The sequence below is a fragment of the Sceloporus occidentalis genome, unplaced genomic scaffold, assembly GCF_023333645.1.
Source record: "Sceloporus occidentalis isolate IW3139 unplaced genomic scaffold, rSceOcc1.0.p SCAF_6, whole genome shotgun sequence".
NCBI classification, from domain to species: Eukaryota; Metazoa; Chordata; class Lepidosauria; order Squamata; family Phrynosomatidae; genus Sceloporus; species Sceloporus occidentalis.
Genome location: NW_028316986.1, coordinates 134,249,926 through 134,520,517, shown reverse-complemented (window position 1 = coordinate 134,520,517; position 270,592 = coordinate 134,249,926). Strand labels below are relative to the sequence as shown.

The following is a 270,592-nucleotide window of genomic DNA, read 5'->3' as shown; positions in this document are numbered from 1 at the left end:
TTCAGCCTCAAAGCTGCAATTTATGAGTGAGCTGGAGGAAAAGTGGCAGAAGGCTACCCTGTTGTTGTATTTATGGAAAATGTATTGTGGGATATCCTAAGCCTCCCAGAAGATTAGCAACTTGACATAGAAAATAGGTATTGGGTTCCAGTTTCAGGTAAACATATCCCTGCCCATTTATTGTCCAACTTTGGAAATCTCCAGTTAGGAGTGATGTCCAGGTTCCTGTTGGGTGGTTACAAACATGTAATTTAGTGTTATACACTCATGACAGTTTCATATTCATGATTCCTACAAGGCCTCTACTATAAGGAATACATAGGGACCATAAAAGCCCCTCAGGCCTTACTTACCAGGGAGCAGCCACTGAAATCAACAGAGATCTGTTTCCCTATTGACTGGGAAGCAGCTGACTGACGGTTACGTCACTCTCATGCAGAATCATGGAATCTTAGTGTTGGAAGGGACATCTACTCCAATCCCTTGCCATGCAGAAATGCACAGTTACAGGACTCCTAAAAGATGTCCATCCAGCCTCCAAAGATGGAGAGTCCAGTACCCTCTGACGCAGTCTTTTCCCCTGTTGAACAGCTATACAGAAAAAAGTTCTTTCTAATGTTTAGGTGGAATCTCTTGCTATTTGAATCCATTGGTTCATGTTCTAATTTATAAACTTTATTACTTGGGTGATTTCCCTCTAGTCCAAAGAAAGTGATTTCTTCTCAGCTCTCTTTTTTGGACTAGAGCACTCAAAATTCCTCAGTCATCACAGCTACTGGTTGTATTGGCTGGGCAGTTCTGGGAGCGATAGTCCAAGCTCTACCCAGGAAAGTCTAGTATCAACATTTGAGAAAGTGTCTTTGTGCTTCTCTCTGGAGTTTACCAGACAAGGGAAATTGGAAGTATAATCCAATTGCAATTTGAACGCAATCATGGAGTTTAACGTTATTGAGTGATAACCCACTACATGCAAATTCGGGCAATGGGAAGTCAGTTCGAGCGCAATCATGAGGTTTCACGTTATTGCGTGATAGACTGCCACACGCAAATTCGGGCAACAACATGCTATTTTTGGGCAATAGGGAGCCAGTTCAAAGGCAATGAGCATTCACGTAATTTTGCTAAACTAGCGACTTTACATGAATGTTTTCTGGCCCCACTTTCTTTTCATTCAAAATTAAGAGAAATTTCTCACGTGTGATAAACTCCTCTGTGTGTGAAAGAGAAAGACAGATAGAGATAATGCAGCACTTAGAGCTGTTTGGACTTGTTGCTTTGTTGTATGTGTTAATGCACATCCATAACTGGATTATCTGTGAATAAACAGCTTGTGAAAGGATGAATGGAAGGCAACCTGCAATGGATGTGCAAATGCCAGGGCAATCTTACAAAGGGACATCATGTATATCTGTAAAGTCTGTGGCCACAAGATTCACAGTTCATCTCCCACCTCCACCTGACCAGATCAAGAATCTAAAGAAATTTATTTCAAAGTGTGTGACAGGGTTCAGTTAATGCTTATGGGGAGAAAACCCTGAAGGAGAATCCTTTCAAGAAGACCCACATGCTGCTGTTCACTCCAGTTGCCATTAGCCATGGCCCAGTGGCATTTGCAGAAGAAGGAAGGACAAAAGTTCACAAAAAGCTAGTTGATTCAAAGTTAGCACATGGGTTTTTTAGACCAAGCACCAAAATAAACATATTTTTGTTTTCTCTACATTAAAAAAAGCCCTCGTACAGAGTTCAAGTTAAATTTGAAAGACTTTATTCACTGAGGCATAAACAGTAGAATGCTTTCCCCAAGGCCAGATAACCCTTTAGTTGCTCTCATTCAGACAGCAGGCACTAAATCTCGATTGATCCAATGATCACTACAAATTATTGGTAAGCTCTGCATTAAACCAGGCTGCTATAAATTGAAGCCGACAGTGTTTATAACTCAAAAGAATGAGCAGACAGTAAGTTTGTCAGTTCAGGTAAGTTCAGGTTGCACAGCAGCAGGTCCAGAAGACCACACTGCCTTCTGAAAGGCCAGGAGATTCCCAGAAAAATATCCTTAATGCCATTTTGTAAGGGGGTAAAGGGGCTTTGTGTATGTGAGAGAATATGTGAAGATGGGTAACTAGGTAAGTGGTAACAGAGTTGCCATAAGCAAACCAGTCCCTAGATTTCACAGCCAAAACCTTAGAACCGAATGTGGTATTGACCTTAAGCATCATCCATTAAGCATAAACCACAGTTGCTTATTCAGAAAGGAAAAAAATTGTCTAACAAATGAGAAATAATTTCTTGGCTGGAAATTAAGTTCTGCGTTGAACAAAAAAAAGAGCAAACTTTCCTCAGCTGTATTCTTAACACCTTTGCAAACTCTTAACAAAGTTTGGGATCTGTTGGACAGAAAATAAACTCTTCTAAGCAAAAGGAATATTTTTCAGGTTCTAATTTTAATGGGCTGCTTCCAATAACCAATGCCTCTCATTGGCCACATAGTCTTTTCTTTTCCCCCCCTACAGTCAAGTTGTAGAATCCTTCCTCATCAGCAAAATAATCATAATAATCATACTAATGCTATTAATACTTATTATATATATTTTAGGAAGGGGAGACGATAATCATGATGATGACCACCAAAAGGGCAATATACACCAGCAAGGCAATCCTATCTATGAATGCCTATTCAGAAGCAAACTGTATTGAGTTCAATGGGCCTTACAATATTACAAGGCTGAGAATATAACAATTCCACCATGGTTTAAAGGGGGCATTTTTTGCAGGGAGAGAAAAACATTTGGAGAGATAGAGAGAGAGGGAATGAGCAAGAAGATGATAAATACAGCTGTAACAAGATGGAAGGAGAGAAGAATGACAAAGAAAATAGGATGAGTGGGGATAAGACAAATTTAGCTAGAAAACTGGGAAGGGAAAAGGGGAAAAGAGGGTGAAGAGATTACATTCAACCTGGAATGGAAGAGTTATTGATTTTGCCATTTATTTTATATAAGGGCCATAATTTTACTGTGCCATTGTATTTTATAGGACTTAAGCATCCACTGATTTTGATACCCACAAGGGTCCCTGGTATCAAACCCTAGCAGACACCAAGGGTCCACTGTAAAATCTGAATGGCCAAGACTCTTCTTCAAGCTATCAGACTGATATTCAAAACAGGTAACTGGAAAACCACAAGAGTAATCTAAAGGGCACGAAAACATGGATACATCCTAAAATATTTCAAGGTACACACACACATGCGTGTATATGTGTATACACACACAGAAACACATACATTGTGTGTGCCTGTGTGTATCTTACATGTCAGCAGCAGATGGCACTGTTTATTTTTACTGAATATAATCTCTTGATGCACATACATTGAACAATTCAATTAGCCGGGGGGGGGGGATGCATTAATTGTCTCCCATGTTCACTCATGCTCCAAAATGTCAGGAAAGTGCAGCTGTTAAGAGCCACACTTTGAGAGTCACATTATTTCAACTCTGTAAAAAAATGTTAATTGGATTTTAAAAGTATGTTTACAAGGAAGAAACAGAAAGGAAGAGGAAATAAGAAAATAGTACCTAGGATGTTTGGTATAAGCTGACAATTGTTGTTGTTGCATGCCTGCAAGTAATTTCTGATTTATGGCGATCCTAAGGCGACTCTATCATGGGGTTTTCTTGGCAAGATTTGTTCAGAAGAAGTTTGCCATTGCCTTCCCCTGGGGCTGAGAGTGTGTGACTTGCCCAAGGTCACCCAGTGAGCTTCATGGCCAAGTGGGAAATTGAACTCTGGTCACCAGAGGTGTAGTCCAACACTCAAACCACTACACCACACTGGCTATGAAGCTGACCATACTTTCAGGAATATATTTTCTTGGAGATGGCATCGATAACATACACATTCATGCCCAGCTAAATCATCTGACCATTGAATGATAGATGGTTTATTAAATGTTTATCTTCCCAGACTTGGAGTGTAGGTCTTTTTGCAATTATAAAAGCATCATTTAAGTAATATGTGTATATTTTGGCAGGGGTGATGGGCATGTTGGACTTCAGCTCACATCAACACTAGCCAGCAAAAGCAATGATGAAGAATTAGTGGAGCTGGAGTGCTAAAACATCTGGAGAAACACATTTTCCTCAACTGAATGGCAAGGGAACTGCATCTGAATTACTCAGTTGCTATCAAAAGAAGAGTAGCTTGGAGGTATGCCCATTTTCCTGCACAGTTGAGAAGTCTCAGTAGTAATAAACAGACAACCTGAGTGCAGGGACATAGCTAGGATTTTAGAAAGGGGAGGGGTCCAGACTAAGTGCCACCATTATAATGGGGCTTGGGTGCGGCGGCGCAGCAGCACACACCATTCATTTTTCTAATGGAAGGGGGGGTCCAGACCCCAAGAACCCCCCTCCCCTTGGCTACGTCCCTGCTGAGTATGTTCTGATGACCTCTATGACCACCACCCCCGTTAACAGATCACTTGGCACATTCATCTAATAATAATATTTATTTATATTCCACTTAATCACTTGGAATCCAAGCAGATTACAACAATAAAAGAGGATACAGTTAAAATTCTAAAACCCCTATCCCTCCCCCCCACCCAGTATAAAAACATAGTAATACTAAAAAGAGATTAAACCAGTCCCTTCAGCCAAGTCATTGGAGGAGACTACTACTCCTCTAGGGAAAACGGGTTGGTGGAGACTGTAATCTGGAGGGATTATAATTGAGCAATGGAATAAGGAGCTTTCCTCCTCAATACACTTAGATTCCTAGTGCTCTTTAGTGCAGTATGTGCTGGCTGCTAGTGATTCTGCCATTGTTTTTAGGAAATTCCCTGTGGCAATACTGGAGCATTTCATTCCATTTCTTTGTGTGCCAGAGAAGGAGTGTGTGCCTCAGTAATACGGGAATAACAACAACACGGGGTGATTTACTGCTTTCAGCAGCCACTGTTTCAGAAGCAGGCATCTTGGTGTCTACTATGAGTTTTGGACCAGAATTACCATAAAATTAACCCCAATCAGCATAGCCAATAGTCAAGGTATTATGAGAACTAGAATCCAAAACATCTAGAGGGCACATGGCTGTCTGTCTCTGCTCTGTTTAAAGGATTTTTATACAAATATTGGATAGTCTGTTTTGTAAAGTAATATTCTAGGCTCTATTGAAAAAAACTTGAGCAGCTGCTCAGTTGGATTGATTACTATATATAATGTGTCTGTACATTTTGTAATTTGGAAAGGTTTTTTTAAAACAAAAAACACATGCTAGTTTGAACTGTATTTTTGCTAATTTGTTAGCTTCTGAGGATGCTTCCCATCAGTAAAATTGTTAGGTTTTATGCTGCTTGTTGAATCACAATGTCTCTTTTATTCTTCTTGTACTTTCTAAGAGTAACATGTCAACAATAAACTTGACACTGAAATGTAAACCAGTAATCGAGTCTGCAAGCAAAGCCTTGCCTAGCAGGCTCAAATCAATATGAATTTTCACAAGCTGCTGTCTTGTCTTCCGTAGAGCTCAGCCTGTCAGGACACCATCTTGTAAAAGATGCCTTTCCTATTTTAATTCCTTTGGGACAACAGTATTCATCTCTCAGTACCCTGCATGAGATTTTATTTTCCTCAGTAGTATTTTCTCCTGGTCCCACCATTCTTCCCTCCTCTCATAGTTCCTTCTTTTATTGGTGTATCTTCTTTGACAGGACAACTAATCCTTATTAGCTAATCCTTAGGAGCCCTGGTGGCACAGTGGTTAAAATGCCAATACTGCAGGCACACCATTGTGAGTTCGATCCCACAAGGCTCCAGGTTGACTCTGCCTTCCATCCCTTCGTAGGTTGATAAAATGAGTACCCAGCTTGTTGGGGGTAATTTGCTAATACACTGTAAACTGCTTACAGAGTGCTTGGCACTATATAGTGGTATAGAAATGTAAAGTGCTATTGATATTGCTATTATACCTGGTGTGTGTGTGCGTGTGTGTGCTTGTGTTCTATGACTTCAAGTCATTTCAGACTTATGGTGACCCTAAGGTGAATCTATCTCAAGGTTTTCTTGGCAAGATTTGTTCAAAGGAGGTTTTCCCTAAGGCTGAGATGTTGTGACTTGCCTGAGGTCACCCAATGGGTTTCATGATCAAACAGAATTCGAAACCTGGTCTCCAGAGTTGTAGTCCAACACTCAAACTAGTATGCCACATTGGCTGGATCAATTTTCACACTAGGCTAGGCAATATATGATCTTCCAAATGAGATCAGACTGCAGCTCCCATCAGCCCTAGTCACCATGGCCAATGGTGAAAGGTGATGGGAAGCACAGTCCAACAAATCTGGAGAGCTACATATCCCCCAACTCTGATCTAGGAAGTTATAGAAATGAGATTACACCTAACAATGCATTCTGGTTCAAAGGCGCAAAGACTGATCTTCATGTCTAAAAACAGAACTACCATCTGAAACTCAGACCTGTCTCCTGCCTTGAACAAAACAAACAGGCTGTTGAGTTGATAGCCGTTGTATTAGCAAAACTCTAGATTAATTTTAAGTGGCATACTAGTTTGTTTGTTTGTTTGTTTGTTTGTTTTAAAAAGTAATTTGAAGCCAAATTATGTGTATTGCTTTGTGGTTGCAGGAAAGGAACTGGTGGCGCAAATTTCTTCTTCAAGGCTAGAACATTTGCTTTCTGTGGTGAAAGATGTAGATTTTGAACCTTTGTCCCTATTATTTTAGATTTCACATACAGAAAAAAATGTAATAACCCATTCCCGAAACAAATAGCTCTGCTGATGTTTTTTTTTAAACCACCCTTCCATTCAAAGACCAACCATGCTATTTGTGAAAGAAATAGTGCTGGCAGACTTGAAAGATTCAGAGTGACTAGTATGGGTATGGGTCCTCTGTCCCATTTTTACCACAAACACACCAGTGGGGGAAAATTGCCACCAGTGGGACATGGGGGGGGGGGCTTAGGCTGCATAAATGGCCTCTGTGTCCTATGGGTTGCCCATGGGCTGTATTTTGTCTAATCCTAATCTAACCAAAGAGATGTGCTAGTACTGGCAACCTTTCTGGTGGAAGAATTTCATTTATCTTGTGCCAGCATGGTGTACTGGTTTGAGTGTGGGACTAGTATTCTGAAATCCCTGCTCAAGCCATGGATACCTCTGAGTGACCTTGAGCAAATCACATTCTCTCAACCTCAAAGGTTGGCAAAGGCAAACCCCCTCTGAACAACCCCCCTGATAGGATGACCTTAGGGTCACCATAAATAAAAAAATGGCCAGAAGGCACACAACATCACTAACTGGTTAGAGGAACTCTAATGCCCGCTCTGGGGTGGGAATCACGCAGTCCTCCAGATGTTGCTGTATTGCAACCTCTTCAACAATCCTAGATAAGCATAGCCAGTGGAGATGAATTGTGGGAACTGCGGTCCAACCACACTATAGGATTCCCACCAACAGCAGTAGCAAGTACATTTCTATACCGCTTATCAGTGCATTTAAGCACACCTTAAGCAGTTTACAACATGTAAGCTAACTGCCCCCAACAAGCTGGTTATCATTTTAGCAACCTCGGAAGGATGCCAGGCTAAGTCAACCCTCAAGCCCTTGGCTGGTATCGAACTCACAACCTTGTGACTGCGATTGAGTGGCTGCAGTACAGCCATTTAATCACTGTGACTTGTAGCCAGGCATATATAGCCAGTGTGAGGAATTGTGGGAATTGCAGTCCAAGCATACTTGGGATGGCTACAGGATTCCCACTCGTGACTTACAGGTAGGCATTTGAAGGTGTGCTGTTTCTGAGGCATGATGAGCTGGCCACCTGAGCCAGCATGACATCCTAGAACAGCTCTGGGGAAAGAGTGATATGCTTAATTCAGATGGTAGAGCACAAAGAGGAGCACCAATCTTTTTCTGCCAGGAGAACCCCTAGTGTTGTATTGCTAGCTGAAACGGATGGTGCAGTTGGCAATGCCCAGATCCAACCTCTGAATGGTTCTCAGAGCCAGGCATTGTGGTTCAGGAGCTCTGGCAGATTTATAGTTTTTTGTGGGTTTTTCGGGCTATGTGGCCATGTTCTAGCAGAGTTTCTTTCTGACGTTTCGCCAGCATCTGTGGCTGGCATCTTCATTCTCAGATGCTTCATTCTCTGAAGATGCCAGCCACAGATGCTGGCGAAACATCAGAAAGAAACTCTGCTAGAACATGGCCACATAGCCTGAAAAACCCACAAAAAACTATGGATGCCGGCCATGAAAGCCTTCAACTTTACATTGGAAATCTCTGGCAGATTGTCTTGTACAATGATGGCACAATTTTCTACCAGGATGCACAGTCCAGATTCTGATGAAAAACATGGCTTTTGGTGACAGGAGGGGGGGGGCGCACTGGGTCTGAGAGTGAAACAAAGGGGTTAGGGAAGACATGGACAACAGTAGCTGGTGATGCTTAGCCTCCCACCTTAAGGCAATGGGTGAGCTTATTTATGCAGCTGCCAAGGAGGTCAAACTAAAACATGATAACTTACCTAAAGCAAAGTATGACTGCAGTAATAGTGGAGATTACATTCTTGGTTGCTGTTCAGTAGCAGCCATGCAAGATAGTCAACATGATGTTGTGGTCTCAGTGCTGAACTAGGATTTTAGGAGACCAGGTTTTGAATCCCTTCTCAGCCATGGAAACCCACAGGGTGACCCTGGGCAAATCACACTTTCTCAGCCTTTGAGAAAAGCAATGGCAAAGAGTTGTTACCATTCCCTGCATACCCTGCATTGTTTTGGGGTACAAATCCTTTTTTATATTTTATTATAATAGCAGTTACAGAGAGGCCATAGGCATGGACCTGGAAAAGTCAAGTGACCTTTCAGTGAACTTCACACAGGTCACAGACCTGAGCTCATGTGGCAAGGACCCTGCCCTGTAACTTTATGGCTGTGAATATTGCTGCAACCAAACCCCTTGTGGGGTGCATTTTCTCTTAAAGGTCACAGACAAAGGTTTGTCAGCCTAAAGCTAATCTTTCTGCTGTACTTTCCCACACCCCATCCTATCCCAAACTCCCTGGGGTTGTCCTGATCTTATTACTGCTTGATTAAATTAATGTCACTGCCATCAACCAAAAATATTCCTTTTCTAGCTCTGAAGTTAAAACCATCAACTCAGTGGAAATCCCATTGGTTGGGAAATCCACCCAACCGCCTCAAGATTCTATAAAAAGCCTGCCTTGGCACTCATACATTGGCTCAGTCTGAAATCAGACAGCAATATTGCTGTATTTCATATTAACCCCTCAACACAGGCTGGCTGACCCCTTGTTGAGCCACTGTCACTTCAATCGTCTCCTGATCAGATCCCTGCTTTTGGACTGGTAAGATATTGCCTTCCCTCAACCTTGCTACATGCTACTACTACCTTTAATGTCAGTGTGTGTGTGTGTGTGTGTGTAAATGCTATTGCATAAATGATTTTTCCCTTTGCTGTTAATCAAAACAACTAAGTTGTACTTTGCACTCAGAGAGTTCTAGTTCTTGGACCTGTTAAACACAGGCAGCCATTCCAACTCTTTGAAGTAACCCAGAGTCCTCTCACTGCTATTAATTTGATCTATTAAAATTTCCCTATTGCTGCATATATGAATATGTGGGTGCCATCTTGGTAACCTATCAATTTCGGTAACAGAGTTCCTTTGAACAAATCTTGTCAAGAAAAGCCCATGATAGGGTTGCCATAAATCAGAACTGACTTGAAGGCATGTAACAGCAAACAACAAGCAGCCATGCAAATATAATCTTTTGAAGTTTTGGTGTTCAAGTGTGAAAAAAACCCTAAAACTGAACTTATTTGGACTCAAAGATTGACAAGGCTGTGAGAACAAATACACTGTGTCACTATTCTGTTTTGTTTCATGCCCTTTATGCCCTGGACTTTTTTTCAACTCTTCTAGAGATAAGCCGAGAGAGAACAAGTATTCCTTTGAGTTATTTGTCTCACCTTGATGAGGCAATATTCTTGTAAATGTGTTTCTGTGATCCTAAAATGTGCATCTGCCAACAGTTGTTGAATCTCTTTGCTTCAACAACTTCAGGGAGGGAAATATGCTAAAAAGTCCTATGGTAAAATGGACACTTCAGCCTCTGACATCTGCCATACTGCTATTAACTGCAACGCAAACAAAACCCCATTACAGGATTAATTAATTAGGGCAGGTGCACACAGCATACTTTCTACTCCACACATATTCAGACATCTGGGTTTTGGCCCCTGCCAGGGTTATCTTCCCTTTGAACATCCAGAGAGATTTTAAGACATCCATCTTTGAACAGGTTATACAGTGAGGTTTCCTAAAGGGTTTAGCATAAGCTTAATAAACAGGTTTTTTGAAGAGTGCATGGTGCAGGTCAGGATATGCTTAAACAGAAAAAAAGGAAAGGCCTGGCGATACCTCAGCTTGGCAAGGCTGCCCCACATGTGAGCCTGCAAGCCTATTTTTGCAGCTCCGGACAGCATTTTTCTGTCCCCTCAAATGGGGCTAGGGTTGCCATATTCCACATCTTAAAATCTGGGTACCTAACTTTCATATTATTAAAATATTCTAATTATGTAAACCACTTCAATTTACATTCTAATTAAGCAATTTCAGCACTTTAATGGTTGCATTTTTTCTTCCACTATGTTTAACCTTCATACCATTTTAAAAATTAGAACTGATCTGACAGAAACATTACAGACCGATGTTTAAAATGCTGGATTTGGAACAGAGAGATCCAAACCCTGAAGGCGAACCTATCATAGGGTTTTCTTGACAAGTTTCTTCAGAGGGGGGTTGCCATTTCCATCCTCTGAGGCTAGTCCTAGCAAACCCAATGAATTTTGCTTCTGAGTAGATCTATTTAGAATTGTGGTGTATTTGTTCATTTGCTCATTCTAGAGGAAGGGAGGCTGTTCATCTTTACAACTGGAGTAGGCTCAGCTCTCCCACTGCCTCATGGCTGCAGCATGTCCTGTCTACTGAATCATGGTAGGAGTGGTGACCACAGCTAATCTTTTCTCGGATACCACCGCATACCATTGATTTTTTGTTTTGTTTTGTTTTTCTGTGCCTTCAAACCTTTTCTGACTTATAGTGATCCTAAGGCAAACTTCATGTGGTTTTCCCGGCAAGAGGAGGTTTGCCACTGCCTTCCTCTGAGGCTGAGAGGATGTGACTTGTCCAGGATCACCCAGTGAGTTTTGTGATCGAGCAGCAAATCGAACCTTGCTCTCCAGAGTCATAGTCCAACACTCAAACCACTATGCCACACACGTCATGGGAGGAGTAGTGGCTATGGCTAATAGTCCCTTTGATACTATTGCATACCATTTATCATGTACAAAATGCTACCTGTTAACTTTTTGGTGCTTTCTAAATTTCATGCTGTTTCTTAATTCTCTGTAAGCTTATACGATGATAATACAAGGAATGCTAATAGCACCACCACTACCCACTTTGTTCTGTTTTTAAAGATAACCATTCTGGTCCAAGGGAATCTACAGTTGCAAAGAAGGTGCCACCCAATGGGAATGGCTACCATGACTTCAGAATTGGGTATCTCAGTTTATTGAACCTATTTACATCACAGTTCTTTAGAGTGAATTTATGAATGAATCTAACATTGTCTCTTATTTAAGGACTTTTTAAAAAAATAGACATCAAAATTACACTGAACAGTTTTATATATTCTTGCAGAACTCACCAAACTAGGCATTCTGCCTTTAAACCTGAATCCCTAAGTATTAAACAAAAAGAGAGAGAGAGTTTTATCACTCTAAATCTGATCATTTCAAACCTTCCCTATGATCAGCAGTTCTCTGACCCTTTCCTGACATATAGTTTTTGATACCACTATTCTTCTTCTTTAAAAAAAAACTTGCATTGCCAGAACATTCAGAATTTCTGCTGTCCTCATAAAGAAATCATTAATGGGGTAATTTTTTTTGCTCCCCAAGAAGTTTCCTGATGATGACATGTTGCTATGGAAGTCAACCACATATACCAAATCTCTAGGAAGCAGCCCTGTATTATTAATACAGCACTAATGAAAAGAAGTTCATAACCTCTTAGTGTTGATAAATTGGAGCTATAGAGGCACAGTGTTTTACAGTGGGTTTTTAATCAGCGGAAATGTTTCCTCAGAACCGTGGTAGCCAACCCTGTTAAAAAAAGCATGGTATCCAAATAGTCAAGTCAAAACTTGGAGGTATGAAGAATGAGTATAAAACCTCTGATCATATCTTAGAATTCATCAGTGACAAAGTACCTGCTGAAAACATTAAAAAGACAGACGCTGAAATACTGCTCCTGACACCATCATACCTTTACTCTCCCTTCTGACCCAAATATCTATAGCCAACCAACCAACTAGTTATGGATTTTTGTTTCTGTTTGCCCCTGGCTATGCTACAAATAATTCACTATTACTATAGCTCCTGCCAATTAAGCAGCACCTGAATAGGATCTTTCCCATTAACATATATATTTAAAATATAGGAGAAACAGGTGAGTGTTTCTTACATACAAGAACATCTAGTCCCTGTATGTCATTAAAACGATCATTCAGCTTAATTTAAGCTTGTTAAAATGGACCTTTTTGCCCCCTGCCATTCTTTCTTTCACAATTTCTGGCAGACATTAGATGCCTTGCAATTCAGGGGCTTTAAAACACAGGCTTGCTTCAAGATAGGACACGCTAAAATGCTATCAGAAGGTCTCTGATTTCATGTGTCTCATTGATTTGTCTCCAACATCCCTTACTAGTTCCTTGAAGATTCTTGAATAATTACTGAAACCAGGATTTGATTTATCCAGTATATATTGAAAGGTTTTTCCTTAGAGGAAACAAAACTTTGCCATGATCAAATCCCATGTTCTTAGTTTTCATAGTTTGTTTGTTTTTAAAGTGGCACATGGTGGTTTTCTTCATCATCAAGGTGACAAATCCATGTTTTAGGCTGCATCCACACTGCAGAATTAATGTAGTTTGACACTGCTTTAACTGCCATGGCTCAATGCTATGGAAGTCTGGGATTTGTAATTTTGTGAAATATTTAACCACCTCTGTCAAAAATCTCTGGTACCGCAACAAACTACAGATCCCAGGATTCCATAGGATGGAGCCAGGACAGTTAAAGGAGTGTCAAACTCATTAATTCTGCAGTGTGGCAGCAGCCTGAGTCTGAGCTTCAAGGACTTACCCCAGGTGCTGAACCTTATCCACCAAACAGGTTCAGCACTTTGAGAGCTCAATTAAATTCAGACAAAACCAAAGATCAGATTCACCACCCACTAATATGAGAGCTACTAGCCATCAGTGCATGCTTGATGCCAATAGTAACCAAAACAACCCCCTCCCTCAAAACAATTACAGACTGCTAAGGCAAAACACCATACAACAATATTGACTATCAAGAGTCTCTGAAAGAATATGAATGGTTTTTCTTTCCAGACTAGATTAACATGATCATGCTTTTCAAGAACAATTGCACATCGCTCCCTGGCCATCTCTACTAAGACAATCATTACAGCTGGAGCAAGAAACTTCTAGTGCAACTCCCATTAGCTAGGAAGACTGAGACTCATGGGAGCTGGAACAGCAGTAGCTTTCAGCACTGCCAACAACCCTGGTGAATAGGATTGGAGTCCTACAATATCTGGAGGGCCCCTGGTTTCCCAATTCTATGATACATGATCTGCTTTCTTAAGAGAACTCACTCCCAGGGATTTATATCATTTTGAGATGCTTGTTACCATTAACATTAACATTGTGGTGTAATGCAGGACACGGGTTGGGTAGCTGTGGAGACTCCAGGAGATGCGCTATTTACTCAGGTCCTGTTGTACCCACCCTCTTTTTCAAAAATGTCCACTTTTTGGGAGAGGGAGCCTATTTCAGGTCTACAAAATGTCTACTACCACCCAGAAATAGCGTTAAAATGGCAATTATTGCTGCCATGATTCTGCCCAATGAACCAGAGTTCTCTTCGTTAGAAGAGGAGAAGCAGCAACAACTCGTAGCCCTGCTAACAACTCTGATAAATCTGTTGATCTTGCAGAGAATGAGAGGGGGGTTATGAGGCCTTTAGGCCACAAGTAGCCTGACAAGGCTGTTCTTTTGGCCGAGAGATATCCCAAGTCCCCCAAGCTACCTATTTGCTAAATTTATTGATAAATATATATTATTAAAAAGCAAAGAAATACACTTGCATCGGTTTCCAGAGAGCACAATTTTCCTATAAAGGAAGGTGCGCACACACTCCTCTTTGTTTTTCCCCCTAATAACTTTTCCTGCAAATGGGAGTAGTCTTCTGGTTACCCTAAGCTTTACTGAAAACTCAGAGATAGATGATAACTGGTGCATGGATACCCCCCCCCCCCCCCACACACACACACACAAACACACACACACACTTTCTGTGGCTGCTATAGTGTAGAATATTTGAATCCCAATATTTCAGTTCTGGGATTGAAGAGCCAAGATCTAGTTACATTGCAGTTTTGGAGCATGAGGCTCCATTAGTGCAGTTTCACATCCCTACTTCCCAGATGGCAACTTCCAAGCTCTGAAGCAAGATGCTGCAGCCATTTCATAATAGGGGAACACATAAGGCAGCATCTGGCAGGAACTCTGCAGCTAGGAGGAAAGAGCAAATATCATCTTCCCAGATATCCAGTGAATACAGGAGTATTCACTGGCGATCTCTCTCCTGCAAATTTGCAGTTTGATGCTGCCTCTGCATCTTCTGCCCTCGTGGGCATGTCAGCATGCTCTGGAGTGTGGAGGAAGTTCCATGAGGAGGTGTTCAAGTTGTTCCTTCCTCAATGTCCAAAATGTCCAAAAATGTCCAAAAAACTGGCCTATGCTGGTTATGAGTGGACATGTCAACAGCATAGTTCTGCCCATAGTCTCCAAACCTGTTACATGAACTCTTGGTTGGTTTGTTGACAAGTAAGCCAGGCAAGAGCTTTGGGGAGTGGCAGTTTAGCCACATAAAGTTGCCCTTCAGGTCAGGACACTTGATAGGAGTGAGAAGCCCAAATAGGCCGCTGCCTGGATTAAGGCCCAAAGAACAGTCAGCAAGAGGCTGAACCTCCAGCTGTGACATCTGAGCCAGACCAATGTTGAAGCAAGAACTTTCTTCAGGTTCTCTGAACAAGTACCACACTCATTTCTGCCCAGCCATTTGTCAGGTTCAAAAACCTATCCAGAATCAGAGAAGTGGACACCTGCAAATGTATCACTTAAAAGAAAAGAAAAACACATGGCACTCATTGCAGTTAAAAACTCAATGTACAGTATCCTTCAGAGTATCTCTGTCTTTCAAAACAGCTTTGCTTGGAATGTTGACAGATCAGCTAATGAGAAAATGGTCATCCAAGAGATGGCCTTAGTTCATACTCTCTTTGCCCTCTCCCTGGTAACATAAGCACAAGGCATGACATGAGCACAATTGCACTGTGTTTTCCTGCCACAAACACCAACAACCAATCTTTCACTTATTTGGTTCTTGTTTAAACAAGGATGCTTTTCAGCAGAAATGTTCTCATGGTGGCTAACAAATCCAAAGGTTCTTCTTCACCCCTTTTATCATCATAACAGACCTGCGAGGTACTTCCTGAAGGAAAACAATGTCAGTATTTAGATAGATAGATAGATAGATAGAGAGAGAGAGAGAGAGAGAGAGAGAGAGAGAGAGAGAGAGAGAGATAATGAAATGGTGGCAGGGAGAGATGTACTTCATGCTCCAGTATAATTCTATTAGTGTGACTCAGACAGTTTTCATCAGGCAGTAACAATTCTCAAATATACTCAGCTCTGTTTTTGGTAATTCTGAGAAGATGGGAGTCATGAAATACTGGGCCAGCTATTTGAACAGGAATGGCACAATATTTGTAGTGATTTTGACTAGACACAAGTAAGACTCCATCTTCACACTTACTGTGGTGGAAACTGAAGCAAAGAAATCTTACTTCTCCACTACCATTACATTTGTATGAACTTACCTAGTAGAAATGTTCCAGGGGGTGAAAGATCTTCTTCATCAAGGCCAGAGTTCAGGATGTAGAATCCCTGAAATCTTGGTATAATTAATTCACTTTATATTTTGCAAACAAAACTGCTCATCCCCACACTGACTTAAAAGCCATAGGTTTGACAGAATTACACATGGCCAGGATACTTTCTGCTCATGATATTGTGGAAACTTTTCAGCTGCTGCAGCAAGAACACATAGTGAAGCTGCTGAGAGGACTGAGCACTGGCACACATGCCTGATCTCAGTTACTGAAATCTGCCTGGGATAAGTATGAAATTTGGTTTCACAAGTGATGAATTCCTCTTTAAGAGAAGACAATCCAGAGACAACACTGAGACCCTTATTTGGAAAAAAATATTTATATAGTGTCCTACCATTCTTAGGCAAAGTTCTGGAAGGTGTGATGGGCTCTCCAGGCCAATTGTGAGCCTGGGAAGAGAAGCAGCTTCAGTACTCCTACACAAGGGAATGGATGCCAGGGGCAGGGGAGTACAAGCCTGATGGTTCTGCTAGCTTTCATCACTGTCTATGTGGCATGCTTCTTGGCCATCTGGCTTGGTGCAGTTTATGAAACCAATATTTTACAGTGTGTCTAAATCCTTCCTGGAGGTTTGTAGAGCTGCTGCTGTGAACAATTTGGGGGTGAATGGGGGTAAATAAAATGATGTTTCATCCAGAGAAGCTGGAGCCTCCAGTGGTAAGGAAACCAGATGATATACATACAACAAAACAAACAGTTCTGATGCAGTTGTATCCTACCTGAGGGGTGAAATGAGACACAGGGGAGGTGAGGCTTAGGACTTTATTGCACCTCCTCTGGTGCCCAAATTACCTCTTCCATGTTTGAGCCAAATTCAGAAGTTAGGCTGATTTTATCTCATGGACATTTTCTACAAAACTGCTTCCCATTGCCTCCAGTGTTGAATTCGGGCCCCATAGGGCACTTCTGCGGCCATTTTTTCAAATTCAGAAGCTTCCGATTTGGAAAAAATGGCTGCTGAAGCAAGTTATGGGGCCCAAATTCAAAACTGGAGGCAATGGGAAGCAGTTTTGAGGGAAATGTCTGTGCAATAAAATCAGCCTAACTTCCGAATTTAGCTCAAATTCGGAAGAGGTAAGTCAGGCACCAGAGATGGTGCAATAAATTCCTTAATTACAGGCTTTCAAGTGTGTTTCAAGTTTTCATCACTCCTCAAGGATATTGCTGAGCTATTGGCTTGATGCTGATGGCTTTGAGTTTGTTTTTATGATCTTATGATTGATATTTCACTTGTTGTTGTTAACTGCTATCAAGTTGACTTCAATGTATGGCAACCCTATGATTGACAGACCTCAACCAGTGGCATACCCCAACTTAGTGTCACCCGGTTATGGAGGTGGGGCTTCTGCGGGCAGGACTTCCAGTGAATGCACTGCATGGGAGCATGCATGCAAGCACATACACCGTAAAAACACATGCACAGTCCAGAAAGCCCTGAGGTTGCCAGGAAAACAGGCTCCATGCTCCCCTGGTGACCCAGAAAGCCAGAAGAGTGGGCCCAAGGCCCCAGGAAGGCCCCACAGGGGATGGGAGACTGGCCAGATGTCACTCTCCTTCTGGGGTGTCACCTGGTGCAGTCCGCACCTCCCCAGTGATGCTACTGATCTCTACATCACCTTATCACCTTGCTCAGACCTTGCGGACTCCTTCCTTAATTGAATCTCTACATCTGGAATGCAGTCTTCTGCCTTCTACCATACCAAGCATTATTGACATGACTCTTCTCATGATATGTCCAAAGTACAACTGTTTCAGTTTAATCACCTTGGCTTCTAGGAACAGCTCAGGCCTGGTTTGCTCTAGGACCCATTTATCTGTTTTTTGGCAGTCCAGGTTGTCTGTAGAACTCTCCTCCAACACTACATTTCAGATGAGATTATTCTCTTGGCTCCTATCAGCTTGGATTCATCTTGGCTTCTAGAAGGAGTCAGACTTGGTTTGCTCTAGGACCCATTTATTTGTCTTTCACTACTAATTCTAATTTTATTACTATTTTGATGTTTGCATTTTGCTTATGAATTTGTGGAAGGTACTTTTGGCCAAAAAGGCAGCCTGAACAATCTGTTAATTAAATATATCTGTGACACTTAAATGCCCAGACTGAGACTACTGTGTACATGGCTAGCGGAAAATAATTTGTAAGAAAAATTGAACATGCATCCTAGGCAATGCAGCTTTTAGATTGACATTAAGAATGGGGTTAACACTAAGCAAATGGAAGCCCGAAAATGACAAAAGACTTGTTTACACAAAGAAGACACAAAATAATATTGGCATCTCCACAGGGAAAACTTGGGGTGGGGGAAACGTAGCTTTCAAATCCAAAAGCATTATGTTCATTGCAGGCCTTTCACAGTAAGATATTTCTCCACACCTGCTACAGTCACCCAAGCCTGGAGTCTTTCCCTTCCTAATCCATCAACTTCATTATTCAGTCACTTACATCAAAGTTTAATTGCACAGTTTCTTAATTAATTACACAGGATATATAACAGTTAATTTTGTCCATTCCTTCAAGAGTGTTTACTACTGCTCTACTCACTAGAATTATAAACATCTTCACAGCTTGTACTTGTTGATAAACTGCTAGGACTGCAACCTGACAGAGATAGGTGGATCTCTATCTGTCCAAGCCTGGGTAAATTATGAGCTTCTGTGAATTTACAAGGATTTCACACTAAGCCTTGGTACACATAGCCCTCCAAATGTTGTTGGGATTCTGTCAAAGCTGTTACTCCACCCTTTTACAGAGAGTGTGTTATGTGGGAGGTTGTCGACTCAATTCTGATCTCTTCCTGGGTTTCTGGGAGCTCTCTCCTTAGTTTTTAAAATGAAGCTAATAACACATTAAATAACAAACCATCTATGGCTCTTTTGTGACACCCAACATTTGCTGCTTGGAATGCCTGCTTCACTCTGCCTGATGTGATAGCTGCCCTTTAGCACCCAGCTTCTCTTCAAAAAATACATGAGCATAGTGTAACCCACTCAATGTTGGGGGGTTGCACTTCCCATTAGTCATAGTCAGCACAGCCAATAGTGAGGTATGCTGGGAGCTGCAGTCCAGTAGCACCTGAGGTCTAGCTGCACATTGTCAACCCCTATTTTAGCTGCTCCTATGTCATTCAGCAGTGTAGATTCAGAGCTGGACAAGATGGAAAATCTCAAATGAGAATTAGGATGAATGTCTCTTTCTCTCCCTCCAGCAATAGTCTGCTCTCTGAAGAGCCCCAGAACCCCTACTATTCCACAGAATTTGTAACTGACCTGTACTTTCCTGTTTCCAAATAATGCTCTTGAACAGATTAAGCTTGCCTGTGCCTGAAGACTATTAGTATCCCTCTGAGAGAAAAGATTGCAGAGACTTTCAGAGTATATTGGGTACACTCTCTTCTAACATCTTCTTGATAAAGCTGTGCCCCATTGATATTGACAGGGTTTCTGCCAGTGAGTCATATCTTTATCTTGATGTAGCTATGTCTCTAACATGATATGGGACCCTTCCAGTGAATTGTAACAGTGCGTATCAGGGCAACCTGCATGCTTTCCTGTTGCACAATGGGAAGCTTTTTTTTTTGCTAAGGGGGCACTGTACAAGATACCCCAATATGAATAAGAACTTTTGTTGCAGAGTGAGACCTATGGTGCAGTGATGGCCATTGCATAATAGTAACCATGGCACAATGGGACCTGTGGTGCTACAGTGGCTCCATTTGTGCAATGGTACATTTGAAGTAATGCATGTTGTTCCCAGAAAGCAAGAATTTTTAAAGAGCAGATACACTATAGAGGAACAAGATCAGCGACAACTAATATGAACATATGAAGCTGTTTTACTGTCTACTGAAATACACCGAGGAGATGCTACTCAGACAAGATTATGCTGGGCTAGGTAGACTAATAATCTCCTTTGTGGAGCAGCATCTCCCCAAGATTTCAACAGACTTGGAAGGGAGAAGGGAGTGTAACAACTCCCAGAACAGCATGGCTGGGAACTATAGTGTTCCTACACACACAAAAAAGCACCTTTCTCTAGGTTTCAGGCAGGAGTCCTCATCCCTGCTTGCTGAAGGTACTGAGGGATAATCCCACAAATGTTAGGCACCATGTTTTTCTGCCATACAAGGCCTTCTGTTGGAAGACCCTTGTCATTGCTGCATCCAGTTCACTTGACCCTGTTTCCACATTACTTGTGTGAATTGGCAAATTATAGTGAAAAGGAAGCAGGGCTATACCTTAAGCCCTGCTTCCTCAAGTTGCATCATTTCTCTCACCCACATTGTGGTTGTGTACATCTGAATCATTGGAGAAGGGTGGGGCACCTGTACATATGAAGGTTCCTGTCATAATTAGTAACCTTCATAATTAGGGTTCTAAACTGCAGGAAGAGATGCTCTGCTTCACATATTGTGTTATACCCAATGACAGTGAAGTCAAAAAGAGCAGTATGATTTGGGGAGGAGAGCGAAACATACAGTCCTGCTGCCTCTTTCATCCTCTGTCCCTGTTCACATGAATAATGTATTTAAATAAAGTGCTGCTTGGAATGAAGAATCTTTGGGCCAGGGATGTAGCCAGGATTTTGGGAAGGGGGGGCTTGGGCGTGGCAGTGCGGTGTGCGCACACTATAGGCACATACACCATTCATTATATTAACATAAATTAATGAAAGGGGGGGGTCAGGATCCCACACCCACACACTGTTTGGGCCTCTAGATATTTTGCCTAAATCTCCCATCGGTGCCACCCAACATGGTAAAGGATCATGGGAGCCACGGTCCAAAAAACCCAGAGACCCGAACATTCTGCACTCCTGGGCTAGGGAAAGGACCTGCCACAAGGCTACTGTATTTTTAAATGAACTCTGATGTATCATTCTTTCATTGAGATTTAAAAATTTTCACGTCTTTTCCTCCATGGAGGAAAAATAGCACATCAGCATTGACCCTCAGTTAGAGCTATTTTAAGCACCGGAACACTAGCTCCACAGGCTTCTGGAATGATGCCCAAGGGAAAGAGAGTACCTTCCATAAATCAATGCACATGGCATCACAGGGTGCCCAGAATCTACAAGGAACAGTTGTCTTTCTTCACTATTCCCTGCCCTACCAGTCTAATATGATGGGAAATAGAGGTTTAGCATAAGTGGGTGTAAACCAAGACCATAAAAACATGAAATAATGAGCCAGGCAAATAAGATGACTTCTTTTCTTTGATCAACTTTCAGCATATTTCTCTATTTTGAAATATATATATATATATATATATATAGAGAGAGAGAGAGAGAGAGAGAGAGAGAGAGAGATGTATTAGATTAACTTTGTAAAACCATGCTACATAATGACCTGCAAAATGGAAGCAAAAAAGAGAACCAGTGCTGTGGAGCTGGAGAAGGCGCCAAAATAGGGCAAACAAAAGTGACTCTCCCCTCAAAAGAAAGGGTGGAATTGGGGATTAGGCTGATTATAAAAGACAGGATGAGAAACTGGTCGTGCTATTGTCTGCTCACCAATATCACAATAATAAAAAGATAATAATATATTTAAGGTCAGGAACTGATAGATGCTCTAGAATGGCTTTTGGGGTAAGTCAGGTTGGAAGTTCAATTATTACAAAGATCTGGATACCACTAGCATACCAACAGAGCTAATAAAGTAAAGCCAGCAATTTTTAGTTGTTTTTCCTTATTTCTTGCCATGAGCAAGTACCCTTGAAGTCCTGTTGTTCTAGCAGACAGATGTTACTAGCTTTCATTACCTTGCTGGATATCCATGACCTCCAGGAGCATCACTGAGTTTAATGCTTAGATGTGCGCTGCTTGATAGAGCAGATTTGTTTACCCAGCTTAGATAACAGCCTGTACCATTTTATAGCTCAGAGAGAGTGAAATGTCCGTGGTGCTGATAACTCTCAACATGACTTTTTGTTAGGTTTTGTGTGGCTCTAAATGAAGGACAAAACAAGAATGATTGTACATCGCTTTCTTATTGCAAGCCATGTTATTTTACTTTCAATCTCATTTAATGCAATGACCATGTTAACCACAATTATTTCTAAATGTGGGCTCTCAACTAGTGCTGTCAGATTGAAAACTGGAGAAGGCTCCTCTCCCTTTAATAGGTGTGTAGAAAAAGGAATTTCAGCAGGTGTTGCTTGTTATGTGGTTGTGTGACAAACAACATCTGCTGAAATTCCCTTTTCTACACAACCATAAAAAGGACAGGCACCCTCTCTACTTTTCACTCTAGCAACCTTAGCTCTCATATAGCTTAACCATGGCTTCCATTTCAGCTGACCCACGCAAAATCTTTTTCTTCCAATGTAGAATTGTTTTCCCTCTGTGATGGTCTTTGGACAAATCCCAACATAACATATTGAAACATATGCATCACATCTCATAGAATCATAGAATCATAGAATCATAGAGTTGGAAGAGACCACTAGGGCCATCCAGTCCAACCCCCTGCCATGCAGGAAATCCAATTCAAAGCATCCCTGACAGATGGCCATCCAGCCTCTGTTTAAAGACCTCCAAGGAAGGAGACTCTATCACCTTCCGAGGAAGTGCATTCCACTGTCGAACAGCCCTTACTGTCAGGAAGTTCCTCCTAATGTTCAGGTGGAATCTCTTTTCCTGTAGCTTGCATCCATTGTTCCGGGTCCTGTTCTCTGGAGCAGCAGAAAACAAGCTTGCTCCCTCTTCAATATGACATCCTTTCAAATATTTAAACAGGGCTATCATATCACCTCTTAACCTTCTTTTCTCCAGGCTAAACATCCCCAGCTCCCTAAGTCGTTCCTCATAGGGCATGGTTTCCAGACCCTTCACCATTTTTGTCGCCCTCCTTTGGACACGCTCCAGTTTCTCAATGTCCTTTCTGAATTGTGGTGCCCAGAACTGGACACAATATTCTAGGTGGGGCCTGACCAGAGCAGAATACAGTGGCACTATTACTTCTCTTGATCTAGACACTATACTTCTATTGATGCAGCCTAAAATAGCATTGGCCTTTTTAGCTGCCGCATCACACTGTTCACTCATGTTCAACTTGTGGTCTACTTGGACTCCTAGATCCCTTTCACATGTAGTTTCATTCAGCCAGGTGTCACCCATCCTATATCTGTGCATTTTATTTTTCCGCCCTAAGTGCAATACCTTACATTTCTCTGTGTTGAATTTCATTTTGTTAGCTTTGGCCCAGCTTTCTAGTCTATTCAGGTCATTTTGAATCTTGATCCTGTCCTCTGGGGTATTAGCTATTCCTCCTAATTTGGTGTCATCTGCAAATTTGATAAGTATGCTCCCAATTCTGTCATCCAGGTCATTGATAAAGATGTTGAATAGCACTGGGCCCAGGACAGAGCCCTGTGGGACCCCACTGGTCACTTCTCTCCAGGATGAAAAGGAGCCATTGTTGAGCACCCTTTGGGTTCGGCCGGTCAACCAATTACAGATCCATTTAACAGTTCCTTTGTCTAGCCCACATTTTACAAGCTTGTTTGCAAGAATGTCATGGGAAACCTTGTCAAAGGCCTTACTGAAATCAAGATATACTATATCCACAGCATTCCCTTCATCTACCAAGCTGGTAATTTTATCTCATTCACTTTGTACCCAAAGCCATTATAAACATAGTACATCATTCTTGAAATATATTTCACCTATGAACTCTGAAAATATATGTGTATATATATATTGCTGCATACTTACCATTTTAAATCTAGATTTTGTACAAATAAAAATAATTCTGTGATTTATTAATGTATGATTGCATGACCCCCCCATAGAGGAATACCAGAAGGCTTATACAGTGCGCCCGCATCATACACGGGTGTGCTTTACGCGGCTTCCAGCATATGCTGAAAGCCGTATGGGGAGAAGGGGCTGGGCATCCCATAGGGACGAATGGGGTGCATGCCTCCACACCGCCATGTGCACGAGCCCCATTCATTTAAATGGGGCTCATGCATAGGCGGTATTTGCTTTACGTGGGGGAGTCCGGAACAGATCCCCTGCATAAAGTAAGGGCGCACTGTATAACTTGAGGAGCAAACATTCTACAGTCGGCCCTTCTTATACACAGATTTTTTATACACGGATTCAAGCATCCATGGTTTGAAAATGATCAAAGAAGTATAAATTTCAAATATCAAACCTTGATTTTCCATTTTTTATAAGGGACATCATTTTGCTATGTCATTATATTTAATGGGACTTGAGCATACACAGATTTTGTTATCCATAGGGAATCTTTGAACCAAACCCCAGCGTATAACAAAGGTCCACTGCACAACTGTGCACAACCAAATATACACAGGCACCCCACAGGAACCTAAACTGGGTATTGTCTTCTCCATGACACCCCAAACACACAACTAGCCAAACCTGGGCACCTTTTCATCTCAGACCTTGGTACTATCAAGCTGAGGTGTCTGGCTGTAAGAACTTAGTTTACACTTTGTAAACCGCTTAGTACAGTATAGAAATGTACTTGGTATTGCCATGTACTTGCTATTTAGAAAACCTCCATTCCCAGATCACATGCTACCAATACTCCAAGTTACTTATGGAATATCATTGGCTTTCTGAAGAAACTGTAAGTTATTAGGAATATGAATACCATCCTTGTTATGCTGGATATTGTGTCTCTTTGTATCAACATTCCTCATAAAGACTGCAAGCCATGAAGAATATTGTCCAAACTTTGCCATTCTGTTCATACTCATAATTTCTCGGCACTGGGGAGAACATCGTGCCATCTCATCAAAACACTACCATGGGCGCCTAAATGGTGACCTAGGAGTTTATCACACAGGGTTTATCCTGTGCACAAATGAGATTTAAAACAGGAGAATCCCACAAAAATAGGATTGTTTTCACACAGTGATGTGTATTAAGGCGCACAAAAAGTAGACATCTCACAAAAGCAGGATTGTTTTCCCACGATGTCAGGGGCATTGAGCATTAATCTGACATTAACATGCACAGAATGTGGACAAAATCATCTGCTTTTTACTTTTGGATTTCTCCTGAAAGCAAAAAGCAGTCCATTTTGTCCACTTTCTGTGCAGGTTATTTTCATGTTAATGCTCAGTGCCCCCAATGAGTCTGAAAATGATCCCGCTTTTGCAGGATTTTTCCGGGATTTAAATCCCATTTCTCCACGGGATTTAGACCTTTAGCCACCCGTATGATACACTCCATAGTAATGAAGCACTTGGACAAGTTGTCAGCTCCTGCTCCCCCAAAACCTTCAAGTTTTCAAAATCACCACCAGCTTGAGTCTAGACCAATTCACAATATCATCTTCTGGCAATAGGCAGGGCAAACAGGGCAGTCTCTTATGCAAAAATATAGACTGGCACAGATTGACTATCAGAAAAGGCAATATCAAAAAGTGTTGGAGAACCCTTCAGCCTCCCAAGTGACAGTGTCACTGAACTTAGTGTAGGCATTCTTGAGCAAAGGAACTTCAAAGGAAGATTAGAGCAAGACTGCATAGTTACAATTCACCAGGAGGTTCAAGTCTGTCCCCAGAGGCTTGATGTGGACAAAGGTTTTTTATCTCATTCTAACTGGCTTATGTAGTGCCAGGATGTTTTTGTTATCAGCTGCAATTTCATTTTGAATGGTCAGTGCTAATAATGTGAATGCCACCATCAGAACTTAGTGTATTTAACGTCCCTCTCACCTCATTGTCTACAATTGTGTTCCCCAACATGCTGAGTTCACATTGTCTTGGACCCGTCTTCTTTATATATAAGCAAAATTCTGGATATCATAATATGCATATGATGGAACAAACAACTACCATGGCTCCATCCTATGGAGTCCTTGGGTTTGTAGTTTATTGTAGCACTAGAGCTTTGGAGAAAACTAAATATCTCACTAAACTACAAATCCTAGAATTTCATGGAGTCATGACAGTTAAAGCAGGGTCAAATTGCATTATTTCTCCAGTTTAAATTAGACCTTAGTTGCATCTTAACAGGAGCTTTGCACTTACATCATTGCAGTCTTAGCCTGGAAGTCATCCATGAATTGAGATTTAAGCATACTATTCTAGAAAGCAACAGAGCCTATGTTAGCAGCTGCTGCCTAGCCAAGCAAATGAACACAACTAAGTGTGTCTAAGAAGATGTGAACTCAGCATGATCTTCTCCTCTTATTACCAAAAATTAATGTTTTGGGAAGCAAGGATGGGGTAGAAGGGGATGAGATAGGAAATATGCAGGGCAAGAGAGAGGGAACTGTGGAGAGCTTCATCGCTCATGGCCTTCTAAAAACTGCTCCCCTATTCATCACCAAATCGATTTGCTGGCCAAGGCCCCATGTTTTACTGAACCAGATTTATGCATGAGCTGGAAGATACCTTCTATTACACTACAGTGAAAGCCCTTCACCTTGGCAAGAGCATAATTATATCAATTCTGTTAGATAATGTGACATAAAAGAAGAACAATAAAATACCCACTTTACTGGGAAACCAGGATAGCACAGCAACTGTGGACGATTAGGATACCTAATTTATGTCTCAGAACTCATTTGAATTCCTTGGGCATTTCTGCTGCAGTTGTAACAGGCAGCTGCTTATAAATTGTTGTGAAATACATACATTTTTAGTCATTGGCAAGCAAGAACCTTGACTCATCACATCTATGTCTTACAAGAACAAGGCAGAACTATGCTACGGTTACTAGGAAGACAAACATCTGATTTACAAAAATACACTGGGTTCACGTACTTAGAGAAAATTAGCACTTGGCTCATATTAAAAATTACTAGGAAAGGAGCAGCAAATGGCATGCACAAAGACAGCGAGAATGAGAGATACACAAGTGTGCACACACATCTCTCAGTGTGAAAAAAGGGGGGGATTCAGAGAGATTTTAGGTCTTTTAAACAACAGAGTGGATGTGATAGTTCTCCCTATTCACACAGGTTCTTAAAGGAACCTTTTAGGTGGAAAGATTTTGTGCAGTTGAGACAAAGAGCTCAAGAAAAGAGGTGGAATAAACAGCCACACTTAAAATTAGGTTTGGGGGAGGTAAGTAATGCCTCTTTGTCTAGGATTCCTCCCCCCTCCAAAAAAAAAACACCAGGAGGACAGATTACAGTGAAACCTGAATGTAGTGAACAAGAGTCCACTCCTCTGGAGGAGCATTGTGTTCATTGCCCTTTCAAAGCCATCTCGGTATACCAGTCATTAGCATTCTGACTGTCAAGTGGCACTCAGTGATTGTCTTAGGCTCTCTGATTTAAAAAGTAAATGAAATTAATGTGTGTCCCTCTTTGGCAGGTGCAGGAGAATTGGAGGTGGAGGGCAGACACAACAGTTAGGGATGCGCCAGGCATGATGGAAGCACAGTGCAGAGGATATGTCAAAGACAAATTCACTTGTACAGAAATCCATGTGAGTAATCAAACTGGGCCAGTGGAGTGCATTTGGGTAAAAATAAATTGAGAAACAAAACCAACTATTTGGTAAGAGTTTACTACAGGCCACTAAACTGAAATGAGATGGTAGATTATGCTTTTCTGAAACAAATCTCAGAAATCTCCAAGAAGCAAAAATTGATAGTTATGGGGGACTTCAATTTTCCTGACATCTGCTGGGAGACTAGGGGGCCTCTACAAACTGCCCTAAGGAGCAACCTGCAGCTGCCCCATTTTGCGCCAGATTGAGGCCGCAGTAACCTCACGCTGTAGCCCCAATCTCCTTTTTGCACTCTCAAAAGGGTGCCATAGCCACTGCAGCATGGCTATATGCCATCCCTTTGGCACTGCATCATCTGGATGCAGTGCCAGAGGCGCACCATGATGCCATGCACCATCTGGGGTGGCATGTGGCATCAGGGTGTCCTGAGGGGTCAGAGTTGGGAGTACATCATCAGGATGCTGCATCCTGACTCTGTCCCCAGGCCAGCCTTTCAGGCCAGTCTGTAAAGGCCCTAGTTCTGCTAAACAGTATCTCCAACAAATTCCTGATTTGACTTGCAGATAAATTCCACCTGTGCTTCAAATTGGAAGGAGATGTAAAGTGAGATGCCATAGGTTTGTACCCTGGGGCCCATGCTCTTCAACATTTTTATCAATGATTCAGATAAAGGGGTGGAAGGAATTCTTATCAGATTTGTGGATGATACAGAACTGGGAAGGGCAACTAACACATTGGAAGACAGGAACAGAATTCAAAAGAATCTTGATAAACTTGAAAATTGGGCTGAATTTAATGAAATTCAACAGAGACACCTGGGGACCCTGCCAACGCCATGGTTCTGATTCTCTGGTAGATGCTGATCCAAAAGGATCAGGCTCTTGGCTTTTCTAGCCATGGAAAAACCTGAGAACAGAATGTCTGCTTTGGTGTAAACGGCAAGAGACAATTTTAGTTAGGGGCATTTGGAATTTTGTTGTATTGTCAGCTGCTGGTTGACACTTCCAAGGTGTTTATAAATGCAACATGTTCTATTAATCTCCTAAATTTCTTCCTGGAGAGAGATGCTCTACACTGCATGATATCTTGAAAATATGGTTCAGTCCTTTCTACTTCAGAATATAGCTTTCTTTTTCTTGGTTAAAACCTCACTGGTGCTTTTGGCTACTCAGCATACAGGTTGCATTCTCCCTAAGGAATGAGGAAGGAAAAGCTAATTTGCTTCATTTCACTTGTTCCTACAGGGAAAAGTAGGAAGAGGCCATGTGGTCCAGGCCTCGGAGGTGGAGAAGAACTGCTGGACCTGATCCCATTCCCCACCACCACTCCCTTTTCCTTTTGTGTCGTGTCTTCTTAGATTGTAAGCCTGAGGGCAGGGAACCGTCTAACTAAAAGATTGTATGTACAGCGCTGTGTAAATTTACAGCGCTTTATAAATAAAAGTTAATAATAATAATAATAATAATAATAATGTGGACAATGGGTAGTCACAATGGGTTCCTGATAGGCTAGCCATCTCTTCTTTGCTCAGTTGCTCAGGGTAGAGGAAAAAACTAAGACAAGGAGGGATCTAAATGCAACTAATATATGAAAAATCAATAAAAAGGGATAATGTACAAACACATTAACCAGTCTGTTCTATCCTTCTGTACAGGCTTATCGTCCTCTATAAAGTGACCCTAATTAACTTTTAAAGAAAATGAGACTGAGATATTATCCATATAACTACACCCAGAACTAGAAAAGTTCCTTTTTTGGACTGCATCTCCCAGAATCCCCCACTCAGCACAGTTCTTCTTTGCCCAATAGCATGAACATAGTACCATATACTACTGTGAGCCATCCCATGCATTCTGTTCAAGGATGCTGAGAGGCACACGATAGGGAGTAGGAGAAAGAGAGAGCAACTTCATAACAGTTCAACGCAGGGGGTAGCTTCTGAGCCTGGCTGCCTTAACAAGAGCTCTGAGAGTGTCAAAAATCTGCAATCTTTTACCTGCAGTGCTTAGTCCAATAAAATGCTATCATCTCTCCCATGCAATGGATGTTCTGGAGCTAAAAGCGTCACAGAGCCAGACCTCTTTGACAAATGAATTGCAGACGCTCTGAATTGTAGCAAAGGGCACCTCTCAGGCACTGCCATTCGTCACCAATTACACCGCCGCTTTCTCCATATTGCATTATAAAGGAAACTGCCGAGTCTATGTAGGAAGAACTAAGATATATTAGCCTGCCCTGATCTTAAATCATTAGAGCTGTGACAAGCATTCCTCCACATGAGGCATGAGTACCAGCAAATAAGGTCAAAGCATTGTTCTCTTTCCCTGTTAAACACTACTGCCAACCTAACTTGGGTGCCTTTAGCCCAGTGCAAAGTCTGTCCTCTAAAAAGCTTAAGTCATCACTGATTTTTCCATGAGAACCCTGGTCAGATAATTATACTTCAGATGGGGGCCATGCAGCCTGATCCTGTCCCTGTTGACCCAGAAGGTAAATCTGCCAAGAAGGTAACAGTGGTTGGCTATCTAAAATTTAGTCCATGTGCAACAGACTTGTGAGTAGCAATTGGATAACTTGCACATGAATAAAAAACTAGGAAGTGGCAGAGTCCAGTCCTCCAGTGATTCCCAGCATTCCTCACCATTGCCTGTGGTGGCTTAGGCCTCATGGGAGTTGCAGTGCAACATATTGAGGGCCATACTTTGCTCAAATGATATCAACCATAAATCTATTTCAAACATAGCACATGTAAGAAGTCTTTAATTTCTAATAAGATGGTATATTGACGTTTATCTGAGAAACGTTCAAGGCATGACACATGAAGAGGGCTTCTGATTGTGTCCCCACCTATTAAAATGCTCTCCCAAGCAAGGAGGACCTGCTTGGGACATTATCACCTTTTAGGTGACAGGCTAAGACAATGGTGGCGAACCTTTTAGAGACCACATATCCAAACTGACCCAATGTCAACTGTGCCAAGGGATAGGACTTTTGGGTGGCGGGACTTCTGGGGGGTGGGATTTCCCAGAGACAGTTAATTGCACGAAAGGGCAGGAAGAGGAGAAGCAGGCATGTGCCTGTTCCTTATCTTCCCTGCCCTCCCGTACCTTTAACTTATCTCTGGGGAAGAGCTAAAGGCATGGAAGGATGGAGGAAGAGGAGGAACAGGTGTGCACCTGTTCCTTCTCTTCCCCATGCCCTCCCATCTCTCTGCATGCCCTCAGAGATGGCTTTACGTGCCAGAGAGGGCACACATGCTATAGATTTGCCACCATGGGACTAAGAAATTAATGTGCCCCCCACACCATACATTCGATGGAATGAGATTAAGTAATTTTTAAATGTTGGCCTTCTGCCTATTGATTGTCCATATTATTGCTGGTAGGGGGCAGGAGAGGCATAATTATATATTAAAAATACATAGTTTTTGTTATTAATTTCTGCATTTCTGTAAGGTGTCATAAGCAACCAAAAAAAAATTAATAAACCCAAACATGTCAAAATATCCTGCTTTTTATTGCTTGTGTGTGCAATCAGTTTGCTATTGTTTAGCCCCAAGTGATTTACTAGTCATTTTAAAAAGATGAAATGTCAGGGAAAGGACCACAGCTCATCAGTAGTGGCCATGTTTTGTATTTTTTAATATGGTCTCACTTTGAAATTCCAGTTAGAGATGGAAAGCCTCATATCTGATACCATAAAGCTACTGCCAGTTCATGTAAACAATGCTGAAATAGACTAAGACCTGACTTGGTGAGAGTCACTTTCTCACCTTCCTGTGACCCTGACACCTTGATAAATATTGTAACAACAGATTAAATTGTTTTACATTGGTTAAGTTGGTTTTAGTGTCTTTGTATGCATACATTCAAGTTGCTTGTTGATTTATGGCAACTCCATGAGTTTCATAGGGTTTCTTTTTAGACAAGGAATACTCAACATCATCTCAAGATCTCATTATATATAAGGCAGGATATACATATTTTACTGTATTAAAAGAATAAACCTGTGGTGAATGGTGGCCGTCATATCAGTGCAGTGGTGAATCCATTCAATTTGAGTCTAAACTTTAAAGTGGCTATCCAAGGTGCTGAACTGTTTCGCCCAAATAGTTATAATCTTAGATAGCACCTTTAAATTCTGAACCAAAACCTGGAAAGAATTTACTGCTATTAACAACAAGTTTATATTAATAAAAGCAATATTGTTAAGAACGTTGAAAGCACTTCACATGTTATCATGCAGTAACCCTTACAGCAACTCTGCACAGCAGAATATTTTTTTCATTTCCATATTAGATATGGATTGGGGAGGGAGGGAATGAATTTGAGAGAAAAAGAAAGAGGCCTTCCTACAACCTCTTAATGAGTACATGGCAGATGCAAGATTTGTACTAGGGATTTTTTATTCATAGCCACATTTCTCCCCATGTAGTCTAAACAATACCTGGCTTTTCAGAATCATTATAAACCCAGCTGGGGACTCAGGGCTATATGAAATGAGATAGTGCCCCTCCATGGTGAAATTCTCATTACTCCAGCTTGATTATGTGCAGAAGCCATGGAGGTTGCATGTAGTCATACCAGGCTGTATGATCCAAAGCGCTCTTTGTGGCAGGTCTGTTCAAACGCACGTCTTTCTTCAGCCAGCCTGCATCTTAACACTGCAGCTACAAATGCCCTATTTATGAAAAGCACAGGGTCCAAAGACATCAAACCAAGATAAACACAGTATCTTGCGTGCATTGAAGTCAATGTTCAGCAGCAGCAACAAGACCTGACTCATGCATACACATGACTGCTAACATGAAAGGCAGTTTGCACCAAAGAAAAAGTCAAATTTGAGGCAGAGACGGCACACGCTTTGGTTCAGCTTTCCTATATTTTCTAAAGGGGCCCTTCATGAAAGCTATTTCCACTACATACTGTTCAGAAGCAGCGCTTGAAGAATTATCAGCAACAGCCAAGACCCTGTTTAAGATTAGTTGTGGAGAGAAGGCAATGCCGGCACATTTACAAAGGCAGGAGCAGTTCAGGGAGACTCAATTGCATCTAACAAGAATTCCAGAACTCTATGAGTGTTCAGCTCACCACCATATATATATATATATATATATATATATATATATATTTCCTTTGTTGCTACTCCACGCTGGGAAGACTTTGGACCACTCCTTTACACCTGATTATCACTAAGTAAATGTAGGTATATGTGATATATGTACTATTTGTTGGTGTGAGCCTTCAAGTCATTTCCAGTTTATGGCTTTTCTAAGGCAACCCTATCATGGGATTATCTTGGCTAGATTTGTTCAGAGAAGGCTTGCCTTTGTCTTCCTCTGAGGCTGAGAGTGTGTGACTTGCCCAAGGTCACCCAATGGTTACCATGACCAAGTGGAGATTTGAACCCTAGTTTCTAGAGCTGTATTCCAGCACTCAAATAACTACACCACACTGTTTTTATATACAGTGCGCCCACGTCATACGCGGACACACCATACCCGGCTTTCAGCATACACTGACAGCCGCTAGGGAAACCATGGGAGCCTGCGGGGCACAAGCGGTGGTGTGCCCCATTAAGAATAATGGGCCGCGCACCTCTGGTGTGCACATGCCACTGTGCCATGCACGAGCCCCATTATTTTCAATGGGGCTCGAGCATACACTTTTTTTACACGGGGGGGGGGGGGGGGTCTGGAACGGATCCCCTGCATAAAAAAAGGGTGCACTGTATATATTATGTATGCTTCCCCAAGCACTGAGGTCTGAGGGGCTCTACTCTGTGTCCCACCAGTGAGGACAATGCACTTTGGGAAGACATGGAAGAGCCACTATGTTGTGGCACTATGGAATAGCCTCTCCCTACAGGCTGGATTAGCACCAATGCTGGTGTCGTTCTGGTGTCAAGTCAAAACATGGTTTTTAAATAAAGTCTTCAGGGCCTATTTATTTTATCCCATTTGTACATGTGTTATGGCTTAAAAATATTTTAACTATTTAAATTGTCTTGGTTAAACTTTTATGCTTTTAGTCTTTGAAAATTATTCTTACTGTTTTAAACTATTCTAGATTGATTTTATTGTATGTCACCCTGACATGCTCAGATTTAGGAAGCAATCAATATACATCCACAAAAAGGGAGACTCAAAAGACTGCAGCAACTACAGGACCATAGCACTGATCCCCCATGCAAGGAAAATCATGCTCAAAATTCTGCAACATAGACTCCAACCATACATGGAGAGAGAAATCCCAGAGGTTCTAGTGGGATTCAGGACAGGAAGAGGCACTAGGGACCACAATGCAAACATAAGTTTGCTAATGGAGCACACCAGGGAATTAAAAAATCAGCATGTGCTTTATAGACTTTGACTGCGTAACACCCTTAAAGATATGGGAGTGCAAACACATCTGATAGTCTTGATGAGGAATCAGTACTCAGGACAAGAGGCTATTGTCAGAATATGGAGAAACAGAATGGTTCCCAATTGGCAAAGAAGTCAGACAAGGCTGCATCCTTTCACCTTATCTATTCAACTTGTATGCAGAATGTATTAAAAAACAAGCAGGATTGGACACAGAAGAAGGAGAAGTGAAAATAGGAGGAAAGAATATCAAGAATCTAAGACAGGGGTCGGCAACCTATGGTCCAAGGGCCGCATGCGGCCCACCGAGGCCTAGGGACCGGCCCCAGCCGAGTCCTGCTGCCGATTGCTGCCGGCGAAAGGCAGCCTCCCCCCTCCTTCCCAGCCTCTGTGAAGGCCCAAGCCTCCACAGAGGCCGGGAAAGGGTGCGGGGGCCTCCTGCGATCGCGGCGATCGCGGGCACTCTCCTCCCTCTTTCCCAGCCTCTCTGAAGGCCCAAGCCTCCACAGAGGCCGGGAAAGGGCGAGGGGGCTGCCCGCGACCGCGGCGATTGCGGGTGCTCTCCTCCCTCTTTCCCAGCCTCTCTGAAGGCCCAAACCTCCACAGAGGTCGGGAAAGGGCGCGGGGGCTGCCCATGACCGCGGCGATCGCGGTGATCACAGGCGCTCTCCTCCCTCCTTCCCGGCCTCTCTGAAAGTCCAAGCCTCCACAGAGGCCGAGAAAGGGCGTGGGGACCCCCGTGACCGCGGCGATCGCGGGTGCTCTCCTCCCTCTTTCCCAGCCTCTGTGAAGGCCCAAGCCTCCACAGAGGCTGGGAAAGGGCGCGGGGGACGCCCGTGACCGCGGTGATCGCGGGCGCTCTCCTCCCTCCTTCCCGGCCCCTCTGAAGGCCCAAGCTGCCGGCAGGGAAGGGAGGGAAGGCGGGGGTCGTCCTCCTCCTTCCCATGCTTCCCTACCCACGGCTGCCAGATAGCCGCAAGGAGGGAAGGACGGGGGCGGGGGAAGAGGAGGAGGAAGAGGAAGAAGGAAGGAAGGAAGGAGGAGGAAGAGGAAGGAAGGAAGGAAGGAAGGAGCAGGAGGAGGGGGAGGAAGGAAGGAGGTGGAAGGAGGAAGAGGAGGGGGGAGGAAGGAAGGAAGGAGGAAGGTGAGACAGTGTGACTTTCCAAAGTGCATTTCTGTGTATTTTCGGTGCTTTTCATGCTAAAAGATCTGCTTTAACTAATAGTGATGATGATGATGATGATGATGATGATGATGATGATGATGATGATGATGGTGATATTGATATCAGCCAGCTTCTGAGGCCCAAATGTCCTCCATTTTTATCATGGCTAAGAAACATGCATTTATATTAACATCTTTAAAAAATCATCAACTTTTTTCGCATGTCCTCCATTTTTAAAAATGTGTCCTACATTTGAAAATGTTGTCCTATATTATTTATTTATTGGCTTTGCCCCCCCCCCCCAAGTTGTCTGAGGGACAGCAACCCGGCCCCCCGGCTCAAAAAGGTTGCCTACCCCTGATCTAAGACATGCAGATGACACCTTAGTACTAGCAGAAAACCTCACAGACCTGAACACCTACTAAGGAAGATCAAAGAAGAAAGTGCAAAGGTAGGCTTAATGTTGAACATAAAGAAAACAAAAATAATGACCTCCAAGGACCTTCACAAGTTCAATCTAGACAATGAAGAAATAGAAATTGTAAAAAAATTCCCATACTTGGGATCAAACATTGATAGAAACGGGGACTGCAGTCAGAAAATCAGAAGAAGATTAAGAATGAGGAGGGTGGCTATGAAAGAACTAGAAAAAATTCTAAAATGCAAAAATATACACGTGAGCACAAAAGTTAGAATCATACAAGCCATCATGTTCCCTATTAACATGTATGGATGTGAGAGCTGGACAGTTAAGAAAGAAGATAGGAAGAAAACTGATTAATTTGAGATGTGGTGCTGGAGAAAATTGGTCCTAGAGCAGATCAAGCCGGAAACCTCCCCGGAAGCCAAGATGACCAAATTGAGGCTGTTGTACCTTGGACACATCATGAGAAGGAAGGACTCATTGGAAAAGACAATAATGCTGGGAAAGATGGAGGGAAGTAGGAAGAGAGGAAGACCACATGCTAGATGGATGGACTCTATGAAGGAGGTCATGGGTATGGGCTTGCAGGAACTAAGCAGAGCAGTGGAGGACAGAGGATCTTGGAGATGTCTCATCCACAGGGTTGCCATGAGCTGAGATTGACTCAAGGGCAGTTAACAACAACGACAACAAATATTTTAAGAAATAGATAAATGAATGCAAATGTAAAAAATGCAAAATGTAAGAAAAAATGCATTTTTTACTGCCATGGTTCATTTACCTTCCCCATTCCTACCCTGCTTCCTCTGCTGTTTCCAGAATCTATTTTAGACTGTAAACCCCCTGGAATAAGCATCAATCACATCTGTTTTGGGTGTGTATAAAGTTCCAGGTATCTTGGTACTGCTGTCACTATCACCATCACAGCCAGCCCTCTTTACTTCTATTCAACATTTATACAACCCCAGTACTATGTTCTATCTCAGGGAAGTAGATTGGCCTCTCTTCTGTCTCTCTGTGTGCGCCTTCAAGTTGCCTATACTTATCCCATGAAATTCATAGTTTCCTTAGGTAATGAGTACTCAAAGGTGGTTTGTGTTTGCTTTCCTCTGAAATATAGCCTAAAGCAATGGGTATTTCTTGGTGATCTCCCCAATGTAATAACCAGGGTTAATCCTGGTTAGCGTCTAGGTTCAAACAGGATCTGATGCCTTCAGGATATTTAGGCCTGGCCTCTATATTAGGTCTCCACATTTTTCCTCCTCCTTTTCTGCATGCTGATATTACTCATTACGCAATGTTTCCATTCAGAGGAAATTGCCTCTCCCCAAATGAATCAGTGACACTGGAGGGGAGCTGACAATTCCCGGACATTGAGAAAGCATGCCAGGCTTTCACACACATGCGCTTCCTCAATGTTTCAGCAATGATTTACCAACGCTTAAGCACTGGTATGAAAAACTTCTATGAAAGGCAGGCTCATGCAGATTGGCTTCTACACAATACACACTTTCAAAGGGGTCTCAATTTGCAGAGGAGAACTGCAAGGTTCAATTTTAAATTTCCTTACTTCCACATGCTGAGGTGGGGGAAAGAGGAAGAAGTCTTTGTAGTTATAGGTCTGTATAGGGAGAGTCTGTGTAGGTACAGGCATTTAAGATTCAAAGCTGTTAACAAGAGCCCCACAGTGATCTTTTGAGAAGCACAGAATGACCGTGTGGATTTTGTCCTCTAGTTGTCTGCTTGAGTCTGCTTGGTGGAAGCACAAACAGAAGCATGCTATGAATGACGATCCACACAACTCCTGCCACACTGCAGCACTCATTGTGCCTCTCTGGAAGTAGTAGTCTTTACTGAATCCCAAAACACTTTTTAAAAAGGGAGTATAGGAGAAATCTAGCATTGATCAAATCCTGTTTTACTAATGAAAACTGTTCAAGAAGTGAACACACCAACATGGCAATTCTAGATTCACTGGCCCTTTCAGTCTCCTTATGAATGAATCTCTCCTGGCAGTCCAAATTCATCCAACATGTCATTCTGCAGAGGAATCTATGATCCCAGTGTCTGGCCCTTTCACACTTCTCTTCTCACAGGGTTTCATTCATTGCTTGCATTCCCCCTTGCCTCTTAAAACTCCATTTTCTCTCTATTTCTCATGTTTCCTGTTCTCACTTTCTAAGCTGATCTTTCCCCGATCTTGTCATTTCCAATTCACTTCTCATTCTGTATTTGTCAGTCTCCTTTTTACCTTTGTCTTTTTCTCATTTTCCAGAACTCCTCTGTGTCATTTTCTTCTCACTTCAGTAGTTCTCTCCCTGACTAAGCCGGCAGGTGGAATGAGCAAGAGTGGTGTGCAAATTGATATGGAAAGTATCTGTGGCTTATTGTTCAGCAGCCCCCTCTGGTGAGGGACTGGGGCTTTTCTGGTAATCAATAAATCCCTTCAGGTCCACTTCTAAACAAATAAATAATCCAGGCTGCTCCACAGAAGAATCAGATCGAACATCACATCTCGGGAGTGTAAGAATATCCAGCAAAGCCTCTGTACTGGTTGATCCTTCTCTAGAACAGAAGCAGGAATACTGTGGCTCTTTAGAGTTTTGTGGCACTGCCACTCCCATCATCTCTAGGTACCACAGCCAATAACAAGGACTGCTGGGTGCTCCAGCTTAGCAACATCTGCAAGGCCACACAATTCTCAACCCTGATCTAGAGAAAGAAGTATATGACTGCAACCTCAAGAAATGTAAAGGGAGAGAAGTACATACATTTATTCAGTGCATATCCCATGGCATTCAAGGCAGCTAACATAAAAGCAAACAGAAACAAATATAATTAACACAGGGAGCAGGGCACAAAAACCAAAAAGGTCAACTTTTTAAAAAATCCCTTTGGCTCTTTCCTGCTTGTAGAATAACACAGGGAAGATCAGCCTAGCTTCCATATGCAGTGAGCTCCAGAATCTGGGCCTTAGCACTGCGGAGAATAATCGCCAAAATGGCAAAAAAATCACACAAAATGAAAAAATCTACTCAAAATGTCTCTAAAATACCCTTTGAAAGTAACTTCTAGGCCTAAAAGCTTTGCTCAGTATACCCACCCAAATAACCAAATACCTCTCATTATTTTAAAAATGTGAATTCAGATCCAGAACAATGCAGCCAAACTCTTGACCAGGGCCAGAAGCAGAGAACATGTGAATGCCTTGTTATAACAGTTTCACCAACTACAGATCTTTTTCTAGAGCAGAATACACTATACAGTGGACCTTATAAAACTTGGGGCCAGCCTCTTTGAAAGACTGTACATGGATTCCCACCCAAGTTGAGAGCTTTTAGGAGAAAGAGAGACTTCTCTTGCTCAAGAGTCAGTGTGGCCTAGTGGTTTAAGAGTTGGACTAGGACTCTGGAGACCAGGGTACAAATTTCTGCTCAGCCATTTCTGCTCAACCACAGGGTGGCCTTGGGAAAGTTGCACTCTCTCAGACTTGGAAGAAGCCAATGGCAGTCCTGTTGTGACCAAATCTTGCCAAGAAAGCCTCATGATCGGTTTGCTAGAGGTCTTTGTAAATCCGAAATGACTTGCTAAACAACAACATCACTCTTGCTTATATCATCCTTGGACATATGTCTGGAGTAGAGCACAAGAGAAGTATCTATCAGTGGCTGATTTAACGCCACATAGTGAAACAACTGGCTTGGACTGAGAAACTAGCTTGGATGGGAAGGTTTTTTAGCAAGGTTTGGCAACTTCTGAGGATACTAGGGGACATTTTTGCACTTCTATAGACTTTGGTGGGATACACCTCTCCATCTTTTTACATTTATTTTTATTTTTGCCCAATGTAGATTTGTCTGGGTCAGAGGTGGAATTTCAGTGAGAAGCCCCTATGGTCCATGGCTGCAGATTTTCTATTGCAATGTTAGCTTATCATGTAGGCTGCAGAGGCATCTACCACTAAGGTCACTACTATAGGCAAATGGCATCTTTGACTGCTTGTGTGTGTTAACTAAGGCAGCATGTGCACTGGAAAAATAATGCAGTTTGACACCACTTTAACTGTCATGGCTTCAATGCTATGGAGTTCTGGGATTTATAGTTTTGTGAGTTAGCCTTCTCTGTCAGAAAGCGCTGATGCCACAATAACCTACAAATCCCAGGATTCCATAGCACTGAACCATGGCAGTTAAAGCAGTTTAAACTGCATTATTTCTGCAGTGCACATGCTGCCTCAGATACCAGAACATTGGTGGAACATGAAGCAAAACACTGGAAGCTGATTTTTGCAAGACCTAGTTTGAAACCAAACTATCATAATCTCTAGGTCATTCTCTATCTCTCGGTTTCCATCATCCACCATCTAATCTCCAGTCTCCTCTTAACCATAACTCATATTTCAGTCTCCTTTGTTCTTCTCCTACATGTATTGGAACTGAATCCTAGCTGCAACTTTCAGCTTAGCACCCAGCCCTCCAGCATCTCACAAAGATGGTTATTTTTGGACTTGAATTCAATGGTAAAATCCATTGACAATGGCTGTTTTTGTGCATGCACACATTACGTGCAACAAATGGACATAAGGTGACAGCTATCTTCAGCATTCAAGCTTAACATTCATTTTAAGGACTACATTTACAAACTCTTTCTTTAAAAAAACACATTCCCATTGATTTAAGCAAGCTTTGTATCAAGTGTTAAACATGTATTTTAAAAAATTCATGGCTCCCTTCCTATTTTATTATATGTTAGTATGGAATGCAAACATCCCACTATGCTTTCAAACATTTTGTAATTATATGTAATAGGCTTGCTAATGGCATAGAGGTGGAAAAATCTATCTTGCCAATGCCACAGCTGAATTCTCCCAATGGTGCCAATCTAACGCTTTTCTTTTCTTTATTATATCACTAAAACATCTGAAAAAAACAAATGCAAATATTAGAAGTGCTTTATGTAGAAAAAGATAGAAAGTACAATGAGATTAGATTGTGTGTGTGTGTGTGTGTGTGTGTGTGTGTGTAAAAGAGGTTCCCAGTCTGATCTACAAGCCTCCTCTTCCCATGGAAAAAAATCCCCATTTAACACCACTTGCTTTTCTCCCCAATCCGATCTTGCAAGGCTTCTCTTCCCAGGGAAAAAACTCCCCGTTTAACACCACTTGCTTCCCTTCTCAATCCGATGTTAAAACCTCTCCTCCAGCCCCTGAAAATCAGTGTTAAGTGATCAGGAGAGGAGAAGGAGGGATTGAAGTGGCATTTCTCCCTTTTCATCCTTCCTTACAGCCCCCTAAATTTTACCCTCAATTTATCCATGGGTAATATCAAAACCCAGGATTTTGACCCTGAAACCTTCCCTTGACTTATACACAAGGTTGACTTGTACACAAATATATACGATACTCTAAATCCTGCTTAAGACTCCATGAAATTGTACAATCATAGAGAATTCTGAGGACCAGCTTAAAGAAAACTGCTACACACATTCTATGATTTTCTATAGCAAGCGTTGACAAACTGAATGCTGTAGGCCCCCAGACTCTCTGAACATCCTCCCCAAAAGGTTTGGGGGTGAAGTTTGCCCACTGAGGCCTCCAAGAACAGTTGACACAATCAGGTCCCTATCACACCCCCAAATTCCAGGGAAACACTTTTAGGGGGATAATGGCCTGCCACTGGCAAAATGAGCCCCTGCACTCTCTGCAGCTGCCTACTCCTGATCTATAGAATTGCCAAAATGTTGAGGATATGTCACTAGAGCGGGATAAAGTGCTACAGAGTCAATGAATGATAGACCATAGAACTTAAACTCAAAATAAAACTCACTGAAATAAAAACTTTTGGCTATTTCAAGAAGTATTTATTTCTTAGAGAAGCTTTACTGTCAAAGACAAGGAGAGACCCAGGAGTTAGTTCATGCAGAGCATCAATCTGACTTGGTCTGAAATGGATGAGATATTAGCCTCTGAGGAAAAGCCCTTAGAGTAAGACTAATTATTTGAAGAGACGTGGGAAACGTTGAAATACAGGCCAAAACCAGAATGCTGTATGTTTAGATCTGCAGTTCATCTTAGCTTAGACCTTTCCTTAATGGACTCCCACTACCCCCAAAAACTGTCACTTAATTACAATCTCATTCCATAGTGGCAGCAGAGTAAACACATGAGAAATCACGTTTGGATGTGTTTTGATCCAGCTGTTAGGTAAAAACAAGTAAAGGTTAGGCTCAGGGTGACCCTTTGAACAAGAACACAGTCACTATAACTGCAGGAATTATAGGAGTCCATATCAATCTCCCCTTCCCTAGATTATCAGTTTTTGATACACATATCCTGCCCTCTGCTTCCCAATTATTTGGACTCTGTGCTGCTGGTTCTACAATTGCTGACGTATGTTCTCTTAATCAAGAGTTATGTGAGCACCAATGGAAGAAAGAGAGCCAAAAAAGCCAAGTAGCCGCACAAAAACAACCTGACTGGGACAGCCAATATATAAGGATTGCCAACATGCACGCAGGGAAATGGAGCAAAATCCAGCTGCCTTGCAATGGATATTATGTCTCCAGAACACTATCTCTTCATATTGTATCCATGGGTAGTAATCCCTTTGTTTTACAATCTTGAGTATTCTGCAGGGATGGGAAAGGTTATGCTCCCTGCAACTTGAGCTCTTGCTTTTGTGAACAGTGATGGTAAACCCAGACCTTGGTAGGAGGAAGAATAAGATGTACCTGGCCTGCAGTCTGAGGGCCTTTTTTCACCACACAGTTATAGGGCTATGGTTCCACTTCAACTGCTATGACTGCATCTCTGAGGTTAGTAGTTAGGTAAGGCACCAGAGCTCTTTGGATGATAAATTTAAATTGTTTTTTGGATGCCTTCAAGTTGTCTCCAATATATGGTAACCCTAAAATGAACCTACCACAGTGTTTGTTGAGGGGAGTGGGGTGGCAAGATTTGTTCAGAGCGGTTTGCCATTGCTTTCCTCTAAAGCTGAGAGACTGTGACTTCCCCAATGGATTTTCACAGCCAAGTGGAGAACAAACCCTGGTCTCCAGGAGTCCCAAATCCAACACTCAAACCCTTACACCACACTGGCTCATGAATTCTAAAAACCTCTTCCTACAGTCTATGTTTCCACAGGATGTTGCCACAACAGTTTAAATACAATCACAGTGCAATAATTGTGTAGTGTGAAAGTATCCTGAGACTTATATGACCTGCAATTTTGGAATCTGCTTGGTGTTGCTGCAAAAACAGAAATGCTCCAGTGGGGATGGCGGATGCATTGTGGATTTGTATATAATTTATCAATCGGTCTCAGTGATCATTGGAAATCTTGAGGCACAGCAATCTTTATGAAGCCAAAGAGAGCTAAATCTTTCCAGCAGCTGATTGGCGGGAGAGCAAGGGGAGTAAAAGCAGCAGCATTCTTGTTGTTATGTTGTTGATGATGCCTGTGCCTATAAGATTTCTACTACCTCTATCCAAGGCAAGGGTGAAAATCATACAACCCTCTAGATGGAGTGGTTAAATGCCAGAAGGTTGTGCGTTTGTTCCCAGGCAAGGCTCCAGGGTCCACTCAGCCTTGTATTCTTCTGTAGGTCGCTAAAATGAGTACCTGGCTTGTTGGGGGCAGTTAGCTCACACCAGCAGTTCTCAACCTGTGGGTTGCGACCCCTTTTGGGGTCGAAATTTCACAGGGGTTGCCTAAGACTATTTGTTTCACCATAGAAACAGGACTTCTTTCCGTCTCCTTTTTCTTTTCCTGATGCTTCAGTGGCCCATGAGTGTTAAGGTTTTTGCTCCTTTAGAAGCTCCTTTAGAAGCCCTCTCCTTTCCTGAAGCATCCGATCTGGTGAAATCTCCCAGCTGCTGCCTGAACAGCTACTAAGAAATAGAGTCTCTCTCAGGAAAAGGGGGAAAGGAGCTCTGGTCATGTTTTTCAATGGAAAGAAACCCCTAATCTTGGCTCCTCATTCTACAAAGGAGGCTGTCTCTTTTTTGCTCTCATGAAGCAAGAGAGGGAAGGAGAGAAGCAGGGAAGCCTCCACAGTTGTAGCAACAACTCCTTCCCTGGCAAGGCAAGGGATGTGGGATGGGGGCAGGGAGGGAAGGCAGTGTTTCTTTTAAGGGCAGTTTCCCTGGACAAAAGGAAGAGAGGGCTGTTAATTTGCTCATTTTTTAAAGAAGGGAAAAACCTAACACTGGCTGCAGCTATGGCTGGGAGAAGCCAGCTTGCCTGATTTCACCACCATCAGGAAAAAGAAAGAGGGAGAACTCTCTTTAGCTGCTCTGTTCTTAAAGGGGCAGAAACCTAACACTCACTAGAGAGCCCAAAATGAAAGGGAGGGGCTCTCTTTAACTCTTTCCTTTCCAAAATAGACAAAGGAACAAACAAATAAATCTGAGTGACTCTTTGAGTTAGAGGACCCCAACAGAAAGGCACAGGAGAGGAGGAAGGGGAGGAGAGAGGGGGCAGTGGGGATGGCAGCAAAGATGGGTCTTTGGTGCTTGCCCTCACAGAGCACCAAAAGGCAAGCAGAGCAGCAGGGACGGCTCAGGGACAGCAGCCACTCAAAGAAACCCCAAGAGGCAAGTGGAGCAGAGAGACAGTGACTGCACTCTAGATTTATCCACAGGTTATATTAAAATCCATAATGTTGCCCCCCCAACCTCCCTTTGATTTGTACATAAGGTTGCATTGTACATGAGTATATATGGTATGCACCTATTAGATCCACCCGTTCTAGGAATATCTATCAATGCCACATTTCACTCCCAGGAGCTTGAAGACACCATACAAATGTTGAAAGGGCTTTCCCCTTTAATTTTAACCCAATTGACAAATGAAAGGATTAATTTAAATGTAGATTCTGCAAGGGTTTGTTGCTAATAAAGTACAATTTTAAGCATTTAGAGTGTCCTAGGAATATCTGTCAATGTAGAAAGATATAGCTATAATTCACCCCCAAGAGCTTGAGGACACCTTACAAACACTGAAGAGTTTTTTCCCACAATGGACAAATGAAAAGATTAATTTAAATGTAGATTCTCTCAAGGGTATATTGCTAAGATAAAATTTTAAGCCGTTGGCACGTCATAGCAATATCAATGCAAAAAAAAAAAATGCAACCATATTTGACTCCCAGGAGCATTTCAAGATGTTCATCCAACAGTGGCCTAAACAGAGCATGGTTGATGCTCCATGACTTCCATTGTGATGCGCTTATTGTTCTGTTGTAGTTAAGGCTGTTGCAAGGTACCCAGGATGAAGCAGTTAACTGCTGATACGTGCCAGGAAAAGGCAGCTAACGGCTGGTTATTTCAAGCCTTCTTTCCAGGAAGGGAAGCACGGTTTGTGGGATTTTGGGCCTCGGGTGCCAACTTGTCCTCAGTGGCAGGGTTATACTTGCTCAAGGGAATGGAAAAGGGCATTTGTTGTTCAGAAAATCTCTTTGGTCAGCCTTGGCGGGGGCAATGATATTTGTTCCATTCAAGAGAGTGGGCCAGTTGGTGGAAAGGAGGAGGAAAGGCTGGTGGGAGAGAATGGATTCATGTTGGAAGATGAGAAGATCCAAAGGGAACCATCCATTAAGAGTTTGACCCCCAAATGTCTCACTGCTTCCCAACTGCAGCTCTAGAAGGTTGAGCAGATTTGCCTGTAAAGAATGTATAGACAGATAGATAAAAACACATTTCCACATTTCTTCCAAATTCTCTTCCTTCTTACTTACTGCCACTGTGATCTATGACTCCTTTCTTTTGAACTCACTTTTTCCAAACCAGCTACCAAGTCTGGTTTGCTTGCTGCTCTGCATAACTTAAGGATGATTCCAGTCAAGTGAAGCTGCATGAAACTCTCCTTATGGTCAGAAGATACTAAAGGCTGATGTTGTGCACCTTCAGATTCTCCAGTTGGGTTGGCTTCATCCCCAGGGAAGGAACTTTGTTCCCAGAAATGTGAGTATTCCTTAATCCCAAAAGCGATGGCTGTCCAGGTTGGCTCAGTCCTCCGGGTGAGTTCTCCACTTCACTTCTGCTCCCAGACCTCGTCCTCTAATTTTTGTGCAAACTGACAGCTGGGCATTGATGCTTCTTTTCCCCCATCTTGCAGACTTGGGTAACAACAGAAGGACTGACTATACAAGAAGCATTTAGTATTCAATAAAGTTGGGAATATCTAAGCACAGCATCCCATCACTACAAGGTGAAGCAAAGGTTTTAGTTCTAAAATTTCTGGATGCCATTTGCAACATCACCTTTATCTTTTTGGGCACTATAAACATTGGATAATAAATTGTTTCCATTGCGGTATGTCAGGCTCCTGCAAGTGAATAAGAAGTCATAGAGAAAGCCCATGAAGATTGGGAGTTTATCACGTGAATATCCCCCCAAAATCACATAATTACATGTAACGATTTCACACGTCATCACACAAAACCCAGCATTAACATGAAGTTAATACTGATAAGAAAATGGCTGCCTCTTTTTTTTTTAATGTTGAGAAGGCCTTTGATAATGTTTCTTGGAAATGGTTATGTTGTGTTATGAAAAAATTGGAATTGGGTGAAAGACTTTTAAGTTGGGTGAAAACTATCTACCAAAAACAACAGGCCAGACTAAATGTGAATGGTGAGAGAACTGAGATGCTAAACATCTTCAAAGGCACAAGATAGGGTTGCCCTTTGTCACCATACTCTTTGTGTTAGTTATGGAGGTTCTACTGCAAAATATAAGAAACAATCCAAAGATTAAGGGAATTAACATTAAAGGAACAGACCACAAAATGAGGGCCTTTGCAGACGACCTATTGGTAACCATCAGTGACCCTATAAATGACTCCCAAGAGTTGAAGAAGGAATTTAAGAATTTTGAATTAATTTTGGGATTGAAGATAAATAAGGATAAAACAGCAATAACCACCAAAAACATGACACCATCAGAAATAAGAGAGCTAGAAACAATTACAGGATTTAACTCCTGTAAAAAAACTAAATATTTAGGAATTTGATTTTCAAATAAGAACTCTGATATATTTGGCAAAAGGGAATCTCGAAGTTTATTTGGAAGGGCAGAAAAGCAAGAGTAAAGATGAAATATCTTCAGGATACTAAAGAGAGGGGGGGACTTGCCATGCCAAACCTTAGATTATATTTTGAAGCAGCCTGCTTATCATGGTTAAAAGATTGGATTACTTTAAAAGATAAAGTCTGAAGAATTTGGAAAGTGTAAATTTAAGGTTTGGCTGGCACACCTATCTCCTATATGATAAGGACAAAGTAAATTGAGAATTGACAACCACTTTGTGAGACATTCTGGGTTTGGAAGAAGTATAAAAATCGAATATATACAAAAATTCCCCTTTGGGCTGCCACTCATGAAGCTTTTTTTAAAATATAACCCTAAGAAAGAAAAATGGATATTTTATGAAGATTTGATTTTGCTAAGCAATAATGGTTTTGAGTTAAAGACAAAAGAAAAACTTACTGAACAAGGGTATAAACTATCTTGGTTTTTTTATAGACAGCTAAGAAAATGTTTCGTGATGGATAAAAAGCATTATGGTATTGGTAAAATGGACTCTGAATTAGAAAGAGTACTAATGTCAAGCAAAGATGCTTTGTTAGCAAGAATGTACAAATGCATTCTTACATATTACATGGAAGAAGTTATTAAGAACAACGTGATCAAGTGGTCCTAAAATTTCAGTTTTTCTATTGATTTAGAGCAATGGGAATATACTTGGAAAAGAAGACTGAAGTATATGTGCAGTCAAAATGTTAAAGAAAGTTACTATAAGATTTATTTTCAGTGGTACTTAACCCCTTTAAAACTTAGTAAAATATATAATAATTGCAGTAATTTATGTTAGAAATGTGGGAAAGAACAAGGTTCAATTTTCCACATGTGGTGGACATGTGGGAAAGCTACACAATTTTGGAAACTGATTTACTTTGAAATTAAGAAAATAATAACCATAACACTTAAGTTCTCACCTGAAGTTTTTTTTACTAAATGTAATAGAATTCGATTTGGGGAAAAAGTATGGTAAAATATTATTTTATAGGTTGTCAGCAGCAAGAATAGTGTATGCTCAGAAATGAAAACTAAAGGAAACCCCCACAAAAAAAGACTGGTTGTTCAAACTATTAGACATGATGGAGGCATTAGAAACGCACCATCAAATGTATTTGAAGAAGACTGGAATAATATTATTTCTTTTCTTCAGAAAGAATGGGGAAAAAATGCAGTCCTGGGAATAGATTTAAGCTAAACTGTAGCTAATGGTTTGATTTTTTCAGTAATATAGCAGCTGAAAGACAAAAATGTTTTCGTTGGAATTCCAATGATACTTAATTTATGTTTAGCCAGAATGGGCTTGTTTTATATATTCCTTAAATGAAAACTGTAAGAGAAAATAAGAGTTTGTAAGATTAAGTATAATTAGAACAACAAATTTATTTTTAATGTGAAGTCGAAGGCTTTTGTGGCCGTTTTTTTTTTTTTTTTTTTTTTTTTGTGGGTTTTTCAGGCTATGTGGCTATATTCTAGAACATGGCCACATAGCCCGAAAAACCGACCAAAAAATATTTTTGTTATTATTATTTAACAGATAATCTAAAATCTAAAAACTTCAAATTAAAAAGATAGACTGGTAGAAAGGAAGGCATGTTATTCATGCATATGGTGCTACTTTTGTTTGTACTGAAAATACCAGTTGTAGTGTAGCAACTAACGTTAGTAAGCTACCATATGCTGTACGCTGTGAATGGATGACAATTGTTGATTTTTATATGTTTTTAAAAATTAATAAAAATTATTATTTAAAAAAACCCAGCATTAAAGTGGTCACAAAGAAGCATTAATGCACATCTTTTTACATTCGGGATTTCAGCGACAATGCATTTCCGATATCACTATATTTGTGCAATTGCGTATGATAATCATTCATGCAATTACTTGCCATTTCCGTTTCATTTGCAGGATGCTTTAAATGTGCTTTAATCTCTGTTTAATTTTGAAATCAGCCCCAGTGTGATAAACCTATAAGAGAGGACACCAATCAAGTGAAGCTTCATGAAACCCTCCTCATGGGTGATAGATATGAATGGCTGGAGATATGCACCTAGTAGAGCCACCACTTTGGTTGGCTTCATTACCAGAGGGAACCTTGCTTCCAGAAATGTGAGTATTCCTTAATCCCAAAGGCTGTACAGGTAGACTTAGTCCTCCAGGTGAGTGCCTTAATAGTGCCTCTGAAGAGGCTTGAAGAATAACAGTGCCTTTGAAGAGGAATTCTTACACATCTTCCTTCTTGACTGTTTTTCCATCCCTTTCCCTTGTAGTCACATTTGCTTGAAAAACAGAGGTGAACTCCACTGTCTATCCTTTCTTGGCTTTGCAGCATCCATTCAGATCTTCAGAAGAATGCACAGGATGAAGACATTCCTAAGCAAAGTTGTAGCTGAGAAAGGAAGACTCAGAGGAAATAGTCAGCTAGGAAAAGAAACCAAATCTTGCTTCTCAATGCTTCTGGAATGAGGACCACATCTGTAGCCCATTTTTTGTGCTGCTGGAGGAATGAAGGGAGGAGCTCTGGTCAGGTCTGAGCCATCTGTGAGCACCAGGGTCGGGAAACCTTGGCAGGATCTCTTCCTCTCAGCCCTTCTCCATGCAATCGCCTATAAACAGGTGAAGTTCGAGCTCTGCTCCATCAAATGAGCCAAAGTATCTGAAGGGAAAGTCCATTAAAACACAAGTAAGTATTCTTTCTCCTGACCTGAAGCCCCTTTGTTGGACTGATCTTTTGCAATAGTCATGCATGATCTGTCAGTATGCCACATCTAACAAACCGGGAAGATGGCAAGAAGATGGCAAGGTCAAGCAGACAACAACAATGCATTTTCCAAAATAATAATAATTATTATTATTATTATTATTATTATTATTCCGCCCTTCTGCGCAACGCAATCGGGGCAGCTTACAACATTAATATATACATTTCATAACATAACCCCCAAGCCCACCCCGCCTTAAAATACAATTAAACCATTTACAATTTAAAACATGCTTAACACTATAACAATAATAACAAATAAACAGTAGCTGTAGACAAATCACAGGTCAACAAGTTAAGTTTTCTTTTTAGTGGCCGAGTATCTATTCAGGAAAGGCCAGCCGGAAGAGATCCGTCTTAACAACCTTTTTAAAGCTGTTTAAGATGGTAATATGGTGGATCTCGTCCAGCAGGCCGTTTCTTAATCGGGGAGTGATAGCGGGAAAAGTCCTCTGGGCGGTTGCAGACAGCCTAGTTTTTAAAGGCTGCAGCAAATTCCTCCCAGAGGACCTAAGTGTGTGGGGTGGATTATACACTGCAAGATGTAACTTTGTATGAGCTCAAGCCATTTGGTGGTGTGATGGTTGTTCAGTTTTTAGGAGTTTGCTTCTTTCCTGTATTAACAGGACATGGAAAGATAGTCTAGGGCACAAAATGTTTCATAGTTGCTGATATGTTAAAGACAGAACTCCACAAACCTATGGGAGAATTACTGGGAAATTTTTGCTAGATTTATGAAAAGTGTGTAAGAGAAAATGCATCAGAATGACTTAAGAACAGAAACTATCAGCCTAGTCTTGACTGGTCTCCGTGCCAGTAAAAACACATTTCCAAGTTTCCTCCAAACTGTCTTCCTTCTTAATACCATTGTGACCTCCACACCACATCTCCTTTCCTTTGGACCTACTTCTTCCAAACTGTCTTCGAAGCCTAGTTTGCTTGCTGGTCTGCATAATTTAAGAGATGACTCTAATCAAGTGAAGCTACATAGACCCTTTCCCTCTTTATGGCTGTTCAATATGAATGGCTGAAGCTATGTTCCTTCAGATGCACCAGTTGGGTTGGCTTCATGACCAGGGAGGAAATTTAGCTCCCAGAAATGTGAGGTTTCCTTAATTTCAAAGATGATGGCTTTCCAGATGGACTCAGTCCTCCAAGTGAGTATTCTCCACTTTATGTCTGGTCCCACTCCCCCTTCCTCCATTTTTTTCTGCAAACCAACAGCTGTGCATTGATGCTTCTTCTCCTTCATCTTGCACATTTGAATACTCAGAAGGACTGAAGCTCCAGTATCCAAGAAAGCGGAGGATATGTGGGCACAGCATCCCATCATGCACAACAAGGTGAAGGAAAAGTTTTGATCCTAACATTTCTGGAAGCCATTTGCAATCTCACCCTTTTCTTTTCATACACTATAAACATTGTGTAATAAATTGTTTTCATTGCTGTATATCAGGTTCCTGCAGATAAATGAGGAGATGTCATCAAGAAAGCCCATTAATTCATACAAACATCTCAGCAGATGTTAATGTCAAAGAAACTATCAGAAGGTAAGTGATGTAGAAGGATGAAACCTGTGAATGCAGAGTGTTTAAGAATGATGGAGAACATCTCAACAGAATTTAACTTTAAGGAAACTGTCCCAAGGTAAGTGATGTCCAGAAATGAACCCTGTGGATGCAGAAAAAGGCTTATTCTGTGAGCCTTAAGGTAAGAAGGAATAAGTTTGGCCTGAGCAAGAGATGGCAGATTGGTGGTCTGTGGTCCTTGCTGACATGCCCAGGGTAGCACTGATCACCACTTTTGGGGTCTGGAAGGAATTTTCCTCCAGGGCAGATTGGCCTGAGATCCTGGAGATTTTTCGCCTTCCTCTGAGCATCCAGCAGCATCCACCTGTTAGGATGTTTGAAAAATTAATGTATTTTGTTACTGTGTTGTTAACTGCCTCCAAGTCAACATTGACTCAGGGTAACTCTGTAGATGAAACACTCTCCAAGCCCTTCCATCCACAACAGTTCTTTGAGGCTCTGAGCTGTAGCCTCCTTAACTGAGTCTGGTATCCATCTGGTATGTGGTCCACCTCTTTTATTCCTATCCTCTACCATTCCAAGCATTGTTGTCTTCTCTAGTGAGTCGTGCCTTTTCATAATGTAACCAAAATACAACAGCCTTAGTTTGCCCATCCTGGCTTCTAGGGAGGGTTCAGACTTCATGTTGTAAATAAGGAGACCTTGGTCTGGGGAATTTATCATTAGCTCAAACAGAGGAGCGGTCTCTATCCTATGTATACGAAGGTAGCCAAGGTAATAGGTCAACAGAGACAAGTTTTATGAAAACTGAATACTGTTTATTGTTCATTCACACATAAGACAATCATACACTCACACAATCATCCAAGAACTCAGGAATATAGTAAGTTAGTGTTGGATAGATAACATGAGGCTTTCTAATGGAATATTCACCTGTATTGGCGGTGCTCCAGGTCCAGATTGATGAAGACTCAGCAACACGGAGGGGAAGGAAGGAAGGGGGAGTGGATTGGAACTATATCAGAACTCAGACTGACATGAAGCCTGTCTGAATTCTAACATGGAACCTAGACAAAAGATTTGAGGGACCTTAAATAGACAAAATCTTGCCTCAGGCGAAGAGTTGTTTCCACATTTCAAAGCAAAGCCAAATCTACATATTAAAGATTGCTTGATCTATAGAAGTCTTCAAGGTGAGAATGGTTCTGGCCTGGCAAGGCATCCTGGCCATAAATCTGCCTCAAAGGTGTAAATGACTCTTTTCTGTTGGCAACTCCTATCCGGGCCTCTTTGATCTATGTTTCAATAGCCTACGTGACCTGTCCATCTTGCAGTGATGGAGAACTCTACGTCAGGTATCCCATCAGGCACTCTGCATAGGGTCATCAGAAGAAAAGTCATACACATTTAGGATTTTAAGGCACCAATGCTGGTAACAGTTCCCCTCTTTTGAAGACTTTCTACGTTCAAGCAAGGCTGGGACAGTAGGAGGTCTTCACATCCAATTATCTCCGCCAACATGTTTTAGGTGTGAGAATTTAGGGAGTCTAACCCAAAGCTCAGGTGGATATTTGTGGTCAGTAAAGCCTCTTGTAACTATCTTAGGGTAGGGACATTCAGCCGGAACCCATTTATCTACTTGCATGCATAACAAAACACAATACACAATTAGGACAATTGGCCAATGCAAAGCTAACAATGGCAATCTGTAAGCAATCTGGACACAGCATGTAATATGTGTCTGAGACAGGGCAAAACAAAACACTATACATTAGAGTAAAAATTAATCAAATATCAAAACAAACAAATGAAGCAACTATAACCATAGCTAAGATAGAGCAAATCTAAGCAATAATCAGTCAATAGCAGGCAATATGGACACAACACTCAATAGGTGTGTCTAAAGTAAGGCAGACAATATCAATTAAAAGAACCATAAGATGGTAGACAAAATAAGGCACCAACAAGAATTAAAAGCAAAAACAATTAGACTGGAAATGTACAACAATCAATAATCAAAGGCAATCACTATCTATAGATATCATGACTAAACTAAAAAGGCATCAAAACATAAACTTGCATGAACATATATTTCAACAGCAATCAGAACAACAACATTAAAACACAAACGGGTATGAGCTATAGAAGGTGAAAGGCACATCCAGGAGATTTTTGAGTCCATAGACCACTGTCCAAAAAGGGTTTGAGGTAGTTTATAGCAAAGTCTAATATCAAGATGGCATCAATAGCCAATGTCCAGGAATCTTGGTGTAGGTTGTGTAGTGGTGTAGAATGTGTATAGCAACATGTCCATCAAATTTGAACTGGATTACAGAAAATTTTAGAAAAGTTCGGACTCCCGTCTGGAGCGGACAAACAAAATGGTGGACTAGCACCTTGGTGTGCCGGTGGCTGACGTGAGGTACTGCAGTGAGGCCTCTGGAACATGGAGGAGGCCAATTGAATCAGTTTGTGTTTACACACCCAGGATGTGTGAGCAGTGTCCATGGAACTAAAGCAGCTTGGCCATAGCCTCTGAAAGTAGTCTGGGCTTTTAGGAACAAAAACATTGCTGCAGGAACAGGTGATTTGAACTGTGCTCATGCTTGTCTAGTAGCATAAGCAGTGTCCATGAGGTGGCAGCACTGAGCAAAATGATGCTGCTTCAGGGGGGTCCAGTGGCAGGTAGTTTTGTAGGAACATTGAGAATAACAGGAACAACATTTTTGGTGTACAGAATCAGACCTAGAGCATCACTGGAGCAAAGGACCTTGTTGGAAGACCCTAGCATGTCATCCCAAGTGTTCAATGTAGTATAGAAGGCCGGATCACTTGGGCATCTCAGCACGTTGGCTCACCCCTCTTTAGCGACTGGAAGCATCTTTGGGGGAATCACTGGCAGCTCAGGTCTGGAACAGTTGTGTAAGCAAAATATGGAGGACCTTCTTGAAGGACATCTATAAGGCAATTAACATTTTTGAAAGGAGGGGGGGGTGTCTCACCCCTCTTTTTGATAAAAATAAAAATCTTATCTTCACCATTTAAATTTGGAAAAAGGGGACAGTCAGACCATAATCTTATACTGACCAAAAAAACTTTATTTTGAAATGAGAACCAAAAGAAGAATAAAAAATGAAGCATAAAAATAAAATAAAATAAACTGGAGCAGCTCAAAGGAACAACACAAAAATTTCCTTTAAAACAAACAAACAAACAAACAAACAAACAAAACACCTCATTTAAAAATGTGGCTAGGTTGTCTCTCACCATTGAGTCAGCAAAACAACAACAACAACAAAATGACTTTCAAAATCTTTAAAAAAAACAAAAATAGTGTCACTTGAACATAAGATGAACAACAAAAACAAAAAGAAAGAAATCAAAATCAGATCACCTTAGGCAATTTTCAATTACCACTAGGCCTGCTGATCAAAAGACAAAACTTTACAACAACACTGCATCCTTTCTTCTCTTTTCCATTGAAACATGGATGCAGGAAACAATAACATTAAAATAGCTTCAAAAACAAAATACCAAAACTGGTGAACTGATGGTCAAATGTGTGAAATAACAACAAAAGAAAACAGACTGGAGCACTAAAATTAATTGTCCAATGAGAAATAACAACAACACAAATCAAGGATAATGGAAAATATCCAAATCATAAAAACCTGTTTAGTAAAAATAATCCAAAATAGCCAATTTTGTCAATTTAAGAGTGTGTTGCAGTGTCACACACACACAAACAGACCTTTTAAAACAGAAAGGGTCGCTGTGACTTCCTCCCCCAATTTGAGGGCTCTAGTTCAAAGGCTAATCCTTTGGACCCTGGCAGTGCAGGTGTATTTTGGATACAGGGCTGTGCAGAAAACACAACAACAATACCTTAAAAGAAAAACGTTCTATTGCATCTATCTATCTATCTATCTATCTATTGGCTACAATAACATGAATTTCCGCTATCATGTCTTTTCCTTTCCTTCTGACAAGGTTAAGACAGAAAGAACACATCATAACATGTCTTTTTCAACTAAAGGGAAGGATTGATGCCTTATGGGCTTTGGGAGATCTATAGTATATCTAAGGGCTTGTAGTTCTGTAATTTGTCTTTTAATCCAGCAAATCACTGCTATGGATCCTGCAATGGTGAGAATTTGGACTCCAAGGATTATTGCCAATGGATTGGTCAGCAAGTTCATTATTGCCTTTCCGGTCTCTGACCAATTCCAGTCTCCCAACCAAGTGTTTTTGGAAACTTCCTCAATTTGTTCTGTGATTTTTATTATTCTTTGCGCCTGTAGATTTACCTTCAACTTGATCTGCTCTTCTGTCCTTTCGATGCGCCTGGCAGTTTGACTTAAGTTATTGAGAAGGCGTAGCCATCTCGAGGTCTGTATTTCATCTTCCAGGTGAAAACCCTCTATTAACTTAGGATCTACAACATATGGGTCTTCACTAGTGTATTCTCTGACTGTCTCATGTAAATAGAATTCCATGCCGAAGCAATCTCGGATGTGTACTTGGCAAAAACAGGGGTTACCTAAGGATCTATCAATATCTAAAAGGCACTCGAACGGCAGTAAATATACATGATTACATGGTGTGCATAAACAAAAACAATCATGGTTCAACTGTATTAGACTTGTGGTACGAACTGGGATAATTACGTGGTCTTGTACCTCATCCATGGGAGTCCCAGACAGTCCACTGTAACAATGTGTCCAATGTTGGTTCCGCACGCAGCCAGACAAATCGTACAGGTGTGTGCCATTAGTCCAATGTAATAACCTTTCTGGGAGCACAGTGGCATTGCTTTCTGCTAAGGGCAGACCAATATGGGAGGCAGGATATATTAGTTGAGGATCCCATATCTTCTCATGATAAATGCCAATCTTAAGTATCATATCACTCCACTGTGCTCCAGTGATCTTGACCAACTCTGTAGGATGTTGAGTAGCATCTGGGTATCGTTTCTTAAACATACCCATAACTTCGGGATGAATGAGCTTCATGAGTGAGGCCTGTATCAACTGTGATGCAAATGCTATTAAGCTGCTTTGCACCTGAGTACATTGAATGGCTATAGACAGATTGTGAATGCTTGACTTCAGGGAATTACTGATGTCTATGATGATTTCTCTTTCTATGTCCACCCATTGGGGCAAGACGTGTCCTATAATGTCTATTCCTTGGGCAACATTTGTTAAACCTGAGGCTATGGAGATTCCTGCCTCCTTAGTGCGGGATCCGACTAGACCTAATTTTCCCGCTACAACCTCCGTATCGATGGCGTTCAAAATCCCTGATCCTAGTCCTATACCACTTAGGACCGTGTCCAGGGTGTCCCTTTTGCCTCTAAACAGTGGATGGGACAGAGGTTGCCACTTTTTCTCCAATTGCTCCCACTGTGCCCATGAAGCCTTCAAGTATGGGCGACAAGCAGGGAGTGTCCTGGCCAGATTTACAGCAGTCAAATTCAACATGAGGGTGGTGATTATGGGTTGCGCTTCTGAGTATACAAAGAGAGGTATGTCTCTCCGAACTGCTAGATTTCCAATGAACATGGATGGCTCCTGTATCATTGCTGGGGTGTTCTCCGGAATCTTAGGGCAAAACATTCTTTGGCAACTTATACTACAATTGGTGGTGGTCTGAATGAAATGCTGACAAGTAAAAAGTCTTGTTTTTCAAGCCCATGTAGGACGGCATTTGTAGTCTAAGGTGAGAGTTGTTTGGAAAGATGCTGGGGTTGATGAAAGGGGTGGATCAAAGCAGTGTCTTTCCCAGATCCCTGCCTGGAGAGGTAGACTGCCAGCATCAGCTTCCACCCAGGTGGATTCTCTGGGGCCAAACATGAAAACTCTGGAAGCTATGGTATATGCTTTTGTCACATAGACTCTGGTTTTGATCAGGACAGGCAATCCTTTATCGAACCAGCTTCGAGCGGGGCCCATGGCATCCAAAATTTCCATCATTTCAGGGTATGGAGCAGCCCAATGGCAAGTGGCTTCTATATTGTATTGCCAATTTGTGGTAAACTGGGCTTGGTATATGCTAGGGAGTGCCCCAGGTATTGCACAGGCTATCATCCACAAGATCCATTTGGTGTTTGGAGCCATCTCTCGTCCCTGTAGGGAAACAGAGAGAAAAGTGCCTTACTAGGGTTAGCATCCGAATGAGGTTTGGCAAAGCTGGGCAAACTTGTGTTTGCTCATTATTTGGTAGATTGTGAAGCCATGGAAAAGGAAAAGTACATTCAAGCCTATTTATTCATCTATATGAATTCTAATCTAGTGTATGTGTATATATATATACATCAGTACCATCAAGAACCTCTTCAAGAGGGAGGGAAACATAGTCACATATTCACAGCCTCAGAAGAACAAAGAATAAAGCAATTATGGAAGGCAATCAATTCAGATAGACTGTGCTTGATGAGGGAGGCTCTCTACAACTACTTGATATAGAACAAAAGTTCTGTGTCATGAATTCAAAGAAACAAAATTTTACACTGATGGAAGATGGATTTTAAAATGCATGGGGTTAGAACAAGAGAAAACATATTGTTGTTATTTTTATTTTCTTCCCCAACAACCTGAACTAGGAAAAGCTTAGAAGGGGAGAGAAAACCTTTTGAAACTGCCTGGAAGAGAGTGATTAGCATTTGAAAGGTGCTTTCATTCTAAAGCACAGCCATTTAGAAGGAGACATTGTCAGAGGCCAGAAGGAATGACTGGTTATATTCTCTGGGAGGCAAGAGACAAAACAAGGTCAAGAAGCCAGAAAGTGTAGCTGAGTCACATACATCCACACAAAACACAATACCTATGAGACATGAGGGTATTGACTATTTCCTTACATTTTACATCTAGGAAGGGAAAGCAAGAAAACTCTGGAGCATATGCAGAGCCCCAAAAACCAACTAGAACAGTAAGAGACAAAGAGATAGGAGATGGAATCTTCCCACTTCTCTTTTAAACAGAGCAATGGAACCTACTCAGCTAGAATGCACTTAGTCAGTAAGGCTCATCTAAAAGAACCATGAAAGTCAGAGTACAAAGGAGGGAGGATAGTCATCCTTCAAGGAATTCTTATCTCACCCAGAAACATGCAAAGAAAAACATGGTTACACTGTCATTTCCCAAGAAGATGGGCTATGCGATATAAGAGACCAAACATGAAACAAAGATGTACAGCTTGGCTGGTGAAAGCCTGCAGTCAGCAAACTATCACAAAGGGATAATGGGACCTGCAATCCCCTTACTATGTTGGCTCCACTCAGCTGGCATTCCAAGGGTTAAGATCTGCCTTGCCCAGCCTCAGGACTTGCTGTGCTATGCAAATTGAGCTTCTTGAGAGAGAGGGGGGAGCAAAGGAATTCAGGCACAAAGGAATTCAGGGGCTGACCAACCAGTGAAAGATAAACAAGACGTAGTTTCATTCTAAGTACCACTAAGTACAGGTGCTAACTTAAAGAAATGCTAAAGTTCCTTTGTCTACAGGGTTTGTGCGCCCTAAAGAAACCAAACTATGTGTCCTCCCTTCTAAAATAGCACTACTGTTCTCGGATTCAGGACAAAGGAAGAAAACTATAAAACCACAAGCAAAAACCAATCCTCAACTCTGTCTTTGGATACACTTCCACACACTTTTTCCAAAATTCACACACATGACACAGACAATCACCAACACTAACCCATCAACTGTTTAAGCTGTTATTGTCATTGGAAGGAACTCCAAAGCAAAGCTTTTCTCCTCTTCCTTGGTGACACAAAGAAACCCAGCTAAACAGGATCGTTTGCAAATTCAAGTCTATGGGAAAACTGAAACCTCTCAACTTCGAATTAAGTGGTGGTTCTCTTTACAGCTGACAGCAATTCCAGTTTTGCAGCATTTTCACACAAAAAGAAACATTCTGAAAGGGTCTCTACCATGGTTCAAGACTCACAAGGAAGAGGACCATTAAGGCTCTTCCCCCCCTTGTAGATCCTGACGGGACATCTAACCTTAACATCCGAATTAACACAGAGACGATTTGGACTCACAAGCTGAATTAGAGACATCTGAAGCTTTATAGGGTTAAGCAGAGAGACTAGGAAGAATGAAGTCCTTCTTCCATAACAGGGTCACAAAATTTATCAACAGAACAGACTTGGAACAAATCAAGACTTCTAAGCTATTTCCTTCCCAAGGAGGAGGGCTCTTTTAAACTACCCGCCACAAAACAGAACAGAATCAGACAAATTTATAACTGGCAGTTCAGGCCAATCCTGAACTGATTTTACAGGGAGAGCTTCGTTTGCCAGGTGGTGAGGACTGAGAAGAGCTGAGACAGTGTGACCTGTCTCTTGGTCCTTTCCAGTGGCTGCATCGTCCAGTACCATCCCAGTTTGGACCTCTTCTGTCATTTCGGGGCTGGGAAGGATACATGGCTGACTGGAAAGGTTTCCAAGGCTTGGGTTCTTTTCCCCAGGGGAAAGGTGCCTCTTCCAGAACTTTGGTTACCAATTCTCTAATTGTTCTCTCCATTTTAGTGGGGGTGGCCTTAGCATCTTGGGAACTTGAAAAGGGTTTTCCTTTCTTGTGTCTGTCTATGGCTTTATCTAAAAAACCCATCAATTCCGAATTGGACTTTCCATGTAACTGCTGTCTGCTAAATCCTAGTGCAAGAAGCTGCTTCCAGATGGAGTTTCGCATCTCTCGAAGCAATTCTCTGAGAGGCTTTGGCTTTTTCTGGGGGTTTGGGGGTTTGTTTTCCTGCACAGGTTGGGAGCGGATTGGGTCTCTCTCCTTATCTGCATTCTTCATGACAGGCTGGACTGGAGCATGTAATCCTGCAGCACCACTGGCTGCCGGCTCACATCCTCCTCTATGCCCTTCTTGACTCTTCTGCCATGGGGGTTGACTCCTGGCTTCCTCTGGCAGGGAGCCCTGCGCTTGTTCTTTCCAGTCCACTGCCCTCAGGTAGTGGGGACTTACTGTGGCTACCACTGACTGTTTCAGATCCAGGGATGCCTCTAACTCCTGAATCCTACGGGTACAGTCTGTGTGATCTGCTGCTTGCTTTGCTTGCCTCAATTTCTCCTCCAGCTCAGGTATGCATTCTCGAAAGAGACTGCTTTCTTTCTCTGCTGTCTTGGCTCTAAGAGTGACTTGGTCCAGTTCTCTTGACAGCCAGGAGTTTTCAGTTACTTTGTCCCTCACCTGGACTACTAGCTTCTCTATGCTTTTCTGCAATGCTTCCTTTTCTGATCTAAGTTTCCTATTCTCCTCCACTGCCTCTGTTGCTAGATTCCAGAGTCCCCACACTGCCCATCTATCTTTTTCTCCTGCTGACACCTTTTTCAGTCCCTTGCGCTTCGTCTTCTCATTGTACACCATCAACAATGTTGCAAAGGGATCTTCCTCATCTAAAAATCCTGCTTTCCACGGGTTCCTCCCTTTTCCTAGAACCCATTTTGTGAGGCGATCTGGTGGTGCCTCTTCCTTCACCAGTCTAGCTGTCACTGTTGGGATTCCTCCCCCTCCTACTTCTGCTTGTGCCACTGTGCACTCCATTCTCCCTGTAAAGTCCTATATCCTTCAGACTCTACGGCCAATTCCTATGCTTGTGCCACTGTGCACTCCATTCTCCCTGTAAAGTCCTATATCCTTCAGACTCTACTGGCCAATTCCTATGCTGTGTCTCCAAACACACACAAAGAGCTGAGTGGGTCGGGGACAGTTCCCTCGTCACGGTGGGGCCAGCACCTCTGCAGCAGGCGGCTTACAGGTTACCCTCCGCTAGACCCGGCCAGGAATCGGGTAAGCCGTTCTTCCCTTCAATAGAGGAATCCCTCGCTGGGGCCTACTGCAGTAGTACCTTGGTCCAGCGCCTCCCTCTACCTAGATTCCCGCCTAAGCTCCACAGTTTCTCTTCCTCCAGTGAGGTTCACTATGCAATCCGGAGCAACCTCCGTTCTGCCTTTGGGCACTTGGATTTATGGCGCTTAGATCGAGGACGTCTCCTCGTCTCCCCTACCTCGTCTCCCCAAAGGGTTTCTGCTGCTATCAAATGGGTTTGTGGTTCAGACTTTGACCTCTACCTTTTTTTTTTTTTCTTTTGGCTTGAGTTGGGGGAAAGGAAGACCTGTTCCTGCTTTCCCACCCACAAGTTGGGCAAAATAACAAAAAGGGCGTCAGGCAGACCTACTCTGACTCCAAGCCCAAGGGTGACTACACGGTCATCACTAGGCCACTCGCGTGACACCAGAGACAAATGTGCAGCCAAAGCCAGAAAAGGGGAAAAGCCCACCCCGACAGTTTTCTGCCCTTCAGGCCACACACACAAGAGACACACTCACTCTACTCTTTGCATCTGTTTGACCTATATTCCTTTTAGCCTTTACGTCTGAAATCAGAATACTCCAAGTGATCAGTTTGGAATACTCAGAATTCAGGGACTGCCCGCGTTTCTCCACCAAACTGTAAATAAGGAGACCTTGGTCTGGGGAATTTATCATTAGCTCAAACAGAGGAGCGGTCTCTATCCTATGTATACGAAGGTAGCCAAGGTAATAGGTCAACAGAGACAAGTTTTATGAAAACTGAATACTGTTTATTGTTCATTCACACATAAGACAATCATACACTCACACAATCATCCAAGAACTCAGGAATATAGTTAGTGTTGGATAGATAACATGAGGCTTTCTAATGGAATATTCACCTGTATTGGCGGTGCTCCAGGTCCAGATTGATGAAGACTCAGCAACACGGAGGGGAAGGAAGGAAGGGGGAGTGGATTGGAACTATATCAGAACTCAGACTGACATGAAGCCTGTCTGAATTCTAACATGGAACCTAGACAAAAGATTTGAGGGACCTTAAATAGACAAAATCTTGCCTCAGGCGAAGAGTTGTTTCCACATTTCAAAGCAAAGCCAAATCTACATATTAAAGATTGCTTGATCTATAGAAGTCTTCAAGGTGAGAATGGTTCTGGCCTGGCAAGGCATCCTGGCCATAAATCTGCCTCAAAGGTGTAAATGACTCTTTTCTGTTGGCAACTCCTATCCGGGCCTCTTTGATCTATGTTTCAATAGCCTACGTGACCTGTCCATCTTGCAGTGATGGAGAACTCTACGTCAGGTATCCCATCAGGCACTCTGCATAGGGTCATCAGAAGAAAAGTCATACACATTTAGGATTTTAAGGCACCAATGCTGGTAACAATGTTCCCATATCCATGTCTTCCTGAACATCCATGATATCCTCAGCATTCCTCTCCAGAATAACATGTCAAATGAGTTGATTTTCTTTCTCTCAATTCTCTTCACTGTCCATCTCTCACATTCATACAGGGCAATGGGAAATATAATGGTATGGAAGATCCTTATTTTAGTGTTCAGTATTATAACTTTACATTATTATTATTATTATTATTATTATTAACCTTTATTTATAAAGCGCTGTAAATTTACACAGCACTGTACATACAATCTTTTTAATTGAACGGTTCCCTGCCCTCAGGCTTACAATCTTGTCTAGTTCTTTCATAGCTGCCCTTACTGTTGTAAAAACCTGCCAAGCTCAGCAGAGAATGACAAGCCTCTTTTTGAAATATGAAGCCCACTTTCAAAAGAAGAAATGCTAAAGGTCTTCACAGATCCAAATAAGAAAACTCTTACCATTTGGAATGAGGTATAGCAAGACGTCGGATATTACTCACTGCAAAATGCTACTCCAGTAAGAATTTGCTGATCCATTTTTTAAAAATCCTGTTTCTTAAAATATTATTAGATACAGTAGCAGCACTGTTTACTAAATTTAAAATAAAATTCATAAGAAACATCACTCTGTCCAGACAATGATGGACTCTGGAAGATGCAAGCATGTCTTCTACATGGAGAGATGGAAGGAGGGAGCTTCACCATTTGCTTGCATAAGGAAGGCTCTTGTCGATATGCCCAGGGTAGCACTGGCCGCGATTTTGGGGGTCAGGAAGGAATTTTCCTCCAGGGCAGATTGGCCTGAGACCCTGGAGGTTTTTTGCCTTCCTCTGGGCATCCAACAGGGGCCACCTGTTAGGATGTTTGGGAGATTCATAGGAATCAAACTTATATTTTTAAAACTTGCCAAACTGAATTTGGCAAATAGACATAACAACCATAATGCAAAATTAATAAAAATCAGAACCTTGGAAATAGTTCTGTTTCTTTCTCTTTTGTTTCTTCATTTTTGTGTTTACAAATACAGTTGGTTGTGCTTCTCTTGGAGCATCAGATGTTCAGAGAGAATAACATTTGCCCTCCATTTAGATGAAATGCTATGTCACTTCCCTGCTTTCTTAGCAGAATAGGTATTCCAGCCATGACAGTGGAAGAAGATGGTTTCATAAAAGTTGATCACACGGGACAAATCCCGTGCAGAAACTAAATTTAAACTGGAAACAACCCGCATTTGCAGGTTGTTTTTCAGATGACGTTCAGGGTTAACCTGAACAGAAAGTTGGAAAAAAAACGTATTTGCGGGATGTTTTTCAGATGATGTTTGCGTGAAAGAGAAATTATGCGAAGTCGTCAAAACCAGCTCCTTTTTACTTTCTCTAAATTCCAAAAGTTCAAAAGAGCTTTCCATTTTGATTATTTTTGTGTTATTTCTCTTTCATGCCAAGGCATCTGACAAGCAACACCCGGATTTTAAAATTCCGTTTCTGCATGAATTTTTACCAATTTGCCCTCTGTGTGATAAACTCCATAGTTCTTTATTAAAAAATATCCTTAATGTGCCCTTGGGTGGTAGTGGTACCTTGACCACCTTCTCGTAAATCCCCTGGGGAGTCAGCCATGGATATTCCCTCACCTTGGTGCCCACTGCTTTGCCAGAGATCCCATAGAACCTCCCAGAAACAATTTTAGTAATGGATGAAGGAAACAAAGATGATACACAGCAGCAAACAATAAAGTCCACTCTCAGTGTTTGTCTGCCTGCCCACCTGCTCTTCCTCTAGATTCTAATTGTTACACATTGTAAACTGCTTAGGGAGTTCTTATGTGCATTGATAAGAGGTATAGAACTGTACTTGCTATTGCTTGCTACTTCCTATGTACTTGGATTTCAAATCCCATTGTCAAAGTGGGGAAATGCTGGAAGTTACATTCCAACAATATCTGGAGGACTGCAAGATTCCCACCACTGTCCTAAGGCATAAGCAGTCGATTATTCTGTCGGTATTTTAAATAAGTCAAATGTTTCTGTATCAAAATGGGGACAATGAACAGTTTCTGACTGACTCAACATTATGGGGTCCTGCTTGTAAAAAACACACCTTTACAGCAAGAGAAACAGTACATTTTAGTCTGAATTCCTCCAATAACCTGACAACAATTTTGCCCACTTGACTGCAAAATACCTTTGCTGGGGCGAGAAGCAAAGCAAGGATTAAAAGAGCAATCTCCTAATTTTTTTTTCAGTCATACTGACTCAACATGTATATTTTCATCTACTCTAAAACAAGTGAATACTGCAAACCTTCACTGACAGATAGCCAACAGAACAGGACAGGCTTTGCCACCTGACAGGTTGGGAAGTTATTACCATGCAGTGGAAAAAGTTGGGTTTTGCTATACAATGACCAGAGTCCAGCTGCCCATTAAGCATAACAGTACCACTAGCTTTGTTTTTCTTTATTTTTCCAGAGAGCAAAGTTTAGGAAATGCCAATCAGAAGGCTAAGGGTACTTTTATTCTCATCCAGTATGCTTTTGATAATTTAATATGTCCTGACTTTCTTTTTAAAAAGAAGTAAAGATTAACATTAATCCTTATGCTTATGTTTCAAAGTTGGTTATGTGATATGACAATTCATGGCATTTGGGAGTTGGTTGGGTGTGTGTATTTGAGGGAAAGAGTGGAGGGGGAGACAAAATACAGTGTCCTATACGCAGCTTTAACCTTGCGTGGAAAGTTAAGCTGCTGTAAGAATGGTGCACGCACTGCACCAAATGCAAAAAAGCTCCCCCATTAAAACTAATGGAGTTTGAGCTGATGCGGTTTTCCCCATATGCGGGGAGGTGGGATCCGGAACAGATCCCCGCATATGGGGAGGGCCCACTGTACATGACTTGCTGAAATTTGTTTATATTTTCTTATGAAATTATAAGTACTGTGCACCCGCATCATATGCACTATAAGCAGCTTTCAGCTCATGCTGAAAGGCACACCATGCCGCAAGCATGAGCCCCACTGTTTTCAATGGGGCTTGAGCATTTGCGGAATTTCCCTTATGCGGTGGGGGGGGGGGTCCAGAACAAATCCCCTGTGTAAGGGAAAGAAGCGCTGTGCAAAGTGAGTTAATATCACATAATTATTTACTTTTACTTTTATATTGCAATTTTTAAAAAAACATTGGGAAACAATAGTTTGATTTTTTTTATCACTGTCAGCTACATCACTAAAATTATACAGCCACATAATTTGGGACTATGGTTATTTATCATGTTATACAGAGCAGAAATATACATGGCACTTTATAGGCTGAAGTGGGAAGAAAGAGGCAAGCACCCCAAGAAATGGGGATGATGCTAAAGCGATGAGAGAATAACAGAGCATGAACACTTAAGGAAGGCAACATTAGAAATGTTTTTACTCCACTCCTGTAAAATCAGACCTTGACACACGTATTTGTGCAAATAACAGTAGATAGAAATTCTGTGTATTCTTTTATTTCCAGTCTTAAAATAAATTCTAATATTTTTAGACAAATGCCTTAAAATAGGAAAATTTCCTATCTTTTACAATAAACGTTTGGTACAGTTCTTTAGGCTGTGATCCTTTATCCACATACCTAAAAAAACCTCACTTGTGATTATTTCTGAGTAGATAGACACAGGATAACATTCATTCCCTGTATCCTACAATTAACCCACCAAGTATGTTTAATTGATATAAATGCATATTCTACATGTTTACCTTTCTGAACCTCCTTTCATCTGCTGTCTCTTCCATGTCCTTGTTGTTTTGTATTCCCTTACAGTTAACCACTATGTCTATTTATTTAAGAGACAGAATTTTTTTAAGAGACTACAGAAACTTCTAAGTGAAACAGAAATGAAATGGAAAAGTAATTTATAATATAAGCCTGTTTACTTCCCCATATATTTTATGCAGCAGGGTGAAATCCAGAGAAAAGACCAATCCTCTCCCCACCTCCTGTACTGATCCCAAATGCCCTCCAGGAGGTTTCGAGGAGACCAATAGAACACCGTGAACTCTGTTTTTGGTGGCCTTTAAATGGCAGGAAAGAAATGTCAAAATCATGAACCTCATGTGAGCAATTTTACAACTGCCCTCAATCCTACGTCAACAGCGTTCACAATGTTCTGTAGGCTCTGTGCCCCACTGGAGAGACGTTTGGAAAAGGTACAAGAAGGTGCCGGGGAGAGGAAAAGATCTATTGTACCACCACCACCACCACCACCACCACCATCATCATCATCTCCCCCAAAATTCAGACTCAAAGTAATTCACAATATAAAAGAACAATGCAACTGAAAACATACAAAAAGAAAGCATTAAAAATACAATTAAACTATGTACAGCATTAAAAATATTCACATTCAGTAAAAGAATAAAATGAAATTTAAAAGATAAAAAGCTTTTTAAAACAGTTCAGTTAAAACAATAACTGTGTTTAAGCCCATTCTTTAAAAACTTGTTTTAAAAGACTGTCTGGATAAAAATGTGTTAGCCTGCCAAGAGAAGGACAACAAGTAAGGGGCCATTATGGTCTCCCTGGGAAGGGAGTTTCAGAATCTAGGAGGAGCAGCCACTGAGAAGGCCCTGACTTGTGTCCCCACCAACTGTGCTTGCAATGCTGGTGGGACTAAGAAAATGTCCTCTCCTGATGATCTCAGAGCCTGGCCATGCTCATAAAGAAAGATACAGTCTGCTAAATAGCTGGGATGTGAGCAATATAGGGCTTTACATGTCACAACCAGCACTTTGAATTGTGCCCCAAAACAAACAGGCAGCCAGCGGAGCTATTTCAACAGGGACATTGTGTGCTCTCTGTAACCTGCCCCAGTTAACAGCCTGGCTGCAGCTTTTTGGACCAGCTAAAGTTTCCAAACACCCTTCAAAGGCAGCCCTAAGTAGAGTGCATTACAGTAGTTGAAACAGGATGTAACTAAGGTAGTACCACAAACTGCCTTCTGCTCACACAACTTTGGATCTTACCCTCAGAGTTCAACTAATTCTTGCAGGAAAACAATGAAGTTTCATCGTAATATGTTCTTGATTATTTGGATTAAAAACCTAACTATAGTCACTACTCAACAGAAAACAGGGGGGAACTGTCCTTTTCAAAGCAGTTCTTTAATTTTTAAATATTTACACTGGAGGCAAAATGCTGATATTCCATGTATGACACTTACTTGAGAAATAAGAATATTTTCAATTATCAGCCAATATTGAGATAATGAAGCTCAAAAAATATGAACAGATTTATAACAGTATGTGGTATTTAAGAGCTCTGGGAACTCTGTTAATAACAAGCCGTCCATCATAACTTAACGAGGCAAATAGCCATGGGTCGGCTGAGGACCATTCCACAGCATATACGCTATCTTCATGTTCTTCGTAGGTAGCTATTATGCTGTCCTGAAGTGGCTCTTTAATCCTAGAATTTAAAAGAAAAGAAAAAGGCAGGGAAGCAAGTGATTGAAACAACTCTGATTTATAAAGCAGTGAAAATGTCAAGTTCCTCCTCAAATCTTCTCGCATAATGAATAAGAAAATCTAGAAAATCTCAAATAATGCTATATTCATAACACTTTATGTTTCTAGGGTGCGTTTTGTTTTGATTTTGCGAAGACATCACATTGGTCCTCTACGTTTTGTGCCTAGAAGCTTAGGAGGGTTCTGGAAGATACCGTCAAAATTTATTTTTCCTATTTTTTTTTAATGGGAGCATGCAATATGGACATCCTGATCAATTTGATAACTTCTATAGGCCTAGCTTCACAGCAAAAGCAAGCATCCAAGAAGCATAATTAGCATTCTTTAAAACTACAGTATGATGAACACACCTACTATAACTAAGCACTAATTAACATATTAAAGCCGCTCAGAATAAATGGAATGATTTTAAAAAATAAATAATAAACAGTTGTGCATGGGTGTCTTTTCAAAGTAAATTGTAGCTTGAAAAATCAAAATACCCAGTACTACTTCCTTCCACAGGAGATGTTTACAGAAATGCTGTAGTAAATAGGGACCCTTCCTCCCAACATAATATAGTACTATGATCCCACTTTAATTGTCATGGTTACATCCTATGAAATCCTTGGGTTTGTAGTTTGGTCAGAAGCACCAGAGAATTCTAAATGGCTGAGGATTTCAAATGCTTCTCCCTTAAACTGCAAATTCCAGGATTCTGTAGGATGTTGCCATGGCAGTTAAAGTAGATATATGCTATAATTGTGGGGTGTGAAAGGACCCTACACGGGAGGACCTGGAGATATAAAGCACTCCTCTTCCACATGGATGGCCATGAAAGAAACTGAAAGTGGGTACCTTGTCATATGTCTTATGTTCATCAAGGATTTCCTATAAGCATAACATTGGTTTCCAATATTCTAACTATCCAATATAATTACTTTTACCTTGAAATTCAGAAAAAACAACAACAAGGAGATGCTTCTATCAAAGCAGGATGTTAATGGATCAAGCCCGACTGGATGTTTATTATCAAATATGAGATTAGGTGTGTTTTGTGCACAGTTCCAGCCAATGGAATGTGATGGTTAAAGTGTCAGATTAGGACTGGAGAGGGAATAAACTGATCTGCCCAACTCAGCTGTGAAGCTCTCTGCCAGCAATCTTAGGCCAGTCTCTCCACTGTGCCTGCTTCATCCAGGGATGGAGTGAGGATTTTTTTTAAAAATGTAGAGGGGAAGTACATACTTTGGGGGTCTTTGGAACAAAAGACCTAGCAAGTTTCCTGAGTGAGACCCCTGAAAAATAGGTTACAAGCAGGGTTGTTGTCATAATCAAGGGGACTGCTGATAGGATGTGCTAGAAACATGGAAGAAAAATGCAGAAGCTGCTGCCCTGTTATATCTGCTAGTATAAAGTTTGTGTGTATGCACCTTCAGGTCACTCCCATGTATTTCATCAGGTTTACACAGGTAAGGAAAACTCAGAAGTGGTTTCCTCTGAAATATAGCCTACAGAAGCAACATTTAAATGGGAAATACACATCTACTGTCATCAGGTATGAATGGCCAACATTTGTTTAAATTGGGGATGGGAATCATGTGGCCTTCCAGATGGTAATGGCCTGCAAATTCTACCATTCCTCACCATCAGCTCTGGTGGCTAGGGCTGCTGGACTTGCAGTTCAACAATATCTAAAAGGCTGCACAATATCCACCCATTGTTTACACAGGCTTCCTCCACCGAAAGAGGCACCCCAATAATTTACAAAAGCACTACCAGAATGCAATGTGTGATAAAACCTTGTCATTTACCATTTGCACCATTACAGAAGAATTTAGAAAGCAAAGTAGGACTTTTATTATTTTTTCATGAAGATGGGGATAGGGATGGGCTGGTGTGAGTGTGAAGAAATATGCTGGCAGACTCTATAAGCGAGTCTATTTCATCTAGGAAAGATGGGCACAGATTAGGATTAGGAAGAAAAGTATTTTTCAGCTTCTCATTAATATTCTTATCCTATGTTGACTAGCTTCTTACTCATTCTACAGCCAGCCTATCAGTGTGCAATCTCACATTGCTGTTCATCTGTTGGACATCTCACTATGCTTCTCTCTCCACTCTGATCCTGCCAAATTTTATCATCTGTGCCACAGCTATTATGACAGCCACTTTCTAACAAGCAAGACATAAGTAGCCAGATCCTTCAAGAACCCAGTGCATGCTAATTAAAATAATTCAACAGCTTCAAATCAGAGAGAGATGGAATGTAAAAATTGCAAGTTTTACCTTGCTGTACAAAAGGAATGGCTGTATCTGACTGTAACGCTAAGACATAGTTTAACACGAAAGGAACAGGCCAGGACAAGCCTTAGGCTCACATATTCTGTCTTCCCTTTCCTTCTGCCACTGCAGCCAAAAGGAGGAAATTAGAAACCTTTACTTCTGTCTTCCACAAACTCCACTTAACTGATTTGTTCATACTGGGAAATGTGTTTATTGTTAACTAATTTAGGCAGAGGACAAGAAAGCAAATTATAGCTTGAGACTGCCTTATTTCAATGGACAATTTGTGACCCTTTAGATGTTGTTGGACTGCAAGTCCCATCAGTCCTAGGCAACCCAGCCAACAGTCATGTAACTGATGGGAGTTGCAGTCCATCAACATGTGACTGGCCACATTACCAAAACCTAAAGTTAGCCTAATCACAACCTGTTCAGTTTCAGACAAAATAAATGAATTGTGACTGAAAAAAGGAAACATCAGATCTCTTTGCACTTGTGCTAGGAAAACAAAGTTGGCAAAATAAAGGCATACTTATGAACTATGTCAATGAGAAATTGTAAGATTCCTAAATGGGGCTTTTCTTTCTGCTACCTCAGTATATTTCAGTCATCTCTTTTTTAAAAATTACATCAGTGAAATCTTTCTGAAAAAGACCATGTTCCTAACCTGGTTCTCTGTTTGCATTGTGGGAGCGAGGTTTATGAGGTGTGATAGCTGTTTAGCCTGCCAGAAGATCAAGTGGCAAACAGAAGGTTATAATTAAAACCATTTTCCTATCGTTGAATACTAAAGCTAAAACAATAATGCCTCACTGTGGTTTCTGATGTTCAAATCCAAGAAGCATCAGCTAATTTCTGCACAGTAGCTATGCAACAGAACAAAGTCTAGCATGGATGTAAGTTGATGTGAGAGAAAGCAGTTATGATTATTTAAACTGTTTTTCTGAGGATGACATCTATAGCCTCCCACACACTCTTCACAGCTTTCCCCTTAAACTGATACACCTGGCTTACATTAAAGTTGGTCATGTCCCCAGACAGCAGTGTGCCTTGTACAATGCTCACCCACTTATCTGAGACTCCATTATCCTGAAGATTTCAGATGTCTCTGAATAAGCAAGAGAGCAATATATGGCACACACCAGGGGACATGGCCGACTTTCCGTTAACCAGGAGGTTTGATAAACAAGCATGAACACACTGCTGGCTTCCACTGCTTCATCATGCCAGATGTTGTATACAACAGGATACATGAATGCTTTCTGTAATCATTAAAACTTAAGCCATGGGGGAAGGTGTATGCTAAAGAATGATGCATTGCATTAGCAGAGAGACCACTATAGTGCATTTCTACTTCCGTCTGCTATTTTTAGTCCTCTTCAGTTGTTCTGTCTTTTGCTGGATCTCCCTTTGGGATTAAAGAAAGCTGGGAGCATGCAGAATGGAGAAACCTCTTACCCTATCTCATCCCTTTGAAATGAAAGGGACTCAAGTGTGCACTTCAGGAAGATAAAACAAGCTTCCTTCCTACCAAATGTTGCTTAAGCTTCAGAAGGTCACAGAACAACAACCCACAAGTTTTCTCTAAACAGCTCTGAAGACACACAAATACTCCTAACAGAAACAAAGCATGAAATTGAGAAATTACAGGTTGGGCTTTCCCAAAAAGTAAGTTCTTATATTTCTCATATGTTCAGATGTCTACAACAGAGCTACCTGAATTAGGAGTTCCAGGAAGTTGGACTACTATATACTGGATCAGAATCTGGGCTGGGCTGCCTCTTTGAAGAGTTTGGAAAAGTCACTCTTTGGACAACAATTCCTAGAATTCCCATCTTATCCAGAATGGTAATTTTTCCCAAGTTCTGCTCAAGATGATCATGGCAGGGAAGAAGCAAATGAACACCCAAAGTAATTGAATCTGTAAAAGGCAAAGTTATGTTTGATACTATCTGTTTTTAAATCTCACCCAACAAAGAAATGCTATACAAACAATTAAGAAATTTATTTATTTTTTAAAAATTGATAGAAATGTATTTCAGCAGGTCTGAAACTCATCGTAGTAGCCTACTGCATAATACAGCTGGCCCTCTGTATCCACAGATTTTTTATCCACAGATTCAACCATCTATGGTTTGAAAATATTCCAAAAAGATATAAATTCCAAAAAGCAAACCTTGATTTCGCTATTTTATATAGGGATATCATTTTGCTATGCCATTATGTTTAATGGGACTTGAGCATTCATGGATTTTGGTATCCACAGGGGATCCTGGAAGCAAACTCCAGTGGATACCAAGGACCTACTGCACAATGGAGTCCTAAAAGAAAACTCAAGATCTTACCTGTATTATAGTATGAGGCTACTATTACATTTTAGATCTGAAGTTAGATATTTAGGCCTTTGGTATGCAGGGGGGTGGGGGTGGGGATGCCATCTAAAGGACAGTGATGTACCTAGATAGAGGAAATATTTCCAAGGAAAAAAAGAAATTGTGCATGCATACAAAGTGTAAGTACATATGCTTGTGGGGGGGGGAGCTTAAGTAATTAATATACACCAATTGTACTTTTAAAAAGTACCTGAAATTTGATTTGCCTTGATCATTTCTATGAAAAGATAATGCAGATGTATTTCATAATATAAATAAATAAATAGCTTGGCAATTTATTGGAAATGAAATGAAGGGGAAAATTCTTATGTGGTGCAAGACCTGTAAATCATACAAACAGCTGGTTCCAGTTCTCTTTCTTTGTCTCCTGTGTGAACAGCATGAGACACTTATTAGATATAATCAGGCCAAAAGCTTCTCATACACAATTAAGTTTAATTCTGATATCTGGCTTCAATCTAAACAGCATTACAATCTGGCAACAGAATAATGCTTCACATTTAACTGTGTAGAGTTCTTCTGCTCCCAATTATTGCTTATGCTAGCTGACCTAAGAGCAAAAGGAGGGCAATGTGTGGGCCCAGCAGTCTTAGTGGACTGCAAATCCCAGCATCCCTAGCCAGCATAGCCAATAGTAAAGAATGCCAAGAGCTGCAATCCCATAATATTTGGAGAACCACACTTTGTCCATACCTACGCACAGTTTTCAAATCAACCATGGTTCTATACAGTCATCACTGAAAGGTTAGTAACAGTGTTTCCCCAACTTTGGTCCTCCAGACACTTGGGACTTAATTCCAGAATCCATGACCACTGGCCCCACTGTCTGGGATTTCTGGATGATCAAGTACAAAACAACTGGATGACCAAAGATCAAGAAACACTGATTTATAAGACCCTGAGAAACCATGAAGGCTGGAACTGCCATCAAATCGACTGAAAGTTCAGTGAAGCCTAGCTGTTCTAGCCAAATGGCAACAGCATACTGCAATGATCCTCAGATAGCCCCCAAAGAAATGAGTAATGCTATAGGTCTGCAGATGAATGGTCTCCATAGCCCAATAGCCGATGAACACCCCCATTTTAAAATGTATCTAGGAAGCAAAAAAATTGTTATGATTTTTTTAAAAAAAATGCCCATATGTGAGCTAACTATCCAATCCAATCAATCAATAAAATATCACCAATTTCTTGGTTGTTTTTTTTAAAACAAACTCATTAGAAAGTTTTAGCCTTTTGTATATTGAAAGGGCAGACAAAATGGTTCCCCAATTATTAGCAACTAGGAAATTATATTAATCCATTCCACCAACAAAATAATATACTTTTACAGGAAGAAGCTGAAAGCTATACAAGTATTCAGTAATTGTAGTAATAACCTAAGCCAATTAATATGTGTGTGATTTGCTTAATAATATTTCCTGCTTAATAATATTTCCTCCATCATCCATCCAGAAAAGCACATCAAGATAGTTCTGACCCAAAATTTGCAAAGGATATATTTGCATTTGGCTTCTAAGAAGAATTCAAGAAACTAATTGGTTGACACTAACATTAGTAACTGAAATTGTGCAACTAGCTGGATTATCATTAGTTAATTCTTTATTTAAATTGTTGGGTTTCAAAACAAACCATGGGATTTACATGCATTTACTGCAGAAATAAGTGAATGGCTACAAAGTTAAGTCAATCAAGAGCAGAAACTCTTAACACACATTTAAAACAATTATTACAATGAACATACAATATCTTACAAACAAGCAAATATTAAACTAATTAAAACATCTATACATTCAATATATACCTACTTCCTATGGGTTTTATAAATTCATCTGACTTTCATATAGCTCATTATTCTAGTCTTCTGATTATTCAAGCTTTTTCAAAGTCTCCAACAGCAATACCACAGAGAAGCCTACCACTAAGTTATCTCTTGCTTCATACTTCCCATATTTTGTTACAAAACTCCAAAATTGATGCCCAATTCTTATCTACAATATTCATATTTTTGTTATTCAACCTGGATGTCAATTTTCGTACCTTTCCAATTTTTTGCCAACAACATTCCAACAGCGGCTGTCATATATAGTATCAGTCTCCAATACTCATTCTCATCTTTTCTCTTTAATTTACTTTTCATATTTAGTAAATAAATATGTAGTTTCATTTGATAACTAATTCTCAAGATCTTTGCTATCATTATATGTATTTCCCCCCACTATTTCTTAATCTTTGGACACATATGGATCCATGAACCTGGGGCCTACAGGCATTTCCAGCATTTATCTTGTTTTGTTTTGTAAATTCTAGATCAGTGATGGTGAACATTTTTTGGTTCATGTGCTGGGGATGGGATTTCTGCCCCCCAGAGTGGAGGCCACGTGCCAGGAGGTAGGACTTCCACCCCCAGAGGTGGAGCTTCTGCTCTCTGGAAGCGGGACTTCCAGGGAGGGCTTTCTTTCTCCACCCTTTCCCCGGTCTCCAGCTGTGTTTGAGAGATAGCTAGAAGCTGGGGAAGGTTCAAGGGGCATGACGGGCATATACCATTGCTCCCCCTCCTCCAGCCCTTCCCCCAGACTCCAGCTGTCTCCATTTCTCCACCCACCCACCCCCCGGGCCATTCCAGACCCATAGCTGTCCAGAGAAGTTGGCACGGGGCCGTTTCAAGCCTATAGATGTCCAGCTATGGGTCTGGAGGGGTCTGGGGGAAGGAGCTGGCACAGGCCCGTTTCTCCGCCCCCCCCCAGGCCGTTCCAGACCCATAGCTGTCTAGCTATGGGTCTGGAAGGGTTCAGGGGGCGGAGGAGCCGGCATAGGGCTGTTCTTCCTCCCCATGGACCTTTCCCTACCATCAGTTGTCCCACCGGAGTCATTTGGAGGCTGGAAAAGGTCTCTGGGGAGGAGCAAGTGGCACGTATCAGTCGCTCCTCCTTCTTCCTGCCCTTTTCCTGGCCTCCAACTGTCCCAGAGAGGCAGCTAAAGGCTGGGAGAGGGTCAGCAGGAGGAGCCTGAGGTGTGCGCCTCTGGCTCCTTCTCTCCAGTGCCATTTTCTGGCTTCCAGCTGTCTGTGACACAAAGGTTTTCTAATGAAATGGTCCTCAAATTCTTTGTGGTGTCTTGTCTTGTCATACAATTATTAAATCCTTCCAAAGCTAATAACCTCTCATTTTCTAAAGTACTCCATTCTGATATCCATGATAATAGTACAGTCTCAAATCTGGTACACTGAATTCTCCTTTTTTTCTGTCAGTTACAGTCTTCCACTTAATCCTTGGTTTATGACCCACCCAGATAAAGTTTCTGAAGTCTTCCATTTTCATTTATTACTACCAGTAAATTCTGGAATAAAAAATTGATTTTTGGAAGAACAGTCATCTTTTTTTTTTATTAAATGTTATAAAAGTCATACATAACAAATCACATGACATACAAACAACATACAAACAAAAAACATAGCAAAAATGACATACTTACATAAAAACAACAACCATAAAAAGGTAAATTATCATAGTTTTCTAATAAGCTACTTTAACTTCCAAGATGAAAATCTTGTCTTCTAAACCTTCCGATTACTTAGTTTCCTTTATGTAATCAATAATCTGTTAATTCCAGTATCTTTTAAACAAAAAAAGGTGAATGACATTTTCCAGAGGTAATCAGTTATAAACTCTATAATTTTTCTACCTTTATGGGTGAATCCCTATATTAATTTAATATTTCAATCAAGCTCTGATATTGGGTCGTTGTTCAGTAAATTTTTCTCTCTGTATAGTTTAACACATAGCCAACCTTCCTCGATATTTTCATTCTTGTCTCCTCTCATAAGAGTTTCAGCTCTTATGAGAGGGAAGAACAGCCATCTTAACTGCTGCTATTCTTCCTGATAAAGTTAGTTGCAGTTTGGACCAGGTTTCTAATTTTTTTAAAATCTTTTCCCATAAAGTTTTATAGTTATGCTCAAAGAGGTCTGGATTTCTTTTTGATAGCCATACTCCTAAGTATTTAACTTTTTTTTCACAATTTTGCATCCAAAGATTTATTTTATTTTCTCTTTTTTCTAATTGCTTTACATTTTTAGTCAAAATGTTTTATCTCTATTAATTATGAATCTTGCAAATTTGCAGGTTTATTCAGAAATGTTTTGAACACCTCTGATCATATACTGAAGACCTATACTGCACGACTCCCCACTTTCAATCATGTAATGTGATCTACAAAAATCACTGGTAGAATACATGCTTTGCATGCAGGAGCCAGGGATCCCAAGGTTAATTTGTAACATCTGACACATCTAACAAGCTCAATATTCCATGCAAACATGTACATGCTATTGCTATTGCTAAATATCTTACCTGAATACCCTTTAATGAAATGCTAATTTTGTTATATGTCTCTACCTATTTTTGTAGCAAAGATTCAAGAAGGAATTGAAATAGTCATAGAACTAATATATATAATGGTTGAAAGAGCCAAAATATATACTTTGGCAGCTTGGACTTTTTGATCAAAAATTCCTTTACCTTCACCTTGTCACCAAAGAAACTTGGGCTTCAAGATCTAACCAAATCCCTCAAAGCATCTGACCTGCTGAAGCAAGGGCTGGGTAGAAATCAAAAAGATGATGAGACAATGTGTGTGTCTGTGACAGAGAGAAAGAAGTCAAGAGAAGAGGAAATGGAGGCTTGGGTTTAAGGAAAACTTTCCATTTCCTTATCCAAATGCCTAGCACTATGCAAGAAAAATAAACACACCAAAGTAGTACAAAGGGATTCACTGCACTCATTCCAAATATAAATTATAATATACAATATGTATAATAATATTGAATATAAAATCAACAGAAAAAGAGAACTGAGGAGAGACACAATTACTCCCAAAGATTCCAAGGAGTCAGGGAAGAAAGTGCAATGGCAGGTTTGCAGTTGAACATGAAGAAAACAAATAATGACCACAGATGATTTACATAACTTTAAAGTAGACAATGAAGATACTAAAACAGTACAAGATTTTCCATATTTTGGCTGATCCATTAATCAAAATGGAGACTGCAATCTAGAAATCAGAAGAAGACTAGGACTCGGAAGGGCAGCTATGAATGAATTGGACAAAATCCTGAAGTGTAAAGATATATAATTGAACACCAAAGTCAGGATTGTCCATGCCATTGCATTTCAAATTTGTATGTTTGTTTTTGAATGTTAGACACTGAAGAAAGGTAGTAAGAAGAGAATCATCTCATTTGAGATGTAATACTGAAGAAGAATTCTGTGGATACCATGAACTGTCAAAAAGCCAATAAATGGTTTCTAGAACAAATCAGGCCTTAAGTCTCCCTAGATGTCAAGATTACTATCTGTATTTTGGACTAGTTGTAGTTCGGACATATCATGAGAAGACATGACACACTACAAAATACAACAGTGCAGTACGAAAAGAAAAGAAGAAGACCTCATTACAGATGGATAGACTCAGGCAAGGTAGCCACAGTCCTGAGTATGCAAGACATGAGGAGGGCTGCTGATAACAGGGTGATTTGAAGGTAACTTATTCATAGGGTCACCATAAGTCAAAATCAACTTGATGGCAGTTAACTACAACAACAGGCTCATGCTAGGAAGATATATTATTTAATATAAATAATTTAATATTCATAAGATTTATATTATTATTTATACTTTTATGCTTTTTTAACAACAAATATTGCTATAAATTGTATTTTCTGTACCTGCTATGCAAGTAAATGTGGAAAGAATACTTGGGGACTGACAGTCATCCTCCCCTCTCCATGGGCAAAAATGATTGACAGAGTCCTGAAGGATGTGTTGTGAGTGCACGCAAACAGCATATTAAAACATTCTTCAAGTTAAATATTTATCATATGCCTACTCCTTTTGCAGGAGCTGCATTCCACCCTAAAGATTTTGTAATGTTAGTCTATCTGAACTCATCGAGAGGAGAAGATGAATTTGTTAAGGGGCATTTTAAAAACTGGTATCTGTAACCAGACTGAATCTAAATTGTGGATCCGTTTGCCCTAGGCTTGGATAGTCTCACTGTCTTACAGAGGTTTGACAAATGGCAAAACCTTCCTGTCTAGGCAGGCATTTGCTTTATCAGATAGAAAAATAGAGGTAGGTAAAGCAGATAAAACTTACTATCTACTTCCCTACCTACCTAGCCATTATGGTATATTATGGTTGGTTTTAATTGTTGTTATCCATAAGAACATAATACCTCACCCAACAGTGAATAGATATTTTTCTTTAAAATCAACAAAACAGTCTATCCACCTCCTGAAGTTAAAAAGATAACAATGAACCTAGACATGAACCATACTAACTCTTTCTTGCAATTTCACCTTATTGCAGAAAAATAAGAGCTGCATTTCACGCTCAGTTCAAACGATGTTTAAGAGCTATGCCCAAGCACAGCCCAGATAACAGCAGCAGCTGCTGAAACAGATTATCAGTTAACTACTGACTGTCACTGTGGGAGACTGAGAATTCCTGTTCCTAACGGAAATATGCTATGGATGGCAGTAAGAGCAGAAGGTTTCTCAGTCAATATGGTACTGACTGGGGAACTGCTCTCCTTCATATCAGCTGCAGCTGTCAGGAGGGGGCTAAACAATCAGCAGCCATGCACATATGCAATGCTATCTGAGCCACCTCCTGATTTCAAGGCAATCTCTGTTGATTTTTCAATAAAAGCTGGACTCTCCACCAGACTATCCTGTAGAGGTAGCTAGTGATTTAAGAACTGCATCACAATGGAGTTTATATCAGATCTAAACACCATCTTCCAGAGAAGGAGACATGTTGGGGGGGGGGGATTATATTATATTATTTATTTATTTACTTATATCCCACCTTTCTCCTTATGCAGGACCCAAGGTGGCCTACAGCATTTAAAAAAACAAGATGCAATTAAAATATTTATATGAAGTTAAAAAAGAATAACATGATAATAAAAAAAAAATCAAAACAATGTAAAAACATTCATCACAATTTTTAAAAAACACAAACCCCTTCTGTTACATAGATTTTCTTTTACAAAGGCCTGCTTGAATAAAAAGGTCTTAGCCTGCCTTGAATCTCTGGCAGGAGGAAATTCCACAATCTGGGAGCAGCTACCGAGAAGGTTCTCTGCTGGGCCCTTGGAGTGAGGTGGAGCCTCCTTTTGGGAGGTTTTAAACAGAGGTTGGATGACCATCTGTTGGGGTGCTTTGATTGTGTCTTCCTGAATGAAAGGGAGATGGACTGGACGGCCCTTGTGGTCTCTTCCCACTTGATGGTTCTATTATTCTAAAAACTTACCCTTTCAGCCTAGCATTTTAATATGCTGAGTTCTTGTATAGGTAACAGCCACTAGCTGGAAGCTAAATCCAATGTTTATCCTACCAAAGCAGATCCTTTGCGACTAACAAGTCCCATTTCTTTCATTGCTTCTAGTCTTGTTAGGGCTAATGCTGGATTTAGCCTTTGGATTTTCACCATATGGTGTCAATTTCTAGAGACCATCAATACTTTGAATCCATGTTATTCAAAAGAGTAACATTCTGTCTACCCATTTTTTAGTTATTAATTTATTTGGACAAATAATGGTTTTGACAATACAGGTTGAGTCTCCCTTATCCGAATAGCTTAGGACCAAAGGTGTTTTGGATTTCGGATTTTTTTGGATTTTGGAATATTTAAACCTTAAAATCCGCATACACTGTAAAGGAATCTGGAAGATACTTCTGTGTTCTAGAATTTCACCACAAAATGCTTACCTCAAGATATAGAAAACTGTTCCTTCTTTTTGTTATTCTAAGGAAATAAGGCTGCATACAAGGCAGCATTCTGCACCTCATGCAAAAATGTGTGCTTTATCTACAAGCAATTACACATTATGCCCTATCATTTTTATAGTACGTATCTGTATGTGACTATATAAAAGCTTATGGGTAAATATGAAGAGCCATTTACAGCATAGTAAATTGAGATTTTTACTGGAGAGAACTAATTCAAACTTCCACCTTGGCTCCAGATATGAGTTAGTGCTGGGCAAAGTACATTCTCATGAGCCCCTTCTTACACTAGTGGTACCCTGGTGGGCTTATCTGGATCCCCAGGCAGTGCTGAGTAGTTCTCTCAACCCATACTTTTAATTTCTTACAACACCTAAAAACATGGTCAGGGAACCTTTAGCCTTCCAGATGTTTTGGACTACAACTCCCATAGTCATTCAACACTGGCCATGATTGCTAGACCTTCTAAGACTTGAAATCCAAAGCATCAAATTTCTCCAGGCTATGGCTAGAATTATGTGAGGTCAGGAGCACTGTAGGAAATGGAAAGGATAGTCAGATACAAATATGTGGCACAACTCCCCAAACAGGCCACAAAGTTATATTAAAGAGAGTGTGACATCAATGGTAGTCCCTGGCCTCAGAGATAAGGATTCCAAGCATGATTTCAGCTTTCTCCCACCCAAAGAATAGTCTTTGATTGGACTACAGCTCTTATCATCCTAACCATCATGCCCAATGGCTACACTAGCTAAGGATGATGAGAGTTGTAGCCCAATAGGCAAGAGCATGAGGGAAACTGACACAGAGTGGCTCAGAGACATGCAATCACATGCATCATTCACTGAAATTGTGTGCATATATGTGTACTCCACAGACAGATGCTCTGCCCTCAGTATGTGGGGCAGGACATATTTTGTCCCTCAGTCTGTGGGACAGAACCAGTGCTTGGTTCTTCATTCATGAATAATATAAAATAGGATGGAGAAAGATTGCAAATGGCTTTGTTAAAAGTCAAAACTCTCTCAAATTACTGAAGAGATGGAATGTCAACAATAAAGCATTCAACATCATTACAGTAGCAAATCTGACCCAAAAGCACAAGAACAAAAGATAACTAAGCAGCAGTACTTTTCAAAAAGTAGTGGGGCTTACAGTAGATAATGAATTGAACATGGCAAGAATGAGATGCTGCAGCACAAAGGCCTAATGCTTGTATTTCTGTAACTGAAGACAGATTATCCCTCTCCTGTACCCCAATGAAGATTCACTCTCCTCCAGCCAGTAGGTATGACTATCAATTCAATTTTAAATTACTCTTTTCACACAGTGCAACAACCGAATTTATCATTCAATTTTTCTGACATAGAAACTGTTGGATGCGTGCTTCTCCTCTTAGTCTGTGTGTTTTGTCCAAGGAAAGGGACAGATCCCTAGGAGTTCCAGGTAGGGTTTTGTCTAGCGAGAGAGGACTCCATTTTGAAAAATACATCTGCTCGGAGAAATAATGGCCACAATACCTAGCCAGCTGGAACGTCGAAGATACAAACACACCTGGCAGTCCATCCCACCAGATGTTTCGGATTTCTGTTTTCCTCCCCCTATCCCCTAACTTTTGCACCATCCTGCCTGATGAGTTCAGGGAAAAATTGAAAACTTACTATGTTTGTGACTTTTCAATAATCTAATAAAGATATTAGAATGTTATTTCTACTCATGGATTACATAATTACTTTTTTTTAAAAAAAACTGCTCTACTAAGCACTGATAAAGTACATTTCATGGGCTAAATACCTTGAAGGCACCAGACCCCATCTGATCTCAGAGTTAAGCAGGAGAGTCCACCACCCTCCGAGGCATTCTGTTCCACTGTAAAACAGCTTTTACAGTTAAAAGGTTCTTTCTAATATTTAGGTGGAATTTCTCTTCTTCTAATTTCTGGAGCAGCAGAAAACAAGCTGGCTCCATCTTCCTCTTGAACAGAATACACACATAATGGAAGGCAAGTGATATAAACAAGCTTAAAGGAAGTTAGCACTTTTAGTGTAGAAAGCCAGAAAAAGGAGTAGATCTGATAATGGATGTTTGTCCCTCTTTGTTACACTGGATGTTTCCAGTCCCTTCTGTTTTCATATACACTGGTGAACAGGAATGAAAAAGTGTATTTCAAATGACCAAAGATAAATTTTAGATTGCATGCAAAGGGGAAAAAAGAATCCTATATTATAAGAAGTTCAAATAAGCAACAAGTTGGTTTCAGAAGACCTTGTCCCAAATCTACAAATGCTATGTAGCTTAGAATGACAGCAACAACCCTTAATGATTCAAAGATAATAGTTGTGTTAGTCTGTGGAATCAATATGTAGAGAGATCTTGTAGCAATGGTAAATGCATCTGAGGAAGTAAAATGAAGTCTACAAAAGCTCATGCTGCCAATTTTTTTCTTTTGATTAGTCTCAAAGGTGCTAAAAGATCTCTCTACATTCTGAAACCTTAATGATGTATTTGTTTATAATGAAAAAGTGATTCACATAAAGTTATTTTTAAAAAAACAACACCTGGATACATTTAAAGCACCAGTGGGAACCCATGCCTCTCCTGAAGTTGCATAACTCACATTAGATTCACAGGCAATGATCAGGAATGATGCAAACAGCAGTCCACCAACATTTTAAGGAGCTGCATTAAAGCATTAAATAGAAGGAATCCAAAAGGCCACCAAGAGAAAATGTTTTTATCCAACCCCAGTCCCCCAGATCACCCAAAAGGATGTTCCTGATAATCCACAGAGTTCTTGAAACAGAGCAAAAGAAACATGGGAAATGCCATCATGCACACCAAATATTTTGGTATAGTAGTTTTAGTATGATAATCAATATACAGTGGGTCCTGCACAGGCCCAGTGGGTCCAGGGTTAAGGACACAGGATCACTGTGGAAGTGGGAAAAACGCAAATAAAAAATCACAAATCTTTTTAACACCCATCTAGGAACCTCTATGTCCTCCAGCACAACTCTATGGTCATCATCTGCTGGAGGTTCACCATAGAATTGTGCTGGAGGACCTACAAATTCCTAGAGAAGTGAATCTTTTAAGAGGCAAAACAGACAGCCCCAGTGGAGCAGCTTGGAGCTGCCTCATTTAAGGCTGGATTGGGGCTAGGGCAAATAGACGCGCAGCTCCAATCCAGCCAGTTTCCACCCCAAATATGATTGGGGGAAAATCCGCTCCTATTTGGGACAGAAAAAAGCTGCCCCATTATCGCTGGAGCCAGCTTTTCACTGGCTCTAGGGCATGTAGTATTTGAATGTCACACCCCCAAGTTGCCCGAAGCCGTCCGGCGTGTAATCGCCGGCGCAACGTCTGGGCAACTTAGGGGTGTGGCATGTGTAAACACCGCACCTCCAAACCAGCTTGAAGCTGGTCCTGTGTCCTCTGGCCATAGTGAAAGTTGGCCATAGAATCACATTGCAGGACCTAGAGATTCCTAGAGAGAACATATTAATAAAATCTGGGAATAATCAAATCTGCAAAGGTCAAAGCCATAAATGTGGAGAGCCAGCTGTTTTTTGATGCTCATTTTTCAAAAGGTTGTGAGAATTTTAGTGGAATAAAGCCTAATTTGTGTTTTTGTTAAAAAAAACCACACACACAAAGGCTGACCAGGACATGCCACAAACAAACACTGACAGAAGGAGGAAACCTTCCAACTCTTGTGTAAATATGTAGCCCGTGGAAGTCAGTGGGATCCTTCTGACTTGACTGGACTTTGAATCCAAGTCAGTAGCATCATATAACTTCAGTGTGTACAAAGTAAAGAACAGTCATCACAAGTATGGGAAATACCAGCTCCACAGCCATACAAGACATAATATATTCAAGTAACGTGAGTCACTTACCATTAAGGTATATAAATACAAATCCTGGAGTCAGTAAAGAGTATCTCATTAACAAAGCTGTACATTAACAAAGTATCTCATTAACAAAGAACTCACATAAATATAAGTCAGTTAATTAAAAACAAACAAGACTCTTACTTGTCCTCCTGATTATGGTCTTCCTGATCGCTTAGTTCATCATCATCTACCAGATGCCCAAAAGGTTCAGAAGAAATGGAAACCATGTTGGAAAGAATGACTCTGCTGTCACTGCTCCCTGTAAGCACTAGCTGGTCATGGGAATGGTTGTAACGGACATTCCAAACCCTAAAAACATCAGCAAAGCCACAAAATTCAGCCCCTGTAGCCACTACATATAGACTGAAAATAGTCATGTAACAGAGATTTCAAGATGTCTAAATAATAATAATAATAATAATAATAATAATAATAATAATTTATTTATATCCCACCTCTTCTGCTTTGAGGCGGGTAACAGCAAAGTGATGCTTTCCAATGGATTGCTGAAGCCTTACTATGGATTAGTTTCTTGGGATCAGTCAAAACAATGTTTGGACAGTGTACTGAAATCTGATGACAAGTAGGAATCAGACAACTGTTCTGCAGGAAGTGATAGCAGGCCATTTTCATCCATCCCTCCTTCCTCCTGTAGCCCCATACTTCTTGTGAAACTGCTCTGAAGAGCTGGAGGGACACCTTCCAGACGCAATGGACTACAGGCCCTTCTGTAAACTGAAGGATCACTGTTTGTGGAAAAGTTTAGCTGTTTTTTAACCTAACAGAATGCATTAGTCCAGAGAAACAATAATACATTCTTTCCTTAGACTGGATAGCCTGTCACAGGATTACCTCGACTACTTTCCCCAGGTAGTCATTTTCAAAGAGGTAGCTATGTTAATCTCATGTGGCATAAATAGGAGGAAGGGAGGGGGATAGGAGAAAGGGAAAACGTAGCAGCATCTTTAAGACTAACTGGTTTTATTTCAGTATGAGCTTTTGTGGCTATAAACCCACTTCTTCAGACTCAGTATTGCACTCGAAGAAGTGGGTTTATATCCATGAAAGCTCATGCTAAAATAAAAACCAGTTAGTCTTAAAGGTGCTACTACATTCCTTTCTCCTTTTTATTTTCCCAGGTAAGAACCCTCAACAGTGGTGGATAGGCACCATAACAATGTTCCAACACTCCTTTCTTTTCGGATGGGTTAAAGCAAGTGGGCTCCTTGCAGCCTGTTTGCACATGGACCTATTACATCTATCCTGAACATGAATATACAAACTAATTCCTGGCAAAATCTAGGCTGAGCATATGGGGAGTTAACAGAACCCCTCTTTCCCTACTACTCCCTTTATGGCAACAACTCCATTTTCTTTAGTTTGGTTTTGCAAAGCTGCTTCTTCACAGATTCAGTTAACAAGCTATATAAAGGGTGAGACCAAATGGGATGTAAATCCTGCAGTACCAGTTTCTGCTTATTGTTTAACACGCCATGTAGCCACTCCACAAACAAATTTCCCCAAAAGCAAAGCATGGATTATTTATATTAACTTGATGAATTAAACTCCAATTTACCTCAAATCCTTACTGTGAAGAGTTAAAATAGTCCATAAAACAAAAGAAGGATTAACACTGTTTTGTCTTCTAAAATTAATGCATCATGTAAATACCAAATGTCCCCAGATTTTCTGCTGTTCTAATAGCTTAATAATCTTCTCAGGAAGTAACAAGCAGTTCTATGAAGTTACATTTTCGGTACCAGTTCTGAAGTAGCTTCATGTTCAGAAATATTTTGCCACAGATGCTGTCACTCTAAAAATCTCTGAAATCTGAAAAACATTCTGTCTTTTGCGCTACACAGACATCTTTCTACAGTAATCTTCAACAAAAAGGAGTTGTTAATCTATGCTGTCAAAAGCAGTTTTAAAACTATTTTATACCATGGGCAATACCTGCCTAGGGGGAAAAACCACCTAGTTTTTAAAAGGCACAAACTGTAATGAAATATCCAAATTTTATAAAACAATGATACCTTTATTGGGAACCAAAAATGCACAAAATACATCATGCAACCTTTTGAAGCTCCATTGGCTTCTTTTCATCAGGCAAAGGTATTAAAATCATACAGGAAAAGAAAAAATAATAAAATATGACATTCTGTTGACAGAAAAAAATAATGCTCAAACATGATCTGTATCAACAACTGAACCTATTTACACAGTTTAACAGCACAATTAGACTGAACGTGAGAAATTCTGCACTCAAATTCACCATACCAGTGGGAATGCTCCTCTAGTGTCTTCACTGGCTCATTGACATTTCTGGTGTCCCAAAATTTCACCTTGCAGTCATCTCCACAACTAGCCAGATAGTACTGTTTGTTGGGATTAAAATCTAGGTCCCGTACCAGTTGTCCATGAGCATTTTCAATACAATATATTTGACTGCAGCAATTAAAAAAGAGAGAGAGACACGTTTAGAATAAATATATATAAAATAAAACCTCGCTACCTTGGTAGAAAAAAAGGAGGATGCTTATATTAAAAATTTATGGCAATGAAAATTTCCTGCATTTGATTCGGTGATGAGTGCATGCACAGATAGCTTCTCTATTCTAATGGAATGTATGTGGATATCTTGCCAAGAATACTCGATCAGAGGCAAGTAGACTGGGCAAGTAGACTGGATTTGGAGCATTAAAGCATAGCTGAAGTGATCTTTCACTCTCAGCCACACTCACACAATACCACTCTCTCCCCCACTACCACATAAGTGTCTGGTAATGGTAAACATTTATCTTTCTCATTAGAATCTTGTCCTCCATACTGCCAACCTCACTGAGCGGCTGGATCAATGCCAATGTTCTCTACCTTGTATGACAGGGTAAGAAATACATGTCCCTCACCTGCTGCCACCTCTCCCCCATCAAGTCTCATCAAGTTTTCCATCCCATCCCTCATACCAAATTTACTGCTGTGGTGGCAAGAACAAACTCTCTGCTTTTCTTTTTCTTCAGAACGTGATGAACACAGTATATACAGCATTCGTGACACTGAAACACCAGTACAGCTTGTTTCCTGGGATAGCAATATTCCCAGAGGCATTATTAGCCTTGTAAACAAACTGAGAAAATCTTGTTTAAGATGAATATAGCATCTTCAAGAGAAGATCTTAGCCGTTGCACTCTCTGTGGCAAATGCAGCTATGGCCCAAATCACATGCAGTGACCATTCCAGGGAGGAATATGGCCCTCAAACCTGCAAAGCTGTCCCACCACTAATGTAAAAAAGTGGGCAGGTAATGAGTTAAAGAACTATCTGTCACAGGTAGTGCAGGAGATGAAATGAAGATGTGAGCTACAATAGATTCGTAACAGGTCAAATATCTATTAATATAGATCTGTCCTCCTGATACTCTAGGGCCTGAGTAATTATTCCTCCCTCATGGGCAAAAAGTGCCAGCATCAGGCTGTGTTGGGGGTATGGCATTTAGACGACGCACGCCCTCAACACAGTTTGAAGCCGCACCAAGGAAAAAGAACCAGGCCAAGAAGGAGTGGATAGAATCTGCTCCTTCTGGCAGCCCGGATTGGGACCGGACATGTGCAGTTTCGCAGTCCTGGCGCAAACAGCACAAGTGTGGTCACGTGCCACACTCCTTTGGGCCTGTCTGTTTCAGGTCAAAGTGGACAATTTCTTTGGTATCAACTTGCATACACTACATCACACTCCAAGAATGTGTACATGAGACCAAACATGTGAACAAAAGCATGTAACAATTGTGGTTATGTTCTACAATAGAACAGGTAAAATATTCGAAGTTGGCATTAAAAAAAATGTAATCTACCATCACATGACCTTATCAATATTTGCTTTAAATAATATGAACTAGAACCACAGAGGAAAGTCACATATGGGTCAAAAGACACCAGGACATTTTTAAAAAATTGATCTTACTGCCATGATTGTTCCAATGAATATCAGACACATTCAACTATTTTTAGTTATGATGTTCAAAAGCAATAGGCTTTTAAAAGAGCCTTCAAAAATATCCTATTCTAGAGATTCTGCAAGTACTAGTGGAATAACTAGCACAACTGGAACAAGCAACACGTAGTCTAGTGAAGTTCTGGTGATTTAAAAATGGCTTCTGGAACACTGATACTAATATAGTAATTTCTGTATTATATTAATGTCAGATCAGCTCTTTGATTTTTCTCATACAAGGTGTTCCAGAAGCCATTTTGTAAATCACCAGAACTTCACTAGGCTAGGTGTTGCATGTTCCAGTTGTGCTAGCAGAATGTCTATGATAGGATGTTCTTTGAAGGCTCTTCTTTGAAAAGCCCATTGTTTTTATTAACATTGAACATCATAACTGAACTAATGCAAAACTTCTGTTTCTTACAGAAAACAGGGTTGCATTAGTTCAATGATCTTACTGGATATAACTCAATGACACTTCTAGCTTAAATGACCCTAGAATAGGAGCTGAAAATGTAAGTGAAATACATGAGACTCCTCCAAATTTTCCAACAGAGCAGATAAATGGGCTGGTAAAACAGAAGCAAAACACCCATGCACACACAGTAATTATTCCTCCATCACTTTCAGCTGTAGCTGACCAAGAAGCTACTTATCTCATTCCTGAGCTTACCATCCTCAGACTATCATCCTTAGGAGGATGTGTCTACCTGCACATCACTTTGTGTTTTCTTGTAGAGCCTCCTTCCATATGCTAATAATAAACTAGATGCCCTGTCTTCTCAAGAGGGAAGTGAGACCCACAGATAAACCATGGGTTAGCATGAGATATGTTGGTTTCATGGTAGCTGATCCCCAGCTTGTTGTTATGTATGAACAGAGAATAAAAGTTTATAAGAAATTTGAATCAGTTGCTCAGCAAATCAAGAACAAAGCCTGGGTTTTAATGTTGCAGCCTTTCAAAAACTATTTTATTTAAAAAAACAAAAAAGATAAACCAAGAACCTGCTAAAACAAAATGTGGATTATTCTATATCTAAGTCAAGAGGGAGGAGGAGAGGATGAGCCTAGAGCACATCATGCTCAATTTTGGTTTAGCATTATGCGAATGAATGCTTTCTCTCTATGTGGTGATCTCCCAATATGATGTCAAGCATCCACTAGCAATGTATTACTCATGATCTAGTACAGAGGTCTGGGATAGGTTTTTAGACATATTCTTGCAGAAAATTGGCAGAATAATGAAAAGCCCTCTAACTATATATTTTTAGCATTTCCTATTTGAATAGATCATGGGGGTTTTAGTGCAAAGAAGCATAAATGGAAACAATGGAAATATAGTGCTACACCCATGAGCATGCAAGAGACATAAAACTAAATTTAAAGTCATCTCCCCCTTTAAGGCAGCAGAAGTTATTACAAGACATCCGTCTTCCAAGGCTAGTGATAAATTACTATGTGCTAAGGGGATAAGCTGTATCTTAAAAAAGCTTGCACAGACTTCTGTTGTCATGGCAACAGATGTGCACAACATCACTCCTTTGCTTATCAAAATCACAACTAGAGCAGGGGAAAAAGTCCCATACTTCTTAAACTGATGTATGAGCATTGTTGGCATCCAAAATGTTGATACGTTATAGACCAAATTTATTTATTCAAATTTTTTTTAGTGTTAAGCAACTAGCTGATAATAAACTGGAAATTTCTGGTGTATTTATCATAAAAGATACTGTCAAAATCGCATGGAAATGCTGTTCATTCCTCCACCAAAAATAAAAATAAACTAAAAGTAAAGGGGAAAAAAAGAACTGAAATTTTGTGAAAGTAAGTTGTTAGCACACTTGGGTCAGTAAGTTTTAAAATACCAATCCTGGTTAGAAAATTGAGTCTCCCTGCTCTGGATTGTACTGATAATTCAGTGACACATTCCAAGAATATTCACATGGTGCAATCTAGCATGATCTAAAATTATGGAACTTTTGCCATTAAAATAATTATGAATAGGATAGCACCCAGAGTGTTAAGATATGAAGACTAGGGCTGCAGTATGTCAGAATTTTGTAATACAGTGGGTCCTTGTTATCTGCTAGGGTTTGGTTTCAGGACCTCCTGTGGATAACAAAATACGTGGATGCTCAAGTCCCACTGAATACAATGGCATAGCAAAATGGTGTCCCTTATATAAAATATAAAATGGCAAAATCAAGGTTTGCTAGTTGAAATTTTTACTTTTTTGAATATTTTCAAGTTGTGGATGCTTGAAAAAAAAATCTGTAGATAAGGAGGGCTGACTGTACTTTATTACATCCATGACACATATGTAACAGAGAACAATTCAGGATATAATTACTGCTACTATCCACTTTTAAGAAAATGCCGGTCAGAAGGGGGAGTTATATATTTTAAAAAAAATCTATGTTCTTACTTCATTGTTCTTATGTCCCATCCTCGAATGGCTGTGTCATTTGCTGTGGCAACCTGTGTGCAATTATGGTGTGGACTCCACCGTCCAGAGGTAAATTTTAATTGTCCTTTTCCTTCCAATGCAACTGAATTTGACAGCTGTGCATTAAAAACAACCCCACAACAGATTAATCTAATATCCAGTGTGAGCAAACAAGCAAAAAATAAACAAACATACCAAAAATAAACATTAAAAACCCAGCACTCCGTACCAAATATTTCTCCATCTATACAGAATAAAGTACTTAAGAGGTAACAACTAACAGAAGAGCATGAAACTTATACATGGAATTATTCATGCATCAGACAATAGTACAGTCGTCTGGCTGCTTTTGTGGGGAATCCATTCCAGACTCCCCCCCCCCCCAAAAAAAACCAGAAATCCGCTGATATTCTAGTCTTAGTGGCTTGAATAGTGGCACACCCCCGTGGGCACCCACAGGCGCACGCCACAGGCACACCTCCCATTTTAAGTCCCTCCATTTGTCCCTCGCAAGTAAGCAAGGGACGCAGATTCAAAGTCCGCGCAAATGGAGGGACGACTCTAGTTCCATTTTACAACATACGTTATTGACTTGTTGGCAGGTTACAGATTGTTATATCCAGTACAAAAAAGAGCAACATTTTTCAAACACGCATATATTAAAAGATAAATGAGAAATACTAGTTTTTGCTTTTTAAAAGCAAGTAGCCCTTTATTGTATCACACAGAAAAAGAAAGATGAAAAAAGAAAACTTCTTGTAGACAGATGGGTGTGGAATAAACATAATCAGAGCTGCTTCTCAACACTGAACCTATTCAGACATTACATGACTGGGCTCAGGGCTTATGCATTCATCAAACTCAGCCTACAGAACAAGTGTCTCTAGACCTCTTTTCAGAAAAATCCATTGTGTCTACTCAGGAAGATACCACATTCAAATAGATGGTGCACTGTGCAATGCACTTTCTATCTTCCACCTTCAAGGTGAGATAATACGCAAATCTATGGACTACTCTGAAACTTCGCCTGCTTCTTTGTAGAGACTCAGAGACTATGAAATGTCTGAATTGGACAAGAAATATAACATGTCATTGATGTAGCCCACCAAGGACATTAGGCAAGATGCCTGAAATGGAGGCACTGACCTAGAAAGGAAGGGAAATGCAGCGAGCTGATTATTGGGCTACATTTTCTCTGACACATATCAGCACCTGAAATGCCAATATTCTGTTTCAAAATATAAGGTTGTTGTACAACTATAACTACTACTTCTAATAAACTTGATTTATGGCATTTTTCCTTCAAGGTAATTTGCTTGCACATCCATACAATAAAAAGGATGTGTATTTGATTTTGTAACATTCAACAGACACCCACAATTTATATCCTTTTGGGATAGTGTACTGATTATTCTTGTTCTTTGATTAGGTTTTTTTTTTTAAAAAAAAAGAAATTTCTTCAGTTCTTTCTGTTGGGCAAACTGGTCAATACATTTTATTCTTTTATGATTAAGTTTTCTGAATAATGTATTCAGATGTACATAGCTCAATATTCAAGTATACACACCACTGATTAAAACATGAGTTGATTTCAATGAGAAAGAAGCATGCATTTCCCTTATAATCTATCATATAATGATATAACTGTCATGATCAGGTTTCTATAGCTTATCTACAAAGGTGTGGGTGCATTAACCTTTTGACCAACTTTAACTGTGGTTCTTCAAATGGTCATCTGTGAACTCACACATATGGATCATTCTGTGCCTACATGGAGATATTCACACTTATATAAGCTGCGTGTTCCTGCCAAAACCCAGTTCCAAGTCCGCCATCTGGAAACATAAAGCAAATTCACAGATGACCACTTGAAGGATCACAGTTACAGATAGGCAACATCTTCTTCTTCTTCATGGCCTCTGTGATTCAACATATGGGAGAACAGCAAGCTAAACGTACCAAGGATGGCAGGTAATGCAAGAACTAATAACACAATAGCTGTCAGGATCATGTTCCACATTGGCCTGTGAAAATGACATGGTTGTGGCCACTAGGAGGAACTGGAGCTGAGGTTACAACAGTTCAAGTGGCAGGTACATGAGTCAGCATTTGGTGAACTGTGCATCATGGGAAGTCTGATGCAACATACACAGTAGGTGAAGCCAGTCAACAATGCATCATGGGCAATGTTACGATGCAACAGGGCCTGGGTATGAAATCAGCAAGGTTTCATTGGTGGCACAGCTGTCACATGACTTCACAGAAGACCACCTATAAAAGGGAGAAGGTGACTATCTCCGTTATTGGGTTGTTGAGGTCAGTGGTTGGCGAAGCACTTTGTTAGTTTGTTTGTGGAGAGTATTCAAGACAGATGTCTGATACTCTGTATAGTCTTTGTAAATAGTTTATGCAACAAAGATTAAAGCCCTCGTGTCGATTGAACCCTGTTGTCTGAGGTTCATTCCTTCAAACGGGAGCTCAAGGCTGAAGCCTGTGTGGGAGGAAATTTTTCCTTGCAGCTCAAAGCCTTTGCAGACTTCTCACAGAGAACTACTTCTGGGCATCCTGCCTACGTGGACCAACTCTGCATGTGGTCGTAGTGGACACAGCTCATCTCTCTACGCCCCAACAAATATTTCATTAGTTTGGAACTAAGCATCCAGTCTGTAATGAGACAGAACATATACAGTTGTGCCTACACAGCTGTACAACACAGTTCTGGAAGAAGACTCCCCTTGAGATATGCTGATAGGATAGCTTCCACCCAAGTAAGCTTTGACCCCTTGTGAAGAGGTTCCTCAGAAAGGGAGTAGGCAAAGTGGATAGTGCTCATCATACAGTGGGAGAGATATTGAGAGAAGGCTGCATTCCCCTTTTTGCATGTTCCATAAGAGCCAAACAGCTGAGGAGACTTTCTAAATTGCTTTGTCTAAAAGATGTACAACAAACACACCTATCTAACATTTAGAGCATGCAGGAGGTCAGAAGATGGGGCCTGTATGAAGTAGTGGGAAGGACCAGCTGCTGTTTAAGATCAAAAGTGGAAACCACCTTAGGAACATAAGAGACACTGTGGAGAAGACTGCCTTATCATATGAAAGGATATGTAACCCAGATCCATCTTGAACACTGCCAGTTCACTAGCTCTACAAGCAGAGATTATGGCATCAATGGCTGATGTCTTCCAGGAGAGCAGGTGAAGATCACAAGATGCTATGGCTTCAAAGGGGCACACCATAAACTTAGCAAGGAGTAGTGACAGGCTCCAAGATGGTAGTGGCCGTTAATTAGATGGATGCAGGTGTATATAAATCTTCAATAAAACCTCTGTATCCAGGTGTGCTGACCAAGAGGGGCATCCTGTGGTTAGAGTGCCTGCCATATATAGCTTCAGAGAAGAGTATGAGAGATCTTTAGTTCACAAGGACATAAGAAAATGAAGTACTTGAGTGAAAGGTTGTCTGACACAGCACCCTCAGGACAGAAAGGAGGCCCACACAGACATATAGGAGCACCTCATCAACAGTTTGTAAACTGTGGACATCACTAGTTTGATGTTGTCTGATAGGCCTGATGTGGATGAAGTCGCCACACAGTTAGCCTAAGGGTGGTCGTGTCCAGGAGAAGTATTTTGCCATTCCACATAGTGAGGAGACTAGAGAGCCCTGGAAAGCAGTTGAAGTTGCCATTGGACAACTTTAGAAGTCTGCAGAATCACGGCTGGAGAGGCCAGTGTGGGATGATGAGAATAATATTGCATTACTCTCTTCAATCATCATGTTGACTCTTTTAAGGACAGGAAAGGGGGGAAAGGCATACAGCATAGGTCCATAAGAAAATAAATGTGTCTCCTAGAGAGCTTGAGTTTAGGTGGGAATGGCTTGAATAAGCATGGTTCAGCCTTGACTTCTTGTGCAAGCTGGGACTAGAGACCATAGTTCTTAGCTGCCAACCTCATTTTCCAGTTTGCTCAAGCTTCTCATCCATGGAAGAGTGGAACAATCCCTGCTCTAACAATGGAAGATCTTCAGTTTTCGACCTTGCATTGTGGGTTAGACCTGCAGGGAATAGCCAAGCATGTCTGTGAAGAGCAATGGCACCGGCATCTGTAGTAATCGGTTGAGCCACCATTTCTGTGCTTTAGAGTGGGAAAACAAAGCTGTCTTCTCATCATTGCCTGATATGTGTTCATTATGGGGGCAACCTGCTCCCAAAGGAACTGTTGGTAGCCCTCTCACACTATTGGGAGATTAGCAAGCTATACAATAAAGGAGGAGGGGTGTCATGGCAGAAAGTGCAAGCAAAAATTAAAACAACACATTTATTAGAATACAGACAAGTCTTACCCCAAACATAGAAAAACAACTAAGCTCAGTGGAGACTGGAAAATAAAGCTGTTATCCCAAAGGCTGCATCACTCCGAGACCGGGCGTCCAGTCTATAGATTAGGCGTCCAGTCTATAATGTGATATAAATGTAGAAGTTTGGGAGCAAACAGTAGCCCTGCAAACATCTTCTAAAGGAATACCACTGAGGAAAGTAAATGATAGAATGGGCTCCAATGCAAGCCATGTACTCTGAGAAGTGTTGAGATGAAATTGGGAGCACCAACTTCAAAACGGAGTAACAAATAAACAGTCTTTTGGATTTTCTCGTACTTGCTGTACAGTCAACATAGAGCGTCAAGGCCCTGCAGACACTGAGAGAGTGCAGAGCATGTTTGAGGTTGGAAGCAGGATTCTGCAGGAGAGCTGGTAAAACAGCTGTAAGTGGAAGACTGATAATATCTTCAGCAGAAAGGAGATACCAGGATGCAGGATCACCTTGTCCCAATGAAGATGGAGGTAAGGTTGATCAACTCATATTGCATACAGTTCACACACTCGTCTTGCCAATTTAATAGCTAAAAGGAAGGCAGTTTTCCAGGTAAGTAAACCAATATCGCATGAAGCCATCAGTTCAAATGGTCTCCTAAAAAGCTGGGAAAGTATCAGTTCCAAGCTCCATGCTGGGGTTGGTCCCAACACCATTGGGTGTAAGGAAGAAATCTCTTTTTCAGTGGTTTGTGAAGAGCGGGTGCCCCATCAACTGGAGATTGAAAGAAGTTGCAGAAAGGAAGATGACTCACTATAAAAGACAATAATGCTTGGGAAGGTAAAAGGAAGTAGAAAAGAGGAATGCTGAATTCCAAAAGATTAGACTCTGTCAAGGAAGCCACAGTCCTGAGTCTGCAAGACTTTAGCAGGACTACTGAGGATAAGGTAACTTTGAAATCTCTCATTTGTAGGGTTGCCATAAGTTGAAGTTGACTAGACTGCAGTTAACAACAACAATTTTAAAATGTTTATTTTAACATTTTTGGGTTTTTAATTGAAAATATAGGTTTTAGGAACATAACAAGGGGAGAGAAGAATCAACAGGACCCAAAAACATTCTTTGAAGAAGATGCAGTATTACTTACAGGCTTACTGTCCTCTACATATAGTTACTGAAGGCAGGGAAATCGGGAACAGAATTGCTCAGTATGCTCAGATTGTAATGTTCATTTAACTGACATTCTTAGTCCAAGTTGTTCATAAGCCAGAGAAACTCTGATGCTATTATAAATATTCCCAAACCATTATGGCATTTTAAAGACAATCTTCTAATCGCCATGATGTCATAGACACACTGAAACAAGGTATAACTGCAAAGTTTGTTCCTATTATTTATGTACAAATTAAGAGCAAAAGAACTACCTAGTTTCCACAAGACTCAGAACTCACTCTCATCTCAAAAGGACCTGCAACTTTCGAGGTTTGTTTTGCACAGCTCAGGATCCACCCAGCTCAAATATAGAATCAATCATTCACACAGTATAATTTAACAAAAAAAATAGAATAAAATAAAAAGTCTGGTTTTTAAGAAGCTGCAATGTTTTGCTATGTTATTCTGTACCACAATGATATATAGGCAGCACATTTCTGGTTGCAGAAATCTCACATTCAGGTTAGAGATTTTTGCCCTAATTCCAACTGTTGATACCAAGTAGAGTAGAATCGCTGATTCAACAGAATTAGGCCTAGGGGTATAGCCATGTGCGCTCTGAGGTTCTGTGGGAGCATCAAGTTTGGTATTGGACACAATAGTCCTGTAAATAAGGCATTGCCCTTCATGCAAGGAAAAGTTCACAATTTATTTTTCTTAAATGTGTTCTGGAAAATAGTCCAACATCCATGAATGGCTTTCGAAGGGATGAAATAACAAGAAGGATTTAGGAAAGCCACAGTTTGCATGTGGAACTCTGGACATTGAAGTTAAAATCTAAACCAATATTCAGTATCCTGAGTGCTTCTCTTTCAACCCTACTGAAAAGAAAACCATTATGCAACGACAACCTCAACCTATGTTTGTATCTCTCATGTTTGTGGTGTTAGGTTTGAAACATGCAATGCAATGATAAGTATCATGCATCATAAAGGGAGTAGGGGGCTCAGTACAATCCCCAGCACCAGAGGAAAAACAAAACAGAATCTTGTGACACCTGTCATGCCCAGCCTGGAGGAGGACTCAGAGGATAAGCCAGAGCTTCTGGGACCTGAGCCTGCAACTGGGGAGTCTGAAACCAGCCCTAGTTCTGCTGTAGCAGGGTCTGTGGCCTCTCCAGAGGTTCAGCAGCCAGGTTTGCCTGTGGCCAAGTCTGTGGACATAGAGGAGGATCAGGGAAGTGTGCCTACCTTCAGGAAGCATCAAGCTGAACGGGAGGGCCTTCAAAGTTTGCAGAGGCTTTATCAGAAACACACTGGTAATCAGACTCATCTGAATGCATGTTGCTTGCCCATTTAAGTAGCTGGAGAATGTGTGTCTAGTTGCCAGTGATTATCTGATCTCCTTGAGGAAAGACCCTGTCTCTGGCTTCCAAACCTTTGCTTCTTAGAGTGCTTACCCATCTTGATTATCTGGAACCTTTGACCTTGGATTGCCTTACTGATCTGCCTGTCTGATACCCTGGATCTAGGACTGTTTGACAACTCTTTTGGTAATCCCTCTTTTGATACTGCATTGCTTGCACTGATTCTGCCAGCCGGTGGTTTGTTTGTTTGCAAACTAGGCTGTTCTTATCAGCTATTTGGCCACTTTCCCAGACAACACCTTCAATACTAACATGGTTATTTGGCATAAGCATTCATAGATTACAGCCCACTTTAGCCAAATCATTGTGTAGTACCTCAGTTTACAAATTATTACACACCACTGTTGACACTTGTGCAGGAAGATCTTGGATAGTTCCTTGCACAAATAAAAATGGTATTGTAACATTATTGTGCCCTTCTAGGATCTGAGCCTACAGCTCTTCATGATATGCAGAACTAAATCAGCTTGATTTATATAATGCTCAAGTCACAGAAGTCATCTGTCCATAGTATGGAACTTGTACTACTATGGATTTTTTGAAAATGGGGGGAGGGGCGGCTAATGGTCCAGGAATGTGCAAACATAGTTAAGTGAAGGGTTAACTTCGACAACATATATTTGAAGGAATGGCGCAGCTAATGAAAGGCATTTGACAGTGATGAATTTCTGAACTAAATTCTAGGAAAGTAAATGAGAAAGTCCAAAACATGATGTTCAGTAGAAAATTCTCTTTCTATTAAGTAGTATGACTTGTGACAGACTGGAGAACATCCCAAAGGAAATGCTTGTATTTGATACAGATTGGAATTAAGGAGAAATATGGTAACTTTGAGATTATGAGTGAAAGAGACTGCCTAGGACAGTGAAAGCCTAATTAACATTCAAAGAACCTTAAAGCAAGCTGAAGCAGAGCAGCCCAGGGGGAGCAAGAGGAATGGGAAGAAATGCTAAGCATGTCTGTAAAAACCTGACACTTCAATCAGACAAGAATGTTGATCACAGCATGCAAACAGACTTTGCTCTAGAAAAAGGAGTTGGCCAACAGTTGGCAAGGGAGAGAGGGAGTATTAGATTGGTCAATTCCATGTAACACTGGCAATTACTAGAAAGGAGGAAAGAAAAATAGCTGGTTGACCACCCTAGAGGAGAGAAAAAAGAGGCAGATCCAGAGAAATGATCAAAGGTTTTGAGCAGGAAGAAGTATAACTATTCTACTGCTGCTGCTGTGTGTAATATGCAATTTCTGAGGTTATTTTAAGCTAAAAATAACTATACAAAAGATAAATGCATTAATTATCTTATAAGTTGATGCATTACCATAATTAAAAATATTAATAGTCTATTTAAACCAAAACAGCAAAAGACAGATAACCATCCAGAATGTATATACTCATGTATAAATCTAGGTATTTTAGTCAAAAAATTGACCCAAAACACCTGATTCGACTTATCTATGGGTCAATGTAAGTACTGATTTAAAAAGGGAACCGCCCCCTGATGAAAGGCAAGAGTGTAATGTGCCCTAAATGCACTGACCTCCCTTCTACTCTCTCATCCATTCAATCTTTAGTGTGGACACATACAGTTATGCCTGCTGGAAATTTGTAAGTTCTTTAACATTGTTTTCCTTTGCTCTAGATCCTTTGTTATGTTCCCCTAAGCTTTACCCTCGACTTGCCCATGGTCATATCAAAATCTATAATTTTGACCCCAAAACCTGTGATTGACTTCAAAATTATATAAACAAATAGTCAAGTATATACAGTATACCTCATTGCAATTTGCTTCAGTACTTACCACAGCCTTGCTTGAACTTTCTTGCAAATCCCACAGAAGCAAGTGGTTATCAGCCAGAGAAATTAACTTTTTGCCATCTCCCATTGGCTCCCAAGCAACACTGTAAACACAAAATGCAGCCATGTAAACTTCAAAAATCCGAACTGTACACATGTAAGTCATTTTTATTTGAGTTCATATATACTTCTCAATAACTACCATCTTCAGAAACATTGTTCTAAGGTGGATTTTTGCTGCTATTCTGTATAGCACCATATAGAATGATTAGGTAAAAATGTTGCTAAATCTTGCATCTTGTCAAGATCTATATCCTACTGTATAGCAACAGCTCTCATGGCAACTTACAGACAGACCATTAAAATAGAACAAACAAACAAATAAAAAGAATACATTATTAATATTTGCATATCATTAAATACCAAAACTGTAATGGATTTGCAGACTGCCTGGAATCCTGTTGACACACAATGCTAAAAGTTGCACCTTCTCCAGGGTCATGCAGCAGTGGTAAAGGAAGGCAGACGAAATCTCATTCTGAAAAGCCTACTTGTCCAGTGCCTTACTTCTTTTATGACTATGATGGCCATAACCTTAACTAAATGGTTGTTAAGATTTGTCTCCATTAGTGGCTTCAGGAAGCTGCAAACAGCAGGAGACAGCTCTTGAATAATCACTGGCCTACTGCCTTTTTTTCCTCAAGGAAAGAGTATGTAATTACGTTTTCCTGTTGAGGGTACTGCTTTCATCAATAGGAAAGAGAGGGGAGGTAGAAAGTCGATGGAGCAACTAGAATGGTAGTTGGGGCTGCAAGGAGAAACTTCAAAGTATTGTAGCCACATGACATTCCTTCACACAATATTAGGATTTCAGAGTCAGTTATATTTCTTGGAAACGCCAGTACCAAAACAACAAGTCAAGAATTTACTTTTAAGACACCTTATTCCCTGCACATGTCACAAGGTAAAACTTACTTATATTCAATAACACTTTACAGTGGGGTGGTGCTTTTTTGTCCATCCTGGCCAGTCTTCCAACTGTCCTGACTTGGAAGGGATGGTCTCAACTAATCTTCAGTCAGCTGCTTTTAAAGTGTCCCAGTTTCTCTCTCCTCCCTCCCTACTTTCTCCACTTTGTCCTCAGCTTACCTGAAATTCTATAAACTGAATTCAAAGTGCAAAAAAAGTCTACTGCAGCCTCTCTCCACTTGTGTGTTCCTCCACACAGATAACTTTTGCCATCCTGATCACACACATGTCGCTTGGCCACAAATGTGCCAGTTTTATTTATTTATATGTCACCTTATAGTATTTACATCCTTCCTTTCTCCCAGCATGGCATCCAAGGAGATGCACAATTTTACAATTCTTAATACAAAATTTAAAACACAATTACACTAAGGCCTGTTACAGACAGCCAAAATAAAGCTGCTTCGAGTCACTTTGGAGGTATGGCATTTCAATGATGCAGTCTGGAAGCTTCACCAAAGCTGCACTCCAGTCCTTAGGACTGGAGCGTGGCTTTGGTGCAGCCTTTGGACTCTTAGGACGCATGTATCATTGAAATACCATACCTCCAAAGTGACTCGAAGCAGCTTTATTTTGGCTGTCTGTAACAGGCCTAAATTTCTATTTAAAAACATAAAAACAAGTTTAAAACAGCATTAAAAAAGTTTATATTTTTTAAAAGAACCTTAAAACATAATAAAATAAAAATACTACACATACCATTAAATGCCTTATCTGCCGCAATGGACTAGAAACCAAAAGATTCCTTAAACAAAAAGGTCTTTACCAGCCAAACAGAAAGAGCAGGGCCAACCAGACATCCTAGGGAAGAGAGTTCAATATCTTGGAAGGAGCCACCTCTCTCTTTCTTGAAGGGACCAAGAGAAAGCTTCCTCCTCCAGATCTTAGAGCACAGACAGGTTCATATATTTTTATCTGTGCAATGTTGGGGGTATGCAACTGCTTCTCTGGGAAGCCTCAAGGAGCAACACTGTGCCTTTTAAATAGGTTGCAGCTCAACATAAATAATGCCCACTGAAAGTCAGATGTGGCTTTTCAGATATTTCTGGAATGTTTGCTTTTTTTTTGACAATTTGCTGTCTCCAAGCCCCATAGGCCTGTTGGAGTTGCCTATCCTTTTATAAATATCAAGGACAAAATAAAAAGAAAGAAAAGTTCAATGCGATAAGTGAAGGAACATCACCCAAAGTAAGAAAAGAGGATAAAGATGGCAGGGTGGCTGGGTGTGTTTTATTGTTTATTTTGTTTAATTTGCAAAGTTGCACTCCTGAACTGTGTTGTTGTTGTTGTTTAGAAATGTTCTCAGAGCAGCTTATAAATAGGTAATTAGAGAGATAATAAGATAGGCCAGATAACATATAAAATTGATGTTGAAATTTGTAACTCTTTAATATTTATTGATGCCATGAGATGTACTACACAGGAATATCAGTCATATGAAGTATCCACAGCAGTATTTTTGTTTCCAGGCCAAGACAGAGTTTGTCTGGAATCATCACAAACAGGGGCACAAAACATCTAGCAATGCATCTACAAATTGTCTGAAATTTAATGGTCAAGTACCATTAGCAAGTAAAACCAAGCACCAAAAATACAGCTGACCAAGCTCTATCTGACTTATTGACAACAGAAATACATTTTCAGTGGTCATTCTTGCAGCTGTAAATTTGACTGCCTTTCCATGCACATTAAACTGTGTAAAGAGGACAGGAGAAAAGTATCACACCTTTAGTCCTCAAAAGTGAACATGGTTGCATTTTTTTTTATTTTTGCTGAGCTTTAAGGAGAAGGTGCTACTAACCTGACAGAAGGTGTGCTAATTACAAAAACTTATAACTCAACAACACACCTTGAAAAGATCTAAGAGTATTCCATCTGTCCTTGTGAGATGGACATTTTATTTCATTGCTAATTTATTTTATTAGATCCCATAGTTCACTCTTTTATAGCAGTAGTTGTAGCAATCCTTCAGGATTTATGTTGAAATGAAGGTTACTGTTCTTTTTTTCATTAAATAATTCCTTTACATTACAGTTACTTGTAAATTATGGTCATGCAATGTTGAAGACCAATGCCTGTAATACAGACATCAATTTAGTGCTAAGTAAGTGAGCATTCTGTTCAAAAGAATGAGAGTTTTTAACAGTCTAATTTTTAAAAAATCTCTTCTCATGGATAGTTTTTGTTTTGTTTTAAATAAAACTTACTCCTTGTGCTTAATTTTTTTTAATAAAACTTATTTCTTTTTCTTAAACAGACTATTTCCAAAAATTGTAAAACTTGCAATTAATTGATAAATATTTTAACTAATATTTAAATGCATGTCAATGTCTTTCCTTTTATTTATTAAAAATGTACAACCAAATGCCACATCTTGATGACATTCTTTAATCCCATTCTTTCCTTCACATAGGACTGAGCTGAAAATGACTGGAAGACCAAGGCTGCATCTGCACTGAAGAAATCATGCAGTTTGACGCCACTTTAACTGCCATGGCTCAATACTATGGAATTCTGGGATTTGTAGATTTGCAAGAAATTTTCTGTCTGAGAGCTCTGGTGCCACAACAAACTACAATTCCTAGAATCTCGTTGCACTGACCCATGAAAGTTAATGTCCTACAAACTGTATTATTTCTGCAGATGAGGTCAGAGACAGAGAGATGTATAAGTGTGGTAAATCTGTAGTCATATTCAGATATTACCTTGCTCTCTTCAAAAAAAAAAAGAAAAAGAAAAGAACAAAAGATCATTTAGCCATCCTCCCCATTTCACTTTCCACATGTGGAAAGTAATACATCCAAGGAGGAGTTATATCAAGGCACTCTACATGAGCAAGAATCCTGTATAATCAAGAGGTCCTGCTTGTATAGAGAGCCTCCACACTTCATATGCGGACTGGACCCTCTCCACTTCTTCTCTCCACTACTAAACAAAGCGACTACAAGAAGCATGGCACTAAGCACTCCTGCTTGTGTGTTTAAAAAAAGCAAGCTAATATCTGGATATGGCTATCTGAATGAATGAAAAAAAAAAAGAGAGAGAAACAAATATGCGATTTCATAGCCAAGCATGGATAGAACAGTTTTCCACAGAAACAAGGAAGTCAGTGGAGAAGGACTACTGGGTTCAATATATTATTAATAAGCTTTAAAAACTTCAAAGTCCATTGCATTTATGTTGGAGGAAGAAAAATTTTAACTATTAACTATTTTTCACTATTTAAATTAACCTATAAATTTAAGTTAAATGCTTGCACTAAAAGTCCTAGCTGAACCTGAAAAATGTCATTCGTAGTTATTACTGATCTCTTTACCGCCAATTCCCATGTGCATCTCAGCAAAAACTCTGTCTAGAGAAACCAATCATCAGATTTAGTTTTCTGAGACAGTCGAAAAGTCTCTATGTTTTATCTGGGATAGAACAGAAGACTACCTGGATGCAAAGAAGACCAGCCCCTTTCTTAATTTGCCTTTCTCTGTTGGCTTTCTAACACTTTTTTTCATTCCTTATTTATTTAATACTTCTATTCTGAAATTAAATTAATGCTGAAATTCAAACATAAGTCAGTCACTCAGTTTAAAAATTAAAATAATTAAATTGCCTCTTTTTGTTAGAAAATTTCCAATTTAATTGATACCTAAATTGGTTTCAACGAGTTACTTGGTATCTCTGTGTTTTATGATTAAATTCTTCTACCTCAAGAACTCTCTGCATTAAAGAAAAACCCCACAAAACAAAACAAAACAAAAATCCTGGCCTGCTGAAATCTTCTGTTTGACAGGAAAATGTCACGTAACCTTCCATCTTTAGTCAGGAATGTTGTAGTCCTCATGAGAGAACTATACCACATACTTTCTCTGAACGTGGAAACCAGCCCTGGATAAGAAGGCTCATCTGTCCAGCCATAACAGTGGATATAATCCAGTCTTTCTATCCTTTCTGAAGTTGTGCCAACTAAGGTTTCACCTGAAGCCTAAAGATTCTGCTGGAAGTTCTCTCTAAATTTGCACTGAAATCATACAGATTTCTACTTGATTACAGCATTAAGCAATATAGATAAAGGCCAAAAAAGATTGCTTGATTTTAATATACACAGAGGTATGGGAACCAAAACGTATGTTTTAAATCCTGAGTTTTCAGATCGCCAAAGTGATGTAAATTCATTTTCTTTTTCTTGATAAGGGAAGAAGGTCTTTTTGATGTCATAATGTGAAAAGACAGTAAAGGGCTTTAATACAAAACACGAGGGAATGTAACGAAGGAAAGAGCGCAAGAAGAAAGTAGCATTAAATTAATCCATGACTGAAAGTTTATATCAAGTTCTAAAGAAAAGGCAGACCTTTAAGACTGCAATGAGAGACTGGCAAAAGAACTTGCTGACTGAGTGGTGCTGTTTATAAGCAGGAAGCAAGAATATGATAAAAAGGCTAAACCACCAAAAGAGACCAGTCACAATGTAAAAACGTATACTGAAAATTTACAGAGGAATGATTTAGGAAGACACAGAAAGCACATTACAGTACTTGACTAAAATGAGTTAAGTAGCAGCAAAGGTTGAATACCCACTGGAAACTCCTATCAGCCTGAGAACAAGGAATGTTAATAGAAGCAGCTGCTATAGCAACAAAGCATTTATATGTGGTTGCAGCCTTGATGGTTGGCACAAATATAGGCTAGATGCTTGGCATGTAAAATATGCCAGTTTCATTTTTGGATTTCTCAGAGACCCAACAGCAATCTTATTCTATCCAACTTCAGAATCAGTCTGTGTGACTTTCACCCCTTCCTGCCCTGTGCATATTTTAGTTTTTTTCTAATACGCCCTCTTTATGCATTCTTCGTACTATCCTAATTTTGACACATTTTTTCTATTGACTGCATTTTTTTCAAATACGCACATATTTAATTATGTACATTTATTGTATATTCTAATCAAGAAAAAAAGCAAAATTGACAAAACCTGAAAGGTACACGTGCACTTAACAGTCCAGCAAACCACAAATGCGATACATTCATTTTTAAACATTACAGAAAATTAACGGGGCAAGTATGAGTTTAAGTAGGGAAAGTGGAGCTGCAAGGGGGGAAAGGGTGTCAAAACAAAATTCCTCCCCACCCCTGATATCCGTAGCTCTGATTGAATTGTGACTGTTCACAGCTGTTTTCACTAATCTGAGATAAAATTCACAAGAGATACAGTCAAGAATTGCATGACACCTATTGCAGTTTTGTGTCAAGCCCTATGGAGTCATTCTCCTACCCATGTGTAGAGCATGTTAGTCCTACATCACTATGAACCCAGAAGCATTCTCAGCTTTCAAACACTGACCAATAATGTCTATGTAAGGATCTCTCTGTTTGGTTGAACAATGTTAACAGAGATTCCATGATAAGGAAACCTAATGAGACAGGGTTCCCAGTCATGACAGCTGTATAACCACATTCAAAACAATGTTTAGGGGAGAAACTTCCATGAGTGCACACTTCCACTTGTCCACTTTTAGCCTGACACATCAGTCAGTGAAGCAGGTCTACAGAGGGCTCAGTAGAATTACATTTCAAGAGGATCAAGTAGCCAGTTCATGGTGGGCTAGACTTTGAAAGTCATTTGTTGTTCTATGTATCCCTGTATTTCACTTATGTGCTAATCCAAGCTGCTTTTGAAACAGGGGAAGACAGCTTGATGTGGCACTGGAGAATGCATTTAATATACACCCACATATGAGCATATATTGGAGGGGGGGGATAGGAAAGAGTAAAATATCAGTGGAAATGCCTTGAGGTTTGTCTAACAGAAACTATCTGGATCCCTGGCAAGAAGCAATCATATTTTATACTGGTTTCAACTTCATACTTCGCATATTTTGGCAGATTTTGCTATTTTTTTGGTCAAATGATTAGTCTAAAGTGTTTCAAAATGTGTGTGTGCACATGTATATACTGCTGTAACAAATCTGAACATAGGAAGATTCCAGAGGTAGTTTTGGATCGCAAAGGAAGCACCAGCACAATGCAGTGCCTCATTCTACATATAGAAAAGATAATAAATAGGAAGATATTGGTTGGCCCAATAAAGGTATCACTGTTTGGTGGATTTTTTGTTATTGGGTTTTGTTATTGACCTGCAAGAGATACCCTTCCAAACCATCTGAACTAAGAACAAAAACAGCAAAATGCAGATCTATGATTAATGTCTTCAATTTGTTTTCTCCTGATAATACCTTTTTAATACTTTGCCTGATGAAGAAACTAGTGGAGCTTCAAAAGCCTGCAACATGTATATTGTGCATTTTAGTTGGTATCACGGATTGGTGGGTTTGTGATGTTATTAAACAGGAAGATGTGAAATTTTCTTCTATATTAAACAGTGAACTAAGTGAACCTAGCAGAATAAAATATTTTATGTTACAGACATGGAATGTAAAGGCATTGTAAATACTCCATCTCAATTCCTATTTTCAGACCTAATGTGAAGTCTGGTCTCAGATGTAAAAGATCCGTTTATATGATGTCTCTAAACACCTGACATTCTATAAACACAAAGAGAACTTGTACAAAACCTTATACAGTGGGCTCTTCACATTCGCTTGATGTTAGGGGCACAAGACTCTCGTGAAAGTGGGAAATCTGCAAATAAAAAACTATTTTTTAACCTGAAAGAACAGCACTCTAGGAATCTCTAGGTCCCCCAGTGTAAATCTGTTGTCAACATCCACCAGATGCTGACCACAGAATCATACTGGAAGACCTACAAATGCCTTGAGAAGTGTTTTATCTAGTAATTTCTAGGTCCTCTGGTGCAAACCTATGTTCAACTTCCAGCAGAGTTGCACTGGAGGACCTAGAGATTCCTAGAGATAACTTGTTAATCAAATCCACAAATAATCAAAATCCACAAAAGTCAAAGCCACAAATGTGGAGTGCTGACTGTACCGTGGAGTTTCTTTTCCAGCCCAGCATACATGCCGGTATGCCCTTTTCCAGGAGGCTTCATTCCATCTCCAACATCCCCAAACACCACCACACCATTTTCCACCAATGATCAGTCAGAATACATAGTCCTCACATGGCTGTTTTAAGGACGAATCTCACACCTTTACATTTTTAAAATAAACTGTTGAAATTTTGTTCTTTTAAACCTCAGGGTTTCTTTAGGCATTTAGATAATGTCTGTGTGACAAGCACTATTTTGGCTATGAAAGAATCAGTACTCAAATACTGAGTACAATAATATATGGCATTATATTTCAGTTCTTGACAAACCTCTTCCTGCATAAGCTTTCATGAGGCAGAAAGTGAACTTTGGTGCATGAGAGCTTATAACGCCAAAAATGCAGGGGTAGCCATGCTGACATGAGACAAATCCAAAAGTATGCATTATGGTGATCTTTATTAGCTCAACCAGAATGGGCAGAAGTCATTGTACACTAACTTCCAAAGCCCAGTGGCTTCATCATAAAGCAAAGGTGGTTAAAAACAACCCCATACATTGCTTAATGACAAAGCCAGTGGACTTTGAAAACTTGCATGCTGAATTTCATGCCTTATGGTTGGCTTAATAAAGGTATCACCAGAAAAGTGTATGTGTTCACACTATAGTTTATGTGGCTTTTTTGGGCTATGACGTCATGTTCTAGAAGAGTTTATTCCTGACATTTCGTCAGCAGCTGTGGCTGGCATCTTCAGAGAATGCTGGCATGGAAGAGAGTGGGGTATATATGCGTGTGTGTGTGTTCACACTGTTAACTATTCACTAAACTCTATGGAAAGAATTATTTTTGCTTTTTAAGAAGAAAAACTTTAAAAGAATTTAAACAATCTTGAGCTTACTTAAAAGTCATGGGAGACAGGGAGGAGTAACTTTTGCATTCTAAGCCTTATTAAATACACTTTTCTGTATCTAAGAGAAAAGAGCTTGCCAGCTAAGGAGAACCCTTTGTTTTATTAAAGAGAAGATTTTTATTAAAGAGTAGAGAAGATTGAAGTTAGCCCACTCTGGTTTACAGGGCTGCTTGACGTTTCCTTATCTATACCAGAACACAAACAGTACATTTTTTAAACAATTGCTTCAATAGCAATAATGGAAGGGCAATATGAAATGCCTACTTTGGTAAAGCTCAGCTATGTATCAGCATTCGTTCACGACAAGAAAACAACTTTTCTTCCTCCCCCTCCCCACCTAAAATATAATATGAAATTAAATCACCATCCTCAAACGTTAGTAAGAAACAGACCATATTTGCATGAGTGTCTTGGAAATTCAGGAACCCAAAGTTCAAAATAAGATTTCCAACCTAAATTCTTTACCATGACTCAGTTAATAAATATAGTACTAGTGCAACACAAAGTGAACATAGACAAACAAATACACAAAGGCACAGCAGGACAATACAGATATAGTACAAGTCCGTGTTTGCATAGCTAGTGTTTTAATTACTGATGCTGTCTAAAATATTTTTTTAAAAAAAATTCAGAGCATGTGGACACACGTACACACAGAGACCATGTATCTTGAAATGTACAGAGCCCAAATATGGTATAAACCTGCACTGAAGAGCACAGGTCTAGCCTTCACATTCCCCCCCCCCCCCCTCCTTGGGAGTATAAAATATGTAGAATCCTACCCGGCCATATTGCCATGGGCTGTGTTGTCAAGGTGACAGAGTAGCTCCAGGGTTTGAGCGTTGCTTGATGAATCATCAGGGGATTCATGACTGCCTGATTCTAATTCCTTTGGCATCCTCCAAACAGCCGCACATGTCATGACTTTACTGTCTGAAGCTAAAGAACAGAGAATCGTGTCAACAGATCACAGCATGGGGAGGTAGGGAGACATTCTGGGACACAATGCATCAGTATTTTCCCCCCTCCTTTTTGAAATTAGAGGCAAAGCACAGTGCATCTGCTATTTCAAATATTTAAATAGTCCTACTGAGCTTTACTCTTAACAACATAAACACATAGCTAAAATAATAGGTGACAAGTAAGCAAGCAATTTAATTCAGAGCTCATGAGGTTTCATTCACATTTCTAATATTTTAAAAAATTAAACATACAGCAGAGAATGACATTCCATTGGAAGGACCAGGGCTGATTCCTGGATGTCCATTTCAATTAATGTTTGAAATTACAGTAATCTTCTGCTGAGGATGCCATTTTTTAGCTTAATGGTAAGAATGCAGACATAATTTTAAGGTCTCATGCTTTTGGCTTTGCTGGGTCATCTTTAATATGCTTGTCTGACATTAAATCACCTCTTTGGTAGAGAACATTTTACAAACTCTATAGCTATAAACCCCCCGCTGCCACCACCACAGCTGCCACATACACACACACCAGGTTTGACTTTCAGCATAATACACAAAAGATTCTAAATAAAATCCTCCTAGTTTATAGTCTCCCAAACATTTCAGTCCAAACCATTGACACCTTTGGACATTCCAGGAAGAGCCTTTGAGACATCATGTATTAAAATGAAAAACCAAATGTATTGTATATACTCATGTATAAGTCTAGAAATTTTAGTCTAAAAATTGATCCAAAAAACCTTTGCCAACCTATCCACGGGTGAATGTAAGTACTGTACTTTAACTCTTATTTTAAAAAGGGAACCTTCCCCTGGTAAAAGGCAAAAGTGTAATCTGTTCTGGAAGCACTGACCCTCATCTACTCTCACAGCCATCTAGCCCTCAGTGTGAATATAAACAGTTATGCCTGCTGGATTTTTGTACGTTCTTTGGCATCGTGTTCTTTTGCTCAATCCTTAACATCCTTTGTTACATGTTCCTGGGTTTTATCCTCGATTTATCCATGAGTCATATTAAAATCCATAATTTTGGCCCCAAAACCTGCCCTCGACTTATACATGAGGTCAACTTATAGTCAAGTATATACAGTACTCTTGAGCATTGAGTGAAATCATCTAAACAAAGGATATTGGTTCATGGAAGAGACAATGAAAAGTTTGAGATACTGAGGAGATTAGAGACTTACTAGAAATGAATGTGTTTAAACTAGATCCTGATCCAGGATTTGATCTGGTGTATTGGATCACAATTCAGTCCACTCTGGACCAGTTCAGACCTGCTTCAATTTGGAGTCCAGATCACCAGTCTTCCTAGTTACGTCTCCTGGAAGATCTAAATATCTATAACCTTTCTTTTCTTTTTCTTCTCCCCTCCCAAATTCTGGATGAAACTTGAAGGGCACAGTATACCCTCAAAAGGGGTTAATTGTGCCAAATTACATCCAGGTAATTTCAGGACTTTCTGCAGGGATGTTGCAATTATTATTAGTATTATTATTATTGGGTTGCAGGGTTATTATTATTATTATTATTATTATTATTAAATATTTTCATTCCTGTTGTTTTCATTGAAATTTTTTTTTAGAAACCTATGGATTGCTTAATCTTGCCAATTCATGAAACTTTGGTCCTGGCACTGTCTCCCCAGTGCATTAGTGGTAAGGAAGAACTCTTGATGGCATGGAAGAACTTCTTGATGGTAAGAACTGTTTGACAGTGGAATATGCTGCCTCAGAGTATAGTCCAGTCTCTTTCTATGGAGGTTCTTTAAGCAGAGGCTGGATGGCCATCTGTCAGGATCGCTTTCACTGTGTCTTCCTGCATGGCAGCGGATTGGACTGGATGGTACTTGTGGTCTCTTCCAACTCTAGGATGCTATGACTATGGACAGCTGAAACAATTTTTAAAAAAATAGCTCTGAAAACACACAAAAAGGTAAAAGTATTACTCGCTGACAAGATTGTCAAGTCATGTCTGACCATAGGGGGCGGTGCTTATCTCCGTTACTAAACCAGAGCCAACATTGTCAGAGACTAGTCTGTGATCATGTGGCCAGCATGACTGCACAGAATGCTATTTACCTTCCCACCAGAGTGGTACCTATTTATTTACTTGCATTTGCATGCTTTCGAACTGCTAGGTTGGCAGAAGCTGATGGGAGCTCACCCCATCATGCGGCACCTGGGCCTCAAACTGCCAACCTGCCGATCTTGCAATCAATAGAGTCAGTGTCTTAACCACTTGAATACACACATTTCCCTTAACTTCCTAAATGACAGTAGCTCGTAGTCAAATGCCAGTGGTTATTTTACCCAAAAAAAGAGAATAAATTTCAGCCTATTAATGAAGAATGATGAAAAAGAGTATTGTATCTCTTAAAGTACCGTTAAATCTAAGAAAAATCAGAAAACTCTCTCCTTCACTATCTGTCAAAAAATACACATACACAAGCAGCTCCAGAGCAGGAGAATGAGAGGAAATGCCTCCATTTCCTAAGCTAAGAACAAATAAAAGAAGAAATATGCACAACTCTCAAGTTTTCTCAGCCTCCTCTAGTCTCAGCCTTGCCCTGAGCAGACCTCCAGCTATGTAACAAGGAAAGCAGGAAACAGGAGTACAGAACTTCAGTGGCACCACATGCAAACCTCGCTGTTGCAAATTTCAGTCAAGCTAATGAGACTTTTGCATGGTTTGCAAGCTATAGCTGCCACTCTAGCCCTGCCCCATCAAACCAGGTCCATTCTGCACTGGTGGAGGGAAAGAACTTTTCTAGCATTACCCCATCCCCTGAACAGTGTGAAATGAACATTATCAGGAAGTGGTCAGGGAAGTACTGAAGTGGCTTCGGGCAGTCTTCTGCAAACCACTTGGCCTGCTAGCACAATCTACTCTGGATCCGCTTGGAATTGAACTATATCAGCTAATCTGTTTTGGAATTCGAGTTTCATCTGAACCATATACACACACGTGGCTTTAAAAGAGAGAGTTTTAAACTCTTGCACAGATTTTAAAAAATTAAACAGCCCACTTGCAAAAACATTTCAGTCACATGAAGACAAGAATCTTAAGGTCTGAATCTATGGCCCCTCATAAAACTTTCATGCTAAATTTATCGTCTTTCAAATGATTATCATCCTGATTTAGTCATATTTTAAACATTCGCCATGCAGCACTGCAAAAGGCTGTACAAGGTGGTAGACCTGGATGTCCTCAGTACATCAGCACCCAAAAGCTTATTTTTTGTGAAGGACATAAAAAGATCATTATTAATAGTGAAAGGACAAAACAAAGGCTCCAAGCAAAAATTATCTGGCCCATAAGACTTAACTCAGTAGTTCAGCCATTACTTATGAGGTGATGCTATAAACAAAGAATGCTGTTTAAACCCAGCAACAGTAACAGCAGTGTACAGATTGCTTCACTGCATTCCATTTTTGCAATACCTTTATGAAGTAAATTAGAGGTAGAGAAACTATGATTTATTCATTTACTCAAGGCTACCCAGTAATGGAGATGGGGTGGAGACAGAGAAGAAGAACCAATGAGTATATACTATATATATTGTGTGTATGTGCCTTCCAGTATCCTGTCAACTTGAGGTGACCCCATGAATTTGACAGGTTTTCTTAGGCAAGCAATACCCAGAGGTGGATTTGCCAGTTCCTCCCTGTGAAATAGATCCTATAGCACCTACTATATACTATACAAAATATCCTATATAATACACTACTTATACAATATATCTGTTGCTGTTGTTGTGTTCCTTCAAGTCATTTCTGACTTAGGGTGACCCCCAAGACGAACCTATTATGAGTTTTCTTGGGCTGAGTGTGTGTGACTCACGCAAGGTTACCCAGTGGGTTTCCATGGTCAAGCGGGGAATCAAACTCTGATCTCGAGTCGTAGTTCAATGCCCAAGCCACTACACTACACTTGCTTTGTATGATACACTTGGGGGAGGATACTATATAGTGTGTGTGTGTGATACACACACATTATATATACACACTATGTACTACAGTCCGTCCTCACCTTACGCGGGGGATCCGTTCCGGATCCCTCCGCGTAAGGCGAATTCCGCCTATGCTCGAGTCCCATTGGAAACAATGGGGCTCGTGTGCGGCAGCGCAGGCGCGCACAGGGCGCAACGGGCGCGCGCGCCCATTCAATTGAATGGGACGCGCCGCCCCTTCCGCCCCGTGCGCGCACCGCGGCTTGAGCGCATACGCTCAAGGCCGCGTATGGCACGCCCACATATGGCGCGGGCGCACTGTATAATGCTGAGCAACATACACAACAACAACAACAACATTAATAAAGAGTGTCTAAGGTGCGTTATAGACCGCCAGATTGCGGCGGTCTGGCTCCGCCTCCTCTTTCAGTGTCCAGGAGCCACAGAGGCCAAACCGTGTGGCTCTCGGACGCTCCGAGGAAGGAGTGCGGAGATCGCGCTCCTTCCTGGGCCCCGGAAGAGACGCCACGAGGCGCTAGTCGCGCACTCGCGGCATCACTTCCGGGGTGCAATGTGCGGACGCACAGCATCCACTACATTAATATGGCGGCGGCCGTGTGGAACGGCCGCCGCCATTTGTCATGGACTCTGTCCGTGATAGGGTTAGGGGTGTCTGGAAGAGACGCCCCTTTTTCAAACTGGGACGTCCTCAAGACGTCCCTAATGGCCGTCTGTAACCCACCTAAGGCAAACTAAATCCAATGTTTGTCCTACCAAAGCAGATCCTTTGGGACTAAGTCCCATTCCTTTCATTGCTTCTAGTCTAGGCAGGGCTAATGTTGGGTCTAGGCTTCTAGTCTAGGCAGGGCTGATGTAATGGTTTTAATTTGTATAATTGTAATGTTTTTATTGAAGTTTTATTTATGTATTGCAATTTTTAGTCTGCACAAAATATAGTCATTGCAATTTCTATCTGTACACCGCTTTGATCACTGTGGAAAAGCGGTTTATAAATAAAACATTATTATTATTATTATTATTATTATTATTATTATTATTATGTGCCCCATGGAATCATAGAGCTGGAAGGCTACCTATGGGCCATCAGCTCCAATCCCTGTTCAATGCAGAGGCTATCAGCTCCAACCCATTGTTCAGCCTTCCTGAATGAGTTCAGATTCGGATGTATATTTCTATATTAAGAAATTCAAGAGGGAAATTCAGCTCAGCATGAGTCTGAATGAACAGTATCAACAACTGTATGGTAGGAATGTATTGACAAATGCATCAGAAAAGATATTTTGAGTGTTATACACTGATCAATAATATTCACTGGTGAGCAAATTGCTAATATAGGTTGTTGCCCTGTTGTGCTTTTCTTCAAAGAATACATTCTCACTGTACCCTGTCTGGTGATGGGCAATAAATTACATAGGACTAAGCACCATGTGGCCTCTCCAACTTGTTCTTGCAGCCCCCAGAGCCACCCCCCACCAAAATAATTTAAACATACACACACATACAAACTGATAATGGCACTCCTGGAAACACACAGTTGGAATACTGTCTGCCACCATACCTTTTTAAATACAATAAGTGGAAGTGAATTCCTACCAATTTTAATTTCATGCAGAGGAGATGGTGTAGCCACAAGTGTGGCAGAGGGTAATATGGCTCCTACAGCCTCTGAAATTGCTTCCCCTGATCTATACTAACAAGGGGAGGCCATCTTGGAAGTTAAGCAGAGTCAACACTAGTGAATATTTGGATGAAAAACTACTAATGAATACCAGGTACTGTAGGCTATATTTCAGAGGAAGAAATTGGCATAACCACCTCTGAGGATTTCTTGCCTAAGAAAACTCCATGAAATTCATGGGGTCACCAGAAGTCAAAAGATGAGTTGAAGGCATGTGCACATACACACGTCCATGTATTTTTGTCTCTATCACAGCTTCAATAGTGCAAAACCTAGAGACATGAATTTGGCATGTATATTAAAGAACTCCTAAGGACTTGCACCTGGATGTTATTGGGGGGGGGGGGGCTTATGGACAAATTTATTTTAATTTAAATCTGTTTGTAGCCTGCAGTGCCATCATTAGTCATGAGGTGGCAAACTCCCCTAACCAGCAGAGAATAAGCCATCACACCTGGCATCGTGATTTCCCCAGGTGGCCATTAGGGAGTTCCATGTGGGCCAGAGGCACTGTAGGGAAAACAGTATACTGCCTGTAACTACTGTCCTCCTTTGTATAGCCCATGGACATTCACAAGATGAAAAAGAATGAGACAGAGAGAAAAGGTCCTGCTGCATGGTGTGGATGGGGACTGAACAAAGAGAAAGACTAGATCAGGAATAGAGGAGAATGACAGACCAGTAAGGCGTGGAGTGGATGGGAAGTAAATGGGAGAAAGAAAAAAGGAAAAGATAATAACCACTGGGCTAGGGACACAGCAATATCACCTGAATGAGTGAGCAAAGACAAAGAAAGAGCACTGGCACGGGAGAAAGACAAAGAGTAGCTGGAGTAAGTAAAGGGAGAAAAGGAGCATGTGGCTCAAAGAGAGAGGAAGAACACTGAGGTACAGGGTTGGATGAAGGGTAAAAACTGCCTGTGTCAGTGAAAGAAAGATCATCTATCTGACTAGAGGGGGGAGTGGCAGGATGCAGGAAAGAAGTTTTTAATATATACACAGCTGGGTACTTCTGCAGGTGTGGAATAAGAGAGTCAACCCAATACAGCAGACTTAACATAACTTAATTTTATGTTGCATTGCTTTCCGCTACCAGTACTAGAAAGACCAACAACATGCAGTGTGGAAACACTAAATAGACGCCCATAAAAAACCTAATTGGAAGTTGGCTAGACAGATCTCTTACTTTCAAAGTACTATAGTTGCTAATTATATCAAAATTGTGCATACTGTATTTGTGAGCACAAGACAATCTGTTGAAGAAGACGGTATCAGGTTTCTGCATCTTGCAAACCTTGCTGGCATTCCTTAAGAGTCTATCAAACATTCCTTCCTCTTCACTAAGAGAATGTTTTCCATTTGTATGTCCAGAATACATGAGGAGTTAATCTTTTGGTCTCCACCTACTTTGACTCCCCGTACTCCAGTATCCCTTTGTCATATTTTTCACTTCCTTCTGAATTTCTGTCTCTCCGAACCCCCAGTGTCTTTACACATCATGATAGGCTACAACAAGGCCACCGACTCTCTGGTTATGGGCACTGAGCCCTGTGTATGCAAAGGATTTAATCATCTATAAGAAAGGAAATGCTGAGCACACTTTGTGAGTGAGAATTGACCATGCACATATGGTGTTCCTTACAGAATAAAATAAAAAAGTACAGAGTAGTTGTGGAGCCAAATACATGTTTATTAGTTATTCCATTTATATTCCTCCTTCCTCCATGGATCTGTGGGTAATGCACACCGAAACTGTGAAATAAGTTAAGCTGAGAGAGAGAAAAACTGCAATTTACTCAAGGGTATCTATGGAGTTTCTGAGCAAAGATTTTGATTGGAATCTCCCCAGTCCAAGTCAAGCAAACATGTTGCCTATGGTACAACTGAACAACATTTCTACCCACTGACCTCTGCATATACACTAGATGCATCTTCACATCACACATGAATGATACAAAGATACTTTGAAAATAAAGATTAGGTAATGTGCAGGGAGCAAATGGTCCTCTGGATTTTGTTTGGCAGCACTGTCAATGGTGAGGCAGGATGGAAACTGTAGTTCAACAACATCTGGATGTTCACAGGTTACCTCACCTCTGGATTAAGTCGGTTGACTGTCTCCTCATTATTTTTCTGCTTTTTTATTTTTATTATTATACACCAAGTAGAGGCCTGCTGACCATACTGCAAACATGCAATGACAACATTGCAAACATGTGATGGCTAATGGGAGTGCACCAAAGAATTCCAAAAAAGAACCAGAAAGTATTTCATAGACTACAGCCAAGTATTTGATTTTATAGATCACAAAAAGCTATGGAATACAATCAAAGACATGGGCATACCACTACATCTGATAGTCCTGATGAGGAATCTGTACCAAGGACAAGAGGCTACCTCAGAAGAGAATTTGGGAAAACAGAGTGGTTCCCAATAGGCAAAAAGGTGAAGCAAAGCTGTATCACCTTACTTAACTTATATGCTGAAAACATCATGAGAAAAGCAGAGTTAGAATCAGAAAAAGGAGGAGCGAAGATAGGAGGAAGCAACATTAACAACCTAAGATATGCAGACGACACCATAATATTAGCAGAAGACATTCAGGAATTGGAACAGTTAATAAGGAAGGTCAAAGTTGAAAATGCAAAGGCAGGTCTGATGCTGAACATGCAGAAAACAAAAATAATGGCCACAGAAGAAATACACAAATTCAAGACAATGAGGACATTGAAATAGTTAAAGAATTCCCATATTTAGCATCAAACACTGATCAGAATGGAGACTGCAGTCAAGAAATAAGCAGAAGACTAGGAATGGGAAGGGCAGCTATGAAAGAACTGGAAAAGATCTGAAGAGCAAAGACATACAACTGAGCACTAAAGTCAGAATAATTAACGCCATTGTATTCTCTGTTACCATGTATGGATGTGAGAGCTGGACAGTGAAGGAAGCAGACAGAAAGAAAATCAACTCATTTGAAATGTGGTGCTGGAGAAGAGTACTTAGGATACTATGGGCAGCCAAGAAGATAAACAAATGGGTTCTTGAACAGATCAGACCAGGGCTCTCCTTGGAAGCAAAGATGATCAAGCTGAGACTATCATGCTTTGGCTACATAATGAGAAGGCATGGATCACTAGAAAAAACAATAATGCTAGGAAAGGTAGAGGGTAGAAGAAAGAGAGGAAGACCACAAACCAGATGGATAGACTCAATCAAGGGGGTTATGCAGGATCTGGGCAAGGCAGTGGAGGATAGGGATTCCTGGAGATGTCTCATCCACAGAGTTGCCATGAGTCAGAAGCAACTCGAGGGCAGGTAACAACAATAACATAAGTTTGCTGAACTTCACAGACAAGCAAAATGCTCAAGTACAGTGGGCCCTTGGTATACAGCAGAGTTTAGTTCCAGGACCCCCTGTGGATAACGAAATTCATGCATGCTCATCCCATTATATACAGTGGCATAGTAGAATGGTGTCCTTTATATAAAATAGCAAAATCAAGCTTTGCTTCTTTGATTTATTTATTTTTAATATTTTCAAGATATGGATGCTTAAATCCATGGATGTAGAATCCATGGATACAGAGGGCTGACTATATTTCATCATCTTCCATGTTTTCATTTACCAGTCTCCTTCACTCACTTGAAGAGAGACAGGCATACAGACATAGATACACACATTCCACCAACATCTCAATTCCTTCTTCCCGTAATACACTGAAATAAAGGTGGTGAGGCTGCTGAGATGGAGCACATACCAGTTTCTAAACATGTATCTGTTTGTTTAAATAATCTTTATTTGTTTATTACTCTTACTACAACTGAGCAGTTTACTTCCCTAGGCAATTCAGATGGTCTTGAAGTCGGGGCAGAATTCTGTAAACTATTGGCACTGAAGTTTTGCTTGTGTTAGATGAGATGACAAAGATTTCAGGCAGCACAGCTTTTAAACATCTTCATCATGGATAAATCGGTTTGCTTTAGACCAGAGATGGGAATCATGCAGACTGCCAGGTGTTGCTGGATGGTAAATCCCAGCAGTCTTCATCATTGGCTATTCTGGCTAGGGTTGCCAGGTTTTGCAGACCAACAAAGGTGGACCAGAGAGATCCACCCCTCTTCAGTCACCCCACTTTCCCAACTGCACATAAATGATGTCAAACACAGCTATGGCTACCTTTGGCTAGCAGGCCAGTCCTTAAATGAAGGCTGATCTAGGTTCTGAAGCAATCTTCCTAGGGAGCCTGTTTTAATGTCTTTTCTCGGATCACCTTCTGCTATTGAGTAAAGACCTTTCTTTTTCAACAGGCACCGGGCCCGCTGAGCTGTTAATTTTAATCTCCATGCCACGTTAGCTCTGAAATTGTTTTGTCTGCTGTCCTGCCTCTTTTATGTCTCATTAGTTGTTGCTTTTATTGTATTTTAATTCTGAGTGTGTTGTACACCACCTGGAACATTTTAATGGGAGAAACAGGGGAAGGGATGACAAGAACACCTTAAAGAAATAATAAAAACAGTAAAAGACACACTGAAATGAACAGGTTTTTATATGGCACCTGAACACTGACAAAAATGCTCTTAAAAAGAGTCTGAGAGGCTTCCTATCACCAGAGAAAGCCCCAAGGTTAAAAATCCTTGTGTATGTGTATTCCAAGTTGCCTGTCGACTTATGATGACCCCATTAATTTTTCATAGGGTTTTCTTAGGCAAGGAATAGTCAGAGGTGGTTTTGTCGGTTCTGATATAGAGCCAACAGCACCTGGCATCCATTGGCAGTCTCCCATCTACCACAGAATATAAAGAGAACAACGAAAGATTCAATTTACTCCTTTTTCTGCACACCTCTAAATAGCCCTCTCTCCATTTCCTTCTATTCTCTTTCCCTCATATCTCTGTGCCCTAGCCTGTACTGTTGCTGAAACTGACCTTGCCTCAACTAAAGAATACTGCAGACAGTTGTGATTAGAGATATGAAGGCCGGGGGGGGGGGGGGGGGGCAACATTTTCCCATAGAAAATATCAAAATTGAAATTTTAAAAAAAGATTTCAGAATATTTACATTTAGAATGATGAATTCTAAAGTCACGCTTAAGACAAGGCATTCACATATTTGCTCCTCCAAAATTACTTCTAAAAACTATATAAGAGGAAGACTTTTACAAAAGACAATATACAGTACCAGATCATTACAATTCCTGCCCTTGTTATCCTATTCTCAGTTTCTCATGGAAATGAATGCTTTATGTGTAAGTGACATTATGGAAGGCCAGAGGAGACAAAACAATTCTCCCTGTTTTACTAGCATTGGTACGTTCTTCCATTCTTATTGGGTTTTTTGTCTGTTTTTAATAAAATGGCAAAACCAAAGAGATTCCTCACAGTTCAGGATTTTGTAGCTCCACATGTAACATACAAACAAAATTCAAAATAGATTTCACTATTTAACTATCAGCAGGCCTCAGTTAATAGAGCTTCTGACAAAGTCTAATTTGAACTACAGAAATAATGCGGTTTGACACTGCTTTAACGGCCATGGCTCCATCCTATGGAATTCTGGAATTTGTAGTTTGTTGTGGAATCAGAGCTCTCTGAAAGAAAAGGCTAAATATCTCACAAAATTAAAAATTCCAGAACTACATAGTATTGAGCCATGGCAGTTGAAGTGCTGTCAAACTACATTATTTCTGCAATGCAGATAAGACCAAAGAGGCTCATTATCACAAAGTCTTTTTACACCCACCTATTCCCTCCTTTTCTCTTCTTCCTCTCTCTAGCTGGAAGTTTCTTTAGCAGCATTTGCATTGGAAAGATGGTGAAGGAGTTCTGGAAAAATACAGACTTTCAGTATCAGGTTATAGTAGTGCGTCTGCAGTAAACAATGCATTAAAGCTTGAGATGGGAGAAAGCAGGATTCTACATTTGTTGAACCTGCTGTTGCCAAGTGGGCCTGCCTACAATAGGCAAGGTAAACAGCAACTGCCTCACCAGGAATCCTTAGCATGTTAAAAAAAAGTATAAGTCTGTAAGTTTGCCACCTTAATGGAAATCATAAGAAAAAAGGAGCGTGATGGGTGAGCCTTTAAGTGATCTCTGGAATGTTCAACAAGTTCTTCTTTACTTACGCAAGTCTTTGCTGTTGTTGTGTGCTTTCAAGTCGTTTCCAACTTATAGCAACCCTAAGTTGAACCACAGGGTTTTCTGGGGCTGAAAGTATGTGACTTGCCCATGGTTACCCAGTGGGTTTACATGGCTGAATGGGGAACCAAATCCCAATCTCTAGAGTCAAAGTCCTATGCTCAACCCACTACACTACACTGGTTCTCTATGCAAGACTTGCTTGATGTGATTGTTTCATTTCACATGTGCATATTGTTAGTTTTAAATTTTTTAAAAATGCTGAAATACACTGAACTGCTCTTTTTGTGTATGTGTGATATAAGAACATAACACTATTCCTTCTATGTTATTTCTGCCTCTGGTACCAAATATTATATGAAATAAGTACTGCCCAGGACCATATCAGCTTTGTTTTCTAAGGTATACCTTTACTGTCTGACCGAACTGGTCATAACTATAACATATCATGTAAATAATACATGCTATATTCTTAAAGTAACAATGTGATTTCCAATCTCTAAGAAAAAGTCAATTTTTTACCCCTAGGTTCAAAATTTCTGGAAATTTTACATCTCTAATTGTGATTGCCCAGAACAGTAATTCAGTATGGAGACTAATTATACTAGGTAAAAACTATAGGCACCCAGGTGTCATCTAGATGATTCAGCCTCTGAACATATGCTCATTCTAGCAGTTCTCTTTCAGTACCAAATCAGGAACTTCCATGCACAAATCAACTTGCATATACATCTATTCTTGTTTCCCACTGAGCTTCCTTGATTAAACCACCTTCTCTGTGGAAAATGTTCAACCACTAAAAATCAGAATCTCTTGCAGATACCAGTAGATATGTGCCTATTTAACTCAGGAATTGGGAATTAAGGTAGAGAACCAGAGAGGGGGTGGGTGGGCTTTCCTTTCTGGTGATGGTGAATTAGGGACACGGAGAAATACCATTCCCAAGCCCTACAAGCCGTGTTGTTGTTGCTGTTGTGTGCCTTCAAGTCATTTCTGACTTACAGCACCCCTTAGGCAAACCTATCATGGGGTTTTCTTGGCAAAATTGGTTCCAAGCCATTATTGGTTGTTGTAAAGTTGGGGAAAGAATACAGGAAACATGAGCAAATTACATTTCTCCCAGTCAGGCAGCTAGTTCTCTTTCTTTCTTTCTCTCCCTCTCTAAACTTGACCGCTCTGAGCATAACAAAGAGAACAATGGCAGCTGCCCATTACATCAAGTGAATGTTTTATTTCTGTGTTGATTAATAGAAAGCACACCATGATTAAATTCAAGTTGTGCATGCATGTCTGTGTATATATTTAACACATTTACACCTCAGTTATGTGCACAAACAGAGATACTCAAAACAATTTTCTGGTGAGCATATTATACCGCAGCCTCTTTTTACACTTTGGCTTACAATAAAATGTATAACACTGTATAACAAACCAAGAATTTTGCATCAGTGGTATTCAGGTTTACGCAAAATTAAACAAGTTTAGATCATAAGAACTACAAAGGTAGATCTACTCATGTTGGTTTCTTAGGCCCGTTGCAAACAGGCATAAAAGTAAGTCCTGAGGACGTACTAGGGTTAGAAAGGGGCGTCACTTCCTGACGACCCTAACCCTTGTACAGACCCAGTCCGTACAAAATGGCGGCACCCGTTCCACACGGGGGCCGCCATTATGACGTCACCATCGCGCCGCCTCCAAATGAGGCGGCGCGGACGTGATGTCATCGCTCCGTGCAAGGGTGCCTAGAGCGCCCTTTCCGCGGCACAAGAAGGAGCTCCGAAACGGAGCTCCTTCTGAGGTTTGCGTCGCTGGCACAGCCTTTAGATGGCTGCGCCAGCGATGCAGAGGAGAAAGGGGCCAAGCAGCCCCTTTCTCCTCCTCCCCGCCGTCGCCAGGTGTCCTTGGGGCTTGAAGCCCCAAGGACACCCCTTTCCAGGCCGCAGAGAAGCGGCAGATCAGGGCCTCGGAGGCTGCCGTTGTGGCAGCTGAGGCCCCAATACAGCGGGGAAAGGGCCGCTTACAGGCCACCCCAAATGGGGGGTCTGTAATGCGCCATAGTTTCTTTGGAATTAAGACAGGCAACAGTCTTAAGAGACTGGTACCAAGAAACATACAATGCAGGACAAACTGCTGTCTGTCAGTAATATCGCTCTTAACATTTGTTATGACTGAAAATCAAATACTAAATATCTGTTGAAAAAGAGCACTTGGAGCTGATAATGAATTTATTTTCTGCAGCCAGACACCATGATTTCTAAAAGAAAAAAAATCCAAATACATTTCCCCTCTTTAGAGAAAACATGGGACTTGATGCACAATGGACACCATATCTAAATATTGTTTGCATTTCCATGAAGGTCAGATTACGGAATTGTGTGTTTTGGTATTTTATTTGTTATATTTCACACAACAATTATGAGGACAATCTAGAAGACTTTGTGTACTATGTTCTCCTACAGTATTTTTCTTAATGGGAGCAAGGGGGGGACATCTAGAATAGGTATGCATCTAATTTTATTTCAATTCATGTGAGAATGAAATATTGCCACTATTTCTTGGACAGAGGCATCTGTGTCTATGAGGGAAATGGACAGACGTGTGTCAGCCATCATTTTATTACATTCCCAAGTGCTTTAACCCTGACCAAAGGTGCTGTCTGCAGAAATCCATGCTGGAGCTAGCTGAGCGGAGGCTTCAGTGGCTGACAGGGCTTGCTCTTTGATGCGCACAGGTGGTACAAAGCCAGCTGGCTGCCATTACTCTGTTGCCCTGGGAACCACAATTGAAGTGTACTTCTAAATCTGCACAGGAGGTACTTCTGCACCATTGCCACAGCAGCTCTTGCTGTGCAAAGTTAAAGTCGCGTAGCAGCTATAGCTACAGCCCAGCTGGTGCCCATTAATGTTCCCTGTATGACAGGAGCAAGCAGCTAGTCTTAGATGCCTCATTCTTGCCACTGACAAACAGAAGGATTTATCACTCCTATTAATGGAGATGAAACACACTTTGCCTGTTTCAATAGGAAGGAGGCTCAAAAGGAATCAAGGTTTTTAAGTATGGCTTTTCAGTCATCCTGCCTCTTGGTTCAGCCTGCCATTATTAAAGTGCAAAACACATCATTTTTTTGCAACCAGCAAATTACTTAGTAGTCCTGCTAAATTCACAAGTAAGGCATGGAGAACTGGAGGACCAATTTTGTAAGCCAGGACTGTTTGCTTGGTAGTCAGAGGTCCAAAGTCTGAGGGAGACTAGTGGGGAAGAAAAACGGAGAAATAAAAAATAAAACTGTGTTTATGTAAATATCCAGCCATGAAATCAGTGGTAAGGGGTTAGATCAGGCTACCTGTTCCCTTTTCTTTCCCCTGCCCAATTGTTATGTTTGTTTTCACTCTTTTTTACTATTCCTATTTCCTATTTACTTTTTTACTATTTACTATTCAGTGTTGTGTCATCTTTGTTTTTATTTCAATGAATGCAGTGCATGCCTTTCCTCTCCCCATTCCTGAACCATTCACTTGTTCATTTGTGTGGAGATCTCATGCATTGCCTCCCCCAATATATACACAGCAGATCTCCACACAAGTGAGCGAGCAAATTATGCGGGAGTCAGGGAAGGAGGAAGTGCATGAGATCTCCACACACGTGAGCGAACAAATGATGGGGGGGAGGAATGTGTGCATTCCATTCACTGAAATAAAAACAAAGATGACAGAACACTGATCGAGTGGAAAAGAGGATCAGAGTAGGGGAGGGGGAAGCAAAAAGAGTGAAAATAAATGTGACAGGCAGAGGGGAGAAGAAGAGGGAGGGGTAGCCTGGTTCATGTTCATGGTTGAACATACACTGAAGTAGAAAAACATGGTGACACACACCGGCTTGCTGGAACCAACTAGTCCTGCCCACCAAAAATGTTTCCCACACCCAGTTACATGCTGAAGCTGCCTTGGAGCACCAGCCACACACATGAAAGTCCAGATTTTAAGAAAAGGTCTGTGATAAGGTAAATTTTTAGAAATCAGATTAACATCCCCTGAAACACATTCCCTGTGAATATGCCACAACTTCCCCATAAATCGTCAAGAATAGTTGTGTGCCCAGTTTATTGCCACTGTAAGATCAGTACAACGTGTGGTTTTTGGGTCATTACAGACAAGCTCTCAATTTCAATTTCAGCTGATTGTGGGGTGTTCCAGTTATGGGGAGAAAGGAGGAACAAATCACTGCATTTTGAAGAAACTGTGAACTATTTGAAGAGTGGTTGGAGGATTAAAAAATCACCCAGCTTCAGTGAACATACTTTGCCCATCCCATTATATAGTAAGGAAATGTAATGTGGCATGTAGTTCTGCTTACTATATTAGTCAAACAAATACGGAAAGTCAGAACCCCTTAAATTTAGGACACAGAAATGTTTACTAGAAAGCCTACAGTATTGCTTGTTCTTATTGTGTGCCTTCAAGTCGTTTCTGGACTTATGGCAAGCTAACCCAGTCAGTTTCCATGGCTAAGCAAACTTTTGAACCCTGGTCTCCAGAGTAATAATCCAATGCCCAAACCACTACACCACACTGGCTCTCACATTGTTGCTACAAATGGTCTACTATACATGGCTCAAAGGGCACCATGAGAGGAAGGACAGAAAGAGGCTTTGGAAAAGGAGCCAATGGCTCAGTTCACATTTACATGAAATCTCTCTATTTCATGAAAGGCATGGCCTTGAAAATATGACAGAGAATGGAGAGAAAACTTCTAACTGTGTAGGGGAAATATTCTATCTCAAATCAGTCTAATAAATCTTATGAAGAATCTGCAAAGCATTTTATTTGAAATTAGATTACTTTGCTTAAGAATAGGATTCCATTAATCCCAATGCATTTTTTTTAAAAAAAATATTGACCTTTAAGCTGCTCTAGAAGCCTTTCTGGCTGATGAGTAGAGTCAAAATGCTTTAAATAAATGAAGAATCCAGTTTACCAGTAAATCCTCCTAAAATATAAACAGTCTTAGTGTAAACATAGCACCATATGAACATTTTGGATTTTTAAAAATGCCAAGTTGCTTTTTGCACAATAGGTGAGAATGATGGCCACAGAGAAAGGATCATGGGCTGTTTTAGAATGGGCCATCATTTTTCGTTGTGCCAAAGAAATCTTTGCTACTTTTGCCACCTTTTAATGACACGTACTTAAGTGATACTAATGTCTGCTCTTCCAGTGCAGAATGTAATTTCCAACAGATGACTGTTCTTGTGCTGCTATGGCAAAGATTACATTATAGTATATTTGGAAAGATGAACAACACTCAAGGGGAAGGGGATGTATTCTTCCACTCCAGACTCCTAAGGCAACCTGAGAAAGAAAATGGAGGAAAATACCCAAAGTGCTGCATATGCCACAGCCTTCACATAGGCATTTTTAGTGCAACACTAAAAGGTGTTTTTTCAGAATACCTGAAGCCCTGAGAGGACAGAATATATTAATGACTATTTTTGACAGGGAAAAAAAAGAAGAAGCATACCCAGAACCTTCAGAACGGGTTATTTACCACCCAATCTTTAAAACTCTCGACATAGGGCAAGGTGGATGGTTTGCAGCAGACAAAAAGACCAGCACCTACACTTATGAGGCTTTTGCCCTCTGCTGGTTTTTTCCATCATTGCACTATGATTGTGTATAATCACTCTTTCTGTCTCTCTTACACACACACATCCCACCTCCCCACAAAACCACATTACCACAAGAGTGCTTTCTAGTCTAGTCTTCACCTTTTTTTTTACAAGGGAAGAATGATGAAGAGCACTCTTATTGCAGGCACAGATTTGAAATATTTATGACAGATGCCTTTGAATCATCATCTCCCCACCCAGCCACCCACACGCCCCAGTTTTCCAAAAGGATGAACCCTGACTTGTAAGAGGCAAGGGCACACTGCAGCTCCCACTGTAGATAAGCCAGCCTTTAATCAAAATGAACCCTTTGCTCACAACCCCCCACCTACCCAGCCTAGTCAATGCCCAGGGATGACACTGCCCTCTTTTGCCTCACATTTCCATAAGGCATCAAAAGGCTGCGCTTTTAAATCCAAATAAGATGGATGCGCTGAACACGGCTCACTCACTTCCTCTTTCTCAGCAATAATAAAGTTACAAAATGTATATGCTTAAGTCTTAATGAAATGCGAGACGGCACATCGCCTCCTCCTCTACTTCTTCTTCCCCCTTCCAATAAAGTCAAGTAATGCAAATGTGAGATCCCTACAGTATTATTAATTCTGCTACATCGCACATTGAGCCAGTGATGCTGGGGCAGCAGAGGTATACGTTACATATCTATTGTGCCAGCTGATCTCGCTCGGGGACAAAGGCTTTCACCCTGAAGGAGAGGGCAGGTGGCAATGCCAGTCTTTTTGTCCTCCAAGGATTTTCCACAGAAGTAAAAGGTGAAAAGTGGGGTGGGGGGAGAAAGGGGGGAGAGCAGATTTAATTTCCTGCAGCTGTCAAGCTGATGTGATAAATCGGCATTTCTACAGCTACCAGTGTCAGACCTTATGAATCTGTCCTGGTTTTAAAAATGACAGTATCTTGGCATATAACTGATTTGTTTTAAAAGTGACTTTATTGTGCTATTTATGCCTCTTTGGAATCAAGCAATTTCTCCATCTCCCCACCCCTTTCTATCCCAGAATCAGGCTGTGTAGAGAACCATTCAAATCAAGCACTTTTTCTTTGTTATTTATTTGCAGCATTTCTATCACACTTTTCCTCCATGGAGCTGAAGGTGGTATACATAGCTCTGCTCCTTCTGACATTATTCTCACAACAATGCTGGGAAGCAGGTCAGGCTGAGAGAGAGTGATTGACCCAGTGAGTTTCATGGCTCATTAGGAATTTAACCTGGATCTCCTACATCTGGTCACTAATCTCACTGGTGGGAAAGGGTGTTTATTAGGAGTAAGATACACAAGGCAGTATATTCAGATCAGTTCACATCAAAAATCATTTGAGGAAAATCATTTGTTGAAAAATATCTGTGATACTTATTTTATTTCATTTTATATATTTCTTCAATTTATATCGTGCCTAGGGCCCAAGGCATTTAGGGACATTTTTCCTTAATAAGAGAATATGCCAAGATGTCAGATTTTTCCTATTAGTGCCATTGAGACAGAGCTACATGTGACCCCATCTCAATGTCTTAGCTTATCTGGAAAATTACTAGAATTTTGTAAAGAAGCTCCTAATTAACTTTTTACCCTTGTAAATCAGCCATTACAAGAGCAGACTGCAGACCAGCTTTGTGTGTTTGTCACTAGTGAACTTTACATTTTCATTCAAAGCTCCTCCGTTTAAGTGTGCCATATATACTGACTCTCGTTCCTGCCAACATGATTCCTGTGGTGTTCACATCTGAACAATATTTGCACCTGTAGAGCATATCACACCTTGGAATACTGTGAACACTGACAAGGCAACAAGATTCAACCCCCAAACACATGGTAAGAACAGAGAACTGTAAAAATGAATAGTAACAGCTTTAGGAAAAATAGCACCACCAAGCACACATAACAGGGTCAAGCTACAACTGACAGCCTTCCCAACTTTTACAATCAATCATGGCTTTCCCCACTAACATATTATTTAAATATATTTATAAATAAGCAGCCATGAATTCTGGGGAAAGGAGGGAGATCCCAATAGGATGAAAGCAACAGCACCGGGTAAGAGGGAGTGGGAGGGGAAGAATTAGTTCTTACCGTCTGAACAGAATTAAATATCTTCTTCCAAACCTCTTAAGCTATGACCACTTGAATACAAGAACAATTGACTGATCCTGTCCGAATTGATTCACACTATTCTTTGGTCAGGTTGTCCTTCACAAAGTGAGAGCAGAGTCAAAGGGATCAGAACTGGTAGAAATATGAAAGAAACTGCCAGGGTTTCCAGGGAACCATCTGCAAATGGTGCTGGTAAAGGCACAGGATGTAGACCCTCTTGGGAGGTATGGAAGAAGGGAAGAATGATACTGCTGAGAATGTGGACAGTGGACAGCAGGTTTCCACTTCAGAGCGTTGGCATTTCTATTGGTCAAAAATTGATGGAGAATAGACCTGTTGCCTGTGGAAAGTTCGTCCCTGTCACTTCCTTCCCCATCTTTTGTGGAGACGTTTTGTTTGTTTTGAGAAAATATTCTAAGGAACTGGTTCTTAACCTCTGATCCTCCAGATGTTTTCCCACTTCAATTTCCAGAAGCCTACAGAGGCATGGTAAATGGATCAGTGACTCTGGGAGTTGACATCCAAAAAAACCACGGGAAGTCAAATATTGCGAACCACTGTTCTGGGGCAATAAAATGCATCTAGGGAGGAAATTACTCCTTCTCCAGGAACAGAAATTCTTAGGACCTACAAGTAGGTTGGTGATCTCAAAATAGTGAAGTGACTGTCATCATGTGGGACATTCATCCCAACTCTCTGGAAAAGGTCCAGGTCATCCGTCTTCCCCATGTCATTCTGTAGCAAGTGCAATGATATGATTGAATCTTTCGAGTAACTCCAGACAAACCAACCATTTTTTTACTCCAATGAGGTGCTGGTGGCACAATATGCCCTGCTAGGGTCTTCCTTACAGGCCAGATGGGCCGGTGTTTAAGGACTGCAGCAGATGCATGGATCTGAATGGCAGGAACTATTAGCTGAAAATGAACTGCTCTATTCATCTTCACACTCTCTTTTTCTCATTAAACTACTCTTTCCTTGTATGAAAAATCATTCATGTGCTTTAAACAGTGAAGAGAGGGGAGTTGAGTGTCCAGTCCACTAGGATTAGTGGTGCAGCCACAACCCTTTCTATCCCTCTACTCTATTCTACTCTATGGAGAAGCACCATACAGAAAGCAACAATTTAAGCGCAGGTTTGTTAAAATACAAGGCACACAACATTGAAAAGTGGCTCTATATATTTAATCACCTCTGCTCAGAAGGTCAGGATAATCTTGCTGTACGAGAATGTGTGTAAAATGTGCCCTTTCCCACATTTTATTTAACAATTAGATCAATAGTTCAGATTTCTGGAAGCCATTTTTAGTGACATCTAATTTGCTTAGTGCAGGTTGAAGAGCTCAGTGCAGCATTATCCATCGAATATTCTCTTCAGTATTATTGAACCACTCCATTATGTGCTGTAGGAAAAGTACTATCCCTCCACTGAAACACAATTCCAACGAGCCTTTTGGAATGAGATAAGCTGAAAGAATTAGTTTCAGAAATCTCTGGATTCTTTCTTTTTAAGAAAGAAGAATTTGGCCCCAGAAACACTATGGCTATTTTTAGCCTGCTGCTTTACAGACGCTGCTGTACCCCTTCTTCTTGAATTTTCACATGCAATGGGAGAAACCAAATAAATATATATATAGCCATGTTAGTCTGTGGAATCAGTATATAGTGTGATCTTGTAACACCTTTGAGACTTAAGTCTACGAAAGCTCATGCTGCCAACGTCTTTCTTTAGTTAGTCTCAAAGGTGCTACAAGATTGCTGTACACAATGGGATAAAGGATTAAACGGAACAGGGTGAAGAGGCAAGAAGGCAGATGGTAATAAAGACAAGCAAAATTCAGAATTAGTTATAGCCCCTTCCTTGGTACTGATCTATGCACCCTGTTCCAAAGGAAAACCAACCACTTGTTTTATACAGTCAGCCCTCTGCATCCACGGATTCTGTATCCATGGCTTGAATATAGATATATATTTTATATCCAAAGGGCAAACCTTGATTTTGCCATTTTATATAAGAGTCATCATTTTACTACATCACTGTATATAATGGGACTAAAGGATCCATTTTGGTATCCATGGGGGTCTTGGTTATGCAACACTGAAACCCTATATTGCCACACAGAATTCTTAATAATGATATACATTGAAGCTTTGGCAAAGAATAGCATCCTACTACAAAATTAGCAACATTAGGTTCCAGAAGAACCTGTTTTAAGTGTCTTTCCATGTTCCTCATTCACAGACAGGAAGAGATTAAAGGTTATAGATTTCCAGTTTGCCCCACTAAGTCTGTTGCATTCTCAGAGTTTCTGAGACCCTTTAATGAGATCTGTGAAAATTAAGTGATGCAGAGTATCCATGGGCTGTATTTCATCTCAGTTCAGTGCTTTGTCAGCTCTTCATTGTTCTAATTCTGCCAGCTACTCAGGTACCGGAATGATCTACTATCCTTTTTGCCTTTTCACCTTCTCAAAGTGAGAAGATTTATTGCAATCCAAGATATAATGATCAAGCTGCTAGAGGGGGATGTCCTCCCATGATTATACCAACAGCTACTCACTCATTATTGTGTACTTCTAGTTGTTTACCATATACAAATTGGAACCTCCTTGCCTTACTATCAGAAGGCAAATTTTCCTTCCCAACTCTATAATTTGTTCAGCAGTACTTCAGTGATGTTCTAGTAAAAGAGACTGAATTACTGTGTTAAAGTTTTCGTTTAATAAATGTTATAAATATTTAAGCTATATTTCTTTCTTTTTAAAAAACTATTTGTCTCAATACCTCTTCACTCTGACATTTTTAAAGGAATTTGTTTAACTCTTCTTAACAAGTTTCTTCCTTAAATCTTCACATCAAAGGCCATACACAGATACAGAACAAACATCCAGACAGGCAGCAATTATTACCTAATATGTGTTGAGTCTCCCTTATATATTATTCCAAAATATTCCAAAAACCAAAACCTTTTTCATGAGTGGCCAAGATAGTGTCATATTTGCTTTCTGATGGTTCCGTGTACACAAACTTTGTTTCATGCATAAAATTATTAAAACTATTGCATATAAAATTACTTTAACACTATGTGTATAAGGTGTATAAGGAGCATAAATGAATTTTGCATTTAGACTTGGGTCCAATTTCCAGGATACCTCATTTTGTACATGTATGCAAATACTGTACATGTATTCCAAAATCCCAAATCAGCTCTGGTCCTAAGCATTTTGGATAAGGAAGACTCAACCTGTATTTTCAAAAATAAATAAATAAATAACCCATTCTTCCATGGGTTCAAAATACTGATGATCTCTAGAAACTGACATCATATGGTGAAAATCCAAAGGCTAAAGCCAACATTAATAATAATAATAATAATAATAATAAGTTTTATTTATAAACCGCTTTTCCGCAGTGATCAAAGCGGTGTACAGATAGAAATTGCAATGACTATATTTTGTGCAGACTAAAAATTGCAATACATAAATAAAACTTCAATAAAAACATTACAATTATACAAATTAAAACCATTACATCAGCCCTGCCTAGACTAGAAGCCTAGACCCAACATTAGCCCTGCCTAGACTAGAAGCAATGAAAGGAATGGGACTTAGTCCCAAAGGATCTGCTTTGGTAGGACAAACATTGGATTTAGTTTCCAACTAGTGGCTGTTACCTATACAAGAACTAGACATATTAAAATACTAGCCTGAAAGGGTAAGTTTTTAGAATCACAGAACTAGAAGAGACCTCAAGGGCCATCCAGTCCAACCCCCCAACCAAGCAGGAACACAGAATCAAAGCACCCCTGACAGATGGCCATCCAGAGCCTGTTTAAACACTTCCAAGGAAAGAGACTTCACACACTCCAAGGGAGTGTGTTCCACTATCAAACAGCTGTTATTTTCAGGAAGTTCCTCCTAATGTTTAGGTGGAATCTCTTTTCCTGTAATTTGTATCCATTGCTCTGAGTCCTAGTCTCTGGAGCACCAGAAAACATGTTTGCTCCAGCCTCAGCGACATTCTTTCAAATACTCAAACAGGGCTATCATATCACCTCTTAACCATCTCTTCTCCAGGCTGAACATAGTCAATTCCCTAAGTCTCTCCTCATAGGGCATGGTTTCCAGACCCTTCACCATTTTGGTCACCCACCTCTGGACATGCTCTAGCTTGTCAACATCCTTTTTGAATTGTGGTGCCCAGAACTGTATGCAGTACTCCAGGTGAGCCCTGACCAAAGCAGAACAGAGTGGCACGATTACTTCTCTTGATCTAGATACTATACTTCTATTGATGCAGCCTAGAATCACATTGGCTTTTTAAACTGCTGCATCACACTGTTGACTCATGTGGTCAACTTGTGGTCTACTAGATCCTTTTCACATATACTGTTGTCAAACGAGGTGTCCTGCATCCTATATCTGTGCATGGAGGACACTGGCTTGACAACAATATATGTGAAAAGGATGTATAGCAATAGTTCTCTATATCAGTAATGGTGTCTTAGACTGGTTCCAACTACCGGATAGCCCCCAGGAATCAATATAGAGAGCTGGATAATTTCAGCAGGCAGAGACCACAGAAAACACCCATTTTATCTTTCTCCATGGAGAAAAGGACTCAGCCATTATATGAAGGAAAGGCAGTTTAGTCATCATAAGGTGTGGCTATAGTACACAAAATCTTGGAAACCCACCTACACCCATGAGCAAGAAGTTTGTAAGGTACCATAATTCAAATGTAGTACCCCTTTTATTTACAATAGCTAGCATCCTGTATTGCAGTCACGAAGTCATAACCTATAGTCACAAATCTGTAACTGCTCTGTATTCACTAATATTATGCATTCGCAACAGTGGTGCTACTGCCACAATAACAAATGCTCAACAGCCAGCAGTTGCACCATGAAACTGAGGTCTGTTCTGCTGCCAATTGGGGTGCAGCAGGGTGACATTTCCAACCTCCTTCTCCCAGCAACCTGCAGTGTGACAAGGAACTGTGATGGTGTCCTGCTTCTGATTCTTATAGCTTCACTTGCTGGTGGAGGGGAGCAGGAAACACCCAAATCAGCAGCAGGACAGACTTCCATAGCTCTGCTGACTGTTAAGGTAGGTTTGGGGGGTAGGGACATGAAATGTTACTTAGTTGCACATTCATTATTAGTAGGTAATGTAATGTTATAATTTTTTTAGTGCCATAGAAATTCTTACACAACAATAATGCCTATCAAATTCCATCTCAGTTTTGAATTATAACAGATGTCTTCTCCAAATTTAGTAGCAGTTTTTAAAGTGGCAGCAGAGAACAGGAACTACATCTGAAACTATACAGACATACTTGGAATTAATTCCCACTGAGTATAGTAAATGTGAGATGGTAGTGTTAGCTTTAACCACTTCAGATGTCAAATCAGGAATCAAAATTTCTCAACCTTCACCTTAAACAGAATTCATTGTAACTAGAAAACTAGCACAGCAAGAGGACTGATAAAACATTTCCCTCAGGATGTGCTAGCTGACGTTGTTATTTTTGAATCCTGGAATTACTTTCCTTTTAGTAACAGATTTAGGATCTGCATTAAAAACTTACACATGGTTTACAGCATATATAAATACAACCTGCAACAGTCATAGATACTAAAAGTTAATCTAGTTTAGAATCAGCCACACAATGTGAATAACTAACCCAACCAACCTGATACTGTGTCAGTGTCACATTTGTTGTTGTGTGCCTTCAAGAAGTTTCTGATTTATAGTGACTCTAAGGCAAAACTATCATGGGGTTTTCTTGGCAAGATTTGTTCAGATTGCTGTCTGACATTGCTTTCCCCTTTGGCTGAGAGCATGTGACTTGCCCAAGGTCACCCAGTGGGTTTCATGGCCATTTATTGAAACAAATCCTGGTCTCCAGAGTTCTAGTCTAACACATACACCACTATGCCATGACATTACAGCTTTGGAAAGGATGTAGAAAACAGAACCCACACAGGTCACTATCCAACAAGGCCTTTGACCAGAAATATATTAAAGAAATACAAATGCTCCTCATATGTGAAGTGTGGCAGCCAAATGCCTCTGTTCCAAATATAGTACTGATCAATGCTGGAAGCACAGTAAAAATAAATAAAATAATACAGTGTCTCATCTCTTAGAATCATAGAATCATGGAATCACAGAATCGTAGAGTTGGAAGAGACCACAAGGGCCATCCTGTCCAACCCCCTGCCATGAAGGAACTCTCAATCAAAGCATCCCCGACAGCTGGCCATCCAGCCTCTGCTTAAAGACCTCCCAGGAGGTAGACTCCACTACACTCTGAGGAAGTGAGTTCCACTGTCGAACAGCCCTTACTGTCAGGAAGTTCCTCCTAATGTTGAGGTAGAATCTCTTTTCCTGGAGCTTGCATCCATTGCTCCGGGTCCTGTTCTCTGGAGCAGCAGAAAACAAGCTTGCTCCCTCCTCAATATGACATCCCTTCAGACATTTAAACAGGGCTATCATATCACCTCTTAACCTTCTCTTCTCCAGGCTAAGCATCCCCAACTCCCCGAGTCTTTCCTCATAAGACATGGTTTCCAGACCCTTCACCATTTTAGTCGTCCTCTTTTGGACACGCTCCAGTTTCTCAATCTCCTTTTTGAATTGTGGTGCCCAGAACTGGACACAATATTCCAGGTGGGGCCTGACCAGAGCAGAATACAGTGGCACTATTACTTCTCTTGATCTAGATACAGTGCTACCTCGGGTTACGAATTTAATTCGTTCTGCGGCGCCGTTCGTAACCCGATACATTTCGCAACCCGAAAAAGCCGCTGGAAAGCCGCTAGCCGCTAGCCGCGGTTTGAATTTCGCGCCGAAACGCGCCGAAAAGATTTTCGTAACCCGAAAAATCATTCGTAACCCGGAACAGTTTTTTTAAATCTAACTTTTTCGTACCCCGGAAATTTCGTAACGCGGTGAATTCGTATCCCGGGGTACCACTGTACTATACTTTTATTGATGCAGCCTAAAATTGCATTGGCCTTTTTAGTTGCCGCATCACACTGTTGACTCATGTTCAACTTGTGATCTACTTGGACTACTAGATCCCTTTCACACGTAGTTTCATTCAGCCAAGTGTCCCCCATTCTATATCTGTGTATTTTATTTTTCCACCCTAAGTGGAGTACCTTACATTTCTCCGTGTTGGATTTCATTTTGTTAGCTTTGGCCCAGCATTCTAGTCTATTCAGGTCATTTTGAATTGTGATCCTGTCCTCTGGAGTATTAGCTATTCCTCCTAATTTGGTGTCATCTGCAAATTTGATGAGTATGACCCCAATTCTGTCATCCAAGTCATTGGTCTTGAGGATATATATGATGTCTATAAACAGGAGGGAATGGCCCAAGCCCAAACATGCTCAGCATAGTTATTAGAATTAAAACTAAACTAAACTGAGCTAAAATTCCCTTCAGTGGGATTGTTTTGAATACAAACAGTAAACAAGTTCATTTACAGACAAGCATTTTCATATCATATACATCCTGCCAGATAAGAAGCTACCTTGTGGGAAGTAAGAAGTCTTACAGGAAGAACAGCGGCAAATAGAAATCTTCACATTATACTTACTTTTATTGTAGCAGGTTGCCAGTACCCCTTTATCAGCCGGACTGGCACTTATGTGCCAAATTTCACCAACTTGATGCAGTAGAACATTTTTGTTGATAATGTTATTTTCATCATCAAAATCAATGATGTGAATCTAGAAACGTGAGACAACAACCATTAGGTCTTTTCAGAGGGACTTAATTACACAGAAGTATTGAATGAAAGCAGGATGGGTTTTTATTTTATAAATATGATCATGCAATAAGAACTGGAAAAAATATCTGGAATATAGATCCTGAACCAGGTGTTACCTCATGTTATGAACAAATCCCATATTCAACAGGAAAAATAGGAGGGAAGAAATGAGAAAGTATTTTCAAAGAATTATACATTCACTTGAAAATCTATTCATTGCACTTCCCTTCTGATTAAAATATGCCTAACCTATCATACTATACAATTCTAACAACATTATCCGATTTGTAGTTGCCATAGTTCCGTCCTATGGAATCATGAGGTCTGTAGTCTGATGAGGCATTTCAGCCTCATCTCTAGCTGACAATTCTAAGGCTGCATCCACAGTGCAGAAATAATCCAGTTTGACACTGCTTTAACTGCTATGGCTCAATACCATGGAATTCTGGGAACTGTAGTTTTGTGAGACATTTAGCCTCCCCGGTGCAGTATTTGCATGTCACACTGGGGAAACCTACATGCAAAACATTTATTATTAGCCCATAAATTCAAATAAAATAGAGGTGCGTGCACTCTGTATACAAGCAAGATGCACACTACAACTAAAACAAGTGTTTGAGGGACAGAAGCATGCTTGCAAACAAAGCTGATACTGGAGGCCAGTGCTTGGTTTCGCAATATTTTGGCCTCCCAGTTATTTTTTGTAATTATAAAAAAAAATTTAAAAAAACACAACAGAAAAGACGATAGTGAGTTGCAAGGAAAGGGTCCGCAGGCACAATAATGCCTGTGGGGGTCATATTTCAGAACCCAGATATAAGGCATAATCATGATCTTATTTTCTAAGTGGTTTTATCAAGATGGGAATTCCAGAGCCATGGATCTATCCCAGTTTGACACCACTTTAACTGCTATGGCTCAATGCCATGGAATTCTGAGAACTGTAGTTTTGTGAGACATTTAGCCTTCCCAGTCAGAGAGCTTTGGTGTCACCACCAACTACCATTCCCAGCATTGAGCCGTGGTCGTTGAAACAGTATCAAACTGGATATTTTCTGCAGTATGGATGCAGCCTAAATAACCCCTGGTGAACTGCAATTCTCACGATTCTAGAGGATGTTGCCACAGCAATTAAAGCGGGATCATAACACTATAATTGTGTAGAGTGAAGAGGTCCATAGACAAATGGGATAGAGCCATGAATGTCCTATATTTTGCAGTTCCTTATCCTCCTTTGCGGCTATGACATCTGGTCACCCTGCAATGATGCAAACTATTTTTGTAGATAAGCAGGCTCCCCACAAAAGTTATTTTTTTAAGATTATCCACAATACTTCACCCAAATTCCAAAGGTACCCTTAAATCCAGAAAGATTTCTTCATCCCCCCCTTATACCATGCATTGATCTGGTTCAAAACCGTCTAATAACTCTCTAGGAGCGTTCTGAAATGTTTGCCATCCAGAAACAACATGTTTTCTATCATTAAAATATAGCCCCTCCATAGAGTTGCTCCTTCAGCCCAATGGGTACTTCCAAAGAGCCAAAGAAGAAACACGAGACTTACCCGTTGCACTAATGCAGGAGGCAGAATACCTTCAGTTTTCTCCCAATATTTTACATTATGTTTAACTACTTTTTCTTCAAATCTACTTTATTCATCCTACATATAATCTTACCAGCAATATCATGCCAAAAATGAAAAGAAAGAAAACAGCTTGTTTTATTATGATTTCTTTTAAATGAAAAACTTGGAACTTCTAGCCAAAAACAAAATAGAGAAAATCTGTTTTTCAGGCCAATACCTTATCAACAAGTATAAGGCTTGAAACGCTTCACAATTACTTGCTTTTCTGGATATGCCACATGAGATTTGTTTATGCAACCAATTGTCCTGAGATAAATCCCTTAACTCATTTCCGTCTCCAATCTGCGTACATAATAAGAGGCCAAAGCAAGCTGGAAGCCAGAAGAGCATCCAGAGACAGATGTTCTTTCCAGCTTGTTGTACAATGTCTGCATAAAATAGGATGTCTACATTATAAAAAACCCTTCCAGTACTTAGCCTGAAAAGACCACTTTAAAACACACACACACACACACACACACACACACACACACACAAAATCTTTGCTGAAACAGTGCAGAGCAGATTGTACTAGATTGGCTAGCTGCTTCATCTATATGCTCTCACAGCCTTCTCTAAAAATGGGAAGCCTCGCGTTGAAATTATGAAGTAGTCTCCTTGGCAGTGAAATTGATTCCCTAAAGGTGAGCCACAAATCAAAATTCAATTTGCTCCACCAACATGTATTATATGCCCCTACTAACCATATAAAGAGGGTCATTCAGCACATAAAGTAGAAGTGCCTTCTGCCCTATCTCAGGTCCCTCAAAGTCAGACATAGCTGCTCTTTCCTCTCTGGTGAGATGATTCAGAACCACGTCAGGCCCTAAGGACAAGTGTTATTAAATATAGTATGTCACCATTTCCAGAGGATTTTTATTATTATTATTATTTTCTGCACCCTTCTGGTTTGGAGACATGGAAAGCACTGAAGGTGAAACTAGATGAGGTGTCAGCACAAAGGTTTTGCAGGTTCATCAGCAAACTTCTGTAGAAAGGAAGTCAAATCTTCAATTTCCTTAGACAAGGTTTTCTTCAGATGGCTCCTACAGACATTACTTTTGGCACTTCCTTCTAAACTTAACATATAGTGTGCATTTATTTTGCCTTTTGTTAGTTCCTCACAACATTCATAAGTGTCTCAAAATATGTTTAATATTTGCTTGGCACTGAATGCTAACACATGAGGCAAATGAGCTCAGACAAGAGCTGTATGTTTGATATGCCTTCTCTAGCGAGATTCCCAGAAAAATACAAATATGTAGGGAACCAGCATTCAAAGATTCAAAGAAGACTTTTGGTATTCACAGAAGTGGAAGTTCCACTATCTGCTAGTTTATTTCCAGTCACAATTCAAAGTTGGTGGTGTCTTCTAAAGCCCTATACAGCGTGGGTCCAGGCTATCTGAGGGACAATACCTCCCTTTAAGAGGCCATTAAAGTTCTAAGATCTTCAGGAGAGGTACTGAAGTTTTTGAAGGTCTTTTGGTGGGAACAAGGGAGAGGGCCTTCCCATTGGGCTGCTCCCAGACATTGAAATTCCTGCTAGAAGAAAGTCAAAATGGTTTCTCCTTCCATTGGCAAATCAAAACATTCTTGTACCACCAGGCTTTTAGAAACTGACTGGGATGGGCTTTTAATGGTGTGCTATGCTGTTTTGTGGTTTGTAAACCGTCTTCTAATGAATTTTAATGGTTTTAACTTTATAAATAGATTAACTCTCGCTTCTGTAGTATTTATATTAATACTCCTTACAGATGTTTTCATATAGTTTTAATCTGTATTGTTTTGAACGTGGTGTAAGCTACCATGGGTACTATTACTGGGGAAAAGGCAGGATGCAAATGAACAAAATAAATAATTAAAAATGGGTCACATGTTCCACATGGGCTATGTAGAAGATGACACCACAGTCCTATCATTTGGATTTGGAAATAGGGGCACCCATAAAACCTGCTATTAACTCCTGATACTTCTCTCTGTGGTTTTAGGATGGATATGCCACCACCTCATTTGCTCTTCTGGCTTCTTTTTCTTTATATACAGTATTTGTATTTATATATTTCAAATATAATTGACTCATTTGAGAAAGTCACAACCTAAGTTTGAACTAGGACTCTCTACTCCACCTCTACTGCCAAGATCCTGGTCCATGCCCTAGTGATCTCACGACTTGATTACTGTAACATCCTCCTGGCTGGGCTTCCTTTTTCTCACCTCCGTCCTTTAATCTCTGTTCAGCGTTCAGCTGCACGCATTATCACTTCCACCCACCGCTCTGACCACATCTCTCCTGTGTTGGCATCCCTTCACTGGCTCCCCCTCCCTTTCCGCATTCAGTATAAGCTCCTGCTGTCGACATTTAAAGCCCTCCATGGACTGGCCCCTCCTTATTTATCAGACCTTCTTTCTCCTCACCTTCCCACCAGGGCCCTCCGTTCTGGTAGTCAAGGCCTGTTGTCACAGCCCAGGATTTCCTCTGCCCCATCCTGGATTCGCCCCTTTTCACTTGCTGCCCCTCACTCCTGGAATCTTCTTCCTCCACAAGCAAGAGCCATCACTTCTTTAACCAGCTTCAAAACAGAGTTGAAAACCATCCTGTTCAGAGAAGCCTTCCCAGGCATTGCATAATTGTAGCTTACTATTTGATGTTCTTTTGGTGCCTGTTTATCAAACCATTTCCTGTATTGCTATGTACTGAAAATGCATTATCCTACTTGAGAGTATGTATTATCCCTGGAAAATGATTAACCATCCATTATGAAGCCAAGCCCTCCCTCCAGTCCATCTGCCTTGGTCCAGGCCTCGGAGGTAGAGAGGAACTGCTGGACCTCTTACCCTTTCCCTCCACCACTCCCTTCTCCTTCTGTGTCATGTCTTTTTAGATTGTAAGCCCGAGGGCAGGGAACCGTCTAACTGAAAAGATTGCATGTACAGCGCTGTGTAAATTTACAGCGCTTCATAAATAAAGGTTAATAATAATAATAATTTTTAAATGACTGAGAAAGACTGCCTTAAAAGGAAATGTTCAGGCAAATAACTGCCAGCAACAGTACTATAGAGGTACCCCTGCAAAGAGCGCAATAATACTTACTAATGATTTTTAAATATCTGAGAAAGACTGCCTTAAAAGGAAATGTGCAGGCAAATAACTGTCAACAGTGGTACTATAGCCAATCTCTTGCATATTGTACACTCTCTTATGTTTTTGTTTGTGTAATAACTAGGTCTCCATTTCTTTGACAACAAGAGAGTATATTCAGTGGAATCATCAGTTATTAGCTCAGCTCTCCAGACCATATATAAGATGGTTTTAAAGAATGAACAGAGAAAAATAGGCACAATGTCACTCAAACCAAGTTAAGATGGCTAAACTTCATAAATATTTATCTGCAAGTACTAGTGAGTAATACATCTGAAACCCTAGTACCTCTGAATGAACTTATGCTAAATAGAAAGAGGTCCCTCTCTATGTGGAAGAGGCTTCCTGCAGAACTAGATTCAATTCTTTGTGTCTTCAATTTGCTCATTTTATCTGGATTTTTTTCATCCAAATCTGTGCTGAGGTGAAGGGGGAAAGGTAACATACAGTACATTAGTCTGCAGAATGGTTTCCTCATCACACTAATATTTGTGATTTCTGTTCTTCACTATATATGATATTCCATGAAGAATTCTATTTCTCTGACAACTATTCAGTGAATAACATTCAAGCAAAAGATGCAGTAGGGTCTTGATAACTTTTGCCCACCCATCCACATTATCTTTCCAAAACACGACCAAATGCTTTCCTATTTATAGTAACTGAATATTTATAAGCTGAACATGGCTGCAATTAACTCTCCCTCCACTAGCCACTTCATAACTTAAGTTTCCTCTATGTGATTCCATCCTCAAACCTTGCTGCCTCAGAAACTGAAGCAGTGCAACCTGCATGTTATGCCACCATCTGCCAGAAACTATTCAAAGCTCCACCATTACCTGACCTATGTAGAGACCAGGGCTGCTAAATTAAGCAATAACAATAGAGGTTCATGACACTTCTAATGGATTAATCACAAGCCATGGAGCTGATGGCTTCAAGCACTGCTAAAGGCCATTAACTCTAGCTGCTCATTAACGCCCAGAGAAACCACCTTGAACCTCAATTATTAACGCTGGCACACACACACCAGAGAAATGAGAAAGGAGAAATTATTGGCAGAATAAAAACCAGACACAATTAAGTTGCCTGAATCACAGTAATATTTTCGATCTAACATTCCGCCTTGATCTCATTGGAGAGGTGGGGTATAAATAAATGTATTATGTACTGTTGTTGTTGTTATTGTTATTATTATTCTATAGAACACTTTAAAACATCCCAGGGCACAAAAATATGCTGATATGCCAAAGACAATTGGTTTGGTTGAAGACATTTACTAATCAAGTGTTGAAAAGGATCTCTATATTGTCCAATCAGGATGCTACCACTGACAACAATATCCTTGTCTGAAATTTGGCCTCTAATATCTGAAGCTACTCATCTCTTAATGTGGTCAGTGCTTTTCTCCGTCAAACACTGGCCCTCCAGATGTAGTTAGAGTATATGGTAACTCCCTTAAGTCTCAGACAGAATGGCCAGCATTAAAGGACAACAGGACTAGAAGACCACAGGTTCACCCACTTCTGTAATGTATTTAATAAGATCACAAAATGCTTGCTACAACATGTTAAAGACAGTTTCAGGAGACACAAACCGTGAGATCCCATTCTCGATAGCAGCCTCATATTTTCTTTCTTTTGCTGAAAAGAATACTTTAAATATGAATTACAATTTATGAGATAAACAAATGTCACAAATTACAGTCAGCCCGCCATGTCCACAGATTCAATCATCCATGGCCTGAAAATATCCCCATTTTATATAAGGATGACATTTTACTATACCATTGTATATAACAGGACTTGAGCATCCACTGCAAAACATTCACACAATGTGCTGTATATGATCAGGCCTCCAGAGTGGATATCTATTTTGAACAAATGCTTTATTCCATATATGAGCATGAATGATTTGGGATTCTTTTATCCCAATTCCTTTTGCTTCCCATATTTGGTCACCCTTTTCCACTGGAATTACTGACTGTAACATTTTAAGCATATGAACTAATAATTCAGACTTGAACGTTTCCTCCCAAATTCATAATATTTTTGTTTTAAATAGAGCAACAATTATATTTTATTAATTTCTGAACTTTAAAATTCTGCCCTCTTGTGAATTAGCTCTTCATATATCTTTAACGCCATAACTTTTTATGTCTTTTTTTCAATACTCATTATTTTCTTTGATAATTTGTCCTTTTTTAAATTATGTATTTTTAAGAGCTGAGAGTTCAGTGATATAAATGCCTCTGGCAATTGCCTTGATGACATCCCACACATTTGCACTGGACATATAAACTGTTTCATTAAGCTCAAAATACTATATCACCTCTTTCTTAACCTTGTCAACACTGAGTGGGTGTTGAAAAAGAAGGGGATGTAGTCACGAAGCGTATGTATTAGGTTTATCTATTGGAAATTTCATCTGTAAAAATATAGTAGAATAGTCTGAAAAGGTTTGGTGTTTGATACCAGTGCCTATTATAACCAATACTAACACTGAGGACATCACAGTACAATCAATTCTAGTATCATGGCATAGAGAGAAGAAAGAATAATCTCTTACTCCTGGATTAGCAAATTTCCAAGGATAAGGGGTCTTTGAAAGCAAGGAAAGTTCTCTTTTTTCTTTTTTCTTTTCTGTCCCTTTCTATCTATTTCAGAATCTGCAATCATGTTTAGATCATCCCTAATAATGAGTGAACCCTCCTGGAATTTTTATAGCTTAATAAGGACACCCCTGAGGAATTCATATTGTCCTGTATTTGAACGGTATATTAAGGTAAAAGTATAACTATGTCCTTCTATTTTCCCTTTAACAAATAAAAAGCACCTCCTGGGGATAGAGTCAATACATCTCTAACGGCAAAAGGGAAAGAAGAGGCAAACAAAATTGCAGAGCCTCTAGACTCTGTTGTTCCTGGGGCCAAATATTGTTGATGATACAATTTACCATTAAGTCTGATATACTATCCCTTCTTTTGATATGTTTTAGAAAAACCACCTCAGCCTTATTCTTTTGTAGGTAGACAGAGAGCCACCTTTGTTTCAAAACTGTTTGCAAGTCCTTCACATTAATAGGTAAGCAAGTTAAATCTCCCATTTATGGGGTGGGCGGGGAGAATGCCTTATCTTCTAGTGTATACTGTGTATGACCTTTTGAAAAACAATGAATGGTAATTACAGAAGGACTGCATATTATGTGAATTTATATAGCAAGGTTTATTTACAAGCATCAGAAAAAAATATGTTCTCTCTAGTTATATTCTAGATCCTCCAGCACAGTTCTATGGTTTGCTTCAGCCAGAAGTTGGAAATAGAGTCATGTTGGAGGACAAATTATTTGTTTGTTTGTTTATATCCCACTCTTTTCCCAGAACTGGGACTCAGAGCGGCTTCAAAACATTAAAAACCAATACAATTAAAAACCACAGAAAAAAATATATTAAAAAGGAATTAAAACAGATAGTTATTAAAAGTATAAAACCCATTTTAAAAAGATAAATTATATACATATAAAAACTGTAACAAATTTTTGAAATGATACAACATCCCAGCCTGTCCTTATAGCAATTCCTTAAACACCTGTGTGAACAGATAGGTCTTAACCTGCCGACAGAAGGCCATCAAGGAGGGAGCCATTCTGATCTCCTGGGACAGGGAGTTCCAGAGCCCAGGGGCAGCCATTGAGAAGGCCCGCTCTCACATCCCCAACAACTGTGCTTGTGATGGTGTTGGGATGAAGAGAAGGGCCTCTCCAGAGGATCTCAGAGTCTGGGCAGGTTCATACAAGGAGATACAGTACAATCTGCCAAATAGTGTGGACCTGAGCCATGTAGGGAGATATATATATATATCTCAGCACCTTGAATTCTGACCAGAAACAAACTGGCAGCCAATGAAGGTGTTTCAGCAGGGACGTTATGTCATCTCTGTAATCTGCCCTGTTAGCAGTCTAGCAGCAGCTCTTTGAACCAGTTGAATTTTCTGAACAAAGGTAGCCCCATGTAGAGCCCGTTACAGTAGTCCAAACAGGATGTAACCAAGGCATGTACTACCGTAGCCAGATCAAGGAACGGGTGCAGCTGGTGCACAAGTTTTGAATGTGAAAAAGCACTCCTGGTCACAGCAGAGCCTGGGCCTCCAGGTTCAAAGCTGCGACAAAGAGTACCCCTAAACTGCGAACCTGTGACTTCAGGGGCAGTATGATCCCATCTAACATAGGATGGATCCCTATTCCCTGATCTGCCTTCCGACTGACCAGGAGCACCTCTGTCTTGTCTAGATTAAGTTTCAACTTGTTTGCCTTCATCCAGTCTAGTACCGATGACAGACATTGGTTTAGGACCAGGATAGTTTCCTTGGATTGAAGTTGGAAGGAATACTAGAGTTGAGTGTCATCTGCCTATTCATGACACTGTATCCCAAAACTCTCTCCCAGAGGTTTCATGTATATGTTAAATAGCATAGGGGACAGCACAGAACCCTGAGGGATCCCACAGTCCAATGGCCAGGAGATCGAGCAGGAGTCCCTCAGGACCACTTTCTGGGTTCGCCCCTCCAGGAAAGAATGGAGCCACTGTAAAACAGTACCTCCAAGCCTCACCCAAGAGAAGCGGTCCAGAAGGATATCATGATCGATGGTATCAAAAGCCACTCAAAAGTCCAGGAGAACCAACAGGCATATACTCCTCCTGTCTAGTTCCCTGTGTAGGTCATCTATCAAGGCAACAAAGGCTGTACCTGTTCCATATCCAGGCCTGAAACCAGACTGAAATAGATCTAGATGGTTCATCCAGAAACCCCATAGAAAATGAGGAATCTCTCGGTCATCCAGTACAACTCTATGGTCAACCTGCTGCAGATGCATACCACAGAACCATGCTGGAGGACCTAGAAAATGCCTAGGGAGAACAATTTGTGATTAAAAAGATGCTATAAGATCTCAACACAATTTGTCATTCATTTCAAGAAAGAGAAATAGCATTCCAGATTATACGCGAAAATCCTATTATGCAAAGGGTTCTGAAATGGAGCCTCCAAGTAATACACGGTCTGCCTGTACAGGAAATTTCAACAACCACAGCATAATAACAACAACATGTCTTTTTACATTCTGCCAAGAGCAGATCGCACAAGGGGCTTCCTGCTTGCATTGTCTATAAAGACTCACTGCACTGGCAGAAAATTGCAGGGGTAGGATAAATATAAACTGCCATATAGAATCTAAACCTAAATTTGACAGACATGAATAATTTTAAAAACATAAATTTTGCAATTCAAATTAGGAATTTATGAGCAAATGTGATACATTCTTTTCATGACACCTATATTAAAACTCATTTAGATATGAAGTTTCAAACATACTGTAAAATAAAGGAAAATTCTGAACAGAATATTATACAGCAAGAATAGAAACCTGTCGTGGTCACCTCTGGTGCTTTAAGCTTTTAGAAGTGTCTTCAAGTGATCAGCCCTTGGTTTTCGTTGTTCTGTTCCTATTTCTTGTATAAAGCTTGATCCAGTTGCAATTGCCTGTTATTTCTCTCTCAAATAGGTTTCTGGAACACTTTGCAGAAAGGCAGCTGTATCTATTCCAAGTGCTCTGAATATTTCTACAACACCTACAGATGTGCTTGTACAATAGAATTTGCCACCATGTTGAAACATGAGCTGAAATGGAAATCCTCATCTATACCTAATCTATTTGATCTACAGGCGATGTGAACTAATCTTGCGAAGAAGACTCCATGATAGGTTTGCCTTAGGGCTCAAGAGATCCGACTGCTGAAGATTCCCACCTTTGTCATTTTGAATCTGCTTTGCTGCCATTGTTAGGCCACCTTCTTCATTTGACAGATCAGGGTTAACTGGTCTGTCTTTTGTTCCAAAATAGTAAAATCCTAGTCTTTTGTTCCCCCTTTGTTGGTCTGCATAATGTACCTTTTGATCTGTACATAGAGAGATCTTGTAGCATCTTTAGCACTAACTGAAAGAAAGATCTTGTAGCACCTGTAGCACTAACTGAAAGAAATAAATTGGCAGCATGAGTTTGCATAAGTTTGCTGCCAATTTCTTTCTTTCAGTTAGCCTCAAAGGTGCTACAAGATCTCTCTACATACTGATACTACAGACTAACATGGCTATATCTTTGAATTCTTTCGATCCGTAGTTGTAATTGTTTAGCTTCCTAATTGTAGCCTTTATGAATGAATTGCTTTCTCACATTTTCAATCTCACAGTTTGGGAGACACACCAATATACCTAACAGTGGGTATAGAATGTCTGCATTTCCCCTAAATTGTTACTTTTTTTTTTAAAGTAAGATGACATTTTAATTACATTTGTGTCAAAGTGCATATTGCTTTCCTGGGAACATCAAAATTGTACATTGCTTTTTGAATTGTACATTGTTTTTCCCATCCGTGGGGCAGGGGCTCAGAATCAAAAATGATACAGATGGGAAGGGCCCCCTGTACATAAGAAAACCTAAACCTATTTGGGGGGAAACCATAGCTCCTCCAATTTTCTATGTATGATCTGGAGTTTTAAAAGTTGTTTTTAGAAAGTAATGCACCAATATTAACTTTAAGAGTATTAAGTTAATGACAGAGTTTTGTTTTTACAAAAAAAAAAACCCACCCCATACTTTAAAAATGGAAAAGTAGCCAAAAGTCTTCTGCAAAAACATTTTAGGAGAAAAATGAAAACATTATATATTACCCTACCAAAAAAAAAAAACACCCAATGACTAAATGTTACAAGTTGTTATATTACTTCATACAAATACAGTTATATCCTTGATACCCCCAAAAGTAACATATTATTGGTAATGTTATTGCTACTTACATAATAGTTTGGATTTTAAAATGGCAAAAGCACAAATCTCCTTAAAGTAATATTGGACAAAATTCAGCAATAAACAAGGTTACAATGGCATGATGCAATTACTGAAGCACTTTACCCAAACATTTTTGTGAGCTGAAGAAAGGACATTCATCAATGAGATCTAAGATTTCTTTAAGCCATTTTGAAAATGCCACGTCACTGCAAGTATCATTTTTAAAAACCCTGCAGATTTTATTAAATCTGTACAAGAGCAATGTGTACTATCTTTCATTTTTAAAATTTAAGATTCAAGGGAACATTCTGTTTTGTCAGTGAGTTCTTTTGGTCCTGCAACTCACTAGGCTCCCTAAGCATAAGAAGACTGCTGCTGCAGGGCATAGTAATAGAAGGCTGAGACACCCAGATTTTGAAAAAGGCACTGCACCACTTATATATCTCCAAATACTATGTGGGGAATTCAGGATTATTATTTTTTATTAAGCAATCTTATTATTACTTACTTGGGGAGGGGGGTGTAAGCAAGCTTATCTCACTGCTAGGTGAGAGGTGATGTATAAATATGCTCCCACTTTTACCTCCCTACTAGTGGAACCATGATGAGATGGGATTTGTTATATAGGTTCAGTTGCTGTGTCAGGGACATAGCCAAGGGGAGGGGGGGTTCTTGGGGTCCAGATCCCCCCTTCCATTAGAAAAATGGTGTGTGCTGCTGCGCTGCCACACCCAAGCCTCATTGTAATGGTGACACTTAGTCTGGAAACCCCCCTTCCTAAAATCCTGGCTACGTCCCTGGCTGTGTATAAAAGGTAATTCTTTGTAGTGGCACTTAAAACTTTGTAACACCCTGGAGAGCCAATGGGGGGCCTTCCACAATTGCACTTTGTACTATTATCTTTCCATGAGCCTACATGCTCGTTGTTGATGTTGTTGTGTGCCTTCAGGTAGTTTCCAACTTATGGCAACCCATGGTGACCCTACTGTGGGGTTTTCTTGGCAAGTTTCTTTACAGGAGGTTTGCCATTGCCATCCTCTGAGGCTGAGATTGAGTCATTTGCCCAAAGTCACCCAGGGTTTACATGGCCAAGCCAGTATTCAAACCCTGGTCTCCAGAATCATAGTCCAGTGCTCAAACCATGACACCACATTGGCTTAGTCAGACAGAACCACCCTTTTCTTTCTTCCATCATTGTTTCTTGAGTAAACCACTCACTCTCCTCCATCAATGAAACTGGTGTGGATTTCAGTAGGCGTTTCAAGATGTAAAACTTTTTAACAAACCTTCATTCTGCATATAGTCATTAACAATTATTAGATCATTGCAATAAATTTGCAGTGGAGCCCCCAATTTCATATAATTATTACGTATGTGTATGCATGTGTATGCATGTGTAAGTCAAGTTACCTGTTGACTTATGGTGACCCCATGAATTTCAGAGGTTTTTCTTAGGCAAGAAAGACTCAGAGATGGTTTTGCCAATTCCTTCCTCTGAAATGTAACTAACCGCCTATTCACTGTTTGTCTCCCATCCAAGATCAGACAGGGATCTGCTGCCATTAGGGTATTTAGGTCAGTTGCCAACATTGTTTAATATCCTCTTCTTGCTTAATCTGATGGAGTATTATTTTTAAAATATATATTTTAAAAGAACCAATCATGAGGCCACTTACCCTATGATGTTTGATTTCCACTTCCACCTCATTAAAAACACAACAATATGGCATGGTCAAACTATCAATTGTTTATTGTTGTTTCTTCATTCAAGTAATTTCTGACTTAGGGAGCCCCCAAGGTGAACCTATCACAGGGTTTTCTGGAGCTGAGAGTGTATAACTTGCCCAAGGTCACCCAGTGGGTTTTCATGGCTGCAGCAAGAATCAAATTCTCATCTCCAGAGTCCTAGTCCAATGCGCAAATCAGTACACCACACCAGCTCTCAAACTATCAAATACATAGGCTAATTAAAATAGTTAAGTGGCCCAAGATACAGTAGCATCCCTTCTGCCATTCCCCCCTGCACTCCTAATGCACCACACAGGTATGAGAACAGCAATCCTAGGGCACAATTCTTATGACCCCAATAAAATTGATGGTAGCACTCCACTTCACTACTGGCAGCTATCAGCAATCCTTCTCTTTCTCTAGCCACAGGTAGCTTTATCAAGTTGACAACAGACCTTGTGTGTGGGTAATGCACTGGAGATGCAGTACTCTTGAAATGGCACTGAAGTCAAGGAGGGCATGTCATACAATCATCAGGATTTTTCTAGGCCAATTTTCCCGAGAATGCAACATGCAGCTTTGGCACAGCTTCTGGCCTCTTAAGATGTGTGGCCCTATACAGACAGGCCAAATAAAGCTGCTTCAAATCACTTTGGAGGTATGCTGTTTAAATGAATCATGCGTCCTTAAGAGTCCAGAAGCCGTGCCAAAGCCATTCTCCAGTCCTATGTACTGGAGCTTGGCTTTGGTGCGGCTTCCAGACTCTTAGGATACACGCATCACTTAAACAGCATACCTCCCAAGTGATCCGAAGCAGCTTTATTTTGGCCTGTCTGTACGGGCCCTATATTTCAGAGGATGGAACTGGCAAAATCTCCTCTGAATATGCCTTGCCTTGCTCATCCCATTATTTCCCATTAACATGGACAGGATATTATATTTGCATGCTTGTTGCTCATCAAACTCCTGCTCACTCCCACAATACAATTTCTTAGGTAGAACTTCATTACTGAACACTGTTCAAGCTCATGCCTGATATGTCTATTTTGAAATGGCACTACAGTTAAAAATTCAATTTGGCAAGGAAAAATCATTATCCTTCTGAAAGCTCTAGAAACATTTCCAATTCTATTTTCATACAGCTTTTATACAAACTTACCTGATTATCATATTTCAGAGACTGAGTTCCAACCAGAAACCGTATTGCATCTGTTTCTGCGGTCTGGGGTGTTAAAGCTCTTGCCTGCATGGAGAAGAGCAGGAGGAAAATAAAAATACAATCATATCCAACACATTTTGGCATTTTGAATTGTGCAGGACATCAGTTACCAAGTTCAATGTTCTTGACATTGAATCCATTTACATTTTGATTTTTTTTAAAGTGAGTTTTTTGTTAGATGGATTTATCCAGTGATGTCTTTACTCTTTCTCTACTTTTCAAGAACATATTAGGTAAACAGGTTTGATTTGCTTCAGATGTAAGAGGCCCCTCTAAAATAAATTATAGAATAGAAATTTCATAGGTAGAAAGTATGTATTGAATATAACAGCAACTGCACTAACGTGCAAGGTAGACCCCACAAAAAAGGACCAAATCAGCATGCAACTCTGTTCAAGTTACTGAATGTATGCATTTTATATTTTATATTATATTTGTTCCATACAAAAGCCATTCTACACAGAAATATGTTTTACATTTGGGTTGTTTCTTTTAAGGCAACATAATAGGATCCAAAGTAAATTAATCACACTAAGGACTTACTAAATCAATGTAAAAACTTCATATCACCTAACACATGAATATGGGATGCTGTTGCTGTGTGCCTTCGTTTCTGATTTATGGAAGGTGAATGTGTGACATGTTTTTGCCTTCTTCTGAGGCTGAGAGTGTGTGATTTGGCCAAAGTAACTCAGTGGTTTCCACGGCAGGGCAGAGATAGGAACTCCAGACTCCAGAATCATAGTTCAGAGCTCAAACCACTACACCATATTTGCTCTCTATGGGATGGTGTCTTATACTAAAGTCAGACCACTAGTCCAAGTCACTCATTACTCAACTACATTCACTGGCAGCTATTCTCTAGAATTTCAGATAGGAGCTTTTCTTAGCCTAACTCTGGAAAGTGGGAGTGCCAGGGACTGAATCTAAAATGATCTGACTGTAAGGAATTTGTTCATACACTAAGTTACCCCAATGTTCCTTCTTTCTTTCCTAGAGAAAGAAAGAAAGCACTCCCAACTACTAAACGAGGCACAGGTGTGTGTGAATAGCCATACATGAATGCAAAAATAAAAGTGTAGTTTTATAGGACTTTGAAGATCTTATATATAGTCATCAATTATAAACTGTAATGGAAAGAAAACCATCAAACATTTCCACAAAAGTTCAGATAGTTGGTTGGTTATCGTATTTTCCGGTGTATTAGACGACTTTTTAACCCCTAAAATCTTTTTGAAAGTTGGGGGGGTCGTCTAATACGCCGGGAAGGCTCCGCTGCCGTTGCAAGGGCCACCGGCCTTCTCCTCCTCCCAGGCCCCACGGAGCCCGGGAAGGAGTGCCGCGGCCTGGCGCGAGGGCCGCCGGCCTTCTCCTCCTCCCAGGCCCCCCGGGGAGGCTTGGAAGGAGGGCCGCTGCCGGCGCGAGAGCCGCCGGCCTTGCCTTCCTCCCAGGCCCCGCAGAGCCTGGGATGGAGCGCCGCGGCCTGGCGTGAGGGCCGCCGGCTTTCTCCTCCTCCCAGGCCCCGCGGAGCCCGGGAAGGAGCGACGCGGCCTGGCGCGAGGGCCACCGGCCTTCTTCTCCTCCCAGGCCCCACAAAGCCCAGGAAGGGGCGCCGCGGCCTGACGCGAGGGCCGCCGGCCTTCTCCCTCCTTGGATTTTAAGGAAGGGGTCTTATACGGCGAGTATATCCAAAACTCTATATTTTTACTGGAAAAGTTGGGGTCATCTTATATGCCCAGTCATCTTATATGCCGGAAAATACGGTAGTTGTGAACATTCACTATGGAATGTGTATACACTATGAATCATTGGCATATTTCTAAAGATAAGAAAGCTCTTAGAATTTTTTTGTTTAAAACTGACTTCTGCATAACATAACTAATTACTCTTATTACCAGAAGATAAAACTCTGGTAGGTCCAGGGGCCAAATATGTGCATCATAAGACTCTCCAAAGGCTGCAAAGGCTGCCATATAAAAAAAGATAGTATTTTCTTCTGGTTTTGAAAAAAACTGTATTTACTGCCGAACAGTGCAAGGAACATACATCCTATTTAAAAACTGAGTTGCCACTCTTAGAGGGATCCAGGTGAGGTACTTCATCCCTTCTTTGGCCAGAAAAGGGACAGTCAAGTAATTTGGAAGGTCTGCCTAGCCAGTTTGCCCTGAAAAGGAAGCCCTGCCAGAAGGAGGTTACAATAATCTAATTGCGAGACCACCAGGGCATGGACCAGGGTCTTTGACAGTAGGGGCTGAGAGAAATGGATGGATTTTAGCAATATTGTAGAGAAAGAATCTACAGGCCTTGGCTGTGGCCTGGATCTGGGGGATACACAACAGAGAAGAATCAAAAATGAAACCAAGATGCGTTACAGACCGCCCCTTTGGGGCGGCCTGTAAGCGCACCTTTCCCCGGTGTATTGGGGCCTCAGCGGCTAGAACGGTAGCCACTGAGGCCCCGATCCGCCGCTTTCCGGGCCACGGGGAAGCGGCAAAAGGCCGCTTCCCCGCAGCCTGGAAAGGGGTGTCCTTGGGGGCTTCAAGCCCCAAGGACACCCCGCAGTGGTGGGGAGGAGGAGAAAGGGGCCACTTGGCCCCTTTCTCCCTTGCGTTGCTGGGCGCAGCCGTCTGAAGGCTGCGCCCAGTGACTCAAACCAGCGACGCAAACCAGGAAGGAGCTCCGAAACGGAGCTCCTTTCTGCTCCGCGCAAAGGACGCATTAAGCGCCCTCGCGTGGAGCGACGAGTCACGTCCGCGCTGCCCCGTATAGAGGCGGCGCGGTCGTGACGTCGTCATGGCGGCCCCCATGTGGAAAGGGTGCCGCCATTTTGTATGGACTCAGTCCGTACTAGGGTTAGGGGGTGCAGAAGCACCGCCCCTTCCTAACCCTAGTACGTACCGAGTCTGTACGTAAAGGCCCGTTTGTAATGGGCCCAAGACTGCAGGCTTCTTGGTCCAGTCGAATAGAGATGTGGTCAACAGAAAGAGAAAAGGAGTATTGAAGAGTCGACTTAGGTGGGAAAGACAAGAAGCTCTGTTTTGGACATATTGAGCTTCAAGTGTCGATGCCGCATCCACTGAGAGACAGCTGTAAGACAAGATGAAACTTGCTGTTCAAGACCCGGAGAAAGGTCAGGGGTGGAAAGATATAGCTGAATGTCATTGGCATACAAATGATAGGAAAAGCCAAAAGAACTATGAGTTTTCCTAGGGACAATGTGTAGAGAGAAAACAAAAGGGGATCCAAATCATAGCCCTGAGGAACTCCAACAGATAAGGGAACAGAGGACGGGGTCCGACCACCTGTGATCACTACGAAAGATCTAGCTGACAAATAAGATCTAAACCAGTCAAGAACAGAGTCCGAGAACCCAAGGTCAGAAAGTATGTCAGCTACAAGACAGTGATCAATGGTGTCAAAGGCCGCAGACAAATCAAGAATGAGAACAGAGTAAAGGCCATTCACCTTGGCCCGTAAAAGATTATCCGAGATCTTAGTGAGAACCGACTCTGTAGAATGCCGTGGGTGGATATCGGACTGAAAAGGATCGAGAATATAGTTGGCTTCAAGAAACTCAAGACAGTGAGAGTAAATGACTCATTCCAAAACCTTAGAAAGAAAAGGAAGAAGAGAAATCAGATGACAGCTAGACAAAGAAGAGGGGTCAAGAGAAGTTTTTTTCAGAATGGGGGGAAACTAAAGCATGTTTGAAGACTGTAGGGAAAGAACCAGTAGAGAGAGATTAAAGATATAGAGAAGCGAGGGAAGAAAAGAGGGAGCTATAGAAATTAGAAGACGAGTAGGAATTGGATCAAGAGAACAAGTTGCAGGTTTGGAAAAGTTCAGCAGTGTAGAGAGTTCATCCAAAGAAACAGGAGGAAACATAGAAATTATTTTAGGTGAGAGCGATAGAAGATTAGTAGCAGAAGAAAAATCGGGAGGAACTATCTCAGAGTGAATAGTGGTAATCTTTGAGATTAAATAGTTAGCAAAATCATTAGGAGAGAATGATGAAGAGACAAGGAGGAGAACAAACGCTGCGGGCGCCTCTCATTGGTGCAAATCAATGGTTTATAATAATTCTGTTTTGCCATGGACAGGGCTCATGAAAAAGAAGAAAGAATAAATTTGCAGTGAATAAAATTAGCCCACTCCCTGGACTTTTTCCAAAGGCGTTCGGCTGCTCGAGAGCAGGACCAGAGAAACCTAACACTGGGGGTAATCCAGGGCTGAGGTCTAGTCACAGAGAAAGACGCGTGTACCAAGACAGGGGCAAAACTGTCAAGAGTTGAAGAAAGAGTGGAGTTAAATAAAGACATTTCTGAATCAGCAGAGTCCCCAAGATTTAGAGAAGAGAAAGATGAATCCAAGGTCTGATTGAGATGGTTAGAGTTAACAGATTGAAGATCACGAAAATAGCGTTGAACAGTATGACGAGGAAGTGGAGTATAAGTAAGAGTAAAAGAGATTAAATGATTATCAAATAATGGAAAGTCAAATGCCGTGTAGTCAGAAATGACACACTTTGCAGCAAAAACTAGGTCAAGACAGTGACCGAGAGCATGAGTTAAAGAGTTGGAATGTGGTTGAAGACCAAAAGAAGCTAAGAGAGAGCTAAAGCAAGATGTACCATACCTTAACTCTTATTTTTTTAAAAATGAAACATTCCTTTCTCTGAGTAGAGTGGTGAAAGGCAAAAACTTAGGGCCCGAACAGACAGGCCAAAATAAAGCTGCTTCAGGTCACTTTGGAAGTGTGCTGTTTAAATGATACATGGGTCCTAAGGACTGGAGTGCAGCTTTGGCACAGCTTCTGGCCTCTTAAGATGTGTGTGTCATTTAAACAGCATACCTCCAAAGTGACCCAAAGCAGATTTATTTTGGCCTGTCTGTTCAGGGCCTTAGTCTGTCCTAGGAAAAACTAAAAGAAGCACTGACACCACCACTCCACTCTTTCCACTGTTGCACCATTTCTGGCCTTTTTGAATGTCTAGATGGGAAAGCGGTGGTGGTGGCAGCTCTTTGGCACTTCCCCTCACAGGCATGCCAAGAGTCACACTGGAGATTGGTACTTTTTAAAAGCTCCTCCGGGACAGTCTAAAGTCTTGCCTTCAGCCACTCTACTCAGAGAAAGGGATTCCAATTATGTTATTCCAGCAATGAGGAATCAGGCTTTAAGGATTTTAATAAGACATTTGTGTATGTTTGTTGGCTTTTATCACATTAAAATTAGAGGCTGTAATAACTGCTAATGTAGTCACCATTTTATTTGCTTTGCCTTTTCATTATTTTTGATATAACAATAATAATAATAAGTATAATATGTATGTATTTTCTTAGCCCCACCAGTGCCTAGTCAACTCCCTCATACAACACATAGCCACCATTTACTGTAGTTCCCTGCTCATCCATCCAGACTTTAGGGTGAGCACAAACAGATAAGTCTGCTGCAATTCTGTAAGTTCTTTGGCATTGTTTTCCTTTGCTTCGTCCTTTACATCCTTCATTACATGCCCCTACGTTTTACCCTCACCTTATCTATAAATCATAGCGAATTCCATAATTTTGGCCCCAAAATCTGTCCTCAACTTATACATGAAGTTGTCTTATACACAAAGCTATACGGTATGATGAAAACATTACATTAAGACTTGTGAACAGTTTCGGTCACCAGCTTAAATATTAAGAAAGGCTCCAGTTCAGAATACAATGATTTACAATTCTTCAATGTTATATAGCTGCATAAAACGAAAATGATTTCTGGATGGCTCCTTCAGCTTTCTTATTATTCATTAAATCAGTGTACTCCTTCAAGTCAAAGACACTGACATGAAGACAGTCTTGGCATCTAGATAAACAGCCAGCCCAACCTAATGTAATTTACTCAAAAGCCACCCATTTATTTGGGTAGGGCTTCATTTCAAGTAAGGCTGTTAAGGATTACTTGCACAGGAACTGAAGCACACATAACTCTTACGTTCTGAACATGCTCAACAGTTCAAGCAGCAGAAATATTTATTTCTGTGTGTGTGCGTGCCTTCAAATCACTGTCGGCTTATAGCAACCCCATGGATTTCATTGGGTTCTCTTAGATAAGCAATACAAGGTGGTTTGCCATTGCCTTCCTCTGAAATATACCCTACAGTGCCTAGTATTTCTTGGTGGCCTCCCATCCAAGTACTAACCAGGGCTTTTTGGAAGACTTTTTGTGTTTTCTTTCCCCGTCCTTGGATAGATAGGGATTTCCTGCATGCAAGCTCCTCTCTCTCTCTCTCTCTTTTTTTTTTTTTTTTCCCCTCCCATTCAAACTAAACATGTGATTTAGGTCACTCTCCCTTTGGGACTAACTGATACTCTCAAACATTTTCAACTGAACTGTTGGTTTCCATCTTCCTCCTCTCTCAACTTTCTTTGGAAAGCTGATGAGATAAAGATTTCTTTTTACCTTAACATTAGCTAGATTAGGATACAGCTTCTATGTAAATATAGATTAAAGCCAGTAGTAAAGTTTTGTTTTAAACTACAAGCTACGTGTCTGTTGTTTTGAGTCACTCTCAGTTCTTAGGGACAAAGAACTGAGTTAGACAAAGGCATATTTCTGCTACTCTGCTTGGCTATGATATTTTTGATATTTAAATATTTTTGTTTCCTTTACAAAGGCTGAAGCCTTAGGAAACTTAAATTACCCTACAGGGATGACCCTGTTTAGCTTCCCAGATCAAAGAGGATCTGGTCCTTTAGAGTATTTAGACCCATATATTTATATGCTTCCCTATAATAACATTGTCAGGACATCTTACAATAAAATTCAGCAACAAAACCAGAATTTAAGGGAAATAAGTGTAAAACAGCAACTTAATAAGTGGTACACTTGGTCCTCCTTATCCACGGATTTTTTATCCACAGATTCAAGCATCCCACAGCTTGAAAATATTCCGAAAAGTATAAATTCCAAATAGCAAACCTGTATTTTCCATTTTATTTAAGGGACACCATTTTGCTCTGGCATTATATTTAATGAGACTTGAGCATCAACAAATTTTGTTATCCACTGGGAATCCTGGAATCAAACCTCAACGGATAACAAGGTCCTACTATAAAACTCCAGCAGACTAAGACAATAACTATAAAAGGCTAAAATGCTTGAGATGATCAACTTTCAACTCATGTTGACCAAAGACCTTCTCCTGGAGGACCTAGAGATTCCTAGAGAGGGGTTCTCTCAGGTTAAAAAGTCCTGTTTCTTTATTTGCCTTTTCCCCATTTTCACTAAGATCCTGTCCCTCTAACCCCAGCAAATGTGGAGGGCCAACTGTACTTGCCCATGTCACCTTATGGAACATTTCACCAGTCCTCCATATAATTATGGCCATAAACTCTCCTCTGGTATTGCTTAAATTGAAGAAGGACTTCCCCCTGGCAACCAGGGTGGGAATCCTGCAGCCCTCCAAATGCTATTGAACGGCAATCTCCCTGTAGACAGAACAGATGGTAAGGAATGCCGAGGACTGCAATCTAACCACATGATCCCCTGTTCTAAAGCCAGTATTTTTCTATGGAGGACTTTTTTCATCTTTATTGACTTCTCTCTCATGGAAGTGGATGGAGAGAGATATCTCACCAACTGCATCTCCTCCATACAGTCTTGATACTAAATTCAGCAAAGTTGCCAGTTTGGTCCATCATTGGCTAAACACAATGAAGTTCTGACTTCAGTTTAAGACATCCATGGATGTCTTGGAAATCTGAAATAAGAATAGATGGTCTGTCACTGTTGCAGACTTTTAACACAGATTACCTGTTGTTATTCATTATTATTGTTAATTATTAATTGCTTATGTTGATTTTTATAATTTACATATGTTGATCTGCCTTTCCTACTGGGCTTGCAACTTTCAATGTTCCTCAATGTTCATTAGAACCCAGAAATCCAGTGATGACAAATGCTGGGCATTGTGATGCCAGAACTAGCAAGTACTATACAGTAGTAAAAGGTATTTTAAATTAGAAAAGCCACATAAAGCACCACCTAAAGCCCATCTGATCTCAAGTGCAAAGCAGGATCAGGCCTGGTTAATATTTGCATAGGAGACCACCAATGAATACCAGGTACTGTAGGCTATATTTCAGGGGAAGAAATAGGCCAAACCTTCTCAGCATATTTTTGTCTAATAAAAGCCTATTCAAATCATGTAGTTACTGTAAGTTGACAGGTGTCTCGAAGGTGCACACACACATTTGGTGCTAGAGTAAGGGCTTCTAAAAAAAGTCCTCAGACTTTTAAAGTTTGAAATTGACCATTCTTTTCCAGGAAATATTTATATGTGTAATATTAACTAAGGAATAAAGTTTGTTTAATATGTATACAAATTTATGTTGTATAATATAATGCTTCTTAGATAATATATTTTACAAACAATTTGATATAAGGCATCCATGCATATATAGTGCAGCCTTGTCCTACGCGGGGGATTCGTTCCGGACCCACACACACACACACATAAGCCAAATAGCGTGTAAGATCAAGCCCCATTCAACTGAATGGGGCTCGTGCTGGCAGCACACACACCATTCATTCTCCTGGCACGCAGCTTCCACATAAGCTGGAAGCGCACCTTCGTATGGGGCACCCGCCTATAGTGCGGGCGCACTGTATATGATTCCATAAATTTTCAGTCTGTGCCCTGACTGTAATTATTACTACAGTAAATATGTATTGCCCCTGAACTTTTAAGAGCTCCTGGAGAAGGCTATATAAATATTTCTAGGCCAAAAAGAACTGGGCGTATTTGAGAAACAAAATCTTTGTCACATCCTGAGACTTCAGGTGCATCTACACTGTAGAATTAATGCAGTATGATCCCACTTGAACTGCCATGGCTCAATTCTGTGGAAACCTGGGATTTGTAATTTTGTCAGGCACCAGAACTCTGGCAGAGAAGACTAAAGACCCTGTAAAACTACAAACCCCAGGATTCTGTAGGATGGAACTACAGCACTTACAAGTGACATGAAACTGCATTATTTCTACAGTGCCGGTGTACCCTGACTGCATCCACACTACAGAAATAATCCAGTTTGACATTGCTTTAACTTTCATGGCTCCAGCTTATGGAATTCTAGGATTTGTAGTTTGCTGTGGCACCAGAGCTCTTTGAGAAGACTAAATAGCTCACAGAACTACAATTCCCAGAGTTCCATAGCACTGACCCGTGGCAGTTAAAGCCATGTTAAACCAGATTATTTCTGTAGTGCGGACGCAGCTAAAGTCTCTCCCTTTCACACTGGTATTATTTAACCACCTTCCTGCAGATTCTAGTCATTATTTGCAAAATACAAATTATACAAATAAATGGAAATACTGCATTTTTTATTGAAATGTCTTTCACCAGCTGATTCATGTAAACATAGATTCGTTTAATAAACATTTCTAAGGTTTAGGGTATATTTATAAAAGTGTACAATTTTTGCTGCATTAAAGATTGATGTTTTATGCACTGGCTGGTATGGTGAGCTGCTTGGAACAGGATTATGGGAAAGTTGCCCTTGAACATGTTTGTATTTGCTCTCAGGGGCCTCACTACAGGGGTAGTGAGGGGCTGTGTCCCCCAAACATCTTTCTTTTGGCAGAAACTGGCTATGGTGTTCACCTGTAGCTGATGTGTGCCTTCAATTCATTTCCATCTTGAAGGAACACTCATGGGGTTTTCTTGGCAGGATTTGTTCAGAGAAGGTTTGCTACTGCCTTCCTCTGAGGAGGCTGAGAGAAAGTGACTTGCCCACGGTCACCCAGTGTATTTTATGGCTAAGCAGGGAATCGGACCCTGATCTCCAGAGTCACAGCCCAATGTTCAAACCACTACGCCATGCTGAATTTCACCTCCTAAGGGTGATCACCTGCAAACCTTTAAAACACTGAAGAGATGGTGTGAAAGTTGTTGGTGTGGTCCAGAATTTTAATGTTTTCAGACAGCATTTTATGCCCAGGATGGTTTATAAAGTGTTCTGCTACTGCTGATTTTTCTGGCTGACCCCCCACCCTGAGGCCTTGCCATTCAACGACAGAACAACACACAGATTAACGTAGAAATCAATCCTCCCAACCCAGGGTCACACTGTATACCCAACTCTCTTCCATGCCAGCGTTTTCTGAAGATGCCAACCATGGATACTGGCAAAACGTCAGGAATAGACTGTTCTACAACATAGAGCCCAAAAACCCCACAAAAAACTATGGATGCTGGCCATGAAAACCTTCGACATCACAAAAAGGATAGTGGTTTTTGCCCCTAAGGCCAGTGAATGTGGAGGGACCATTGTAGCCTCGCTGCTTTTGTCCGAGTTGTGGACAAGTGGCAGCCCCTCAGATGTGTTTGGATTGCCATTGCACCAAAACAGCCAATGGTGCAATGTGTTATGTGAGTTATAGGAACTGCAGCCCACAAACTCTGGAAGGCTATGGTCCTTCATCCCTAACCCCACTGAATGTGGAGGAATCGCTGTGTATTTGTGTGTGTGGGGGGGGGGGGGGTTCAATTCAAAAGTTTCACTCTGTGTGTGTGTGAAAAAATCAATATTTTAAAATTAAAAAATATTATTGTAATTTTTTCTTTAAAAACATACAAGATCTTACCACCTCTTCAGTGTAGCCCCACGAAACTATGTCCATGGAAATACATTTAATATTGAAATACATTTGACATTTGATGTTTTTAATTTACCACCTGCTTATTTTAGCTAACTCTATCTCGTATTACTATCTGTTGTCGTATATGTATTTTGTAGAACGTACGCCATTGGCAGGCTTCATTTTTATCAACTGTATTGTTTCTATGTACAGCGCTGCGTAAATCTACAGCGCTATATAAATAAAGTATGATGATAATAATAGTAATATAAGATTGTAATTTAAATGTATAATTTTAGTTTTGCTAGACAGTCATTTTGCTAGTGTACTACTGGCTAAAGAGTGGGGTATATGTTGTCATTATTATTACTATGATAATGTAAGGTGTCACTGAATGCAGTGGTAACAGAAACCTTGCCATGGCATAGACTGCTATGTTGGAATTGTGATTCATGGGCGAGACAGAGCATAAATCCCAAGGGTTCTGTGTGGTGTGGTCCTGGGAAGAGGTTTCCTCAACCCTCCACCTCCAAACCCCCCAAAACCCCCAGTCAGTCTCCTCCTGTTTACCTGGAACTCCAGCCCATAAATCACTGGGGCGTCGTCCTCCATGGCTGCTCAGAACCAGAGGCCAGACTGGCTCATTGAACAATAGACAGAATGTGGGGGGAAGGGGAAAAACGCAAAGCCTAGTACAGCGGCCCTCTTCGCTTTCCGTCTTTCTCTTCCACTTCCGGGAAGACAAAAGGAGACGCTCTAGCTACGCTGAGGAGGAGGTGGACCAAAGAGGAACTTGGATTCTAGGTGCGCATGCGCACTAGACAGCGGGGGGGGGGTGCAGTTGTGGTACCTGTCGCCGGGTCGTTTTGGCGGTTTGGCTCTCGCTCCATTGGAAGGAGGTGAGGCGCGCGCGCGCTCTCGGGAGGGGGAGGGGGAAGGAGGGAGGAGGAGCAGGTCCTTCCCTGTTCGCTCCCTTTGGAGGCCCCCCCCCCCCCGCGCAAGGGGAAACAGTCCACCAAGAAAGTGTTGGCGCTTCTGAGAGCCACTTGGGTCTGGCTCTGGCCAGGGAGGGCTCCTCCTCCATGGCAGGGGCCTCGTTAGGGCAGGGGTCACATAGAATCATATAGAATCATAGTGTCACCATCATCACCACCACCGCCTTTCCCATCCCACACCGAACAGGACCAGAAGCTCCAAAACACACTGCAGAAATAGCCCCCTTTGAGCCTCAAGGCCAGGGGATTCTGGGAAGTGTAGTTTTTGTGAGGCTGCATTGAGCCTTCTCTCTCTGTCAGAGAGAGCCCTGGTGCCACAGTAAACTACAACTCCCAGGACTCCCTAGCACTGCTGACCCAGGGCAGTTAAACAAGTCTCAGTCTGTATTACGTATTTCTGCCCTGAATGTTTGTGTGTTTGTGTGTGTGCTAATATTACACATAAATCATCACTCCCCTGTATCACCGAGTGTAATGGCAATAATAAATAAATATTGTTATTATTATTTAAATTATTATTTATTTATTATGAATGTCTGTCTGTGTGTGTGTGTGTGTGTGTGTGTGTGTGTGTTAATGTTACACCTAAACCATTATTCTCCTGTATCACTGAGTGTAATGGCAGTAGGCGTGACATAAACAGCCAGCAGAATTAAAAACTATACCTGTCAATAACAGTATCATACAGACACCCAAATGTATTTATTACTATTCTTATTATTTACAGTATTTATACCCTGCCCTTCAGCCCTAAAGGCTCTCAGATCAGCTTACTATTATTGTTATTATTATTGTTATTATTATTATTAATTAGATGGTTCCTTGGCCTCAGGCTTACAATCTCAAAAGACATGACACAAAAGGAGAAGGGGATGAGGTCCATTGGTTCTTCTCTCCCTCTGAGCCTGGACCAAGGCAGATGGACCGGAGAGAGGGAGGGAGGGCCCTTCTTCTTGCGTACTCTACTATATACTTTAAAAAAAATTAAAAACCCTTGGGCCTCTCCTTTCTCCTCTGACTAAGCCTCACCCCATTGACCCCCATCTCCTCACTGTTTCAAAGGGACGCCACAGCCCATTTCTGCCAAAAGACAGGTATTTGAGGAGCTGTGGCATCACACACAGCCCCTAGAGTCACCCCAAATGTCTCTGAGGAAGTAGACTTTAGTCTACGAAAGCTCATGCTCCCAACTTCTTTCTTTACGTTAGCCTCAAAGGTGCCACAAGATCTCCCTATAGACCTAGTGACACCACTGCTCCATGACGTGAAAATAAATAACTATATAAGTAAATCTCTACACATAGAAAACAAGTGTGTAAGGGAGAAGAGCTGGGCTAGATTCCTCTTCCTTCCTATCTGCTTCTCTTTATGCAAGACTATACTTTGTTGCATTTCTGGCTTTTTATGAAGCACTTTTAGTGGTGTAGCCCAGAGTGGTGTAGTGATTTCAGCACTGAATTCTGGAGACCAGGGTTCAAATTCGGCTCAACCGTGTAAACCCACTGGGTGAGGTTGAGCAAGTCGCACACTCTCAGCCTTGGGAAGGCAATGACAAACCTCCTTTGAACCAATCTTGCCAAGAAAACCCCAGGATAGGTTTGTCTTAGGGTCACTACATTGCCTTCAGGCTATGTGAATAAGGTACCGGTATATTGTTTTTGTGCACCCTCAAATCATTTCTGACTTATTGCAACCCTAGGTCGACCCTATCAAGGGGATTTCTTGGCACAGTTTGTTCAGAGGAAGTTTGCTGTTGCCTTCCACTGAGCCTGAGAGAGTGTGACTTACTCAAGGCCATCCAGTGGGTTTCATAGCTGAGCTGGGAATCAAACCCTAGTCTCCAGAGCCGTAGTCTAACACTCAAACCACTACACCACATTGTCTCTTAAGGTGTATACAAAACATAAATGAATTTGTGATTAGACTTGGGTCTCATCTCCAGGATATCTCATGGCATGTATACAAATGCAGGTATACCAAAAGCCAAAACATTTCTGGTCCCAAGCGTTTTGGATAAGAAAGACTCAACCTGCAGCAAAAAAGAAAAATAAGGAGAATAAACAGTGAAATGGATTCCAAACTGGAATTGGTCTCAGAATATCTATACACATGTATAAGTCTAGAAATTTTAGTCAAAAAACTGACCCAAAAAACCTGAGTCGACTTATCCATAGGTCAATATAAATACTGTACTTTAATTCTTATATTTTAAAAATGGAACATCCCCTGGTGAAAGGCAAGAGGGCATTCTGCCATGGAAGTACCTCTCTCTATTCTCTCATCCATCTAGCCTTTAGGATAAACATAAACAGTTATGCTCCAGAAATTTTGTACATTCTTTGGCATTGTTTTCCTTTGCTTCATCTTTTACATCCTTTGTTACATGCCCCTAGGTTTTACCCTCGACTTATCCAAGGGTCGTATTAAAATCCATAATTTTGTTCCCAAAACATGCCCTCGACTTATACATGAGGTCGACTTATAGTCGAGCATATAATGAAATACTCCTCTGCCTCCTTTCATCATATTGAAATTAACACCTTATTACAGAAGAAGGCAGTGGCAAACCCCATCTGTCCTTATCTTTCCAAGAAAACCCATAAATCAGAAATGACTTGAAGGCACGCAACAAGAACAACAGTCTTTACAAAACATATGAGCACGTAATTTGTACCATCTTTGTCCATTTTCATCTTCAGGAAAGGCATAACTGCTTTCTCTTCCAAAAAAGAAAAAAGTTAGAAACAGTGAATCCAGACCTAAAAGATAGCAACATTGGATTTGGAAAACTATTTATTCTTCAGTATAGTTGTGATCCTCAGTGAAAGTTACTTTCAGATGAAAGATTATAGGTCCTTCATTATGCTTTCCGAGGCAACGCTCAATTTGTATTGGAATCCCGTCCAGTGTATGTTCTTTTTACACCTCCTTTTGCTTCCTCCTGTCATTTCCTTTGCCATTTTCATAGTATTTTTGGCATGCCCGGCTCCCCATCTCAATAAAGGATCTTTCCATCCTTTAGGCTAGAAGAACAAATATTGGATATTTCTGCAGTTCACCGTAAAAGCATCTCCTTGCTTTAGAGTGACTAGTTGCAAATACCAAAAGCAGATGAGACAAGTCTTATCAGAATCTGTGAATCTTATTTGCAATATATTGGCTTTGTAATGCTGCTGTCTCCATTTCGAAGTCTACTGGCACCATTTGCCGTGATGCTTTGCCAAATAATTTAGAGTGTCTGTTATCTCATTAAAGCTCAAATGGGTAGCAGTGTAGTAACTAAATCCAAAAGGCAGTCCAGGCAGTCAACTGAATATATTTAGTTAGCAGGATGTGTTCTGATTAAATGATACAAATGATTGTGGACTTCAGAGTAGTCTGTGGCCAGATTTATCTTGGAGCAAGCAATCACAAAATGAAGCTGTTGTGTTTTAAGATAGTGAAGAGAGAGTGTGGATGGGATACCTTTGCCAGCTGGACAAATCCACCTCCCAGGCCCTATCCTCTCATGTGATTAGGGTTGCCATAAGTCAGGACCTCCAAACCGGGACAAAAGTAGGACAACATTTTCAAATGTAGGACACACTTTTTAAAATGGAGGACACCCACAAAAATTGATTTTTAAAAAAAAAATTAATATAAACGCATGTTTCTTCGGCATCATCAAAATGGAGGACATTTTGGCATTATTCCTAGACAGATGTACTTCCCTTTCTGGCCAAATCACCCCCAACCTCCATTCCAAAACACACACAACAGCACATTTGGGCATTTCACATGGCTTTACTTAACATGGCCTCTTGCATATTTCAGAGGCTTATTGCATAACCAAACCCCTTGTTGGGTTTAACACTTAGCATGGTTTAACATGGCTATGCATATTGAACATGTCAAGGTGGTTTCACCGTTCTTGCACCAAGTGTACTTCTCAGAAGTGTGTACTTGGTCAAGGGACTTTGGTTTTTCTTCACTGCGCATGAGTTTGTAAAAATCACAGCAACTTATATTGGCCGTGCCTCAGAGAGTATCAATATCACCATCGTCATCATCATCACCATCATTGTCACAACAAGGGAGGCTTGTTAGCATTAAAAGCACAAAAAATACACCAAAACCACACTTTGGAAGGTGACACTCTCTCGGCTTCAGAAGCTGACTCATATCACATCATCATCATCATCACCACACTATCATTGACAAAACAAGGGAGACTTGTTAGCGTTAAAAGCACCAAAAACACACAGAAAAGGCACTTGGGAAAAACGCACTTTAAAATATACACTTTACAAATGCACTTTAAAAACACTTTAAAAATGCACTTTAAAAATAGACTTTAAAAATGCATTTTAAAAAATAGATTTTAAAAATAGACTTTAAAAATGCATTTTAAAAAATAGACTTAAAAATAGACTTTAAAATGCACTTTAAAAAATAAAAAAAATCATACTGGAACTGGCCACTCACTTCTTCCTCCCCCTCCTCCTCCTCCTCTTCATCCTCCTCCTCCCTGGGGCCAAAAAAGGGCAAAGGAAATGGCTCTTTCCTTTGCCCTCTGGCTGCAGCCCAGCCCAACAGAGGAGGAGCTCCTCCTCCGGAGCCTGGCTGGCCAATGGGGGCAAACTGGGGCTGGAACAGCCCCTCCCCCTGCCAGCTCTCACAGGCTCTGGCCTGGAGAAGGGGCGGGCTGTTCAGCCCCAGACTCAGGAGGAGGAAGTCCTCCTCATTAGCCCTGCGTGCGGCCCTGCAAGAGCGAGCAGGGCCAGCGGAAGTGCAGAAGCCTTGTCTTGAAGGGAGGGTAGGGCAAGACAAAGAGCCCTTTCCCCTCCCTCTGGCCCAGAGTCCTCCTCCGCTCCGCCTCCTCTTCTGAGGCTCTGCCTCCTTAAGGGGCCAGCTCCCCTTTTAGGCTGGCGCGCGGCCAGGGTCGTGGAGGAGGAGGCAGAGGAGGAGGAGGTGGGTGGCCAGCCAGCCAGCCGCACGCGGCCCTGCAGGCAAGAGGGACGCACTGGGGGAGGTTGGAGAAGGAGGCGGCTGGCTGGCCGGCCGCATGGGCGGCCGCGGCCAGAGGGAGCGTGCAGGGGGTGGAGGATAAGGAGGAGGCGGAGGAGGAGGCGGACACGGAAGTGGGTGGCCAGGCCATAAAGAAGGCGCGCATGGGGGCGGAGGTGGCTGCAGACGGGGCAGTCCCGCTTTTGGCACGAAACCGGACCGGAACCATGCCAGCACCGACAAAAGCGTGATTGCCCCGCCTGCAGCCATGTTATGGCAGCCCTACATGTAATAGACCAGAAATTTCCAGGATTAGAGAAATGCAAACTTTCTCTCATACTAGGAAAGGAATCCCATCCCTTGTTACCTTTGAGCAGTGACTGAAGGTTATGGGACTTCCACGTATGGGGTCTCGCCAATACCTGATGGAGCTGGTCCTTCAAGCATAGATAAGTCCTGTCATATGTTATTCTCGTGGGATGAGTAGCATATGAACAAAGCAGGCAGTTCAGTTGGGAAGCTGGTCCTCCAAAGCTGGGTAAGTCTCCACACACACTGCATGACTTTCCAATGCAGAGTAAATGGTGGATAAACTGCCTTTACTCCATATACTGACTCAGTCCCTTCCTCCATGGTGAAAGATAAAATGGGTGTTGAGGAAGAGGCTTGTCATAGGCCGTGCCTGTTGAGGTTATCCAGCCCTCCATATTAGTCCCTGGGGACTATATGGTATTTGGAACCAGTCTAGTTCCCCACTTCTGATACAGGGGATAGTTTCCCTTATTTTTTCTTCCATGTGTCTACACCCAACCAGAGTTTCCTGTTGGCATCATAGCCCATTACAGTGCAAAGCCTGCAACCACAGAAAGCGCTAAATAAATTGTCACTTATACCTTGAGTCAGTGGTATGATTTTCAGTTTAGACCAGAAGGTGTCCAGCAGATTTGTCCTCCCTGACATCCTTGGGTACAACTGATAGGTTTGCTTTTGGGAATTTATATCTATTTTTAACTTTTTTCAAACCATGGATGCTTGAATCCATGGATAAAAAAAATCCACGAATACGGAGGCCTGACTGTAAATTCCTTTTGGGGCAGGGTGCAGGTGGCTATCCTCTTGCCCTTGTGCTCCATCCACAAAAACCTCTGGACCCAGTAACTATCAAGTGAGAAGAGGGGGAGGTGATCAAACCATGAAGATGCATCTGTGCTGTGCTCCATTTGAGAGCACCCTGTCATTTCTTTCCCCTGCTGACTTAACACCCAACTTCTTGTCAATGGTTTGAATTGCTTTCCTCCTTTTTCCACCAGTAAGCAACTGCAGCAAGGACCTCTCCCAGGGTATATACTTTCCAGGTGGTAGGAGGGTATAGAACTGTGCATGTGGACCTATGCACACATGTATGACCTCAGCCCATGTCTTTTATTTCATCATTCTAAATGAAAATATTCCATAATCCATTTTCCCAGGAAAAAAAGACATCAAAAAAGCAGGGAGGGTTTTTAAAAATTATTTTTCCCCAGGCCTGCACATCTCTTAAGTTTGCACAGAGTGCCCAAGACTATATAAGAGTGCACGAAATGGAGAAAGCTAATCAACAAAATTCCCACAGAAAAATAAATCTTTTAAATATAAATCTTTTAAAATTAGATTAATAATGGCTTTAGACGCACTAATGTTATTTCCATCCTTTTGCTATTCATCTTACTATCCTGGTTATCCTGGTATACATGGCGGGTTATAAACCGCCACTTTGAGGCGGTCTGCCGCTGCCGCCGTTTGCTCCGTGCGGGAGCCGCAGCAGCCACACCGCGCGGCTCCCGCACAGACCGAAAAAGAAGCTCCAAAATGGAGCTTCTTTAAGCGGTGCCTCTATAACGTCGCGAGGCGCCAGAGGCGGACTCGCGACGTCAAAGATGCCGTGACACGTGCGGACGCACAGCGTCCAATACGTAAACATGGGGGCCCCCATGTGGAAGGGGCGCCGCCATGTTGTACGTATGGAATACGTACTAGGGTTAGGGGGTGCGGAAGCACCGCCCCTTCCTAACCCTAATACGTATTCCATACGTATTTTTTGACGGTTTGTAACCCGCCCATGTATTTTACAGACAATTATAATCAGCCGTCTGGTGCTTATTCTTTTAGATGCTGAAGTCTCGAGAACAATAGATCAGCACTTTTAACAAAAGTGCCCCATCAACTATCTTGAGAGGGCAGACATCACTTCTGTCACACTGTGTGAAGCTGACCAACCACAAGCTCAGCCAGCCAGCAATAGCAGGTACATTTCTATACCGCTTATCAGTACACTTAAGCACTCCCTGAGCGGTTTACAATGTGTAAGCTAATTGCCCCCAACAAGCTGGGTCCTCATTTTAGCAACCTCAGAAGGATGCTAGGCTGAGTTGACCCTGAGCCCCTGGCTGGTATTGAACTCACAACCTTGTGATTTGTGAGTGGCTGCAGTACAGACATTTAACCACTGCGCTACCAGAGCCATCATTTATTTGTTCTAGCTATTCAATATACTTCTCTTCTTCCACCACATTTTTAAAGTCCTGTTTTTTCTGAGTGTTCTTTCTCATTATCTCCTCCTGCTCTTGTCCTCCTCCTCATTTCTCCATCTTTTCCCTAACCCTCTTTATTTATATTATGTTTGTCTCTGTGCAGGTACGTCCCCCAAAATTCTGCCCCTGCATCACTCATGGTAATATTAGAGCCAATCCTGTTGGGGCCTAAACTGCCCAGTGATGGCTGCAATTTCAGGATTTCTGATCAACTCTGCTCCTGAGTACTTGCAGGTCATTGTACTCAGGCTGTCTCCTTTCTCATTGCAAATTAGTAAGCCAGGATGAGCAGAGCTTGCTGTACCAAACAGGGATGAGGGGTGTGTGTGTGTGTGTGTATTCCCAACAGAAAATTTGGTATACCGCAGAAAAGAAGCGCAGTTTAATATGTTTCGGCATAGTTTTCATTCAAACTAACAATATGGACAGGTGAAATGAAACAGGTCAGGTAATCCTTGTAGATGCAAACAAAAACATTTTGAACCTTCTTGAGATCACTTGAAAGCTTCTTCCACAGGCATCCAAGGATCATTTTTAAAATTTCACCAGCCTCCACTATTCATATGATTTCCATTTTGGTGGCCACATTTACAGATCTGTGCTTCTTTAATATGCTGAGAGTAACTGTTGGGGCAGCTTATCTGCTTTCTCCTTTTCTCTCTGTTTTGCTATTCATACATGCTCAGTGGCTACTGTCAAACTGCAGAATTAATACTGTTTGGCACTGCTTTAACTGCTGTGGCTCTGTTCTGTGGAATCTTGGGGTCTGTAGTTTGTTGTGGCACCAGAACTCTCTGACAGAGAAGGCTAAATATCTCACAAAACATGATGCCATGGAAGTATAGATGCACCCAGTAAGGGAAATAGTAAGCATTACATTGTTTACCGCCCACATTCTCCTGTAAACTGACACAGAAACTGTGTTTTCTCAGCCTTCCCTTACCATCCTTCCAGTAATAATAATACTTTAAAAACTTACAACTAGACAGGAAACAAGGAGGAAAATTACCAGCTTGTAAGATGAAGGGAATACTGTGGATATAGTATATCTTGATTTCAGTAAGGCCTTTGACAAAGTTCCCCATGACATTCTTGCAAACAAGCTTGTAAAATGTGGGCTAGACAAGGCAACTGTTACCTGATAAAGGGGTACTGGCAACCTGCTACAATAAAAGTAAGTATAATTTGAAGATTTCTATTTGCCGCTGTTCTTCCTGTAAGACTTCTTACTTCCCACAAGGTAGCTTCTTATCTGGCAGGATGTATATGATATGAAAATGCTTGTCTGTAAATGAACTTGTTTACTGTTTGTATTCAAAACAATCCCACTGAAGGGAATTTTAGCTCAGTTTAGTTTAGTTTTAATTCTAATAACTATGCTGAGCATGTTTGGGCTTGGGCCATTCCCTCCTGTTTATAGACATCATATATATCCTCAAGACCAATGACTTGGATGACAGAATTGGGGGCATACTCATCAAATTTGCAGATGACACCAAATTAGGAGGAATAGCTAATACTCCAGAGGACAGGATCAAGATTCAAAATGACCTGAACAGACTAGAAAACTGGGCCATAGCTAACAAAATGAAATTCAACACAGAGAAATGTAACATACTGCACTTAGGGCGGAAAAACGAAAAGCACAGATATAGGATGGAGGACACCTGGCTGAATGAAACTACGTGTGAAAGGGATCTAGGAGTCCAAGTAGACCATAAGTTGAACATGAATCAACAATGCGATGCGGCAGCTAACAAGGCCAATGCGATTTTAGGCTGCATCAATAGAAGTATAGTGTCTAGATCAAGGGAAGTCATAGTGCCACTATATTCTGCTCTGGTCAGGCCCCACCTGGAATAATGTGTCCAGTTCTGGGCACCACAATTCAAAAAGGACATTGAGAAACTAGAGCGTGTCCAAAGGAGGGCGACTAAAATGGTGAAAGGTCTGGAAACCATGCCCTATGAGGAACGACTTAGGGATCTGGGGATGTTTAGCCTGGAGAAGAGAAGATTAAGAGGTGATATGATAGCCCTGTTTAAATATTTGAAAGGATGTCATATTGAGGAGGGAGCAAGCTTGTTTTCTGCTGCTCCAGAGACTAGGACCCGAAGCAATGGATGCAAACTGCAGGAAAAGAGATTCCACCTCAACATTAGGAAGAACTTCCTGACAGTAAAGGCTGTTCGACAGTGGAACAAACTCCCTGGGAGTGTAGTAGAGTCTCCTTCCTTGGAGGTCTTCAAGCAGAGGCTGGATGGCCATCTGTCAGGGATGCTTTGATTGAGATTTCCTGCATGGCAGGGGGTTGGACTGGATGGCCCTTGCGGTCTCTTCCAGCTCTATGATTCTATGATTCTAAAAGTGAGACCTGAGAACATAAAACACTTTGTAAAGGGAAGTTTCTTTGTTAGAGGCATTGTTAACTGAGGGTATGCTTGTATATTTATTACCCAAGTGAGGACATAGTGCTAAGGTCTGCAAGAAGGTGTATCTGATGGTTTTCATCGCTTTCATATTGTTGAGTGGACTTTACATCACTTTTGTTGTTTAGCATGAGGTTGGTAACAAAGTCTTTACTGTTTTGTAGTACTGTACTAAATGTTCATTGAAATGATGCGTAGACCTCAGTGTTGCAGTTTCATGCATAAATAGTCATGCATTTCATTACCAGTGAGGGCAGTCACATTCACTTGTATTTTTACTTACAACAGCCATGGAAAACAAAGAGAGCAATGTTGGAGATGCAGCAGATGGTGGATGTGGCATTCAGCAACAAGCTGAAGAAGAACTTCTCTTTCATGAAGAAAACATTGATCTTGGAGGTGATGAGTTTGAGTCTGAAGAAAACGAGACTGTTGTAGAAGATTCCAATAATTTCATGGATAAACTCAATGAACACATGATGGAGAGTGTCATTATATCCGATTCCCCAAATAATAGTGAAGATGATGCTAGTGATCTTGGTTGTCTGCAAGAAATTGTAAAGCAAATGGAAGCAAAGGATATCCATATAATAGAAGGAGAGATGGGAAACAAAGTTATCAGTAAGGAGGATGACATTGAACCCGAAGGTGCTCCTAAAGCTATTTCTGATACTGCAATTGATCATCAGTTCACTTTAAAAGAAGACTTGATTCAAGAACCTGCAAAAGATGAATTGGAAGTGGAAGGTGAAGGACTGCTTCACTCTGCTGCCAACAATGAAGGCAAAACTGAGGAGATGACATCCTCACCACTTGCCAGCAAATCACCTGATGACTCAGAGCCAATCCCTGTGTGTACCATCTTCAGCCAGGGGAATCGCGTAAACAGCCAGCAACAGTTCCTGCATGATGGCTTTGAGCCTCAACTGGTGAAGTCACCTAGCTTTGGTGGTATAAGTGAGACTCCAGTGAAAACCCATCCACAAGTGGTTCAGCCTAGTCCAAGCTTAAGCAAGTTTTTTGGCGAAGCCATTAATACTAATACACTAGCTTCTGATTTTTTTGATTCGTTTACCACTTCTTCTTTTATTTCTGTCAGTAACCCTAATGCAAGCTCATCTGTACCAGAACAAATGTCTTCTCTTGCAACAACTGGGGAGTTTCACGACTCTGCTGATCATAAATGCTCCACTAAAAATGGAAGATCTGAAGCTGGAAGATCTGCATCTTCTCCAGAAATATCGCAGTCTCCAAAACCTTTTTCCCAGATACAGACTGTTTTTCAAGGCAGTGATGATCCTTTTGCATCTGTGCTGAATATGAGTGAAGTGGACAGAAGATATGATGCTTGGCTTCCTAGTGACACAACTAGGAATGTGTTGATTTCTGTAGCCACACAGCAGTATAGTAATGTTTTCATAGACAAAGAGAACCTCACAATGCCTGGATTAAAATTTGACAATATTCAGGTAAGAGTGTCCTGTTGCTTTTCACTACATGAAATACCATGGCTTATCTACTTAGTGGCATTTGCAGGTCTGTAATCACTTTAGAGCCAAGTAAGCTGTACTAATCAGCACTCCCAAATTCCCAAACCTACTGTCAGGCATTGCCTTCATTAGAATCAGCCAAACGTGCACCAAACTGTGGGCAAAGTTTCAAGATTGCCAGATACCTTCTCAGGGAAGACATTATAAAAAGAGGAGCAGGAAGAAGAGGAAAAGAAAAAAAGAATTACTAGACTCTAAAGTCATAAAGTCTGCTTGCTTGGTAAAAATCTTAAAATGAAACAAAAGGGGTCATAGAGTTGTAGACTTCTTGCATCAACATCAAATCAGGCTTTTCCTCTTACAGCCAATGGTGAGATATGCTTTTTTGAGTTTAAAAATTCTCACCACCATTAACAATACTTCTGAATAGGAACAAATGCTGAGAGATAAGAGCAAATATCAATTGTAAGCCCTTAACACTTTGTTATTGTTATGTACCTGCTGGTTATTGTTATGTACCTAGGGTTTTCATGTCAAGACTTTTTAATGGTGGGGGGAGGGTTGTCATTGCCTTCCAGTAATGCTGAGAGAGTGTGGCTTGCCCAAGGTCAATTAGTGGGTTTCCATGGCTGAGTGGAAATTGAAACCATGGTCTCCCAGAGTCCTAGTCCCACACTCAGATCACTTCATCAGGCCGACTGTCTTTAAGATTTCATAGTCCCCTGGAAGAAGATTGCTGAAGAGCAGGAAAGTGTCCTCTGCATACTCCAAGTGATTCTATGAGACTTCTGTTCCAGAAACCCTGACTGGTGTCTTGAACAGAAGCACTTCTTTTAAGTCTTAGGATACACTGCAGTATATCATTGAAAAGCTCTGCTTGTAGCCTCAACAACCGCAGTATAGCTGTTTTTCATTTGCTGGTACCTGAATTTACTGCAGACTTTTCTTTCTGCCTGAGTTCCATGAAATTCAAAAGCTCAGTTAATAATTCTTATTAAAAAGCTATTAGATATAATGCCAGAAGGTTATATGATCTCTTTTATATTCATTTTATGTTATTTTTAATATTGGCAGTAATTATACAGTTCTTTCTCTTTTTGCACCTGTTTACATGATATCAACCATCCTCTTCTTGAAAGGAAAAGGAGCTGATGTACATTTTATGTTGCAAAATGAAAAAGTTGCTGAATGGCTGATTGGTTTTCATATGAAGCTAGATGGAAGCTACAGATTTCACCTTTCCCCCGATTATTATCTTTGTGTTAGTTAGGAATTATTGCTGATTCTGTGTACTAAGTGGTCATACCAAAATCAGAAAAATCCCATCTGTCCTTTGGGGAACTCCAGATGTTGACTTGAGCTACAGATATGTAACTAGGGCAGATTATCAGGCAAATCAAACTCTGTTCAACATGCATGAACCTTCCCTTGGTGTCGTATGATGGACATCATTAAAAAATGTCAGGTTTTCGTGACATTTGAATCCCTGAGATTCACCCTTATTTCTGTGGTGTACTTTATATTGTCTTTTTTAAGATATTGTCTTATACTCACCTGTCAATGAGGGCTTATCTACACTGGCCAAATAAAATGGTCTCGCCCCATCCTGACACCGACCTATCTTCACAATGTTTAAAATAACTCACTATGTGCTATAGATTTTTCAGGAAACCCCAAAGCACTCCATAACTGTGCAGGGCAGCTGTCCAGACATGGGTCCCTACTACTGCCCAGCACCACCACTGCTGGTGCAAGTTACTCCCCCTGGGGTCACAGCGAGGTACCCAGCCATGTGATAGATGCTGGGTGCCTTATTTCTCACCTCAGAGGGAGCAACTCACAGCTGTGCTGCCGGGTGACAGCGTAAACACATGTGTCAACATGCCCATGTGATGATCCCTGAGGGCAAAGCCCTGTGCGTGACTATTACTCTCAGGGGATCCCTTAAAAGAAAAGGAACTTTTTGCTGCCACCACCCAGTGAATGAACTCCTCCCCCCACACACACTGGGACTTGTGAGGGATAGACAGAGAGAGATCTAGTTTCCTTTCTTGCTCACCCAGAGCAATCAGTAGCCGAGTTAAGGCACGTGTATAGGAGCAGAGAGACAGCAGATGCTTTTTTAAGAAAGAAGTTTATTTTGAAAAGGGATAGAATAGGATAGAAAGAATTTATATCACTCTTGCAAAGCCCCCTTGCCTTGCAGGTCCAAAGAACATAGTTATAGAGTTCATTCCACACAAGCCAATGTTGAAAATAACAAAAGGCCTAAACGCACTAGCTAACACATTCCTAACTACTCACGAAAGATGGGATTTGTAGTCCTTTTGAGTTCCTGGATGCAGGGAGCTGGCTCCTTGCCAACTCTACCTGCATCCCTGAGTCTGTGTCTCCCAGACTCAAAGAGACATCATCTGGTTCCCCCTCAGGGGAGGATCAAGGGAGAGACAAAGGAGCGCATGGCCTCAAAGGGCCTTTTAAAGATTCCCCATAGAAAGTTCTTGAATCTCGCGGTCCTACTCTCTGATTGGTCAGTTAGACCTTACATCAGCTATGATGCTACAGCTCATTAGCATGTGATGTCATCTCTCATTAGCATGTTCCTCCTCCCCGCTTAACCTCTTATGGTTCAGAAGAAGTTCCCAGATGACCGAAGGACCAGTCATCACAGCCCAGCATCACTGCAGAGTGGGGAGGTAGCAGGAAATCCATGGCAGTTGTGGGGCAAAATACTCTGAGAGCAGCCCAGAGTATTCTAGACAGTTTACATAAACCCCAAAATAACCTTCAGAGACATCCATATCACATAGAGTGTATGACAATAATTTAATAGTAAATTAAGAAAGGCATGGATTACAGTAGTTAAGTCTTTGACTTTTCAACAGTGGCACAGCTAGTAAATCGACTGAAGCTAGAAAAGATTGTCCTGAGCCACAGTCTCCATCTCTGTTTCCAGGAATACCCGCATCTATGAACCTGTTTCTCAGGGGCATATGACCTAATGTAAGGCAGACATTTTCTTGATTTCCTGGTTGACGTCCAACACATTCATTTCTTTTCTTGTCCAGATTAAAGCTACTCACCCTGGGACAATTTGTAACTGATCCAGAGAGTTGTTGAAAAGTTTTCTCCATATCTAGATCAAATGAAAAGAAGAAATAGCGATAAGAGTCATTAGCATGCTGGTGGCACAGCCCCCTTAATTTGTGATGAAAGGGTAGACACCTTCAATTAGTGACAGAACTGTGCAGGCATGGTCACTTGTGAAATCTTAGGGTCTGCTGAAGGTAAATAGGTATGTGTGTGTGTTTGTGTATCATGTTTCTTGCCACTTTCTCCTTTACAGGATGGAGAACATATCCTGCTCCAAAAGGACATAATTCTGACCAGGCAGCCTTTCCTCAGTAGTTATGATTGCATATAAAGCAAAAGGATCAAGCATGAATGTAGTGGGCTAAACTTATTCACTCACCTTGTCTCATATGAAGTTGGCCAGATCTCATCCAAATAAAAATTACTTAGGCCCCATACAGACAGGTCAAAATAAAGCTGCTTCGAGTGGAGCTGGACCTGCCTGTTCACTCCCTCGCAGGCCGAAGGACGACAGTTAGCATGGAGAGAGGGATCTCTTTCTTCAGGCTAGCCCACTTGTTATGCTGGACAGTTTTCAAGTATCTTTTCCTTAATGTATGACATTTATGTTTTTGAAAAGGATTTTGGTTAATAGGAACATTCATGGTTTGTATTGTATCTTTACATTTTTCCCTCATCAGGGTGATGCGATTAAGGACTTAATGCTCCGCTTCCTTGGTGAACAAGCTGCAGGGAAAAGACAAGTTCTAAATGCCAACTCTGTGGAACAGTCTTTTGTGGGTTTGAAGCAGCTAATAGTAAGTAATAAGGTGTTGCCTCTCTTCATGCATACTGAGCACTCTTCATGCAGTAGGTAGCCAAGAGCTGAAGTTATCATTTCTCAGAAAGACTTCAAATGCATCTGATGCAGTATCCTGCATTTTGATGATTAATCTGGACAAGGAATGTGAAGATGGTAAATGAGGATTTTCTGGTAAATATCTGCATGCATGGTTGTAGATCAGCAAGGATTTTTTTCCTTTCTGTTGTTTAATAATAAAAGTATCAAAATGATGCACCCCTCCAACATCTTGTTATAGTTATTGATGTTTTTTTAAAACAAATCTTGATGTAACTGGGAATTGATTTTTGTTTGAATGGACAGCAATTTTCAGTGTTAGTATTCAAAACAGGCTAATAATAATAATAATAATAATAATAATAATAATAATAATAATAAATTTTTATTTATATACCGAACCAATCTGGGCGGTTTACAACATTAAAATGACATACAGCATAAAAACAATATATTTCCCTCCCCCCTTCTCATGGGCTCAGAATTCTTTTCTTCTAAGTTCCAAAATCCATATTATGATAATATCTTTATTAGTCCAGTGAAAACATCAAAAAGTATTTAAGCTTTGAATTTGTCAGGGCCAGATGGTAAACAAATTAGAGTAGGATGAAGACACGTTGATGGCCTGATTGTGACTGGTGGATCTTGGGGTTCTAGTAAAAACAATGAAATAGAGCCCATGTGTGTCACATCTCCCAACCCTCAGCTAGAGCTAAACTTCAAAATTATAACTATAGCCGATCTATCTTTATATACTCCACAGCCCTAAACACGTATCTCATTATTTGTATGCTGGTCCCATCTCATGTTGCACCTTTACATCCACATTTCTGCCTCAGTGCTTTTCTCTCCTACAGTTTGATGTATGACACCCAAAACACAGTTTATTTCGGGTTCTATTAATTGCTCACATCCAGAGAGGCCTGAATTCCATCCTGTGACTGAAGGAAGGAGAAAGATGAGCAGAGGATAAAGCAAAACAAGTGCACTATGTAGCATGCTAGTTGCTTCCTCCTTCATATTCAAGAATTTCCCTATAGTCATTTTGCCTGTAGATTTCATGTGTGGCATCCCACAATTTATAGAAGCAGAGAGTAATTTAATGCTATTGCTGTATTTTTAGCAGTGGGTTCAATAGGAAACTAGAACTTTGTTCTGCTAGCACAGTGTGGGCAACTTATGGCACTCCATATATTGTTGAATTGCAGGTCCCAATAGCCCTGTCTAGCATACCGAGTGGAAAGGAAAACGGGAGTGGGGGAGGTTATAATGTAATACCATCTGCATGGCCACACTTTGCCCACCTCTAGTGTTATTTGCTTGGGAATCTGTGGTCTTCCAGATGATGAAGGGCTTCCCATGTACCCTAGCTAGCCTGGCCAGTGGTGATGTTTGATAGAAGTAGTAGTTCATCAGCATCTGGAGAGTCAGAAGTCACACGCCTGTGGTAGGGACAGTAGTTCTCTAGGCTCTCTAGCTACCTTTACTCTCTATCTAATCATTTTAACAAAGCATGTCTGATTGAATTTGGGACTTTCTCTATGCAACACATGAGCTATGCTTCTTGGAAATGCAGTTTTCTCTCATAAATAATTAGGCGGGTAGACTTCTAAATTTTGTTGTAATAGCTCTTGCTGGGTGTCTGGCTGCCAGTAATTTTGAAATAGTGTTGCCTCTGCCTCAAGAGATAATAAAGTGCATACATTGTGCTTTAAGTGAATGTAGTGAGTATTTTGAATATTCATCTTTGTGTTTGTTGGTGTGTAGTTTATTCATTTACACTTGAAATAAATAATAACCCATCTGTGCATATTACTGCCTTAAGTACAAAATATTCATAAACAATATCAGTTTGACACATACAATCTATAATGGTTAGCCACTATTGCTTCAGGGGTTTTCATATTAACCTCTTCCTTAAATGAAGGACTATCATAGCAGTTTTGTAATTTCAGTAGGCTAGTACGCAGTTGATGCTGTTTAATACAGAAGATATGTAAGAATTAGACAAGAGTATTTTAATTGGAGTATTTCAGTGTGTTATCAACCCTCTTCTACATGGATTAATCAAACTTGCATTGAGTGATGTGGGGTATTTCTGACATTTCTGGAATTCCTTTGTATTTCAAGTTGGGGGGGAGGATATTCCATGTTTATAACAGTGTTGAATGTGGAATCAAAGAAGCTTTCACAGCATGCAGAATCAGAAACACATGTCTATATGAGACAGAACGTTTAGTTTGAGTAGCTGAGAGACCTTTTCTGCTCCCAAAAGTAACCAGTGTAATTTCTGTAGCTTTAAAAAAATACCATCAATCTTGCCAGTTGGGGAAGAAAAACATGTTGTGAACCCTGAAGATTAGGAAACAGATGTTGAAAACGGCTATTTTTATTTATTTACAGGAAGATCTAACTTTTATGATATTGAGGAGTAATTTTCTACCCAGTGACAAAATGGTCCCTTCTAATTGAAACATTTCTCAGTGAAGTGCCATTTTTTGTTTCATACTCTTTGCAGAAAACCAGAGCATGTCACTTGGATGATGCAGTGGTCCTTGCAATCGAATTTCCCACATGTAGTGCACCATCTGGCGGCTTTCTGATCCATTGCCCTGCCATATCCATTTCAGGACACAGGATGTCTTAGCATTTCAGCACCACCAAACATTTCTGCCCTATTTCCTTGCTGTATTTGACATACACTTGGGCATTTACCTCTGAATTCAACCATCAGTGGTAAGATCCATCCCTAGAGTGTACTATGTTCAAAACTACTCAGCAAATAAAGTCCCCTTGACCTTGAAGGCAGGAGGTTTAGCAGTAAATCTATGTATTGCTCTTGTTTCTCAGTAGTTGCATCTTAAGTGCCTTGTCAATATACAAAATCTCTTTATGCTCACTGAAATGGTAGTGCCTTGAAAGTGAATGCCACACTTCCTCCTAGGCTCCATGTCATCCATGATACAGGAGCAAAAGGACAAGATATGCCTTGAAGTCAGTGGTGATGTCAAGAGACTTCCATATTTTGCCTTTAGGGAGATTCATCTCATTTCCTGAGCTGAATATGTGTCAAGCCTCTCTATTTGTTTAAATTATTATGCGATATAAATACTTTTATGTGTGTGGCTTTTGAAGGTTTTTAACTCTGTTTCTTTGTTTCTTTGCTTGCTTCCAGCCTTGGCCTAGGCTTGCCCTCAAGCTCTCTTTGGTTGTGGATGTCTGCACCAGGGCCTTTTATTGCCACCTCATTGATATCACTCCCTCCTATCTGGATAAGATTAGTTCAGCATACACTTGCTGTTATTTGGCTTCTCTTAATTATGATCACTCACAAAATGTTGCAGGATACTTATTTTATTTTGTTTTATTATTTTGGGTGCCACCTTCTGTGGGAGAAACAGTACTATAGGACGTGTATGCATGGGCCAAAAGGCCCATCTTCCCCCTGGCCTCATGTCATACTGTCTAAATGATGCAGCCCATTCGCCCTGGGCCAGAATCAGCCAGTCCAGACACCAGTCCAGTAGTCCTGAACTGTTACCAGCACAAAGGGGCCTTGTTGTTAACTGCCCTTGAGTTGGCCCCGACTCATCACAGCCCTGCAGAGGAAACATCTCCAAGACCCCCAGACCTCCAATGCTCTGTTTAGCTCCTGCAAACTCAGACCTCTGCCCTCCCTGATTGAATCTATCCATCTGGTGTGTGGCCGCCTTCCTCTCTTTCTGCTGCACTCCACCTTTCCTAAAATTATTGCCTTCTCTAATGAATTGTGCCTTCTCATGATGTGGCCAAAGTTTGACAGTTTCAGTTTGATCATCTGGGCTTCCAGAGATGCCTAGAAACATATGTTTGTATTTTTGGGTGCCCATGATATCCTCAGCACTATTCTCCAGCATCACAGCTCAAATGAGTTGATTTTCTTCCTGTCCACTTTCTTCACTGTCCAGCTCTGCCATCCATAAATGGTAATAGGGAATACAATGGCTTGGACTATTCTACTTTTAGTGCTCAGTTGTATATCATTGCATGTTAGAATTCTGTCTAATTCTTTCATAGCTGCCCTTCCCATTCCTAGTCTTCTTCTGATTTCTTGACTGCAGTCATCTTTCTGATCAGTGTTTGAGCCAACATATACCATCTCCTTAACTGTTTCCATTTCCTCATTGTCTAGGTTGAATTTATGTAGATCCTACATTATATGTTCATTATTTTTGTTTTCTTTATATTCAGCAATAAGCCACCCTTTGCACTTTCTTCCTTGATCTTTCTCAGTAGTTGTTCCAGGTCTGTGAGGTTTTCTGCTTGTACTATGGTGGAAGAGACACCCCTTTCTAACCCTAGTACGGACTGAGTCCATGCTAGGGTGCCCATTTGTAACAGGCCTCAATATTTAACTCTACGCATGTGTATGTTTTACAAATAAAAAAAGTTTGGGAATGAGGAGGCAGAATCAGGGGCCCCAAGTCTTACGTCCCCCTTGAGCAACTCTCCCCCTCGCACACAAACCATTTAATAGCCACCAGTCTAGTGAATTCTGCAGCAAATTGTGGCTCTGGGGGATTAAAACATCTCATCTAGTAGTATGAGGGTTAGTGAGTTTTATACTGCCAGTAACTTTCAACAAACTTTAGCCTAAGAAGGGGTTACTGACTGAGTTTTTCCAAGTATGTCAAAGTGTTCTGCCAGAGTAATTTACTCTGGAGAAGAATGTCATAGCAAATGGAGGAGGACATTTTAATCATTTTAATGGTGTCACACGTAGAGTTAATGACTCCCTTTTGAGACTCCATTTGGAGAAAAATCATATACATTCTGCTAGTTGGCCTTCAGGCTTAATGTTGACAACGTATGTTGTCAAATATAATAAGATGTGGGTGTTGTGTATGTTTACTTTTTATAGCAAGTTTTACTTTTTTTTTTCTAAAGTCCCACCCTTTTAAGGTATTCTTTTGCTATTGAGAGAAAAGTATTGTGACTGGTCCTGCCTCCATTGATTCTGGCAAAAACTGAAATGGGTCAATGCAATAGCTTTCATTCTGAGCTGTGAAGAAGCTTGGGTTATTTAGAGGGATTAGGGGTCCCTCACTAGCTGTGTCTGGACATTTAGACAATTAAGCCACAGTTTATTGTGAATGAATGAACCACACAGAGCCAATGGAATTCATTTGCTCCCCACGCCAAACCTTCACCTATAGTGCAGCTAACCAGAGATTGTCTGGAAGCTTTCATTTCTCTTTTTGACTAATGACAGCTTTAATCCATGCCACTGGAATCAACAAACTATAGTTAATGTTAGCTTTAGTTTGTGTGAAACAAGCCAACATGGCTTGTCAAGAACAAATCTTATAACTTTTTTTTAAATCAGGTCACTAGTTTAGTGAATGATGTGAATGCTATGGATGTCATTTATCTGGATTTCAATAAAACATTTGATAAAGTCCCCCATAATGTTTTGATTAGCAAACTGATTAAATGTGGAATATGGATACATAACTGGTTGGAAAACTGTGCTCAAATAATTGCCATCAGTGGCTATACATCAAACTAGAAGGAAGTCTCGAGTGGAGTACCCCAGGGTTCTGTCCTAGGGACATCACTCCTCAACATTTGTACCAAAGACTTAGGTGGAGGGAATCTTTATCAAGTTTGTATTTGTCACAAAACTGGGAGAGGTGGCTAACACATTGGAAGAAAGAATTCAGAAGGACTTTGATAAACTATAAAATTTGGCAGAAATTAATAAAATGAAATTCAGTAGAGACAAATACAAAATTCTACATTTACACCACAAAAACCAGGTATACAGGTATAGGATGGGGGATACATGACTCAGCAAAACTGCGTGTGAAAAGGACCTTGGGATTATTTGCTAATCATAAATTGAGCCAGCAATGTTATGTTGCATCAAAAAAGGCGAATGCATAATTTCCAAGTCAAGGGATGTAATAGTCCCATTATATTTTGAGCTGTTCAGCCCTCAGTTCTGGATGCCTCATTTTAAGAAGGATATAGACAAGTTAGAGCAGGTTCAGAGAAAGGCAGTGAGAATGATAAGAGGTATGGAGAAGAAAGCATATGAGGAAAGGTTGAAGGAGCTAGACTTGTTTAACTTGATGCAGAAAAGATTGAGGGGTGACATGACTGTACTCTTTAAATACCTCACAGAGAGGAGGGGACAGGCCTGTTCTCTGCTTCCCAGAAAGTAGGACCAGGTCTAATGGTTTGACGTTATAGTAAGAGTAGATTCCAGTTGAAATTTAGGAGGAACGTCTTGACAGTAAGAGCAGTAGTTTGTACCCATTACTCATTATAGTACTTGGAAAGTAACCTGTTATTTATTCAGAAAAATTGAACTCACTATTATGTTGCTTGTGCTGATTGTTATTTTTCTGTTACTTTCCATCCTTTTTTCTGAAAGGATAGATAAGAGACTGGCATAAAAAGCCCTTTCAAAATACCTCTAAAATGCCCTCTAAAGGTAGCTTTTGAATTACATTATACCTTCATTGTGCCCTCACATATCCATTAAACTTTTCTTACACCCTATGTAACTAGTTATGCTTGTGATTTGTTACTTCCACCCTCTTGTTGAAACCTTGATTTGTTGGTATTTCAAAGCCATACCCAAATAAAATGTGTTTTGGATAAACACTGGATTCCTCTGGTGTATATCATCATCTTGAACATTTTTCATTTTTTCAGGAGCTGTGTCTGTGTCGCTCAGGTTCATAGTAGCCTGCAGTTTAATGTTAATAATTTCATGTCAGAAAGTTAAGTTTTTTTAAAACTTGGTTCCTCTCAGCAGAAAGTTGAAAAATCTTCACTTCAGAGGAGTAAACAGATGGTCACCAGAAATTTAATAACAGTAATAACATTTTTGAATTTTTATTTCAAATCAGACATCCATTTATTTATTGTGGCTGATCTATTATTCTGCTTTATTACCTGAACTGTTTAACCTTCATTGCATATGTACATCTGTCATATATCAAACAACAGATGGTGTCCATTCCTGCAGTTCTGTGTCCTCTGGCTGTGATCCCATTATAATGCAGGGTGGTTTGTGTCTCTACCTGAGTAAGGGGACATGAAGGTGGGTTGCTAGGATGTCTCTTAGTGTAGCATAGTGGCTAAGAGCTGTAAACCAGGGAGACCTTGATTCTAGTCATGAAGTCACTAAATAACCTTGGATAGGCCATTATTCTGTCAGCCGAAGCTTCCCATCTGCACTGTGTCAACTGAAATGCTGACCTGTCTTGCAGGGCTCTTGTAAGAAGCATGTAAAGAGTACTGGGATTAAAGTTACTCGCTTTTAGGCAGATTGCCACTGATCCAGATGTTTGCTTGAAAGTCCATGCTACATTTGGATTAGCTGCCGTCAGTATACTGTTGGCACAGAACCCATCATCACTCCGGATTACCCTGATCAACCATTTCATGTAATGTTAAATAGCTGTCTCTGTGTTACATACAGCCAGCCAGTCCCAACTGCAGGCTTTCCATCCGTGCATTTGAGCATCCCAATGGCAGTGCATGGATGTGGCCACATGCATGGCTCACCACCAGTAAAATCAACTTGACTTGAAGTCCCACAGTATTTGTCATCCAAGCAGGGTCCGGGGGGAAAAGCCGCAGATAAGAAGGGCCAACTGTATATATGTATGTATTTGATTTACTGTATATTCTCATATCCAGGGATCGCTGTGTTGGCTATGTAGCAAAGAACAGTAATATCCAAAATCCACAAAACAATGATGTCTTTATTAGCCAACCAAAATGCACAAAATATGTGTTGCAAGCTTTTGAAGCTCCACTGCCTTCTTCATCAGGCAAATATGTTAAAAATCATACAGGAGGGGGGAAATATTGATGAAGTTAATCACAAGCCTGCATTTGGAAGATGTTGCTGGATTAATCACAATCCAGGTATTATTAGAGGGACATAAATGCAGGCTGGCCCCTCCTCCTTTCGGCCATGTGAGTCCTTCAGGAAAAAAGGAACCATATCCTCCTCTGAGCAGAGTGGCGAAAGGTGAGAGCTTAGTCTGTCCCGAAAGCACCTAAAGAAGCACTGACACCCCCCCCCCCCCCACTATTCTCACTGCTGAGGCACTGCTTCTGACCTTTTTGAAACTTTCTGAATTTGCTTTCATGTCCACATAAATGTGAGGAATTATATTTTGTCTTCCCAAATCTCTCCCAAGACTGAAGTAGGAGCATTTTTACCTCTTTTTCCCAAGCTGCTTTTCCATGAGTGGCTTTCTCTAGAAATTTCATTAGTTAGTCAGTGCACTGGTACCTCAGTAACCTTTAATAAATGTCATGACACTATCTTCTTAACAAATGAATAGCATGATTTCCTTCTTCCACTCTAGTAAGATGCATCAAGACAGCAAGCTCAGCAGAACTGGGACTTCATCCATAATGATTTAAAGCTTCCCTGTTCAAAGAGCAGTCCAGAAGGAAATATGTGATGGATAGTTTTGATTATGATATGGTTACCAGGTGTACATTTTTATAAAGAACTGTATTTTATTCCGGAAGATCACACTTGTATAGAACTAACTACACTCCTTTATGTATGAAAAACCATTCTTCACATATTCTTTCATTTTTTTTATTCTTGCTCCTTTTTTTTAATAATAAGTTATTATCAATACATTGTACTGTTAAATGTCTTCCCCTTAAAGGTCCCCTCAGAATCACCATGTATGCTCCCGAAATAAAATATGTAACATCCCTAGGTATAATAATTCATAGAACACTTCAGTTCTCCAGTTCAAAATTTAAAGGACATTCATATGTGATTAAAGAATACTGTCCTAGTTTAGATGATCATGTGTAGCTCTTTAAATCTTGACAGATAGCATTGGGATGAACTTTTTTCCCTCATGCGTATTAGTTTTGACTTGTTGACATTCTTAATAGTCATCAAGTTAGTTTTGGCTTATCTCAGCCACATTAGTGAAAACAGTTCTGCGCAGATACTGCAAATTCAAGGTCATGGCTTCCCTGGTTGAGTGTGTCCACATGTAATGCTGTCTTCCTTTTTTGATGCTGTCTCCCACTTTACCAAGCATTGTCTTTTCTAATAAGTCATGTATTCACTATGTGTCCAAAATTCGATAGCCTCAGTTTTGTCATTTTGGTGTCTAGAGAGAGTTCAGGCTTGATTTGCTCTAGGAGTCATTTATTGGTCATTTTGACAGTCCATGATATCCACAGAACTCTCCCTTGATTATCTTTCTCTTAGGTTTCTTTACTGTCCAGCTTTCACAACCATGCATAGAAACTGGAAATCCAGTACAGGTTGAGCCTCCATTATCCAAAATGCTTGGGACCAGATGTGTTTGGGTTTTTGGATTTGGGAATACCTGTATTTGCATATACTGTACATATATAATGAGATATCATGGCAATGAGACCCAAGTCTAAATACAAAATTCCCTCCTCTGGGTAGAGTGGTGAAAGGTAAGAGCTTAGTTTGTTTGAGAGCACCTAAAAGAAGCACCAACCTACTCTACTCTCTTCCCTGTGGTGCTGCTTCTGACCTTTTTCAATGCCTGTACAGAAAAATGGCAGCGGTGACACCTCTTTGGCACTTCCTCTCAAAGGAGTGAGAAGATGAATTGGGCTCTGTAGAATCTGAATAAGGCATTTGTGTATGTTTGTCAGCTTTTATGGGTTAAAAATTAGGCAAAGTTATCACGTTAAAGTTAAAGGCCATAATCACTGGTAGCATAGATGCCATTTTCATGCTTTGCCTTTTCATCCTTTTTAACATGTGTGCATTTTCCTAGCCCCACCTGTGCCTGTTCACCTCCCGTATTTACCATAGTTCCCTCCTCATCCATCCAGCTTTCAGGGTGAACACATGCAATTATGCCTATTGGAATGTTGTAAGTTCTTTAGTATTGTTTTCCTTTGCACCACCCTTTAGATCCTTTCTACAGTCCCCTAAATTTTACCCTTGACTTATCCATGGGTCATATCAAAATCCATAATTTAGGTCCCACCTCCTGCCCTTGACTTATACATGAAGTCGACTTAAAGTTATATGGTGAACCATGATGCAAAGTTAGCTTACTCGCTAGATTTGTCAACCAGTATTAAGACAAGAGTTCTCAGTTTGAATATATTAAGGAACATAAGCTTAACATAAGTTGAGGTCTTCATATCAAAAATGGTACACAATTTAAGGACTCGGAGAGGACATTTGATCTCAGTTAGAGTAATTGAAAATGAGCACTTGCTGTTATTTTCCTTTTTCCCCTCCCTTTTTCGTACCTGAACAATCTCAGATGATTTGAAAAGAAACTCAGATTGGTTTTACTTGTATTTGTATCAAGCCATAGCTCAGATTGGGTCCAGTAGTGGCTTCTCACCTATCATGATTTGCAGATCATTAGCTGAGGGAGGAAGGGACATACATGTGTTCCTGATATTGACTTCTAATGTGTTCCAGCCCATCATTTCCACTGTAATACCATTTGACATCCCAAATGTGCCATAAGAGTTCTTGATGACCCTTCACAGAATAACAAGACCAGACACAAAAGTTGTGTTAAGTAAGGGCCACTTTACTGACTTATTAACAATGTAATTTTCCTGGAAGAAGCAATACAGGGAGCAACTTGACAAGCATTCAAGGTGAGAAGGTGGGTTGTGCTTCAGAGCTTGCAAAAGAGGCATACAGAGGGGTGGCCTGATCCTATATTACCACTTATCTAGTGCAAAAATGGTGCATTAGTGTTTTCCAAGTACTGCCAGTGATCAGCAACTGAGTAATAAAGAAGGTGGAGGGAGGAAATGCCATTGCTTAGTGCCTGAGGGTGGGGGTGGGGGACTCAAAAACATTTGGGTATGTTTAGGCAGTAGGAGCCATCAAATATGAACTGCCTGTAAAGCTGTGGAATATTACTTGAAGGGAGAAAAGGGATGGGGGTAAAGTTTTAACACATCTGATAGTCCTGATGAGGAATCTGTACTTGGGACAAGAGGATACTGTCAGAACAGAACATGGAGAAACTGAATGGTTCCCAGTTGGCAAAGGGGTCAGGCAAGGCTGCATCGTTTCACCCTATCTATTCAACTTATGTGCAGAGCATATTACACAAAAAACAGAGTTGAACACAGAAGGAGGAGGAGTGAAAATAGGAGAAAAGAATACCAACAATCTAAGATATGCAGATGACAATACTACTAGCAGAAAACATTACAGACATAGAGCAACTACTAAGAAAGATTAAAGAAGAAAGTGCAAAGACAGGGTTATTGTTGAACATAAAGAAAACAGAATAATGACCACAGATAATTTACACAAATTCAATCTGAGGAAATAGAAATAGTAAAACAGTTCTCATATCTAGGATCAAACATTGATCGGAGCAGGGACTGCAGTCACGAAATCATAAGAAGACTACGAATGGGGAGGGCAGCTATGAAAGGACTAGAAAAGATACTAAAATGTAAAGATATACAACTGAGTACAGAAGTTCGTACAAGGTATTGTATGAAAGCGAGAGCTGGAGAATGAAGAAATTGGATAGGAGGAAAATCAATTCATTCGAAATGTGCTGGAGAAGATTGCTGAGGATACCATGGACAGCCAAGAAGTCAAACAAATGGATCCTAGAACAGATCAAACTTGAAATCGCTCTGAAAGACAAGATGACTAGACTAAGGCTGTCGCACTTTAGCACATCATGAGAAGGCACAAATCACTGGAGAAAACAATAATGCTAGGGAAATGGAGGGAAGCAGAAAGAGAGGAAGGCCATCTGCTAGATGGATGGACTCTATAAAACAGGTCAGGGTTTGAATTTGCAGGAGCAGAGCAGAAAAGTGGAAGACAGGGAGTCTTGGAGATGTCTCATCTACAGGTTTGCCATGGATTGAGATCAACTCGAGGGTGGATAACAACAAGAGCTTTAAATATGCACTTCAATTTTTTGTTTTATTTTTAAGAATCTGACATTTTATATATCCTCCAGGTCTTATGGCGAAATGTACTTCACAAGAGTGTTTCTCCTCTTTGGACAGAGATATACCTTTCTGGTATTGTGGATCAATATATAAGTGGTGCAGATCTCTTTGTTTCCTATCCTGAATGGGTTGTGCCCCCATATATATTAGTAATGGAGGTGACTAGAGGAATAACATTTCATGCAGCAATGTTTTGTTAGTATGCTCTTCCTGCATCAAAGATGAAAATGTTTCTGTGAAAAGAAGTTACATTATGATGCTTTGAATTTATGTGTTTCAAGTTATTGTGCCATTTGAAAGAATTACACAATGATCTTTTAATAGTTTGATTTAGTTACTGCCCTTTATCTACCCTGATTGGTTGAAATGGGCAAAAACATACAGGCCTCGTGAGTGTTTTTGTTTTTCTGTTCCTTCAAGTCATTTCTGACTTATGACAACCCCAAGGCAACCCTATCACAAGGTTTTCTTGGCAAGATTTGTTCAAACCAGGTTTGTCTTTGTCTTCCACTAAGGCTGAGAATGTGTGACTTGTCCAAGGTCACCCAGTGATTGAATGAGGGTTCAAACCCTGGGCTCCAGAGTCATAGTCCAATGCTCAAACCAGTACACCGTATTCTTAGCTTTCACAAAAAGTTCACTGGGTTCATGAGTTGCGCTGGCTACCGATTAGCTTCCGGGCCAAATATAAAGTGTTGGTTATGACCTTTAAAGCCCTAAATGGCTTGGGCCCAAGCTACTTGAGGGGACGCCTCTCCCTACACAATCCGCCCCACACTCTCAGGACATCTGAAAAGAAATTATTGGAACATCCCAAGGTTAGACCAAGATCAACTTTTGATAAAGCATTTACTGCTGCTGCCCCAAGACTCTGGAATGGCCTACCAGAAGAGATCCGTCTTATTAACACTCTTGATCAGGCGCCCCACCTGATCTATTATGAATTGAACCCTGAAAATGCTTACCTCCTAGGGATGATGTGCACATAGACTGTAGTGATAAATTTTATACTGCTTTATAATTGTCAATTAATATATTGCATGAATTTGTGAGTTTGTGAATCAATGTACTGTAATGTTGATTTTAGCTGTTGTTCTGCCACCTTGCTCCATGAGGAGAGGCGGGAAATATAAATAAAAATATTATTATTATTATTATTATTATTATTATTATTATTATTATTTTCCTGAGGAAATTCCTCTTGTTGTCTATATCTGGGAACTGACATAAATACGACATAATGCAGCTTACTTAATGCTTACATTGTTTGGGAATTGCAGCACTTTCCCCAAAAAAATATCTACTAGTGAGGATGACATACTTAAAAATACAGAATTCCTCTATTTATCACCATAGTCTCGTGAGTATGTTCAATGATGTTGATGCTCAGGAAATTGAGTGCATTTAAGTGAGTGTTTGGCCTCTCTTTTTGGATGGGAAGGGGTAGGTAGGTGGGATAACATTTCTCAGTTTTATTTGGTACCAGATCTGGATGAGTGATTTAAAAACGTCAAGTGTTTATAGTCACTAAAATGTGTATTTTGACCTAACTTTATTTCTCATGTAATCCCTGTTGAATGACCTTCATGAATTCATTGATTCAAAACTAATAAAGGCATAGTGTGATCCCAGGAAAAAATAAAAAATAAATGTTCTTTGCAGAGAATATGTATGATTTTTTAAATAATGGCTAAATTGTTGCATATTTCAGATGGATTTAAAAACAGATTACTGCTTCTTGAACAGAACCGTGTCTGACCCATCATAATAAATTGTGCATCCTTTTACACTAGCAATCTTCTAATTGTAAATTGTGAGTCATGCCTGGCTTCGCTTTTTGCCTAATTATACAAGCAGCTCTGACAAATGACATTCTGCTTCCTACTGGCCAGCTTCACTGACCTTGTCATTATTACTAATGGTTTGCTGTAGCCGCTTCAAGCAAAATAAGCAACTCCAAGTTCTAAGCTGCTGAATTTATTTGTTACTTAGCCTATTCTTCCTCCCCTCTCCCTGCCCTTTCTTCCAGAGCAGCAAAAACTGGAGAGCAGCGGTTGACTTATGTGGACGACTTCTGACTGCTCATGGTCAGGGCTATGGCAAAAATGGCCTACCGACAAGTCATACCACAGACTCCCTGCAGGTACGTTTGCATTTTAGGCCAGCTAAAGTTCTTTAGTGCATTTTTTGCAAAAGGATACAGATATCCATCTGTTTTATATATGTCTTTGATTTCATTTCCTAAACTTGGAATTTAAAACAGGGAGGGATAATTAGTTGCACTTCAAGAAGCCTGATGGAACTTTATCATAGCTAGATTACTTTAGCTAATGTCTGTTTGCTCATCACTTGCATCTGTAGTGGAGATAGCAGTCAGACTGTAAGAAACAAATCCTATCTCACCAGTTTATTGTTATAACTAGTTGGGATTGCTTTGTTTCCAGTGAGTTTCTGTCTTATGATAGATGCCTTTTTTGCATTTCTCAAATGTAATCCTGAAAACATGAGTGCAAAGGGGGGGAGGGATTTCCCAAATTTTCCCAAACAAAACAGATCCTTCATGAAAACAGAGGTTCATCAGCTTCACTGTTGCTGTGGAATATGTTGCTTGTTCTTACTGTAACCTAAAAAAATCATGACATTAGCAAAAGTACACATTATTTTATCCATATATTTTCAATTTAAAGAGAGTAATGGTAAGAAGAAATTATATATTCTTTCAAATGCATTTGCAGTCTCTTGATTTAAAATATAGATACAGGGGCTATAAAAGTCCCCTGCCATAGCTAGTTACCATTGCAGTAACAAATAATATTTTAGACATTGAGTCTCCCTTATTCAGAATTCCAAAATCCAAAATATTTCAATTTTCTCCAAATGGTGGCTGAGATAGCGACAACTTTGCTTTCTGATGAGTCAGTGTCCACAAACTTTGTTCCATGTACAAAATTATTTAAAATATTGTGTATAAAGTTACCTTCAGGATATGTGTATAAACTGTATGTGAAATATAAATTAATGTCATGTTTTGATATGGGTCTCATCTCCAAGATATCTCATGATATATATGCAGATATTCCAAAATCTGAAAAACTCACAAATTCCAAAACACTTCTGATCTCAAGCATTTTGGATAAGTAAAACTCAACCTGTACTTGAAAGTAGCTAGTTACTTTAGTTATTCTTTAAAGATCTGAACACAGCAGCACAAGCAAGCACTTTAATCATGTGATTCCTACTCAAACGTCTTAGTTCTTTGGTGAGGCCGCACCCCGTAACTGTAAAAGTGAATAGGGCCCAGAACAGATAGCCAAAAGAAGCAGCATCTGGCCACTTTGGAGACATGGTGTTCAAGCAACATACGCCTCTAACATGGGCCAAAGCTGCTTCAACGCTGCACGCCGGTCCTTTGCACCGGAGCAAAAAGGAGCCAGGATAATCCAGCTCTTGGTAATGTGGATTAGGGCCAGCAACCGTGGCCCACTTTGGCAGCAGGCCATGTGGTCGCTGCCGTACCAACCCAGTTCTGGACAGAGCAGACTTGGGCCACTCCTTCCCACCCTTCTGCTCTGGCCTTAGTTACAGTTACACTGCAAATAGAGTGACTTTACTCCTCACTTAGTTACAATTATAATGTTAATGTAATTGCATCATTATTGGCAAAAGGAGTTAATATATATGTAAGTCGCTGTTTTTAACAAGTTCCTTTCAAGCTGTGTCCAATTCTGTGGGATAAAGGTTTTGTTTATACAGTAATGGCTGACAAATGATATAATGCTTTCATGTTTTGTTTTACTACTTTCAAGCTTTGGTTTGTAAGATTGGCTCTTCTTGTGAAACTGGGTCTTTTTCAAAATGCTGAAATGGAATTTGAGCCATTTGGAAACCTAGACCAGCCTGACCTATATTATGAATATTACCCTCATGTATACCCAGGACGCAAAGGTAAATTGGTTTTGTTTATGTTGTTGTTAATATTACTGATGTAGACCATAATGTAGCCAAAATTAAGAGCCTCTAGATCAATGTTGGGCAAAGTGTGGCCTGCAGACACATGCAGCCCCCAGGAGTCAATTTTTTTCCAAAAACCTTTCCCCTTAGGAATGCCCCCCCAGAGAATGTGGAAGGCATTTCCACCACATTTGGAGGGTACCTGGGCCCCCCAGAAATTCAAAACAATTTTTGCAAAAATGTTCAGAAAAAAACTTTTTGTCTTGAAATCCTCCAGGAGGGCATGGGGTGCATTTCCATCACATTTTGCAGGCCCTGCTGGACTAGTTTAGGCACAGAAGAGGCCTTTGTTGAAACCCAAAACATCGTGGAACTTCCCATAGCCCTTTGAAGTGTGGCTTTTTTTCTCAGGAGCAAAGACTTCCATAATCTCATAGGGGGCTAAATGTAGCCCCCTAGCCTTCCAGCAGTTGCCCACCCCTGTTCTTGGCCCTGCCAGTTTCAGTGGAAGAATTAATTAAATAATAATAATAATAATAATAATAATAATAATAAATTTTATTTATATTTCCTGCCTCTCCCTGCGGATCGAGGCGGGATTACAACAAAAAAGAATCAACAATACAAAATACAATATTATCTAAAAATACAAACAATAAAACGGCCAGCAATACTACTACCAATCATTAAAATACTCAAATCATTGTCTGTTTTCCATGCTATCGAATCAGAAGTGGGAGTGTTCTTTAAAATCAGTTATAGAAGATCAGATGGGTAGGCCCGCCAGAAGAGATCCGTCTTAAGTGCCTTCTTCAAGGCTTCTAAGGTGGTGATCAGACGGATCTCTTCTGGTAAGATGTTCCATAGTTTAGGGGCCACGGCTGTGAATGGTTTATGGGAAGTTTTAACTAGTCTAGTTTTCATGTATTCCAATAATTTCTTTCCTGATGTTTTCGTTCCGTATTCAAGTCAAAAATCAAATAACGTATATATACAGCTGGTTTTTTGGTAGTAGAAAATGGCAGATATATTAGATCAGAGGTTGAGAAAGACTTCCACATTTTCTTTGTTCTTATTAGAATGCCATGTTTTCATAATGATAGCCTAAGAGATAAAAAAGGCATATCTGAACATTTGTCTTAAGAAAAACACTGGAAAAAGAAATCTGAATCTGTGTTGATAAACTGCTAATTTTAATGATAAAATAAAAATAAATCGTACATATATTTTAGCTACTGTGCAGTAACCATAATCCATGATAATATGCTGATGGTTGCTAATTTTCTTTTCATTTTTTGGTGTAACAAGCATAACTGTAAAATCTTTGATTTATTTATCTCATTTTGATTCACAATAGTTAAATGAATTAGGCAATTAAAATGCACTTTGCAATCAAATGTGTCAAGATACAAATAAATGATGGTTATGGAAGTGGCACAGAATACATTTCATTTAATTCATGTGTGTAATTTGGATCAATTCAAAATATTCATTGAATTAAGTGCAATGCATTTCATTTTGAAGCAACATATGAATTTCAGCCTAGAAAAGGTATTAATTTCCAAGAATGTCTCTTTAATGTTTTGGATGTTATTTTATCATATGCAACTAGACCTATTTACCTTCAACTCCAAAGTTCCCCCCAAATTATTTTGTCTGTCTCTTTTTTATATATATTGCCACTGTGTCATTCATAGTTGCCTGATTTTCTATCAGGTTTGACTGAGATGCCAAATACTTCACTTTTTTCCATCTTTTCCTCCAACTTGAATCTTGAAACTCTTTCTCTGGCAGCTCCTGCTGTTAATTAGGGTTAAACTGGTACTCTTTCTTCTGCCTACATGCCATGCTGTGCATAATCCATAGTTCTGGTCTCTTGGGAATCTTGTCTGACTGCAGACTGAAGCTTCAGAATGTGAAGGCAGTGTGTATAGAGAATTTTAATTCCCATGCTGCATCCACTATATAGATTCATGGGAACAAGACTTCACAACTCAGCATATGCAGAATTTTACATATGAATGGAACAAGACTTCACAATTCAGCACATGCAGAATTTTACATATGATCAGTACATACATGTGTATATCCCCAGAGTGTATTTTGTTGCTGACAAAAATTTCATGTCACTCATTTGTGATGTGCTGTCTGCTTTGGGGAGAAGTGAATACATGAACCCTAGACTCATTCCTGCCCCCGCCCCAAGAAATTGTACATTGCCTTGTGGGTCAGTTTTTGTTCCTTCTACTTGAAACTCTCTAGTTTAGTTCTGGGAGACAACTGCTCTATGCAGTCTACTCTGCATATGTAATTTCAGTAAAGCACAAAGGTTAAATCTGATACTACATGAAGTTTTAGGATTTTCCTGGATTGTCCATTGCTTCCCTACACTTCTTTGATTCCTTTGCAGTCCTTTGTTCTGTGAAATCAGTAATAGCCATTGAACTGGTTTAGTGATTTAATTGAGGGGAAGATTAAACAAGCCTAATCTGTGACTTCTCTTTGCCTCAGTGAAGGAGCTGTTTATGTGCAGAGTATCCCTTCAGGCTCACCATGGCACTGCCTTTCTGCAGTATTGGGATTGCATGTTCCTATGAGGCAAGATTTTATGCTGATGGCAACAGCGCTGCTGGCAGGGTCTCCCATGTCAGACAGGCTTTTCCTGAGGAGCCAGACTAAATGTGCCAAATGGCTCCTGGGCAGCAGCAGTCATAGGGGTGACACTGGATCTCTCAGAGACAATGACATTGGCACCATGGCTAACACGTGTTAGTACTTCACAGAAGGAGGCATATTAAACCTCTTTGAATGTTTTTTACTTTTGAATGTCTTTTACCATAAAAAGGCTACAATGAGACAGTCCAAAATGAAACAGGAGCTAGCACTAGAATATGATATTCCCAAATCAGAAGGCTCTCAATGAGCTACTGGCATAGAGCAGATGACAACTATAAGTAGCACTGTAGCTAATGACACAATTGGACTCAAGCCGAAAAGGCATTCAGATGTTGATGTACTCAGAGGTGAAAGGAAAGTCCAAATCCATACAACACGTATTATAAGAACATGGAATGTGAAAAGCATGAATCAGGAGAAGCTGGATATTGTAAACCAAAAAATGGAACATATAAACATTGCAATACGTGGGATGAGTGAGGCAAAGTGAACATGAATAGGACATTTTGAGTAAGATAATTATTACACAGTTCAGGAAATGAAAATCTAAGAAGAAATGGAGTTGCATTAAGAGTGAAAAGAGATGTAGCAAAAGCAGTTAAAGGATATAATACAAAGTTGATCAATTAATGTCAGTAAAACTTCAGGGAAAACCTGTCAGTATAACCATAGCCATAAACCAAGTTTATGTTCCAACTATGAGGCAGATGAAGAAGAACAAATTGAAAAATTATATGCTGGAGTCCAGGAGGAACGTGCTCACTCACCAAAATAGGACATGTTGATAATCATAGGCAAATGGAATGCAAAAGTAGGAAACAGAGCAGAATAAAAAGTTGTAGGAAAATTTGTTCTAAGATCAAGAAATGAAGCAGGAGAGAATGGATTGAATTTTGCAAGGCCAACAGTTTTTTAATCTCAAACTCATTCTTCAAGCAACCAAAGAGGTGACTGTATTCATGGACATCGTCTGTAGACCAATACAGAAATCAAATAGACTATGTAATTGAAAGTAGAAGATGTAAAAGCTCCATTCTCTTTTCAAAAACAAGACCAGGGGCAGATTGTAACACAGACCGTGAACTGCTAATATAAAAAATTAGGATAAAGCTAAAGAAGAACACTAAATTAACCATCATTAAAAAAAAACCTGAAGAACAGCCCCATCGGATTTAAAGATAATGTAAAAATAGATTTGCACTATTAAGACTATTGAATAATTCAATCCAGAAAATTCTGTACTGAAGCCTGGGCCATTGCCAGGGATGAATACAAAAAGACCATTTGCATCTAAAAAAGAAAAAAGCCTCAATGGATGACAGAGGAAAGTCAAGAAGTAAAAGTAAAAGGGAACAGAAACAGGGTCAGAACCCTGAATGCAAATGTTAAGTGATTTGTGTGCAGGGACAAAGGAAACTACTATAGTAATGCAGAGAAATAGAAAATGACAACAAAAAAGGAAGAACAATGGACCTCTTCCACAATAGCCAAGAAATCAAAAGGAAATCTAAAATCGAAAGTGAGGATGCTCTATGACCAGCAGGGGAATACATTACATGACCAAGTAGAACAATAGACCTACTATCAAGAAACAGGCATTGGAGCTTCTAAGGTCACTGCTCAGCCAACTGCATAAGAGGAAAGGGGTCGATAGCCACACACAAAAAAATGGGAATCACTGGTGTAGATCATGAAAAACTGTAGATCTCTCTAAAGAAATGGGTGTGCCACAATACTTGATTGTCCAGATATGTAATCTGTATTCAGGATAAGAGGCTACTTTCAGGATAGAATACAGAGAAACAGAATGGTTTCCAGTTGCCAGGGGTCTGGCAAGACTGCATTTTATCATCTTACCTGTGTAACTCATATGTTGTAACTCATATATTGAAGATATTGTACATAAAGTAGGATTAGACTTGGAAGAAATGTAAAAATGGGAGGAAGGAAATCAACTATTTAAGATACACAGATGACACCATACTACTAACAGAAAATATCAAAGACTTGAAACAATTCCTGAACAAAATCACAGATAACTTTAAAATAGATGACGAAGATATTGAAATAGTTCAAGATTTTCCATGTCTTGGCTCGTTCATTGATCAGAATGAATACTGCAGTCAAGAAATCAGAAGAAGGCTAGGACTTGGGAGGGCAGCTATGTAGCTAAACAAAATTCTGAAGTGTAAATATATATATCATTTAATATAAAGTTTGGACTGTCCAAACCATTGTATTTCCAATTTCCAAGTATGAAAGGTGGACAATGAAAAAAAGCTGCTAGGAGGAAAATCCACTCATTTGAAATGGAGTGCTGGAGAAGAATTCTGTGGTTACCGTGGGCTTCTAAAAAAAGACGAATAAATAGTTCCTAAAGCAAATCAAGCCTGAACTCTCCTTAGAAACCAAGATGACTGAACTAAGACTGTCATATTTTGGACACATTATGAGAAGGCATGACTCTCTAGAAAAGACAATAAGGTAGAAGGAAGCAGGAAAAGAGGAAGACTCACAGTTCCACTGACTCTCAATATCTTTTAAAAAAGAAAAAGATCTGACTACTTTGTCTAATCCTCTATAACTCAGACACAAGCCATCAAAAGTTCCCACCTCTAGTGAAGCTAGCATAAGAAATGGAAAGGAGGCGTTCAGGAGCAAATCTAGAAAAGATTACATATATACAGACTTTGTTTAAATAAACAGATGACAGCAGCCAAACACATATACCAGATTTTCAGTTTTGAAAATAGTCTCTATTTAACACTGCATCTGAGTATTTCTTATAATGTGAATTTTATTATTAAAATTAGGATACAGGGCATTTATATGAGAGGCTGGTTGTGTACTTTAAGACAGATAAGATCCAATACAAAATGGAGCAGCTGATGATTTATTTTATTTTTTTACTGCAGTGGGAACAAGAGCCTAATGGGTTAATTGTATTAGTCTGGGCAAATTGTGTGGCATTTCTGTTCTTGATAATCTCGGTGTATTTTATACCAAATGTGGATAGACATATGTCTACAACAGAGAATATTTGTTCATTTTTGAAACATTCAAGCAAGTTTCTTTTCCTCATGGGGCAAGTCAGGAGATGATATTTGACTTGACACAAGTCTTAATGTCATGTCATTGCCTGCAGCTCCTGTCACTGTCCCCCAAACATCCCATGCTTTTCAGGGGTTACTTACTTACTCTCTTATGCCTACACACGCAATATAGAAAACAAATAAGAAAATATAAGTACATTCTTTGAAAAAAAATTGTAATTGATGTCTGAGTCACTGAATCCTACATTATTCTAATGAAAATTTGCTGCAATTTAAAAAATCAGAACCCTCTTTTACAACAACAATTATGGGTATTATTCATCTTTTAGTATGTGCAGAAGCAGGTATTTTAAGGCTATGTCCCATTTCTGTTTGGTCCATCTATCTATCACAAGGTCTTCAATGTTTTTCTTCTACTTGAATATATTATTTTAATTGCCTTCTAGTTTTGCCTCCTTTTAAATTGATACAAATAACAAGTTTCCAAAATTTTGGAACAATTGTAGGCATTACTGGGTTTTATAAATAATCATGACATGAAAAAAGAGGAAAGGTAAGGGAGAGAAATGACCATCTTTTTCTGTGTCCTAGTTGACAAGGTATATAATACTTCAATGTGTTGTGTTCCCCCTCTAGTGGCTGCCTCACAAACAATAACACCCTGCATGCACACCTTGAATGTGTTACCTTTCTGTTCAAAATGCAAAGTTTCTTAATCGTTGAAACTTCTTCTGTCTTATGATAAGAATTTCTTGCGCTTGTGCATGTTTTTTAATTATTTTCTGTCTTGTAAACAAATGTTTTCCAGCAAGTTATCTTGCTTATGTTGAGTGGGTGTGTACAATTCCCTTATTACAGCAGCTCCACTGGCTGCTAATCTCCAGGAACAATTTTGAGTGCCGGCTATGACTGCCCCTTGGCTGTGGCACTTTCTTCCAAGGGAGGCTAGAATAGTCCTCTCCTTGTTGCCCTTCCACTGACAGGCAAAGATACCTTGGTTACCTCTTGATTAGGCTATGGTAATGCACTCTGTGTGGGTCTGCCCTTGAAAAGTGTTTGGAAGCTGCAAATAGTATAAAATGAAGCAACCAGACTGATGGGAACTATTTGAAGGCATACAACACACACACACATATGGCATTTTCTAGTATAGGCTGAGTCTCCCTTACCCGGAATTTTGAAATCCAAATTACTCCAAAAAGCAAAACTTTTTTCATGGGTGACTGCACCTTTGCTTTCTGATGGTTCAGTATACACAAACTTTGTTTCATACACCAAAGTATTTAAAATATTGTATAAAATTACATTTGTATAAGATATATATGAAACATAAATGAATTTTGTGTTTAGACTTGTTTCCCATTACCAAGGTATCTCATTATGTTTGTTGCTGTTGTAGGACTTCAAGTAATTCCCAACTTATAGGGTGAACCTATTAAAGAGTTTTCTTGGCTTGTTTCTTCAGAGGGGGTTTGCCATTGTTATTCTCTGAGGCTGAGAGAGAGAGTTACTTGACCAAGGTCACCCAGTGAGTTTCCATGGCCAAGCAAGGATTCAGACCCTGCTCTCCAGAGTCATAGTCCAATACTCAAACCACTTCATCACACTGGCTCCCATCTCTGGAATATCTGTATTTGCATATACAGTATGCCGCGCCATATGCAGCTTTCAGCTTACTTTGAAGCCGCGCTGTAATAAAAAGAATGGCGCATGCACCTGTGGCACACATACTGTGCCGCACCGTGAGCGCGAGCCGCATTGTATTCAATGGGGCACGAGCATACACATTTTTTGCCTTACATGGGGCGTCTGGAATGGATTCACCACGTAAAGTAAGGGACCACTATACATATACATATCTCATTATATCCATATATACAAGTACAGTTATTCCAAAATCCAAAAAAAATTATCCAAAATCCAAAACACTTCCGGTCACAAGCATTTCATAAGGGAGACGTTCTGCAAAGCCTGATGGAATAGGACAACAAAGTGCCATTATAGGCTCCTGAGGAATGTAGAGCCTGAGAGCAGCCACAGAGAAGTTCTCTCTTGCATTCCCTACTAAGTTTGCTTGTAACGATGGTGTGATCAACAGAAGCATCACCTGAATATCCTAGAGCACAGGCAGGCGTAGCAAGCCAAGGCAAACCTCCTTAGGCATGAACACATTAATTGGCATATCACAGGATTAATATTCCTTAACTGAAATGCTTGGGACTAGAAGTGTTTTGTTTTGTTTTTTTTGGGGGGGGGGAGGTATTTGAAATATTCACATATATAAAATAAGATATCTTGGAGATGAGATCCAAGTCTAAATAAAAAAAGCATTTATATTTCATATATACCTTATATAGATAACCAGAAGGTAATTTTATACAAATTTATACAAATATATATTTAAGTAAGGGATGGGCGTTACACCAACAGAATCCCTATTCTGCCCCCCCCCCTCATTCCTTCACAATAGTTTTTGATTTTTAATATGAAGCAGAATATATTAAAAAATAAAAATCCCATTCATTTCCTTTGAAATGCAATTTCTTTTGTATCATTGTTGATCATTTAAATTAAAATAAGAGAACTGATTGTTAGCAGTGAATATGGCAAGATAGCCAGAATATCAGCTCTTGGTCAAATGTGAAGTGAGTATGATATTCTTTTTTCTTTTTTTCTTTTTCTTTTTTTTTTTTTTTTGAACTGCTTTTTTATCATTTTAGATGTTTGTTTCAAATTGTTTTAATACCATTAATCACTGGATTCTATTTTAATGTTGGGTTTTTAAAAATGTTTTAACTATAATGATTTTTATTTGTAAACTACCTTGAGTCCCAGTCTTGAGGGAAAGCATAGTATAAATAAATTGAAGAAGAAAGGGGAGAGGGAGAACGAGGAGGCACAACTTTGTTTCCAGGAGCCTACAATGTGTATGTGTGAGTGTTTTAGGAAAACTAAACGTATATCCCTCTGCGCCATGTTCCCCAAGATAGCTAACAATATTTAAAAAATAAAAAATATCATACATGAAATAAATCCAATAAAAATCCACACTATAAATAAATCCTTTAAAGGAGCCCTGGCAGCGCAGTGATTAAATGCCTGTACTGCAGCCACTCACCCACAAGCCACAAGGTTGTGAGTTCAGTACCAGCCAGGAGCTCAGGCTCGACTCAGCCTGGCATTCTTCTGAGGTTGCTAAAATGAGTACGCAGCTTGTTGGGGGCAATTAGCTTACACATTGTAAACCACTTAGGGAGTGCTTAAGTGCATTGATAAGCAGTATACAAATTTACTTGGTTTTGCTATTGTTACAATATAAAGGCATCAATAATAAAGTCCTGCAAGATCAATTTTGTGCTTGCTTCAGTCCTTTCCTTCTCATCCTCTTTCACAGTCTTGAAATAGAGTTCTGAAGAAACTTAAGTCGATGGTCAGTAGTGACCACATAAGCTAGGACAAGCATCTTGTTTATTTCTGTTTTGGAGAATGTGTAGGGGAAATACATTGTTAATATTAAGTTCAGTGTATATTTGTCTCATCACAAAGGAAAACATGCTAAACCCCTATTTTACATCTGGATCCAAATTCTGACAAAAATATTACGTGACTCTCCTTTTGCTGGATATGTAGCATCCAAAATATATTACTAGGCATTTTAAAAAATATGTACATGTTTGTTTTACCCTCCTAGAGTGAAACCAACAGAGTAATATGCTCTGTGTACTATCCTCTGTACTAATAAGCTTTCCTTCCATGCAGGTAGGAGCATTAATTTTGCTTCATAATCATTCTCAGGGCTAGCAAAATCATGTTGTTTTTCTTTGTAGCATGGTGAATATCCATCTGTTTTCAGAATTGGCCTTTCTTTGCATAGAAGGCTCAGAAGGAGTAGATTGAGGAGTGCAGGAGTATAGTAAAGCAGAAAAAGTGGGTTTGGGAGCCAAAACCACAGTGACAGGAAATGGAGTAGATAGGTAGCTGGGATGGCACAGAAGAAGCGTTTGAGCTCTGTTTGGATTTGCTGCAATGTGCACTGAGCTCTTTTTTCCCCAAAGTAAAAATACAATTAAAGCAATACAAATACCCATACTGCACAATAATAACAAAAGTCCAAAAGAGCAGTGGATGTAATAAAAATTAGGCAAACAGTTCATTGACTTTGATGATAAGGATGAAGGAGGGGATATGAGAGAGAGCTGTCCAGAAATTGGTAGTTTGTTCTCCTACTAGGGCATGTGCCAGTTCTTTTATTTAATTTGACTTTTCATTACCTTGGGTAGATGTAAATAGTATGCACCAGTTATGGATCAACCCTACTATTAACTACAATAATAATAATGCATAAATTTTGTGTTACTGTTCCAGGTTCCATGGTTCCTTTTTCCATGCGGATTTTGCATGCTGAACTTCAACAGTATCTAGGAAATCCTCAGGAGTCACTAGATAGACTGCATAGTATGGAAACAATTTGCGCAAAGGTAAAAAAATAATCTCTAGATAGTCTACTTGGTATTTCAACATCTGTCTGCTTTTCTGACTGTAGAGAGTTCCTAGAATACACTTAGTCATCATTTAGACAATCTGTATGTACAGATATGATGCAAGAACACTTCCACAGAGAGGGTACTTCCAAGAGAACTATTTTTCTCATGCTGTTGTAGTTAACCCTCTTTCACTGAAAACATGTTAAGAAAACAGACTGGTGGTGGTCTTCTACTGTTTGACCTGAGTTCTTAGTTTTAAGACCATGCTTGAAATAGCAAAAATTGTATTTGTCTTCAGTTAAGCATTTATGGAGTTAGGACAATAACATGGAGCTGCATATGAATCTGGACTTGGAGTATCCATGTATAATTTCCAGTAGGTGTGTCTACTGTGTCTTCCCTCAGTAGACACATTTCTTTTCACTAAATTAAAAGATCCCACATACTTGAGCATTTTCTCTTAGGGAATTGCTCCAATCCCCTGACCATCTTGCATTTTGCATTCATCACCTTTTAAACTTTACCTTCGACTAAGCAGCCCCAACTATACACAGATTTCAAAAATAATCTCACAACAGATTTGGGTCTGTGCTTCACAACATTAGTAGTTTTGTTTTACCTCTGTTTTCTCAAAATCCCAGCATAGAATTTGCCTTTTTCCCAGGTACAAAAATTAAGCTGATACTTTTATTGAGCTCTTCCTGGCAACTCTGACAGTGCCTTTCTGGTTAGTCAGCACTAGTTCAAACTATATGAGCTTCCAATATATGTAAAGATAGGTTTATTTATTTGTTTTAGCCTCAGTGTGCATCTCTTTTTTTGTGCTTTCCATTCATGCACGATTTTGTCATCCGTTCTTCATTTTTGAGCTCATTACAGGCTGCTTCAGTATTTAATATGCTCTTATGCCACAGTTGCGGAGTTAATTTTGAAGCCTTTGATGAACTTTGCCAAAACCTTTTTCAAAGTCCAAATATACAGTATTCTTTCTGGACCTCCACATTTTATATGGTTCTTGACATTCACAAAAGAACTCCAACAAGTTAGTAAGGCAACACTTCTTTCTAAAGAAGCTATGTTGATTCTTCTTTAGTAAGATTTGTTTTTTAATAATATTTTTCTGCCAGTTTGCTCAACTCAGACATTAAACTAACTACTGTGTAATTTTCATTAATGTCCTGTGGATTATTTTTTTTTAAAAAAAAAAAATAGTAATAGCATTAGCTACTATCCAGTCCTCTTTAAAAGTGATTGGGATAAAAATGCAAGCTGCATATTTTTCTAAAATCTGCAGTTTGATACTCTCTGGACTTTTCTTCAGGAACTTTCCCTAAAAATAAATACATGATTGCATAAGTACTGTATATACTCATGTATAAGTTTAGAAATTTAGATCAAAAAAATGACCCAAAAAACCTGAATCGACTTATCCACGGGTCAATGTAAGTATTGTATCTTAACTCTTATTTAAAAGGAGGAATCATCCCCTGGTGAAAGACAAGAGTGTAATCTGTCCTGGAAGCACCAATCCTCTCTATTGTCTTATCCATCCAATGATAAGAGTGAGCACAAAAATCATAGCTGGAATTTTGTAGGTTCTTTGACATTGTTTTGGTTTGCTTCATCCTTTTGATCCTTTGCTATATGCCCCTTAGTTTTGCCCTCGATTTATCCACGGGCCATATCAAAATCCACAATTTTTGTCCCCAAACTTGCCCACAACTTATACATGAGGTCGACTTATAGTCGAGTATATACGGTATGCGTTCTGAATCTTCCACAAGAAAAGTAGACACAAAGTAGTCAGTTCATTCAGTCTCACTATCCTCTTCTACCACTGCTTTCAGTCCATTGATGTCTAACAGTCCAACTGTATGCTTAGCCAGCTTCCTGCTTCTGATCTCTTCAAAAGCAACAATACACATTTCTTTTTTAGCTATATTCTCAACAAATTCTTTTTCCACTTGCCTTATCAACTTGAGCTTCGCTTTGGGCAAAGCTTCCATTGTTTGAAGGAAGCTTTTTATATTTTAAGACCATGCATATATTATTATAAGATTTAATGTAATCTCTGTGCTGATTTTGGAAGTTTTCCTAGCATCCATTTTTATTTTATGAAATACAGTACCGTATTTTCTGGTGTATAAGACGACTTTTTAGCCCAGGAAAATCTTTCCCAAACTCGGGGGTCGTCTTGTATGCTGGGGAAAAAAAGGCCAAGCCAGCCAGCTGGGTCCTAAAGAGAGCCTGCGGCGGCAAAGCCTTCTCCCAAGGCGGAGTACACACCGCGCGGCTCCTTTGCCTTCAGGAGAAGGCTTTGCCGTTGAGGGCTCTCTTTAGGACCCAGCCGGTTGGCTTGGCCTTCTCCCAAAGGCAGAGGAGCTGCGCGGCATGTTCTCAGCCTCGGAGAAGGCCAAGCTAGCCAGCTGGGTCCTAAAGAGCCCGCCTCCCTCCCTCCCCTCCCCTCCTTCCTTCCTTCCCCTCCCCTCCCCTCTCCCTTCCCTTCCCTTCCTTCCTTCCTTCCCTTCCCTCCCCTCTCCTTCCCTCCCTCCTTCCTTCCTTCCTTCCTTCCTTCCCTTTCCTCCCTTCTTCCTTCCCTTCCCTTCCTAGGTTTCTTTCTCTTTCTCCACTACTTTTCCTTCCCTTCCTTCCCTTTTCCCCCTTCCTTCCTTCCCTCCCTCCTTCCTTCTCTCCCTCCCCTTTTTCTTCCTTTTCTTCTCTTCCTTCCTTCCTTGCTCCCTCCTCTCCCTTCCCCTCCTGTCCTCCTTTTCCCGGGCACCCAGGGGGAAAGCGGTGGCATTCCTCTCTGGGGAGGTCTTTCTACCTTCCCTCCTGAGGCTCAGTCCTTCCCAAGAGAAGGAACAGAGGGTTTCCCGCACTCTGCCTCTGCCTCTGCTTCTCCTCTTCCCTTCTCTCGTGAAGAATGGAGCCTTGTTGGGGGAAAGAGAGAGCTCCCCAGTCAGTTGGGAAGGAGGAAGCAAGGACCCACTTTTTGTTGCCAGGCTGGAGACTATAGTCCAAAACACACTGCAGCAATAATCCAGTCTTAGACTGCTTTAACTGCTCTGGCTCAGTGCTAGGGAATTCTGGGAAATGTAGTTTTGTGAGAGATTGAGCCTTCTCTGTCAGAGAGCTCTGGTGCCACAATAAACTCCAGTTCCCAGGATTCCCTAGCACTGGGCCAGGGCAGTTAAAGTCCTCTCAAACTGGACTGTCGCTGCCCTGTGTTTTGGACCTTTGTTTCTTTTCTTTGGCTAACTGGAGAGAAAAACAAAAACAACTCCTCTTGGTGCGCAGAGAAACCAGCCAGGCTGCTCCTTAGGAGTCTGGCTGGAGGCTTTCTTTCTTTCTTTCTTTCTTTCTTTCTTTCTTTCTTTCTCACATGCCTCTCATGGTGTATCTACACCGTAGAAGTAGAATGCACCATCCACTTTAATTGTCGTGGCTCCATCCACACAGAAGCATAGGATTTGTAGTTTTTATAAGTTTTATAAAAGTACAAATCCTAGGATTCCAATAGGAGCCACTTGAACTGCCACAGCTCCAGCCATACAGAATCCCTGGGATGTGTAGTTTGGAGCAGCCCCCCCCCCCCCCCCGCATTCTTTGGGCAGAGAAGGCAAAAGACCTTATAAAACTACAAATCCTAGGATTCCAATAGGATGGAGCAGCGGCTCTTAAAGTGGCTTCAAACTGCATTAATTCTACAGTGTAGATGCACCAAGAGGAAGGGCGGGAAGAGTTGTCGAGGCAAGTGAAATAATGTTGTGTATGCTATTTCAGAAGTGGAACACACTCTTTCCTCGGAGTGTACTGGAGTCTCCTTCTTTGGAGGTCGTTAAGCAGAGGCTGGATGGCCATCTGTTGGGGATGCTTTGATTGTGATTTGCTGCATGGCAGAATGGGGTTGGACTAGATGGCCCTTGGGGTCTCTTCCAACTCTAGGGACATTATCAGAAGGCCAAGCCAGCTGGTTGGGTCCTAAAGAGAGCCCATGGTTGCAAGGCCTTCTCCGAGGCGGAGGACATGCCTTGCGGCTCCCCTGCCTCGGGAGAAGGCAGCCAGCTAGCTGGGCCCTTCCTCTTTCTCCTCCTCTTCCCCTCTTCTTTTTCTTCTTCTTCTCCTCCCCTTCTTCTTTTTCTTCTCCTCTTCTTCTTTCCCCTCCTCCTCCTCTTCTTCCCTTCTTCTTTTTCTCCTCCTCCTCCTCCTCCTCCTCTTCTTCCCCTCTTCTTTTTCTCCTCCTCCTCCTCTACTTTTTCTTCCCCTCTTACTCTTATTCTTTCTCCCCCTCCTCCTCTTCTCCCCCTCTTCCTCCTCCGCTTCTTCTTTCCCTCTTCCTCCTCCTCCTTTTCTTTTTATCCTTTTTCCTATTCTTCTTTCTCCTCCTTTTCTTCTTTCTCCTTCTCCTTTTTTCTCCTTCCCCCTCTTTCTTTTATGCCGCCGCTGCTGTTGTTGTTGTTGTCATGTGCCTTCAGCTTCTTTCTGACTTATCGTGGAAGAGAGGGGTGGTCTTATACGGTGAGTATATCCCAAATACTCTATTTTAAGTTGTAAAATTGGGGGTCGTCTTATACGCCCGGTCGTCTTATATGCCGGAATATACGGTACTGTGTTTTGGTTTCAGGGAGGAATTTTATATTGTATAGCCTTTCTATGGTGTAAATATGTAGGCTATAGGCATTACTAGAACAAATCTCACAGGAAAATCAGAATTGCATATTCTGCTCCTCAGGAGTCTCTATGAAACTCCTTTCTTTTTCTTAAGAATTTTCATCTTCTGTCTTTTTCTCTTTTGGACCACTGGCCTTCCTAACATAAATCAATATACTTTTGTCCTGGCGAGCCAGCCTAGTAGGGGTTTGTCTTTAGGCAAACAAAAGTTACAGTGAGGATATTAATTTATTTCCCTCCATTCATTTCTGTGAAATACTGTTTGAAAATCTAGCTGGGACCACTTAAGGATTGGTACCAGTAAGAGGGAACAGTCTAGCAGGCATTCACTTATCAGTATATTAGGAGGAAAGGAGGAATGATAAAGGCAAGCTGCAAGTTGATTACAGCCCTCCCAACCCTCCAGTGATTATTTTGGCAGAAGATTTTTTGCTCTTTACAAAAGAGTAGTCTTTACCTCTACTACTAGCCTGCCGGTTTTTAAATGTGCAGGTGGGCAGTAGTGAAAAGATATCAAGCTTGTGGGATCTCCTTGGTCTTTGACTAGAACCTCAAGTCCCCTAACCAGAGCCAGATGCAAAATAGCAGCAGGAGGGGGAAGAGGAACTAGAAAGAAACAAGGGGTTCAGGGAACTGTCCACTGGGATCAAGCCACCAGGCTGGATGATTTCATGGGGGATCTCGCTCTCTCCTAGTGATGTCTGGCCCCACATTCCCACCCCAACAGAAGCACCCACTTCCCCTTCTCCTTGCAGAGAGTGTCACTAACTTCCATCCTGTTGTTGTGGGGCAATTCCCCCCCAACCCCAATAAGGATTGCAAGCAGTGGGAGGACTTTATCACATGTAGGTCCTATGTGCTTCCATCCCAAAAATGGTTAAAGTGGTGGCATCCCAGAAAAACAAGCCCATTTGCTATTGGTTATCACACACAGAGTACAACAAGGGGTTAAAAGCACATTAAAGTGGGTCCAATGCAGATTTGGCTATCAAAAGGAGACAAACAAACCCCAATTGACAGCGTAGAAATACCTTTTCTGAGCATGCTCAAAACTGTCATTTCCACAAGTGCCCCTCACATGTTCCAGGGAGGGGAGGGGATATGGGGGGTCCCTCTTTGCCACAGAAGCCCCAAAAGGTGTTTCCCTTTGCAAACTCCAAAACCACACACACACAAAAAAAGCAGAGTCCATAAGCCTGCCTTTTCCAAGGCATGTCCTCCATTTCTCCCTCCTGTCCAGAAGGACTTCCAAAATTCCCTCTCTCTGCCTTTTCCCAGCAGCTCTTCCCTTAATTAGGGGAGGAAAAGCAGCTGGGGAGCCTAAAGAAGGAAGTGTGTGTGTATCCCTTTAAGGGATGAGAGCCTTCTCCCTCTTTGGCACAGAGAGGCGCCTTGGGAAACAAAGTTATCTGAGGCTTGCTTTCCACACGGCTGGCATGACGCGAAGGGAGTCAGTTCGCAAGCAAAATGGACACATAAATCCAGTAATTTTGCAAATTTGCTCATTTCTTGATTCACCTCCCATTCTCCCTAGATTCTCTCCGGATTGAGTGCAGCATCATGTGATAAGCAGCTGCGAATTTGCCCCTAAGCCCTGGATGACCCTGCATGGCCACCTCTTTAAATTTCCAAATTTTCCCTGTGTGATAACCGGAGAGTATATGTGAACTCCCACTGTTGTCTCTGATCACTGATTGAAGGCATACTCTCCCCCCACCCCCCCACGCTCATGTTTCCCATTAGGAGTGCAGACATGGGGTAGGGTGGAATCTGCTTACTGTCTATGTTCAGTTTCCAGAAAAAATAGTGGGATTCTTCCCTGTTCCACTTGCCTGCCCAGTTGGAAAAATGAGCAGGGGTTTCTCTTGCTTCAGAGAGAGGACATGGAGGGTGCTAACGGCTATTACCCAAGCCCTCTGCAAACTAGACCTGGTCTCCCAGTGGGCCTGATTAGGGTTAGCTAGATTAAACCCTCAAGGTGGAATTCCCTCTATCTTGCTTATGATCGTTACAAATATATTATGCATTTTTAACTCTCAAGATGTATTATGAACAGTTCCACCAACCTACAGTCAAAAAGCAATCTCACAACAAACTGTCATATTGATCGTACTAAAACAAATACAGCTGTCCCTCTGTATCCACACATTCTGTTTCCAAGGATTCCACCATCCATGGCTTGAAAATACTGACAAAAATCCAAAAGGCAAACTGTGATTTTGTCATTTTATATAAGGACACCATTTTACTACCTCTTTATACAGTTCACATTCTTTATACAGTTCACCCTTTCTTTATGCAGGGGATCCATTCTGGACTCGCCCGCATAAAGCAAATACCACCTATGCTCAAGCCCCATTTAAATGAATGGGGCTCATGCACACGGCAGCACACATGCACCATGGACGCACACCCCATTCGTCCTTATGGGATGCGCTGCCCCTTCTCCCCACGTGTATGACATGGGCGCACTGTAGTGAGACTTCAGCATCCATGGATTTTGGTATCCATAGGAGATTCTGGAACCAAATCCGAGCTGGTACTGAAGGTCCACTATACATCAATGATTCCTAAAAATGTATTTATTTATTGGGTTTATGTCCCACTATTCTTTGGAACACAAGGCTCACATCAATTTTTCGGGCCCAGTACATTACTTTCCAAGCCCAGTACAAGGTGTTGGTTATCACCTTTAAAGCCCTAAATGGCTTGGGTCTGAACTATCTTCAGGACCGCCTCCTTCCATACAATCCACCCTGCACACTCAGGTCGTCTGGAAGGAATCTGCTGCAACCTGTAAAAACTAGGCTATCTGTGACAGCCCAGAGGACCTTTATTGGCTACCGCTCCCAGATTATGGAATGGCCTGCCGGATGAGATCCATCATATAACCACCTTAAACAGTTTGAAAAAAAGCTGTTAAGATGGATCACTTCCAGCAGGCCTTTCCAGAATAGATACCCGGCCACTGGAAAGAATATCTAAATTGTTGGACCCTGATTTTTTGCTGCAGTCACTGTGTTGTTGTTTTATTAATAGTATTTTGGGGGGTGGGGGTATATTTTTAATGCTGTAAGCTGCCCCAATTGCCTTGTGTAGAGGGGCGGGATAAAAATAAACTTTATTATTATTATCATGATGATGATGATATTATTATTATTATTATTATTTTAAAAAGCATTTTAAAATTGTTTATTAAAGTAGAATTAAATTAAAAGATTGATTTAAATACATTTTAAAAATAAGCTTTGTACTTGAGCAGGTGACTGGTTGTTAAATGTCTGCCTCAATATTTTTTTTAAAAAAAAAGTCTTAGCCTCAGTGGAAAACCAAGGTACCAGCCCAGTCTCCCTTTGTAGGATTTCCAGAAAACATCATGAATGGTCACTAAGAAAGAATTCTGCTTGAATATCCATGCTTGCAGCAGGGAACAGCTGTGGCACGTTTAGGTTTAATATACAAGTTTCTGTTTCAGAATGGTATTAAAACTGACAAAAGCTGTTTAAAAATATTCACTGCAGATATTAGACAACTTGGAACATGGCTTAGCAGAAGATGGAAGCATGACTAACATTAACCAGGAGAACAGAAAAGGTAGGTATCCCCTGAAGCCTTCTTTTCCACAGACTGTGTATTTTTATCACTTGCTGAGGTACTGTCAGAAGTTCTCACAAGATTGCTCTGAAGCTGTTAAAACAGTGGTATTGTCGTTTATACAGCCTGCTCATCCTTTAAAGCGATGCACTTTGTCCTTTGATTGCTGGGATTCATTTCACAGATTTGCCTTTTATTTTGATCACAGTGATAACATTAAATCAGGTCTCCTCTTCAGTTGTTAAAAAGAAAAGAAAATGGCTGCCATTTTAGAATGACAGATTTGTGATTATAGCAGTGTGATGCTGAGGCACTGGAGAGAAACTGAAAGAGCATTCAGTCTTAGAACGCAGCTGATTGTCTTTATACATCTCTTTCCCTGACACTTGGGCTTCTTGTTTGGACCCAGGCTTGCCCTTTGAGGTGTCAGTGCCTGTTAGATCTTTTGTTTGAAGAATCTTCCATCCTGCATTACCATATTTTGATTGCATATTTTGCAGGCTTTTTATTTTGTCATTTTTACCCCATGAGTGAAAGAAACAGAACTGAGGACATGACGGAAGATACTTTTGAACTCACACATCTGGCATTTCAACTATTAAAATGCACTTTTTGTCCCACTTATAGCTTTGCGAATACCTGTACAAAAATAGCCTCTCATTTTTCTATAAATGTCTAACTAGTCCATTGTTTTAGTTCCCCTTCCAGTCACTTTGATCGAAGATGGTGTGTTTTTATTGTTTCTTCAGCTTTTTAGATGAATTGGTGTTCTTGACAAATTTCTGCTGCACTGCACACTAAAGTTTGCATTAGCCTCTTGAGGTCTTTCTTGCTGTCATCTTGGTCAAGACAGTTTACCATGTTTCTTTGGAAATGCCTGTGTAAGAGGAGTCTTGGTCCCAGTGTCTCAGATTATTCAGTAGAATTCCCCTGGTTGGAGTAATAGTGTGTTTACTAGCTGGTCAATACCTAGTTTCCTCCACTCACCTCCTCTCTTTCCCATAAGTAACAATTGTCCATTTTTTCCCTTCAAGTATCATGTTCCAGGAAAGCACTGATGCCCACACCTGCTTGGTGTCTCCTCCAATTCTCCATGCAGCAACAGAGGCAGGGAGAAACAAGGGCTGTATCACACTGCAGAAATAATCCAGTTTGACACCACTTTAACTGCCATGGCTCAGTGCTATGGAATCACGGGATTTGTAGTTTGTCGTGGCACCAGAGCTCTCTGACAGAGAAGGCTAAATGTCTCACAAATGTACAAATCCCAGAATTCCATAGCATTGAGCCAGGACATTTAAAGTGATGTCAAACTGGATTATTTCTGCAGTGTGGATGCAGCCAGGGAGAGGGAAGAAGAGGGTCTCTACCACCCTTTTCTCCCAGTCTCCACTGCCCCAGCCTAGCAGCAAGCTCCCTTAGCTGTCTGCCTTTGGGCTGTGCTGCCACCTCCACATGTGTATACTGAAACTGATAAGCAAGGATAAGACACAATTTTTTGTTTAAATAATGGTCAGTACAATTTGTTCCAGGAATGAAGGAAGGAATTCTGAAAACAATTTCAGACAGAGCAATCTTTTCTGGCTGAATGCTACAAATCTAAAAGTATTTCCTAGGGAGTTAGTCCCATTCATCTGAAAGACATTGACAGCAGAATCCTGTGCTTGCCTACTGAGAAGGGAGTCCTGTTGAGCCCAGTAGGAGGCCCTCTCCCCCAACCTCAATGCATTTGGGAATTTGCACACAACAATAGTTGTTATTATTATTATTATTATTATTATTAACCTTTATTTATAAAGCGCTGTAAATTTACACAGCGCTGTACATAAATTTTTTAGTCAGACGGTTCCCTGCCCTCAGGCTTACAATCTAAAAAGACACGACACAAAAGGAGAAGGGAGTGGTGGTGGAGAATAGAATCAGGTCCAGCAGATCTTCTCCACCTCCGAGGCCCGGACCAAGGCAGATGGACTGGAGGAAGGGCTTGGCTTCTTGATGGATGGTTAAAAGGAGGCTTCCTGGGTCAGAGAGGGGCTCGCCTCTGGAAACGCTTCTCTAAACAATATAGTCTTTAACTCAGTTTTGAAACTGGGCAGAGAAGTGATGAGGTGTGCATGTGGGGGAAGAAGGTTCCAGGAGTAAGGGGCAGCAAGCGAGAAGGGACGAATTCTGGAGGGGGCAGTGGTAGTCCTACACTGTGACAGGATTGTTATAGTTATAGTGGGACTGTTATGGGGAGGGGGTTCAATAATGAATGGTTTGTGGAACCATAATATTAGTTTTATTTCCACTTCTAGTGGTGCCATAGAAGCAGTAAAGGCTTATAATTGGCCTTGTGAGATCATCAGAATTCCAGTGAGATATTTGAGTCAAAATGTTTCTGGCGCAGCTGACTGGGAAAATGGAAATGAAGGATATCCAGGTAAAACCTGGCTGATCAGGTTATATAGCACCTAGAGATTTGGGGTCAGGACCATTTCTGGCAGCCATGCATGTGACAAAAGCAACCCAGGAGCTACAGTAGTTCTCCCCATTCCTGCACCTCACATCCTGCACAACCTTTCCTACAGCACAATGGACACATGAGGAATTTTTCCAAGCCACGCACTGCCACTAGGGCTTGTGAAAGACTAACAGATGGTCAGTGGAGAATGTTTTCCCAAGCCCTGTACCAGCCCCACCTTGGGTCCCATATTGGGAGAAAGAGAGAACAAACTGAGTCTCCTTTATCTGAAATGCTTAGGACCAGAAGTGTTTTGGAGTTTGGAGTTTATTGGATTTTGGAATACACATATTGTATTTCTGTATTTGAAATACAGCAAGTCTGGGGAGCATCCCACAGTCATTGCCCCTGTTAAAGTTGCCACCACTATATCTAGCAAATATGGGTAAGTGTCTAGAGAAGAAAGTACCTATCTCCTGCAACCAGCAGCTCATGCCCGCCATTGCATCCAGGACTGATAAACACACAGGAGTAGTCGATGTGCCGCCGAGGAGGAAAGGCAGCAGTGGTTGTACTACCAAGTCCATGGCCGCCGGCTCCTCCTCTACCTCTTCTTTATCCTCCAGTAGGTGCTTTGCTGTTTTATCTGCAACAGCAAGATCAGCCAGAGCAAAAAGGTCAAGTCTCTCTGCTACAGCAAGCTGCTCTTCAAAATGACCTAAATAGTTTAAGGAAAAATGTAAAGTACTATACTTAAGGCAAAAAATGAAATGTATAGATATAGGATGGGGGACACCTAGTTTAATGAGACTGTGTGATGTAGGCGTCCTAGTAGACTACAAATTGAACATGAGTCTGCAGTGTGATGCAGCAGCTAGAAAGGCTGTATCAATAGAAGTACAGTGAGACTGCGCCATACGCAGGCTCGTTATAGGTAGCTTCCAGCTTACATGGAAACCACCGGGAGATCGGGAGAATGGTGCACACACTCATGTGGCATGCCTGAGCCCCATTATATTTAATGGGGCTCGAGCATACACGCTTTTTGCCTTACGCAGGGGGGTCCGGAACGGATCCCCTGCGTAAGGCAATGGCAGACTGCATAGTGCCTAGATCAAGGGAAGTAATAATGCCACTCTATTCTGCTTTGGTCAGGCCTCACCTGGAATACTGTGTCCAGTTATGGACACCACAGTTCAAAAAGGATGTTGGCAAGCTGGAGTGTGTACAGAGGAGGGCAACCAAAACATTGAAGGGTCTGGAAACCATGCTCTACGATAAGAGACCTAGGAAACTGGATATGTTTCTCCTGGAGAAGAGATGGTTAAGAGGTGATATATTTGAAGAGGTGTCATATTGAGGATGGAACAAGCTTGTTTTCTGCTGCTCCAGAGAATAAGGCCCAGAACAATGGATGCAAGCTACAGGAAAAGAGATTCCACCTAAACTTTAGGAGGAACTTCCTGACAGTGAAAGCTGTTCAACAGTGGAACACACTCCCTTTGAGTATGATGGAGTCTCCTTTGGAGGTTTTTAAACAGAGGTTGGATGGCCCATCTGTCAGGGATGCTTTGATTGTGAATTCCTGCATGGCAGGGGGGTTGGACTGGATGGCCCTTGTGGTCTCTTCCAACTCTATGATTCTATGATTCTTGGCACTTACTATCTCATCCCAGACACAGACTCCTGGTGTTGCAGGAACAGCAAAGGGGCTTCTTGCTGTTGCAAGGGGACTTGATTTACAGGTTCAGATCTTTGGCCCAGATGATCCGATTGCCACAAATGCCACTCTGACGGACGAGGAGGAGGATGCTGTGGCCAGAGACACAGTAGTACAATTGCTGCCGCCTCCCCTCCTGCAAAATCACGCTCCCTTCACTTTGCTGGAGGTGGTGCTGTTGTTGTTGTCATTGCTGCCTGAGCAGGAGTGACGAGTGCAGGGAGCTCCCCAGAGCTACTCACTCATCCTGCAGGTGTTGGGTGCCAAAGCACTTGTGGGGAGGGAGGGCAAGAGAAAACAGCCCCACTGCACTCGACTGGAGTTGGCCACAATCACTGGCTTCCCATCCACAAAAGACTTAGGTAGGAAAGGCATTGACTGGGATCCTGGATCTGGTAGTTGAACAGGGGAGAGAGAAGGGGGGGTGAGATTATTTTGGCATGAGGCTGTCCCCCAGACCAAGGCTGGAAACAGTGGTCAGCAGCTTTCACTGCCACTGCTCTAGACCTCACTTTGGCTGGGGAGGGTGGCAGTGGAGAGGCAGCAACAACAGCCACCATGGTCACTACTTGTGCCTAGTTTGGCTGAGTACTCGGCCATGTCATTTCCCTCTCTCCTGCCTGAAGAATAAATGGCTGGGGCTTGCCATCATCTCTGCTACTGCCCTGTCGTCTCAGTGTTCAAAAGGTTACAGATTTTGGAGCATTTTTGGGATTCTGGATAGAGCCGACTCAACCTGTATATAAATAAAATACTAAACAAACAAGAAGGCTGCCTTTTTGTAACAATAATAATCCTCACTTTGCCTTGTTCCAATGGCATCATGAGCCCAAATGCATGCGTCCACCAGCTCTCTTCCCAATTGCTTCCCCTCCTGGCTTTTTGGTGTGCCAGTGTTGCTGAAGTAACAGCACACTTAGAGACAACACCAGTGAGTGCCAGTAATAGTGCCACTGTATTCTGCTTTGGTCAGGCCCCACCTGGAATATTGTGTCCAGTTCTGGAGGGCCTACTGTATTATGCTTATTGGTATATGATAGATGTGTCATGGTCTTCTTTAGAGTATTAGAAAAATAAATAAATCATAAAACATCTACACACACTCAACAGAACTTTGCTGCAAGTCCTCTAAGGTTACTTGAAGCATGTAAAGAAAAGTCACTATATGTCAGGGAAATCACACCGAAGGTTTTCTGGAGTTTTGCTTGACTCAAGATTTTCTGCCACCTCCTTAAAATATCTTCTCTCTCTTAGTAACCCCATGTGGTTCTTCCCACCTTTTCCCACCCTGCAGCCCAATTGCTTCTGTCTGCTCATCACTGCAGCTGCTTTACAGAGCTAAGCTTGAAGAGGCAGCCAGCAGAGTCTTACATGGAGGAGGAGGGAGAGATTTGAGCATCTGCAAGAGGTTGTTATGCACTTGGAGTGCAGCAGCTTTACAGCTGCCTATCTACTTAATGCCACCCCAAGGACCCTTGTAGGACTGTTGGCATCTCTTCCAGAGTAGGTCAGTCAGATCTGCAAGGGGCTCTGGTATGCGTGGAGCTGCAGGGAACTTTCTGTATATGTTTTTGTATGAACTGCAGCTGAAGGATTTTTTTATTTATTTATGCACACAGGTGCACACCTGCACACATGCACGTGCACACGTTTGCCTTATGAATTAGGATTGGAAACAGCTTCAGTACATACACTCTGTCTCTCTCTTTGTCTCTCCCCCACCCCTCCACCTTCACCCCTCTCTCTATATATGTGTGTGTGTGTGTGTATGTATATATGTATATATGTATATATGTATATATGTATGGTTTGTGATCTGTGACTGGAAGCAGCTTCAATTCTTTATGTGATTAAACCTGCAGTATGATTTTGCTATTGCTGGTCTGAGTAGGTGTTGCACAAACCAGCTTGTTGCACTGCCTCCCATTCAGAATAGGGCAAGGGATCTCATTCTCCATTTGTTCAGTGGGAGGAAAGAGATTTAGCATTGCACCATTTTCTTGGCAGCACTTTCCTTTTTTTTTCCCCTAGCTTTTTTTTCTCCTCTTCTCCTTGTAAGACATAAAGTCCTGCAGCTGCTCCACAACATACAATTTCCAGAGAAACAAAAATGGTTGCTTGAAACAAATGTACAAAGAAGGATGCTTAAATTAAGAATTTCAAATGGCACCTATGGTTATTATGTTACATGACAGTGGTTATAATTAGAAATTAGCATATTCTCTGTTGTGTTATTCATTTTTATTATGAGGGGGTTGCTTCTTGAATTGTTGTAGTGGGTTTTGTAGGTTCAGCTGTACCTGATCTCATGCCTGTTTTACTGACGCAAATTCCAGTGACATCTAGGAGCTGTTGGAAAGTTTTGGACAATTTCAGTCATCTTTGTTCCATTTCCAGAAGGGCCAGAATAGCTCATACAGCCATACAGTTCCTTTTGTGGGGTGGTGTCCTATGGGCTAGGGACAAGGATATATTTATTCTTTTATTTTTAATTACAATACATGCACACAGATACACTTATTTTAAAGGTACTGGATGCTGGTATGACTTTTAAGGGAAAGTCAAGGCATACATTTGAATTGATCTAAATAATTCTGTTCACAGTACTGTTGTTATTATTTTTTTAAAAAATTAAACAATTGTTTCATATTTTCTTATAAAACAATAAGAAATAAATAATGTGTTGGAGAAGAAAAGTGGTGAGCATTGTACTACTGTTGTAACAATTCAGTTATACTAGGGTTGGCAACAGCATCCAAGGCAAGGTCAACGTCAGTGCCCCCACAGCACCCTGCTGAGTGATGTCGGCTGATTTCCAACCCCAAGTCAGCCAGAATCACAACCAAAAGCCACTTCTAGTTCTGAATTCTGGCCTTTCAGCTGTGTTTTCAGGAACGGGACAGTATTTCACCTCAGGAAAAAAACCACTTTCCAGGGGATTTGTGGTCAGCTGCCAAGAAATGTGATTAAAAGCTCTGTTCACCCTGTGAGCCTCCTTTTCCTCGCTCTTCTATTATACCTATCACTTTGTTATGCTCTTCTTGCATTGATTAACATCCTGAAGTGATAACAACAAATATCAGGTTGAGTGGGATATCACCCTGAAATCAACCTGTTCTGTTCCACACATTCAGAAGTGTGTCACTAGGTGCAATGGGACTTTTACTACCACGTAAGTGTACCCTAGACACATTTAAATCCAAATTCCAAACTAGGTTTTACCTAGCATTCATGTTGTAGATTAAGAGAGTCTTTGAGTAGGCAGTGCAGTTTTCAGATTCCTTTAAGCAGTGAAAGATCAATGGAAACTAGTCGTTGTTTCCCATCAGGAGCCTGTCTGCAAACGAAAGGAATGAGAGATTGGCTGTATGGCTCTGTGCATCAGCCTTTAAACCCCATGAGCTCTAATAGTGTAGGGGTGGCAGACAAGCTTGGCATATTTCTCATAAGCCAGAGGCAAGAGTATAGGCCCCCAGACCAAGACAGCCCTTAAACCTTCATGCTCTGGTTGCAAAATGAGGTGGGTTTTTTTTAGCTTCACTGGTCAGTTTGAGGGGACCCTGTAGTTTAAATTTAATCACTTAAATTATATGAATGCACACCAATGGTCATAATTACTTAGTGAGCTTGTGCACATGCTCTCTCTCTCTCTCTCTCTCTGTGCCTTTTGTTCTGCTTTTTGAAAATGGATGCTTCCTTACAGAGTTGCCTGGGCTTAAACCTAAGAGGTTGTTTCCCAGCTTTCTGTTATTGCTTCATTTATTCCGGCAGTCCATTGCTTTCACCAGTCGAGGCTCTCGCTGTTGAGAGAGTGCAAGATTTTTTTTCAGTGCAACATGGCAGGATGTTAGAAACACTGTACTCAAAATGCAGTGATGTTAACGAGGGGAAATCGTTTAAATCAGGATGCATATGACTGGTAATTGATGGCTAGGGAAAGAGCTTCTAATTTATTTGTGAACATTCACAAGCTGCTCTCATTTTACAGCCTCTGTTCAGCTGTGGAGGTCACGTCTGGGCCGGGTGATGTACTCCACCGCAAACTGTCTACTAATGATGAAGGTAGGTGGATGCAGTTGCTGCAGAATTGCCATATATATGTGAGCAGAATGTCAGGAGAGGCTGGGGCTCGGTTAGGTTTCTCTTTGCAGCTGTGGGGACTAAAGCTGGGTGTTGCTACTGAAATCACGTTAAGAGACTAAGCAACAACATTGCAGGACATGCATTTTTAGATTTCCATTCTACCACAACTAGAACTGCTCTCATGCATTCTTGCTCGCACATTCACCTCTCACTCTAGACTTGTTCTGCTTGCACATATTAAAAGGGTCACTATTTTGAGACTTAGCATTTGTTGTTTAAAGGGTTTAAAATGTGTTTCTCTACTTATGGTTGCCTGACTGTTCATGCTCACTCTGAAATAGGCCAGTCTTTCTGAATACCTGCAAAAGAAGGAGGAGCTATAGAATAATTGTTCTTTTGCCCCCCCCCCCCCAACTATTCTCTAGTCTGAAAGTTATTCTGCTTTATTTTGTTCAAGTCATTCACTACTTTCTGCTGTTTAGAAAGAAGGAATAAATAGTCATTCCCTTTCAGGGGTCCTGAAAATGAGGATGTCCTGTTGCTAACTGTACAGTAAGAGCAGCAGAGAGTAAGCATGTAGAACACTATGCTTTTTTATTAAACGCGTGGCACCAAAAGTCCTACTGTGATCAGTCTTCTAGCTCCTTTCCCTGGGTGATTCCAGACTCATGGGTCCTCACAGTGTTGTTGTGTGCCTTCAAGTCACTTCTGACTTCTGGTGACCCTAAGGCAAATCTATCATAGGGTTTTCTTGGCAGAATTTGTTTGGGTTTCCCCTTGACTTCCTCTGAGGCTGAGAGAGTGGAGACAACAAATAGGTCAGAACTTTGGCACTAGCCAATGGGAGCAAAGCCAGGAAAAGGTGAGGGCTGTTCCCAGGAGTGAGTAAATAAGAGGGCGGAGCAGGTTTGAAAGGGGTTGATGTTTAGTGTGCCCCGAGGGGAAAAGAGCCATTGAGGCTAGGTTAGGCCGTTCTGAGGGCAGTTAGGAAGGGTTTTAGTTACCCAAGAAAGGGACAAAGAGTGTCCTTAATTAAATTGTTATTGTGTCCTGTGGGAGACATAGTGTTTGGTGACTAGTGGAGTCACAAGTAACCAGAAGGATGATAAGATACAAACGTTTAATAAACTTGGTCTATAAAGGAACATATATAAAGCTATAAAGAAACAATTTCAAAGACAAGCTAAAGAAATGGTTAAACTATGTAACTAATAAAGTATTTGTACACTGTATCCATTGTGAACACCATCCACTAAGAGAGATACTGTATTCAGCCTGACTTGTAAATACAATTTAATTTAAAAAAATTTAAAAAATCAACAAGCAACTGTTTGAAGTGATTTCAGAAACACATTAAAAACACTACCAACATTGAGAAAAGTCTTTTAGGCTTGGGACACCTTAGGTAGTGGGTTTGTGGCTGTCAAAGAATAGTTGGTGCCAACCTGGGAAAAACTTGAAACCCAGAGTGTTGGTATCTAAAGAAAGTTATAGTGCAGGAGACACTTAAGAGAGTCCCAGGTTTGACATTCTCAGTGAAGAATTGGTGGGATAGTGGCCATCACCTTCACATAATTGTTGGCAGTGATGGGATCAAAAAGACCCATTGGGCTGCCATCCAAGAAAGTAGTTGGGTGGGTGAGTCTCGTCGTCACAGTGTGGCTTGCCCAAGGCCACCAAGTTGGTATCTGTAGCTGAACAGGGATTTGAACTCTGGTCTCCCATGTCTTGGGAGCTAGTATGATGTAGTGGTTTGAAAGTTTGACAACAACTCTGGGGACCAGGGTTCAATTCCTAAAACCCACTTGTCATCCTTGAGCAAGCCTCATGCTCTTAGCTGCAAAGGAAGGCCATTTCAAACCACCTCCGGACAGATTTTGCTAAGAAACCCCCATGATAGGTTCCCCTCAGGGTTGCCATAAGTCAGAAACGATTTTAAGGCACACGACAACAACCCAGTGTCCTAGTCTAACACTCAAACCTCTATACCAATCTGGCTCTTACAACTCCACATAATATCACCCAAAAACCATTGTGTAGCTCTTTTGTCTTTCCTTCCTTAAAGGAGAGTGTGTGTATGTGTGTGCATGTGCGTGCGCATGCATACATGCCCACCCACCCACACAATCACATGCACATGAACAGGTGGAAAAAAAACAGTGGTAAAACATGGAACACTTACAAATGGAAAGTCATATAGTCTGAATTGGACCTCCTGTAAAGTTTTGGTAAAAAGCAGGGTAGTTGTGTGGCAAAAAGTCTTGTCCAAAAATTCCCCCTGCTTTCTTCTAGGCCCTAGGCAATCTATATCATTCCAGAACATAATAATAATGGTCTACTTCTTATGAGGACAAATACACCACTAGCAGTCAAGACTGTCTTATCACTGGGTAAAGAGAAGCAAAAGTTGATGATACAAAGAGCTGTAATGATGTGTTGAATGTATCATGCAGGCTGTTCTGAGGCTCTTGTACTAGCTTGCTACCTGGTGATGCATTGGAGGACCTCTCCTTTTACTTCTGAATAGGTATTCAGAAGCCATAGGTATTCAGAAGTGGTGCCATCTTTTCTTTTGCCTCAAGAAGCAAAATAGTTTGGTCCCGCCCTGGTGGTGCTGACATGCAGATGATTAATACTGTAAAAATTCCCATTATATTTTAATAACAACAGGACTTAAAATCAGACAATTGCAAATAATTAAGAGTGTGTGGTTGGAAAAATTTGGGGTACTTGATGGGTTTTTTAAAAAATTATTTCAAATAAAACATTTAACTGTCAGCATTGATTTTCTGTGTAATAAATATATGTTAGGATTTTATGGAATCTACCAGTAGTTCCCAAAGTCCAGCAAAACTCTGACTAATTCAAGTTTATATTAGTTTAACTTATTTTGGAATAACTGAGTCGTACGACTTGAGGTCATGTGGACAGTGAGCCTTAATATGGTGAGTTGGGTGCACACCCATGGCACGCACTGCACCGCATATCACAGAAGTGTACCCCATTCAAATGAATGGAGCTTGAACATAGGCGGAATTTTCCTTATGCGGGAGAGTCTGAAACAGATCCCCCACATAAGGGGAGGGCACACCGTAGTTAATTTCTAGTGTAGAAAGGGATACATGTTATAGTGACTAGTGAGAAGAAATAATTGGTTGAATTAAAATACATGTTTGTTATTAACTTCGCAACAGGGAATAGCTATATTGATGTTCAGTTGCTTAAATATATGTATAAACTTGTTAGATGGAAACTTGGTCTTTTGACCCGAGGTCTAAAGGTATCAAGACAGTGGTTGGGCCAGGGGAAACCAGGCAACAGCTCCTCAGTATGGAAAGGGATTTGGAGACAGTATATCTCATTTTTACGAACTAGGTCCCAATATAAAGAGAGATAAAATTTCACATGGCTAATTATCATTAATTTCTCAGATTGACAGTACATTCCTTTAATCATGTCCAGACATATTCCACAGCACAAGACTAACTGGAAAATAATGGTATAAATAGTTATTGTGTGTTGGAGTGGTGGAAGATAATATTTCCATGTTGGAAATACACCTTTGTACATATCTGTCTTTTGTTGTATTCCTCCCTGTTCTTTCTTGGAACCCAAAAACTAGCCAGTATTTTTCTTGGGCAGAGAGTTCCTATCTCCCATTTTTTTTCTTCTTTTCTTAAGAAACAGGTATATAGACTTCTTGTATTGAGTACATGGGATTGATTGAAAGTTGCCCATATCAGAATCTCTCTTTCTGTGTGTGTGTGTGTGTGTGTGTGTGTGTGTGTGTTTCTCATTAGAAAGCTAAGATGCTGGAAGTGTAGTTCATTATAGCAAATAAGTAAAAATTATGTCTCTTAGCATATGTTTGCTTCCAGTAAAATGGAAAAGTTTATGTCTGTGAGAGAGAGTTACTTCACTTTTTAGCCTGTTTTCAAATGGAAGCCTTTTGAGAATAGTGTCTTACATGTGAATGCAGTAGAGTTCAAATTGCTTTTGTGAAGGTTTGCCTTTTAGTTTGTATCTAAATATAATCTCTTCCTTTCACATTTATGGCTATTAATGGAGCCTAAGAAAGAAATGAAAGAGGAAAGGGCAGAGAGAAGCTGGATTTTAAGCTACTTAAGCTTAGAATGGAGCAGAATTGCCTGTCCTAGGAAGCTGTAAGACTGATGCCTAAGGACTCTCTTTTGATTTACATTCTCTCTTCTAATTTAAAGCAGACATATAACATAAATCTTGCTTAAATTATGCGGCAGTAATAAAAGCATGTCTCTTGCCACAGCTCCATAGCAGCAGAAAGAGTCTGCTGTATTCATTTTTGTTGGGACCCACTCCACTGATGGCCAAATTAATGCACATGTAAACAAGGCCCTTGAGGCTGAAACTCTACACCTTGGTTATGTTCTTAATCCTAGTGATTTTATTGTGATTCAGCATGTGTGTAAGTGGGTTTTGAAGTGCATCTAAATGATCTCCTTGATTTTGTAGTTTACCACCCTTACTCAAATTTTGATTTCTCTTAATTGACATGATATAATAGAACAGTTCAGTGGAAAATTCCAGTAAGTCTACTCAAAAGTGAAGTGCTGGGATTTTTCCTTTATGGCTTTACTGGGACTACAGTGAAATGAGGCAGCATCTTCAGTGGAAGGAAAGGGGAAGGAGAGAAGGGGATGTCCAAAGCCAAAATTTTGAATATAGAGCGTCTATATATGTAGAGTGTAGTGCCATCCCTCTTTGGGAGAATGAGATGGTTGCCTCAGTCAGCAGATTTAGCACATCATGAAAGGTCTTGGCATTTTCATTGAGATTTGACGTATTTTTATTGTAAGGGATGAGAATGGTGCTGGTGGCGAGCTGTACCTTCCTTTGTCAAGATACCTTGCCTGGCTTTGACTGCTTTACACCTTGACCTGGATGAATGAAGGATGTTTGCTGCTCCACCTTAGGCAGAAAAAAATATTGATAGAGCCCTGTTATGGAGGTATGGTCCATTTAGGTCAGCTTTGGTCTTTAGACTTAAGGTCTAAAGGCCCCACCTCTACCAATGCCATTATGACCACAGCTAGTCAAAATGCTCCTCTTGAAACGTGTACCTTCAGCCTCTCATGCAGTTCTGGGAATAGCAACTGCAAACCGCAAGAGAAGGGCGTGCATGCATAGAATTCCTTGTACAGTATATGCTCACAGGTTTTTTTGAACATAATCTGCACGCAGAATTGAGTGAGTCACTATGTTAAAGACTCAACACCTTTGTATTATCTCTTTATTTTGTCTGGATTTGGGTGGTCAGGGTTAAGCTTTTAAAAGCTCATCTGTGTCTGTTCCTCCGTTGCATTTTAATGTAACATGCACTGAGCATTAGGGATGTGCTGGATGAGAAATACAAATGAATAAGCCTCTTTTTGAATACAAATACAAATGAATAAGCCTCTTTTTAAAACAACACAATCCCAAGCATATTGCCTCTTCTTAGATGGTGTACCTCAAAATGCTTCTGTACACTGTCCTTTTGTACAATTTTTGATTATTTTAAAATGTTTTCTGCATTTTTAAAAAACACTTAAATTACAGTAGGTGCCAAATATATCATTCAGGAATCTATTTCTGTGAAACAAGGAAGCATTCCTAGTGTGTTTGTGTTTATACACACACATCTTTAGAAACATTACATGGAATTCAAAACAGGGAGAGGAAATCCGTATTCATTCACTAAATCACTATTCAGTCACACTGGGCTCATTTAATACCCCCTTAATCTAGCTAGAGTGTCTATTCCCTCATCAATATTATGCAGGAGCAGTGGCTGTTTTCCTGACAAGAGGAAAATTCAGAATGTTGGAATTCTATCCAGCAGTGTGCTTGGTATTACAGGAATTTCACTTATCCTCCAGACTGGCAGTGAGGGGGCTGCTTGTATGTGTGCATACAGTTTATTCCCACTTTACGCAGATATAAAATGGTTGCTGGTGAGACAAAGGTGTTTGGGTCTCCCTAAATTGGCTTTGACTCTGGGGCTGCTTTGTACTCTAAAGTGCTATCCCCTCATATCTGCTCTGAAATCATGTCTCCCCGCTCAGATGTTGTTGGGCTACAAATCCCAGCATCCCTCACAATTGGCTGTGCTGGCTGGAGCTCCTGAGATTTAACTCAACACTATCTGGAAGGCTGCATGATTTTACACTATCTGGAGGGCTGCATGATTTTACAAAAAACGACATCTTCCCACTTAGCTATGGACTTTCTTGGGTGTCTCCTCCCTTACTAAAACAAACAATGCAGCATGCAGGTCTGGTCTAGGGAAAACCCTTTCATTCTTTCAATTTTAAATGGGATTCTTGTTATTTTTTTACTTACATCTGTTTGCCATGCATGCGTGCAGGTCTTCTTTAAACTAGACAAGAGAACACAGAATAAATGCTGACCTTGCATCCCCATTTTTGTCTGCTTCCTATATTTATTTTTATTTATTTTATCCCTTAGGACTATGTGCTTGCTGTGGAGACATATCACACGGTCATCAAATATTACCCAGAGCAAGAGCCACAGCTGTTGAGTGGAATTGGAAGGATTTTCCTGCAGGTATATACTTGATTCTGAATAAAGCCAAGTGACAGCTCCTCATGATCACACCAGAACAAATGTTTGTGTGTTTTAAAAATTGCCTGTTTGCGTACAGATAGAAGGATGTGATTATTGTGCTGCTTAATAGTGGGCAACCAACAGCTAAAACATTGTTCAGATTATGATTTCATACAGGTGGCTAACTGAGCATAGTGCCAACTTGGACATACCATACTTTGCTATAAGACATGTAAAGCATCATGCAGACAACTTCCTAGGAGTTTTTTTTTCCAGCATCAGATTTGTTCCTTGCCTTTTTTCCTTGAAGATTCAGATCACTTTTCCACACAGAGCAAAATACCACAGACATTACCTATATGGCCAAACAATGTTGAAAAAGAATATTGTGGCCTAAACAGCAAATTGTCATGTCCAGCAGGATACCAGGTTCATAAATTCAGGCTTCAGTACTTAAAATTCAGAAAACCTTTATTAAGAAGCTATATATCCAACTCAGTGTTGTTCATTGTCAGAACTGACCAGCAACACTACAATCATCTAATTAAACTACATACAATTCTAAATTTCAGGCGGGTTTAATTCTTATTCATTATAATTAATTAACATACTTCCCTGCACGTTCCCATACCATTCCCTTAGACACCAGTCTTATCTCAGTGCCTCAGAATATGAGATCACCATGACCTAGTAATACCAACTTTATTCTATAACCCATCACACATGATCCCCAATATTTTATGACAGGTATGTTGATCATGCAACTCCTGACACAATGCCTCTTGCCTTGTTGAAATTATATAATACTTGGTAAGGTCTGCTTTGTGGAGAAGAGGTTCTTTCATTTCTTGCAAGACATCTTGCATTGCACTGTACTGTATCTTAAGGGCACACCCAGTCACTTACATATGGGGTGTATTAAATAAGCCATCCTTACTTACAAAATACATGAAAACAAATGGATGTTCTCATAAGCTGCAGTTCTGCATTGAAGATAACCAAGAAGAATATACGTGTTCCTTCCCCATATTTCCACCATCTCATCCAGTTTTTCAAGTTATTTTTTAATCTGAAGTGGAAAGCTTTTTTGCTGGGCAGAATTTATCACTGATTCCCATACTGAGCCATGTGGCTATCCTGCTGCCACTGCCCTGGCATAGTTCTTAAGGCCGGGATGAGGCACATGTGGCCCACTAGATAGTGAACTGCACATGGGATTCTGTGCCTCTTTACCATGGAGGATACTGGCTAGAGCTGATGAGAGTTGCAGTCTGTATTCTTAAAATGAGGCATCCAGAACTGAACACACTACTCCAGATGAGGCCTGACCAGCACAGAATATAGTGGGGCTATGACTTCCCTTCACTTGGAAACTATGTCCCTATACAGACCAGCACTTTGCGCTGACTTGTGGGCAGAGTCAGGACTCAGTGTCCACACCCTAAACACCCTGACTCCACCCACAGGGCATCACGATGCCACGCACCCTTCCAGATGGCACACACCATCATGACACCCCTCCGGTGCTTCATCCACATGATGCAGCACCAAAGGGGCATCATAGAGCCACGCCATGGCAGCTATGGTGCCCTTTAGAAGACGCAAAAAGGAGCCACTTTTTGCAGCTCCTTTTTGCATTCTCTGGAAGCCGGACCGGGGCTGCACCATGAGATTGCTGCGGCCCCAATCTGACCAAGAAAGGCCGCCCATTTGTACAGCCCCTATGTGTCTCATGCAGGATAAAATATCATTCACCTTCTTTGCTTTAGCATCACACTGGTCGCTGATACCCATATTCATGAACATTTTACAAGTAATAAAATATTCACAAATTAGACTAATGCTGCTACTATGTCTATCCTGCAAAGACACAAACTATTCTATTAGTATATTGTTCTTCTAATACTATGTCTACTTAGCTGGGACTAAGTCTTGTTATTCTGAGCAAATGTGTATGGACTTCAACTGAAAATCTTATTTTTAAAAAAGAAGAAGAAGAAGAAATTCTTCTAATTAAAAATTTGATTAGTTGTTTATTAGTGACAAAAATACTGTAATATTTTAAATGATATTGCATTTATAAATAAAATGAAAATAGAAAAAAATGGCTTGTTCAGAAAGGATTTGTAAGTCATCAATAAATGCAACAGAAGTCTCTTGAACTGACTGCTCTGGATCTCAGTGGAGTGCAGAAAAGAGCAGAGTTCACTTCCTGGCTATGCTCTTTTGCTCTGAGGTCCATCAGAGGCTGCGTGTGCTGCAAAGGCAACATGCCCAACCTTGGGGAGAATGCAAGGAGAGTGCCTCATGTCTCAGAGGAGCAATCTGTCTGCCCAATTCAAAGAACAATGTTAACAGGCTCTGGAGGGAATCTTGTCTTCTTCAATGTTAGCTGTTACGGGGAGCCTTCAGGGAAGAGGGATTATTATTATTCTTGAATTAGTGGTTTTACTGTCAGAATGGGGCTTTTTCCTTCAAGTGCAGCAGAAATGAAGACAAAGCATAACAAGCCCTCTTGGCTTGCTTACATAACCTTGAACAAGAGTAGCTGGAAATGCTGCTGCTTCTGTGAAATGGTTTGGAGCTGCTGCACCAGAGTCTTTTGTTCCTCCTCAGTGTTCAACCACCTTGTATTTTTGGAAACCCAAAAGAAAGCTTGCCAAGTCATGTCTAAGGAGATTCGGTCAAAGGGTGGGGAGGAATCCCAGTGTTGTCCTGAGGTGGCAGAATAGGAGACAGTAGCCTTTATAATGAAATTCAGTGCAGCTGCAAAACCTTATGAATTGTGTTCCTGACATGGTAACTCAGAAAGAAACAGTTTTCAAAAAGTTCTATTAGCCTGTTTCAGTACAAAAAGAAGCCACAATAATATCCCCTTCTTTTTGTATCAAGAAGAATCTACTGAACATTTAAACCAACCAATGCCCTGTGCTTGAATACTTTGGTGAATTGGTTGCAGAGGAAACAAGTTTCCCCAATAGAAACATTAAAAAAAAACTTTTTAAAAAGAGCTTCAAGAAGTGTATTGGAAGAGGGGCTCTGTTGTGCAGTAACTTTTAATACTCTTAAGAGCTTCTGCATGAGTAGATGGGGGACTAGGTAGAGGAGCTCCATAGTCTCTGAACCATCAGGCTGAATCCAACCCCCAAGCAGCCATGTTTGAAAAGCCTCTGGGTTTGTTGCCTGTCTGGGACTATAAAAAACATCTGACAGTCGATAACATTTGGCTGGGAGCTGCATTTGATGGTAGGCATATCTTAGCCTCATCTCTCATTCTTCCAAGCAGCAACCTAGCAACTCTCAGCTTTGTCTTGCAGCAAGGATAAAATAAAAACTGCACAGTACATTTACCCTGACCCGACCCCCCCCCCAAAAAAAAACAAATGCTGGTAACACCTCCCTCTCTGTCATTTTCTTTCACAATAAGCTGTAGTTGAAACTGGCCTTATTTTTCTTCCCTCTTTCTGACCATTTATGTAGGCCACTGAGCTTTCCATTACACAAAGAACTTGCCTCTTTTGCCCTTCAGAGATGCCAGTCAAACTAAGGGGACAGGGGAACATTTTATAAACTGCAGCTGCTGTATAGTCTGTTCAGCAAGTCAAGCTAGAGGAAACTTCAGATGCTTACAAAATTACTGCTTTGGCCAAGTGCCTTTCTGACAAGTTTTTTATCTTAATATTCCCTGTAAATGAGGGTTTTCATCACTTTTCTCCAGAAAATACGGTTCTGTGAAAAGTAACCTTGATCTGTTTCTTGTGTGCTTTGTTAATTCCTTACTGTGTTTGTATTGTTACAATTTTTGCACTATCCAGATTGGAGACATTAAGATGGCTGAAAAGTATTTTCAAGATGTCGAGAAAGTGACACAGAAATTGGACGGACTGATGAACCAAATTATGGTTTTAATGAACAGGTGGGAAATGTAAAAGCTAAATTAGTCTTAAATGTGATTTGGCAAAGAATGCACTGAACATTTAAGTGGCCCTAGAGAATATTCTTTCCCTTCATTTCTCTTTTACAATAACTACTGTACAACTGTCAGAAGAAAGACTGATTGGCATCTACCAGCCCATGAGATTTGTATGACATGGTATAGCCATGTTATCTTGGGTTGAAGTAGTTCTCCTTCCCTAGGTTAAAAAGAAATCTGACTTTAAAAACGTTTCTTGCCCACTGTAGACTTTTCTCTTCAAGTCACTTTCCAGTGCAGTTTTGTGTCAGCTTGTGTGTCAGCTTTGCAGACTGATCGTTCTGGTCACCCCTGTTAGGCCTAATGGGTTGGGTCTAGAATTGTGCTCAGCAGAATTCCAGTCATACTAGAGAAAAAATGTTTTTGACCAATTTTTCCCCACAACTCCCAGACAAGATGCTGCTTGTAGTTGGCAAATCCTCTAGAACAGGTTGAATGATGGTCCTTGAGCCTTTGTGAGGATAGGGAAAAGAGGAATCAATAAAAATCACCACTCCACTCCTTTTCTTCAGTGGGGACCTTTCATTCAATCCCAAGTTTCCTCTATGAATGAAAAGTTATGTTCATGGAGGGGCAAGTGTATCCAACCCTAATGTCTTTATGATTGGCTAGTTACCAAATCAGTTTTTCTAAAGAACTGATTTTAGGTGTCTGTTTAAAATTGTGAATACAATTAATGTGTTTGAAAGTGCATTCAGATATTCTAGAAAAGGAGTTAGAAATTGTTACTACTTGCTGTTAAGTATGTAACCTCTGACAAACCTATATTTATCTCTTTATAATGTGTGAAGTAGCCAATAACAACTTGTATCATCATTGTAGCTTTGCTACACTGCTTTGCATATTTTTATAAGTGTATACCTAAATAGTCACTTGTAAAGCCATAGTTTCAAGTTGACTCAAGATTGCCTCACAAAGATCAGAGTCAAGAGCACTTGCATCGTTGAAGAAACAAGGGTGCTGTTCCCTTTTGTAACGTATTTATTGCTTTTCATTTTCTCAAGCAGCAGTAATTTTCTGAAGGAGCATGTGTATTTTCTCTTTCTCTCCATCCCTATTCCAGAGCATTTCTGCATCTTGGTCAGAATAACTTTGCAGAAGCTCACAGATTCTTCACAGAAATTTTGAAGATTGACCCATCAAATGCTGTGGTAAGAAACAGTTAAAAGAATAGGGATATTTAAAATTTGTTATCCCTTTAACTTTGTACCCAAAATGTAGTTAGTGCTGTGAAGAGGAGAAAAATGTTTACACCACTCCCAGAGTTTAGTAAACAAAAATGCATGGTGAAGAGTTAAAAACCACCAGCTTACAGCTGGAAGGACATAGATGTTTAAATAGCATATTTCATTGCTTTAGCAAGGTCATAGTTTCTTCTGTAAACTGCCCTGAACGGAATAGAGGAAACACTGTTACTGTTTTATAGATCAGGGATGGGCAATGTATAGACTTCCAGATGTTCTTGTGATTTTACCTGCCATCATCTCTCAGCACTGTCTGCTCAGCCTAAAGCTGATGGGAGTTAAGAGCCCAACAATATCTGGAATGCCATGAATCACCCACAACTGGCTTGGATGAGTCTGTCCCTGGCCTTCATCATGAGCTCTTCTGGCTTATCTACACAAACAGACAATATTTCTAATGGCTGGTGTTCTGTCATGAAGGAAAGAGAGCATCCAAGTCTCTCCACAGTGTCAAGGATATGACAGGAAGCCATCTGACCATGTGGTGCAAATTTTTATCTTGAACTGTAACTTGTGGCTTCAAGAGTAAATCTAATGTATTTTTTTTCTCCAGGCTAACAATAATGCTGCTGTTTGCCTGCTTTATCTGGGGAAACTGAAGGATTCCCTCCGGCAGTTGGAAGGAATGGTTCAGCAGGACCCTAAACACTACCTCCACGAGAGCGTGCTTTTCAATTTGACAACTATGTATGAACTCGAGTCTTCTCGCAGCATGCAGAAGAAACAGGCTCTGCTTGAGGCTGTGGCTGTCAAAGAGGGTGATAGCTTCAACACACAGTGTCTCAAGTTAGGATAAGGCTGTCCTGTTCTGTTTGGAGGAGGGAATCTAATTTCAGAAGTTGTATATACTCCTGCTAATCTGTAAATGTTCCTCTAGCAAGTGCAATAAAAAAGCTTTTTAATTATGAACATATGGTAAAATTGCTACAATGTAAGAGTTTATACGCTGGCCTGTTTCAACAAATCCTGGCTATCACCCCAGGGATTTTGTGTTGATCTACAGCCAACTTCATCCCTGCAGTTATTGCCAGCTTATAGTATATACAAACAATCACAATTATTCAGATGGGTTTTTCTTCTCTTCAAATAGCAGCATATTTGAGCTAACTTGTCTTGATGGCTTTTGTTTGAAACACATTCAGGGCTTAGTGATAAAATGACACCAGCTAAACTCACTGCATGCGTATAATTGGAGGACAGTGGGCGGCAGAGGGAAGAACACTGCAATAAAATAGGAAATTATGAACACAAGCTCTTTTTTCAGTTCCATCTTTCTCCCCAAATCTGTGCACCTACTAATTAATGTTGCTTGAAATCTCAGCAAGCTCTTCAAAACACATCCATGTAGTTACATGACATACTGTAGTCTATTCACTATGCTCCAGAAGTACCTGTGCAAGACGTAAGGAAGATCCTGCTACTATACCTCCCCCACAGCATCATTTTCAGCAAAAACAATGGGTGTTGATAGTAACAATTGAACTTGTAGCTTCCTATCTTCCAAATGAGCTCCATAATCTTCCATTTCTTTGTACAGCATGCCTGCACCATATGTGAGTGCACCATATGCGGTTTTATCCTTACACAGAAGGTTAAGCCACCGGGCAATGAATGGCACATGCGCCTGTGGCGTACACACCACACCAAATGTGGAAGCGCTCCCCCATTGCAGCCAATGGGGTTTGAGCTTATGTGTTTTTCCCCATACACTAAGGGATCTGGAACAGATCCCCACATATGGAGAGAGCCCACTGTATGAACAAAAATACACCAGGCTGTAGCCAAATATTTTAGAATAAGCCAGCTCAAGGAAAGAACAGAGTTTGTGTTTTATTTGCCCTGGCTACTTCTCATTCTAGACAAATCTGTGGCTAGTTCCCTAATAATAAGATTTCATCATTACAAAAGTAAGCCTCAAGAATAGATTTGCACTTGACCACCCACAAGATAGGTCAGTAGACTAATGAAGAGATGGAAGAAATTGTATGGTCCACAAGACTGAGAGTTGCAGTCAAAAAGTTCTGAAGCACCACATGATTTCCACCCCTGGGCTAGTGACATCCCTCAATGCTTGTTATAGCTCTCACTGTAATAAGCTCACCCCAAATGATCTATCAATTAAAATTAATGGCATTTTGTCTCATATACATCTATTAATGTTTTGTGATTGAATATTTACCATATATACTCAACTATAAGGCAAGAAATTAATGCCCCAAAATGGACCCTAAAATCCTGGGTCGACTTATATATGGGTCAATACACTAATGCTGTTTAGAAAGGTCCTGAAACAAGCACCTCCTTGATGTCCCATTCTGCCCCACTCTTTGTGCTTGGAAGCAGGAGTGTGTGTTTGTGTTTGTGTGTGTTTGTGTGTGTGTGTGAGAGAGAGAGTGTCTGAAAGAGTTTCCCAATCCAATTTTAAAGCCTTTTTTTCCCATCAAAGAAACACCCATTTTAATTCCACTTCTTTCCCTTCCCAATCCGATTTTAAAGCATTCTCTTCCCATCAAACAAATATCCCATTTAACTGTAGTTTCTCCCCCAATCTGATTTTCAGACCTCTCCTCCAGCACCTTGGAAGTGGTTTTAGGTGGTCTGGAGAGGTCCACAGCAGAAGAAGGAGGGACGGAAGTGGTGTTTTCCCTCTTCCATCCTTTGTTATAGCCCACTAAGTTTTATCTTCGACTTATCCACAGGTCATATCAAAATCCATTATTTTGATCCTGAAACCTTCTTTTGACTTATACATGAGATCAACTTGTACATGAGTATATACCGTACACCAAAGCATTTTTAGTAGTATTCATCAGCACAGCCGTTTAGGTGGCTCTAACATTTTTGCTGTTTATATTTTTTCCTCTTTATTGTTATTATTCCCCTTCTCTTACAGCAGTAGTTCATACACCTTCACAAAGCCAGAACTGAATTCCCAAGTATCAGGATTGTTTGTTTTAAATAGCAACATATCATTCAAGTCAGGCTCCCAAGTGCCAAGCTGGTCTTGGGAAGTCCGCTTCATCCACAAGGCAGAAGACCTTTCGTCTTCAAGCTGTTTGACTGCTTAGAGGCCCTTCTGTTAGAACTTTAAAGCATGCTGTAATTTCATGCAGTCTTATTCCGTCTGTTCTTAAGCCAGTATGAGAGAGGGGGATTCTGTCAATCAATCACACTGTTTTAAAATCTCTGGCTGGGCATTCAGAAATGTGAAAGCAGTAAATTCTGTAAAAAGAAATGCAACACATTGTCTCCCAATTTAATGATATTGTGAGCTCAAATAGCAGCTGGTGCAATTTTGGTTACAAAACAAGCATCCGCAAATTATTTCTCTCCCTAGAAAGCCAGCAAATTGCTTCCGGGGACGGAATTTTCTGATACCATGCTTAAGTGATTACCTTGTAATGATTCACCAAGTGTATAAATGTCCCTCCTTTGGGTGCACTGCAGAAACAAGCCTTTGGCCCTCACTGCTTTGTCTAGTCACAGGAGGCTACAGCGTTGTGTGTGGCACTGCAGAAGAGGGAAGGTAGCCTGCTAATGTCTGCAGTCATTGCAGAAAGAAGCAGTGAAATCCATCAAAATGGAGAGCCACATCCAGCCTCTGACCCAGATGACTGCAGGAGACCCAGTATGTAAGGTCCCTGAAGCAGTAATCTCTTTTTGAAAAATAAATTATCACCAACATTAAAAAGATAAGAGCAGACACTACAAGGAATTACCATTTTTTCCCTCCCACATACTCAGTTCATATCAGAAATGATTTATACATCGTTAAGCTGCTATTTCAGCCTTTATAGCTGTGTTCTTGATTACTCCATTTGTTGTGGGTATCCAGCATAGTACCACTCCACAATAGCACCGTTCCCAAAGTCCAGCACTCCCTAGTTGCAAATAATTTGTTTTTGGTAGTTAATTTCATTTTCTAGTCACTACGGTGGACTCACATTACAATTATAACTTAACTAGGGAAAACCTCTTAAAATGGTTTAACATTTTAAGTTCCTACTTTGGATAAAGGGATGTGGTTTCATTAAGTGGTGAAAGAAGAATATCACGTGACAAGTTGGATGGGATGAGTATTTCATACCACTAGATAATGGCTTGAAGTAGTTAAATTTTTAAACTCTAAGAACAACTATTTTAATTCCTTTTGAGAAATGAAAAAATAAGAGTTACGTGTTTTTTTAAAATGCAAGCAATACTAATTACTATGGACCTTTAAGAAGTAGAAGTATAATTACTAAAGTAATACAAAATGAATGGATTAGCAGAAGTAGCAGGATGAAGCTGCAGTTTATGTTCCTTTTGCCTGGTCCAGAAGCTTTTAGAGCTGTAATGAGCACAACTGCATTCCCAGTTAAAGCCACTTGTCTCTGTAAGCATTTCATGTTAAGGAAAAAGCAACATGGGATATACAGTCAAAGAAATAAAACATGTATGTGAGAGTCAGGATGACTCAGCAGAAGCAATTAGGAGCCACACAGGTGTAAAAGGTAATGGAATTAGCAAGTCCTAAATGCCAAGGACAGAAATGCAGAGTGGATAATTGAACACACCTGAGAATTGTTAAGTGGTCAAGGCTGAGATGATGAAATCATTAATTGTGGGATGAACCAAGAGAACCAATGAAAATGGTTGTACACGCCCACTGGGTGGAAACTGACAAGAGTGGGTGGTGTTTTCCAAGGGCTATAATAATGGCTATGACTCCCAATGTATTTTGTGGGTAGTAGTAGTGAGGAGTTGTATTGGATAGTTTTGGAGCTGTATATAGTAGAATAAAGTAGATCTTTTATATAAGACTACTGAGTTGTCTGGTGTCTTGGGTGAAGATACAAGAGCCAGCTGGATCCTGAAGAAGTGGGAAGACTTCTGTGGAAGCAAGAGTGAGAAGGCTTGGAGAGTTTGTCAGGGTCTTCAGCCTATTCTCTGTAACTCTGCTGCTTTAGAGCAAAGCTTTAACCACTGGCCAAAACTGGTTAGCGCCGGTGCGTAACAAGGTGGTGAGTTTGAGCCAGAGGTGAAGAGCTACAACTCCCATCATCCCTGACATTTCACACCTGTGCCTTCACTGTAACACACCTAATATGAGAGTTAGTCTCATGAATTATATAAAAATAGCTCAACAATGTTACTCCAATCCAAACAACTGAGAGCAGTTGGGGTGAGTCTACAAAACAACTGGGTAGTACAGTGGGGCTGATGTGTGATGTGTGTCACGTCAGATGCTGTGCCATGTCCCCTCTCCTCTAACCCCCCAGGATAGTCCAGCAGTGCTCCAATGGGTCCTGTGATGTTGGCCAGGACTTCATGTGGTATTTGGGGTCGTAAATGCTTCTATAATAATAGTACTACTGCTGTGAAGATTCAACTGTTTTTCAGTATAGAAGGCTGGTCAACTTACAGGTTTTTTTTCTGCACAACTTATGTATATTGTTGCTTCTGCTGTAAATCCTGCATTTACACAATGTAGCGCTAATTGTCTGGAAACTAAGCCCTGCGAGGAATGGCTTAGAGAGTTAGCTGGATATGTTTAGCTCAAAGCAGAGAAGACTGGAAGGTGGTACAATGGTATGATCCTGAAGGGATGTCATGTAGAAGATGGAGCAGGCTTGTTTGCTTCTGCTCCAGAAATTACAACACAAACCAGTGGATTAAAATTACAAGAAACAAAATTCCACCTAAACATTAGGAAGAACTTCATGACTATAAGAGCTGTTCAGCAGGAGAATAGACTGCCTTTAGAAGATGGCGGAGTCTCTTTATTTGGAGGTCTTTAAGTTGAGGTTGGGTAGACTGCCTTTAGAAGATGATGGAGTCTCTTTATTTGGAAGTCTTTAAATTGAGGTGTCTTTTGGGAATGCTGTTTTTGTGTATTTCTTCATGGCGAGGGGATGGACTTGGTTGCCTTTGAGTTCCCTTCCAACTCTGTGATTCAATGAAATACCTGTAGAATTTATATAAATGTACATGGAAAGGTGTAGCTTTTCCTATCCTAAACTTATCCTTGTCTTCCTATTTTATTCCTCACTTGTTTATGTATAAATCAGAACCGTCCAAGCCCTGCTGCATCCAGTCAATATCCCTTCAATTAAGAACCAATGCTTTATTACAATTATGCCCTCTTTTTCATCCAAAGAGTTGAAGGCAGTGTACTTGAGTATCCCCTCTGCTTTTATCTTCACTACCACCCTATCAGGAGTAGCTGAGAGATTACTGAATGCCCAAAGGTCTTCCAATGAGCTTCACAATCGAGTGAGGATTTGAACTCACATCTCCCCACTCATCGCTATGCACTGCCTGAGCTGTAAATTCAAAAAATAGAAAGTTTCCATAGTTGTGGAATGCAATGCTTAAAATGCCCTGAATATCTGCTGTTTAAAGGACGGCTCCATGATTACCTTAATAGTATTAAGTGTAATTAATTAATAGTATTTAGACATTAATAGTCTTACCGATAGTATTGTTGCTATGCTATTAATACGAGTATTATACTCTGGTTTCTCTTCAGATCATAGAAGTTAATATACAGCTGCTCAAACATTGTTGCAGGAAAGATCAGGGATAAGCAGAATCTCCTTGGCTCAGTTTGGAGTCTGTTTTGCTTTTTATTCTGAGCTCTCTTGGGAGATGCTTGGGGGAATACTTATTTCCTAACATCTCCCCTTCCCTTGCAAAATAAATAAATAACCCTGTTACTATTAAGGAGGAAAGGAGAGTAATTCTTGGAGATATGCTCATTTTCTGCCAGAGCATGGGATTGATTGCAACTTTTTTGTCAAAAGGCTTTGTGGAAAGGTGGGTTTTGAAGAGGAATCAGAAGAACGATCAGCAGCAAGCAGCACAAAAATGTCGGGTGTGAGGGCATTGCAAACCTGGAGGGCAGCAAGGGCTATGGTGTGAAGCTGGGTGGCTGGATCTAATCGATTTGAAAGAACAAAGGGAAAAGGGAAAGATTTATCTGGATACTGAGGGCAAGGAGATAAAGGAAGGTAAGGGCTTTGAAGGTAAGGGCAAGAAACTGGCCCTAGCTAAGGAACTGAGTAGGGAGCCACTGCACTGAGTTAAAGGAAGGCATCCCTTGCCTATGAACCAAAACATGAATTGTTTCTGGTGGCGGCAGTTCTGTCTGCACAACAACAACCAAGAAGCTACAGGGACCTGATCTCTTTAGCGTCTGGCAAGACTCCCATTTGCCTTCAGTGCGTTCCTTCATTTCTATTTTTATCTTTCCCCAAATTTGCCAGCTTCTCATTGTAGGTGGGAGCAACCCCCAATTTCCACCTGCAGTATTTCATTGACAAGGGAAAAGAGGCCATCCGGTGACAGCAGTTTCTACCATGCAGATTTGCCGGCTGAATATATCTATAATGCATAAAGTGCTGGCAGAGCATGTCAGCAGGTGTGCGCGTCTTATTGCTATGCCGCTCACATGCTGTTCTGAAGAGAGCCCAGGATAATTCCAAAGGTTACTGTGATGAGTGAATGAATAGTCTAAGAAGTGACCTCCTTTGCAGGTATAAATAAGGAAACCACCTCTCCTGGCACATGAAATCCTCCTGCTTGAAAAGCAAAATTAAGATAAGGGATCTATTTAAAAAGAGCAAGAGAGCGAGAGCTGCCAATCATGCAAGTGAGCAAAAGGATGCCATCGTGCCTTTTGCTGCTGCACTACCAGCACCCGGAGCACACCTCTTACTAAAACAGGGTGAGTGTTTCAACAGCAGTAAATGCAAATGAAGGCTCCCCCAACTAGCAAACGTTCAGGTAATTCTGGCCAAAAGCAGCTTTCTCAACCAGCTCTTCCAAGGCAGTCTGAGGATTACAAGCTTGAGAGATTCTCATCTCAGAAGGAAAAGGGTGAAGTGGCCACAAGCGTAGCATAGGGGTAGGATTATGAAAGAAAGGAGAAAGAGGGTGAGATTGCCGCGTTAGCCGGGAGAGTCTGGATCAGCTCTTGATCTGGGCAAGCCTTTTGTGCAATTGTTTGCAAATCCTTGAAGTTTCGCAAATGACACCAGCTGCCAGTGGGACTAAAATCATCAGATGCAGAGCATAATTTTAAGGCGAGGTGGGCTGAAGGAAGAAACAGAAGAAGAGGAGGGGGGACAAGGCAGGTATGATCTCAGGAACAGCTCATAAAGCGGGTTTGTGGGATTTTTTCTTCTTCCCTTTTCACCCTCCAAAAATGTAATTGACAGACCTGTCAAATCTAATTGAAATTGCTTGGAGAAGGTGCAGAATGTAATTTTTAAGCAGTGTTTTTAATTAATTATTCAGAGGCAGACTAAAAGGACTTACATCCAAAGCTCAGGCACACTCTAGTGGTGGAAGGCAGAACTTGGATTCAAATAGAGTAAGATACTGTGGGATGTTCAGCCTCACCGTGGAAAACAAAAATGATCAAGGCGATTTAAGTGCAAATAGCATTTATTGTTCTCTTCCTGGTCTCCTTCCCCCAATTGGGGGCAGTTCTGCTCTTATACAAGGTTGTCCATGTATGTTCATTGATCTAGTCATATACTGGCCAATCTTAAAAGTGACACTTCCCAAAACATTTGGAGAGAAAGTCCCACGCACCCTAAGTAATGTGAGGAAACAATATGATCTCATGTTCCCTCACTGACCACCATGGTAGGAAAAGCCTCACTTGTGTGTACTATAAAGGTGCAATCATAGATAAGGGAAACAGAACAAGAAAGTTACATCTATTGTTTTATCATTGTCACTGTTGTTGCGTGCCTTCAAGTTATTTCTGATTTAGGGCAATCATAAGGTGAACCGATCATAGGGCTTTTTTGGAAAGATTTTTCAAAGGGGGTTTGCCATGGCCCTTCCTCTGAGGCCAAGAGAATGTAACTTGCAGTAGGTCACCCAGTGGGTTTCTGTGGCCAAGCAGAGATTCAAACCCTTGTTTCCGTGGTCCTAGTGCAATTCTAAGACCACTACACCACACTGCCCCACGCCCCAGTACTGCACATTATTGAGTTGGAGCGTGACTGCTGGTTAAAGGGGTTTCACATCACAACAAGTTTTCACCAGTAAAAATGCATGAATTCAATGGTCAAAAACACACTGGAGAAATAATCCAGTTTGAGATCATGTTAACTGCCCTGGCTCAATGCTAGGGAATCCTGAGAACTGTAGTTTACTGTGGCACCAGAATTCTCTGACAGAGAAGGCTAAATGTCTCACAAAACAACAGTTCCCAGGATTCCCTAGCACTGAGTCAGGACAGTTAAAGCGGTATCAAACTAGATTATTACTGCAGTTTGTTTTGGAACAACAGGGTGAAGTCTGTTGGCATGCCACTGTACCATGGAAAAAATATTGGCTGCAGTCCTGTGTAACCATGCTAACACAGGTGACAGGAGGGTGGCAGGGCATTGTGATGACAAGGAGCAGGAGGGAGACAACAGCCATAAAAGCTGTCTCTAGAGAAAAATCTTTACTGCCAGCCCCTGAGCTGCTTGGGAGATGGCAACACGTCTTTCTTTTTTGATAGAGGCAGCTTTCTCTGTCATCTCCCTGCCACCATTATGCGCTGCTCCCCAAAATGTCATACACCAGCACCAACAAGACTCTGGTCTCAGTGTATAAAATCTGACATGTGAATAATTAGTTTGTGCTCAGGAGTCACACCCTCATTATGGGTAAGGTTACCAACTTTTGAACTGGTATCCGTAGCTGTGTTTTTAACTGTTGTGTGATCTGCAGGAATGAGCTGCTAAAAGAATGTTTATATCCATGCCCTGGAAATCTTCATTAGCTCATTGCTACGTATCACATTGTAAGAGCAGGCTAGGAAGAGTCTTCTGGTGATTTGGCAGCCCTGTTGGTGAGATGCTTGTGCCCAGGGCTAAACTGGACAGCCTGTGTTGGAACAGTGTGCGTCTAGGATTCCAAGATAAAGTCAAAGGGACCAGTAAGTGACAAGTACTCATGATAAATTGTCATTGTGGTCATCATCTGCTATTTTCATGCCATCATGTTAGAACAATTTCCCCCCCAATTGACAGATGAAAAAGGGACATTTCAGGATCAACCTACCCAGGCCAAAGTGCTTTCCTCTGTATGTGTGGGGTGGAGACATTTAAAAAACCTGAGTTGTGAGCTAAAAATCCAATTAACTGATCATTTAACATTTCCCTTCCTCAGTTATTTGGTAAATGGCTTAGCCCTTAAAAGAACAAGCATGTGATCGTCATAGGGCTCTAACAGCTTTCTCCATGAGTCTCCTCAGAATCATACTATGGTGTTATAGAAATTCGCCAAGCATAATACAAGAAAAAAACTAAAATAAAAACTGAACTCTTCTTTCTTGGATCTCTTGGTGTCTGGGTGCAGGTCTAAATACAGTTGGTCCTGCATAGCCACAGATTTTTATATCTATGGATTCAAGCATCCGTGGCTTGAAAATGTTGGGGGTTTTTTAAATTCCAAAAAGCAAACCTTGATTTTGTCATTTTATATAAGGGGCACCATTTTATTTTGCCACTGTATTCAATGGGACTTGAGCATCCACAGATTTTAATATCTGGGGGTAGGGGCTGGAACCAAACCTCAACAGAGAATCAGGGGCTCACTGTAGGTTTCTTTAAAGAAAAAAATGACAAGGTTTCAACTAGCACAGAGAATCTTCCCCTATTGCACACAAAATCGTTGCAATTTTTATGCATTGGAAGCTGTTAAAGCCATAGGACCAGGGGAAGAACCTCAGAAACCCCATCCAGAAATGTGGATGAATTTTCTCATCTGCACAAAGAGCTAGTGGCCATGTTACAGTCTCAGGAAAGAGAGAAAGACCTTTTGAGTCACAGCAGCAGAAGCCACTGCATAATATCCGAGGGGGGATTGGATGCTGGTCTCTGTCTGCTAGGTGTGCCAAGGGCTGGAACAGCAGGGACTTAACAGATGGGATCGGAAGACAACTGGCACCGGCCCTGCTGCCAGTGCCCTAGCAGGCACCAGCTCTTTCATGAATGCTAAATTTTTAATTCTGAAATTTAAAAGAAGCAGAGACCGTCGTCCTAGGGGTTTCAAGCTGCTTCTTGATTGAGTGCAGGCAGACACAGTGGCTGTCAAACAAAAGTAAACAGCCCTCTCCCCTTTCCTAATTAAGAGTACAAATCATTACCTCTTCAAGCCAGTCAGCAGTCTACATTTCCCAAGGTCCTCAAGTGCTCTTAGTTTTGCTAAAGGGCTATTCATCATGCTCGTGTATTATATTATTCCCCCACCCCTGAAGCAAATGAAGTGGGAGGAAGACAAAAAGAGGGACCTTGGCTCAGCTGACTCAAAAGGGGAAGGGTGGCGGAGATGACAGCTCTCATATTTTCCTCCTCGGCCTCCCCACTCTTCCCTAGCTCAAATCTGTTCTAGGTTTTAATAACTGGATGACAGGCAGGCATTCAGTAGGTGCAGCTTTTTCTGCCAGGGAAATGCAGTAATGGCAAAACCTGAACAGATTGGCTGGCAGCTGTCACAATCCTTCCTACCTATTACCTCTCCCCCAGGAGGTGTTTTTCAGCTTTAAGAAAATTGCACTTTTAAAATATCTCTGGAGGAGCATTTAATCGTACATACATATGTTGTGTGCCTTCATGTCATTTTCAGCTTACAGCAATCCTAAAGCAACCCTGTCACAGGGCTTTCTTGGCAAGATTTCTTCGGAGGAGGTTTGCTATTGCTTTCTTCTGAGGCTGAGAGAGTGGGACTTGCCCAAGGTCACTCAGTAGGTTTCCATGGCCAGGTGACAATTCAGAGCCTTACACTATGCTGGCTCTCTACATACATATCTACGGTATTTGAAGCTGTTTCTTCTCAAACACAAAAGGTGTGTTTTAAACAGAATAAAGAAATCAGGTTTCCAAGCGGAGGCACACATGTCTGTTGATTGCATTGGGGAGGGAATTGGGTTTGCTCTGTTCCAGAACTAACCATGCCATTCCCCACAATAAAGCAGAAGTTGGACCAGAGCTCAGAAAACTTCAAATTTTGGACTACAACTCCAAGAATTCCTCAGCCTTCTGGGAGCTGCATTCTGAAACCACTAACATTTCCAAACTCCAGAAACATCTTTAAATCCAGAGCAAGCATCTTTCTTAAGACTCTTGGCTTTCAAATAGCATAAAAGCGTCTTTTAAAACTTTGGCCTCAAGATCAGATGAGGTAATACTTGGCTATGGAACTGGTCTCTAGATCAGATTAAGGTAATGCTTGGCCGATGAAATGAGGTAATACTTGGCTGTGGAAGAGTCCCCATGCCCCTCCCTGGAAGGTGGCCAGAGGTCTCACTGGAGACCAAGCAAGCCTGAGTCACAATTGTAAAAGCCACCTCATAGCCAGGGTGAGCAGATGTCCTTCTTTTCCAGGACACTTTCACCTTCTGTCCAGGAGGAATTCCAAAATGTCCTCCATTTGGAGCATGGCTAAGAGGCATGAATTTATAGTTATATTAACTGTTTCGAGCTTTTATTTGGTCACGTCCTCCATTTTCCTTGAATGTCTGACATTTTGCGATGCCTTGTCCTCCTTTGTGGCTAGGACACCTGGTCACTGCCCCATAACTGCTTAGCAGGGAGAGGGATGACTGATCCATCACCTCTCCCTGCCCTCATCCTTATCAATGGCAACCAGCAGCTGCTATTCCTGTTCTGGTTTACCAACCATCTTTAACCAAGTTGCCAGATCTTTCTAGGCTGCTTGGCAAGATTAAACAGTGCCTAGGCCACCCATTATCTAAGGAATTTATTGCATTACTTTAAGTCAGGAGTAGATCACTTCCAGATTTGTTAAATTGCCATCAGCTCTTGCTAGCATAGCCTACAGTGAGGAGTGATGGGAGCTGCAGCCCAACAACATCTGGAAACCTGTAAACTGCCCACCCTTGATCTATGCAAGAAGCTTTCATAGACTTAAGTCTACTTCTTCAGATTTTGGTATCCACAGATGGTCCTGGCACCAAACCCCAGGAGATACCTCAGATGCATCTGAGGAAGTAGACTTAAGTCTACGAAAAATCATGCTACCAACTTCTTTCTCTCAGTTAATCTCAAAAATGCTACAAGATCCCTTTACATACTGATTTTACAGACTAACATGGATGTATCTTTGATTTCTACCCTTGATCTAGGAAGTACATCTTTATAGACAGCATATGAAGTGTAATTTATGTGGATCTTCCCTTCCAAGGTATGATGAACAAAGCTTATTAAGAAAAATGGCAAATTGGTTCAGTTATTAGTAACATCTTTGTTGTTTTCCAAAGCCTGTGTGTTTTCGAAAGCTGCACAAAACATTTCACAGGTTTTTCAGTTTCAGATTCTCTACGAGCACACTCCTAACATGAGCCCGCATGGTGTAGTGGTTTGAGTGTTGGATATCAGGTTTAGGATCTCACTTGGCCACAGGAATCCATTGGGTGATCTTGAGCCAATCACAATCTCTCAGCCTCAGATGAAGGCAAAGGCCAAACCCCTTCTGAAACATCTTGCCAAGAAAACCCCATAATAGAGTCACCTTAGGGTCATCATTAATCAGAAATACAGTCATCCCTCTATACCCACAGATTTTTTATTCATGGATTCAATTATCCACAGCTTGAAAGTATTTTTAAAATACATAAATTCCAAAAATCAAATCTTGATTTTGCCATTTTATACAAAGGACACCATTTTACTATGCCATTCTATTTAATGAGACTGAGCATCCATGGATTTTGGTACCCATGGGGGTCCTGGAACCAAACCTCTGCAGATACCAAGGGCCCACTGTAACTTAAAGGTACACAACAGCAACACACTCTGTGGTTTTTCGTTGGTTTTTCAGGCTATGTGGCCATGTTCTAGAAGAGTTTATTCCTGATGTTTTCTCTGAAGAAGCCAGCCACAGATGCTGGCGAAACAGCAGGAATAAACTCTTCTAGAACATGGCCACATAGCCCAAAGAACCCACAAAAAACTATGGATGCCAGCCATGAAAGCCTTCAACTTCACATTCTGTGGTATTTCACCTCTTGAACACATGCATCCTGCAAGAGAACAAGCTGGCAACCTTGACAGCAGGTCCCAATAGTGAAATTGAATGCATTTGAAAGAAAACACTGGTGTGGTAGGTGTAGGTAGCAGTATCATCATTTCAGACCTTTTGTTAAGGAAAAACATGATCTCTACCCACAGACAATCACTGGCCTGAGCCAGTTTTTCCCAATCTGGTGCCCTCCAGGTGTGTTGAACTAGGACTCCCTCCCCCTGTATTCCAGCCGGCATTTCCTAAAATATTACTTGATGCCATTTCCCAGAGGCTGCTGGTGGAAACAGGATCCTGGACTAGCCTGGCTTTTAGTCTGATCCATCTGTGTTCTTCCCTTTCTTGTCCTTCATACACAGCAGCAGATTCAACTATGTTTTAGTATTCCACTCTAGTCCAGTCATCTGGCTCTCGGTGCCTGTGGCCATGTATTTTTCTGGCGGCATAATAGCCCCGGGGTCTCTGCTGGGAACTTCTTATACTTGATGCACCACCAGTGACCTAACCTTTCTTGAACTAGCTGGCTAATTAGGTCCAAGATAAACTCTTTCCTGCAATGAACAAACAGCACAACAGGCCAGCCAAAGATCCTTGGTCAGACAACACTGCTATCCCCAACATGCGCCTGTCACAGATGAGTAGTGAAACTAATGAGACGGGAGAGGAGAAGATCTCAACAAGGATCAAATTTGTGAGGCCTCCTACCTGGAAGGTGGATAAAGCAAATATAATACAAGCAGAGAATGGCTGCATTAAGAGACCAATGATCCAATCACCAATATCCTTCTTTGTGCTTAGCACTCTTTAAATCAGCAATGATTTACTTCTCTAAAAGTATACCTCTAAATTGGGCTCCCAGACTTGAATCCTGATCAGGGGAGTAAAGTATTGCTGAATGTGAAGTGGGTGGGTGGTCTGCAGTGTGTGATTTGTTGTATGCCTTCAAGTCCATTCCAATTTATGGTAATCCTCAGACTAGCCTCTAATGAGATTTTCTTGTCAAGATTTGTTCAGAGGTGGTTTGCCATTGCCTCTTTGTAAGACTGAGTTTGATTTGCCTAAGGTTTCCATGAGTTTCTATGGCTGTGTGGGAATTAGAACTCAGGTCTCCCTTAGTTGTTGTCTAACACTCAAACCAATATACCACACTATTTCAGAGCAAGCGTATTGCACCTTTAACCCAGAAGAATCTACAAGACAAAGTGCTCAAGTTCAAGCGATTCTTTTATCATTTATTAATATTCAAACCTGACATAAAATGCTAATTTTATGGAAGAACTGTAATCTCACCTAGACTCTCTTATCTTAAACATTATAAATACTTGATGTGATCAGGATATTCCGTGTTGTTTTTAAAATAAGATAACAGGAGTTTCAATGATCCTGCTGCTCCTAGTCACCCAAATGGTAGATCACAGAACAAGAGGGACTTCTCTCCAACTCACCACTCTCAAAGACATATTTGGTGGGAACTCAGGAGAAGGCTTTCTCTGTAGCTGCTCCAGGCTAAAATGAACTAGGGCCGAAACAGATGCCCTGAAGGGGCAGCTTCAAGCTGCCCCAGAGAAAGCTAGATCAGGGCTGCAGCAACCGCATGCCACAACCCTGATCCAGCTTTTTGCTGACTCAAAAAGCGGCAAAATGCTGCTCCTTTTTGAGCCACCAAAAAGCTGGCTTTTCAACTGCCCCCACAGCGTTACAACGCTCCTGCAGCCTGCGGAGTATAAACGCTGCACCGCTGGAGTGCCGCAAAGCTGCTCACCATCTGGTCTGGCAGGTGGCTTCATGGCAGCTTCCTGCCAGTTTGGGGGCGTGCGTCATCTAAACGACACACCCTCCAATACGACAGGAAGTGAGTTCCTTCAAAATAGGAATACCCCAAAACATGCTGTAGATTTGAACTTCTGAACAGATGATCTCCTCAGAAGGGAACATATTTTTAAAAGATGACAATGACATAAGGAAGTAGCACTGTTTTATTACCTCTGCAAAAATAAAATTATAACAGTTATTAACATATCAATGCTTTGGATAAGACAAGAAATATCCCACCTACTACATATGATACCAGAGGAATTGAGTAGCCATTACTCGGAAAGAGGAAAGGGTTGATATTCTGAGCCAATATTGCAGGCTACAGAAATCACTATTATTATATCCGGTTTACCCAACACTAAAGACTGATAGTAACAATGCTGGGCTCAAACAAGGACACCTGTATAACAGGAACTTCCCTCCCTTTTCAGTTAAATATGATCATAAGTATTTGAACTATTTAAAAAAAATTGCATGCAATTTTCTTACTGTATTGGAAAGGAAAAATGCTGAAAACAAAGAGAGAGACACTGAGCAATATTTTTACTGCTCTGTATGAGTTTGATTGAACAGTCAGTGAAGTGTGGGGATAAATTCTTGAAATGACCATTCGAGCTGAAATATAACCTCAAGACCTGTACAATCCCACTTAAGAACAAATTAATGATAATTATCAACAGTCTGACAATCAATTCAGTAAGAATAGTTGAAAAACCCCTATTTCTCCCATGTTATTGCTGCAGCAAATCAAAAAAGTTCATTAATAGCAGATACTGTTAAAGAAGTTGTCAGCATTTTCGAGAAGTTGTAGGACACTCCAGGTCTCATGGCTTCCCCATCCAGTCATTGCACTGCTTCTGCCAAAAACTTTTGGTACTGTGCTCGAGCAGGAAAGTGATCAGCCGGCCTGTTGTAAGCTGTCCACACAGGTTCTCCAACGAAGAGCCTCATTGCTTTCACATAATTCTGAAGGAAGATGATGTTCACATTTGGTATGAAGTAGAAGTGGTGGATCAAGCAACAAACTATTGAAAGGTGTATAGCTGAAATCTAGCACTGAAGACTAAAGTTACCTTTAACTTTAACACACAGGACTGCTTTGGACACTCAAGCTACTCAATAAACTATGTATGAGTGACAAACTCGAACTCTCCTCTTTTCTCCTCCTGTTTCTTCACCCTCTCACTGATGAGCTATAGCTTCCTTCCCACGCACTCTATTCTACAGTTTTCTGTGACATCTAAACCAGTAAACTGGTCAGAATGCTTCCCACAAACAGAATTACAAATAGTCTGTCCTTAAACCACAGCTTCCCAGTCTGCATGTCAGAGTGCCTTTTAAGTCTATTCTATCTGTGTAAGAAAGAAAATGGATGGAATGGCAAAGTGGTCCTCTCTAAATACTTTGAACTTCAACCCCCATAAACATTGTGGTTGTGTGCCTTCAAGTCATTTCCAACTCATGACAACCCTAAGGTGAACCTAACACAGGGTTTTTTTGGCAAGATTTGTTCAGAAGAGGTTTGCCATTGCCTTCCTCTGAGGCTGAGAGCATGTACCTTGCCCATCATCCATCACTCAAACAACTACACCATGCTAGCTCTCACAATCCCTAAAAAGCCAAGCATGACCTCCAGCCAGGGATTGTGGGATGGTATCAATTTGCCTACACTTTAAATAGGTTCTTAACTATTAAATCTTATGCTATAAGAATTTGTTAGCCTTTAAGGTACCAAAGCACTCTCTCATACTCTCTCCTCCCACATTTTCAACATAAAGGCATGCACATGTGTATGAGTGGGCACGCACAGATACACATACACAGAGTGAAGCACTGTTCAACAAAATGCATTCTAGCAAGATTATAACTCAGAACATCCACAATTGATTGTGGGTAAGAGGATAGGGAAATCTCTTCAGCCTGTCTCTAAATATTTACAGTAACCCTCTACAAGTTCATACCCTGCTTTTAAGCCCAAAGTAACATGCTGCTTCTTGCAAACACGTGTGCAAATAATGTTGCTGCTTCTACTGTGAGTTCCCTCTCATCAGGGGCTTATGGTTTTGAGGGATAAAAAAAATCTGTAGCCATCTTAACAAAACAGAAATGCTCTTTTTTTTTTTTTAAAGGACATATTTAGTGGTGCATGGTGAATTCAACACAACTGAAGGGCTTGGAATCCTTTTACTCCATAAGAGCATGTGGAGGAAAGAGGAGGGGGCAGATTCCCAAGTTCCTTCTTCAGGGAGGTGGCTGGTCAGAGGCCTCAGAGTGACAGACCCACAGTGTGATAAGTGTCCTCAACTTTTTGTACGGCATGCTTTATACCCTTCACAACAAGCCAAACAACAGGACAAGCAGATCAGATCTCCCAAGGCTCCACTGGGTAGTTGCTATGGCAACGCCAATCCCTTACTAAAGATGGATTTTATGACAAGGCCGGAGACACAAGAGCTCCATTTATCTATAAAGGTAGCAGTACAGAGCAGAGAAAGCAGATGTGCTCTAATCCTATCCCCTCTCTGAACCTTCAGGAATTGATTTCTAATCCCAGAGAGTTGGGAATAGCAGCTGGGAAGACAGGTGAGTTTTATGTTTGAAACTGGTTTGATATTATGCTTTGATTTCAAGCCAGATACACAGCTACCACCAGATAAAGAATGACTTTCCATCAGGAGAACTATAAAACAAAGACTACTAGGGCCATAGGGGGGTAGTGGGATATTGCTACTATTTGTGTGGCATGTGTGTGGATGTGGATGTGTGCATACATAACATAGATAAATAGGAGGGACAGAGGGAGATAGTGTGTGTCTCGATCTGTTACAGACTCAGATGTTTTACAAATCACCTCCCCTTTCCTCAACACTTTTCCACATTTATAATTTAGGGGTTCATACCACAAAGCTATTGGAGTTTGGTTGTTAATATTCAATTCTACATCCACACACAATCCTGTCTCAACAATATGTGGATACTTATGTATAAAAATAGTAATTTCGTACAGACTCATCCAGGGTAAATCGGTGATAGATGCCAGCGGGAAGTGTGATCATGTCTCCCTTTTCCATGGCAATCCGGATCCATTTGTCGTCTTTATCACGAACATCAAAATACCCACTTCCTTCCAGGATGTAGCGAATCTCATCATCCAGGTGTAAGTGCTCTTCATAAAATATTTTTATCTAGAAAAAAGAAGAGGGGAGAGAGAAGGCAGCTTTTCAGTTAGTGACTCTATTACAAGCTGTAAGCACACAGTTCACTACAAAGATTGCAAAATGTTACCTCAAAAAAACCTGAAGGCCCTGTTGATAATAAAGTACTTAGCATTTATATAGTGTGTTTAGAACATCCCAAATATTTCAAATACATTTTCTCAGCAATTTATACTGCAACCCTCCAAATCAGATCTAGAGCTTGGAAAGTAACTTTTAAAAGAGTAATTGGTTCTAGTTATAGTTCCAAGGCCCACAAAAGCAGTTTATTGTTGTTATAGTTGAAAAATACATTAAAATTATTATTCCACTTGTCAATAGAAAAGAAAATATTTTTACCGGTAATTGCTGTTTTGAAAACGTTTGTAAGCACCTGGTCTATATTTTTTTTTTAAAAAAATACCACTCTCTTGAAATTGCATCCGCAAATAAAATAGATCATGAGGCCCACCAAGCCACAGTACTTTAACTATATCCTCCTATTGCTAGATGGGGATTACATCCCCAGCATAGTGAACTACTATTGATAATATTGGAGCAATTTCAGCCTTGCATTCAGGCTACGTGTGACAAGGAATGTAAATCTTATATTTAAGTCATACCTGTATCCTGCCTCTGCAAACAGCACAAAAATGTAGGTTGTTGTTCTGTGCTACAGTTATTAAGTGATCTGAAAGTCTGGTAGTTGTAAGATAAAGAGTAGTAAGTAGTTAATCCAGTCCAAATCAGTCACAGGTAATCTAGCAAGATGAAGGGAGGAAGAGGAGCAAGATTGTCAGGTGGTCCAGCAGTCAATAACCCAGATAAATGCAGCCAATAAGGAGTAAGTCAGAAAGGCCTCAGTTGTAGCCAGTCTAAGCTTAAGAGCACACCAAGACTGACAGCACTGCTGTTCACCAAGATACAATGGCTGCAAGCAACAAAGACACCAGGGAGCAGCTGGGAGATTTATAGGCAGCTGCCTCTGGACACCAGGTGTTTAATATGACAGTGTTTCCTATTTAAGACCCTGGGCTATACAAAGTCTCCCCTTATCTCTTCTGCAACCTTCAAAGGAAGGAGGTGCTTCCTTGGCATCTGTCATGTCTTGCTGGGGAGTGGACACCTCAAGTGTTTCAGTCCCCGTCTCCTTGGACTGGGAGAAGCCACTGTTAATAGTAGCCATAAAACCCTGGCAATCTAACTGTTCTTGTCAGACTCTTCAGATTTCAGAAAGCGGGTTAAGATGACACTTGCATTTTGGGGGGTTGTTTTTGTTATGTTTTTTGGTCACTGCTCTGCCAGCCCTAGGTAAGCTAATAAACATTCTGGCAGGGTAGCAGTTTGTGGGGCATCATCATCTTTTTTTTTATTTCTTTATATCCTATCTTCTTCTCAGCCCCAGGACTCAAAGTGTCTTACAAAAATTAACAGTACACATCATGTGCAAGTTAAAATACAAATTAAGCTATCAACAGAAGTAAAAGCAATTACAAGAATGTCTATCAAAAAGGGAAAACAACAACAACAAATATAGACAAATTGTGTCTGCTGTGTGCCTTCAGGTTGTTTCTAATTTATGGTGACCCTATCACAGGGTTTTCTTGACAGATTTGTTCAGAGGAGGTTTGCCATTGTCTTCCTCTGAGGCTGAGAGCATGCGACTGGTCTCCAGTGGGTGTTATGGCTGAGCAGAATCAAAATAGCACATTATTAAAGCACCTTTGCCCACAAGCTATCAGTCCTCAAACACCTGCCAAAACAAAGAATTCTTCACCTGCCTAGAAAAGAGTAACAGGGAGCGTATATGTCTCTAGTCTTCCTAGGTAAGGAGTACCAGACACTGGAAAAGTCTGCCATTCAGAAGGCCCTCTTCCATGTTCCCACCAAATATACCTGTGAAGAAGTTGGGAAAGAGAAAACGGTCTTCTTTTTACAAGGACACCCAAGGTCTTGGGTGCGGGGGGGGGGAGGGTGTGCTGGTGGAAGGTGCAAAAGGGAAAAGGAGAAAGGACTGGATGGATTCATTCTTTGAACTCCCTAAACTCTCAGGATTCAATCCAATTTATTATTTTTAATCCCAAAAGAGACTCTAACCTGTCTCAGTCCCCATTACCCATTTATTACAATTCATTTATTTATAATGAGCATTTATTAGTCCAAAGGCTTTCAAAACAACTTTCCACAAAAACGACCTAATGGCAAAATTAAAATTTAAAAGCAGGAGCCATAAAACAAATACAACATCCAACTAAAATAAATCTAAAAGATGGCACTACTAGACATGGCCAAATAAAAAGGGTTTCACTTTGTGCTGAGAAAACACTAGGGGCAAAAAATTAAAAATATGAGCCATGTCCAAATCACAGAGGAGAACAAGAGTCAAGAAAATTTGATGGACAAGGGTAATCCTCACTGGAATCAAACGAACTATGTCTGACACATGATGTTCAGACCTCCCAGAAGCAACGAACTTTGCCTCTGTTGTAACTACCATTCAGGGGGGAAGAATGGCCTAGAACAGGCTTCAGAATGTCTCCTAATGGACAGCTCTTTGTTTAACCCAGGGATGCTGGACTACTGTTCCCATCATCACTAGCTAGATTAGCCAAAGGCAAAGGGGTTAAGGGAATTGCAGTCCAACAAGATGGCCACACATTCCCAGTTCTGGGCACCACAATTCAAAAAGGACATTGAGAAACTAGAGCGTGTCCAAAGGAGGGCGACTAAAATGGTGAAGGGCCTGAAACCATGCCCTATGAAGAAAGACTTGGGGAGCTGGGGATGTTTAGTCTGGAGAAGAGAAGGTTAAGAGGTGATATGATAGCCCTGTTTAAATATTTGAAGGGATGTCATATTGAGGAGGGAACAAGCTTGTTTTCTGCTGCTCCAGAGAACAGGACCCGGAGCAATGGATGCAAGCTATAGGAAAAGAGATTCCATCTCAACATTAGGAGGAACTTCCTGACAGTAAGGGCTGTTCGCCAGTGGAACTCACTTCCTCAGAATGTAGTGCAGTCTCCTTCCTTAGAGGTTTTTAAACAGAGGCTGGATGGCCATCTGTCAATGAGGACGCTTTGATTTAGATTTCCTGCATGGCAGGAGGTTGGACTGGATGGCCCTTGTGGTCTTTTCCAACTCTATGATTCGATGATCCTTATTCCTGATAAAAACAAATCTTCACTAGCAGCATAAATTACAGTAGAGACAGCTAAAGCTGCTATCAGCATACAAACAGAGGGTGGGGAACATGCAGCTCTCTGGACATAGTTGGACTGCAATGCCAAGCAGCCTTAGCCAACACAGTGGTGAGAAGTATTGGGAATTGCAACATCTATATGACTCCGACCCCTGCACTAAAGGGAACTCGGACTTCTCTGTGGCCTCCTGCGACAACCCACAAAATTTTGATAGGCGAACTGTGGGCTGTTTCAAGGGGCTTATTAAATGCTTCTGGTAGAGGAGCACATTTCTGAGTTTCCTGAGGCATGGCTGCTTTTGACTCATCGGATTAGGAGGAAGCAGCATTTGTTATTCAGCTTTCCCCCCAGCTTAGCATACTGGTTTCTAACTTTGGGCCCTAATATGTTGTTGGACTACAACTCCCGGTATGCCCAAGGAATCGCCATTTCGATAATTAGTATCAGAATATTCAAAACAGGGCAAAAACAACATCCATAAGGGATCATTTTAGATGAGCTACGTAGGTGTTTATGGGAACTCCCTGAAGAGAGATAGCTCTGCTTTTAGGCAGGGTAAAGCAGTTGCCTCAGACAGCTGGTTTATGCTATTATGTAAGGACAGCAAACTGTTACCTATTTAAAGTATTAACATTGTTTTGCTGCTCTCAGGCAGTCACGTATGGGAATTTGCTGGCTAAGGTGCCAAAACAATTTGACCAGTCTTGTGCACTATCCAAGTAAAGGTAGGCGGAGGGGCTTTACTTGATGTTTTCCCCCAGATTAAAAAAAAATGTCTTAGACCAGACCTGTCCCTTGGACAAAACTCCACAAATTATTGAAATTTATGAGGAAGAGAAAGAAGAAGATCATTATTTACTTTTGCCTCTCCTTCACCATAAGAACACTGTTTTTATGTGTTGTTCTTTCTTTCTGGGGACATCTATCCTTTGAATGATCTGCCACCTCAGATCTATTTTAGTGTGCAGCTATTTCCATCAGGTGTTCCAATCCACGTCAGAAATTCTGTTATACCTTGTACCCTGACAAAAATCAGGCTTCAAAGTTGAGCAATCTCTGCCCTTGTTTCCCTCACGGCACCCTGGGAAACCTGGTCATTCAGGCATCCAGTCTAAATCAATAATGAGCTGGGCAAAGGCCAGTTATCTGAAATTCAACAAGACTTGGCTGCTCTTAATGGGTGGAGGGTGACTTTAAAGCTCTTTTAGGAGCAAACAGGATAGAACTAAAATCTTGCTTGGCTTGGACATCAATACTAGTATGCCTAAATTCCCTAAAAGCACTAGATCCTGTCTCAGAAGTTAGGCAGGGTCAACCCTGGTTAGTACTTGGATAGGAGACCATCAACTGTAGGCTATATTGCAGAGGAAAGAACTGGAAAAACTGCCTCTGACAATTCCTTGCCTAAGAAAATCCTATGAAGTCAGCAAGTGACTTAAAGGCACCTCCAGATACAGTTGGTGCAATTCACAACTGATGCAGTGTTATCCAGACAGCCAAGGTTCAATTGCAATCTAGGCTGTTGAATTTTGCACTAACATTTTTAGGTAGTCTTCAGGAGAAAGCCCACACACCATGCATTACCATACTCTTAAGCAGGATGTTACAAAAGCATGGGTAACCATAGCCAGTCTAGCTCCATCTGGAGTCATGGGAGTTATACCTAGTGCACTTATTGTAGCTACAGGACATGCACTTGCTGTAGCTACTTCGGCCACTAAGATAGGGATAGATCTAGCAGCAGGCTCAGTCTGTGAACCTGTTTTTGGAGAAAGGCAGTTTTGCCCAGAAGTACTAAATCCCAACTCCTACAAACCATTTAATTTTTAAATTAAAATTTATTAATAAATTCTACAACAAAACATGACAACAAACAGTACACCAAAACAACAATAAATACAGGCAATAACCCAGATAAGGCCCTGAAAATTATAGATAAATGGTGTATTCAGGTACCATTTAATAAAGTGTCTTGTTCAGACTGTGCTTCAGCTTATTGGACCTCATCTACCCTATTACCGACTTTAGTCCCCATCTAGCACCCCTAGCACCTCACCTGAATCTGGTGATAAGAAGTAAAGCCCGGGCTTTTCTTGGTAGTATTACGTATTCAACTTCAATACAAAAGGCAAAAACTAAACAGATGCAATTTGCCCCATGCCAGATGTGACAGTTTGCATGCCAGGATGCACTTGCCAAATTTGGCAGCTGTTAAAAGATAGAGGAGCCCTCTAAGAAAATTAAAAGGCAGCAAGCAAAGGAAAACCACAAGAAAATCATGCCCCTTTCTGTAATAAAAGAAAATCAAAAATGCCCCTCTAAAGATTTAATTGAATTTAATTCTTAGAGGGGGAGAAATCTTTTGCTCAAACAGCTTGAAACTTTTAAAACTGGAACACACTCTAGTGGTGAATTCTAGCATTTACAACCATTCCAAGTATCAAACAAAGACAAGAGTTGTTACCTTCTCTTCATAATTTGGCATCTTATCTTTATGTATCGTTATTATATCCATCCAATTGTAGTTCTTCTCCTTCCGAATCTTTGCCAGCTGTGGATCATTCTCATAGTTGTCAGCATCCAACTACAAAAGAAAGGAAAGATTTTTTTTTTCTGATTAACTATTCAAAATGAAACAGTCATTTCCAAAACAAATCTTGTGGATAAAACGTGTAATGATTCTATAGAGCCAGTTGATTGTATTCCCACTATAAGGCGGCAAAACAAGGCTAAAACATTATGTCCCTCCTGAGCATGATTTAGCAGTTACAATCTAGGTCCAAGCCTTTTCAGGCCTTGCTCAAAGAGCCAGTACTCCAAATAATAATTTTTCACACTTCTGTACCACTTGTTCATTTTCAAAGCATTTCACACAGAACTCTCAAATACTTTCACCCCTGAAGATCAAGAGTGTCTTTCAGAATGAAGCAAGTGGTATTTTTATTCCAAATGAAATTTCAGAACTTAAAGAGAAGGCAGAAGAAAATGTTGGACGAGTGAAATGGTGTTGTGTGTATTCTACATTTTAATCTTTGTTGCTATATCTTTTAAATGATTTTATATTGTTTTATATATTGGGTGTTTCTATGGGATATCTAATCTAATTTGTTTTTATTTTTTGCGTGCATAATCCTGTTTTTAGTTTTCACTTGTTTTAATCTTGTTGAAAATTGTCTTGGTTTTCCTGTCAATAGAAAGGTGGGATTCCTACAAAGGTCCTGTCACAACTCCTTTTTGCACCGTGCCTCGCTGGCAAGAGGGGACTGGATGCGTCATCATTCAGCACCCTGCTCTCCAGTGCCTCCGAACTTCTTAAGATGGTGTGGATGCCTGGTATCTAAAGGCCTGGGGAGCATTTACAGCCATTGCAATGGTACCACAACTGTAAATGTGCATTACAATATTTGCAATGTTGGGAATATTGAACAGGACGCTTTTTCAGGGAGGGAGAAGGGTATTTCAGAAAAATTGCAATATAAGCAATATTTACTTTCATAGCAAACCTAAACTTATTTTACAGTTTTAGCAATATAAAATGCTTAATTCATGACTTCATGTATATGATTGTATTTGGCATTTATTTACAACATTCTGTGTATGACATTTTGCAATCCTAACTCAAGGATGCACAGGGGTTAGGATTAGGTACAAGCCCCTTCTGCCAGTACAAATCTGGTGTAGACTATATGCCAGCAGAACTGCTCTGTTGGCTACCATTTGCTATCAGAAGAGCCAAAAAGGGAGAAGGGAATGCAGAAGCTGAGAGAGGAGTTGCATTATGCCATATTGTAACCTCCTTTAGCCCAGGCACACAGCTACTACACTGGCACAAAGTTAGAGCAGGGAAAAGGTAATCCTAATAGCAATAGCAAGTACTTTTCTATACCACTTATCAGTGAACTAAGCACTCTCTAAGCGGTTTACAATCTGTAAACCAATTGCCCCCAACAAGCTGGGTCCTCATTTTACCAATGTAAGAAAGGATGGGAGGCTGAGTCAACCTTGGAGCCCCTGGGATCAAACTCACAACCTTGTGGCTTCAAGTACTGGCATTTAACCAACACACTCCTGCCTGCCTATCACAATCTGCCACCAGTTTCTTGCCTTTTATAGTAATAAATTCCTTACATGGTCAGGGCCTGCAGAGGGTTCAGGACTCTCTGCCCATAGGTAAGTACCAGGATGGTTGCAGGTTAGTACCTTCACTTTATGAGTAAAAAATTTGTCTCAGAAACCAAATTACAGTGGGCTCTTGGTATTCACTGGTGTGTGTGTGTGTGTGTATTGGAATTTATATATTTTTGGCAGATTTTCAAGCTGTGGTTAAAGAATCCATGGATATGGAGGGCTGACTGTACTCTTTCAGTAAGTGAAAGGTTGAAATCCTATTCTGGTGTTATAATTGTGTTGTTGTTATTATTATTATTATTATTATTATTATTAACCTTTATTTATGAAGCGCTGTAAATTTACACAGCGCTGTACATGCAATCTTTTTAATTAGATGGTTCCCTGCCCTCGGGCTTACAATCTAAAAAGACATGACACAGAAGGAGAAGGGAGTGGTGGAGGGAAAGGGTAAGAGGTCCAGCAGTTCCTCTCTACCTCCAAGGCCTGGACCAAGGCAGATGGACTGGAGGGAGGGCTTGGCTTCATAATGGAAGGTTAATCTTCATCCAGGGAAAATACATACTCTCAAGTAGGATAATACATATACAGTACATAGCAATACAGGAAATGGTTTGATAAACAGGCACCAAAAGAACATGAAATATGCAATGCCTGGGAAGGCTTTTCTGAACAGGATGGTTTTCAACTCCGTTTTGAAGCTGGTTAAAGAAGTGATGGCTCTTGCTTGGGGGGAAGAAGGTTCCAGGAGTGAGGGGCAGCACTTGTGCTATGCTCCCCTTGTGCTGAATTACAATACTGTACAATTAAACCAAAGCACAACCAAATACATATGTGTGCCCATGCACAATGCATATTTCTGCACAATATGCATCTATGCATAAGAGCACAAGATGAACAAACACACTTCCACAACCCTTGGACTGAACATGGATGTTCTGCATTGGACAAAAATGTTTAACACATGTATGTGTAAAATACCAATAGTACAACAGCCCAAATACTTCAGAGTTGGTTTTTTTCTACTGTTCCTGAAGTTCTCAGATTTTTTTTGGGGGGGGGGGGGTTACCCCTGGAGAAAGGCTGGATCTTTTAAGAAAGAAAGTATTTTTCTAGGGTTTTCATTTGTAGGATTTCACATTTCTAGTCAAAATTGCTCACTTGAGAGGAACTGGCAACAATAGCCCTTATTTACAAGATCACTTTGATCCTTCAGATGAGGGTTATGATCAAAGAGGATTTTCAGAGTAAACAGAGGTTTTTTTCCAGAGAAAAGAACTGTACAAAAAGACCCCTGCACTCTTTTAGACAGTTTTCTTTCCAAGATCTCCCCCCTAAATGTGCCATCTTTGGCAGGACAGCTTGCCAAGACAGGGGAAAGTCAGTTTTGCTAAGGAAAGCAACAGGAAGGAGCAGGATTAAATTTAAATACTGGTAAAAATTAAGAGCTCTTCTTTTATTATTTTATAGATGTAATCAGCTGTCCAGTTCTAGGTTGATAATATTTGCTCTATACTTGCAATGGTTCTACCTCAAAGGAAGCTGCGCCCAGCTCATTTTGCACCCATGTTCTAACTGTAAATGGCACTGAAATGCCAAATGTTCCTTGGCAGCAGCACACTAATTTACTTAAAAGGCAACCATTCTCCTCTAAGAAAGACTCCCCAAAACAAATAACATGCTCCCCAAGAAGACCTAGCCGGTCTGCCTACACAGACACACCACTTGATAAAATTCAAAGATATAGCCATGTTAGTTTGCAGAATCAATATGTAGAGAGATCTTGTAGCCTCTTTGAGACTAACTGAAAGAAAGAAGTTGGCAGCATGAGCTTTCATAGACCTAAGTCTACTTCCACATGCATCTGAAGAAGTAGACTTAAGTCTACAAAAGCTCTTTCTTTAGTTAGTCTCAGAGGTACTACAAGATATATTCTCTGGCTTTGCTTCATGAACGAATATTCAGGAAGGACGCATCCCGCGCTTTGTACAAGCACATTGGTGACTAAAAGGCCAATTTGGGATAAACAGGTCCGGTTGCAGAAAGCACAACAGAAAGTCTCCTTGGGTGATGTTTCCAGGTTGCGGTACTTTCTGCGTTGTCATTTCTCTTCGAGGCTTGTTCGGCGTGAGCTTTCGAAGAAGGCTGCAGCATCATGGATAGTGCGTCTCCATGCCTCCCAATGCGAGGCCAGGGAGGACCATTGCTGGTGATCTATCTGGCCAAGCCTGAGATGTTGTTTCAGGGAGTCCTTGTATCTCTTCTTTGGGGCACCCCTCTTACGCTGACCTGTGGTGAGTTCACCGCAGAATACTATTTTGGGAGGCGATGGTCCTTCATCCTAGAAACGTGTCCTGCCCAGCGCAGCTGCGTCCTCAATAGCATGGCCTCAATGCTGGTGATCCCTGCTTGCTCAAGGACAGCAACATTTGTCACATAGTCAGTCCAGTGTATATTTAGAATTGTACGTAAACAGCGCTGATGAAAGCGTTCAACGAGTCGTAGGTGTTGGCGATAGGTGACCCATGTTTCAGACCCATAGAGGAGAACAGACAGTACAATACCCCTCAATATATAATTTTATAGTGAAAATTATAGTGAATTATAATGGAATTATAGTATAATTATTTTATAGCATAGGAAGACAAAATGTATCTTTTTGTACCTCCATTGAGAAGTTTGCTTGTAGGAGAGTCAGCATGCCATAATGCTTTAAGCACTTATGACTCTAGAGAGCAGAGTTCGACTGTTTGCACAGTCATGTAACGCACTGGGTGACCTTGGGCAAGTCACATTCTCTCAGCCTCTGAGGAAGGCACTGGCAAACCTGCTCTGAACAAATCTTGCCAAGAAAACCCCAATATAGCCTTAGGCCATAAGGCAGAAATGACTTGAAGGACACAACAACAGCAATTACAAGTTTACTTCCACCTCCAAAGACATGAAAGGAAAGGCTGAGGTTCAACTGCTTAACTTCAAAAAGAAACACAGTCACTTTACACTTGATACATATGCATACCAAAATATATACAGTTGGCCCTCCACTTTTGTGGATTTAACTTTTGCAGACTTGGTTATTTGTGGTTTTGATTAACATGTCCTCTCTAGGAATTTCTAAGCCTTCCAGTGCAACTCTGCCAGAAGCTGACCATAGAGTTGTGCTGGAGAACCTACAAGTTCCTGGTGAAAACACTTTCCTGGGCATTTGCAGGTCCTCCAGCATAATTTTATGATCAACCTTTGGCAGATGTTGACCACAGAGTTTCACTGGAGGACCTGGAGGTTCCTAGAGAGGTGTCCTCTCAGGTAAAAAGAATCGTGGGTTTTTATTTGCGGTTTTTCCACATTCACGGGGGTCTTTCACCCCTAACCCCAGCGAATGTGGAGGGACCACTGTACTATAAAGATGTAAAAGGTTTTACCAAGCACATGATAGGGGGTCACTCTGCTAAAGCTAAGCAGAAATAGAAACAAAGGCAGTCAGTGTTAACTCTAGCACACTGAACAAAACACGCATGAGCCCAAAGAGAAGGAATTCTGGCATTCAATGGAATTCTGGAATCAATGGTCAGCATATAAATTTCTCTGCAGTCATAGCTTTTTGGTATTTACAACTCTTTCCAGAGCTTGGAAAGTAACCTTTAAAAGTATAGAACTGCTGTCACAGTTCTAATTTTGTAAAAGTTACTCCATTCATTTCTTTAGAACTAGGACCATTTTTAAAAGAAAAAAAATCCTAAATGAAATGGTATAAATCCCAGGCCTGTGTTTCGAAGCACACACATTTCCATCCAATCTCATAGTTGCTGCAATACTCACAACAGTGTGGCAGCATCAGTGTTTGAAATGTGTGATATTTTTCCTCCAATATTTCGTGAGTCTGAACACCTCACAGCTATAAAAGTAACTAAAACAATTACACTGGAAATAGTATGAAGTTACAGCTCACTAATTACAAAAGTGATGTGATGTTGCGATGCGTGTGTGTTGTGTGCCTTCAAATTGTTTCCCACTTATGGCAACCCTAAGACAAACCTATCATGGGGTTTCTTGGCAAGTTTCTTCAGAGGGGGTTTGGCATTGCCATCCTCTGAGGCTGAGAGAGTGTGACTTGCCAAAGGTCGCCCAGTGGGTTTCCATGGCCAAGCAGGAATTCAAACCCTGTTCTCCAGAGTCATAGTCCAACACTCAAAGCATTACGTCTCTGATGTTGTGAAACCCTCAGGAAAAGAAATTAATTACAGGTAACTATTTCTTATAACTACTTCCAAGCTCTAGCCTTACAAACTAGGGCCACATATCCTATATTAGACAAAGCAGCCTTTACTTCAACGTATCTAAAGATCTGTTTGTGTTTACCTGTCACAAGGCTCTGTCATTTTGGATACTACATAGGGCTAATGTCCCAACACTATCACTAACATTATTATTATTAAAATTAAAAATTATTATTATTATTATTATTATTATTATTATTAGGGATGATAATTGATCATTGTGGGACCAAGGTGGTCTTGACGGTGGGCTATAAATGCATTTAACTTTGCATCTACACGGTAAAAACAGTGCAGTTTGACACCACTTTAGCTGTCATGGCTCCATCCTACAGAATCGTGGGGTTTGTAGTTTAGTGAGGGTCCAGCACTCTTTGGCAGGGAAGGCTAAAGACCCTGTAAAACTACAAATCCCAGAACTCCATAGGTGGTGTCAAACTGCATCCAAAACACACTGCAAGAAATAATAATAATAACAATAATAATCCACTTTGAGATTGCTTTAACTTGCCCTGGCTCAAGGCTAGGGAATCCTGGGAGCTGTAGCTTTGTGAAACACATAGCCTTCTCCCTTTGAGAGCTCTGGTGCCACAACAAACTACAATTCCCATGATCCCCTAGCACCGACCCAGGGCCGTCAAAGCAGTCTCAAACTGGGTTATTCCTGCAGTGTGGATAGGACCACACAATCCAGTCTGAGAGTGCTTCAACGTGCCCTGGCTCAATGCTGGTGAATGCTGGGAGCTGTCGCTTTGTGAGACACTGAGCCTTCTCTAGTCAGAGAGAGCTCTGGTGCCACGACAAACTACAGTTCCCAGGATCCCCCAGCAGCACTAGCACTGAGCCAGGGCAGTTAAAGCAGTCTCAAAATGGGTGGCTATTTCTCCATCCAGGCCTCCCTCTCTCCCTCCTCCTCCGCCTACTTTCCAATAGAAGACGCCGAGGCTGCGGAGGAGCTCCAGGCTGGCGGGCTGGTTGGGCTCCTGGCGGTGTGGCTGCCTCTGGTCCCCCGCCTCAGGGCCCTCCGCCATGAACCACGCTTCCACCATCTTGGGCCTAGCCTCTCTTCGCAGCCCTGGCGGCGTCGTTCTTTTCAGGCCTAAGCGCAGAGAGAGCGCCGCCCCTTGCCTTGCCCGCCTTCCCAGCCTCGGGCTGCACCCACACTGGAGAAATAACCCAGATTGCCACCGCTTTAACTCTTTGCCTGTCTCTTTGCTATGGAATTCTGGGAGTTGGAGTTTGTTGGGGGCCCAGAGCTCTGCGCCCCCAACAAACTCCAACTCCCAGAATTCCATAGCAAAGAGACAGGCAAAGAGCTAAAACGCTCCAGTGTGTGAAACGAACTACAGATCCCAGGATTCCATAGCATTGAGCCATGGCAGTTACCTTTGTAACTTTCCCGCCCTTTTTGGGGAGAAAAACGGCAGAAAATGTGGCCTGAGGAGAGAAAGCGGGAGGGGAGGGGGACTGTGCCAGGAGGAGGCTGGGATTTATAGTTTTCTGTGGGAAGGTCATCCATTAATCAGTGTGGAGACTGCAGTCAAGGCATCAGAGGGAGACTAAGGGGGCATCTGCACTGTAGAAATAATAATAATTATAATTATAATAAAGACACAATTATGATGATGATGATAATAATTATTATTATAACTATAATTATTTCTACAGTGCAGCAGATGCACTGCAGTCTCCACTTTGACTAATAAATGACCTTTCCACAGAAAACTATAAATCACCAGCCTCCTCCTAGCATAATCCCTCCTCCCTTTCCTCTTTCTATAATCAAGACATTATTATTATTATCACTATTATTATTATTTCTAAAGTGTAGATGCACCTTTAGTCTCCATCTGATGTATTGACTGCAGTCTCCACCAATCTATATTATTATTATTATTATTATTATTATTATTATTATTCTAGAGTGTAGATGCAACCTGAGGTCCAAAGCCCATTGCAGAAATAATACAGTTTGTGATCCCTTTAACTGCCATGGCTAAATGCTAGGTAATTTCTAAGAACATCTGGCCTTATCTGTCAGCTCTAGTGCGACAGTAAACTACAATTCCCAAGATTCCCTAGCACTGAGGCAGGGCAGTTAAAAGTGGTCTCAGACTAGATTGTTTCTGCAGTCTCTTTTGGACCTTAGCCTCCTGATTTCTTGACTGTAGTCTCCACTCTGATTAATGACTGACTTTTTGACAGAAAACTATAAATCACCAGCCTCCTGGTATAATCCCTCCCATCTCCTATTATTATTATTATTATTATTATATTTTATTTATTTCTCGCTTCTCCCTTCAGTCCCTGTACTGGGAGGAAGGCAGGATATAAGTAAACGTAGTAATAATAATAATAATCACAAGTAAAAAGAAAACAGATAAAGCCAGCAGTTAAGATATGATACTATAATAAATACAATACTATATAAAAACAATACTATAAAATGCTATACTATAATATATACTAAAAAGGCCAATGCGATTCTAGGCTGCATCAATAAAAGTATAGTGTCTAGATCAAGGGAAGTTATAGTGCCGCTCTATTCTGCTTTGGTCAGGCCCCACCTGGAATATTGTGTCCAGTTCTGGGCACCACAATTCAAAAAGGACATTGAGAAACTGGAGTGTGTCCAAAGGAGGGCGGCTAAAATGGTGAAGGGTCTGGAAACCTTGCCCTATGAGGAACGCCTTAAGGAGCGAGGGATGTTTAGCATGGAGAAAAGAAGGTTAAGAGATGATAGCCCTGTTTAAATATTTGAAGGGATGTCATGTTGCGGAGGGAGCAAGCTTGTTTTCTGCTGCTCCAGAGACTAGGACCCAGAGCAATGGATGCAAGCTACAGGAAAAGAGATCCCAGCTCAACATTAGGAGGAGCTTCCTGACAGTAAGAGCTCTTCGACAGTGGAACAAACTCCCTCAGAGAGCGGTGGAGTCTCCTTCTTTGGAGGTCTTTAAGCAAAGGCTGGATGACTATCTGTTGGGGGTGCTTTGATTGTGGGTTCCTGCATGGCACAATGGGGTTAGACTGGATGGCCCTTGGGATCTTTTCCCAACTCTATGGCGTATTACAGACCGCCCAAACCGTGGGGCTCCCCAGTGCCGCAAAAAAGAAGAGCCAAAATGGCGCTTCTTTTTGCGGTGCGGTTATGGCAGTGTGAGGCGTCAATGGTGCACTCCGGGCATCATGTGGAATGGGCGCCATCATTTTGTGTGCGCTCTATGAGTATTAGGGTTAGGGGCGTCAGGAAGTGACGCCCGTTTCTAACCCTAGTACGCGCAGAGCACATACTATAGGCCTAAAATTCGGTATCCTGCTCTGAAGATGGTTTGAAATCGGCTGAGGAAGTGTGTGTCATCCAACAAGTTTGACTCCACTTTAATTACCATGGATCCATCCTACATTATCCTGGGATGTGTAGTTTGGGGAAGCCCCAGAACCCCTTGGTAGAGAAGGCAGCATTTTCATCGCTCTCAGGATAAATGTCTTTTGTAAAGCTAATTGCTGTTAAAGTTAGAACAAGGATCCAGCAGTGACTGCACTTAACAACATCCCTCTTAATCCAAAAGATCCATTTGTATGTCCCTACAGCCCACTAGTCCCCTACACTATGGGTATATTTTTAAAACATTTGTAATTATTTCTTGTTTTATTTTATTGCAAGCCACCCTGGGATCTTCAGATCAAAGGCGGGATATAAATATTTTCATAAATAAATAAATGGATAGAAGTCCTGTATAGATACATTGCATGTTGTCCTGATCTTTTACTGCCCTGGGCCCATATTCCTTATTTCTGTTTTGTAGACGTTTGATGCTTAATGGTCACGGTTTCTTTGCCTGATCATTCCATGCAATGTTTTTGCAACACACTGATTACTCCTTACTCTGTTGGTATAATAATTAATGTTTACATCTTATATGCAAGCACAACTTTTCATGGACTCTGTTTATTCCTTGTACTAAAGTTCAGTTTTTCTAACTATATTGCAATGAGATTGATTGATATATTTGACAATCCTTGGCTTCCAAAGAATTTTGGTTTGGTTTGAGAGCTGGAGTTCAACAAGACCTCTAAGGTCCCCAATGACCTAACCCTGGTCAAAAGCCTACATTGTGATGGGCAGAAATGCCTCCCAAATGAGGGAGCCTTACATCCTAACTCTAATTCAAAAGCTAAGATTGTGTGCTACTGTTTGGTGTATAGTTATTTTGGATTGAGTGTCAGATGTATTATCTGGAGCCATATTGCAAGGCCAAATGGGGAAGAAGAAGCAAGACTCTGATGTTGGGGGACTGTTGACATCAGAATAGCTCATTGCCATGGCGATGTCAACAGTCTCAGTGTGGCTCATGCCACCATGGCAACCCATGATGCTCCTGGGACTCCACTGACCCATCCCAGCCATAGACTCAAGGGAGGTTGCCGCTCAGACAGACCATGGTGGATGCCAGGCGGAGGAGTCAAGTGGGCCGCTGGATAAAGGCACTCCACGAAAGTCAAGCTGGCCACCTCTGGGACCAAAGGAGAAGGCAAGTTCACTGTTTTTGTGGACTTGCTAAGAGGGAGGCATGTTTGCAGCCCGAGGCCAGTGGAGATCCAGACCCTGAAGCTGGCTGTTGTCAGTTGATGGACCTGGTGGAAACCGGTGGATGTTGGGGGACAGAAACTGGTAGAGTCTGTATTCGGAAGCTGGTGGATGTCATAAGGCAGAAACTAGCGGAGGTTTGCAGACATGAGCCGGTGGAAGTCCTCCATCAGAAGCCAGCTGATGGAAGCCAGTAGATATCTGTGGATTGAAACTGGAACATGTCTGTGTGTGGAAGGAGAGTGGATGTCTCTGGCGAAGGATGCTCTTGGAGGATCTTGCCCTCTGTGTGAGTGTATGAGTGTGTGAATGATTGTGGGAGTGAGTGAGTGTGTGAGTGTCAGGACCAAAGAACCAAGATTTGAAAAGCCAGGAAAACATTGCAGTGAAATTGACAGTTTATTTGAATTCCAAAGAGAGCCTCACTCCCAGACGAGTTAGTGTCAAATCTGGTTTGTGTCCACAACCATCCCATCTTTAAGGATTCTCTTCCCAAGCCCCCACTTGTCCAACCCCAGCCTGCCCTCTTTCTATCCTAACAAAGAACTCTTTCAACTTGCTGCTCCAACTCTCTACCGCCTATCTATCCACCTCTCCCAGGAAAGAAAGCATTGCTTTGTTTACCATCAAAGTCTTTCCTCAGGAAACAACAAAGTCCTATAAAGTCACCCCTCTGTTTCCTCGGACTTGAAATCCATGTCCCTTGCATATACATGAGTGGGAAACGGAGGGGGAAATAATGGGCCATGCACCCATGATCCGCACTCGCAGCCACCCACAGGAGTGTGCCCACATTCAAGCCAATGGGGCGCCTTTCCATTTTGGCGGAGGGGGGAGGGGAGGGTGTCCCACAAAAACGGAGGGGCGACTGTACTCTAACTTCTCCAATAATTGCTTTCGCTGGTGCGCTTGGTAAAGTCCCTTTGACCTCCTGAGGAGAAACTTTAAAATGATGACCGCCTTGCTGATACACTTTGCACCTCCTATCTCTGAGGAAACGTGTTTCAATGGACACTGGTCTAGCTCCTTGCTTGGCTAGAGCTGCTCTTTTTGCTGGACAGGATCTGCTTCATGGTCACTTGCCTTACTTTTGTGCCTGGCTAAGGGCCATCGTACCTCTGAGGAGGAGTTATTATTGACTGCTACCGACTTAAGACCTCACTGGTTGCTGACTCTCTGGGGTTAAACCAATTGGATGGCAGCCCATCTCCACTCATTATTGGTCCATGACCCTCAAGGGTCAAATTAATTGGAAGGCAGCCCAACGTTGATCCTCATCGGTCCCTGGCTCTCTGGAGTCATACCAAATCGCTTGCAGTACCTTCGTCCGCCCCAACTCTCCTTAGTCATACCTATTGGATGGCAGCTTCACATCGATCCTCATACGTCCCAGACTCTCCGGAGTGATACAGATAGGATGGCAGCTTGACACCGATCCTCGTCTGTTCCTGACTCTCCAGACCCAACTAGCTCCCAAGCTTATGTCGATCCTCTTTGGTCCCTGACTGTCTGGGATCATACTTACTGGCTTGCAGCTCAACATTCACCCTCTTTGGTCCCTGACTCTCTGGAGTCTAACATATTTGATGGCAGCCTGACCTCGACACTCGTCGGTTCCTGACTCTCCTGGGTCATACCAATTGGATAGCTGCCCGATTTCGATATTAATACGTCCATGACATTTCAGAGACGTACCAATTGGCTTTCAGCCTGACATTCACCGTCATCAGTCCCTGATTCCCTGGCGTCATACCGGTTGGATGACAGCCTGACCTCCATCCTCGTGGGACCCTGAGTCTCCTGGGTCATACCAATTGGATAGGTGCCCGATTTTGATATTTATCCGTCCATAACATTACAGAGTCATACCGATTGGCTTGCAGCCTGATATTTACCCTCACTGGTTCCTGACTCTCTGGAGTCATACTGATTGGAAGGCAGCCTGACCTCGACCCTTGTCAATCCCCAACTCTCCTAGGTCATACATTAGATAGATGCCCGATTTCGATATTCATGACGTTCCAGAGTCATGCCTATAGATTTGCAGCCTGACATTCACCCTCATCGGTCCCTGACTCTCTGGAGTATTATGGATTGGATGGCAGCCTGACATTCACCCTCATCGGTCCCTGACTCTCCTGGGTCATAATAATTGGATAAGTGCTCAATTTCGATATTAATCCGTCCATGACGTTCCAGATTCGTACCAATTTACTTGCGGCCTGACATTCACCCTCATCGCTCCCTGACTCTCTGGACTCTTACTGATTGGACGGCAGCCTGACCTCGAACCTCGTCGGTCCCTGACTCTCCTGGGTCATACCAATTGGATAGGTGCCCGATTTTGATATTTATCCGTCCATAACATTCCACAGTCATACCGATTGGCTTGCAGCCTGATATTTACCCTCACTGGTTCCTGACTGTCTGGAGTCATACTGATTGGAAGGCAGCCTGACCTCGACTCTTGTCAATCCCCAACTCTCCTAGGTCATACATTAGATAGATGCCCGATTTCGATATTCATGACGTTCCAGAGTCATGCCTATTGATTTGCAGCCTGACATTCACCCTCATCGGTCCCTGACTCTCTGGAGGATTATGGATTGGATGGCAGCCTGACATTCACCCTCATCGGTCCCTGACTCTCCTGGGTCATAATAATTGGATAAGTGCTCGATTTCGATATTAATCCGTCCATGACGTTCCAGATTCGTACCAATTTACTTGCGGCCTGACATTCACCCTCATCGCTCCCTGACTCTCTGGACTCTTACTGATTGGACGGCAGCCTGACCTCGAACCTCGTCGGTCCCTGACTCTCCTGGGTCATACCAATTGGATAGGTGCCCGATTTTGATATGCATCCGTCCATGACGTTCCAGAGTCGTACCAAATGGATTGCAGCCTGACATTCACCCTCATCGGTCCCTGACTCTCTGGAGTCTTACGGATTGGTTGGCAGCCTGACCTCGACCCTCGTCGATCCCTGACTCTCCTGGGTCATACCAATTGGATAGGTGCCCGATTTCAATATTCATCTGTCCATGATGTTCCAGAGTCGGACCGAATGG

The 270,592-nt window shown here is 40.9% G+C and overlaps 3 protein-coding genes across 8 annotated transcripts; 1 reads left to right on the top strand and 2 right to left on the bottom strand.

Moving 5' to 3' along the window:
- Window positions 1–65,309: 65,309 nt before the first annotated feature.
- Window positions 65,310–162,199, bottom strand: LOC149311424 (EARP-interacting protein homolog). Of its 4 annotated transcripts, none has more exons than XM_089531030.1 (10): window positions 161,996–162,198; window positions 158,420–158,543; window positions 150,740–150,823; window positions 136,070–136,202; window positions 108,719–108,875; window positions 99,067–99,166; window positions 90,355–90,491; window positions 86,223–86,390; window positions 84,087–84,254; window positions 65,310–67,540 (listed from the first exon to the last, which is right to left on the bottom strand). In XM_089531030.1, exons 2-10 carry the CDS (start codon window positions 158,435–158,437, stop codon window positions 67,366–67,368), a joined length of 1,140 nt encoding a protein of 379 aa, XP_089387156.1. In that variant the 5' UTR covers window positions 158,438–158,543; window positions 161,996–162,198; the 3' UTR covers window positions 65,310–67,365. The 4 variants fall into 4 exon arrangements, 3 of the variants coding, with proteins under 3 accessions (XP_089387156.1, XP_089387155.1, XP_089387157.1); XR_016281794.1 differs by lacking the exon at window positions 158,420–158,543 and adding an exon at window positions 71,581–71,785 and having other exon boundaries at window positions 67,455–67,540; window positions 161,996–162,199; XM_089531029.1 differs by lacking the exon at window positions 158,420–158,543.
- A 22-nt stretch (window positions 162,200–162,221) lies between these two features.
- Window positions 162,222–234,651, top strand: LOC149311423 (trafficking protein particle complex subunit 12-like). Of its 3 annotated transcripts, XM_089531025.1 has the most exons (13): window positions 162,222–162,324; window positions 169,555–169,690; window positions 172,694–173,874; window positions 177,669–177,785; window positions 191,841–191,954; window positions 193,618–193,756; window positions 203,857–203,969; window positions 212,168–212,240; window positions 220,392–220,465; window positions 226,973–227,071; window positions 230,887–230,987; window positions 232,108–232,195; window positions 232,842–234,651. In XM_089531025.1, the coding sequence occupies exons 3-13, from the start codon at window positions 172,696–172,698 to the stop codon at window positions 233,082–233,084; spliced, it is 2,340 nt and encodes a 779-aa protein (XP_089387151.1). In that variant the 5' UTR covers window positions 162,222–162,324; window positions 169,555–169,690; window positions 172,694–172,695; the 3' UTR covers window positions 233,085–234,651. The 3 variants fall into 3 exon arrangements, with proteins under 3 accessions (XP_089387151.1, XP_089387152.1, XP_089387153.1); XM_089531026.1 differs by lacking the exon at window positions 169,555–169,690 and having other exon boundaries at window positions 162,248–162,324; XM_089531027.1 differs by lacking the exons at window positions 162,222–162,324; window positions 169,555–169,690 and adding an exon at window positions 171,131–171,150.
- Window positions 234,652–248,277: 13,626 nt separating this feature from the next.
- LOC149311422 (acireductone dioxygenase-like) lies at window positions 248,278–264,086 on the bottom strand. Its single transcript, XM_089531024.1, has 4 exons — window positions 263,854–264,086; window positions 256,993–257,112; window positions 251,140–251,319; window positions 248,278–249,100 (listed from the first exon to the last, which is right to left on the bottom strand). Exons 1-4 carry the CDS (start codon window positions 263,977–263,979, stop codon window positions 248,978–248,980), a joined length of 549 nt encoding a protein of 182 aa, XP_089387150.1. The 5' UTR covers window positions 263,980–264,086; the 3' UTR covers window positions 248,278–248,977.
- Between the last annotated feature and the right edge of the window lie 6,506 nt (window positions 264,087–270,592).

What these genes read in the sequence shown, in the direction of transcription:
- LOC149311422 (XM_089531024.1), bottom strand. Translation starts at nt 263,979, where the DNA reads ATGGTGGAAGCGTGGTTCATGGCGGAGGGCCCTGAGGCGGGGGACCAG. An exon ending in TGCCAAATTATGAAGAGAAG is followed by an intron (nt 251,320 to 256,992) that starts GTAACAACTCTT and finishes TCTTTTTTCTAG; the next exon opens with ATAAAAATATTTTATGAAGA. An exon ending in GATTTACCCTGGATGAGTCT is followed by an intron (nt 249,101 to 251,139) that starts GTACGAAATTAC and finishes ATCTTCCTTCAG; the next exon opens with AATTATGTGAAAGCAATGAG.
- LOC149311424 (XM_089531029.1), bottom strand. Translation starts at nt 162,037, where the DNA reads ATGGAGGACGACGCCCCAGTGATTTATGGGCTGGAGTTCCAG. An exon ending in GCCCATGGCAATATGGCCGG is followed by an intron (nt 99,167 to 108,718) that starts GTAGGATTCTAC and finishes TTGTGTTTACAG; the next exon opens with TGTTGCTTGGGAGCCAATGG. An exon ending in AAAGTTCAAGCAAGGCTGTG is followed by an intron (nt 90,492 to 99,066) that starts GTAAGTACTGAA and finishes TTTAATGCACAG; the next exon opens with CTGTCAAATTCAGTTGCATT.
- LOC149311423 (XM_089531025.1), top strand. Translation starts at nt 172,696, where the DNA reads ATGGAAAACAAAGAGAGCAATGTTGGAGATGCAGCAGATGGTGGATGT. An exon ending in TGTATACCCAGGACGCAAAG is followed by an intron (nt 193,757 to 203,856) that starts GTAAATTGGTTT and finishes TTACTGTTCCAG; the next exon opens with GTTCCATGGTTCCTTTTTCC. An exon ending in TTGGAAGGATTTTCCTGCAG is followed by an intron (nt 227,072 to 230,886) that starts GTATATACTTGA and finishes TGCACTATCCAG; the next exon opens with ATTGGAGACATTAAGATGGC.